Raw genomic sequence first — 288,358 nt, 5'->3', positions numbered from 1 at the left:
CACTTTCATAATCCAAAGTTCTAATTGAGTTGAATGGGGACAGGGGATGAACTTGCCATACACACTAGTGACGGTCTCCATCTTTGGCAACAGGTCCCTTCAATCCACGATCTGAATCTGCATCTTTTAAAGTTACCAATGCAATTCAGAGTGAGTCCTGACGTTTTCTACTGACATAAAAAATGAACTGCCCAGGTTCCACAGTAAACCCGAACGTCATATCAACAGAGATTACGAGAGGATTCTTTATTCTGGAGACAAAGTGGAGTAGAATTGCAGAAACTGCACGAGGAGCACCGCCCAGGAGAAATTCATGTCATGCAAATGGGCCAACACACAGCCCACGTGCAGCCTGCACGATTCCCAGCCCCGCAGACATCTGATTCGCTGGGGGTGGGATTCCCGTTCAGAGCCTGACAAGCTGGAGCAGCTTTTAATCGCTCCACTCACCACAACTGTCATTCCAGCCAAGAAGATGGCTGCTAAGAGATCTGCTCCAAGGTTCCTGGGGTTGGAGAGCGACTGGATGCTGGACAGCATTGAGGAGATGTGGGACACCCTCTTCCCTAGGGTGGGATGGAGAATCAGGCCCACCCTTCTGAACAGGAACTAAAGAGCTGGTCATTGACTTCAGAAAGCAAAGTACTGTACACACCCCTGTCAACATCAATGGGGTTGAGGTGCAGCTTCAAATTCCTAGGGGTGCACATTTCCAAAAACCTATCCTGGTCCACCCACGTCGACGCTACCACCAAGAAAGCACAACAGCGCCTATACTTCCTCAGGAAACTAAGGAAATTTGGCATGTCCACATTAACCCTTACCAACCTTTACAGATGCACCATAGAAAGCATCCTATCTGGCTGCATCACAGCCTGGTATGGCAACTGCTCGGCCCAGGAACGCAAGAAACTTCAGAGAGTCGTGAACACCGCCCAGTCCATCACACGAACCTGCCTCCCATCCATTGACTCCATCTACACCTCTCGCTGCCGGGGGAAAGTGGGCAGCATAATCAAGGATCCCTCCCACCCGGCTTACTCACTTTTCCAACTTCTTCCATCGGGCAGGAGATACAGAAGTCTGAGAACACGCACGAACAGACTCAAAAACAGCTTCTTCCCCACTGTCACCAGACTCCTAAATGACCCTCTGATGGACTGACCTCATTAACATAACACCCTGTATGCTTCATCCAATGCCGGTGCTTATGTAGTTACATTATATACCTTGTGTTGCCCTACTATGTATTTTCTTTTATTCCCTTTTCTTTCCATATACTTAATGATCTGTTGTGCTGCTCGCAGAAAAATACTTTTCACTGTACCTCGGTACAGGTGAATCCAATCCAATCCAAGGCCTGGGATGAGGTGGCAGAGGCTGTGAGTGCTGTCAGCTTCACCAAGAGGACCGACAAGCAATGCCGCAAGAAGATGAATAACCTCTTTGGAACATTTTGGGTGAGTAACCAGCTCTGTGCTCCTGGCAGTACTCCTGTCCCCTCACCCCTCACATCTGCTCCCATCCTCCAGAGACCAATAACACCCTACCTGCCTGTCGACCTCCCTTACAACCTCCACGAAACCTCAATGGATGTATTATCTTCTTTTGCACATGCATGCCACTAGTTACAAACCGCCCGTAAAACTCACGTCGCAGTGCCTCATTATGCCCTCTCTGTGTCCTCAAGGATAAAGTAGCTCATAATTACCGTGAGCACCAGATGACAGGGGGCATCCCAGATATTCAGGTTCAACCCTCGATGAGGAAAGAGCCCTGCAACTCACGAGGGAGGCAGTGGAGAGGGGAGTGGCTGTGAAGGAGATCGGCATGGTCTAAAATAGTGAGAGTCCAAAACAATGCCTCTCCCACCCCTCTCCCACAGACCCATCCATTCCAAGACCTCACCCCATGTTTTTGACTTGCAGGATCCCCAGCAGATGAGGCTGAGATGCCGGACAGGAGAGTCAAATCACAGGCGGACATGTCCCGGGCCCACATGGACATTGCTGCGGCGCTCCAGAGCTTGGCCCATTCACAAAGGGTCATGGCAGAGCTCATCGAGAGCATTTTGGTGCTGACTGTCCTTAGCCAGTCACTTGACACAGTGCCGGAGGTAAATGACCGAGGCAGTGAGGGACATGACCCAGTATCATTGTGCCATTGCCGAGGGCATTGAGACCACGGCGCAGAAGAGGTAGGGCATTCAGAAAGGTGGCACCTCTGAAGCTCACTTCGGCCTCCCCTCCATCCCATGCAGTGGCGAAGGGGGCCAATGAGCACCCCAAAGGAGGAGGTAATGAGGGGAGGCGTGGAACATCTCAGCCTTCTGAACCCCCCCTCACCTGACATTGCCGCATCTCATGGGCAGTGGGTAGAACAGGCTGGCACGTCGTCAACTGCGACACCCAAAAGTTGGCAGAGCCCATCCAGGTCCAAGCCCCTCAGAGGACGCTCGCCAACGGCACCACAAGGCAAAGGACGAGACAAGCAGGAGGCTGCCTCCACATCCGATGTGCTGTCTGAGGTACACCTCGAAGAAGCGATAGGCCACGGAAGAGTAGGAAGATAGATGACACTTATGTTGCCATGGGTGGAATATAGTGTTTATAGTAAGGGGAAAGGGCACACTTAGTGTAAATAGTCACAACTATGCCCCACCAGTCCGATCTGCCGCTATCCTATCTCACAGGTGTGAAGATGAGCTGGGACTGGCTGTTGTGCAGCGTCAGGTGTGCTGGAGGGTGGGTGGGGGGAGGTTCAGGGCGCCTTTGACACATGAACATCACACATTTTACACCCTCACCGAGAGGTGGCAGGGCATTGTGGCATCAATGTGAGCCCACCTTTTATGACAGCCTCAACTGTTCACCATCTCCTGCAACACCCCTGCCTCTACATCCCCCTCCCCCTTCTGGATGATGTAGTCCATACTACATCCCTGTCCCCATCAGTGACTGGTACCTGGCCTGTGATGTGGGGAATTTCTATCCTCGTCACTCGTCCCTGCCAACAGGGGTACCAATGGCCGCTGCAACTAGCATTAGCGAAGACACCATGGCCCCTGTTCTGCTTCTCCCAGTATGGTTGACTGTGGACCTCCTCACTGGGTGGGCCTTGTACTATCCCACCAGGAGGGGGGCAACTGGCTGAGTGGTGGAGCGTTCATACTGTGAAGCTATTTGTCCCCGTGCTAAGAGTCTGGTGTGCGGTCAGGTCCTACACATTGGGTTGACCGAGGGATGTGTGCGTTTGCTGGGACCTTAGCTGCAGAGTTATGTGGAGTCTGCGTTTAACACACAGGTTGTGACAGGAGCTGGCCAGGTTTCCTGGCCGGGGGGTGGGATGGATGGGATCAGTGACACGGTGGACAGGCAGGGCAAGGAGACATCACGAGATTCTCAAGGGTGAGCTAGCTGATAGTGTCACCGGTGAGGCTTTTACTCTGAGAGGGGCTCTGTACCAGGGAGGGTTCCAGCAGTCACGGTGTATGTGTGCGCTGCCTGGGGTGAGCTTTGCTAAACTGCTGCTTCCTCTGCTGTGGGACTGCACTTCTGAGGAGTGCCAACACCTGGTGGGCCGGCAACGGGGCATGGCCACGCCGATCCCCTTGATGATATTGCTGGGGTCTGAAAGATTCCAAATGGGCGGGCTGGGTGGTATTCCACATGACCAGAAGCCCTGAGAGCATTTGCAGGACACTGTCAGCAGTCTCCACCGCCAAGAGACTGAAATTTGTAGCTAGGGGTGGGTTTAAATTAATTTGTACACTATTGGCAGCCTCAGCCAGGGCATCTACCCAGTTGCCACAAAGTCATTCCTTGCTCCTCCCTGAGGTGCAGGCACTTACACCACAGCAAGCCTGAAAAGTTTGAAATGTTTGCTTACCTCCTTGCTGCTAATACAGGGTGTGTACTTCACTGCCGCCACTGGCAGGGGATTGGAGCATCGGAATGGGATTGGCACCCGGCCCCAATCCCATTTTTTGGCAGATGTTCCATTCTCTGTCGAATCGGGAAACCCACTTCTGGTGCCAGGCAATGGAAAATCCAGCTCTATACGTTCTTTGCCCAAATAAACAATATAAAATCATAAGCAAGGTGGTAACTTGGCAACAAAATAAGCTTATTTAATATGTAGACCATGTAGACTCTGCACTGCAGAGATTGAGCTCAGACAGATGGGATGAAGATCTCTGATTAGTGATGGTCGTTAGCAGAGTATTGTTTCCAAACTCCACTAAGGCTGCACAATAGATGTTGAAGTTTTATAAACATTTTACTTGTCTATTGCTGTATCTTGGAAGAGATTGGTAGAACTGAGAAAACAGGTCAGATCTGCTCTCTGCCTTTTCTGGAAGTTATTCTGCTGACTTTAAAGGACAGAATTTCCAACACTTTATGAGGCAAAAAATGATGGGACGGGGCTCTCCAAGCCAACGTCTTTGGTTCTGGGTATGACTGGTGCAGTGTTCAATTCTTCTGTGTTTGATTAGGTGAGTTTGTTTATCATTGATGTTTGCTGCATTTAATTAGTTTGGCCGAGGTGTTGACTTGGAGAAAATTAAACAGAATCTGTGTGGAGAGCTGGAAACCAAAGCTAAAGCATGGAGTAGACATATGAAAACATTGTATAAAATATGTAAATAAAGTTCCTACATGCATCGAAACTAGTGTCATCGCTGCATAGCTTCAAGGTATAAAATGTGCAACAGTTGGTGGCCTGGCGCATTAGAGGCAGGCAGTAAGATGAGAAAGATAGCACCTTCAGGACATAGAAGGCCCCAAAAAGCGGCATGAACTCGCAACAAAGTAAGTTGTTTCCCTAAAAAAGGTTTGCTTGTGGGGAATCGGCATGATAGCAATGCCAGGCAGAATCCAGGGAAACCCCAACCAAACCCACTCACCCTCTGCGGGAAGCTACTCCTGTTTCCAAGTACATGGAGCTGGTGGGAACCAAAGGTTATGTTCTAAGTATCCTGGGCAACATCTGCCCCATTCAAACGAGTTGTTGTCTGATTAGCCCCATATGCAGCATGGTAGCACAGTTGCTTCACAGCGCCAGGGACCTGGGTTCAATTCCCGGCTTGCGTCACTGTCTGTGCGGAATCTGCGCACTCTCCCCGTGTCTGCGTGGGTTTTCTCCGGGTGCTCCAGTTTCTTCCCACAAGTTCCAAAAGACGTGCTTGTTAGGTGAATTGGACATTCTGAATTCTCGCTCAGTGTACCTCTGAACAGGCACCGGAATGTGGCGACTACGGGATTTTCACAGTAACTTCATTGCAATGTTGATATAAGCCTACTTGTGACAATAAAGATTATTATAAACCAAGCTGTAGTGAGAGTCAGTATCAGAAGGCCGTGACAGGTACAACCACGAAAGCCAATAACTACATTACATTAATAAATGAACTGATATTATATTTCCTATTTAGCAGGTTTGGAAAAATAATTAAATAAATATTTACTGTAATACATTGCGCATCGCCTCTATGTTTGTCATTATGGTGTTTGATAATTATTCAGTAACTAAATGTGGCATGCCCAAATGAAACAGCATCAGATCATATTTTTAAAGTTTATATTTCGTAGATGAACCTGAATCATCGTGCAAAAAATACCAGAGTAATTAAATGACTGAAATCCTCTGAGCAATTAGAGATCTAAAATTACACTGTGTCATTCCTTGCAAAGGCTTAATCAATTCACAGGAAATTACCTTTTCTTCTTGTTCCCATTTTAATGAAAGCATTAACTCTTTCAAAGTAAACAGGCTAAGATCTTTATTCAAAACTGAATGCAGATGCATTCATGCTACACCAGGCTTTCGGTGTCCAAATGAATTCTCTGTGGAGATTCAGGTTGCTATCTGTCTGGTTGTATCTGAGCATGAATTGTACTCAGGTGGCGTGAAGGAATCATAGGCGGCACGGTAGCAGGGTAGTTAGCACAGTTGCTTCACAGCGGCAGGGTCCTAGGTTCGATTCCCGGCTTGGGTCACTGTCTGTGAGGAGTCTACAGGTTCTCCCCGTGTCTGTATGGGTTTCCTCCGGGTGCTCCGGTTTCCTCCCACAAGTCCCGAAAGACACGCTGTTAGGTAATTGGAACATTCTGAATTCGCCCTCAGTGTGCCCGAACAGGCGGTGGAGTGTGGTGACAAGGGACTTTCACAGTAACTTCATTGCAGTGTTAATGCAAGCCTACTTGTGACAATAATAAAGATTATATAGGCCATAGTTTGGGCCCTCAACCAAGGTATTCCAAAAATCAGTCTAATTGAATAAATAAGGCATGTGACACTTGATGTGTTATGTACTCTGGGATAACACAGGCTGCAACTCGATGCAGCTTTGACCAAAAGATACTCCAGACTTTGAGGTAAGTTCAATGTGATTTATTGAACCATTAGCACAGTTCTCTGAGTTCGACTCTCCTGCTAATCGTGCTATAGTAACTCAGTCTCACTAACTAGTCTGCTCTAAGCCACGTGGTGGGTGTGATGCTTCTGGTCTGCCCCTGTTCTACTCTCTAAGTGTCGCCTGTGGAAAGAGGCAGAGCCTGTGTGCCATGTCCTTTTATAGGGGTTGTGTAATGTCCCCTTGTGGTAGTGTCACCTCTGGGTGTCTTCACTGCTCATTGGTTGTGTCCTATTCTGAGCTGTATGTCTGCATGTCATGACATCTCCGGTGCTCCCTCTAGAGTTTACTTAGTTTTCGTGTATTTACATTAACCCCTTGTGTATTTACAGTGATGCATATCACCACAACACTGGTAAAGGATGAAGATCAGCCATGATCAGATTAAGTGGCGGAGCAGGCTTGAAGGGCTGAATTGCCTACTTCTGCTCCTAATTCCTATGTTTACTCTGACCCTGTAAGTATGACAATGAGAAGTAGTGTTATACACCATGCATTGTAGATCACCTGCTTATTTCTACGTTGTTGCAGTCAGCACTTTATAAGCCAGATAGATTTGCAACGACGCTATCATAAAGAAAGCACAACAGCATCTATACTTCCTCAGGAAACTAAGAAAATTCGGAACGTCCGCATTAACTCTTCCCAACTTTTACAGATGCACCATAGAAAGTATCCTATCTGGCTGCATCACAGCCTGGTATGGCAACTGCTCAGCCTAAGACCGCAAGAAACTTCAAAGTCGTAAACACAGCCCAGTTCTTCACACGAACCTGCCTTCCATCCATTGATTCCATCTACACCTCCTGCTGCCTGGGGAAAGTGGGCAGCAGAATCAAAGACCCCTCCCACCTGTCATAATATACACATCAGTATATAAGGGTGCAGACACACACTGACTGACACACTGCAAGACCAATCAACACACACAACACAGCAGCCAATCACCAGTTAGGGCACGCTCACTATAAAGCCAGAGGGCACCAGTTCTACTGCTCATTGGGATGCAGCCTCTGAGAAGGACAGAGCTCGCAGCTTGTAGCACAAACCTTCACCATGTGCTAACAGTTTAGACTGGTCAGGATAGGCATAGGTCTTCAGTTTAATCTAACATTGTGGCAACCCGCAGTGCAAGTATGTTCAACAGTTCCTAGCTTAATAAAATAGTGTTGTACTATTTCAAGTTTTGGTAGCCTGTATATGTTACTGCTAAGGTAAACGCAGTCTCCACAGATCCAGAGTACCCAACACATCACCTGGCTTACTCATTCTTCCAACTTCTTCCATCGGGCAGGAGATACAAAAGTCTGAGAACACGTATGAACAGACTAAAAATCTACTTCTTTCCCATTGTTACCAGACTCCTAAACGACCCTCTTATAGACTGACCTGATTAACACTACACTCCTGTTAGCTTCACCAGATGCCGGTGCTTATGTAGCTACATTGTATTCCTTGTGTTGCCCTATTCTGTATTTTCTTTTCATGTACTTAATTATCTGTTGAGTTGCTCGCAGAAAAATACTTTTCACTGTATCTGTACACGTCACAATGAACTAATCCAATCCAATGTTCATGTTTTACTATGGGACGATATCTTTCTTTAGCTTCCAAAAATAAATGAATGAAACAGATTTCAGTGTATCAATCACTTTTTATTGCAGGTCAACATAGGGCATTGGCTCCCATAGTGCCCGTGGAACCACCTTGTAGCCAAAAGATTGATGGTCGTTCTCCTTTTCACTGTCATGGGCATTGAAAATTAATGATTGATTTGCCTTTGTCATGATCTCCCTATTAAATCTGGGCCCTTGAAAAGTCTACTTCTCTGACATTTAGATTATTGAAATCAACCAAAAATAGCCAGAACCTGCACCTTTGTTTCTCACCTCCTCTTGTTCTGTACCTTGTCAGACAAAACCGAAATGAAGTAAACTGAAGCAAGACCTTGCTTTGGCATTGGTAGACAGACAAAATTAGTCCAGCTGTGGAATTAAAGCTAGGTTGGAATTCCATTTACAATCAAAGCAATTTAAAGGCTAAGTAATATCTAACTCAGGGAGTCCAAGGCAAGCTGTAGAGGCATTAGATACATGAGGCCTGGCTATCTTACTAGATCCTGTCTCCTCTCTAGTCAGCCTCACGCAGGCTGGCATTTTACCCCAGTGCTAGTAAGCTACCTCACCCCCAAAGAGGGGGGGCGGTATGAGCACAGGGAAACAATCATCCTCAACTGGATGTGTCACGTGCCATGTCAATTGATTCTGCCCCATAGAGATTGGTTCAACTTGTGCTTTTGTTTGAAAATTGGCTCTTGAATTAACCCCAAAGAGGAAAATGTACCGGGCATTCTAAATACTAAAATTGTTGTCATTCAAAGTCTTTGAAGGATATCCTCTTCTTTGGTGATCACTCCCGAATGAGTATGATTGTCCACCTAAGAAACTTCATGTTATTGGGTAAGTGTGGTGTTCAATTCTTCTATGTTTGATTTGGTGAGTGATGGATCTCTGTGTCTATTCGGAACCCTGGATATGCATTATCCCTTCTTTGTTCCCAAATAACAGAGATTCCAGACTGTACTTTTTGGCAAAGTTATTTGAAACTTTATTTGTCAGCTTTCAGTGTCTACTGGTAAACTCAATTTCAGTACAAAATTTTAGAAAGTTCCAACTAGCCCTCCAGCAAGCTAGTCAGATTGATTGTCTTTAGCAAATATAATAGTTGAACTCAAGGGCAGCACGCTGGCACAGTGGTTAGCATTGCTGCCTACGGTGCTGAGGACCCGGGTTCGAATCTCGGCCCTGGGTCACTGTCCGTGAGGAGTTTGCACATTCTCCCCGTGTCTGCGTGGGTTTCACCCCCACAACCCAAAAGATGTGCAGGATAGGTGGATTGGCCATGCTAAAAATTGCCCAAAAAAAAAAAAAAAAAAGTTGAATTCAAAATGCAATTATATTTCTCGGTAATTTCTTCCAATCAAGATGCACAATACAAAAACGAAAGAGTGATTTAAAACAAAAGAAAATGGTGATTTTGCAAAGCAAGCAGAATAGGTTTCAGAAAAAAAGGTTAGAGTGATTCCGGAATGAGTTTTCTCATCTCGACAACTGATCTTTTAAGGAGCTTACTATATTAAAGTTTCAGCCTCTTTACAGCAGTGATTGGCTTTAACTAATTTACATTCACTCAATTCGGCCGAACTGTCTGTCCGTCAATTTAAGAGATAAATGATTTGGGGTAATTTTCCATAACATTGTCTGAGCGAAACACATTTCCCACCAGGACTTATCACTATGGACTGACTGGTTGTTACCATGGAAACAGAACTGGCACCTCAGCCCAGTTCTTTAACACAAAGGGTCTTTCTGCTATTTGACGTTGCAGTCTCTAGCAGTTTGCACAACTTGCGAAATGTGAAAATTAAGTCTTATCTGATCAATTCCCAGCCATTCAGCTTTTCTCACTCATGGTGAATATGATTTAATTAATTATTCTTAATGATTTCTTCATTAAACCTGTTATCTATCTCATCTATAGCTAACTTAAAAGACTGACTTCTATTAGTGAGTCTGTTTATCATTGATTCTTACTGCTCTTGCTTAGATGGCATTGGTGTGTACTTGAAGAAAAATAAACAGACAGGGCTGTCAATTTTCAGCTGACCACTTCAAAATCACTCACCCATGAAGGAAGGTGATTGCAAAGCACTTCGGACTGGATTCTCCCAAAATGAGTCTATGTCCCCACTCGGGCATACAAACGGCGGAGTTTTACTTCCGAAATTTCTATTAAAAAGTTGAACTAGTTCAATATCCTGCAGGAGGCTAGCAGGGACCCGGAGTAAATCTCGCAGCTTTAGCTGTGGATAGGGGCCCCCGCACTTCCGGTTCGGAGTCCGCGCATGCGCATGGCGGCAGCCTCCAGCGGCCGCAGCGAGCTCCATGGCGGACTCGGACAGCGGAGCCATATAGGGAAAGGGGACTCCCCCGATTGAACGCGCGCCCGAGCCTGAAACCGTGCAGATCTAATCCCAGGCCTGTCCTCCAATCCCCCCAACAGAATCCCGACCGGCGATAGGTTGTTAGTTCCATGCCACTGGAAACAATGCCGATCGGGAGTGGAGGATTGCTCGGCGGGCCTCTGCAAATGGGCCCCTGGCCACATGGTGTCCTCCATGGTCATGCCGATTTCCGGGGCCCAATGAAAGTGGATTCTCCGCCCCTGAGCCGGACACGATTTCGGCGAAGGGCTGCGGAGAATCCAGCCCATCATTCTGTTTGAAGTGGTCCAGGGCCTGTCAATCAAAGTTTGAGTTACTCAACTGTGAAGGGAGATGAATGGAACAATTCTGACAGCTGAAGTGTGTGGAAGTTGTCAATCACGGCCTAGTAAAATCAATATCAAAGATAAATGAATGAGTGGCTTGCAGATAAAAGATCTGAGGGCGTTTAAAACCAGCTGACTGGTTTTCTCTTTCCAGGAATTGACAGGTGGTGCTCCTGTGTCTGAGTCAGCAGGTGTATTGCCCAGGTGAGTGTTCAAGCAGTGCTTTTTTTCACTGCCTCTGTCTGCCTCTGTTCTCTAGCTTTCAGACATGGGTCTCTCTTCTGAGGGCTTTCTGGCAGGAGTCTCTCTTCTAGGGGGTTTATGTGGGGCTCTCTTTATTCACACATATCTGGAGGTCTCTTTATTTAGGGGGTCTCTGTGGGTTGGGTGATGGGGGTAGTCTGGGGGGAGTGGGGTGGATAGATCTTGCGTTGGTGGGGAGCAAGAGTGCCCTCTGATGGATGTTGTGGGCAGCTCCCTTAAAGAGTTACCCCCTTTGCCCACCATGAGGTCCACTGCATCAGCGCCACGCTTGTCAATAGCAGTAGTAATTGTCACCCACATATTCCCGCCCAGAGGACTGGAGAATCACGCGGGTCCATAAATATGGTGCTCAGCCCACTAAGTGACGCAAATAACTCTTAATGACCAATATGAATCCTCCCGCTGGCACAGGGCAGGAACATTGATTCCGCCACCAGTGGGGGCCGGAGCATCGGAAATGGATTAGTGCCCGGCGCCGATCCCATTTTCTTCACTACTGTGGGAATCTCCGCCTCACCGGAAACTCTGCTGCCGGCAGCGTAAGGCGGGGAATTGTGCCCAATTTGATAATATCCCGATAAACTACTTTTGTGAAGTTCATTGAGTGCTAACTCTTGACTATGATATCAGAAATGCCTTCCCCGCTCTTCTTTAAAATAATGCGAGAGGGCAGCACTGTAGCCTTGTGGATAGCACAATTGCATCACAGCTCCAGGGTCCCAGGTTCGATTCCAGCTTGGGTCACTGTCTGTGAGGAGTCTGCACATCCTCCCCATGTGTGCGTGGGTTTCCTCCGGGTGCTCCGGTTTCCCCCCACAGTCCAAAGATGTGCAGGTTAGGTGGATTGGCCATGATAAATTGTCCTTAGTGTTGGGTGGGGTTACTGGGTTATGGGGATAAGGTGGAGGTGTTGACCTTGGGTAGGGTGCTCTTTCCAAGAGCCGGTGCAGACTCGATGGGCCGAATGGCCTCCTTCTGCACTGCAAATTCTATGATATCTATGATCTTTCATATCCAACTGCGAGGGAAAATGGGGTCTTGACTCAATAGAACAAAGAACAACACAGCACAAGAACAGGCCTTCCGGCCCTCGAAGCCTGGACTGGCCATGATACCAACCTTGGCCAAAATCCTCAGCACTTCCTTGTGTCGTATCCCTCCATACCCATCCTATCCACGTGTTTGTCAAGATGCCTTTTGAATGCCGTTAATGTATCTGCTTTCACAACCTCCACTAGCAATGCATTCAAGGTACTTCCCACCCTCTGCGTAAAAAACCTGCCTTGCACATCTCCTTTAAACTTTGCCCCACGGACTTTAAACCTATGCCAACTGGTGACTGACCTCTCCATCCACTCTATCATGCCCCTCATAATCTTATAGACCTCTATCAGGTCACTTCTCAACCTCCGTCTTTCTTTTTTTAAATATGTGTTAAACTCAGCCCAACACATCACACAAGCTTGCCACCCCCACATGGATTCTGTATACACCTCCTGCTGCCTCAAGAAGGCAAACAGCATTATCAGAGACCCCTCCCACCCAGGCATTGCCTTCTTCCAAACCCTTCCATCAGGCAGAAGCTACAGAAGTCTGAAGACTCACACATTCAGACATAGAAACAGCTGAAATCCATTATAGACTGAATGTAAAGGTGCCTAATTATCACCAATCCTCCATTATCTAGTTGGAGATAAGTTCTGTTAAGGTTAATGCTACTTGGAAAATAGAGTGTGTTTTCTTCTGAATGAGCAAGCAGACACATGCTTCGGTGGCTCAAAAATGCCTTTCCTTTTGCTGATGCAGAGCGGCACTGACAGTGATCACAGAAATGTCAGCATTACATTACTCTGCTTAGTACTTCCTTCATCTTTATGTTCGTTAAACATGAATTTTAAATGTTCCACTGTACATGGACTAAAACTTCATTTATTAATTGTAGAAATAATAAATGTCTGTAGGTTCAGCATAGGCCTAAATTGCTGTTGCAGTATTATGCCTTGTGAGCAGATTATAGGGAACTGACTGCTTTTGATATTCAATTAGCCTAATGTTAATTTGGAACTTTATTTTGGAATTGAACAAAACTGACGCCACTTTGAGTGTCAAGTCTAGATAATAATAATTCTGAAATTGGGCAAGGCGGTCGTTAACTGTGTTTCTGTATGAATTTTATTATTTTATGGGATTAATTATAACCACTGCACTTGTTAACTCCTTCAAAGCTACAGAACTGCAAACAAACGTAATCTGGTGCTCATTGCTCTTGCAACTTTGTTTAATGGCAAATTGAAGAGTCTGACTAACATATGTTAATAAATACATGTTTTTAAATCTTCAGAGAATCTAGATAAGTTGGAAAGTGTATTCAAGATTGTGTCTGTGTGTCTGAGTGTGTCAGTGTGACTATGCCTGTGATTGTGAATTTATGTGTGTGAGTGTGCAAGAAAAAGTGATTGTTGTTTTAAGTCCTGTCACATCCAGTCACGAATGGTGGTGGACAATGACACAACTAACTGAAGGAGGAGACTCCACAAATATCCCCATCCTCAATGATGGGGGAGCTCAGCACATCAGTGCAAAAGATAAGGCTCAAGAATTTACAACAATCTTCAGCCTGAGATGTTGAGCGATGATCCAGGTTGGCTTGCTCCTGAGGTCTCCAAATCCCAATGTTCAGCGAATTTGATTTGCTCCACATGTAAAACTCTATCACTATATTGGGCCAAATGTGGGCAATTGGGACTAGCTTGGTGGTAAAAACCATGCTGCGTGGGCCGAAGGGCTTGTTTCCATGCTGTAAACCTCTATGATATCAAGAAACAGCTGAAGGCACTGGATACTGCAAAGGCTATGGACCCTAACAATATTCTGGCAACAGCACTGAAGACTTGTGCTCCAGAACTAGCTGAGCTCTTAGTCAACTTGCTCCAATACAGCTACAACATTCTTACCTACCCGGCAATGTGTAAAATTGGACAAATCTAACTCAACCAACTACTGCCCCATCAATCTAACTTCAATCAACAGCCAAGTGATGGAAGGGGTTATTGGCAGTGTGATCAGGTGGCATTTACTCAGAAAAAACATGCTCACAGATGCATAGTTTGGATTCCACCAGGATTATATCCTGACTGTAATACAACCTTAATTCAAACATGGAGAAAAGACCGAATTTAAGAGGTGAGAGTGACCATCCTTGACATAAAGGCTGCATTTGACCTAATGTGGCATCAAGGAACCTGAACAAAACTGGAGACAATGGGAATTAGGGGAATACTCTCTGATGGTTGGAGTCATGCCGATCACAAAAGGAAGATGATTATGGATGTTGGAGGTTTATCATCTCAGTTCCACGGCAGCACTGCAAGAATTCCACAGGGTAGTGACCTCAGCCCAGACATCTTCAGCTACTTCATCAATGACTTGCTGTCCATCATAAGGTGATAATTGGGATGTTTGCTGATCATTTAACAATGTTCATCACCATTTATTATTATCTAAATGGTAGCACAGTGGGTTGCTTCACAGATCCAGGGTCCCAGGTTCGATTTCCGACTTGGGTCACTGTCTGTGCGGGGTCTGCACGTTCTCCCCGTGTGTGCGTGGGTTACCTCTGGGTGCTCTGGTTTCCTCCCACAAGTCCCGAGAGACATGCTGTTAGGCAATTTGGACATTCTGAATTCCCCCTCTGTGTACCCGAACAGGTGCCAGAATGTGGCAATAGGGGCTTTGAAATAACTTCATTGTAGTGTTAATGTAAGCCTACTTGTGACAATAAAGATTATTAAAAAAATAAAATTAAATGGAAAGCAGATTCAAGATGCATCTGGGCAGCGCAATCTGGGTGTCTTTGTTTATGAATCGCAGAAAGCCAGTATTCAGGTACAGCATGTAATTGAAAAGGCAAATGGAGTGTTAGAAGTTATTGCAAAACGGAGTATAAAAGTAGAGAAATATTGTTGCAATTGTATAGGGTGTTGGTGAGACCATATCTGGAGTATTCTGTACAGTTTTGGTCTCCTATTTGAGGAAGGATGTGGTGCCATTGGAGGCAGTTCAGAGGAGGTTCACCAGATTGATTCTTGGGATGAAAGGGTTGATGTATGAGGAGAGATCAAACAGTTTGGGCTTATACGCGCTGGAGTTCAGAATAATGAGGGGGATGTGATCAACGTGAATAAAATACTAAAAGGAACTGGTAAAGTAAACGTAGATCAAATGTTCCCCTTTGTGGGGCAATCTAGAACGAGAGGACACAGATACAGGTTGAGAGGCAGTAGATTTAGAACTGAGATGAGGAGGAATTATTTCTCGCAGAGGGTGGTGAATGTCTGGAACTCGCTGCCCCATAGTGCGATGGAATCTGAGTCACTAAATGGTTTCAAGAAGGAGGTAGATATATTTGTGATTTTTAAAAAATGCATTAAAGGGATATGGGAAACAGGTGGGTGGAGGGGGGAGGGGGGGGGGGGGTGCTGGATTTGAGACCAGGAAGAGATCAGCCATGATCTGATTGAATGAGGAGCAAGCTCGGGGGGCTGAATTGCCAACTTCTGCTCCTAATTCCTATGTTCCTGTTTTCAACTCCTTAGATACTTAAGCAGTCTGTGCCAATATGCAGCAAAATCTGCACAATATTCATGTTTGGGTTGATAAGCGGCACGTAACATTCACACCACACATGTACCAGGCAATGCCCATCTCCACCACAGGAGAATCCAACCATTTGCCCTGGTTAAGAACCCTAGTGAGGTTAAATGTGAGGGTATCCCAAAACCCAGAAGGGTAACTTGGAATACTGGTTCTTCCTGTTGTATATTTTCAATATTGTGAGAAATGATATGCAAAGCAGGGAGGAATAGTCCAGTCATTGTTTGATCAAATAATAAAGAATATTTATTAACTTAAAAGAAAAAAAAACACACCACAAATAGGGCTAGAATACACTACAATTCTTAATTACACTGATGGCTATACACACAGAATGTTACAGGAAGTTACCCGTTGGCTCCAAGCTATCTATGTTTCCTGAACTCTGAGATGCCCCTTTATTCCCAAACAACATCCAATATTATATAACTTTATGAGCTAAATCCAGCAGATAATTACACCTTACTTAGCCACATTTGGGAAAACCATCTTCAGTTACAGTGAAGGCAAAACCTTCTTGGTTTGAGTTTTGGATTTTAACTAGCAATAACCTGTTTTCAGGGAGACTGTTTCTGCAGCTGGGTGTGGCTATGATGGTAGCTGCTACTGTGTTCCTCTCTAGTTATTGTGCTATGGATATATAATTCTTTCCTTTTGATGTTACCCACCCTGTGGATTGGCGTTTAGCATATACATGCTAATTTCCTTATCTCTTCACACTCCATTGTTCCCCTAGTCACATAGGTAAACACTTGCTTTTCTCACTGATATGCTAATTCACATATCAAAATCTCTTCAGACAGCAGCCGTTATTAACTCCCTTTTTTATTTTATTTCAATTTAATTTTCATTCTTAATTTTCCCCAATTCCTAACATCCTTGACATTCAATGGCATCACCAACACTGAGTACCCGACTATAAACATCCTTGGGTTTACCATTTAGCAGAAACTGAACTGGCCAAGCCACTGGGGAAGCTTGTACCATGGTGGTACTGTCACTGGACTGCTGACCCAGGATAATGCTCTGGGTTTGAATCCCACCGTGGCAGATAGTGAAATCTGAATTCAATATAAATCTTGAATTAAAAGTCTAATGATGACCATGAAACCATTGCCGATTGTCATAAAATCCCACTTGGTTCGCTAATGTCCTTTAGGGAAGGGAAATCTGACATCCTTACTGGTCTGGTCCACATGTGACTCCAGATCACAGCAGTACAGTTGATTCTTAACTTCCCCTTTAAATGGCTGAGCAAGCCACTCAGTATAAGGCAAGTAGGGATGGGCAACAAATGCTGGCCCAGCCAGTGATGCCCACATCCCATGAATGAATAATAATAATAGAAATACTCTGGCTACATGGGCAGGCCACATTCCATGGCATGTAACTCACCTCCTGACTCCTCAAAGACTGCCCACCATCTACAAGGCACAAGTTAAGGAGTGCGGTGGAATGCTGTCCACTTGCCTGGATGAATGCAGCTCCAACAACATTCAAGAAGCTTGACACCATCCAGGAGAAAGTGGCCTGCTTAATTGGCGCCCCATCCACCACCTTCAATGGTCACTCCCTCAAATGCACCGTGGCAGCAACGTGTACCATTTATACGATGCACAGCAGCAACTCACCAAGGCCCCATCAATCCAGCACCTTCCAAAACCATGATCTCTACCATCATTGCATTAATATGGAACATAAATATTTGACAGCATTGTTGCAGTCAGAACTGAGGTCAACCGGAATCTTCATAGAATTTACAGTACAGGAGGAGGCTATTTGGCCCAGTTGGTCTGGACCGTGTTGCTCATTCTGGGTGAGTGTGCTTAACACTCAATTTGGCTCTGTTTCGTTCGTTAGCTTTGGAGTCGCCAGGTATCGTTAAGATACCGCCACAAGTTTCAAGGTCAAGTTCAAAGCAATAAAACCATACACCAATTAGTAAGTTCAAACAAATGAGTTTATTATAATACAATTATAAACTACTCATGCACACGCTAAGATGACTAAACTATTCCTACCACTAAATAGACCAATACCTATCTGAATAAGGAACTGCCGGATCAGGGGAACAATGGTCTCCTGCTCTGCACTGGGTCCGCAGACTTCAGGTTGGTACGGGTTAAAAGGGGTCAGGAGTGTCTATCTCTGGTAGCGATCGTTGTGAGACACTTATTTGCTGGCGGCTGCTGTCCGAACCTCTCCTCTCCCTCGGTCAAGTTCTTCTTCGGTAAAGGCTGGTCGAGAGGGCTGGTCAAAAGAGGAGGGCTGGTCAAAAAGAACGAACTGAGTTTGGGACCTGTCTTTTATAGGTCCCAGGGCTTCGCACCCTTTTGGGCGGACCCTCTATCTGCTGGGGATCGATTGGGTCTCTTCCCAATCGATTTTATTGAATCCCCCCAATACTGAGGCTGTCCCTCGACTACTGGGCGGGCCTTCAGGTGCTTTGCCTTCGAACCCCGCTGGTGCCGGGGTGTCTGGCTTTCCATACAATGTTGCAATCACTTCCCTATTTGTGTCCTTTGTCCCTGGGATCATTCCATTACTATGCTAACTGTCCCGGAGATTGCTTCATTAGCATGTGGAATGTCCGTTTCGGTGCTGTCTGCTCTCTTAGCAGACAGAATACACATTGGCTTGGTGCAGCCTGCTTGTGCTGCAAACTTTGTCCATTTTACCCTGCAAGCTTTGCGTTCCTCCATTTTGTATTGAGGGAATGGCCAACTTCAGTGATTACAACCGGCCCTCGTAAAGAGCACCCTACCTATGCCCACAACTCCACCCTATCCGCGTAACCCAGTAGCCCAGTAACCCCACTCAACCGTAACTTTGAGCTTACAGCACCAGCTTTACTTATAGAAAATAGAACAGTACAGCACAGAACAGGCCCTTCGGCCCTCGATGTTGTGCCGAGCCATGATCACCCTACTCAAACCCACGTATCCACCCTATACCCGTAACCCAACAATCCCCCCCCCCACCTTAACCCTACATTTTAGGACACTAAGGGCAATTTAGCATGGTCAATCCACCTAACCCGCACATCTTTGGACTGTGGGAGGAAACCGGAGCACCCGGAGGAAACCCACGCACACACGGGGAGGACCCAAGATACACGGTGTCTTGTGGTCTCACAGATCAATAAAGCTCAATTTTTGCACCCTACATTTGTTGGATATCATGCATTAGCAGAAAAGGCAATAGAAACGTGTTCGTCTTGTCCTAAACAGGAGAACCAGAGAACATGGCATGCTCTTTAAGCGGGATACATTTTAAACTAATCTGTAGAAACACCGGGAGTGGCATTTTCCCAAAAGATGGCCAAGTGTAATTTTTTGAGCAAAAAGGTTTGTACTCCCCCCCCCCCCCCCCCCCCCCCCCCCCCCCCAAGAAAAACTAGTTTTTTTTCTCCAGATCTTCTTGCACTTTGTGAAAAAAGCCAGGGGGGAGGGGACGTGTTTTTCACCATCATTCCTAAGCGGTAGGGCCTTCAGATCCCGGCAAGTCTAGATCCATAGATCCACAGAGATTGTGGCGCTATTTTAAAGGGTGCCCTGATCTCGATTTGAAGTTGATGAACCCTCCGCACTCCTACCATCGCCATCATCGGGCCATTGGAGCTCTCCCCCCACCCCTCCTCCCCCACCTACCTACCCACCAATGTGGGCATCATCCCCCCATCTCCATCAATGCAGGCATGTACCACCTCATCCCCAACAATGTAGGCAGCCCACCCTCAACACCCCCCACACCCCAACACCCCGCCGTGCTGCTTGGCAATCAATAGGTGTTATGAAATTTGGGTCCAGCTCATATAGGCTGTGTAACTGTATAAACTTTCATATGTCCAGCGGGAAGACGCTTGTTATTGCCAGTGGGCTGCTCCCCGCTAACGTAATAAACCATTTAACGTAGAAGCATACCCGAGTGGCGAGTGATTCTTCTGGATTCATTCTTGCTGACAATGATCAGGTTCATGCCCTCGCTGGCCGTGAATCTGATTACGTTGCTGGCGGGATGGGGGGGGGGGGGGGGGGGCGACGAAGATCTCAACGTTAGCCATCACAATGGATTTGCGTCCACGATGAACGGGCCTGAAAATTGCATCTTGGGAGTGAATTGTAAGCCACCAAAACAGGTGGTTTAGGGTTGGGTGAGATGTAAAAAATTTCAGACTCTCAAATAATAGTAGCTGCATGCTCCTTCTTGGTGGTGGAGTGGTGATGTTATTGGATTGGAATCCAGAGGCCCAAGCTAGTGCAGTGGGCGCAATGTGGTTGATTCTGAAATAGCCAGGTAAGCCATTCAGTTCAAGGTTTATTAGGGATGGCCAACAAATATTAGTCTTGCCAGATACTCCCACATCTCATGAAAGAAAGGCTGTGACTCCTCTGGAACTCTCCTCCTCCCCCCTCCCCCTCAATTGTGGGGAGGCGGTGGTCCAGTGATTGGTAATTACTAATTACTGAATTAGTGATCCAGAGACCTCTGGGGACCAGGGTTCAAATCCCATCATGGCAGGTAATGAAATTTAAATTCAATGAAAATCTGGAATTAAAAATCTAATGATGACCATGAACCATTGTTGATTGTCATAGAAACTCATCTGGTTCACTAATGTCCGCACAGTTGCTTCACAGCTCCAGGGTCCCAGGTTCGATTCCCGGCTTGGGTCACTGTCTGTGCGGAGTCTGCAAGTTCTCCCCGTGTGTGCGTGGGTTTCCTCCGGGTGCTCCGGTTTCCTCTCACAGTCCAAAGATGTGTAGTTTAGCTGGACTGGCCATGCTAAATTGCCCTTAGTGTCCAAAAAGGTTCGCTGGGGTTATTGGATTTTGGGGATAGGTGGGAAGTGTGGGCTTAAATGGGGTGCTCTTTCCAAGGGTCGGTGCAGACATGATGGACCGAAATTCGATGATTTTATAGGTAATGCTTGTGCAACTAACATTAACACAGGCAACATTGTAAACTGGACGCAAGAGGCAACCTTCTCATCTTTAGAGTTCATTGACATTCCAAAAATCATTTTTGGAGGCAGTTGCTGGTGTAAGTAGATGGCGATGTGCATCAGATTACACGTCAACTTCTCATGCCAATACTTTGCATAATATCTTTGATCTTCAGTGTTCAAAACTGTCTTTGGAATCCTACAACATTATGCACCAAAAAGGAAACCCTCCTTTCAGTGCCGTTACATTTTGTTTATGAATTTAGAGTACCCAATTATTTTTTTCCAATTAAGGGGCAATTTAGCATGGCCAATCCACCTAGCCTGCACATCTTTGGGTTGTGGGGGCAAAACCCACGCAGACATGGGGCGAATGTGCAAACTCCACACACTCAGTGACCCAGGGTCGGGATTTGAACCCGGGTCCTCAGCGGCGTATGCATCAGTGCTAACCACTGCGCCACTGTGTTGCCAGTTCTCTGTTATATTATGGCTCCTCTGGGTTCCTTGCTCACAGAACATTTTATCAGAGACTCTTTTGAAAGATTATGGTAGAACCATATAGAAATTGTACCCTATGGTCAAAAAATTGCATAATGCTCAGTAGCTGGAGTGAGGATTCTGATACATGATTACCATGTGTCTAATCGAGCTTAAACAGTCAGCATTGTTGCTCGTTCTGGGTGAGTGTGCTTTACGCTCAATTTGGCTCTGTTTTGTTCCTTAGCTCTAGAGTCGCCAGGCATCGTTAAGATACCGTCACAAGTTTCAAGTTCAAGTTCAAATCAATAACTCCACACACCAGTTAGTAAGTTCAAACAAGACACGTTTATTATAATACAGTATTCTACCAATCATGCATATAAAACTATAAGACTAGGCTAATCCTACCACTAATAGGCCAATACTTATCTGGATAAGGGAACTGCCGGATCAGGGATCAATGGTCTCTTGCTCTGCACTGGGTCTGCAGGCTTCCAGTAGTTATGGACTAAAGGAGGTCAGGAGTGTCTACTCTCGTAGTGTGCATTGTATGACACTTACGTGATGGCGGCTGCTGTCCAGGCCTCTCCTTCTCAAGGTTCTTCTGCTGCAACGGTGTTCTGCTGGGAGGGCTGGCTGGTCAAGGAGAGGCTAGCAGAGAGAGAGAGCTGGGGTTGGGGTCTCTGTCTAATACCTCTCCCAGGATCTCGCGCCCACCTGGGCGGACCCTCTATACACTCGCAATCGATTGGTTCTCTTCCCAATCGATTGATTTGAATTTCCCCAATAACGGGGCAGTCCCTTGATCACTGGGCGGTTCTTGGGACTTATTGTTTTGGACTTCTCTTGGCGCCGAGAAGTCTGGCCTTCCATTCAATGTATCGATTTGAGTTAACTTGTTTCCATTGTACCTGGGAATCGCCCGGTATCGCCTCATTAGTATTCTAACTTGTTTTCTTTCACAGTGCTGTCTGGTTTCTGCAGCAGTCAGAATACACAAGCGCTTTTGCAAGCTTCTTGCTTTTGCAACATGTCCATTTTCCCTGCATTCTTTGTAATCTTCCATTTTGTGTTGGGCAGTGGCCACCCCAGGTGGCTACAGCATGCAACTTTCATACCGCTTGCTCATCTCAATGATTGTGGAATGTAGTCTTTAAGACCCAGAGGGGTATTGAGAGGGTGGATGTGGAGAGAATGTTTCCTTGAGTAGGAGAATCTAGAACTGGGGTCACCGTTTAAAAATAATTGGTCACGGGCTTCCGGTGGCGCTCGCGAGCGGTGTAGCTGTGTTGAGAAGAGGATCCCGCCGGTCCGCCATATTTCGGACTTTATCGGGGGTTTCCCCATTGTTCTTTCTGCCCAAGTTTCTTCGACCTTTAGGACCTGAGGGACGGGCGTCGGGTTGGTCCAGTTTGCAGCCAGTGAGGAGCCCGAAGGAGTTTTCGGCGGCCGGAGCGGGGGGCATCTGTCTAATACCTCTCCCAGGATCTCGCGCCCACCTGGGCGGACCCTCTATACACTCGCAATCGATTGGTTCTCTTCCCAATCGATTGATTTGAATTTCCCCAATAACGGGGCAGTCCCTTGATCACTGGGCGGTTCTTGGGACTTATTGTTTTGGACTTCTCTTGGCGCCGAGAAGTCTGGCCTTCCATTCAATGTATCGATTTGAGTTAACTTGTTTCCATTGTACCTGGGAATCGCCCGGTATCGCCTCATTAGTATTCTAACTTGTTTTCTTTCACAGTGCTGTCTGGTTTCTGCAGCAGTCAGAATACACAAGCGCTTTTGCAAGCTTCTTGCTTTTGCAACATGTCCATTTTCCCTGCATTCTTTGTAATCTTCCATTTTGTGTTGGGCAGTGGCCACCCCAGGTGGCTACAGCATGCAACTTTCATACCGCTTGCTCATCTCAATGATTGTGGAATGTAGTCTTTAAGACCCAGAGGGGTATTGAGAGGGTGGATGTGGAGAGAATGTTTCCTTGAGTAGGAGAATCTAGAACTGGGGTCACCGTTTAAAAATAATTGGTCACGGGCTTCCGGTGGCGCTCGCGAGCGGTGTAGCTGTGTTGAGAAGAGGATCCCGCCGGTCCGCCATATTTCGGACTTTATCGGGGGTTTCCCCATTGTTCTTTCTGCCCAAGTTTCTTCGACCTTTAGGACCTGAGGGACGGGCGTCGGGTTGGTCCAGTTTGCAGCCAGTGAGGAGCCCGAAGGAGTTTTCGGCGGCCGGAGCGGGGGGCATCGATCCAGAGAGCGGATGCGTGGCCAGAGCTTGACATGAGGGGAGGCAATCAAGGTGGCAGGCCCGATTCCATAACGCGATGCAGAGGGGGAGTACAGCGCAATGGGTGGCTCCCACTGAAAATGGATTTCTGAGGAGTTTGAAGTCCGGTTCCGGGGGAAGAGATTTTTTGATTTTGGCCTTTTTGGATTGAAGAAAGTCGTTAGAGGATGTGAAAAGCAGCTAGGAAGAAGGAAGAAAACCCGGGTTAGCCATTGAATGAGAAGGCCAGCAAAAGCGTTGACAAGATGGCGGATGCCAGACCGTTTGGTGGCGCCGCACTACTTACAGTGGAAAAGATGACCGAGGTGATGGCGGTGGAGCTGGAAAAGCAGTTTGCGAGGCACAATAAGGCTTTGAGGAAAGAGACGGCTTGGGTCACTGTCTGTGCGGAGTCTGCACATCCTCCCCGTGTGTGCGTGGGTTTCCTCCGGGTGCTCCGGTTTCCTCCCACAGTCCAAAGATGTGCAGGTTAGGTGGATTGGCCATGATAAATTGCCCTTAGTGACCAAAATTGCCCTTAGTGTTGGGTGGGGTTACTGGGTTATGGGGATAGGGTGGAGGTGTTGACCTTGGGTAGTGTGCTCTTCCAAAGAGCCGGTGCAGACTCGATGGGCCGAATTACCTCCTTCTGCACTGTAAATTCTATGATAATCTATGATCGCCCGAAGGCGGATCCTGATGGGATGGGGGGCAGCCTCTCCACCCTGTGCCCTGGCATGGCTTGTTGGAATTCTTGACTCTTGAGAAGATTAAGTTTGAACTGAGGGGAAGGATGGAGGGGTTCTACAATTCATGGACATTATTGATCATGCACTTTCAAGAACTGGATAACATCGAATATTAATTGGGTGGGTGGGTGGGAGGGTTGGGGGGAGGAGGGCGGTGTGTGTTGATGGTGACTGTGGGTGATTCCTGATTCCTTTTTGTCATTTGTTTATGTAAACATGCGGCCTAATGTTTGGGGTTTTGTGGGAGATGGGATTGTTGTTATTGATATGGGGATTGACATATTTGTTACTGAATATTGTTTACTGTTGGTGGGTAGAAATTTGGGAGAAAATGTGAAAAAGGAGGAGAATAAAGAAATATAAAAAAAAAATACCATTTAAAATAGAGATGAGAGGATGTTTTTTCTCTCAGTGTCATGAATTTTTGGAACTCTCTTCCTCAAAATATAGTAAAAGCAACGTATTTGAATATTTGTAAGGCTGAGGTAGATAGGTTCTTGATTAACATGGAGGTGAAAGGTTATTGGATGGTAGGCAGAATTATGGGGTGGAATCTACAGTCAGATGAGCCATAATCTTGTTGAATGGCAGAGCAGGTTCGAAGGCCTGTGCGGCCGACTGCTGCTCCCAATTTGTGTGCTTATATGTTTGCATGTTTAGTGTGAAATGTACTGGTGACCGGACGCTCGGTGATGCTTGCCGATACTTCTTAAAGACAGCCTGCCCCGCCCAAAAGCGGAGATGCATTGATGCTTCAGCTGCTTGTGGAATTGTTTGTGAAAGGCTTTGAGGGAAGGAACATCACTAGCAATAGAACATCAGGCCAGAGGGCTCCCGGAGTCTCAGATGGAGGTCTTAGGTGGTTTAAATGCGATGGAAAGGCTAACAGCAGCACAATGGTAATGCTACTGAGCTGAAGGTGATGAGTTCAAAATCCACCAGGACAGTGGGTGGAATTTAAACTCAATTAATGAGTCGATCTGGAATTAAAAAGCTAATATCTTGAAACTCATAAACCCAAAGGGCCACAAAATCCCCTTCAAGGAAAGAAATCTGCTGTCCTTGCCTGATCTGGCTATGCATGAGGCTCCAGACCCGCTGCAATGTGGTTGGCTCTGAATTGACCTAGCAAGCCACATCAAACTGCTGCAGGACAGTTGAGGAAAAATGAAACAGGGCGGAATGCCTACCACTGAGAGAGGCACAGGAAACGACAATGGTATACTCAGCCCAGGTGACCATGCAAATTCCTCCTCGCTAACATCTGGGGGTTGCGCCAAAATTGGTAGAGCTGTCTCACGGGCTAGTTAAGCAACAACCTGACATAGTTATACTCACCGAATCATACCTTATCCGTGCCCAAATTTGACATCACCATTTATGCGTGTGTCCGGTCCCACTGGTAAGACAGACCTCCAGGCAGCACGGTGATTGCGAGGGAGTGGCCCCGATAGTCCTCAATATAGAATCCAGACTCCATGAGAACTCATAATATCAGGGCAAACATGGTTAAGAAAACCTCCCACTACCACCCACTACCTTCTTCAGTCGATAAATCATGTTATTCCATTTCCATTTCCTATAAAGTACAATTCATAAGAACATAGGAGCAATGCAAACACGAAGAGTGGATTGGATTGGATTGGATTGGATTTGTTTATTGTCACGTGTACCGAGGTACAGTGAAAAGTATTTTTCTGCAAGCAGCTCAACAGATCAGTACACGGGAAGAAAAGGGAATTAAACAAAATTCAAGAAAATACAAGAAAATACATAATAGGGCAACACAAGCTATACAATGTACTATGTAAGCATTGGCATCGGATGAAGCATACAGGGTGTTAATGAGGTCAGTCAATAAGAGGGTCAATAAGAGTGTTGGCAAAAGGCAAAATTGCAAAATTCCTGAAGACAACTAACAACTTTTTCAATACAAACATAATACAATGACACAGTATATGAGGAAAGACAACTGCATTAGTGCTTTTTAATTAATCTTTCTATTAGTACTTATAATACATTAGTCTTTTCATTGTTTGAAATGATTGGCACAGTAGCAGAATGAGATTGATGTAATTAACATTCTGCAGTTGCGACACAAGAGGGAACCTCTACAGCGAAATTTCCTATCTTTAGCGTATTAACCTTGAGTGTAGGCAGCTGCTTTTAACCAATTTAATTTAATTAATTCCATATTTTTGTGTTACGCATGAACTGCGACTAATAGGCTCTTTTTCTACAATGCCATGTGTTGGATCGTTTTGATTTCACTGTAGGTTGCTGTCGATTGAATTTTGTGATTAATTGGTGTCGTTGCTTTCCCTATTTAACGGTTTAGCATGCTAATCTATTTGAGCCTTTATCGATCCTGAAACTACCTCCCTTTCAGCACTGTGGGTGTACTTGCACCACATGGACTAAGAACAAAGAAAAGTACAGCACAGGAACAGGCCCTTCTGTCCTCCAATCCTGTGCCGACCATGTTGCCCGTCTAAACTAAAATCTTCGACACTTCTGGGGTCCATATGTCATTGTCAATATTTATCCCGCTTCTGGACTGTGATAGAAAGATTCAACAACGCTCGTTAAGAAAACAAAACAAAGCTTTATTTGTGAATTACAACTGCATGCAGAAATGGCTGAAACTTGGAGTCGGAGAGCAGTCAAATACAAACTGCTGGGTCCTTCCCAAGTCTGTGCTGTTACAGAGAAATAGGACAATATTTATACATTATATGAATCAAGATTACGTGAATAAAGCTTGGTCAGGAATTTGATCAGAAGTAAAAACATAAGCAATATCATAAAACTGGCGTCACCTTGCTGACCTTTGAGGACTCAGGGTCTCATATCATTATCTTGTCTTTTGATCGCATGTTTAAGAAACGGAGCAGACTTGTTTAAGTATCGTAAGAGACGGGTTCTGGCCTATCTTGTCATATTGAGACTGCTTTGGGTTATGATGAGTTAGTTTTATCAAGTTTACAGAGCCAGCCAGTTTTCAGGACAACTTGACCTTTTCCGCTTTCAATGCAGGCTTTAGGTTATGAGAGCTTGGCTTTTCTTACATTGTACCAAAAGTTGATCGGCTTTCCCAGAATGCCATTAGTTACTTCATTCACCATCACACATATCCCTCTATTCCCATCCTATTCATGTATTTGTCAAGATGCCCCTTAAAGATCACTATTGTCCCTGCTTCCATCACCTCCTCTGGCAGCGAGTTCCAGGCACCCACTACCCTCTGTGTAAAAAGCTTGCCTCGTACATCCCCTCTAAACCTTGCCCCTCGCACCTATAGAGCATAGAACATTACAACGCAGTACAGGCCCTTCGGCCCTCGATGTTGCGCCGTCCTGTGAAACCCCTCTAAAGTCCCTCTACACTATTCCCTTATCGTCCATATGCCTATCCAATGACCACTTGAATGCGATTAAACGTATTACTCTAGTAATTGACCCCTCTACCCTGGGAAAAAGTCTCTGACTATCCACTCTGTCTATGCCCCTCATAATTTTGTAGACCTCCATCTGGTTGCCCCTCAACCTCCTTCGTTCCAGTGAGAACAAACCACGTTTATTCAACCGCTCCTCATAGCTAATGCTGTCCATACCAGGCAACATCCTGGTAAATCTCTTCTGCACCCTCTCTAAAACCTCCACATCCTTCTGGTAGTGTGGCGACCAGAATTGAACACAATACTCCAAGTGTGGCCGAATTAAGGTTCTATACAGCTGCAACATGACTTGCCAATTTTTATGCTCAATGCCCCGGCCAATAAAAGTAAGCATGCCGTATGCCTTCTTGACTATCTTCTCCACCTGTGTTGCCCCTTTCACTGACCTGTGGACCTGTGCACCTAGATCTCTCTGACTGTCAATACTCTTGAGGGTCCTACCATTCACTGTATATTCCCTACCTGTATTAGACCTTCCAAAATGTATTACCTCACATTTGTCCAGATTAAACTCCATCTGCCATCTCTCTGCCCAAGTCTCCAAACGATCTAAATCCTGCTGTAACCTCTGACAATCCTCATTGCTATCCGCAATTCCACCAACTTTTGTGTCATCCACAAACTTACTAATCGGACCAGTTACAGTTTCCTCCAAATCATTTATATATACTACGAACAGCAAAGGTCCCAGCACTGAACCCTGCGGAACACGACTAGTCACAGCCTTCCAATCAGAAAAGCACCCTTCCATTGCTACTCTCTGCCTTCTATGACCTAGCCAGTTCTGTATTGGTTGCAGCGGTTCAAGGAGGCAGCTCACCACCACCTTCACAAGGGCACTTAGGGATAGCAATGAATGAGTGTTGCTACTACCACTGGGCTGGTTGAGTGCTTTGCCGGCGGGAGTGCTGTCGAGGTGAGGGCTTGGAGGCTCGTTCCTGTGCAGAAAGACACCTCCAGCCTCACCCATTCCTTGTTTGGTTCCGTCACCCATCCCCTCACTCTTTGGGCTGTGGCTGCCCAGTGGTAGATTTGCAAGTAGCGGAGGGCCAGACCTTCCATGCTTCTTCTCCTTTGCAGTGTTGATTTAAGGACACAACCGCCAGAACCATTTTACCAAATTTTTGGAAAAAGTGCCGTGGGGATGTAGATCAGTATGGATCAATACAGGAAGAGTAACATGGGCAGTATGTTTATCTTGATCGTCTGCACCCTTCCCGCCAGCGAAAGTGTCAGTGCATCCCACCTCTGTAGGTCCTTTATAACTTCCTCTGCCAGACTGGTCAGATTCCATTTGTGGATCCGTGTCCAGTCGTAGGTTATCTGGACCCCAAGGTAGCGGAATTTGTTTCGGGCTATTTAGAAGAGGAGACCTTTCAGTTCTGTCCCTCCACCACTCGGGTTCACCAGGAAAACCTCACTTTTGCCCAGGTTGGGTTTGTAGCCCGAGAAGGCTCCAAACTCTTCCAGCAGCTTCATGATTTCATTCATCCCATTTTGCGAGTCCAAGATGTAAAGGAGCAGATCATCCGCATAGAGTCAGACTCTGTACTCTCTGCCTTCATTTCTGATACCCTTCCAACCACTCGCAGGATGATTATCAGGGGTTCAATTGCCAGGATGAACAGGAGCAGGGACAGCGGGCATCCCTGCCGTGTGCCTCTGTGCAACTGGAAGTATTCAGAGCTGGTGTTGTTGGTCAGAACCCTCACCTTGGAGGCGTTGTACAGGAGTTATACCCATGAGGTGAACCCCGTTCCTTGCCTAAACTGCTCCAGTACCTCAATGAGGTACTTCCACTCGACTCTGTCAAAGGCCTTTTCTGCGTCCAGGGGGACCATCAGCTCTGGTTTTCTCTCCCCGGAAGGGGTCAGTATCACATGCAGCAGCCGTCTGATGTTCGCAGTTAGCTGTCTACCCTTAACAAAGCCTGCATGGTCCTTTGCGACCACCTTTGGTACACAGTTCTCCATTCTCTTGGCCAGGACTTTTGCGAGTATTTTCGTGTCCACATTGAGCAGCAAAATGGGTCAGTATGATTCGCATTCCATTGGGTCTTTGTCTTTTTTGGGTATCAACGATATAGTGGCCTGTGTTAACGTTGGAGGCAGGGTGCCCTCACTAGAGAGTCTGCAAACATCTCCCACAGGTGCAGGACGAGAACTGGTGAGAATGTTTTGTAGAAGTCCGCCAGGAACCCGTTGGGTCCCAGCGCTTTCCCGGCCAGCATGGAGCCGATGTTCTCCATGACCTCTCCCAATCCTATTGGTGCTTCCAGCTCCCTCTATCTGTTGTCCCCCATGACTGGCATGTCCAGTCCATTGAGGAACCACTTCATCCCCGAGTCCCTGTCGGAGGGCTCAGAATTGTACCGGTAGAAGGCCTCAAATGCTTTGTTGACCTTTTTTGATTTGGCTACAAATCTGCCCCTGCTGTCCTTTACCTGTGCTATTTTCCTCGTGGCTGCCTGCTTTCTCAGCTGGTGAGCCAGCAGGCGGCTGGCCTCTCTATGTTCATAAAAAGTGCCTGTGCCTGGCAGAGTTGGTAAACTGCCTGGCTGGTGGATAGCAGGGTAAAGCATATTTGTAGCTTTTTCCTCTGAGCCAGAAGCTCTATGGGGAGTGTTTTCTGTTGACCTCCAGGATGGAGTCGATCAGTTATTACCTAGCTGCCCTCTCTTCCCTATCTCTATGCATCTTGTAGGCTGTAATTTCTCCCCTAATCACTGCCTTGCGTACCTTCCAGAAAAATGGAAGGTGAGACTTCCCCGTTCTGGTTGTTAGTAATGTACTTGCCTATGGCCTGTGATGTTTTCTGGCAGAAGATCTTGTCGGCCAAGAGGGTTGTGTCCAACCTCCATGTGGGGAGTTGGGCACGGCCCGTCTCCAACCTCACATCCATGTAATGTGGAGCGTGGTCGGAGATTATGATCGTGGAGCATTCTGCCCTGACTATCTCTGGAAGCACCGATTTCCCCACGACAAAGAAGTCGATCCGGGTGTAGACCATATGTACTGGTGAGAAGAATGAGAATTCCTTCTCACCTTGGTGCAGGAACCACCATGGGTCCACGGCCCTCATCTGCTCCATAAGCATTCCTAATCATGCCTATCGTTTGCCCAGTTATGAGGTTTGATCTGACTGTCAGTGGGCCCTGTACACAGTTAAAGACTCCCCCCTCCCCCCACTGCCCTTATGATCAGTCGGTGCATGTCCATGTCGGGGATTTCCGCCATGGTTGTTTTTCACAAACTCCATGTTGTCCCAGTTGGGAGCATACATGTTTACCAGGATTAACGGTACTCCGTCTAGGACACCGCCGACCATGACGTTCCGTCCCCTTGGTCCGTAACCATATTTGTCGCCTTTGTGATGATATGCAGAAGCAATCTTGTATTTGATAATGTACACGACCTGCGACCACCTGGTGGCAGTGTAAACCTACCACATGACCCTGTGCCCAGGGGAGTTGGGAGTAAGTTGTGTTGGTGGATAGATGTATTTTGCAGTAGCTCTAATATGGTTAGTTAGTGCTAGTGGTTTGTTACATATTTATTCCAGTTATCTTTACCGCGCAGTTGTTTCATAATAAATGGTTTTAAACTAGTCAAGAACTAGATGTTCTGTAGTGCATCATTTACACGGCCAGTCCAAAGAACATGACAGCCATGAACACTGTCCTCTTGCTTATCAGTATGGCTACCCCCCCTAGCTCCCGTCCCATAGCAGGAATGGTAGGTCTGTCCCACCTAGCCCTTCCTTAGCTGCAGTCAGTCCTTCTCCCTGAGGTGCGTCTCTTGGAGGAAGATTATGTCTACTTTCAAACTTCTCAGATGGGCGAAGACTCTGGATATTTTCACTGGGCCATTGAGTCCCCTTACGTTCCAGGTGAGAAGCCTGGTGGGGGTTTTCTGTCTCCCCTTCCTGCGGGATCAACCATACTTACCTTGTGTTTGTGCCCATTATGCTCCTGGGTTTCCCCTTGTTGGGGGTCATCCAAAATGGCCACGGTTACTGTTCTCACCATGAAACCGTTGCACTCCAGGGTTTCCCTTTTGTCCAGGGGACACCCAATATGGCCACCAACTGTGTGCATGCCACGTAGATCAGCCCATGGACTCAGGGGTTTTCCTTTGTTTGAGGACCCTCCAAAATGGCTGCTTAAGGTGCCATTAACCCGAACCTGAAACCAGTCTAGAGCCCTTCTCTTCCTTATCATTATGTTTCCCCCCCATTGTCCCGATTCCCCCCTTTATCCCCCTTTCTACCCTCCCCCGCCCTCCCTGTGCCTCCTCCCCCTATTCACCCTGCTACCTTTGCCCTCCCATCCCTGTGTTCCCCCCCTTGTCTGGCACTCCTTCCCTGCTGGGAGAAGCGCCACAACCTCCTCTTTCATACTTCCTAGCACTAGCTTTCCCCGTTAGTGTTGTGCCCCCCCTCCCGGGGCTGATCTTTCCCCCTCCTTATGACCGACCCTTTGCCATCCTCTCTGTCTCCTCTTCACCCTTTCCTCTGCTCTGCTGTCCTCGCCTTGCCCCTTCCTTCCTGTGAGCTATTGCTCGTGCTCAAAGCAAGGCAGTACCGTCCCGCGCAAAAAATTGTCCATGTCCGTGACCTTCTTTCTTTCTCTTCCTGCGTATTCCTCACCATTGCACAAATTCGTCTGCCTCTGCCGGTGTGGTGAAATAGTTTTCTTTATTCTGGAATGTCACCCAGAGCCTGGTTGGGAATAACATCCGGAATTTTATACAGGACCGACTTTGCGTGGTAAAACTCGGCCCTGCGCTTTGCCAGGTCTGCCCCAATGTCCTGGTACACCCGTATTCTGTGTCCTTCCCAACTGCTCACTTTGGTATGCTCAGCCCAATGCAGGATCTTCTCCCGATCCTGGTACCTGTGCAACTTGGTGAGTATGGCCCTTGGCTGCTTACCGGCCTTGGTCTTTGGTCAGAGTGACCTGTGGGCCCTGTCGATCTTCATTGACTTGGGGAAGCTGTCCCTTCCAACCAAGTTGCCCAGGATCTGGGCCACGTAGTCAGTCAGGTCTCTGCCCTCTGGCACGCCCACTATTTTAATATTCTGTCGCTGAGACCAGTTCTCCTGGTCCTCAACCTTCCCCTTCGGGCTCCCTTGCACCAACCTTGTTATCTCTGCTTCCAGAATGATTCTGGTCAGTTGATGTCTTTTTGAGCTCCTGGATTGTCCTTCCCTGAGCCTCCAGCTTCTTCCCCATCCCATTGAGCACTGTTTACATGGCGACCAGCGCCTCTGCCACCTGTTGATCCTTAGAAGCCTCAGTAATTACTTTAAATGCTATAATGAAGTTTAATGCCATTGTTGACAGATGCAAGCCTTCTGTAAGCTAATGTAAACTGTGTCTCTGACAGGTATTGCAGCAAACCAATCACCTACCACTAAGACTGTCCTGCCAAAGGACATCCCAAAATGATGTCAGAGGAGATGTGTGCCAGGACACTGCGCTTCAGCAGCTGCTGCTTTCGGATGTTGAGCTTGTCAATTATCTGTCAAATCTCTCCCCTACCCCCTCTTACCTGTCCCCCCCCCTTTACAAATAGGCAAAACCATTGTGTTTAAGTGAGAAAATATATTTTATTGCAAGAAATTTGTAATAGTTGAGGTAGTCTTATGCCATTGTTCAGCTGATAAACTTAAATGGTAAGTTCAATGCTGACTGGTCTCAAAGTTTTATATTCATAAAATTATTTTTGTTCATTCATCTTTTACATTGAACTTTACAGGCTTCTACAAATGTCTCACTGAAACATCAGAACACATTTGATTTTCCTTAAAATAAAAGTGGAAACTTTAATTACATATGGCCTCCTTCAGACTCAGGTGATATCAGGAGCCTGTCTCTGTCCAGAGCCTGCATTGGGTTAAGCTGTCAGTGCCTCTGAGCATCTCCTTGTCCAAAGCACATGCACTGCTAAGCGCCCATCTGTCGGCCTGCTCCTTGTTGTGCAGGTATGCATTGACGGTTGCAATTGATGAAATGCATTCATATGCAGGGACCACGATCTGCATACAAAAGGAATATGCTCAAGCCTTGTCTCTTTTGAAAATTATCACGATATCTGGGGACTTCTAGTTCCTCATCACTTTCGCAACGCATGATCTTGGCCAATCAGATTCGATTTGTGAACCAATCAACACCCTCTTCTTCTGTATTATAAGTTGTCGTGATTGTTTGGAATTTGGTATTCTTGTGTTTGTCATGATGAGTGCAAGATGAAAACCTTCGGTAACATGCCTCTCTTTTCAGTAATACCCAAACAACAAGATTGTATTTTCTCTCTTTTCCTGGAACCTATTTAATGAAGCAATTGATTGCTTTCATTCAAACAATAAGATTGCACTTTTTCCCTTTTCCTAGAACCTATTTAATGATGCAAGTGATTGTTTTCACCTTACTGTAAATTTCGTGTTCAGCTCTTTAATAAAAATCTATACAGTTTAGAATTAATATTGTCTCGCAGAGCCATTTGTATTGCTAACCCATGAACCTGACTCTGTGCCCTCTTTGGAGGTGTGAATCTGATTCATTTACTCGTCTCTCAGTCCGGAAGAAAATACTCTCGAACACGTCCGTACTTCAGAATATTCTTTATTACGATCGGGGCCGCTCTCTAGGTATTCCGGAGAACCACCTTGAAGAGTGCCAAAGTTTTGCTCAAAACATCCTTTTTTTATATGTATTATTAGGGGGCTGTCCCTCACATTCACTTGAGCTCGCCCCCATTACAAAGCATAAATTTGTTATTGCAATAGTTCCAGTACATGATTTTATAGACTTTGGGGTTATCTATTGGCACATGAGCATGTAGCAGTCTTAGCTTAATTAGCAGGTGTTAGCCATAGTTGCAAGCGGTTTCCACATTTCATATCCTGTCATCTGGCCATGCTCCTTGTTTCTCAAGGCTATTCGGCTTACAGTCATGAGTCGGCTCACGACTTCAACTATCAACTCCCTTATCTCAGCAAGTTCATTATCCTTCAATAACAAGTTCCTCCACTTGTGATTTTCCACTAATGTATCCCATTCATTCTGGCTCTTAAGCTTTGCTTCACATCCTCAGAGGCAGGGTGCTTTACTGAGGATACCCGGACCCTAATGATATCTGGGCTATTGTAATCTGGCTGAAACCTATTAAAGAGGCTAAATGGAGTTCGATAATACTAGCTCCTTTCCTTTAGGGAGAGATAGATCACTCTGTCAGAACTATTTAGCATCTTTAGCATCTGTCTTCCTCAATTTAAGATTGAGAGGAATCCTCTGAAAGGCACAATTCAATTCAATTTCACTTTATTGTCCATACAGAAATTCATTTCAGGTACATTTCTTATTCATTACAAATTCCATATAAATGAATATTAACAATAACAGAAAGAACATTAACCCATCACAGAGATCTCACCTTAATTAAAGTATGTATTAAAAAAACTACACAATGCATTTAAATAATCAGTCAGTGAGTTCCCCCTCAAATGCATATTTTTCCATACACTGAATTCCTGTTCAAGGTTCTTTGAGAGAAGGACACAAATGAGTTCAGGAACCTCTTTGTGCTGCATTTTGAGGGTTTGCCATCTTTTTACAGAATGCATTGTACAGTCATGCTGAGAAAAGGGGTGACCCTCACTGTTTATGACTCTCTTTACTTTTGTCTTGATCTAGGATTCTCACAAAACGTGGCAAGGATTATAAGGCATGATAGTACAGTGGTTAGCACTGTTGCTTCACAGCGCCAAGATCCCAGGGTCGATTCCGGCTTTCATCACTGTCTGCACGTTCTCCCCGTGTCTGCGTGGGTTTCCACCGGGTGCTCCGGTTTCCTCCCGTAAGTCCTGAAAGACGTGCTTGTTAGGCGAATTGGACATTCTGCATTCTCCCTCAGGGTAATAATAATAATAATCTTTATTGCCACAAGTGTGGCACAGTAACTTTATTGCAGTGTTAATGTAAGCCTACTTGTGACAATAATAAAGATTTAAAAAAATAATCCAGCACACTCATAGTATAGGATCATATAGGTAAGAGTGATCATAACCTGATGGGATTGCACATTTGGTTTATGGATGAACAATTAGGGTCTGAAAATGGTATCTTAAATAAAGGCGATTACAAGAGCGCGAAGACAGGGGCGGCATGTGGTGGAGTGGTTAGCACTGCTGTCTCATGGCACCAAGGAACCCGGGTTCAATCCTGGCCCCGGGTCACTGTCCATGTGGAATTTGCACATTCTCCCCATGTTTGTGTGGGTCTCACCCCCACAACACAAAGGTGTGCAGGTTAGGTGGATTGGCACGCTAAATTGCTCCTTAATTGTAAAAAAATAATTGGGTACTCTAAATTTAAAAAAAAACCAAGAGTATGAAGACAGAAGTGGTTGAAGTAGTCTGGAAAAATAAGCCAAAAGATAAGATGATGGAGAAGCAGTGGCAGACATTTAAGGACAGGATTGGCAGCTAAACGTTCCAGGATTTAGATGTTTCAGGTGAGATGGAGCGGGATGTAAAAGGGTGGCGGAGTTGCGCTACTGGTTAGGGAGAATATCACAGCTGTACTACGGGAGGACATCTCAGAGGTCAGTGAGGCTATATGGGTAGAGGTTAGGAATAAGAAGGGTGCAGTCACAATGTTGGGGGTTTACTACAGGCCTCCCAACAGCTAGCGGGAGATAAAGCAGCAGATAGGTAGACAGATTTTGGAAAAGCGTAAAAACAACAGGGTTGTTGTGATGGAAGACTTCAACTTCCCCAATATTGACTGGGTCTCACTCAGTGCTAGGGGCTTAGAAGGGGCAGAGTTTGTAAGGAGCATCCAGGAGGGCTTCTTAAAACAATATGTAGATGGTCCAACTAGGGAAGGGGCTGTACTGGACCTGGTGTTAGGGAATGAGCCTGGCCAGGTGGTAGAAGTTTCAGTAGGGGAGCATTTCGGGAACAGTGACCACAATTTAGTAAGTTTTAAAGTGCTGGTGGACAAGGATAAGAGTGGTCCTAGGGTGAATGTGCTAAATTGGGGGAAGGCTAATTATAACAATATTAAGCGGGAACTGAAGAACCTAGATTGGGGGCGGATGTTTGAGGGTAAATCAACATCTGACATGTGGGAGCTTTCAAGTGTCAGTTGAAAGGAATTCAGGACCGGCATGTTCCTGTGAGGAAGAAGGATAAATACGGCAAATTTCGGGAACCTTGTATAACGAGAGATATTGTAGATCCCGTCAAAAAGAAAAAGGAGGCATTTGTCAGGGCTAGAAGGCTGGGAACAGACGAAGCCTTTGTGGAATATAAAGAAAGTAGGAAGGAACTTAAGCAAAGAGTCAGGAGGGCTAGAAGGGGTCATGAAAAGTCATTGGCAAATAGGGTTAAGGAAAATCCCAAGGATTTTTACACGTACATAAAAAGCAAGAGGGTAGCCAGGGATAGGGTTGGCCCACTGAAGGATAGGCAAGGGAATCTATGTGTGGAGCCAGAGGAAATGGGTGAGGTACTAAATTAATACTTTGCATCAGTATTCACCAAAGAGAAGGAATTGGTGGATGTTGAGTCTGGAGAAGGGTGTGTAGGTAGCCTGGGTCACATTGAGATCCAAAAAGACGAGGTGTTGGGCGTCTTGAAAAATATTAAGGTAGATAAGTCCCCAAGGCCTGATGGGATCTACCCCAGAATACTGAAGGAGGCTAGCGAGGAAGTTGCTGAGGCCTTGACAAAAATCTTTGGATCCTCACTGTCTTCAGGTGATGTCCCGGAGGACTGGAGAATAGCCAATGTTGTTCCTCTGTTTAAGAAGGGTAGCAAGGATAATCCTGGGAACTACAAGCCTTATGTCAGTGGTAGGGAAATTACTGGAGAGAATTCTTCGAGACAGGATCTACTCCCTTTTGGAAGCAGATGGACGTATTAGTGAGAGGCAGCATGGTTTTGTGAAGGGGAGGTTGTGTCTCACTGACTTGATAGAGTTTTTCGAAGAAGTCACAAAGATGATTGATGCAGGTAGGGCAGTGGATGTTGTCTGTATGGACTTCAGTAAGGCCTTTGACAAGGTCCCTCATGGTAGACTGGTACAAAAGGTGAAGTCACACGGGATCAGGGGTGAGCTGGCAAGGTGGATACAGAACTGGCTAGGTCATAGAAGGCAGAGAGTAGCAATGGAAGGGTGCTTTTCTAATTGGAGGGCTGTGACTAGTGGTGTTCCGCAGGGATCAGTGTTGGGACCTTTGCTGTTCGTAGTATATATAAATGATTTGGAGGAAAATGTAACTGGTCTGATTAGAAAGTTTGCAGACGCCACAAAGGTTGGTGGAATTGCAGATAGTGATGAGGACTGTCAGAGGATACAGCAGGATTTAGATCGTTTGGAGACTTGGGCGGAGAGATGGCAGATGGAGTTTAATCCGGACAAATGTGAGGTAATACATTTTGGAAGGTCTAATGCAGGTATGGAATTTACAGTGAATGGTAGCACTGTAAAGAGTATTGAAAGTCAGAGAGATCTAGGTGTACAGGTCCACAGGTCACTGAAAGGGGCAACACAGGTGGAGAAGGTAGTCAAGAAGGCATACGGCATGCTTGTCTTCATTGGCCGGGGCATTGAGTATAAGAATTGGCAAGTCATGCTGCAGCTGTATAGAACCTTACTTGGGCCACACTTGGAGTATAGTGTTCAATTCTGGTCGCCACACTACCAGAAGGATGTGGAGGATTTAGAGAGGGTGCAGAAGAGATGTACCAGGATGCTGCCTGGTATGGAGGGCATTAGCTATGAGGAGCGGTTGAATAAACTCGGTTTGTTCTCACTGGAACGACGGAGGTTGAGAGGCGACCTGATAGAGGTCTACAAAATTATGAGGGGCACAGACAGAGTGGATTGTCAGAGGCTTTTCCCCAGGGTCGAGGGGTCAATTACTGGGGGGCATAGGTTTAAGGTGCGAGGGGCAAGGTTTAGAGTAGATGTACGAGGCAAGTTTTTTACACAGAGGGTCGTGGGTGCCTGGAATTCGCTGCCGGAGGGGGTGGTCGAAGCTGGGACAATAGTGACATTTAAGGGGCATCTTGATAAATACTTGAATAGGATGGGAATAGAGGGATACGGACCCAGCAAGTGTAGAAGATTGTAGTTTAGTCAGGCAGCATGGTCAGCACGGGCTTGGAGGGCCGGAGGGCCTGTTCCTGTGCTGTACTTTTCTTTATTCTTTGTTCTTTATTCCATCACTCTCAACAAAAATGTATTACATTGAGAAGGGGAGGCTCTCCGAAAAGGCTACCCAGTTTCGTGTTCTGTTTCAGAACCTCTCCATCTTTGTCCTTGAGTCCTTTTTCAGGAAGGTGAATGGGATAATTTCAGGGTTTGTGTAGACAGGGACGACCCCGTGGGTGAGGAAGGTGTTCTTGGAGAGGGCCCGGGTTGTGGGAGGGGGGGCAGATGTTTGAAAATTTGATGAATTGTCATTGGGCGGCAAACATTGCATTTGTGAAATGGACTGTGGATGAGGGGTCGGTATGGGGGTGAATAGAGGTTGCGTTGTGTCGGGAAATGAGTCGGGGAATGAGTTTGAGGGCACTATTGTTGGCACTCTTTCCATTCTCGCCGGTCAGCTACTCCACGAGCCCAGTGGTGGTTTTTGGCGTTATGGGTGTGGAGCTAATGTCAGCTACATTTTGGGTTAGAAGACATATCATTGTGGGCACCGTTTTGTGACAATCATTGGTTTGTGCCGGTGGGGCTGGATGCCAGTTTCCGGGGGTGGCGGCAGATAGGGATAGAGTACCTTCGGGACTTGTTCATAGGGGCAGGTCTGGAAGAGTTGGAGGAAATGTCTGAGTTTTCAAAAGGGAATGGTTTCAGGTACCTGTTCGTGAGGGATTTGGAGAGGAGAGAGGTGCCGTCCTTCCCAGGGCAACTTGTTGTTGGAGGATGGTATCGGGGAGGGGAGGGTGTTGGATATCTACAGTGAGTTGATGGAGAGGGAGGACGCTCTGGTGGAGGAGATTTAGCGCAAATGGAAGGAAGAGCTGGGGGAGGTGCGGGCCGGGACATGGGAAGAGGCCCTGCGGAGGATGAATGCATCCTCATCGTGTGCGAGGTTAAGCCTCATCCAGTTTAAGGTAGTGCATAGGTCCCACATAACGGTTATGAGGGTGAGCTGGTTCTTTGCCGGGATAGAGGATAGGTGTTGACGGTGTGTGTGTGGGGGGTGCGGGAACAACATCATTTCTAAGTTCTGCGTGTGGGGGTGGCCCCGAGTCCGGAGATGGCGATATTCCATGTGTCGGAAGATCCGGGAGTCCAGATGGGGAGACGTATTGGCCTTTGCCTCCCTGATAGCCTGGAGGTGGATCTTGTTGTGTTGGTGGGACGCGGAGCCACCAGAGGTGGGAGTATTGGTGAGTGACCTGGCAGAATTCCTGCAGATGAAGAAGATCAAGTTCACTTTGCAAGGTTCGGAGGAGGGGTTCAATATCGATGTGCACCCCATGGAGTCTCACAGCATCAGGTCAAATATGGGTATGGAAACCTACTTCTGGTTCCCCCTTACTGCCCCCCCCCCTTCTGCAGATTCATCAGAACTTGTTGAAGACTAACTAGAAGAGGCACTTTGTGCGGCAAGGCACAAAATGTACTGTGGGTGGGGACTTCAATGTCCATCTCCACGAGTGACTCAGTAGAAGCACTAGTCACTGAGCTGGCTGAGCCCGAAAGAACATAACTGCTACATTGGGTTTTCGGCAAGTGGTGAAGGAACCAACCAAAGAGAAAATCCTGCTTGACCACATCTTCACGAATATACCTGTCGCAGATGCACCTGTCCATGAGAGTATCTGTAGGAATGACCATCACACAGTCCTTAAGTCCCATCTTCACATCGAGGATAGCCTCCATTGTATTATGAAGCACTACCACCGTGCTAAATGTAATAGACTTCAAACAGATCTAGCAACTCAAAATTTGGCGTCCATGAGATGCTGTGGGTCATCAGCAGCTACATTGGCCTCCTCCTGAGTTCCACAGTATCACAGATATCAATCTTCAGGCAATTTGGTTCACTCCATTTGATAAGAAACAAATTAAGGCATTGTATGTTGCAAAGGCAATGGTGCTGATAATATTCTGACAATGGTATTGAAGATTGTGCTCCAGAACTAGCTGCACACTGAGCCAAGCTGTCTCAGTACAGCTGCAACACTGGCATCTACCTGACAATGTGCAAATTTCCCAGATATGCTCTGCCCACAAAAGCAGGTCAAGTCCCGTTGGCCAATTACCGTCCCATCAGGCTGCTCTCAATCAACATCAAAGTGATGCAAAGTGTTATCAATAGTGCTATCAAGCAGCACTTAAATAACCTGTTCACTGATGCTCACTTAGAGCTCCACTCAGCTCCTAACCTCATTACAGCCTTGGTTCAAACAAGGCCAAAGGAGCTGGCCTCTAAAGGTGAGGTGAGAGTGGCATCAAGGCAGCATTTGACTGAGTATGGACTAAAGGAGCCCCAGCAGAACTGGAGTCAATGGGACTCAAGGAAAACTCTCCACTGGTTGGAGTCATACCTGGCACAAAGGAAGATGGTTGTGGTTGTTGGAGGTCAATCATCTCAGTCCCAGGATATCACTGAAGGAGTTCCTCCAGGTAGTGTCCGAGATTCAACCATCTTCAGATGCATTATCCCTTCCATCATAAGATCAGAAATGGGGATGTTCGCAGATGACTGCACAATGTTCAGCACCATTTGCGACTTCTCATATACTGAGGCAATCTGTGTCCATATGCACCAAGACCACCTTTTCAAGGTTAATTAGGGATGGGTATTAAATGCTGGCCCAGCCAGTGACTCCCAGCTTCCATGGTCGAATAAAGATGATTGAGTTTAGACATTAGTGTTTTGGATTAATGAGCTATCTTTTCCATTTTTTTTTTGCTTTTATTTTGATGCTTTTCCTTTTAAATTAAGTCAAGCACTTCCTAGGTTGATGCCACGAGCAGCCTCTGTGTGAATCACTGAACATCTTGCATTATGTTAGCAGTGAGATTGCATCCACTAAAAACACAAAGCATGTTTGTTGCTCTGAGCTGCTGAGGTGTTCTAAGCAGGCAGAAAATAAAAAAAGAGGAGTCAGTACCAATGCCATAAGGTTCATTCTGAAACATGAATTAAGCATCGAGCAAAGCTAACTGTGGCAGAAACTGCAATAGATTTTCCAGAACAACGTCATTTATTTTAAGCCTGAAAAATAGCTGATCTGGAGGAAGCATTAAAAATGCTATTGTGTCACCGCCAGACTAACAGAGCAGAGCTTGGACAAGAAAAATACTAATTTATTCCATGGGTGATAAAGTAGAAGATAATTCTCACATCTTGCACACTAACAGAAGATGAAAATCAAAACATATGGCACAGCAATAGGCAAGTTCAATCGGCAATTTATTTAAAAATATGACTTACACAGAGGTAAATGAAAGTCACCGATGTTGCTATTCAAAGTTGACCCATTCACCATCAACCACAGAATCTATACATGAAGCACTGACAAAATGTATGCCATTTAAGCACAATAAGAATTGTAATAAAACCAGTAAATGTTATATAGATGGGCGGCATGGTGGCACAGTGGTTAGCACTGCTGCCTCACAGTACCAGGGTCCCAGGTTTACTGTCAGTGTGGTGTTTGCACTTTCTCCCTGTTTCTGCGTGGGTTTTCTCCGGGTGGCTCCAGTTTCCTCCCACTGTCCAAAGAAGTGCAGGTTAGGTGGCTTGGCCATGCTAAATTGCCCTTATTGTCCAGAAGGTTAGATGGGGTTACGGGGCTGAGGTGGGGGTGTGGACTTGGGTGTGGTGGTCTTTCCAGGGGCCGGTGCACACTCAATGGACCGAATGGCCTCCTATGCACTGTAAATTCTATGATTCTATGAATTGACAGACAGCAAGGAATACTCCAGCTCTAAATGGCATAAGTGTGGGGCAATTCAACATTTTATGAATCGATCTGTTTGCAAGCGAAAGTTAGGCACCCAAATGTGCTGGTCAGTAAATTGGCACTGCTTGTCTGGGAAAGAACCCAGATTTTTATTACCAATGATTTCAATCCTGCCAATCAAAGTACATTTTATTTATTTCTGCTTCCAGTCTCCTGGCTCCCAACCAGTATCCATTCGACTATGATGGTATTTAGATCATACACCCTGAGTACTTACTGCATCAGAATGGCAGCACAAGCATGAACTTAATCTTAATATTCGTTTCCATTATTTTCTCTGGCAACGTTAATTAACATTTCTTGCTGGATTTAGTGATGGGTATTTTTAACTGCCTTGGCATTTCATTTCCTTGTGCCACATATTTATAACTAACATATTTTGCAGCTAATTAGATCTCAGACACATGGCACAAGAGCCCTATGCTAATTTAGGTTGTTTCAACTGGCCTGCTGTGACTAACATAAAAACATAGAAAATAGAAACAGGAGGAGGCCATTCAGCCCTTCAAGCCTGCTCCACCATTCATTATGCTCACAGCTGCTCATCATGTTCAATACCCTGATCCTACCTTCCCCCATATCTCTTGATCCCTTTCGCCCAAGAGCTAGATCTAATTCCTTCTTGAAATTCCACAATGTTTTGGCCTCAACTACTTTGTGGTAGCGAATTCCACAGATTCACCACTCTCTGGGTGAAGAAATTTCTCCTCACCTCAATCTTAAAAGGTTTACCCCTCATTCTCAAACTATGATCCCTAATTCTGAGCTCGCACACCATCGGGAAAATTCTTTCTGAATCTAGCCTGCCTAGACCTGTTAGAACTTTGTAAGTTTCTATGAGATCCCCTTTCACTCTTCTAAACTCTAATGAATATGATCCAAACCGATTTAGTTTTTCTGATCAGGCTGATAAACCTAGCTGCACTCCCTCCATAGCAAGAACATTCTTCCTCAGATAAGGACCAAAACTACACACAATACTCCAAAACTGCGGACTAAGTGAACAATAATTACTATATATGCAGTGATAACAAAAAATGTTAGATTATACGATTGTAATAGTTTCTGCGGATATTTCGAATATCTTTTTTAAAAATTTGTCTTTCACAGAATTTTTCAACTTCACTGGCAAGACCAGCATTTGTCACCTTCCCTCTATGCCTTTGAGAAGGCATTGGTCTTAATGGCTTGCTTGGCAATTTCACAGGGCTTTGAAGGCAGCTACATTAATATGGGTCATCTGGACTTGCATGTAGGCCAGATTAGGTGAGAACAGCAAATTTCCTTCTTTAAAGAACATTAGTGAACCAGTTGGGTTTTTAAAACAATCTGATAATTTCATGGCCACCAATACTAGCATTTCACGAGTTAACTGACTTCCATTCACAAACTGCCATGGTGGAACTTGAACTAACATCTTTCAGATTAAGAGCTCAAGCCTCTGGATTGCTGGTTCTGTAATAAAGCCATTGTGCTGCCATACCGGCTATCCTTGGCATGCTTTGTCTATGAATATACTTGTGGACTTACATAACAATAGTAAGAGGATACATGGCTTTTCAACGGGGGCTATTTAAATCCCAAAAGCTATCCATAAACTCAGAGCAAGTCAAAGATTGCGTCACGCCGGAGCAAGGTTTTTCAGACACCTGTCCTCCCACCAGCATTCGGATTTCCCTTTTAAAGAATTTCTCTCCACTTTCTGCTCTTCCACAGGGCCTTCCTCAACAGGGTCTCACTCCACTCCCCTTAACAAGTTACCTTCCCAATTCTCTGCTCAGCGCACGCTCTGATTTTGGCACTACATACTTAGGTCTTGGTTTACATAGATTTACATAGAATTTCCAGTGCAGAAGGAGGCCATTCGGCCCATCGAGTCTGCACCGGCTCCTTGAAAGAGCGCCCTACCCAAGGTTAACACCTCCACCCTATCCCCATAACCCAGTAACTCCATCCAACACTAAGGGCAATTTTGGACACTAAGGGCAATTTATCATGGCCAACCCACCTAACCTGCACATCTTTTGGACTGTGGTAGGAAACCAGAGCACCCGGAGGAAACCCACGCACACACGGAGAGGATGTGCAGACTCCGCACAGACAGTGTTTGCTCTTAATAAATAAATAATGTTTATTGTCACAAGTAGGCTTCCATTAACACTGCAATGAAGTTACTGTGAAAAGTTCCTAGTCACCATATTCCGGGGCGTGTTTAGATACACAGGGGGAGTATTCAGAATTCTCAGCCAGTACGGGAATCTGAACTCATGCTGCATGGCCTTGTTCTGCATCACAAACCAGCTATCTAGCCCACAAAGCTAAACCAGCCCTACTTCCTCTACCGTTCAGACTCCTGCTCATGCCAGCTCCACAACAGTGCCAAAGACAGTTACAGTTCCCTGCTTGACTGCCTCCCCGACCCTCCCCGACCCTCCCCGACCCTCCCCTCTTGCCATCATTTAAACCCCTCTCACTTTCTCCTTATCAATCCCCTCCTTCTTAATTGCCTCTCAATTACCTCCCAGCAGGCAGACAGGCAGTAATTAGCACTCATGATGAATCAAGTCACTGGATTCTTCATTGGTGTCCACAGCTCATGGGCAATCTGTTGACGAGGTCTAAAACAAAATGTCCCAGTTTTGAATGGGGCCTCAGTCCTCTGGCATGTGTTGCCAATGTGTCACATAAAATGGGGCAAAACAGGTCTCCACCCCAATACCTGCAGTTCTGGAAAATTCATTTTTGTGGCCCTAATTATGCCACAATGAACAGAATTAGCATCTAAATGACTTAAATACTGCAATTTTCATTTGATTTGACAATTGCTGGATTTAAAAACTGGGCTAGTTTTACTGGTTAGAATTAATTGTCCCTTTGTATTTGTTGGAAATGGATTTGTATAAGTGCTGTGTGAGCATAAGGATTGTGTGATAAACCTTCAGCATTAGGTTTGTGGAGACACGCACTGGCCACTTGACCACTCTCTCCGCTACCCAAACACAATGACACATGAAAAGAGAAAAATGGTTAAAAATGAAAAATATAGGATTGATGGTAATTATGTTTAATGGGGGAGTTGAAGTAGATATCAAATCATTTAATTCTGGTTTGAACACACTTTGGTGCCTGGTTTATGCAAGAGTCTCCATTGCAATGTAACCTATTTTTGCAATTGTGTAAGTGGGGTTCCATTATTCAGGCGATACTGTGATCACGAGCTTCAAAGAGGAGATTGTAATGACCAGAATGTGAAAGAGCATAAAAACAATAATCATTTCAGAGTTCTGAATAATTAATGAAATTCCTTTTCTTCAAGCCTATACATTTTGCCGACATATATTTTAATGTTTTTCATCTTTCAAATATTTCTTTGATAGTATTTTCTTTTCGAGTCTCTAAATAAAGAGGAGTGGAAATTGTACTGGCTGAGAGAGATAGAGTAAATGAAGAAAGAAAGGTTTTAAAAAAAAACATTTTGCAATTAAGGGGCTGTGGTGAATCACAGTTCGTGTAATTCACACTGTTATTATATCTGATGTACTGTGTCTATGTAAGCTCGGTATACGAGCAGTTGCGCGGCTCTGCCCATAGGGGGAGATGATGAGTTTGTAGTGGGCTCCACCCTTGGCTCCGCCCATGGCTCCACCCATGGCTCCTCCCACTAACCAGAAGTATAAAGCTTGGCAGTCGTGAGCCTGCCTGCCAGTTCATCTCGTCGCAGGCAGGCTCTGTTGAAAGACTATTAAAACCACTGTTCACTTCCAATCACGTGTCGTAAGAATTGATGGTCACATCAATTTAATAGTCTTTGGGAACAAGAAGAAATCGAAGAAATAACTATGGAATCAGCCCTCAAACCTGACCGACTAGAACTCGACCCGCAGGCTGCAGAGGCAAGAGAAATCTTTCAGCACTGGCTCAGATGTTTCAAGGCCTACCTGGCTGAATCAAGTACTGCTGAAACTACAGAGGAGCAGAAACTCAGTCTACTGCATGAAAGGGTGAGCCACCGTATATCTTCTCAACTCAATAGTACCAACTCGTATACGGGGGCCCTAGCCATGCTAGATCGAATGTACGAGAGGCCCATCAACGAGGTCTACGCGCGCCATATTTTTACGATCCGCCGCCAGTGCCCCGCGGAGTCGTTGGAAGAATTCCTGCGGGAGTTAAAGATTTTAGCTCGGAACTGTAATTACCAGGCTGTATCAGCCGAACAGCACATGGAACTTGCCGTTAGAGATGTGTATGTGGCAGGCCTCAGATCGAATTATGTGCGCCAGCGGTTGCTAGAAAAAGGGGCCCAGAGCTTTGAGGACACAGTTGAACTAGCTACCACTATGAAGGTCTCATGCCGCAGCCTCACCTCGTTCCCCGCGGACCAAGCGATCCCATCCTGGGCCCCCGACCAGTGACTGCCCCAGGCCTGCACCGCGCGGCCACCCAGCCATCACGCAGCCCCCGTGTGCCATCTTTGCGGACAGCCCCAGCACCCACGGCAGCACTGCCCTGCCCGTTACGTGACCTGCAGCAGCTGCGGTCGCAAAGGACACTATGCCCGGGTCTGCCTGGCAAAGCAGGCCTCCTCTCCTAACTCCCCCGCAGCCCTGAGCACTCGTTTCCAGAATCCACAGGCCCGCAGGCCCCGAAATGCTGCGGCCTGTACTCCGACTCCGCCCCCAAACGACACGTGCGGCTCATGGGGGCCGCCATCTTGGCAACCCCCCTCCACGCGGCTGGCCACGTGCGACTCATGGGGGCCGCCATCTTGGGCGCCATCTTCCTCGCTGCCTGCCACGTGCGATCCACGGGGGCGGCCGTCTTCTTCCAACTCAGAAATCCGTCTAGAAGAATACGAACTCAGAGGGCAGTCATCACGGGGCCACTCCTGCACAGCTGATCGAGCCGACAACTACCCGCAACTCAGCACAGTGACACTGGACCAGTCGCGTCCAAAACACCTCCAAAATTCAATGATGACCGTTCAAATCAACGGATACAGGACACCGTGCCTCTTCGACTCCAGGAGCACCGAAAGCTTCGTACACCCAGAACTGGTAAGACGCTGTTCGCTCCCTGTTTTTCCTGCACAGCAAACTATCTCCCTTGCTTCGGGCTCCCATTCTGTTCACCTCCAAGGGCGCATCGTCACGACCCTAACGATCCAGGGCACCAGCTACTCAAACTTCCAGCTGTACGTGCTCCCTGAACTCTGCGCCCCACTCCTACTGGGACTCGATTTCCAGTGCAACCTGAAAAGCCTCACACTCAGCTTCGGCGGGCCCTTGCCCCCACTCACTATTTGCAGCCTCGCCACATTAAAAATCGACCCCCCTCCACTCTTTGCCAACCTCACGCCGGACTGCAAACCCGTAGCCACTCGCAGCAGGCGGTACAGCCTGCAGCCTGCAGGACAGTGTGTTTATTAGAACCAAGGTCCATAGGCTTCTACGTGAGGGGATCATAGAGACCAGTAACAGTCCCTGGAGAGCTCAAGTTGTGGTCGTCAAGACACGTACACAGCGACAGGGGTTTGTCCTTTATGAGCGACGAGCTGCGTCAGTACCTGTTCGACAAGGGCATCGCCTCGAGCAGGACTACCAGCTACAACCCCAGGGGGAATGGGCAGGTGGAGAGGGAAAACGCGACGGTCTGGAAGACCGTCCTACTGACCCTCCGGTCCAGGAAGCTCCCGACCTCCCATTGGCAAGAAGTCCTCCCCGACGCGCTCCATGCTATTAGGTCCCTTCTATGTACGACCACCAACCAGACCCCTCACGAGCGGCTATTTGTTTTTTCCAGGGGCACTACCACGGGGGTTTCGGACTCACAAGACTGACCCACTCATAGAGAGAGTGCTCCTGCTCCATTCAAACCCACACTATGCATTTATAGAGTACCCTGACAGCCGTCAGGACACTGTTTCCCTCCGGGACCTGGCACCTGCAGGAACCAACTCCGACACCACCGCCGCTAAGATACCCCTCACACTATACCCCTCCCAACCCCCCGCGCCCGGTGCCCCCACGCCTGCAGTTCCGCTGCCCGTGCTCCGCGCCCCCGCGCCATTGGGTTTCCGGCGCTCCCCGTCACTAGTCTAACCAGTCAGATACAAAGCTCTGGCCGACCCTGGAGTCCGCCATGGGTCCCTCGCCGACCACCACCCCCCAGCCACCAGAAGAGGCTGCAACCCCAGTGCTTCGTCGATCCCAGAGGACGACTCGGCCGCCAGATCGACTTAACCTGTAATTTATAACTCGTAATTTGGATTTTGTAGACACATCATCCCCGCTGGACTCAATTTTTTTACAGGGGGTGAATGTGGTGAATCACAGTTCGTGTAATTCACACTGTTATTATATATGATGTACTGTGTCTATGTAAGCTCAGTATATGAGCAGTTGCGCGGCTCTGCCCATGGGGGGAGATGAGGAGTTTGTGCTAGGCTCCACCCTTGGCTCCGCCCATGGCTCCTCCCAGTAACCGGAAGTATAAAGCTTGGCAGTCGTGAGCCTGTCTGCCAGTTCATCTCGTCGCAGGCAGGCTCTGTTGAAAGACTATTAAAACCACTGTTCACTTCCAACCACATGTCATGTGAATTGATGGTCACATCAGGGGCAATTTAGCGTGGCCAATCCACCCACCCTGCACATCTTTGGGTTGTGGGGGTGAGACCCATGCAGAGGCGGGGAGAATGCGCAATTTGTGGGGTGTTAATGGGTGGCATGGTAGCACAGTGGTTAGCACTGTTGCTTCACAGCGCCATAGACCTGGGTTTGATTCCTAGCTTGGGTCACTGACTGTGTGGAGTCTGCACGTTCTCCCCGTGTCTGCATGGATTTCCTCCACGCACTCCGGTTTCCTCCCACAAGTCCTGAAAGACATGTTTGTTAGGAGAATTGGACATTCTGAATTCTCCCTCAGTGTACCTGAACAGGTGCTGGAACGTGGCGACTAGGGGATTTTCACAGGAACTTCACTGCAGTATTAATGTAAGCCTACTTGTGACACAAATAAAGATTATTGTTGTAGGAGAGGCCTCAAGAGCAGGAGTTTTATCTTTTTAATCCTTGAATGAAGCCTAAGCTCAAATGAGAGAGGACTTTGAGGTTCGAGGAAGGCGTGAACTTGGCTGGGTCTCCTCCCTCTAAATCCAGTTTCATCAAGCCTTCTCTTGTTGTTCAAGGAACTCTCTGTACCCACCTTATACCTATTTCTGTGGCTAACAATGGCAGCAGCAGAAGGCAGGGTCATTAGGTATGCTCCTGGCCATCTACGGGATAGTGAATGAGTGACTGATGGTCTATCCTCCTGGGGCATGGTGAGAAGAAAACATTTGTTAAGTGGCAAGGATGTGGCAGTAATCCTTCTCTGAATCTTGCTTGATTTTCCCCACTTGATCTAGCATGTTCTACTGGAGGAAAGGTCAGTCCTAATTTAAGCTTCTTGGGATGTTTATGGACCACTTCACTTCTCTCCCAATTCCACTACACAAATAGATGTCTCCAATGTTGCCCCATTGGACATGGGAATGTAGCTGTGCCAAAACAAACAACACTTTATGATCTGTCACACCCTTGCATGTCAGAGCGAAAATTGAGGGGGGTAATGGAGGTAAGTCAAGTTTGAGGGCATCCACAATTTCAATCAGAGATAAATCTTCTGTTGTCTTGTTTCCCCAACATAAAACAATATTAAAACGAATAAATCTCAGGGAACACGCTCATCTCATTACGAACTGCTCTGTAATGCCTAATTATAAATTCAGACAGCTTGCATTTCTCAACTCCATCAACCTGTGATCTACATGTGGATTTTATGTTGATGGGAAGAAGCAGCAGGCTCACTAAACATCTTCAGAGGTTTATCGCTGCGTGTAACGTTGTTTGTTCTCGGGTGACAGTTAAGCGACAGCTGAGACAAAGTCATAAACAAGTGTTTAGCAGTTAAACGCCATGTAAACATCCTGCGTGCATATAAAAGTCACTGGAACAAGGAAGGTGGCTCGTCGGTGTGTTCACCAGCAGTGACTCATCACCAAATAATCCTGTCTACATTCTCTGATATAAAAATGGCGACAAAATCCTTATTTTGTTTTATTCTGGGGACGTTTTGAAACAAGTTAATCCCCGGAAGAAAACTACGAAAAATTAAAACGTTACCATTGAATATGTACCTTTTCAGGACAAAATAAATGACGTACATTTCCATGGCACCCTTCATATCCTTAGCACATCCCAAAGTTCCCCAACCACTAAACTAGTTCAGATATGGAGGGGCAATTTCAGCCTAATTCGTTGGAGAGAATTTTATGTAGTCGATAGAATGGGGACCATGGGCCGGGATTCTCCGAGCCTGTGCCAGGCCGGAAAATCGGCGGGGGCACAAGAAATTCCCGCCACACCGCTCTGATGCCAGGCTGCCGATTCTCTGGTCGCCGTGGCGCCGGTCGGAGGCGCTGAAATAGGCCCCCATGGCGATTCTCCGCGGGTGATCGGCCAAACTCCCGCCGTCGTGGTTTACATCTGGTACCACCCGGCGAGAGCTCGGATCAACGGCCGCGGTTGTGGTCCTGGTGGGGGCGGGGAGATTCTGACTCCGGTAGCCTCAGTGGTGGCCAGGCCTGCAATCGGGTCCCACCGATCGGCGGGCCATCATCATCTGGGGGGGACCTACCTTACTCCACGTGGGCCCTCTGTGTGGCTCCACCATGTCGGCGGCGCCGGCGCCGAAATCGGCCGCCGCGCGAATGCGCGGACCCGCATGTGGCCGCCGTGTGCATGCGCGGCCGCACGGTCTGGACAGCAGGGCCCTGCCGGTAGCCAGAGCTGCAGGACGCACGCCGGGGCCCTGCTAGGCCCCTGGAAATGGAGAATCACCCTGGACTTTCGAGGAAAAAGTCCGGAGTGATTCTCGCCCGTTTTCTGGCGGGAGTGGGGGCTTAGTCCCCAAAAGGGAGAAGGCCACCCAAGATGTCCCAAAAATTGGATTTGTTTATTGTCACATGTACTGAGGTACAGTGAAAAGTATTTTTCTGCTAGCAGCTCAACAGATCATTAAATACATGAAAAGAAAGAAAATACAGAATAGGGCAATGATGCGAGCATCAATTCACACGAGATGGAGAGTTGAAGTGAACAATGGTTTTAATCAGGTAGATCTGTGCCTGCCTGCGACTGCTTTGTACTGAGTGCCGCCTACAGGCTGAAGATCTATATACCTCCACTGAGGGGGCGGAGCCATAGGCAGAGCCCGCAAGGGCACCAACATAGGACAATGTAATGTAATACAATGGTGAATGGTAGCAGTAATACATTTACCACATTCACCCCCTGTTAAAAATTGAAGTCCAGCGGGGGTGAAGTGGGCTCACAGATTGAGTCTGTCCGGCACCTTGATTGTTCGCTGCGATCGCCTGAACTCTGGTTTCACTGCGGACATGGGTGTTGAACTCATTGCTGCGGGCATGAGTGCTGCGGGCACGGGTGTTGACCCCGGGAGTGAGTCTTCTGGAGCTTCATCACTGTAGGTCGGCGATGGGGGAGGAGGGGTGTAGGCCATGTAGGGGCGGGGTCGGTGTTCGGTGTAGGGTGGAGGGGTACGTAATGGTCGCAGAGGAACCGACGAGTGCCAGGTCCCGAAGGGAGACTGTTTCTTGTCGGCCATCATGGTGCGCCACGTAGGTATACTGGGGGTTGGTGTGAAGGAGCTGGACCCTCTCGACCAAGGGGTGGATTTATGGCTCCTCGTGTGCTTTCGGAGGAGGACAGGCCCCGGTGTTGTCAGCCAGGAAGTAAGCAAGACCCCGGAGGTGGATGTCCTGGGGAAAACAAACAGGTGGTCATGAGAGGTCTCATTTGCAGCTGTGCAAAGGAGTGACTTAATGGAGTGGAGCACGTCGGGAAGGACCTCCTGCCAGCGGGAAACTGGGAGATTCCTAGACAGTAGGGCCAGGAGGCCGGCCTTCCATACCATCGCGTTCTCCCTCTCCACCTGTCCATTTCCTCGGGGGTTGTAACTGGTAGTCCTGCTCGAGGCGATGCCCTTACCGAACAGGTACTGACGCAGTTCGTTGCTCATAAACAAGGAGCCCCGGTCACTGTGGACGTAAGTGGGGAAACTGAACAAGGTGAAGATACTATGCAGGGCCTTAATGACAGTGGCCGCGGTCATCTCAGGGCATGGGATTGCAAAGGGAAAACAGGAGAACTCGTCAACAACGTTAAGAAAATACGCATTGCGGTCAGTGGAGGGGAGGGGCCCTTTGAAATCGATGCTGAGGCGCTCAAAGGGCCAGGATGCCTTCACCAGATGGGCCTTATCTGGTCGATAGAAGTGCGGCTTACATTCCACGCAGATTTGGCAGTCCCTGGTCATGGCCCTGACCTCCGCGGTGGAGTAGGGCAGGTTGCGGGCCTTGATGAAGTGGAGAAGCCGCGTGACCCCGGGTGACAGAGGTCATTGTGGATTGCCCAGAGTTGGTCATCTTGCGCGCTGGCGCATTTGCCGCGGGACAGGGCATCTGGGGGCTCGCTGAGCTTTCCTGGACGATATACGATATCGTAATTATAGGTATTGAAACAAACCTGTTGGACTTTAACCTGGTGTTGTAAGACTTCTTATTATGCTCACCCCAGTCCTATGCCGGCATCTCCCCATCGTAATTATAGGTGGAGAGTTCGATCCTGCACCTCAAGATTTTATCATTCTTGATCTTGCCCCGCTGTGTATTGTTGAACATGAAGGCTAACGACCGTTGGTCGGTGACGAGGTGAACCTCTTACCAGCCAGGTAGTGCCTCCAGTGCCGCACAGCTTCCATGGCTTGAGCTTCTTTTTCGACTGAGGAGTGCCGAATCTCGGAGGTGTTGAGGGTACGGGATAAAAAGGCTATGTGCCTGCCTGGTTAAGGGTAGCGGCGAGGGCGACCTCTGACACGTCGCTCTCCACCTGGAAGGAGATGAACTCGTCCACCGCGTGCATCACGGCCTTGATGCGGCTGAAGGCCTGGTGGGCCTCAGTCGTCAGGGGGAAGATGATGGCTTTGATAAGTGGGCGGGCTTTGTCCGCATAGTTGGGGACCCACTGGGCATAATACGAAAAGAACCCGAGTGGGAGGGGGAGTTGCAGGAGGGAGCACATGCGGCCAGGCCCTAGGACTCCGTTTTCCATGAGGTAGCTGAGGATGACCAGTTGGGTTGTGTGGGAAATGCATTTCTCCTTGTTGTCGGTGAGATTGAGGGCATGGGCAGTTTGGAGGAACTTCTGAAGGTTGGCGTTGTGGTCCTGCTGATCATGGCCGCACATGGTGACATTGTCCAAGTACGGAAATGTGGCCCGCAGCCCGTACTGGTCCACCATTCGGTCCATCGTTCTTTGGAAGACAGAGACCCCGTTGAAGATTCCGAAGGGGACCCAGAGGAAGTGGAAAAGGCGGCCCTCTGCCTCAAAGGCCGTGTAGTGCCGATCATCCGGGTGGATTGGAAGCTGGTGGTTTGCGGACTTCAGATCTACCATGGAGAACACCTGGTAGTATGCAATCTGATTCACCATGTCCGCTATCCAGGGAAGTGGGTAAGCATCGAGGTGCGTGTACCGGTTTATGGTCTGGCTGTAGTCTACAACCATCCGGTTCTTTTCCCCGGTCCTGACAACCACCATTTGAGCTCTCCAGGGGCTATTACTGGCCTCGATGATCCCCTCCCTCAAGAGCTGCTGGACCTCTGACTTGATAAAAGCCCTGTCCTGGGCATTGTACTGCCTACTCCTGGTGGCGACGGGTTTACAGTAGGCGGTGAGGTTCGCGAAGAGCGGGGGGAGGAGCGACCTTAAGAGTCGCGAGGCAACATACGGTGAGAGGGGGTAGGGGCCTGCCGAACTTCAGGGTCAGGCTCCTGAGGTTGCACTGGAAGTCCAGTCCCAACAGGAGAGTAGCGCAGAGATCGGGGAGGACATATAGTTTAAAATTGGCGTACTCGGCACCCTGTATCGCGAGGTTTGCGACACAGTACCCCCGGATCTGCACTGAGTGTGATCCGGAAGTGAGGGAGATTGGTTGGAATGCGGGGGAAATTTGGAGAGAACAGCACCTTACCGTGTCTGGATGTACAAAGCTCTCCGTGCTCCCAGAGTCAAATAGGCAGGGCGTTTCGTGCCCATTGACCCGGACAGTCATCATCGAGTTCCTGAGGTGCTTGGGCCGTGACTGGTCGAGGGTGACAGCGCCGAGCTGCGGGTAGCCGGCATGGTTGGAGGTGGTGGGGTGGTCCCAAGATGGCTGCTCCCGTCGGTCGCACATGTCGGGTGGCGTTGGAGATGGCGGCCAAGATGGCGGCCCCCGTTGGTCGGGCCGCGTTGAAGATGGCGGCCAAGATGGCAGCCCGCATGAGTCGCACGTGTTGGGTAGGGTTAAAGATGGCTGCCCCATGGACAGCACGAGGCTGATGACGCATCCGAAGGGGGAAGTACCAGCAGGCACGCCGCCACGCTGCGGGGTCTGCAGGCCTGTGAGTCTGCAAGTCGGGCCTGTGATTTAGAAGATTTGGATCTGGCCTAGCAGACTTTGGCTAAGTGTCCTTTCTTGCTGCAGTGGCTACAGGTCGCGTTGCGACCCGGGCAACGCTGCCTGAGGTGCTGATTCTGGTCGCAGAAATAGCAGGGCAGCCCCTGGGGTTGGGCGGGCAGCCGCATGGCACAGGCATGGGGCACCCTCTGGTCAGGTGTTCACGAGGAGATCGCGTGGTCGGAGGGGAAAGCATTGAGGCTCTGAAACTCTACTTCTAAGGAGGTGGATAGTTTTACCGTCTCGTCTAGGTCGAGGGCGTCCTTTTCGAGAAGGCGCTGTCAGATGTAGTTGGACCGGACTACAGCCACATAGGTGTCCCGAATGGCGAGTTCCATATGTTGCGAGGCCGTGACGTCCTTTTAATTGAAGTTTTGAGCGAGTACCTTCAGGCCGCGTAGATATTCCTCCAGCGATTTCCCGGGACGTTGACGACGAGTGGTGAGGAAATGCCGCATGAACACTTCGTTCACCGGACTCACGTACTGCCTTTTCAGGATCACGACCGCGTCTGCGTACGTGGTCGCTTCCTCGATCTGCACGGAGATTCTGTGGCTCACCCGGGCGTGGAGGAGACTCAGTTTCTGTTCCTTGGTGACGGTGGGCGAGAAGGAGGCAGCGAGGTAGGCCTCGAAACAGCGGAGCTAGTGCGTGAAAATTACTTTGGCTTCTGCTGCCTGAGGGTCGAGTTCCAGTTGATCAGGTTTGAGGGCTACTTCCATAGCGTTATTGTAGCTGATTAAATTGATGCGACCATCAATTCACATGAGATGGAGAGTTGAAGTGAACAGTGGTTTGAATCAGCTAGAAACTGCCTGCCTGTGACTGCTCTGTACTGAGGTCCACAATGTAACTACATAAACACCGGTGTTGGGTGAAGCATACAGGCGTGTAGTGTTAGTGAGGTAAGTCCATAACACTCGCTCCTGGTGACTCGAGGACACTCTCCCCGGTGACTGAGAAGGCACCGGTCGCCCTGAACATTTATGTGATGGGGTCCTTCCAGGCTGAGGTGGGTGGTCAGTGGCTGCGCAGAAAGATGGCCGCCGTAATGGCAGTCGGTGCCTGGGCAGCGCGCCAGTCCTGTGGAGGGGGCACCCTGACATCTTGGCCTGTTCCCCCCATCCCCCAGCCCTGGCAGGGGCGCTCCCCCCAATCCCAGCCAGCATGGCTGGTATCCGATCGGCAGCCTGCCGTCACTCTACTCCGTGTCCTACTTCTTCTCTCTCTCGCTCTGCAGCCACAATGCCAGGTTTACAATTTTTGAGATCACAAGTGAACCACGCTGTTGAAACCCAGCCTATTGGAGGCGTTGAATCTCAGAGGCCCCGGAGAATAAGTTGTCAGGCGCGCTAATGATATGCCTACTGTACTTAAACGGCGCGCGGCGAATGACGCATTTGGGCCATTTTCGAGGTGCCGGAGCTTCCCGATTTGCTGTCAAACTGGTGCCTAACGCGATTTTGGCATCGGAGGCTATTCTCCACCCAATCGCGTTTCGCGATTTCGGTGTCGGCAAGCGGAGAATCCCGCCCTAATTGCTCACGTTGGGACTGAATGGCGACTGTTCCACGATCCCGATGGGTGTGTGACTACCGGAGCCATCAAGGACATGTAAATGGGCCAGCACCCGCGCATGGAACGAGTGCAATTCCATTACCATTGGCCACTGATGTGTGTGTCCCTGCGCTGGTGGGGATGACAGCTGTGTCGCATCGATGGTGCATCCTTGGAGCTCTCCTCCAAGGTGTTCTCATGGAAGACAGGGAGGGCCACCCTGGATGGACCAGCACTGTTGGATGATGATCCTGCGGGAGAATGGACATGTGGTCAGTGAGAGGGATGGGTCGTTCTGTATGGCATTAACAACTCATGTGTGACAGGTCATCTGGGTGGGGGCCGGTGGACCCTCACCTCTGCGCTGTACCCCAACCTCTACGTTGCTGACAGATGTGTCCTCGGCCATTCCCGCAATCTCCAAGGCCCATTCCTTTTAGGGAGTCAGGACTCTGGGCCGGGATTCTCCGCTAACCGGCGGGGCGGGCCGTACTGCGCCAAGGAGTGTTCTTGCGCATGCGCAGAACCGCTGGCATATTTCCTGCGCACGCGCAAGTGTTTTCTTCTCCGTGCAGCCAATGAGGAGCTTTACAGCAGCCGGTGCGGAGAGAAAGAGTGCCCCCACAGCACAGGCCCGCCCGCAGATCGGTAGGCCCCGATCATGGGCCAGGCCACCGTTGGGGCCCACCTCGTGGCCGGATCCCCCCCCCGCGCCTCCCTGAGGACTCTGCAGGCCGCCCGAAAAGCCAGGTCCAGCCGGTACAGACCTGGTCTAATCTACGCCGGTGGGACTGGCTGAAAACAGGCGGCCGCTCGGCCCATCATGGAGCAGAGAATCGCTGGGGAGGGCCGCTGCTAACGGCCCCTGACTAGCACGGTGCAATTCCCGCCCCCGCCAAAAAACTGCCGCCGGAGAATTCGGCAGCCGGCGTCGGGGCAGCGGGGTGGGATTCACGCCGCACCCCGGCAATTCTCCGGCATGGCAGGGGGTCGGAGAATCCCGCCCGTGATGTTTTGCACCTTGCCGCCTGTCTGGGGCCTCTAGCTGTTGTAGGCCAACCTCTCCTGTGTGGACACATTGTTTGTCGCACGCGCCGTTCATTGTGGAGGTGGGCCCAGGGGTGTGGGGGAGCTTGAGGTAGAGGAAATTTGGCAGGGTGGGGTTGGGGAGATGAGTTCAATGGGGGGGGGGGGGGGGAGGAATGGGGAGTAGAGGGGGAATAGGGAGTATGGGGAGAGACGGGAGTAAGAGGGATCAGGGGGATTGACGGGGGTGGTGGCATGGGCAGTACTGCTGGATTAGGTGGGTCAGGGCACGGAATAGTGCTGGGTGTGGGCGGTGCTAGTCGTATTCTCATGGCAGGGTTGGGAGGGCTGGGGGGGGGGGGGGTTCAGGGGTCTGGTGCTAACCCACTGTGCGGCCCAGTGGAGGTTGTTGTTCTTCTCACAGCACTGGGTGCCGCTCCTCCTGGTCATACTCCCTGGGCTGGCGGCTGCTACCATTTCCTCCCAGGCAGCACAGGCTGCCCTGTGGCTGACCCTCCGACACCCTTGGGGGAACAGAACATCTCGCCTGGCTTTGACCGCGTCCAATAATCTGCCCAAGTCGGTATCCCTGAATTGTGCGACTGGTCTTTTTGGAGACATGGCTGCAAGCTGTGTGGGTTGGCTGTGCAGGAGTGGTTTAACACGGTAGCATTGTGGATAGCACAATCGCTTCACAGCTCCAGGGTCCCAGGTTCGATTCCGGCTTGGGTCATTGTCTGTGCGGAGTCTGCACATCCTCCCCGTGTGTGCGTGGGTTTCCTCCGGGTGCTCCGGTTTCCTCCCACAGTCCAAAGATGTGCAGGTTAGGTGGATTGGACATGATAAATTGCCATTAGTGTTGAAAATTGCCCGTGGGGTTACTGGGTTATGGGGATAGGGTGGAGGTGTTAACCTTGGGTAGGGTGCTCTTTCCAGGAGCCGGTGCAGACTCGATGGGCCGAATGGCCTCCTTCTGCACTGTAAATTCTATGATCTATGAAACTGCTGCTTTCCCTTGTTAGCGGGCCACTGGCAAGTGAGGTCCCGTCGAATCAGTCCGTGGGGCCTCGTTAATTGGACAATTAACATTTTATAGCGGTGATGACCTCACAGGGCCGTGCGCAGGATGCTTGCGACAGTTCCCGCTCGCTATCACACTTCATAACATTTCCACGAAATCGTGCTCTGCCTAACTAATAGGATACAAATCTTATTCTGGTTGGCAATTTGTAATGACTGATGTGCAACAGGGATCAGTGCTTGGATGGAGGGACGGAAGGTATATTTGCTAATTTTGCTGATGACGCAAAGATCGTTAGGATAGTAAGGTGTGAAAAAACATTACGAGGCTAAAATTTGGTATAAATAGGCTGAGTGAATGTGCAAAGTTCTGGCAAATGGAGTATAATGTGGGAAAATGTGAAATTGTCCACTTTGGCAGGATGAGTAAAATATAAGCTTATTATTATAAATTGTGATTGATTACAGACGTCTGAGATGCAGAGGGATTTATGTGACCATGTGCATGAATCACAAAAGATTAGTATGCAGGTACAGCAAGTAATTAGGAAAGCTAATAGAATGTTATCATTTGTTGTGAGGGGAATTGAATACAAAAGTAGGGAGATTATGTGACAATTATGTATCGGTATTGAGGTTACCACATCTGGTGTACTGTGTATAGCAGTGTTTCTCAAACTTTTTTCCCAGTATCCACTTTTACGAACTGGCCGACCTTTGAGGCCCATGCTGGCTGACCTTCGTAACCCACGCTGGCTGACCGACGCGACCCATGGTGGCTGACCTTTGTGACACACCACTTTCATTTACCTTTAATGCGATAGGTGAGCCTGCTTGGTCCTCACGATCTGACTTGCTTTGTCAAGAGGCTTGTCCTCGAACTGGCCTTGCTTAATCTTCAAATACCTTTGACATTTTGGGGACCTTAAACTTCCATTTGCTGGTACTTCCCTGCATATAACACACATGGACTTTGCATCCTGATTTGCATTGGCACAATTAATAAGAATAATAATCTTTATTATCACAAGTAGGCTTACATTCACTCTGCAATGAAGTTACTGTGAAACGCCCCTTGTCGCCACACTCCGGCGCCTGTTCGGGTACACAGATAGAGAATTCAGAACGTCCAAATTGCCTAATCTTTCGGGACTTGTGGGAGGAAACCGGAGCACCCGGAGGAAACCCACGCAGACACGTGGAGAATGTGCAGACTCCGTACAGACAGTGACCCAAGCGGGAAATCGAACTGGCACTCTGGTGCTGTGAAGTCATAGTGTGAACCACAATGCTACCGTGCTGCCAGGCAAGTGACCTGCTCTCTACTGTGGCCTCTGGCTGGAAGAATCCATCGTTTTTAAAAAGAAATTTGGTCCTGGGACAGTGCTCTGACGTCAGGGAGAGGCGGTCTGCCCTGCTGGGCTCCTGGCCTGTATACCGCGGGATCCGGCTGAAGGGGTAATCGTGTGCGGGAAAGCCGGCATTCTTGAAAGCCAGTCGCAGCCGGCATTTCTAAAAGCCGGTCTGAGCCGTTAATCACTTCTCCCACGAACGGGAATGCCATGACTGATCGCTCTGCGACTTTTTCGACACCTGCACACGACCCACGGGTGCGTTGCGATCCTGAGTTTGAAAAACCTTGGTGCACAGTATTGGTTTCCTTATTTAAGGAAGGATGTATTGGAAGCAGTTCAGAGAAGATTTGCCAGATAATACCTGGAATGGGCAGGTTGTCTTATGACAAACGGTTGGACAGGCTCGGCCTGTATCTTCTGGAGTTTAGAAGAGTGAGAGGTGACTTGATTGAAACATACAAGATCCTGAAGGGTCTTGACAGGGTGGATGTGAAGAGAATGTTACTTCTTGTGGGAGAATCTAGACCTGGAAGTCACGGTTTAAAGGAGTTATCCATCTAAGACAGAGATGTGGAGAATTATTTTCTCTCATTGGGTCGTGAGTTTTGGAACTCTCTTCATCAAAAAACGGTGCAAGCAGAATCTTTGAATATTTGTTAGGCAGAGCTCTATAGATTCTTGATCAGCAAAGAGGGGAAAGGCTATCAGAGTTGAAATTACAGTCAGATCAGCCATGATCTTATTGAATGGTGGAGCAGGCTCGAGGGGCCGAGTGGCCTGTACCATCTCCTAATTCATACGTTCATAAATAGTGCAGTACAATCTCTTGTGGACAACTTGTGGACAACTGGAGGAGTCTTCAGGTAATACCTCATCTCAGAGATGGAACCGCCAAAAGCAAAAGCAGCCATCTCCTGCACAGCGCTGAAATCCTCCCACATCTGAATGAAAGACAATCAAAAGGCAACTTGTATTCCATTAAGTCTAAGATATTTATACATTAAAAATATTCCTTGGAGAGGAGAGAGGTTGCTCTGCTCGCAATCTGACTAAAAATCATTGTCCATTCTGGGTGGGATTAACAAGGGCGTTCCTATCTAACGTCACTCTGTTTTTTTTGTGCCCCGGCAGTCCAAGGCCATACTCAGTGTAATTTCCTGCACTGAGGAGCCCCTCGGTGTAGGAAGAGATTGGGATGCCATTTCAAAATGGCGCTCCGATCTCTCGACGACCCTGCGTAACTCCCGGACCCTCCAATTCCCTTATAAGGGGGTTATCGAGCCCCCCCCCCGCACCCATCTCATATGGATAGGGGATCCCTGGGCCTGATCCCGGCATGGGCAGATGCCAGCTTGGCATCTTGGCACTGCCAGCCTGGCACACTGGCATTGCGCCTTCCAGCCTGGCAGTGCTACCTAGTTACCCTGGCAGTGCCCGGCTGGGGTCCCCCAGTGAGGCCAGGTGGCCATTAAATCCTACGTGAGCTTGGCTAAGTAGGTTCTTAAACTGGTTACATCTCGCGAGGCCGGGGGCTTCTTCCGGCGGGACACGGCCGTTAGATCGCGCCCTCTGACTTAGTATTGCCATAGAAGTCAGGAAGATCTCAATGCATATGAACGTACGAGCAAGTAGCAGGAGTAGACCATTCAGCCCCTCAAGCCTAACAAGATCATGGCTGAACTGATAATAACCTCAAATCTGCGACCCACCTATACCTATCATTTCCTTACTTACCAAAAATCTACCCATGTCGGTTCTCTGTCTCTCACTGCTCAAGAAGGAAAATGAGCCAGCCTTCATATTTCTGACTGCTGTCCATTAACCCACACTTGAAAGTAAATGTCTCGATTGGTTAACATATGTGGTGCCAGGGCAGCACGGTGGCACGGTGGCTAGCATTGCTGCCTACGGCGCTGAGGACCCGGGTTCGCTGTCCGTGTGGAGTTTGCACATTCTCCCTGCAACTGTGCGGGTTTCACCCCCACAACCCAAAAGATGTGCAGGATAGATGGATTGGCTATGCTAAATTGCCCCTTAATTGGAAAAAATAATTGGGTACTCTAAATTTATGAAAAAAAACATAAGCAGTGCCCTTTCGCATTAGGGAATAGCCTCTCAGTGGTTATAGTCCAAGTGCGCATGTTAAGAATGGGTCCTTGGGCGATACTCCATAACATTTTTCTTGATGGCTCAGCAGTCAGACATCAGCACCCTGTCTATTTGGAATCCAATGGGATAGACTTTGGGGTGCTTCAAGTTTGCAGGTGAGCCTCGGAAAGAGCTAAGGGAGGTAGAAGAAAGTGACTGAATAGTTAAAAACAGTTTGGATCGCTATTCTTATCTCCCAGTATTTGTATTTACTGTTTATTCCTTCTGGGTATTGACTGGATTTTAAATAGGCTTTGAAAAAAGTGGGGAGAGAAATGAAAGGATCGATGGATTTGTAAAGCGAGCAGGTTGAAGGCAGCTGAAGATTTTGCCACAAACGGAGCAATGAGAAAGGCGATGCCCCAAAATTGAAAATAATTTAACGTTTCATCATTCTGCTACAACTTATCCCTGGAGATCATCTCAACTCAAGAATGGCTAATAGCTTTGATCATCATAATAGTGAATTGATGACATTCGCTGCTGTCAATCTTAAATTATAAAATGCAAAAAAGAACATGCATATTAGATTAGCAAAAGAAGATGAAAATGGTATGCTGAAATTATTAAATGATCTTTTCATTTTGTCTCCAATCTAATGGTATGGTATCTCAATCTTTTCTGTGAAATGTCATGATAATGACCAAGATACAGATACCCCATTACAAATAATGTTGACCTTAAGAAAAGGAGAGGGTTTGACCCAGGCAGAATACTGACTGTCACAAACGAAAGTTATCTATTTCCGAAGGACAATTAACCTCTTGTATAATGGGCCTACTGCACAGAGATTTCTAGCAGGCTCCATTATCTTGTAGCAGAACCAATCTGACGACAAAAAGTATTATGCTGCAGGTTTTTTGGATCTGTTGACCTGCCTGTGATTGGCATGTGAAGCGCAAGTTGCTTCCTGTGAGGAATAGGACCTCCTTAACAATGAGATGAACTTGCAATTGGAATGCACCTTTACTGCATACCGTAATGCTTTATGTGGAGTGGAGTGTGGGGGGTGGGGGGGGGGGGGGGGGGGGGGGGGGATGGAAGAGCTGGAAATTGAACAAATAATTAGATAAAAAGGATGATGGAATTGACGCTTAATCATTGTAGGAGAAAGCAGTCATTTCACATTCTGGTGTACTGGAGATAATTTCATGGTTTGAGACGTATTAGTCATTCCTTTCAGAAGTCTGATCATTTAACCTTCATACGGAGAGTTAAATTAAAAAGGAACAATCCAAAACTCCTTTTTGTATACAGATGCGGGGGTGAGAGGAGATTTTAGTGCTGTCTGAATGGAGCCCACTCCTTGTCCTTAACGAACACCATTTCATTCTCCCCAGCAAAATTTCACATATCTCTGGCCCCGTTTCCTTTTTGAAATTGTGAATTTCTGTCTGTAATCCTCTGGTACTCATAGGCATTGCGACCTGCAGTCTTTCCCAGAATCCCCTCAGTTCTGCTCACATCAGTCTCCGCGGTGTGGATCAACCAGAAACATCTTTATCCAACGCCTCAGTAACAGCCCTGTGCACTGCATGGCCAATGATGGTCAACCAGTTCCTTCAAAAAATAATTCAAGCACTGGGCAGCAGTAACTTTACCGTTCTTTATCTCCGCTCTCACATCCAGCCTTCCTGTTCACCTTTAACTGCACCACTGGGTGATCTATGGAGGACTCGTGGTGCAATGGGTAGTGTCCCTGCTTCTGAGGCGGAAGCTCTGTGTACACGTCCCTCCTCAGAACTTGATGGCTGAGGAAGATGCCAGCAGGTTGAGTATCAACCAGTATAATTCCTCCCAGTCACTCTAATGGCAGGTGCGCCGCCAATAATCCCTCCCTCAATGTCAACAAAGCGAAAGAGATTGTCATCGACTTCAGAAAGCATAGAGGGGAACATGCCCCTGTCTACATCAATGGGAACGAAGTAGAAAGGGTCGAGAGCTTCAAGTTTCCAGGTGTCCAGATTACCAACAACCTGTCCTGGTCTCCCCAAGCTGACAATATAGTTAAGAAAGCCCACAAATGACTCTACTTTCTCAGAAGACTAAGGAAATTTGGCATGTCAGCTACGACTCTCACCAACTTTTACAGATGCACCATAGAAAGCATTCTTTCTGGTTGTATCACAGCTTGGTATGGAGCCTGCTCTGCCCAAGACTACAGGAAACTACAAAATGTTGTGAATGTAGCCCAGTCCATCACACAAACCAGTCTCCTATCCATTGACTATCTATAATTCCCGCTGCCTCGGAAAGGCAGCCAGCATAATTAAGGACCCCACCCACCCCGGACATACTCTCTTCCACCTTCTTCCGTCAGGAAAAAGATACAAAAGTTTGAGGTCACATACCAACCGACTCAAGAACAGCTTCTTCCCTGCTGCCATCAGACTTTTGAATGGACCTACCTCGTATTAAGTTGATCTTTTCTCTACATCCTAGTTATGACAGTAACATTACATTCTGTAATCTCGCCTTCCTTCCTTACGCATGGTATGCGTTGTCTGTACAGCATGCAAGAAACAGCACCTTTCACTGTACACGAATACATGTGACAATAATAAATCAAATCAAATCAAAAAGTGGTAAGAGTGGGAGAGACTCCTATTCAGCCACGCTTGATGTGGAATGGTGTTCCTCAAGCTATAACCCTCTGGTGACAGACTAGCAAGGTGTTCCAGGAAAAGCCTCCCTATGGGAACAGTTGAAAGCCTGCCTTTTGCACCATTGGGTGTGGGGAAAGAAACATCAACCGGGTGATCTGTGTGGTGATTGATGTGTTATCTGTGTTGGTCTAACATCGACTGCAACTGGATGCAGTAAAACGAGAAACAGGCTTTCGACACAGGAGATGGTCCAACACTGTTTTATTGAACTTGCGGATTGCTGTACATAATCTGCTGTGGGTTGACACTCTATTAACCTAACTAACCTACTGGCTTGACCAGACTAGCTCTCTACCACATGGTGATGATGTTCATTGGCCTGTGCATTGTGACTATCTCCCAAGCCGTGTCCTGTGAGAGAGGGACAGCTTTAATGCCCTGTGGGATTTATAGTGGTGGTGTCCTGTCTGGTGATTGGTTGTTCTGTGTTGTGTGTGTTCATTGGTTATCCTGTGTGTCAATCACTGCCTGTCTGCATCTCATGATATGCGTGAGTGGATATTATGACAGTGATATGCATCTCTGTATATACACAAGGGGTGTATATACACTACATGTATATACACAAGGGGTAAATACACTACAACTAAGTAAACACTAGAGGGAGCACCGGAGATGTCATGACATGCAGACATACAGTTAATGAACACATAGGATAGGACACAACCAATAGGCAGTCAAGACACCCAGAGGTGATACTACCACAAGGGGACATTACACAACCCATATATAAGGACAGGGCACACATGCTCTGTCTCTTTCCACAGGTGACACTTAGAGAGTAGGACAGGGACAGATCAGAAGCATCACACCCATCACGTGGCTTAGAGCAGACTGGTTAGTTAGACTGAGATACTATTGCAAGATTAGCAGGAGAGTCGAACTCATAGAGAACTGTGCTAATGGTTCAATAAATCACATTGAACTTACTTCAAAGTCTGGAGTATCTTTTGGTCAAAGCTGCATCGAGTTGCAGCCTGTGTTATCCCAGAGTACAGAACACAACAATCTAAACTCAAATGGTTTCTCGTATTTTATTTCAACCGGTGTGTGGTAGTATGACTAGGGGTGTTAAGGTACCTTAGAAGTGAGCTGCTATTGGTGCAGAGGACTCACTGCCCATTGGCCAGGGTAAGTCATGTGCCTCTCAGCCGATTGGCTGAGAGGTAGGTAGCTCCGCCTACAAGGCGGGTTATAAGAACCCGTGCTTCCCGGCAGTCGGCCATTCTTCTGTACGTCTGCTGCCGGGCACACATCTTGTGCATTAAAGCCTTTTGTTTGGATCACATCTTCGTCTTGTGTCCAATTGATGGTGCATCACGGTGTCAGTTTCACAATCAATTTCAGGCCACGTTAGGCAAACCAACAGTTTATTCTGGAACGGAAAAGGAGCTGCAGCTGTGGGGAACAACACAAAATTCACAACCCGGAACCATCGGGAACACCAGTCCGGGTTACAATATTTAAAGTCCCACTAATGATTCCCTATTGGGCGAGCTTCCGCCCGCTCAATACAGGAACTTGTATTCCACGAACCTCACAGAGGGATCAGTTGACTATCCTCCAGTGTCCTCAGAGGGGTTACAACATTCTCTTTCTCTTTTCTTCAATAGCTGAGTAATGTTTACTATCTAAGGAACAACTCCAGAACAGATCTAGAATCAAAGGTTTCCTGAAAGATCAAAACCAAAACTTCCACGGGGTGGGGTTTTTTGCCCCCCCCCTCCCCCCTCCCCCCCCCCACCCCGTGTTGTATGCTGTGGAGGTGGAAACAGCCTGTCATTGGCTAGCGGCAGGATCTTCTGCTCCCACTGTTGTTAACAGGGTTTCCTGTTGTTCACATCCCGCCAGGAACCACATGCTGAGGGATCACTGTCAATGGGACCAGAAGGTCCCGCCGGGCGTTTCTCTCTGTGTAGCCCACACTTAGAATTATTTTAATTACTGGGGTGCTGAACTCGCTAGCTAGACCAGCTCCTCAGACATCGGGCCATCATTTTGAAAGGGTGCCCCAATCTCTAAGTGCACTTGAGGGTCCCCAGCACCCTCCACCCACAGACAATGGCAGTCCCCGCATGCATGGGCATTACCTCACCACCCCCAAGTGAGGACACCCTGCTATGGGGTGGCTGAGGGCTCCTTTTTCAGGCTTTCCCACTGCCCCTTTCTGGCCCCCTCCTTCCAGCTCTCCCACCATTCACCCTCCCCAAATGTCTAGAAGACCATCATAACCACCCTCATCCTTTCATACCCACCTCACCCCTCCTTTCCGGCCTGGCCCCCTCAGGCCCTGACTCTTGGTAGTGCCACCCTGACACCCTGGCACTGACACCATGGCAGTGTTCCTGCAGACTGGCAATGCCAGGATGGCAGTGCCAAGGTGCCAGGGGGACAGCCAGCGGGCCACCCTGCCATGTTCTTGACCACTCAGGGGCCTCCAATGGCCTGGGAGACACCGAGCACCTGGTCCATGTTTGCGTAGACCAGTACTAATCAGTGCCCAGAGGGCGATTCCCTGGGGGGCTGGTACTTGCCATGAGCCGGTTAGACCTGGCCTGCGCATGTCTTAAAAAAATTTTTTTTTTAAAAATATAGATTTGGAGTTCTCAATTAATTTTTTTCCAATTAATGGTTAATTTAACATGGCCAATCCACCTACCCTGCACATCCTTGAGTTGTGGGGGCAAAACCCACGCAAACACGGAGAGAATGTGCAAACTCCACACGGACAGTGACCCAGAGCCAGGATTGAACCTGGGACCTCAGCGCCGTGAGGCAGCAGTGCTAACCACTGCACCATCATGCTGCCCTTCCCCCACGTGGTTAAGTGGGTTCTCAAACCCACCTGGCCGTGCAGGACCGGCTCCCACCTAATGCGGGTGGGACCAGATTGCGACACCTCACGAGATCTGCTTAGATCTTGCAAGGCACACCAGCTGTCGGGAAGCCTGGGGAAGCCCCTACCAGCTGCATTGTGCCCACGTTCAGGCGCAACGTGGCTGGTAGATCGCACCCTGAGTTCATGTTTTAAGTCCAACAAGGCTCCTCTTTGAAACCTGGTTGTTTCCTCAACTCACTGATCTAGAAAACTATCTTGTATACATTCCATCATCATTCTCCACATAATTACTTTAAATCTTTGAAGTTATACAATTTAAGGAAACATTGAGCTAATTTACATCTTTAATGTATCTTCATTGGTGCAGCCAAAAATCCTTAGGTTACACAAAAGCAAAATGCTACAGATTCTGAAATTGGAGCTAGAATCAGGAAATACTGGAAACATTCAGCAGGTCTGTGGAGAGAGAATCAGAGTTAATGTGTTGGAGTTTATGTTTCATGATGCTGTGGTGGCCAGAAATTGGCTGCCTGTTGACAAGGGTGACAATAAAGGCAAAGAAAGCTGGCTTCCCAACCACAAACTCTTCTGCTTGTTCCTTTTCAACCTTTATAGTTATAATAATAATAATCTTTATTGTCACAAGTAGGCTTATATTACTACTGCAATGATATTACTGTGAAAATCCCTCAGTCGCCACATTCCGGCACCTGTTCGGGTGCACGGAGGAGAATTCAGAAATGTCCAAGTTACCCAACAGCACGTCTTTCGGGACTTGTGGGAGGAAACTGGAGTACCCGGAAGAAATCCACACAGACACAGAGAGAATGTGCAGACTCCGCGCAGATAGTGACCCAAGCCGGGAATCGAACCTCGGACCCTGTCGCTCGGAAGGAACAGTGCTAACCACTGTGCTATCTATATGATCAGGGTGAGTTTCTCAAGCCTACTTTTAGATGCCACAATGTATTTGCTACAGTAGAGGAAAGTGGTCAAAACAACAGCCTTATAAACCAGGGCTCTTGTTGACTTCAAAAGGTCCCAGTTGTCAAAGGCACCTTGGAGCAGCTTGATTGCGATGTTTAAAGATAGGCCAAGTGTCATTTTCATGTCCTGTACCGAGTGAGCTATCACACAGCAGTCATTTGCAAATTGAAGGTCGTGTAGTGTCCATGGTGGTCTATCTTGTTTTTGCCCAGAAGCGACGAAGGTTGGAAAGCTTCCTCTCCAGATGATACTGGATGCTGATACCAGGTTATAGGTTATCTCGGATGGGGTGGACCATGACGGTGACAACACAACCTTTTTCAACCCCAGTCCAGGTATGAAAGGGGTCAGAAAGAATTGATTCCTTTTGTGTACGTCTTAATTTTGATACAGACAACTTAATTAAGATAATTAGAAAAGTGACACACTAACCTTATTTAATAGGAAAATATATGCAAATTTTTATTAGTCACATTTCAATCTATGTTTGTTGACACCTTTGGTCATTCTTCTCTAAATAATGAATATAAGATTCTTCATTACAGGTCCTCCTTAACACTCAATACAACCCTATTTCTGCTGCCACATTTATTTATTAATTGATGAGACAATAGAGAATTCTTGCAAAGCTCCACCAGTTAAAAGTGAGCCTGAATAACATCATATAATTAATGTACCATCTTTTTACTTGTACTTATTCTTCTGGATAATGAACACCACTCAGTTTGCAATTATGTTTATATTACAAGTAATCTGTCATTCTTAACTTCCCTTTTTGCCTCAGCTCTATAGCTCCCTTTAAATAAGGTTATTTTGTTTCTTTGTCTCTGTGCTGGTATTTATTCTACCATTCTTGAGGATCAAGAGCCATTTGACTATTACCCACCCTACCATGATAGCGAATTTTAGCTCTCGGAGCCAGCAAGGGAGCACAGCAGTCCAACGTGGGGGTCACCGGCAGATTAAGCTGAATGCCAGCTGCTTGCCCACTTTGTGCGAGAAGTGGCAGCTTGCTGAGGGGGAGAGGCGAAGCCCATTCGCATTAAGAGAAGGCTGATGGCAGCAAATTAGATCCGGGAGGGCTGTTGTTGCAAGTGGCCTGGAGACGGCAATGGGAAAGGAATGAGGGGAAGCGGATGTAGCGATCTCTGTATATGTTAATACTTGATTAGTTAATGTGCAGTCAGTAAAGTCAGATGATCACTAGATGGCAACACTAAGAGGAACGATATAAGGAGTTTCCCGCTCTTTCTTAGTGCGTATGTATTGCAGCTAGAGGATAGATATGACCAGCTCAGAGTGTAGTGTATTATATTAATTGTTAATTTAATCTAATCTTAGTTCATTCTATTACTAGTCAAAGTATTCAAGCAAAAGAACTCACAAGTACATTATTTTGTTCCTCAACAAATAATTTGTCATCAACTGGAAGACTTTGACTGTTTAACATCAAGTTAAATTCAACTCGGCAAGACAAATGAGTAATATATATATTACATCTTTCCTGTTGATCGGAGAACAGTTAAAATTTCTTTTCCAGGATTTCTTTGCTCAGCATTGCTGTGCTCAAGGTATCACTCACTAATTATGTTTCATGTATTACATTCTTCCTGAACCAACTCATTTAATTGATTTTCTGAAGAATGAAGGTCTTCCTTTTTCTTTACTTTTCAATAGTTTGGAGACAGTGAAGGTGTTGCGCACGTAACCTTGACCACAGAGAACACATCAGCTGCCCTTGAGCTCGATAGAAACAAACAGGAACATTTTAACACAGCAAAAAAATACTGAACGTGGGACTTCCGGTGGCGGCGATGACGTAGGAAGCCGCCTACAGACATACAGGCCCATATCACTCCTCAATGTGGATGCTAAGGTGCTGGCAAAAATCCTGGCCACCAGGATAGAGGACTGTGTGCCAGGGGCTGTGCACGAGGACCAGACAGGTTTTGTGAAGGGAAGGCAGCTGAACATGAATGTGCGGAGGTTGTTGAATGTCATCATGATGCCGGCGATTGAGGGGGAGGCAGAGATAGTGGTGGCGCTGGATGCGGAGAAGGCCTTCGATAGAGTGGAGTGGGGGTACCTATGGGAGGTGTTGGGGAGGTTTGGATTTGGTGAAGGGTTCATTAGATGGGTAAGGCTGCTATATGAGGCCCCGATGGCGTGCGTGGCCACGAATGGGAGGAGGTTGGAGTACTTCCGGCTTTACCGAGGGACCAGGCAGGGTTGCTCCCTGTCAATTGAGCCGCTGGTGATGGCGTTGAGGGATTCAGAGAGGTGGTGAGGCCTGGTGCGAGGTGGGGAGGAACATAGGGTGTCGTTGTATGCCGATGACCTGTTACTGTATGTGGCGAACCCGGTGGGAGAGATGCCGGGGGTGATGGAGCTGCTAGCTGAGTTTGGGACCTTTTCAGGTTATAAATTAAATTTAGGCAAGAGTGAGGTGTTTGTGGTGCACCCTGGAGACCAGGAGGAAGGAATTGGTAGGCTCCTGCTTAGGCGGGCAGGGGAGAGCTTTAGGTACCTGGGGGTGCAGGTGGCCAGGGACTGGGGGACTCTTCACAAACATAATTTCACCAGACTTGTAGATCAGATGGAGGAGGAGTTCAAGAGGTGGGACATGTTGCCATTGTCGTTGGCGGGGAGGGTACAGTCCGTCAAAATGACGGTGCTTCCGAGGTTCTTGTTCCTCTTTCAGTGCCTGCCCATCTTTATCCCCAGGGCCTTCTTTAGGAGAGTGACTAGCAGTATTTTGAGCTTTGTGTGGGCACATGGGACTCAGAGAGTGAAGAGGGTTTTCCTGGAGCGAGGGAGGGATAGAGGCGGGCTGGCGCTGCCCAACCTTCTGGGGTACTATTGGGCGGCCAATGTGTCAATGGTGCGTAAATGGGTGATGGAGGGGGGAGGGGCGGCGTGGAAAAGAATGGAGATGGCGTCATGTAGAGGTACGAGCCTGAGTGCCATGGTAACGGCGCCGTTGCCGCTCTCCCCTAAGAGGTTTACCACGAGCCCGGTGGTGGCGGCGACCCTACGAATCTGGGGACAGTGGAGACGGCATCGGGGGGAAACAGGGGGCTCGATGGAGGCTCCACTGGGTGGCAATCATCGGTTCATCCCGGGGAACAAGGATGGGGGATTTAGGGGGTGGCAAAGGGCGGGCATCAGTAAATTGAGGGACCTGTTTATTGGCGGGAGGTTTGCGGGCATGGGGGAACTGGAAGATAAATTTGGGCTTCCCCAAGGGAACATGTTCAGATACCTGCAGGTAAAAGCGTTTGCTAGGCGACAGGTAGAGGGATTCCCTCTGCTGCCCTCGCGGGGGACGATGGACAGAGTGCTTTCGGGGGTGTGGGTCGGGGAGAGGAAGGTGTCTGACATCTATAAGGTAATGCAGGAGGTGGAGGAGTTGTCAGTGGAGGAGCTGAAGGCTAAATGGGAGGAGGAACTCGGGGAGCAGATAGAGGACGGGACTTGGGCAGATGCCTTGGAGAGAGTCAACTCTTCCTCCTCATGTGCGAGGCTTAGTCTCATTTAAGGTGCTGCACTGGGCCCACATGTCCGGGACTAGGATGAGTAGGTTCTTTGGGGGTGAGGACAGGTGCACCAGATGTTCGGGGAGTCCAGCGAACCACGCCCATATGTTCTGGGCATGCCCAGCACTGGAAGAATTCTGGAAGGGGGTGGCGGGAACGGTGTCGAGGGTGGTTGGAACCAGGGTCAAACCAGGGTGGGGACTCGCGATTTTGTTAATATTATTGTTATTTTTGGTATTTTACTATGGTGCGTTATTGTTGTATAAATTCAAAATTTTTCAATAAAAATAATTTTAAAAAAAAAATACTGAACGTGCTGCAAACCGGTTAGCTCTGCTTTTCCCTTCCCAGATGCTGCTTGAGCTGCTGAGCATCTCACTGCCTGATACAAACTGGATGGGTGTGCAATGTGTTTGTCTGGAAGGCGTACCCAGTGACGCTCCGCTCCATTCCTGAAGCGGGCCATCTGACCAGACATTTATCTTTGGAAATGAGAATTGGGTTCAAAGAGGAGGGAAACCATTGTATCTTTCCTGTCAGGTGAAGCTAACGGTAAAAAGAGCCATTACCAGACTCAGCCAGGACCGAGAGAAATTAATCCCCGGGACCCAGATAATTAACAGAAAGTTTGTTATGATGGTCTTGCAATTAGGGAGTGTGGGAGCCCAGGGCAGGAGAGAGTAGAAAGAATATTGATGTATTGTTACTTTAATGTCTTTTTTAAAGAAGAAAACTCCACTCTGGCTATGTGAAATTGTGTTTTCACAAAGCTTCTTACCTTTTCTCTTTGGTGCTGACAGATCTTAGGCTTTTGAAAGACAGGTTTTTTATCACTCCAGGAGGTAGTATAAAATCATGTAATATAAAAAGTAATGTATTACTTTGGGAAAAACATCAAAGGTTAAGTGAGTGGGCAAGTATGGAGGCAGATGGAGTATAATGTGGGGAGGTATGGGATTACTCACCTTCGTAATAAGGAGAGGAAAACAACATTTTTTTAAAAGTCCACTAAATGTTGATGTTCTGAGAGACTTAGGTAGGTGTTTTTGTATATGGAACATAGGAGGTTAGCATCCAAGTATAGCAAGCAATTAGAGTAAATGGTACATTCGCCTTTATTGGAAGGGGATCGGAGGACGAGAGCAAGGGCTCTCTATACTATAACTGCATAGGGCTTTGGTGAGACCACATCTGAAGTAGTGTGCGCGGTTTTGGTCTCCATATCCAACGATGGATATGTTTACATTGAAGACAGTACATTGAAGGTTCACTAGATCGGTTCCCATGTCACGCAGACGTGAACTACAACTGATTTCCCATGGCTGGTGGTCAGAATGGTGGTGGGAGTGGGGGAAGGGAGGTGCAGTCAGGCCCAGGAGGTACCCTGCCATTTCCCCCTGGCCAGTGTGACGTACTGAGACCTGTCCCTTGGATTTTTGTATTTGTAAGCTGCCAGCAATATGATGGAGAACGCCGTCATTGGAGCCAATGGCTGCGACACCACTTCTCCCATCTGCAACACTCTGCTTCGAAAAGGGGAAATTCAGCTCTTGAATGTATACTTGAGGTGCCATCAGCTACAGGATTATGAATCAAGAGCTGGGAAGTTCATTGATTGGCTTGTTTTTAATGAGGAAAGATACAAATGAGTTGAATTAACAGGTGGCAACCTTCCCCTTCCTACCGCTGAGGGGGATTCAGGATAGGATAATTTCCAGAGGGTGGGTCAGGGTGGGGAGCGTCTCGGACATCTATAAGGAGCTTATGGGCCGGAGGAGACGCAGACCTAGGAGCTGAAGCGTAAGTAGGAGGAGGAGCTGGAAGGTGAGATAGAGGATGGTCTATGGGCAGACGCGTTGAGTTGAGTCAACACGTCCGCAACATGTGCCAGGCTCAGCCTGATACAATTCAAGCTCGTTCACCGGGCTCAGATGATGGTGGCCCGGATGAGCAGATTCTTTGGGGTGGAAGACAGGTGCACAATATGCATGGGAGGACCAGCGAACCATGTCCACATGTTTTGGACATGTCCAAAGCTTCGTGGATTTTGGCAGGGATTTGGGGATGTCATGTCCAAGGTTTTAAAAACAAGGGTGGCGCTGGGTCCAGAGGTGGCGATTTTTGGGGTGTCGGAAGTTCCAGGAATCCAGGAGGTGAAAGAGGCAGATTAGCACAGGGCTAAATCGCTGGCTTTGAAAGCAGACCAAGGCAGGCCAGCAGCACGGTTCAATTCCTGTACCAGCCTCCCCTAACAGGTGCTGGAATGTGGCGACTAAGGGCTTTTCACAGTAACTTCATTTGAAGCCTACTTGTGACAATAAGCGATTTTCATTTTCATTTTTGGCCTTTGCTTCCCTGGTAGCCCGGAGACGGATACTATTGGCACGAAGTTGGAAACCTGGCTATTGGACATGGCTAGCTTTCTCTGTATGGAGAAAATTAAGTTTGCCTTGAGAGGTTCACTGTTAGGGTTCACCCAGAGGTGGCAACCGTTCATTGACTTCCTTGCAGAAAATTAATTGTCAGCAGACGGGGGGACGGGGGTGGGGGGGGGGGGGGGGGGGGGGAGTAGTTTAGGTTAGAGTAGGGGGGTAATAAGGGTGGGATCTATACGAAAAGTAAATGGGTTTTTGCACTATGTTTATGGTTTCATGTGTATTGTCTATTTTGTTGTTGTTTTTATGCCAAAAATACCTCAATAACATGTTAATTAAAAAAAACAAATGAGTTGAATTGTCTCCTACATTGCCTGTTTCTACCCAGTTTTTAACGTTTTTTTGGCAATCAGCTCAACCAACAGGGTGGTTGTAAAACATTAGTGTTGCATCCAACAGTTAAAGGAATATTAAAAAAAGACATAAAAGAGGTGACATGTTTTTACTTACTGAGATATTTTCCTGCCTTTAAAGCCCTGTGACTTCAACAGGCTTAAGGAATACACTCTTACGGTTCTTCAGTAATTAAAAAAAATATTTGTTCATGGGGCATGGGCATGGCAAGCTGTGCCAGCATTTATTGCCCATCCCTAATTGGGGTTGAGGGGGCATTTGGGAGTCAACCAGTTTTTAAAAATTCATTCTTGGGATGTGGGTGTCAATTATCTGGTTCCCGGGGATTTGACTTTGTCTGTGTATGTGTTTCTGGAGACCACCTCTTTGTTCACCTGGAGGAGGGGAGCGGTGCTCTGAAAGCTAGTGATTCGAAACAAACCTGTTGGACTTTAGCCTGGTGTTGTAAGACTTCTTACTGTGCTCACCCCAGTCCAACGCCGACATCGCCACATCACAAATTATTTGGATTAAGTGCATGTCTGACTTTTTAAAATATGCTCAAATTAAATGAAATTTAAACATTGAATCTTCAGTATACCCCAGCTCACTGAGGGGAAGTGTACACGCTGCTCATATATTATTTACCATTTTATCAAGAAAGAAATGTAGTGAAGGGTGTGTGTATTGTTTATTAGCTCAAGGCATTTGTAGATATATTTGTTCAGCTTAATTTAGTTTAAATTGTTTAATTAGGAGTATAGTATTTTTTCTGCTTCTCTTGAGTTCTGCACCCCTGAAGGCAACGGTAGCACAGTAGCATTGTGGTTGGTATGGTTGCTTCGCGGCTCCAGGGTCCCGGGTTTGATTCCCGGCTTGGGTCGCTGTCTGTGCGGAGTCTGCACGTTCTCCCCGTGTGTGCGTGGGTTTCCTCCAGATGCTCCGGTTTCCTCCCACAGTCCAAAGATGTGGAGGTTAGGTGGATTGGCCATGCTAAATTGCCCTTAGTGTCCAAAATTTCCCTTAGTGTTGGGTGGGGTTACTGGGTTATGGAGATAGGGCGGAGGTGTTGACCTTGGGTAGGGTGCTCTTTTCAAGAGCTGGTGCAGACTCGATGGGCCGAATGGCCTCCTTCTGCACTGTAACTTCTATCTATCTATATACCTATCAAATTTATCTCGGTCCTGGCATTTCCTGCTAACTTTGAGTGATGGGCTGACCATGGACAAACTGGCATATCCAGAGGTTGGTGGATTTGGTTTGTAGGAGTGGATCAATGGTACTCGGTGGCCCCAATTAGGGAGCTGATGGCAGAACGGAAGAAACTACAGGGAGAGTTAAATCTAATGAGGACGGGGAAGGCCGTAGGTGAGCTTCGTTGCTCAAGGGGAGTGTGTTATGAGTGTGGGGAGTGTCATGTTAGGTACACTGATATAACACTGGTTACAACTGAATGCAGCGTAGATCAAAAGATACTCCAGACCTTGAAGTTAGTTCAATCAGGTTTATTGAACTAATAGCACAGTTAGCACAGTTCTCTGTGAGTTCGATTCTGCTAACTTACGGGTGGTTACTCTGTCTGACTGACCCAGACTAGCTCTTAGCCACGTGGTGGAGGTGTGAGATTGTAACAACACCCTTGACTGACTCTCTAGATGTTCATCAGTGGAAAGAGGCAGAGTGTGAGTGCCTCGTGTATTTTATGGTCAGATCCTACCCCTGAGTGTCCTGCCTGCTTATTGGTCATGTCCTGTTCTCTGTGTAGATTAGCTGCTTGTCTGTATATCATTATGTGTGTGTCTGCATATCATGACATATCTCCTTTTTTAATGTTTGGATGACATATGTGAACGTATTTACAAGAATAGGCAAATATTAACATATATATACATGCAGTGGATGTGAACATATGTACATATGAAAACAGCTGTCTAATGCGAGAACACAGAATACAGAACCAGGGTCCAAGATGTCTCCGAACGGGGCGTGGGCATCCTGAAGGGGGAGGGCAAACAGGCAGAGGTCAATGTACATATTGGTACTAATGACATAGGCAGGAAGGGGCATGAGGTCCTGCAGCGGGAGTTCAGGGGGCCAGGCAGAAAGTTAAAAGACAGGATCTCTAGGGTTGTAATCTCGGGATTACTCCCTGTGCCACGTGCCAGTGAGACTAGAAATAGGAAGATAGAGCAGCTAAACACATGGCTAAACCGCTGGTGTAGGAGGGAGGGTTTCTATTATCTGGACCACTGGGAGCTCTTCCGGGGCAGGTGTGACCTGTATAAGAAGGACGGGTTGCATCTAAATTGGAGAGGCATAAATATCCTGGCCGCGACTTTTGCTAGTGTCACACGGGAGGGTTTAAACTAGTATGGCAGGGGGGTGGGTACCGTAGCAATAGGTCAGAAGGTGAAAACATTGAGGGAGAACTAGGGAATAGGGCCAGTATGGCTCTGAGGCAGAGCAGACAGGGAGATGTTGCTGAACACCGGGTCTGGTAGCCTGAAGTGCAAGTTTTAATGCAAGAAGTATTACGGGTAAGGCAGATGAACTGAGAGCTTGGATTAGTACTTGGAACTATGATGTTGTTGACATTACAGAGACCTGGTTGAGGGAAGGACAGAATTGGCAGCTAAACATTCCAGGATTTAGATGTTTCAGGTAGGATAGAGGGGATGTAAACGGGGTGGCGGATTGCGCTGCTGGTTAGGGAGAATATCACAGCTGTACAACGGGAGGACACCTCAGAGGGCAGTGAGGCTATATTGGTAGAGGTCAGGAATAAGAAGGGTGTAGTCACAATGTTGGGGGTTTACTACAGGCCTCCCAACAGCCAGCGGGAGATAGAGGAGCAGATAGGTAGACCGATTTTGGAAAAGAGTAAAAACAACAGGGTTGTTGTGATGGGAGACTTCAACTTTCCCAATATTGACTGGGACTCACTTAGTGCTCGGGGCTTAGATGGGGCAGAGTTTGTAAGGAGCATCCAGGAGGGCTTCTTAAAACAATATGTAGACAGTCCAACTAGGGAAGGGGCTGTACTGGACCTGGTATTGGGGAATGAGCCCGGCCGGGTGAGGAGCATTTCGGGAACAGCGACCACAATTCAGTAAGTTTTAAAGTGCTGGTGGACATGGATAAGAGTGGTCCTAGGGTGAATGTGCTAAATTGGGGGAAGGCTAATTATAACAATATTAGGCGGGAACTGAAGAACCTAGATTGGGGGTAGACGTTTGAGGGTAAATCAACATCTGACATGTGGGAGGCTTTCAAGTGTCAGCTGAAAGGAATTCAGGACCAGCATGTTCCTGTGAGGAAGAAGGATAAATACGGCAAATTTCAGGAACATTGGATAATGAGAGATATTGTAGGCCTCGTCAAAAAGAAAAAGGAGGCATTTGTCAGGATTAGAAGGCTGGGAACAGACAAAGCCTGTGTGGAATATAAGGAAAGTAGGAAGTAACTTAAGCAAGCAGTCAGGAGGGCTAGAAGGGGTAATGAAAAGTCATTGGCAAATAGGGTTAATGAAAATCCCAAGGCTTTTTACACATTCATAAAAAGCAAGAGGGTAGCCAGGGAAAGGGTTGGCCCACTGAAGGATAGGCAAGGGAATCTATGTGTGGAGCCAGAGGAAATGGTTAGGGAGAATATCACAGCTGTACAACGGGAGGACACCTCAGAGGGCAGTGAGGCTATATGGGTAGAGGTCAGGAATAAGAAGGGTGTAGTCACAATGTTGGGGGTTTACTACAGGCCTCTGAGTACTAAATGAATACTTTGCAACAGTATTCATCAAAGAGAAGGAATTGGTGGATGTTGAGTCTGGAGAAGGGTGTGTAGATAGCCTGGGTCACATTGAGATTCAAAAAGATGAGGTGTTGGGCGTCTTGAAAAATATTAAGTTAGAAAAGTCCCCAGGGCCTGATGGGGTCTACCCCAGAATACTGAAGGAGGCTAGAGAGGAAATTGCTGAGGCCTTGACAAAAATCTTTGGATCCTCATTGTCTTCAGGTGATGTCCCGGAGGACTGAAGAATAGCCAATGTTGTTCCTTTGTTTAAGAAGGGTAGCAAGGATAATCCAGGGAACTATAGGCCGGCGAGCCTTATGTCAGTGGTAGGGAAATTACTGGAGAGAATTCTTCGAGACAGGATCCACCCCCATTTGGAAGAAAATGGACGTATTAGTGAGAGGCAGCATGGTTTTGTGAAGGGGAGGTCGTGTCTCACTAACTTGATCGAGTTTTTTGAAGAGGTCACAAAGATGATTGATGCAGGTAGGGCAGTGGATGTTGTCAATATGGACTTCAGTAAGGCCTTTGACAAGGTCCCTCATGTTAGACTGGTACAAAAGTTGAAGTCACACGGGATCAGGGGTGAGCTGGCAAGGTGGATACAGAACTGGCTAGGTCATAGAAGGCAGAGAGTAGCAATGGAAGGGTGCTTTTCTAATTGGAGGGCTGTGACTAGTGGCGTTCCGCAGGGATCAGTGTTGGGACCTTTGCTGTTCGCAGTATATATAAATGATTTGGAGGAAAATGTAGCTGCTCTGACTAGTAAGCTTCCAGACGACACAAAGGTTGGTGGAATTGAGGATATCGATGAGGACTGTCAGAAGATACAGCAGGATTTAGATTGTTTGGAGACTTGGACGGAGAGATGGCAGATGGAGTTTAATCCGGACAAATGAGAGGCAATGCATTTTGGAAGGTCTAATGCAGGTAGGGAATATACAGTGAATGGTAGAACCCTCAAGACTATTGAAAGTCAGAGAGATCTAGGTGTACAGGTCCACAGGTCACTGAAAGGGGCAACACAGGTGGAGAAGGTAGTCAAGGAGGCATACGGCATGCTTGCCTTCATTGGCCGGGGCATTGAGTATAAGAATTGGCAAGTCATGTTGCAGCTGTATAGAACCTTAGTTAGGCCACACTTAGACTATAGTGTTCAATTCTGGTCGCCACACTACCAGAAGGATGTGGAGGCTTTAGAGAGGGTGCAGAAGAGATTTAGCAGGATGTTGCCTGGTATGGAGGGCATTAGCTATGAGGAGCGGTTGAATAAACTCGTTTTGTTCTCACTGGAACGAAGGAGGTTGAGGGGCGACCTGATAGAGGTCTACAAAATTATGAGGGGCATAGACAGAGTGGATAGTCAGAGGCTTTTCCCCAGGGCAGAGCGGTCAATTTTTAGGGGGCATAGGTTTAAGGTGCGAAGGGCAAGGTTTAGAGTAGATGTACTAGGCAAGTTTTTTTAAGGGTATTGGGTGCCTGGAACTCACTGCCGGAGAAGGTGGTGAAAGCAGGGACAATAGTGACATTGAAGGGGCATCTTGACAAATACATGAATAGGATGGGAATAGAGGGATACGGACACAGGAAGTGCAGAAGATTGTAGTTTAGTCGGGCAGCATTGTCGGCACGGGCTTGGAGGGCCGAAGTGCCTGTTCCTAAGCTGTAATTTTCTTTGTTCTTTATAGCAAACAGAACAAATGTTCATAAGTCCAGTCTCTGGGGCTTGCGTCCTGATCCTGGTCGACTGCCAGAGAGGTGGTGGTGGGGACGACAGCGCCTTGATGGGCGGGATTGAAGCCTGTCTGGTGGCCTCATGAGTCGAGGTATCGGGAGGTGGATAAACAACAGAAGGAAACGGAGAAGAATGTGGTTGCGGGCAGGCAACTTTGCGCAGAACCATCAGCCAAGCGCACAACGTACGAGCCTGTCGAACAACGACAGCTGGAGCTGACCAGCCTCCATCAGGGATTGATGAGACCATCAATTCACGCGACACGTGGTTAGAAGTGAACAGTGGTTTTAATCGTCTTACAACAGAGCCTGCATGTGACGAGATGAACTCTAGATGAACTGGCAGGCAGGCTCCGACTGCCAAACTTTATACAACCAGTGGGGGGGGGGAAGGGGTCATGGGCGCAAAGGGTGGAGCCCAGTACAAACTTCCGTACATTCCCAGAACAGCTCCCCTGGGGGCATAGCCACGCAACTGATCGTGTGCCGAGCTTACAGAGGCATGGTACAACATGTGTGATAACAGTGTGAATTATGCTATTACGATTCACCACATTCACCCCCTGTAAAAAAATCAAGTCCGGCGGGGGAGCCTGTCCGGTGGTCGGGTTGTCCGTTGTGATCGGTGGAGCACCGGGGTTGCAGTCTCTTCTGGTGGCTGGATGATCAGGGTCGGTTGGGGTTCAATGCCGGACTCCGGGGTGATTCTGTCCGAGCTTCGTACCCGTCTGGTTCGACTAGGGGCATTGGGAACTTGCGGGTGCGGGCACGCGGAACATGTGTAGCGCGGGGGCGTGGGGCGCTGCGAGTTGGGTGGGATGTAGGGTGAGGGGTACCTCAGCGGTGGTAGTGGTGAGGTTTGATCCTGCAGGCGTTAGGTCCTGGAGGGATACTGTGTCCTGACAGCCGTCAGGGAACTCTATGAAGGCGTTTTGGGGGGTCGAGCACTTTTTCCACAAGCGGGTCAGTTTTGTGTGCCCTGACGTGCTTCCTGAGGAGCACTGGGCCCGGTGTCTTCAACCATGCCGGCAGCGAAAACCCCCATGGTAGTGCCCCTGGAAAAGATAAAGAGCCACTCATGAGGGGTCTGATTGGTGGCGGTACACAAGAGGGATCAAATAGCGTGGAGCGCGTCTGGGAGGTCTTCCTGCCAATGGGAGATTGGGAGATTCCTGGACCAGAGGGTCAGTAGGATGGTCTTCCACACGGTCGCATTCTCCTTCTCCACCTGCCCGTTCCCCCTGGGATTATAGCTGGTAGTCCTGCTCGAGGAGATGCCCTTGTCGAGCAGGTACTGACGCAGCTCACCGCTCATGAAGGACGAACCCCGGTCGCTGTGTACATATCTGGGGAAACCAAACAGGGTGAAGATACTATGCAGGGCCCTGATGACTGTGTGGGAGGTCATGTCGGGGCACGGGATAGCAAAAGGGAATCGGGAGAACTCGTCGATGACATTTAGAAAGTACACATTCCGGTTAGTCGAGGGGAGTGGCCCTTTGATAGCGAGGTGTTCAAAGGGCCGAGAAGCCTTGACCAGGTGGGCCCTGTCTGGTCTGTAGAAGTGCGGTTTGCACTCCACACAGATCGGGCAATCCCTGGTGACGGCTTTTACCTCCTCGGTGGAGAAAGGCAGATTACGGACTTTAATGTAGTGGGTGAGCAGGGTGACCCCCGGGTGGCAGAGGTAATTGTGGATGGCTTTTAAGCGGTCGCTCTGCGTGCTGGTGCACGTGCCGCGGGACAGGGCATCTGGGGGCTCATTGAGCTTCCCCGGTCGATACATAATATCGCATTTGTAGGTGGAGAGCTCGATCCTCCACCTCAGAATTTTATCATTTAAAATTTTGCCCCTTTGCGAGTTGTCAAACATGAAGGCAACCGATCTTTGTTCGGTGATGAGGGTGAACCTTCTACCTGCGAGGTAGTACCTCCAGTGACGAATAGCCTCCACAATAGCTTGTGCTTCCTTTTCGACCGAGGAGTGTTGAAGTTCCGAAGCGGAGAGGGTTCGGGAGAAAAATACGACTGGTCTCCCTGCCTGATTTAATGTGGCTGCATGAGCTACCTCTGAAGCATCGCTCTCAACCTGGAAAGGGACAGATTAATCCACCGCCCGCATGGCCGCTTTGGCGATGTCCTCCTTGATGCAGTTGAAGGCCTGACGGGCCTCAGCTGACAGGGGAAAAGTGTGGCCTTAAAGAGTGGGCCGGCTTGTCCGCATATTGAGGGACCCACTGGGCATAATATGAAAAGAACCCCAGGCACCGTTTGAGGGCCCTGGGACAATGAGGGAGAGGGAGTTCTAAGGGGGGGCGCATACGTTCCGTGTCGGGGCCCAGGACTCCGTTTTCCACGACATAGCCGAGGATGGTTAGTCTGGTTGTGCGGAAAACGCATTTCTCCTTGTTGTATGTGAGATTAAGCTTCTGGGCCGTCTGGAGAAATCGATTGAGGTTGGCATCATGGTCCTGCTGGTCATAGCCGCAGATGGTGACGTTATCCAAGTACAGAAACGTGGCCCGCAGCCCGTACTGTTCCACCATTCGGTCCATTGCTCGTTGGAACACCGAGACCCCATTTGTGACACCAAAGGGAACCCGGAGGAAGTGGGAGAGGTGGCCATCGGCCTCAAACGCCATGAAGTGGCGGTCCTCCAGGCAGATTGGGTGCTGGTGGTATGCAGACTTCAGATCCACCGTGGAAAAGAGCCGATACTGGGCGATCTGATTCACCATGTCTGCAATCCTGGGGAGTGGGTACGCGTCGAGGAGCGTAAACCGATTAATAGTCTGACTATAGTCTACGACCATGCGGAAGTTTCCCCTGGTCCTGACGACCACCACCTGAGCTCTCAAGGGACTGTTACTGGCCTCTATGATCCCCTCACGTAGGAGCCTCCGGACCTCGGTTCGAATGAACACCCTGTCCTGTAGGCTGTACCGCCTGCTGCGAGTGGCTATGGGTTTACAGTCCGGAGTGAGATTGGCAAAGAGAGGAGGGGGGGAGATTCGCAGCGTGGCTAGGCTGCAGCTAGTGAGTGGGGGTAGAGGTCCGCTGAAGCTGAGGGTGAGACTCTTGAGATTGCATTGAAAGTCGTGTCCCAATAAGAGTGGGGCGCAGAGTTTGGGCAGGGCGTACAGTTGAAAATTAAAGTAACTAGCACCTTGGATCGTTAGAGTCGCGACGGTGCGTCCTTGGATGTGGACAGGGTGGGAACCCGAAGCGAGGGAGATAGTTTGCCGTGCAGGAAAAACAGGGAGCGAACAGCATCTTACCAGATCTGGGTGGACGAAGCTCTCGGTGCTCCCGGAGTCGAAAAGGCACGGTGTACTGTACCCATTGATTTGGACCATCGTCATAGAGTTGTGGAGATGATTTGGGTGCGATTGGTCCAGTGTGACTGCGTTGAGTTGTGGGTCGTTGGCGGCTCGGTCGGCTGCGCTGGGGTGGCCCCGCGATGAGTGCCCGCTGAGGTCGCAGTCTTCAATCAAATTTTCTGAGTTTGGAGAGGATGGAGCCCAAGATGGCCACCCCCGTGGATCGCACGTGGCGGGCGGTGAGGAAGATGGTGTCCAAGATTACGGCCCCCATGAGTCGCATGTGGTCGGCCGTGTGGTGGGGGTGTGCCAAGATGGCGGCCCCCATGGGTCGCACGTGGCGAGCGGGGGCAGAGTCTGGGTATAGGCCGCAGCGTTCCGGGGCCTGTGGGCCTGCGAGTGCGGAGAGCGGTTGCTTTGTGCCGCGGGAGGGTTAGGGGCTGGGGCCTTCCTTGCCAGACACACTCTGGCGTAGTGATCTTTTCGCGCGCAGCTGCTGCAGGTCGCGTTGCGGGCCGGGCAGTGCTGCCGTGGGTGCTGGGACTGGCCGCAAAAGTGGCAGGCTGGGACAGCATGGTGACTGGGCGGCCGCGCGGCGCAGGCCTGGGGGAGTCGCTGGTCGGGGGCCCATGACGGGGTCGCAGTGTCCGCAGAAAATGAGGTGAGGCTACGAAACGAGACCTCCATAGTTGTCGCCAGTTCAACAGTTTCTTCTAAATTTTGAGCCCCTTTCTCCAGCAGTCGCTGGCGCACGTAATTCGATCAAAGGCCTGCAACAAAGACATCGCGGACAGCAAGTTCTCTATGTTCAGCAGCATTTACTGCCTGGTAATTACAGTCCCGGGGTAAGGCTTTTAAGTCTCTTAGAAATTGTTCTAGCGATTCTGTAGGGCGCTGGCGGCAAGTAGTAAAAACGTGGCGCGCGTAGACCTCATTGACGGGCCTCACGTACATTTTGTCGAGTAGGGCCAGGGCCTCTGTATATGAGCCGGTACAATTTAACTGAGTAGATATACGATGGCTCACCCTTGCGTGCAGTAGGCTAAGTTTCTGCTCCTCCGTCTTTTCTGTGGTGCTTGCTTCAGCCAGGTAGGCCTTAAAACATCGGAGCCAATGTTAAAAGATTTATTTCGCCTCTGCATCCTGTGGGTCGAGTTCCAGTCGATCATGCTTGAGGGCTGATTCCATAGTCGTTCCTTACTGTTTCTTAAGATGATTAAATTGATGAGACCATCTATTCACGCGACACGTGGTTAGAAGTGAACAGTGGTTTTTATCGTCTTACAACAGAGCCTGCCCGTGACGAGATGAACTCTAGATGAACTGGCAGGCAGGCTGGGGAGGATTCATGGGTGGAGCCAAGGGTGAAGCCCAGTACAAACCTCCGTACATTCCCAGTACACCTCCCCCTAGGGGCAGAGCCGCGCAACTGCTCGTGTGCCGAGCTTACAGAGGCATGATACAACATGTGTGATAACAGTGTGAATTATGCTATTATGATTCACCACAAGGATCTTGACCCGAACAGTGTCTGACGGGGATAGCACGGGCAAAACGGTGGCATAAGCATCAAAGCCCTGTTACTGCCGGTCTTGCAGTTGCTACACCTTTTGCAGCACTGGGAGGTGATCCAGGTTGGGTACGGGCATGGCTGGAAGTGTCGTTCGCAGGTCCCTGTTCATCATGAGTTGAGCCGGCAAATGCCAGTGGACAGAAGGGTCGCCCTGTATGCAATCAGCGCAAGGTGAATGTCAGACGCAGAATCCGCGGCCTTGCAGATGAGCTGCTTCACTATGTGCACCCCTTTCTCAACTTTTCCGTTTGAGTGCAGATAGTGTGGGCTGGAAGTGACGTGTTTGAACTGATACGACTGGGCAAACAGAGACCATTCATGCCTGCTGAAGCACGGACCATTGTCAGTCATGACAGTGAGTGGGATGCCATGCCTGGAGAACGTCTCCTTGCAGGTCTTGATGATGGTCCGAGATGTGAGGTCTGAGAGCTTCACGACTTCAGGGTAATTGAAAAAGTAATCAATGATTAACACGTAATCACGACCATTTGCATGAAAGAGGTCAATGCCAACCTTGGACCATGGAGAGGTTTCGATTTCATGCTGCTGAAGTGTCTCCTTACTCTGCGCTGGTTGGAAGCGTTAACAGGTCGCACAGTTAAGGACCATTTTCGCGATGTCCTGGCTGATTCTGGGCCAGTGGACAGCCTGCCTGGTTCTGCGTCTGCACTTTTCCACACCCAGGTGGCCCTCATGGATTTGACGGAGCACCAAGCTCTGGAAATTGTGTGGAATTACAATCCGGTCCAGTTTGAGGAAGATACCATCAACCAACGTCCGGTCGTCCTTTACATTGAAAAATTGAGGGCACTGCCCTATTTGCCAGCCATTGACTAGGTGTTGCATAACACGCTGCAAGAGCGGGTCTTTGGCTGTCTGCTCCCCGATATGAATCACTTTCTCATCAGGTACCGGGAGGGTGCTAGCACACAGCTGCACCTGTGACTCAACCTGTGACTCAATTTGCCGGATGATGTTCAGTGGTTCGCTAGGCACGGTGATGGAGCGGGACAGTGTATCGGCAATGATGAGCTCTTTGCCAGGCATGTAGACCAGGTCAAAGTCGTACCTTCTAAGTTTGAGCAGGATGCGCTGCAACCGAGGCGTCATGTCATTAAGGTCCTTGTGGATCAGGGGCCTGTGATCCGTCTCGACTCTGAATGTTGGCAGGCTATAGACATAGTCGTTAAACTTGAGAATGCCAGTGAGAAGGCCCAAGCATTCCTTCTCGCTTGTGCATACCTTTGTTCGGTGGGCGTCACTGCCCTTGATGCGTAGGCAACCGGTGCCCATGATGAGGTGTCATCGCGTTGCAGCAGGACCGCACCGATGCCATCCTGGCTCGCATCTGTCGAGATTTTCGTTTCACCGTCTGGGTCAAAAAATGCCAATACGGGTGCAGTGGTGAGCTTGGCTTGCAGCTCCAACCACTATGCCTGATGGGCCGCCTTCCACTCAAAGGCAGTGGACTTCTTCACAAGGTTTCGTAGGGCCCGTGGTGTGTGAGGCCAAGATTGGGATGAACTTGCCCAGAAAATTGACCATGCCCTGGTAGCGCAATACTGCCTTCTTGTCTTCTGGGACCTTTATGGCTGCGATGGCCTTGACCTTGTCTGTATTGGGGCACACGCCCTGCTGAGAGATCTGGGGCGGGATTCTCCCGTACCCGGTTGGGCGGGGGTCCCGGCGGGACGGAGTGGTGTGAATCACTCCGGCTTCGGGCCGCCCCAAAGGTGCAGAATCCTCTGCACCTTCAGGGGCTAGGCCGGCGGCAGAGCGGTTTGCGCCCCGCCGGCCGGCGTGGAAGGCCTTTGGCCGAAGGGAGTCCGCGGGCCGAGTCGAGCCACGCATGCGCAGGAGCGTCAGCGGCTGCTGACGTCATCCCTGCGCATGTGCAGGGTTGGTTCACCTACGCGTCGGCCATCGCGGAGGCTGATATGGCCGGCGCGTAGGAATAGAATGCCCCTATGGCACAGGCCCGCCTGCGGATCTCTCCGCGCCCCCCCCCAGGAGCCCAGAGCCCGCCCGCGCCACCAGGTCCCGCAAGTAAGGGACCGAGTCTAATTTACGGCGGTGGGACGTGCATAGACCGAGCAGGACTTCGGCCCATTGCGGGCCGGAGAATCGCCGGGGGGGCGCTGCAAGCGGCCGCCGACCGGCGCGATTCCCGCCCCTGCCACATATCCGGCCCAGAGAATTCAGCAGCCAGCAGGGGCGTGATTCACGCTGTCCCTGGAGAACCTATGGTTGTTGCAGATGGGAGCTTTGTCCGACATTTTGGTCAGGCCAAATTGTTGCCGTAGTTGGTTCCGTAGCTATCACCACCGGGCTGCTGGAGTGTTGTTTGGGTGGGGATGGGAGTGCTGCCGTGGCGAGGGCCAGGAGGGAGGTCCCGTGCAGGAGGCCTCCTCCGCGCGCACCCACTAGGCTTCTGGCTCCTTGATCCGTCCCCTTATTCGCTTGGCCGTCGCCGCCCAGTGGTAGAATTGTAGGTTTGGGAGTTAGCCCCCCCCGGGATTTTGTTTTTTGTAGGACCTTCTTCGGGATCATAGGCCCCCCCCCCCCCCCCCCCCCCAATACGAACGCCATGATTAGTTTGTCCAGTGCTTTGAAAAAGGCCTTGGGGCTGTAGATCGGAATGGATCTATGTCGGAAGAGGTACCTGGGCAGTATGTTCATTTTGTTCGTCTAGACTCTCCCCACGAGGGAGAGTGGAAGTGTGTTCCATCTTTGCAGGTACTTTTTTACTTCCTCCGTCAGACTGGTGAGAATCCATTTGTGGATCCCTTTCCAGTCATGGGCTATTTGGATCCCCAGGTAGCGGAATTTATGTTGGGCTTGTTTAAACGGCAGTCCCGTTAGTGCTGCCCCCCCCCCTACTTGTGGGTGTACCGGGAAGATCTCGCTTTTGCTCATGTTGAGTTTGTAGCCTGAGAAGGCGCCAAACTCTTTCAGGAGCGCGATGCTGCTCTGTGGGTCCGAAATGTAGAGGAGCAGGTCATCTGCATAGAGTGAGACTCTGTGCTCTCTGCCTCCAATTCGGATCCCCCTCCAGCCTTTTGCTGCTCTGAGCGCGATTGCTAGCGGTTCGATCGCTAGAACGAACAGCAGCGGGGACAGTGGGCATTCTTGTCTGGTGCCCCTGTGCAGCTGGAAGTATCGGGAGTTGGTATTGTTGGTCTGTACGCTCGCCATGGGAGCGTTGTATAGGAGCTTTACCCAAGCGGTGAACCCTGTTCCAAGCCCGAACCGCTCCAGTACCTCAATGAGGTACTTACATTCGACCTGGTCGAAGGCCTTTTCTGCGTCCAGGGAGACGATCACTGTCATAATATACACATCAATATATGATGGTGTATAGACACACACTGGCTGACACACTGCAAGACCAATCAACACACACAACACAGCAGCCAATCACCAGTTACGGCACGGTCACTATAAAGCCAGAGGGCACCAGTTTTCCCGCTCATTCGGGATGCAGCCTCTGAGACAGACAGAGCCCGCAGTCAGTTGCACAAACCTCTACCATGTGCTAGCAGTATAGGCTGGTCAGTCTGACCTCGAAAGCCTCCATGTCAAGCCCACCATCCTGCCATCCGCCTGCCAGCTTCTTGACTACAATGGCAATGCCATTGCTGCCAGTGGCTCTTGCCAGCTTGTGGTGTCGCACCGTTCATTAAAGGCCACTCTGCCCTTCGAGATAGTGGGATCCACAAAAGCTTCCCTACTCGGTGCTCAGGCGTGCAAGCTCCTAAACCTCATCCAAAGGGTTCACTCCTTGTCACCAGCTGATGCTTCAGCATCTCCGGACGCCGACTTTCAAACACAACTGAAAAACATCATCACTCGATACCACGGTGTATTCGAGGGCATGGGCACACTCCCATAAACTTATAAAATCTTGTTAAAACCAAATGCCACGCCTATGGTTCACGCACCTCGCCGGGTACCAGCACCCCTCAAGGGCCGCCTCAAGCAGCAGCTGCAGGACCTCCAGGACCAGGGCGTAATATCGAAAGTTATAGAACCAACTGACTGGGTCAGCTCCACGCTGTGTGTTAAGAAACCATCCGGCGAACTACGAATATGCATTGATCCCAAGGACCTCAACCGCAATATCATGAGGGAACACTACCCCATACCAAAGCGCAAAGAACTCACCTGCGAGATGGCTCTCGCCAAATATTTCACCAAGCTAGACACATCCAAGGGGTTCTGGCAGATCCAACTTGATGCATCCAGTCGGAAGCTCTGCACCTTTAACACCCCATTTGGCCGGTATTGTTACAACCGGATGCCATATGGCATCATCTCAGCATCGGAGGTGTTCCACAGAATAATGGAGCAGAGACTTCCGGTGTGCACCATGGAGTGAGTGATCACACAGAGGCAGCTCCTGCCCAAGGTTACAGAAAAGAGCTCTTTATTAAGCAACACGGGTTGGAGTTTCGATGAAAAGGCGTAGGTGAATGTTCGAGGAGTACTTTCCCCCAGGAATAGTATGTTTCTTGGTTATCAGACCCTCAGAAACAGTGCAAGATTTGTCTGAAGCAGCAGCAGACAAAAGCCTCTGCAAGCATGCAGGCGGGGGAAGGGCCAGCTTAGAGGCCTCAAGCTGACTTGAGGGCCTTTATTAGAGCTGAATTCTAGCAGCAGAGGGAAGAACTGTGAAAAGATCTCACCAAGGCCATTGAAGAAGCGGGGACGGACTTCCAGTAGCGGTGATACGGAGCTAAGCCGCACGTTCAGTGGCTCCCGCTATTTTCGGACTTTGGGGCTCTTTTAAGGGCTCGTAGTGGTGCTGTTTGGACTTTTCCCCGTGTGGGAACACTCCTCAGATTCTCCACCGGTGGATGGCCTGGACTAGGAGTGAAGCGGTCAGAAAATCGGCTTTGGAGACTTCCGGTTGCGGCTATGCGGAGCTAAGCCGCACTGCAGCTCCCGCTACTTAAGGACTTTTGGGCCGATTTGAGGGCCCCAAACGGCGCTGTCTCGACGAATCCCGGTGGGGGAAGGTGTCTAGAGGAGCATTCCCCATAATTTATGGTGCTCACCCGGAGTGGGGCAAAGGAAAAAGCTGCGGCAGCTCCCCAAGAAAAGCGGGGGAAGAAGGACAAAATGGCGGCTGGCGGAACACCCGAGGACTGGTGGAAGTGGGCGCAGGAGCAGCAAACCTCTCTTCTGCGCTCTTTTGCGGAGCTGAAGGCTGAGTTGCTGGACTCCCTGAATGCGACTACCAACAAGCTGCTTGGGACCCAGGCGGCCCAGGAGGTGTCCATTCGGGAGTTGCAGCAGCAGGCCGCTGAGCGGGAGGAGGAGGCCGTGGTCCTTGTGGGGAAAGTGGAGTTGCACGAGGCACTTCACAAAAAGTGGCAAGACCGCTTGGAGGAGCTGGACGTTCGCATGAGGCAAAAGAATTTGAGGATCCTGGGCCTGGCGGAGGGGCTGGAGGGGTCGGATCTCCCGTTGTACGTGACCACGATGTTGAGCTCGTTGATGGGAGCGGGGTCCTTCCATTTGCCCCTGGAGCTTGAGGGAGCTCACAGAGTGCTGGCCAGCAGGCCTAAGGCAAATGAACCCCCGCGGGCGGTACTGATGCGGTTCCATCGATTTAGTGACCGGGAGTGTGTGCTGCGCTGGGCCAAGAAAGAGAGGAGCAGCAAGTGGGAGAATTCGGTAGTGCGAATCTACCAGGACTGGAGTGCGGAGGTGGCTAAGCGGCGGGCCGGGTTCAACCGGACGAAGGCGGTGCTGCATGCCAAACAGGTCAGATTTGGAATGCTGCAGCCTGTGCGTCTGTGGGTGATATATAAGGACCGGCACCACTACTTCGAGTCCCCGGAGGAGGCGTGGGCCTTTGTACAGGCGGAGAAGCTGGACTCGAACTAGGGTCTGGGGACACACTATGGCCGTTGCTGTTTTCGCTGTTGCTGTTCTTCAATTTTGACAGGTGTTATTTTTATGCTGGTTTTCTTTTTGCTCTGTTTCCGGGTGGGTTTGTCTATTGGGTATGGGTGTGGGGTATGTGGGGAATGTTGGGGGTTTGTATTTTATATGTTCTCTTCTGTACGGGGCTGGGGGTTGGGGTGAAACTGGATTTTTGGGAGCTGCGTCAGAAGGGTGGGGTGTGGCAGTGTGAAAGCGCGGGCTTTCCTAGGTTTCTCGCACTGCTGGGCAGGGGTGGTGGAGCTGGAGGTGGGGGCGTGGCCTCTACTGGTTTTCTTTCCCACGCTGAAGCGGTGCCAAGGAGGTGTGGCAAGAGGGGAATGACCCCATGCCGGGAGGGGATGGGTTTTGGCGGGAGCTGCCGGGTCAGCAGAAGTCAGCTGACTCACGGAAGTACCATGGAGAGTGCGTCGCGGCTAGGAGGGGTCCTAGCCTGGGGGGGTGGGGGGGATACCGGGTTGCTGCTGGAATGGCCAGGAAGGAGCTGGTGTGGGCCGGGGGGGGTAGAGGAGAGGCGTTATCGCCATGGGGAACGGGTCAGGCGGGGCGAGCTGGCCTGGGGCGAGCAGTCGATAAGCTATGGCTAGCCGGCGGGGGAGAGGGGCAGGTTGCCCTCTCATCCGGCTGATTACCTGGAACGTGAGGGGGCTGAATGGGCCGGTTAAGAGAACTAGGGTATTTTCTCATCTGAAGGGGCTGAAGGCGGACGTGGCTATGCTCCAGGAGACCCACTTGAAGGTGGCGGACCAGGTTCGTCTGAGGAAGGGGTGGGTGGAGCAGGTTTTTCACTCAGGATTGGATGCGAAGAACCGGGGGGTGGCGATTCTGGTGGGGAAGAGGGTGGCGTTCGAGGCGGCTGAGGTGGTGTCGGACAAGGAGGGCAGATATATTATGGTGAAGGGTAGGCTGCAGGGAGAGAAGGTGGTGCTGGTTAATGTATATGCCCCGAATTGGGATGATGCCGGCTTCATGAGGCGCTTGTTGGGCCGCATTCCGGACCTGGAGGCAGGGGGCCTGATCATGGGGGGAGACTTTAACACAGTGCTGGATCCCCCACTGGACCGGTCCAGTTCAAGGACGGGTAGGAGACCGGCGGCGGCCAAAGTGCTGAGGGGGTTTATGAACCAGATGGGAGGGGTGGATCCCTGGAGGTTTGGGAGGCCGAGGGCGCGGGAGTATTCCTTTTTCTCCCATGTCTATTCCCGAATAGATTTTTTCGTCCTGAGCAGGGGATTGATCCCGAACGTGCAGGATGCCGAGTATTCGGCCATAGCGATTTCAGACCATGCTCCGCACTGGGTTGATCTGGAGATGGGGGAGGCGCGGGACCAACGCCCGCTCTGGCGCCTGGATGTGGGGATGCTGGCTGATGAGGAGGTGTGTAGGAGGGTCCGGGGAAGTATTGAGGGGTATCTTGATACCAACGACACGGGGGAGGTCCGGGTGGGGATGGTCTGGGAGGCTCTGAAAGCAGTGATCCGGGGGGAGCTGATCTCCATCCGGGCCCATAGGGAAAGGAGGGAGAGGAAGGAGAGGGAGAGACTGGTGGGGGAGCTCCTGGATGTGGACAGGAGATACGCGGAGGCACCTGAGGAGGGGTTGCTGGGGGAACGGCGTAGTTTGCAGGCCAAATTTGACTTGTTGACCACCAGAAAGGCGGAGACACAGTGGAGGAGGGCGCAGGGCGCGGTATATGAGTATGGGGAGAAGGCGAGCAGGATGTTGGCGCATCAGCTCCGCAGGCGAGATGCGGCTAGGGAAATTGGTGGAGTGACGGATAGGGGTGGGAATGTAGTGCAGAAGGGGACAGAAGTAAATGGGGTCTTTAGGGACTTCTATGAGGAACTGTACCGGTCAGAACCTCCGATGGGGTGAGGGGGGATGGAGAGCTTCATGAACAGGCTATGTTTCCCAAGGGTTCAAGAGGAGCTGGTAGAGGGGCTGGGGGCGCCGATAGAGTTGGAGGAGCTAGTCAGGAAGATTGGACAAATGCAGTCAGGTAAGGCGCCGGGGCCGGTCGGGTTCCCGGTGGAATTTTATAAAAAGTATGCGGATCTGGTAGGCCCTCTGTTGGTGCGAGCCTTCAATGAGGCATGGGAGGGGGGGGGCTTTGCCCCCGATGATGTCGCGGGCACTGATCTCTCTGATCCTGAAGCGGGATAAGGACCCCTTGCAGTGTGGATCATACAGGCCTATCTCGCTCCTCAATGTTGACGCTAAGTTGCTGGCGAAGATCCTGGCCACCAGGACAGAGGACTGTGTGCCAGGGGTGATACACGAGGATCAGACAGGATTTGTCAAGGGACGGCAGCTCAACACGAATGTGCGGAGACTGCTACATGTTATTATGATGCCGGCAGTGGAGGGGGAGGCGGAGATAGTGGTTGCGCTGGATGCGGAGAAAGCGTTTGATAGAGTTGAGTGGGGGTACCTGTGGGAGGTGCTGGAGCGGTTCGGATTCGGGGAGGGATTCATCAAATGGGTGAGGCTGCTCTACGCGGCTCCGATGGCAAGTGTAGTTACCAATGGAAGGAGATCGGAGTACTTTAGGCTCTACCGTGGGACCAGGCAGGGGTGTCCCCTGTCCCCCTTGCTCTTTGCACTTTGGCTATATCGTTGAGGGAGTCAGGGAGATGGAGGGGTCTAGTGCGGGGTGGGGAGGAACATCGTGTATTGCTGTATGCGGACGACCTGCTGTTGTATGTGGCGGATCCAGAAGGGGAAATGCCGGGGGTGATGGAGCTGTTAGCGGAATTTGGGGGCTTCTCGGGCTATAAGTTAAATTTAGGCAAGAGTGAGGTATTTGTAGTACACCCGGGTGATCAGGAGGAGGGAATCGGGAGACTCCCATTTAAGAGGGCAGTGAAGATTTTCAGATACCTGGGGGTGCAGGTGGCCAGGAGTTGGGGGACTCTCCATAAGCTTAATTTTACCAGGCTGGTGGAACAGATGGAAGAGGAATTTAAAAGGTGGGACATGGTGCCGCTATCGTTGGTGGGTAGAGTGCAGTCCGTCAAAATGACGGTTCTCCCGAGGTTCCTGTTCCTTTTTCAGTGTTTGCCCATCTTTATCCCTAGGGCCTTTTTTAGAAGGGTGACTAGCAGCATCATGAGCTTTGTTTGGGCGCATGGGACCCCGAGGGTGAAGAGGGTCTTCTTGGAGCGGCGTAGAGATGGGGGGGGGGGGGGGGGGGGGGGCCGCTGGCGTTACCCAATCTCTCGGGGTATTATTGGGCGGCCAATGTGTCGATGGTGCGCAAGTGGGTAATGGAGGGGGAGGGGGCAGCATGGAAATGGATGGAGAGGGCGTCCTGTGGAGATACAAGCCTGGGGGCCCTGGTAACGGCGCCGTGGCCGCTCCCTCCTACGAGGTATACCACGAGTCCAGTGGTGGCGGCTACCCTCAAGATTTTGGGGCAGTGGAGGCGACATAGGGGAGAAGTGGGGGGCTCGATGGAAGCTCCGTTAAGGGGGAACCATAGGTTCGTCCCGGGGAACATTGATGGGGGATTTCAGGGTTGGTACAGAGCGGGCATCTGAGTACACAGCGTACACAGCTGAGGGACCTGTTTATTGATGGGAGGTTTGCGAGCCTGGGGGAGTTGGAGGAGAAATTTGGGCTCCCCCCGGGGAACATATTCAGGTATCTGCAGGTAAAGGCATTTGCTAGGTGGCAGGTGGAGGGATTCCCTTCGCTTCCCGCGAGGGGGGTGAGCGACAGGGTGCTTTCGGGGGTCTGGGTCGGAAAGGGGAAGATATCTGTATTCTACAAGGTTATGCAGGAGGCGGAGGAGGCGTCAGTAGAGGAGCTGAAAGCTAAGTGGGAGGGGGAACTGGGGGAACAGATCGAAGACAGGACATGGGCTGATGCTCTGGAGAGGGTTAATTCTTCCTCCTCGTGTGAGCGGCTTAGCCTCATCCAATTCAAGGTGCTGCACCGGGCCCACATGACTGGGACGAGGATGAGTAGGTTCTTTGGGGATGAAGACAGGTGTGTCAGGTGCTCGGGGAGTCCAGCGAACTATGCCCATATGTTCTGGGCATGCCCGGCACTGGAGGAGTTCTGGAAGGGGTGGCGAGGACGGTGTCAAGGGTGGTGGGATCCAGGGTCAAGCCAGGATGGGGACTCGCGATCTTTGGGGTTGGGGTAGCGCCGGGAGTGCAGGAGGCAAAAGAGGCCGGTGTTCTGGCCTTTGCGTCCCTAGTAGCCCGGCGAAGGATCTTGCTACAATGGAAGGATGCGAGGCCCCCAAGCGTGGAGACCTGGATCAATGACATGGCGGGTTTCATTAAGCTAGAGAAGGTCAAATTCGCCCTGAGAGGGTCGATACAAGGGTTCTTTAGGCGGTGGCAACCTTTCCGTGACTTTCTGGCTCAACGATAGGGTACGGGGACAGTAGCAGCAGGAAGGGGGAGGGAAAGAGGAGGGGGGGGGGGGGGGGAACGATGACTATGTTTGTTTATTTAATTTAAATTTATTTTTAAGTTCTTTTGTTGTTCATTGGGGTTGGGGGGTGGGGGGATGTGATACATGCGTCGATACGGTCTGGGGGGTGTTACAGTTATTATGGGTTATTTTGTTGCATTTCATTGTTTGTCGTTATGTTTTATATTTTCTGTAAAAAATTCCAATAAAAATTATTAAAACTAAATAAATAACGGAGCAGATGACGGAGGGCATCGAAGGGGTTCGCGTATATGTAGACGACATCATCGTCTGGTCTACCACCCCGCAGGAACACATTGATCGCCTCCAATGCGTCTTCCGAAGAATTAAATTCCTCGGAGACTACATTTCACAGTTTGGCGTGCAGCCGGATGCTGACAAGGTGTCGGCCATTAATGCCATGAAGACACCGGAGGACAAGAAGGCGGTCCTCCGCTTCCTGGGCATGGTCAATTTCCTGGGGAAGTTCATCCCTAACCTCGCCACCCACACCACGGCTCTCCGGAATCTGGTAAAGAAGACAATCGAGTTCCAATGGCTCCCTGTCCACGAGCAGGAATGGCGATAACTCAGGGCGAAGCTGGCCAAGCGCCGGTGCTGGCATTTTTCGATCCGGCCAAAGAGACAAAGAGACAACCTGGGATCATCCCCTATCTCTGGATCTGTAATGATTTGATTATCCGCAAATTCTCGCATTCCAAGCATTGTCTGGCATCTCTGACTTTGTCTATATAAACGTTTCTGGAACATACCTCTCCGTTCACCTGAGGAAGGAGCTGCGCTCCGAAAGCTTGTGTTTGAAACAAACCTGTTGGACTTTAACCTGGTGTTGTAAGATTTCTTACTGTTATTCTAGTTATGCTTCCTGTTACATACAGTTTATCTGCACTAGACACCTTCCTATGTATATATATTAGAGTTTGTGTATAATGTCCTGTAAATATGCTCACACGGTAGCCTTGTGGATCGCACAAATGCTTCACAGCTCCAATGTCCCAGGTTCGATTCCGGCTTGGGTCACTGGCTGTGTGGAGTCTGCACAGCCTCCCCGTGTGTGCGTGGGTTTCCTCCGGGTGCTCCGGTTTCCTCCCACAGTCCAAAGATGTGCGGGTTAGGTGGATTGGCCATGATAAATTGCCCTTAGTGTCCAAAATTACCCTTAGTGTTGGGTGGGGTTACTGGGTTATGGGGATAGGGTGGCGGTGTTGACCTTGGGTAGGGTGCTCTGTCCAAGAGCCGGTGCAGACTCGATGAGCCGAATGGCCTCCCAAGGTCATTGTAAATTGAAAATTCTATGATATCTATATGCCCCACATAGTCAGGAACATTCACATACTACATTATTTATTGCCACATACACACACATTTTTTTTTAAAAAGGGGGATGTCATAATATATATGTCACTATATAGCCAGAGGGCACTAGTTTTCCCGCTCATTCGGGATGCAGCCTCTGAGACAGACAGAGCCCGCAGTCAGTCGCACAAACATCTACCATGTGCTAGCAGTATAGGCTGGTCAGGTTAGGCATAGGTCTTCAGTCAACCTAACATAGTGTCGACCCACAGTGCAAGTATGTTTAACAACTCTTAGTTAAAGAAAATAGAGTTGTACTTCTACAAGTGTTGGTAGCCTGTCTATGTCACTGCTCGGGTAAAGGCAGTCTTCATAGATCCAGAGTCCCCAACACATCAATCACGTCTGGTGTTCTCTCCCCGGAGGAGGCCATTATCACGCTCAGCAGGAGCCTGATGTTTGAGGTAAGCTGTCTACCTTTGACAAAACCCGTCTGGTCCTCTGCGACCAACACAGGTACACAGTCTTCTAACCTTCTGGCTGGGATTTTGGCCAGTATTTTGGCATCCGCGTTCAGCAGTGAGATGGGTCTGTATGACCCACATTCCGTTGGGTCTTTGTCTTTCTTAGGTATCATCGAGATTGAGGCCTGTGCTAACGTGGGTGGCAGTGTGCCCCTAGCTAGCAGGTCTGTGAACAGCTCCCGCAGGTGCAGGGCCAGCGCTGTCGCAAATTTTTTGTAGAAGTCCGCCGGGAATCCGTCCGGTCCCGGCACCTTCCCCGCCTGCATGGAGCTAATGCTGTCCATGATCTCTCCCAGTGCTAGTGGTGCCTCCAGGCCCCGTTTTCTGCCCTCCCCCACGACTGGGATGTCCAGTCCATCAAGGAACCGGTTCATCCCAGCCTTCCCCGTTGGGGGCTCTGAGGTGTACAGCTCTTGGTAGAAGGCCTTGAAGGTTTTGCTGATCTTTTCTGGTTCTGTTTCTAACGTGCCTCTTGTATCCCTGATTTGTGCAATTTCTCTGGTGGCTCCCTGCTTTCTCAGCTGGTGTGCCAACAGGCGGCTGGCTTTGTCTCTGTGTTCGTATAGGGTCCCACGTTCTAGCGGAGTTGGGGCACTGCTTTCCTGGGGGAGAGCAGGTCAAAGTTCCTTTGTAGCTCTTTCCTCTCCGCCAGGAGCTCTACAGTTGGGGCCGCGGAGTATTTACGGTCTACCTCCAGTATGGAGTCGACCAGCTGCTGCCCAGCCATCCTTTCCTCCCTATCTCTTCGTGCTTGGAACGCAATGATTTCCCCTTTTAGTACAGCCTTTAGCCGTACTAAGAGGGTGAGACCTCCCCATTCTGGTTGTTCTCTGTATACTCTGCTATGGCCCGCGATATCCTTTCATTGAAGGCCTAGTCAGCTAGTAGGGCAATGTCCAACCTCCATGTGGGGCGTTGGGCCCTGCCCGTCTCCAGCCTCATGTCCATGTAATGTATAGCATGGTCTGATATCACAATTGCGGAGTATTCCACTTTGTCTATCCCCAGAAGCACCATTTTTCCCACCACAAAGAAGTCAATTCTGGTGTATACGTAGTGTACTGGGGGGAAGAAGGAGAATTCCTTCTCCCCTGTGTGGGTGAACCTTCAGGGGTCCACCTCTCCCATCTGCTCCATAAAGTGACTGAGTTCCCTTGCCATTCTTGAGGTTTTCCCCGTTTTGGGGTTTGATCTGTCTGTCTTTGGATCCTGTACACAGTTGAAGTCCTCCACCCCCCCATGATTAGCCAGTGCGTCACGCTGTCAGGGATTTCTGCCATGCCAACGTTGGGCGCGTACACGTTGACTAGAACTACCGGTGCCCCATCCAGGGCCCCGCTGACCATGACGTACCGTCCCCCCGGGTCTGTAACCGTCTTTGTCGCCCTAAACATCGTCCTCTTGCCGATCAGTATCACCACCCCCCGGTCCTTGTCCCATAGCAGGAATGGTAGGTTTGTCCCACCCAGCCCTTTATTACCCGCAGTCGGTCCTGCTCTCTCAGGTGTGTCTCTTGGAGGAAGACTATGTCGGCTTTCATATTTCGTAGGTGGGTGAGGACTCTGGATCTCTTCACTGAGCCATTGAGTCCCCTTACGTTCCAGGTGACTATCCTGGTGGGGGGCTTTGCCCACTTGTTCCTGTGGGATTAACCATACTTACCTGGTGGACGCGCCCCTGCCCTCCGGGGTTTCCCTTTGTTAGGGGGCCGTCCAGGATGCCCGCTGTCACTGCTCTCTCCATGCGGTCGGGTCCATGCGCTCCGGGGTTTCCCTTTGCCCCGGGGGCACCCAACATGGCCGCCCACTGTGCGTCCGCCACACGGGTAGTCCCCTGTACTCTCTCATATATAGCCTCTCATATAGAATTTACAGTGCAGAAGGGGTCTCCCTTTGCCCAGAGACCGTACTGGGTGGGGGCTTGCAGCAATTCCTTGTTTCGAGCCCTTGGTTGTGGCACTTTGTAGCCCTATTTCTTTTCTAGCCTTGTTTGTCCCTCCTTCCCTGTGTCCCCCCTCCACGATCTCTCCCTCTCTGTGTCCCCCCCCCCCCCCCCCCCCCCCGGTCTCTCCCTTTTAACCCCTCTCCCGGATACCTCTCCTTTGTCCCTCTTTCCCCTGTTCCTATCCCTGTTTGCTCTCCCGCCTCTGTTGAGTGGTCCACCCTACCCCCTGTCTGGCACACTCCCCCCTGTTGGGGGCGCGCTGCGGCCCTTCTTTGTTGCGTGCCCCCGGCGCTAGCTTTCCTGCTAGTACAGTGGCCCCCCTCTCGGGAGTTACTGTCTCGCTTCTCCCCTGCCTGGCCTCTGCGGTTTTCTGCCCGCTCCTCCCCCATCCTACCCTGCACCCCTCTTGCTTGCTCTCCCTTCTCTGCTACTTCCATTCCCTCGTGCTGGGGCCTGGCCTCCCACCTGAAGCAGTCCCTCGGGCAGTGGTTTGTTCTTTGTTCAGGGTGCGCTCACCGTGGCGAGGGCGGGGTGGGGGGGGGGGGGGGGGCTGGCGTTGCCTCACCCATCTCCTCCCCCCTTCGGCATGTTGTTGCCCCGTTGCCCCTTGCCGGGGCCCCTCATTTCTACCCTCGCTGGGGGTTTTCCAGCCTGTGTTCCTCGATAAACTTGTTTGCTTCGGCGGGGGCTGTTAAGAAATATTCTCTTTCTTGGTATGTGACCCAGAGTTTCGCTGGGTACAGCATACCAAAACGCATGTTGCTGTTGTGAAAAGCTGCTTTCGCTCTATTGAACTCAACCCGCCTCCTGGCTAGGTCATAGATCATAGAATTTACAGTGCAGAAGGAGGCTATTCGGCCCATCGAGTCTGCACCGGCCCTTGGAAAGAGCACCTCACCCAAGCCCACACCTTCCTATCCCCATAACCCGATAACCCCACCCAACACTAAGGGCAATTTTGGATACTAAGGGCAATTTAACATGGCTAATCCACCTAACCTGCACATCTTTGGACTGTGGGAGGAAACCGGAGCACCCGGAGGAAACTCACGCACACACGGGGAGGACGTTCAGACTCCGCACAGACAGTGACCCAAGCCGGGAATCGAACCTGGGACCCTGGAGCTGTGAAGCAATTGTGCTATCCACAATGCTACTGTGCTGCCCCAATGTACTTGTAAGTTCTAATGGGGTGTCCTTCCCATTTGCAGGTTTTGTTTTTCCTGGCCCAGTGCAGGATTGTTTCCCTATCTTGGAACCAGTGCAGTTTAGCTATAACTGCTCTCGGTTGTTCCCCTGCCTTGGGTTCCGGGCGCAGCGACTGATGTGCTCTGTCCATTTCTGGTGGGTTGGGAAAGGTTTCCCTCCCCCTAAGTTGCCCAGCATCTCGGCCACATATCTCATGGGATTTCTACCCTCGATCCCCTCTGGTAGGCCTACTCTCCTGACATTTTGCCTTCTCGAGTGATTTTCCTGATCGTCCACTCTGCCCTTCAGGCTCCCCTGTGTTGTTCCCAGTCTCGCCAATTCCCTCTCCAGTGCTGTGATCCGGTCGCTCATGTCAGTCGCTGCTTTCCCCAGCTCCTTAATGGTCACTTCTTGGGCTTCCAGCTTCTCCCCTTGGGCCTCCAGTTTTTTCCTCTGCTCGGCCCAGGTCCTGCTACACCTCTGTCAGGGCCTTGGCCATTGCTGCCTGCACTGCGGCCTCTATGTCTGCCCTAGCCTCTGCCTTGTTTACCGGCTGATGTTCCCTCAGCGCCTCGGCAAAGGCTGCCTTCCAGTTCCAGCTCCCCCTGGCCCCGGGATATAGTGCACTTGGCTGCCCAGCTCTTTTTGAGGCGGTGATACTTCCGTTCTGCCGCTTCGTGCGCTGATTAGCACGTCTGAGCTGGCTCGCCCATTGCCCCGTCTGCCTTTGGTGCCCGTTCTCCCTCTGCTGTTGCTCCCTTCTGCCATTTTTTTCCCCCTTCCCTTTCTTTTTTTTTCTTTTTTTCTTTTTTCCCCCCCTTTCTTTCCCTCCCCCCCCGCCTTTCTTTTGATTTGTTTGTTTCTTCCCTTTTTCTTTTCCCCTCCCTTCTCTCCTTTACCACTTTATTTTTCCTCTTTTATAAAATTCTTTTCAGGAGAACTTGTTTTGGGTGAGAAAAAAAAGTGTAAAAAGAATTTTCTTTTTCCCCGCCTCTCTTTAAAAGTTTTGTTTTTGCAGAAGTTATTTTTTCGTTTCTTTTCCCCCAGGGTCGAGAGAGAGAGAGAGAGAGAGGCTTCTGGTCGGGAGTCCCTCTTTGTTCCTGCCTCGTGGTGGTTGCCGCCGGGGGCAGTGGGGGGGGGTGGGGGGGGGGGGGGGGGGGGGGGGGGGGTAGGTCGGACGGTCCCCGCTTCGGTCCCCGCTGCTGTCCAGGCTGCTTGGTCCAGCCCGCCACTTGTTGCACCCTGCGCTCTCCTCCTGAGGGGGGGGGGGGGGGGGGGGGGAGGGTCGTCATTCGCTCATCTGTCTCCGTCCCTGCCTCCCTGTGCTTTGGTCCGAGCCGCCGCTCCAATCCAGGCAGCCGCTTGTTCTGCCTTGCGCTCTGCTGCCATGCATGGGGGGGCGGGGGGGGGGGTGCCGCCGGATCGCTCCGCTCCCGAGGAACCAGTTCTCCTGCTCCCCATTTCACAGGACTTTAATTTTTCTTTTACGAGGACCCCCTGAAAAAGCCCCAACTTCGTGGTCCTGCGGGAGCCTTTTTGCTGCGACAGCTCCGCTCATGAACGCCACCGGAAATCGTCTCCTAGGAACTTGAGTGTTGACATGCCAAAGCAACATTTGGCCCTGTTCAGCTTCAGGCCATTGGCGTGGGCACGGCAGAATACCTGCTGGAGACGGGAAACATGCTCCTCTGGGGTCGCGGACCATATGATGACGTTGTCTATGTACACACGAACCCCTTCGATGCCCTCCATCATCTGCTCCATGATGCAATGAAATATCTCCGATGCCGAGACGATGCCGAATGGCATACGGTAATAGCAGTACCTGCCAAACGGTGTGTTGAAGGTGCAGAGCCTTCTGGACTCATCCAGCTGGATTTGCCAGAAGCCATGTGACGCATCGAACTTCGTGAAAAACCTTGCATGTGCCATCGCACTGGTGAGTTCCTCCTGCTTCGGGATGGGGTAGTGTTCACGCATTATATTCTGGTTGAGATCCTTGGGATCAATGCAGATGCGCAGGTCTCCAGAGGGTTTTTAAACCACCACCATCGAGCTGACCCAGTCAGTCGGTTCGGTTACCCTGGAAAGATCCCCTGCTGCTGCAGCTCTTTGAGCTGTTCCTTCAGGCGCTCCTTCAGCGGACCCGGAACCCGGCGTGGTGCATGGACCACTGGCTTTGCATTAGGTCACAGTAGGATCTTGTACCGATATGGCAGAGTGTCCATCCCATCAAACACATCTGGATACTGAGCAAGGATGTCGTCAATGCCAGCTTGAAGATCCACGTTGGAGGATGTCGTTGAATAAACCCGCTGCACCAGGTTTAGCTTTTTGCAGGCATGCTTGCCCAGTAGGGATGCCCTGGCCAGCTTGACAATTTCAAACCTTAGCTGTGCATGGGTGCTCCGGTTGGAGATGAGTAGATGGCAGGACCCCAGTGCCGTCATGGCATTATCGTTATAGTCCAGGAGCTGGCAGGCTGCCTGTAAGAGGAGGTTGGCAGAAGCACCTGTGTCCAGCTTGAACTAGATGGAGCAGTAGTTGACCTGCATCACCGCACACCATTCATCCTCTGAATCCACAGCGAGGATGGACTGAATGCGAGATGTGTTAGGTGTGGCATGTTCACATGTGGTAATGATGCCCAATCGGTAGGCAGACTCCAGGCACTTGTCCTCTGGATCCGTTGCATTCTGGATGCGCCATCGTGGGAATTGGGAGCGCTGGGCTCTGACTGGTGGCACAGATCTGCACAAGGCTGCATAGTGTCCAGGCTTCCCGCAGTGTAAACATCGCCTGCCTCTTGAAGGGCAGTGTCCCTTTAAGTGGGCGTTGCCGCAGTTCGGGCACGTCATGAAATCGGCGTTGTGACATGGTGTACATTGTCGCACATGCGCAGTGCGGTCAGCAAACAACTGCACCTGCGCAGTGTGGGTGTTGGCTGCTTCATTACCCCGTTTGCATCGCGCATGCTTGGGGCCCCGGGAAAAGCACGCAAAATGGCTGCTGTCTTCAATGCTGAGGCGCTGCATCTGGGAGATGGCCTGCACACTCACTGCCTCGTGCGAGGCAAGTTTCTCATTTTCAGCCGATTTGTATTGGGAATACCGATTTTATTTGAGTGCTCATGCACTGTACATGTTTCAATCGCGACTGGCAGGGTCATATGCTTGATTTTTAAGAGCTGCTCTCTCAGAGGATCAGAGTGAACTCCAAACATGATTTGGTCTCTGATCATGGAGTCAGCAATATCACCAATGTTGCAGGACAACGCTGATGCACGATCAATTGCACAAAAGACTCAGGTTGGTACAACTGTGGCTTTATTGCAGTCAGATGCGTGGCCTCCTACTGCAGCTGCGTCTGGGAGTCCTGTGGGGAACAAAATGGCGGCGCCCATGGGGTGCACATTGCGGGGATGGGACAAGATGGCGCCGCCAATGGGCCGCACGTGGACTGAGGGGGGGAGATGGCAGTGCCCTCTGGCCGCATCTGGCCCTGGGAGGAGAAGATGTCGGCGCCCACTGTCCGCACGTGGCCCCAGGAGGAGAAGATGGCGGAGTCCATTGTGCGTTCGGCAGGGGGAAGGGGGCGCGATAGCGGCGACTGCGTGGGCCTGGCACACAGCTGCAAAGTGGCTCTTTTTACTGCAGGACTTGCAAGTGGCGGCGCGTGCTGGGCAGAGTTGGCGGGGGTGCTCTGCTGACCGCAGAAGTAGCAGCGGGGACCCCCGGGGTGCGCGGATTGGCAGGCGTCGCAGGTGAATCGACTAGGCAGGGCCCCAGCCGGGGGGCTCATTTGCAGGGTCCAGGAGGGGTACGATGGGTGGGCCCGCGCGGCAAGCACAGTAGGCCTGGACATTACGAGATGTGAACATCATGGAACATAGAACATAGAACATAGAACAGTACAGCACAGAACAGGCCCTTCGGCCCTCGATGTTGTGCCGAGCAATAATCACCCTACTTAAACCCACGTAACCCGTATACCCGTAACCCAACAATCCCCCCATTAACCTTACACTACGGGCAATTTAGCATGGCCAATCCACCTAACCCGCACATCTTTGGACTGTGGGAGGAAACCGGAGCACCCGGAGGAAACCCACGCACACACGGGGAGGATGTGCAGACTCCACACAGACAGTGACCCAGCCGGGAATCGAACCTGGGACCCTGGAGCTGTGAAGCATTGATGCTAACCACCATGCTACCGTGAGGCCCCTACCGTGGAGAGCGCTAAAGTTTTTGTCTCCGTTAGGTCAAGCGTGGCCCCTTCCAACAGTCGTTGTCAGATGGGGTCCGACGCAATCCCCGTTACGAACGCATCGTGCATGAGGATATTGGAATGTTCGGTGGCCGTAACGGCCTGACAGTCACAGTCCCGTACGAGTTGGATTAGGGCCCACCAGAAGTCTTCGATGGACACACCAGGGAGTTGAGAGCGAGTGGCGGGTACGCGCCTGGCGAAGAGCGTGTTTTCTTTCTGTGCATAATTCTCTTTTAGGAGTGTCATCACTTACGTGTAATTTGGGGCGTCCTGGATCAACGGGAACACGTTGGAGCTCAACCTGGAATATAAGACCTGAATCTCTGAGCCTCCGTCGACGTGGGGGTCACAGCGTTGATGTAAGCCTCAAAACAAGCTAGCCAGTGATTAGAGTCCTTTCTAGCGTCGGGCGAGTGCGGATCCAGCTGTAGGCGATCTGGTTTGATTCTGATATCCATTTCTAAGAAAATCTGACTGCAATAAATTGATGCACGATCAATAGCACAAAAGGTACACTGTGGCTTTATTGCAGTCAGATGCGTGGCCTCCTACTGCAGCTGGTGAAATGGCAGATTAGAGGAGGACATGCATATTTATACGGCTCCTTGTGGGCGGAGCTAGCCGGCAGGGGTTGCCGGCGAACCTGTAGTGCAGGTCCTACCTTACATCCCCTAATACAGGTGCACACAGTGGTTCATCACAAGTGCTAGCAGGCCGAGGTTAGTTCAGAAGGCACTGAAAGATTCATCTTTACCTTGAAGACGTTGTTTGAATATGTAGCGCTCGAAGATTTCATTGGTGTCCACTTCACTGTGACTATCGAACTTGTCCAGGATGGTCTGAAACTTTGTCTTGTCCTGGCCTTTGGTGAAGTTAAACGAGTGGAAGAGTTCGATGGCTTGATCACCCGCTGTTGAGAGGAGAAGCGCGATCTTTCTTGCATCAGACGCACCCTCGAGGTCTGTGGCTTCGATGTACAGCAGAAACTTTTGCTTGAATGTCCGCCAGGTGGTACTGAGATTGCCGGAGTTCCTGAGCTGGTGAGGAGCCTGAATCTTCTCCATGGTGCCGGGATACAGTTGCTGGTCGTCACGGAACGGACTGAGGTAAGCCACCTTAAATTAGTAGTCTCCTGGTATCGTGTTGTGTTAGGTACACTGGTATAACACTGGCTGCAACTGGATGTAGCATAGATCAAAAGATACTCCAGACATTGAAGTTCGTTCAATCAGGTTTATTGAACTAATGCACAGTTAGCACAGTTCTCTGTGAGTTCCACTCTCTGCTAACTTAAGTGTGGTTACTCTGTCTGACTGAACCAGACTAGTTCTTAGCCATGTGGTGGAGGTGTGAGATTGTAACAACACCCTTGACTGACTCTCTAGATGTTCATCAGTGGAAAGAGGCAGAGTGTGAGTGCCTCGTGTATTTTATAGTCAGATCCCACCTCTGAGTGTCCTGCCTGCTTATTGGTCATGTCCTGTTCTCTGTGTCCATTAGCTGCTTGTCTGTATATCATTATGTGTGTGTCTGGATATCATGACAGGGAGAAGGCCAGTCAACTGCTAGCCCATCAGCTGAGTCAACAGGCAGCCACATGAGAGATTGCGCATGTGAGGGATAGGGCAGGAGGATTGGTGATGACGCTGGAGAAAACTAATTTGAGGCCTTCTACCGGGGCTTCACAGGTCTGAGCCCTGAAGAGGGGGGGAGGCAGAAATGGGGCATTTCTTAGACGGGTTGGTATTTCCAGAGACGAAGAAAGGGAAGAGACAGGAATTGGGGCACCATTGGGATTGCAGGAGATAATGGAGTGCATTGGTTGATGCAGTCGGGGAAGGCACTGGGGCCAGATGGCTTTCCCGAAGAATTTTATGAACAGTTTTCGGCAGAGTTGGTGCCTCATCTCCTCGGGATGTATAATGAATCGTTGGCAGAGGGGGAGTTGCCGGCCACACTGGCGCAGGTATCAATTTCTTTGGTCCTGATTAAGGATAAGGACCCAGTGGAGTGTGGGTCTTATAAGCCCATCTCCCTGTTAAATACCAATGTGATGCTGCTGGCTCGGGAGCTGGTGGGGCAGCTGGAGGGTTGAGTGCCCGAGGTGGTCTCTGAGGACCAAACAGGTTTTGTTGAGGGATGGCAGTTGTCGAGCAATATCAGGAGACTGCTGAATGTAGTAATGACTCCGTTGAGTGTTAAAGCTCTGACAGTTATTATATCAATGGACACAGAGAACACTTTTGACCTGGTAGAAATGAGGTACCTGTTTGAGATCCTGGGGTAGTTTGAGTTTGGGCCAACGTTCATTTTGTGGGTGCATAGGCCACCCCCACGGCAGACAAAACAATGAGTTTGGGATATTTTAGGCTACATAGGGGAACGAGAGAAGGATGCCCACTGTTGTTTGCGCTGGCTATTGAGTCTTTGGCTATTGCGCTCCAGCCATCAAGAAAGTGGAAGGGCATTGGAAGTGGAGGTAGGGAGCACAGGGTGTCATTGTACGCAGGTAATCTGTTGTTATATGTTTCGAATCTGCTGGAGTGTATGGGGAAAATAATGGACCTACTAGGGAAGTTTGGCACCACTTCTGGGTATAAACTGAATGTTGCAAAGAGTGAGGTATTCCCGGTGAACGCCCAGGGGAGGATTGCTAATTTGGGAGCATTGTCATTTAAGCTGGCCAAAATAAGATTTTGGTATCTGGAAATTCATGACTGGGACATAAGTGGAACTTGGCCAGTTTGGTAGAGAGAGTAAAAGGGTATTTCGCTCTTAGAGTGATGCCCTGCCACTGTTCTTGGCACGCAGGGTGCAGACCATAAAGATGAACATTCTCCCGAGGATTTTATTTGTTTTCCAGTACCTTCCGAAATTCCTTAAAAAGGGGTTCTTTCGGAGGGTAGATAAGCTAATCTCGGAATTTGTATGAGCAGGTAAGATGCCCAGGTTTATACTAGCAATGATAGACACGACGTACAGGAGCTGGCATAGGGAAGGAGCCAAGCGGGTAAGAGGTCTGCTCATAGGAGGGAGGTTCGTGAGGCTGGAGGAACTGCAGGAGAAATTCCAGCTGCCAAGGAGAAGTGAATTTAGGTACGTACAGATACACAATTTTGTACGTAAGGAGCTCCCTTCATTTTCTCAGCTGCCAAAGTATCCTCTACTGGTTGCTAACTCAGGATGAGCTGGGGGAAGGGAAGATTACGGATATTAATGGGTGGTTGTTGGAAACGTAGTGGGCGCCAGTGGAGGAGATAATATGTGATGTGTTAGGCAGGCTGGTTCGATCTGGACTGCACTTGATGCAGGGAAGCTAGAAACAGACGTCTAACACTGGAGAAAATCCAACACTGTTTTATTCAACGATAGAACTGATAAACATGTTCAGCTGTGGGTCGACACTATACTGAATTGACTGGAGACCTAGTAGTAGCCTGACCAGACTTATTAGCTACCGCATGGTGTTTGCACTGGCTAGCTCATGGACTCTGACTGTCTCAGTGGCTGGGTCCAGAGAGAACGGGAAACCTAGTGCCTTCTGGCTTTATAGTGGTAGTGTCCTGTCTGGTGATTGGCTGCACTGTGTTGCGTGCTTACTGGTCGTCCTGTATGTCAATCACTGCCTGTCTGCACCTCATTATATACATTAGTGGATATTATGACAATATGGAAATGGGAGGAGGAGCTAGGATTGAGGTTGGGGAGAGGTCTGAAGTGAAATTATGCACCGGGTGAATTCAACATCATCCGTGCCAGGGTGAGCCAAACACAGTTTAAGGTTGTGCACAGCACCCAAATGACTTGGGCTCAAATAAGTGAGTTCTACTCTGAGGCTGAAGACAAAATGTAAGAGGTGCACAAGAGGGCCTACGAATGATGTTCATATGTATTGGTCTTGCGTGAAGTTGGAGGGATTCTGGGCATCACCGTTTGAGATACTATCAGAGATTTTGGGGGTGAGCATGGCACCGTGCCCATTGGTGGTGATTTCCAGTGTTTTGGAGTTGCCAGAGTTACTGGAAGGGAAGGGGGCCAATGTTGGCCTTTCCCACTCTGATTGCCTGGCGGCAAATCCTACTGGGATGGAGGTCGGTGGCGCCGCCGAAGGTGCTGGCGCGGTTGGGGGATATGGCGCAGTTCTTACAACTGGGGAAAATTAAATTCGCCCTTAGAGGATCAGAAAAATGATTTTATTTAAGATGGAGGCTCTTTCTGTCTCTATTCAAGGATCTGTTTGTCGCCAGCAGGTGGTTGGTGGGGGGGGGGGGGGGGGGGGGGGGGGGGTTGTTGAGGGGGGTATGTTGTATCAGTTAAGGGGAGAAAAAAAGGAAAAACTGTTTGGAACTTAGCTGTATATTTTTGTTGAATATTTGATTTATTGACTGTGTTTGGAATAAAATACATTTGAAACAATTTGTTTAACTTGTTAAGTGGATGTGGGCATCAGTGTCTGGAGCCAGCATGTATTGCCAATCCCGATTCGCCCTGGCCCTCAGTGGTTTCCAAGGCCATTTAAGAGTCAACCACATTGCTGTGGATGTGGAGTCACATGTAGGCCAGGATCTGATAAAGGACATCAGTGAAGCAGCAGGGTATTTACAACCATCGCTTCACGATCATATTTAGGCTTTTAACTCCAGATTTTCATTGAATTCAAACTTCAACATCTGCCTTGGTGAGATTTGAACCTGGGCCCCCAGAAGCTTTACCCTGGGTCTTTGGATTAGCAGTCCAGCAACAATACCACTATGCCACCCCCCCCCCCCTCCATGGTAAAGTAAATGGAATATTCAGCTATTCTATCGAAACACCTTGTTTTTATATTCAGTCTTGTCCCTGAAAAATCTTCCTGAAATTATTAGAAGTATTATAAGATATTCTTTGAAGAATTGTGCTGATCAAATGCTTCATGGTGAATGCACTGTTTTGCAAATATTCCAGCATCATTGTTTGGTATAAAGGCTTATTTAATTCTCAATTTATCTGGGAACATAATAAGGCATAATTTTAAAATAACTTCAATAGAATTTCCAGTTCTCGATTTACCGTACATCTAGGTTGTTCTCTGTTAACATAACATCAGCTCGTCTTCTTTGATGCTCACGTTGATGCATAACAAATGGAAATGTTACCTTTGATTTCCAGTGGTATTATTTCATGTGATGTTGAACTCTCTACCCTGAATTTTCCACTTCTTTCAGATGGCAACCCACAAGGGAGGGTTGAAAAATAGAGTGAGAAAATAGGGTGGATTCATGACTTTAACCAGGTTAAGAGTGAATGCACTTGCTTTACTTTAAGCCTGCCCCTTTTTCACTGATAGATATTCTCCATTTTATGACTTGTCACACCCACTCAATTTTCACCAGCAGCCAGACTTCACTTTCTGTGTGCTTCTCATTTCCCAATTTATCCGCCCACCATTGTCACTCACCCCAGTCTTTATGCAGTGTGACATATCTGTCTTATAGTGACCATCGCCAAATGCACTGGGCCCGTCGGGCGAATACCCAGATCTTCGTTCACTCATAGCTCTGTTTTTTGGCTCCTTGTGGGAGAAGAGAGCACAAAACGTGAAGGAGAGGGAGGGGACTGGAGGTGAACCATCAGAAAAGGTTCAGCTAACAGATGCAGAGGAGGAGGCACTGAAGCTAAAATAGCAGATCTGCGTCCCTATGAGTCCGCGATGGGAAGAAAGACAGGGAACTCAGATAGTTGGTGATAGAATTACAAATATCTGACATATATGCTGACTATATTTCAGCAGTGACTGAACAATGAGAGGGCTGAGTATGGCGATTTTAAAATGTGTTACTTTATGATATTTAACTGATATCCATTTATTTTGCTTTTACGGGCATTATGTTAATTTTCTTTTTTCAGTACTTCCATTTAAAATGTATTGATTAGAAACATTCCCACATCTAGCCCTTTATTGCATCATAAACGCCAACTTGATCTTCCACCTGTTTCATGGGCTGGAATTGTACACTTACCACATGCCAACCCTAACACCAGCAGTCAGTGAATAGTGGATGCAAGGATCACTGCTGAGGTCCCAGCTGTTTACAGTCTATGTTAATCACTCAGATGAAGAGACAGACTGGGATATTCCATCAGCGGGATCCGCCCCCTCACCGGCAGCGCACCCACGCCCGCAGGTTTCCCAACGGTGTGGGGTGGCCACAATGGGAAACCCCGTGGGCTGGCTGCAGGAACGGAGAATCCCGTTGCCGGCGGAGGGCATGCCCACCTCTGGAAAACGGGGCTGATGGGATGGAGAATCCCACCCAGAGAGTAATTTAATTGAGTTTGATGACAATACAATGGGCAGGTAATCTGTAGAGAGGCCATGGAAAGGCTCAAAGAGATATAGACAGGTTAAGTGAGTGGGTAACAAGATGGCAGATGGCGTGTAATATAGGGAAATGGAAATATTTACTTTGGTCATAAGAGTAGAAAAGCAGAGTAGTTTTAGAAGGTGAAAAACTTGTAAACAATTCTCTCAAAGAGAATGAAGTGTGCTGGTACCAAGGAATGCAGAAAGTTAGCATGCAAGTACAGCAATCAATTAAGAAGGCAAATGGGATGTTGCCCTGTATTGCAGTTGACTTGGAGTACAGAAATAAAGTGCTGCTACAGTTATACAGTTGTTTGGTGAGACCACAGCTGAAGTATTATGTGCAGTTGGTCTCCTTATCTAAGAAAGGATGTACTTGCATTGAAGGTGGTACACAACATTGACTAAATTGGTTGCTGGCATTCTCTACCTCAGAGGGTTGTGGATGCTCCATCGTTGATTACATTTAAAGAACATAAGAACTAGGAGCAGGAGTAGGCCATCTGGCCCTTCGAGCCTGCTCCGCCATTCAATGAGGTCATGGTTGATCTTTTGTGGACTCAGCTCCACTTTCCAGCCCGACCACCATAACCCTTTATTCCTTTGTTCTTCAAAAATCTATCTATCTTTGTCTTGAAAACATTTAATGAAGGAGCCTCAACTGTAGGTGAAGAAGTTCCTCCTAAACTCAGTCCTAAATCTATCCCCCCCCCGGCATTCTTCTAAATTCCAATGAATTCAGTCCCAGTCTAATTTCCTCATAATCCAACCCCCTCAACTGCAGTCTGCACGTCCTCCCCCTGTATGCGTGGGTTTCCTCCGGGTGCTCCGGTTTCCTCCCACAGTCCAAAGATGTGCGGGTTAGGTGGATTGGCCATGCTAAATTGCCCGTAGTGTCCTAATAAAAAGTAAGGTTAAGGGGGGGGTTGTTGGGTTACGGGTATAGGGTGGGTACGCGGGTTTGAGTAGGGTGATCATGGCTCGGCACAACATTGAGGGCCGAAGGGCCTGTTCTGTGCTGTACTGTTCTATGTTCTATGTTCTAACTCTGGGATTAACCGAGTGGGATGTTGGGGGAAGACATGAACAGGAGGCTAGGGGGAGGTTGGAAGAGATGTGGTGCAAGCAGTATTGGCCCTTTCTGCAGATAGAAACCATTCATTGTACCCTAACAGCAGGTATTCCAACTGAGCCCACAGCCAGACCAACAGGGTTCATTTCCTGGCACTTGTGTGGCACGGATGTTGCCATCACAGGCCAGAATATTGTCCAGGTCTTGCTGTAATTGAACAAGGACTGCTTCATGATCTGAGGAGTCACGAACAGTGCTGAACATTGTTTAGTCATCTGGAACATCTCCACTTTTGACCTTACGATGGAAGATGGGCTGATTTTCCCATCAGCCCCGTTTTCCAGATCATTAATGAAGGTGGTGTAGGCAATCACCATTCGTAATGGCAATTTAAGGGCTTCAATTAGGCCAAGGGTGGGAAGATTGCCCAACACCTATCTTTTCCCATCATAAAATAGCGAGTGAGGACATCTATAGCAGGGTGTCCTCACTTGGGGGGGAGGGAGGTAATGTTCATGTCTACGGTGTGTGTGTGTGGGCGGGGGGGGTGACATTGCCCATGGGTGAGGATGTGGGGGTAAACATTTCTCATTGTGAGCTACATGGAGAGAAATCACCTCCCTTCACTCTTGGGTGATTTTGAAATGCTCAGCTGGAAATTGACAGCACTTAACTCTCTTTGAAGTGGTTGATGTCCAACGATATAGTCGCATCACTCTCTCCAGCCCAACAGACTTCACCAGACCATGCAGGATATCAGAAACATAGCAGGAAAAGGCCAGCTGCCTCAAGACTGTTCCTCGACTCAACAACCCTCCGCCCAAGTCCATCATCTATGAGGAGCTCACTCCCCACTTGGATACCTATCAGCCACATGGAGTCTTCAAACATCCTCATCCAATAAACAAAGTGTTATCCCTTTGACCACCTTGTTTGTGAACTTTGCATTCAGATTTTTCAGGGTCCAGCTTCCCTCCCTTCAGTCTTCCCTCTGCTTCCATTGTTCATCTTCTTCTTCTACCTCCTTGTCCCTCTTCCTGCCACCATGAGTCCTTGCCCTTCCATAAGACCATAAGACCATACGATATAGGAGCAGAATTAGGCCACTTGGCCCATTGAGTATGCTCCGCCATTCAATCATAGCTGATATTTCCTCATCCCCATTCTCCTGTCTACTCCCCATAACCCATAACCTCTGATCCTCATGTTAATCAAGAACCTATCTAACTCTGTCTTAAAGATACTCAATGATTTGGCTTCCACAGCCTTCTGCGGTAAAGAGTTCCACAGATACCCCCCTTCCCCACCTTTCTTGCTCAGCCCATGTGTGTACAGACACATAGTTCCCCCCTATCTTCAACATGTCACACCCCCTTACCCCCAGATCTCACCACGCACTTCACCCCCCCCCCCCCCCCCCCCCGTCGAACTTCGAACTTTTGTGCGGTTGCTGCATGAGTCCAGAAGCACAGTCCTGTCCAGATAAACACTGAGCTGACTTGGAGACACTGGAAGGTCCATGGGTCCTTGCTGCCCATGGAGACCAGCTCGGCTTAGAGATGGAGGCAGGAACTGGTCTGCCCCGGCACAGCGGTGAGCAGCGCATCAGGAGCAGCGCAGCACTATGGCAGAAAGTTGTTGCACTCGCCACGAAGCCTCTGGTGAACTGAGGACCGCCTTGTGCACACCACCTATTAGCAATCAGGTTTGACGCTACAGTAAATTCCTGCTGGTGTGACACAAGTTTGAAAGGCCTTACGGGATGCCAGCAGGCAGCTGCGTTAATGAGCATTTATGTGATGCAAATAGTGGGAGGGATTCTCCGTTATAGTGGCAGAGTGTTGACGCCATCATAAACGCCGGAGCGTTTTATGACGGCGCCAGCGGCCCGCTAGGAGCAGCGATTGTGCGGCGCACAAGGGCCAGCACGGCGCCGTGAGAAGCACGGGTGGAGTGGCCCCAGAGCAGCGTCGGATATGCGGGCCGCGTCACATAAGTTGTGCGAGCAGCACACACTGCCAATGCACGCAAGATGGCCACCGCCCGCCATTCTGCCCTGAGGTTTAGGGACCATGACCTGGACACATGGAGGAGAGGAGGGCAGTCCTGTACCCCGGACCGGGCTGCCACAACCCGTGCAGCACCATCCGGCGTATGTGGAGGGAGGTGGGCCATGCCGTCAGCGCTGTGGGGCACAGCCCACGGACCGGCGAACAGTGCCGCAAAAAAGCTGCACGACCTAACGAGGGCAGCCAGGGTGAGTAGACAGCAACGTGCCCCTGGCATCATCACCCCTACCCCCACACATATGAAACGCCCCACCCCCCACCCCCTGCCCTCAGGAGGACGGCACAATCCCCTCCCTAACCCACATGGGCTGCATCCCCCCATGCCAGCTGCATTGATCGGGTGCCCCAAGCTCCTATGTCATCATATACCCAGCAGCTGCGCTGCATGCGTTGGACCGCCTAACACTGATGATTGTTTCCCCCCCCCCCCCCCCCCCCCCACCCCCCCCCCCCCCCCCACCCCACGCAGCTTCTTTTGGTGGCTTTGAGACAATTTCCCTCTGTAATTGCTCCCTTTGCAAAAATTCTACTTTGTGTCAATGGATTACATTTCCATGAGTAGGTCGCTTACAGTGCGAGGAAAGCCCTCAATCTCATGTATCCTGCTGTTGGGGAGTATGCTCTAACTTTTTGTTCACCCAGTTGTTTCTCAAATCCCTGAGTTATAAGTTTGGTCTTAGTTAATACGTACCATTGGGAAGTACTTTCTCTGTACATATCCATTTCCTGGAGAGAATTGGCTGTCCTTTGGCAAACTCTCTCAAACTGCCAAGTTCTTTTTGTTTTACCTCCTTTACCAATTTACCATCTAACTTGTTAGTAGCCACCAGAACTTCTCTATCATAGGGGCTCCGAATTCTTGCATCATTCCTCGCCTGTTCTTTGGTCCTTGCTCTTGTTAATGTCCCTATCTGAACTACTACTACTCGGCCTGTCCCTCCTGAGACTCGACTTTCTTTCACAAATTCTTAATCTTTTCCTTGGGCTGTGATTGCCAGTAGGTCCAATGTCTCAATTTACACAACGTTTCCATTTTACTTCTTGCTGCCAATCCATAGATCTGATATCCTGCCCCTTGGCTAGCACATTCAGCCAGTTTTTGGATCTCCCTGTGCCTTTTCCTGCCTTTGCTACTATGGTGGTTCCCCTCCACTCACTAGCTCCTTCTGGCATATATGGTACTATAGTTCTCACTTTCGGTAATTTGATACCTTCATTGATGTGTTAACGTAAGCCTATTTGTGACAGTAACAAAGATTATTCTTCTTATTATTATTATAAATTGCCCTATCCTGATCTTTATTATCACTTGGTATACTCTCAGTTAGCCGATTATTTGTCACAATCTGTTGGCCGCACAGGTTCAGCATATACGTGTGCAAAGTGCATGGAGCATCTTCAGTTTCCACACTCTGTTCAAGTTCCGTCAATGTAATCAATGCCTGTAAGCTGCATGGAATTTACTCTCACAGATTGGTTCCCACGTTTCAAGATTATCGTTTTGCCATCAGTGCCTCTCCCTTCTTTCTGCCCTTCTCTTTCATAATACGCCATGTTCCCAGACTTAAAAAATAATTTCTGGTGGTCTGATTCCATATCTTAAATCTCTGCCTCAATAAATGCTCTCCTCCCTGCATACATGTCCTGTAAAAATTAAATTAATGGTAGACCCCTCCTAAGCTGAAGACAGTCCTACATTATTGAAGGTATCTTCGGATTCCTGTCAGAAAATAATTGATGGTGGTTGTGTAATAAACCCCATAAGGCACAACAGGGGAACTGTAATTGATCTCGCCAAGGTGCTTGTGGAATATGAGCTTCACTGCCAGGGGGCAGAGGCCCACCAAGCTGGGGCTCGCAAGATCAAGCCTAAAAGCCGGCCGTGCAGGGACCGACATGTTGGTTGTCCCAATGGGGAATGCATAGTGTAAATAATTTGCTTCTGTCGGTATATGTCCTGTTACTTTAATTAAAATTTATGTTCTTCCTACTGCTGGCTTCCTTGTCATTAAACTGGAGGCGAGAAAAAAGGAAAATCTTAACTCTACTTCAGGACACCCCAGGTGCTCTGAAGGATTGCTGTTCAACAGGGTGCGGAACTAGCTTTTAAAAATGCCGCTCTTCGGGAAACTGGAAGCCTTTGATGCAGGTCTGGAGGATTAGAACATACAGTGCTGAAGGAGGCCATTTGGCCCATTGAGTCTGCACTGACCCACTTAAGCCCTCACTTCCACCCTATCCCCATAACCCGATGATCCCTCCTAACCTTTTTGGTCATTAAGGGCAATTTATTATGGCCAATCCACCTAACCTGCACGTCTTTGGACTGTGGGAGGAAACCAGAGCACCCGGAGGAAACCCATGCAGACACAGGGAGAACGTGCAAACTCCGCACAGACAGTGACCCAGCAGGGAATCAAACCTGGGACCCCGGCTCTGTGAAGCCACAATGCTATCCACTTGTGCCACTGTGCTGCCCTGATTGGGCTCAGTACAGAGAGCGGATGAGGTACTTCCTGCAGAATAATAGCATCTTGGGAGCAAACGGACAAAAGATAATCCTCCTGCCTGCCTGCAGGCCCCTACCTTTGCTATTAAATAGCCTCACGTACCCAACTGCGCCGGATTCAAAATGATGAATTAGTTAAACTGGTGACTGAAACAATCACTTATTATGCAACAGTACTGATTCAACACAGCTGTACGAACTTTGTGGGAGTCAGTAACAGATTTCTTAACCCGACTCCAATTATAAACACCAACAGAGGACTATTCAAATACACTCGCCTCCTTTTTGGGATCTCATCAGCCCCTGCAATCTTTCAAAGGATGGTGGAAGGCTCACTCCAGAGATTACGCAAGGTGGCGCAATTCAACCAGCAATGGTGGTCTTCCTGTGAGTCGCCGCAGCCCTGGGGGATGGCCAGCAGCTGTACGAGCTGCTGCTCAAGAAGGAGGAGCAAGCTGCAGCAGCGAAGCGTGCAGACGTGGAACATGCCATAGAGGGACAGGAGGCAGCTGCCCAGGATGGAGTGTGAGTCGCCCAACAGGCCAAGGAGGAGGAGGTGCCATGGCAGCCGTAAGGCATCGCATGAGGCCTCGTGTGTACTGTCAGATCCTGTCATTCGAGGACCTGCCGGACCGGGCATGCCATTGAAGACTCCGGCTGAGCAGGGAGACAGTGCGACACATCTGCCAAATGAAGGCACACCAGGCACCGCAGGGTTATGGGGTCATCAAGGGGACGGTCACCCCGAACGTTTACGCCACGGGGTCCTTCCCGGCACCAAGTGGAGTGCTGTCCGGGTCTCACAGACCTTGGTGCACAGGTGCATCCGTGCCGTCACAGAGGCCCTATACACTCAGGTCGCGCAATACATCCACTTCAATGTCACCTGAGCACACCTGGCTGCCATCGCCCCCCCCCCGGCCAGTCCAGAGGGCAATAGACAGGATGCATGTCCACTTACGAACACCTGGAGATGACAGGATGCTCTGTACCAACCGAAGGGTATCAGTCGATGATCGTGTAGCTGGTCTGGAGCAGTGGGGGAGGGGAAACTACATGCATTTAGGATCTGAGACTGTGACTCCATCATGCACTACGTAGCCGAGGATGGCTAGACGGTCGGTGCTGAACACGTTGTCCTTGTTGTAGGTTAAGGATTTTTGTGGTATGGAGGAATTTTCGGAGGTTGGTGTCGTGGTCCTGCAGGTCGTGGCCGCAGATGATAACGTTGTCGAGGTACGGAAACATGGCCCGCAAACCATACCGGTCAACCATTCGGCCCATCTCCCGTTGGAAGGCCGAGACTCCATTTGTGACACCGAAGGGAACCCTTAGGAAATGGTAGAGCCGCCCATCTGCTTCGAATGCAGTGTATTTGCGGTCGCCTGGGCGGATGGGGAGCTGGTGGTAGGCGGATTTGAGGTCCACCATAGAAAAGACCTTGTATTGTGCAATCTGATTGACCAAATCAGATATGCGGGAGAGAGGGTACGCGTCGACCTGTTGATGGTCTGACTATAATCGATGACCATCCTGTGCTTCTCCCCAGTCTTTACAATCATTGCTTGAGCTCTCCAGGGGCTGTTGCTCGCCGCTGGATTTCTGACCGAATGAAGGTCCGGTTCTGGGCACTGTACTGTCTGTTCCTGGTAGCGACGGGTTTGCAATCCGGGGTGAAGTTCACAAAAAGGGAAGGTGACCTTGAGGGTCGTGAGGCTGCAGACAGTGAGGGGGGGGGGGGGGGGGGGGGGGGTTATAGGGCCACCAAATTTAAAGAGTAAGCTCTGGAGGTTGCATTGGAAGTCCAATCCCAGGAGCGTGGCAGCGCAGAGGTGAGGGAGGACGTAGAGTCGGAAATTCTTAAATTCACTTCTCTGGACTGTGAGGTTATGTACGCAAAACCCCTTGATCTCTACAGAGTGAGACCCGGAGGCCAGGGAGATTCTTTGATTAACTGGTTAACTGGTTTGCCCCCGGAGACAGCTGCGACCGCCCGGGCCTGGCATACCGCCGCGAAATGCCACTTTTTGCCACAGCCTTTGCAAATGGAGGAGCGGGCCGGGCTGCATTGCGGTGGGTGCTTGGCTTGCCTGCATAAATAGCAGCGGGGCCACCTGGGGTTGCCTGGCAGCCGCGCGGCACAAGCTTGATGGGGGATGCATCAGGGTCGGCCGCGGGTGGGTTCCACGTTGCCCATGGGGCTGCTGCATGGTCAGGGATGTACGCGCAGGTGTTGCGGGAGGCCACATCTAGGGAGCTAGCGAGGTCCCGTGCCTCCTTGAGGCCTAGTGTCTCTTTCTCCAGCAGCCGCTGACGGATTTGGGAGGACACCAACGAATGCGTCCCGGATTAAAAGTTCTGTGTGGTCGCTGGCTGAAACTTGCGGACAGTCACAGTTCCTACCTAGTACCAGAAGTGCGCGGTAGAATTCGTCTAGCGATTCCCCTGGGATTTGTTGCCTTGTCGCTGGCAGATGTCGGGCGTAAACCTGTTTTCCTGGGCGAATGTAGTGTCCTTTCAACAGGGCCATCGTGGCCTTGAAATTGTTCGCATCCTTGATGAGCCTGTAGATCTCTGGGCCCACCCTCGAGTGGAGAACTTGCACTTTCTGGTCCTCCATGGGTGTAGTCGTGGCCGTCTTGTGGTACCCGTTGAAGCACGCCAGCCAGTGTTTGAAGGTTACCGCTGAGTTTGCCACGTGGGGGGCTAAGTTGCAGACACTCCGGCTTGATGCGGAGCTCCATTCTTCAAAATCAGGTCCAATAAATTCTCGATCAATGACTCCTGAAGCAAGACTGGATGACAATTGAAGGCTTTATTGGACTAGGTGTTTCCCCCAGCAGCGCAGGTACAGAATGCAGCAGCTAGGGAGACACAGACTCTTATACTCCGCCTTACTGGGCGGAACCAGCAGGCAGGCTGATGCACCATCGATTGCACGCGAGGCGAGTGATTTACCAATGTCAGGCTTTAATTAACTAGAACACAGCCTGGCGATCGTCTACAGTGGAAAGGGACGATCGTCAGGCTTCTGAGCATTTATACCTCGTTGATAGAGGCGTGGTTAACTCAGCCTCTCGACCAATCGGTCGAGAGGCACATGACCGACCAGGGCCAATGGTAAGCCGACGTTCTGGCCCAATGGCAGACGAGTATGCAGATCATATCATCACACAGGCTTCACCAATGATCTTACTGTCTCAGGTACCTCCCAAACCAATGATCTTACAGCATCAACCTAGGTACCGTAATGCCTCTAATACCGACTACCACATTACTTTAATTAAAATCAATGTTCTTTCTACTGCTGGCTTCCTGGTCATTGAAGGTTGTAGCCCCCCAAACATCTGAAGCCTGCTTTTTGCATGTAAAGCTGAAGAGAGAATTTCTAAATTTACAATTCCGTTGGTCAGCTAACAGTCTTCAGATCATTTTGTGAACCATGGCGTGATTTCTCTCAGATATTTTTCGATGATTATGTGATTATAAACAACGTGCAGGTTTATGGGGAAACTACAGGAGAACGGCACTGAGTCACCAGGCTCATTCAGAGAGCTGGTGTGGACATGATGGAGCGAATGATCTGCTTCTACATCACAACAAATCTGTCAATTATATCCTGTTGCTAAAGGGACTTTCTGCTGCTGAATGCACTGCTACAATATTCAAATTTTCACACATACTCCTGAATTCACCATTAGCAAATTCTCCTCCTTTATCCATTAAAAAATAAGCTGGTGCTCTCAGCCCCGTTCCTAACCATCTTTCATTAACTTATTGATAGTTCTTTTTTGTCTTTACAATAAATTACCATTGCCAGACAAAATCTAGTCACTGCATCGACAAAATGTAAAAGAAAAATATTTTTTCTTTATCCCATACTTTAGGGTCCATTGCTATGGTTTCATTCAAGTCTCTCATCAGTGGAAGACTTCTTACTGATCACGATGTCTTTCTCCGGTACTTTCACAAAATATCACATTTTTCATTAAAATCCTGAACAAGTTTTTGTTTTCCTCATCCTGTACCCCTGCATCCTGAAACAGAATCTTCAACCAATGGGCAGAGTCGGCTGGGTGACCGCTTTGCAGAACACCTTTGGTCTGTCTGCAAGCAAGAGCCAGACCTTCCTGCCAGTTGCCATTTCAACTCACCGTCCTGCTGTCAAGCCCACATGTCCGTCCTTGGCCTGCTGCAACGTTCCACTGAAGCCCAGTGCAAACTGCAGGAACAGCACCTCATCTTCTGATTAGGCATGTTACAGCCTTCTGGACTTCAAATGGAGTTCATACAACCATAGACACCCTCCAGTGCAGAAGGGGTCCATTCGGCCCAAAGAGTCTGCATCGACCATCTTAAAGAGCACCCCACTGAGGCCCAACCCACCTACCCTATCCCCGTAATCCACCGCGAGGCAATTCAGCATGGTCAATCCACTTAACCTGCACATCTTTGGACTGTGGTAGTATATTGGAGTACCTGGAGGAAACCCACGCAGACACGGGAAAAACATACAAATGGCACACAGCTAGTCACCCAAGGTCTGAATCAAACCCAGTTCTCTGCCATTGCGAGGCAGCTGTGCTAACTGCTGTGCCACCATGGCACCCCTTCAACAACTCCCCAACGCAAACTCTCTCCTCCACCTTCACCTCATTTTCATTTCTATCAATTCAATTCCATTTCTTCCATCCATTTTTCCCTCACCAATGTTCCCCCTCCCTCCACCCCAGCCCATTTGGGCCATCTTTTTCCTATTCCTAGTTGTCCTTTGAAATATTGCTTACTTTTACCACATTCTAATCTCTTAATGTGCCACTATCAGCACCCTTCTTTGCCTTGATCAACCCCATTTCTGTCTCTGACATATTTGTCAATCTCCACCTATCACTGGCCCTGTCACCAGCCATACAGCTCCACGCCCTCCCACAACAGTATAAATCTGACCTATGTACCATTCTCCCCAGCTTTGACAAAGAGTCATCCAGACTCAAAATGTTAGCTCCCTTCTCTTGCCACAGATATTGTCAGACGTGCTGTGATTGTCCAGCATTTTCTGTTCGTGTTGAAAATTGTTAATATTGTTTTGTAACAATTTGCTTCTTCTCCTTTAAATCCCTAACCCAGGCTTCCATCCTCGCCTCTTTAACATTCTGACTAAAGATGATAGGCCTTAAAGAATGCAATAATGCAATTTTACAGATCTCCCACAGACAATTGCTTTATCATGTTCAATTTCCAACTTCATTTGGGCCTTTTTCAATGAAGCCTTATTTAACAGACAAGGGTATTTCACTCGATATAACATCAGTGCTGATAAAGTGGTTCACCCCAGCTATTTTACACAGAATGACCATTCTTTTTAGTGATTTCAACATGTTACCATCCCTGAACCTGAAACAAGGAGAGCGACTGTATTCATTGACTTTACTTTGGTCTTCTTTACTTAAAGAATCCATGTAATAGTTTAGCCAGTCACTCCACTTATAATCAATTTGGAGAACCATATATCAGAACAAATCTATGACTCAGATGCTCATTATGAAATGGAAGCTTCTGGTGAGTAATCTGACTCCTACTGATTAGTCAGTAGAACAAAGAACAAAGAAAAGTACAGCACAGTAACAGGCCCTTCGGCCCTCCAAGCCTGTGCCGACCATGCTGTTCGTCTAAACTAAAATCTTCTGCACTTCCGGGGTCCATATCCCTCTATTCCCATCCTATTCATTTATTTGTCAAGTTGCCCCTTAATCGTCTCTGCTTTCACCACCTCCTCCGGCAGCGGGTTCCAGGCGCCCACTACCCTCTGTGTAAAAAATTGCCTCGTACATCTCCTCTAAACCTTGCCCCTCGTACCTTAAACCTATGCCCCCTAGTAATTGACCCCTCTACCCTGGGGAAAAGCTTCTGACTATCCACTCTGTCTATGCCCCTCATAATTTTGTAGACCTTTATCAGGTCGTCCCTCAAAACAAACTGAGTTTATTCAACCTCTCCTCATAGCTAAAGCCCTCCATAGCAGGCAACATCAAGGTAAATCTCTTCTGAACCTTCTCTAAAGCCTCCACACCCTTCTGGTAGTGTGGTGACCAGAATTGAACACTATACTCCAAGTGTGGCCTAACTAAGGTTCTATACAGCTGCAACATGACTTGCCAATTTTTATACTCAATGCCCCGGCCAATGAAGGCAAGCATGCCATATGCCTTCTTAACTACCGTTTCCACCTTTGTTGCCCCCTTTTCAGTGACCTGTGGACCTGTACACCTATATGAAACAAAATGAAATGAAAATTGCTTATTGTCACGAGTAGGCTTCAATGAAGTTACTGTGAAAAGCCCCTAATTGCCACATTCCGGCACCTGTTCGGGGTGGCTGGTACGGGAATTGAACAGTGCTGCTGGCCTGCCTTGGTCTGCTTTAAAAGCCAGCGATCTAGCCCAGTGAGCTAAACCAGCCCCTATCTCTCTGACTGTCAATACTCTTGAGGGTTCTACCATTCACTGTATAATCTCTACCTGCATTACCTCACATTTGTCCGGATTAAAATCCGTCTGCCATCTCGCCGCCCAAGTCTCCAAACGCTCTAAATCCTGCTGTATTCTCTGACAGTCCTCATTGCTATCCGTAATTCCACTAACCTTTGTATCGTCTGCAAACTTACTAATCAGTAACGTCTTCCTTGCCTTCCGTACCTTCTGTGTCATGTGCTGTCCGAAAAACTCTGGGCAGGATTTTCTGCACAGCGGTGTTTTGCGGAGGTGGTACGCCATTAGATCTGGTCGGCCATTTGCTGGTCCCGTTGTTGTCAATGGGGTTTCCTGTCGAATGCACTCCTTACCGCTACGAAACCTGCAGCGGGGGTGCTTGGTTGGTGGGACCGCAAGATCCCGCCAGCGTGAACAGCTGGAAACTTCCGGAACCTGTTTTTCATTTTTGGGCATTTCAACACATGAACATAATTAGAGTTACTTGCTGACAATCCCGTGGTCTGGAATTCATCCTCCTTCCATAATGATCCAATTCCCAGTGCCTGTTACAGTTTCCCCCAAGGGCTTCTGTTCTTCTACCTTTTATTTGCAACTCTTCTTTTGTACAGACATTTGGGCCCTATATTCACCCAGTCCCGAAATGCTGTGAGCATTGCATCCTTCACTTTTGGTGTCACAGCCAACGAACCTGGCCCCCCATTTAAGGAGGAATTTCTTCTCTCAGGTTATTAATGCTTGGAATTCTCCCCCTCAGTAATGGAGGCTGTGTCATTGAATACATTTAAGGCTGAGTTAGACAGATTTTTGATTGACAAGGGATATAGGGGACAGGGAGGAAAGTGTAGTTAAAGCCACAAAAGTTCAACCACATCTTATTGACTAGCAGAGCAGGTATGATGGGCCAAATGGTCTATTCCTGCCCTTTTTAAATGTTCTTATGAGGGTGGAACTGTGGAGGAGGAAATGACGATGGTTGTTGGAAAGGGGCCATTTAGAATATTGGATTGATGGAGCCCAGGAAGGTCATTTAGCAAGGAAGTGAAAATGGGGATGGGAACAGGTGCAAAATGAACACATTGAAATGGAAAGTAAAACGCGAGAAGTATCTAGGATCAATGAATGAAGCAGAACGAAGGCAGTTAAAATTGGCAGAGCTGTGCCTCAATATGGATATGCACATTTGAAAGAGGGGGCAGCAGGGCTGGAGAAAGGAACGAGTTGTACAATAATCTTAGTCTAATAAAGTGTGAAAACAGCAAGAATATTTGATTTTCATTTACATTAACGTACCAGATACTTTATCAATCTCATGAGAAATATTTGACTAAAACATTAATTTTACATTTGTTCCATTTAAATAGCAATTATGCATACTTTAATTTGATTACTGAATTTAATGTGACGTGCTTCGCATTAACTTTTATGAATAAACAGTTATGCTACACATAGATATCAAAGAATTTAGTAGTAAATTATCCATTTCATTTCTGTTAGGACTAAAATGCTAATTATACATACCGAAGATCATTAGATTGATATACATTAACACATCTTCAATAACAGGTGCTTAAGGCATCTTCATATATTATAGTTAATGACAAGAGAAGAGCTTGTGACAGTCAAGATAAATGATTAATTATTTTGTTTGTGTGAGTATAGCAACCCTGATGCTAAGTACATGTAGCCCAGAATGCCCATCAATCCAGTTTCTCTCTGATCTCTCCTCATGCAATATCCAAGCTCATCTTATCCATGAAACCCACTTCCTGCACTCTTGACCCCTTTCCCAGAAGGCTGCTGATCACCCAACTTCCTGATACGTTATCTGATGCTGCTAAAAGTTCTCTCTCTTCAAAGACTGTCCCTCTCTCTTCTATATTTGCATCAGCACACCCTCTACTCAGTGAACCAACCATGATGCCACCGCCTTTGCAAAGAACCATCCCACCTCCCTGGTCCTTGAACATGTTGTCACCTCCTAAATCCATGTCCATCTTTGCCATCTTTCCTGGAAACATATGTCCAATCAGATTTATATCCCTGGTGTAGAGCAGAAACGGCCCTTATCAACAGCATGGATGACATCCTAAATGACTGTGGAATGGGAAGACTATCCCTCCTCATCCTTCACAACCAGTCTGCAGCCTTTGACATGGTGGACTACACCATTCTCTCCAAACGTTTCTCCACCATCACCAACTGGGTGGGACAGTTCTCAGAAGTTTCCCACAAGGTTCCGTCTTATCTATCTAATTGGAGCCAGCAATGTTTTTTTCTTTATTTTTTCATTGGATGTTGGTATTGCTGACAAGGCCAGAATTTAATGCCCATTCCTAATTGCGTTGAAAATGAGTGGCTTGTTAGTTTGACTCAGAGGGGCAGTTAGAGTCAACCACATAGCTGTGGGTCTGGAAACACACATAGGCCAGACCACGTAAGGTGGGCAGGTTTCCTTCCCGCAAGGACTTAGTGTGGAATCTGCACGTTCTCCCTGTGTCTGCATGGGTTTCCTCTGGGTGCCCGAAAGCAGCGCCGGCCCTAGGGTTGCTGGCGCCCCGGGCAAGCTCAACTTCGGCGCCCTGGGGGGGGGGGGGGGCGAGGGGGGGGGGAGGGGCGAGGGGGGGGGGCAGGGCCGAGGGGGGGGGTGAGGGGGGGGGGCGGGGCCGAGGGGGGGGGCCGAGGGGGCGAGGAGGCGGGGCAGGCGGACCAATGGGGGGGGCGGACCCGAGAAGGGGAGGCGGGGGGCGGACCCGAGAAGGGGGGGCGGGGGGGCGGACCCGAGAAGGGGAGGCGGGGGGGCGGACCCGAGAAGGGGAGGCGGGGGGGCGGACCCGAGAAGGGGGGCGGGGGGGCGGACCCGAGAAGGGGGGCGGGGGGGGCGGACCCGAGGGGGGGGGGGCGGACCAAGCGGGGGTTGGACCGGGGGGGCGGACCGGGGGGGCGGACCGGGGGGGCGGACCGGGGGGGGGGCCGGACCGGGGGGGGGCCGCCCTGGGGGAGGGCGGCCACCGCTCATGCACTGGTTGGCACCGGCCCAACTGCGCATGCGCGGGACCCAAGTCTCTGGCGCCCCCTAGCACATGGCGCCCCGGGTGACTGCCCGAGTTGCCGGTGCCTTGAGCCGGCCCTGCCCGAAAGACGTAATTTGGACATTCTGAATTCCCCCTCTGTGTATCCGAACAGGCGCCGGAATGTGGCGACCAGGGGCTTTTCCCAGTAGCTTAATTGCAGCGTTCATGTAAGCCTCCTTATGACAATAAAGATTATTATTATAGTGAATAAGATGGGTATTTGGAACAATCAATGATAGCTATGTGGTCATCATTACTGAGACTAATGTTCATTTCCAGATTTACTAACTGAAATTAAACTCCCCAAGCTGCCCTGTTAGTGGCGTGCAGAGGGGGGGGGGGGGGGGGGCAACGGTGCATTGGCCCCGGGCATCCATTGGATGGGGGCATCCAATCAGAGAAGGAAAAAAAAAAAAAAAATTTTTTTTTTTTTTTTTTAATTTTTAAAAAAATTTAGATTACCCAATTTAGCGTGGCCAATCCACCTACTCTGCACATTTTTTGGGTTGTGGGGGCGAAACCAACGCAGACACGGGGAGAATGTGCAAACTCCACACGGACATTGACCCAGAGCCGGGATCGAACCTGGGACCTCAGTTCCGTGAGGCGGTTGTGCTAACCACTAGGCCACCGTGCTGCCCCAGAGAAGGAAATAAGATAGTAATTTTAAAATTTCAGCGGTGATAAATCAATTTTTGGAGGCTCACCACACTGCAGAGGCAGTTGTTAGCCCTTTATTCCTTTAACATGGTGTACCCTTTCTGTCTAGAGAAAATGGTCCTTCTCCCCATCCCCCCCACACGCATGCGCATGATGTATGTGGTGCAACCATCAAAAGCAACAAGCAGACGTGGCTGTTCGTTCCTGCGTTTCCTCGAGTCATAACTCGTCTTTTCTTCAGCTTTTTGTGCATCTAGATTAGTTCTTTTACCTACTCAGGTCAGTGAATAGCTCTAGAACAGGTGCAACTACGGTTTTTATAGGTTTTTTGGCGATATTTAATGAAATATTTACGTGGGATGTAGTAAGAGTGAAGCCTGGATGATCAGAGGACTGCTATGGCATTTAATCTCGGAATAGGAGACATTTATTCCTTAACATGCTAATATTCGAATACAGATACCACTAATTTGCAAGTCTATGATATAAATTGCACAAAATTATCAGTGGAGAATCAGTGTGAAATAATTTGATACGAAGGAACAAAGAAATGAAATATGGTTTATCCGTCTGCAACTGACCGATTGTTTACCATTTTCTTCCCATTTTCTCATGCGTCTTACGGTTTTTGAGATAGAAAATGAAATGTTACGAGTATTTTGTGTACAACCGAGTGGAGCACAGAACAGGAAAATAAAAGAGGGCCAGAGTCGAAGAAGAGTCCCATCAAAGAGGGGCATTAGATGCATGGATAAAAAGAAGTAAAGAAGAAGTAGGAGAACCTGGAGAAGTAAAAGATGATGTGGGTGCAGAGAAGGATTTTTCTGATACGGATTCAGCTCGGTCAGAACATAATACTCTCTCTCCTCAGTCTCGTTGTCAGGATGATGATCCATGTGAAGAAAATAAAGAAGATATTTGCATATTTTTGCAAAGAAGCGATTTTGGCTGTTTGAAGAAACCGATTCCAGATCATTTGAAGATGACAATATTACAACATGGCCCTGAAAGATAACAGAATAAAAGTGGTCCATTTGCTGAGAAGGATGGGAGATCATTTTCCAAACAGTGGTTTGATAAAGTTTCCACAAACGGAGAAATTGTGGAGAGAAAATGGTTGTTATACTCTCCATATCAGAAAGCATGCTACTGTTTTGTTTGCTTTTTGTTTTCAAAGGAGCATTTGTTGTCTGTGTCAAACTTTGGAAAGGAAGACGGTTTCTCCACTTGGAGAAAATTAAATCCAACAATACCTGACCATGAGAAAAGCCCTTCTCATAGAGCTCACATGAGGGAATACCTGAACCTTGTAGTTCGACTCCATCATTCAACTACGATAGATGCTGAACTTCAACAGCAAATGTCTGCTGAAAAGAAAAGATGGAAAGCTATAACTGAACGGATTGTCGAGGTTATATCCTTTCTGGCAAAACAGAATCTGGCCTATCGTGGACATCGAGGAGAAGGAATATCTGGGTTATCAGAGCCAGGGGAGACAGTCAGTGAAAATACAGGAAACTTTCTAGCAACAATCAGACTTTTGGCCAAATATGATGACATCTTAGCAAAACACTTGCAGAGAGGGAAAGAGAAACCAAAAAGTGTCACCTACTTGTCCAACAGAATTCAAAACGAAATAATCAATCTTCTTGGTGAAACTGTCAAGAAAAATATAATTTCTGAAATTAAGGACGCAAAATATTTTAGCATAATGCTGGATTCAACTCCAGATATTGCCCATGAAGATCAGGTTTCTGAAATTCTGCGTTACGTTCATATTGATGAAAACAGAAAAGTAGAAATAAAGGAGACATTTCTGGGATTTTTTCAAGTCAACAAGAAAGATGCAGTCAGCCTGGTAAATAAAATTCAAGAAAAATTGGAAGAAGACAAAATTTCCATGAATGACTGTCGTGGTCAAGCATATGATAACGCAGCAGTTATGGCTGGAGTGAGAGGAGGTGTTCAACAAAAAATTCTTGAAGTTAACCCAAAAGCTGTGTTTGTGAACTGCGAGAACCACAGCCTCAATTTGTCCTGTGTCCATGCAAGTGAGGTGCAACCTGTTGTTGTTACATTTTTTGGCATTCTAGAAAAACTCTACTTTTTTTTCTTCATCTACTTCTCGTTGGGAAGTGTTAAAATCATTTGTCACTCGGACTGTGAAAAGACAGTGTGACACATGATGGAGTTCCAGCCATGATGCTGTGCAAGTAATTCACGAAGAGTGTGACAACGTTATTGCAAGCCTTCAACACCTGCTGGAAGGAGAATTTTCAAGGGAAACTAAATCTGATGCAGGATCGCTACTGAACTCTCTTCAACAGTTCCCGTTTATAGCTTTATTAAATTTTTGGTACTCAGTTTTATCATCAGTGGATAAAGTCTCAAAACGTTTGCAGAATCCGAAAATGGGGTTCCATGAAGCTTCTTGTGATCTGAGAGGACTTATTCATATCTTGAATTTGAAGAATGACGAAATTATCCACAATGCAATAGATTTAGCCAATGAATATTGTCAAAATTGGGGAATACCAATTGCACGAACAAGGAGAAGAAGAATAATGCCTGGAGAGTCAGCAAGAGATAGTGGACTGACGGCACAAGAAGAAATGAATAGAGTAATGGTAGAGATTGTGAACAGATTAAAAACTGAAATTGAAGACCACAGTGTCCGTCTTCAAAGACTCAGTGACCGATTTTCTTTTCTTCTGAACTTGAATTCAGGAGTGATTGAAGATGAACAAGAAAGAGAGAAATTAAAAAAGGAATGTTCAGACTTTGCAAATTATTATGACAATGATGTGGTTGCAATTCAGTTATATGACAAAATTATTGATTTTGTGATGCTCCTTCGAGCTGGAGGGAATAGAGTTCCCCCTGATCCTAAAGATGCTCTGGAGTCTTTACTGCAGTATGGGAGGGATGTCTTTCCGACGCTGTGTGTTTCAGACAGATTACTGCTTACAATCGCATTTTCAGTCGCAAGCTGTGAAAGGTCATTTTCAAAACTGAAATTAATAAAAACATATCTGAGGTCTTCTATGTCACAGGAGCGACTGACCAACCTGGCTTTAATAAGCATTGAAAAATAATTTCTCACAGCTGATGTAAAAAGTGAAGTAGTTCAGGTGTTTTGTGACAGGAGGTATCATTTGGGGAAAAGAACTTAATAAATTTGATTGATTTATATTAAAATCGAATAAAGCGTTTATTTCATGTTTCATCTGTGTTTATATATTCAAAATGTTTTCCTTTCTCATAATATTTCTCAGTATATTAGGCCTTATACTTGAGTCCTAGGGGCATACAATCAAGATTTGCCCCGGGCATCACCAGACCTCTGCACGCCACTGCCTGTTGGGATTTGAATCTGTGCTCCAAAGGATTAGCTTGGGTCTCGGGCTTACTAATACAGACCATTACACCACTGTTAATGGATGGGGCACCGACCATGGAAGCCAATGGTCAGGGTTTTCTGGACCCGCCAGCAGTGGGCATCGTCGAGGGCAGACTGGAAAATTTGGAGGGTAGTCAAAAGTCAATTGCAAAATCCCACCCAATGATTCAAACAATAATCATTCCTTTGATTGGAAAGTCTATGTGCCCTGCATTGTAACTGTTTGTTGGATGAAGGGTCGTGACTGAAGCCAGTCAAGGTCATCTGCTCACATGTTAATAGCAGCAGCTGTATCAATTTTTAAAATGGTATTGAAACTTTGAACTTGGACCATTAGGCTGGATTAAGACTATCCACTTTCCCTGGAGCTCCGTAATTTCTCTTTTTTCCGCACTTTCTATTGCTTGGAAGTAATGGGCTTCATAAATAATTTCTAGTATTTGGCTTTGATTAAAATTGTTGGATTTGCTGCTTGAAATGTCCAGTTTTCCACCCTCGGAGCATTTTGCTGATCTTGACCTCCATACTGAGTTTTCATGAAACAAGACAAGCATCTCAAAACCTCTGCGGGGTCAATTTTTCCACTTCTTCTCTTGGTTTTGGGGCTTTCTCATTGGTGGGGCAATTGCCCGTAGGCCTATCCAATTCACAGAGTCATGCGAAGAGTTGGAGTTTCCATGAATGATAGACCAATCAAATGTTCTATTTGATTTGGGCAGCACGGTAGCATAGTGGTTAGCATAAATGCTTCACAGCTCCAGGGTCCCAGGTTCGATTCCCGGCTGGGTCACTGTCTGTGCGGAGTCTGCACGTCCTCCCCGTGTGTGCGTGGGTTTCCTCCGGGTGCTCCGGTTTCCTCCCACAGTCCAAAGATGTGCGGGTTAGGTGGATTGGCCATGCTAAATTGCCCGTAGTGTCCTAAAAAGTAAGGTTAAGGGGGGGGTTGTTGGGTTACGAGTATAGGGTGGATACGTGGGTTTGAGTAGGGTGATCATGGCTCGGCACAACATCGAGGGCCGAAGGGCCTGTTCTGTGCTGTACTGTTCTATGTTCTAAGCTCGACCTGCCTCACACAATGCATCACTTGATCCAAAGCTAGGTCTTCTTTTGCCTGAGGAAATTTGGGGATTTTTTCATCCGAGACACCAATGACTAGATGGTTATGGATTAACTCATCCTTCAGTGCTCTCCTGGGGAATGGCCGTGAACAATGTGCAAGTGAGACTCTCGAGTGTTCAGAAAGGTAATCCTGTTGGATTTGAGAGAGACAGGAGTGAGGATATGTCAGTGTGAGAGGGAAGGGTGTTAGGCTTAGTGGAGAAGCACTCAATAAGGGGGAAGCACAAGCTGGAGGTCCCAGAGGAGTAGAGGGCTGTGGAGTAGGTCCTTCTCAGGAATCCTCACTGCTCACTAGTTTCATTCTCTTTTCATTGCATGACTCTGGAGAATATTGGAGTCTGTCGAGGTGGCATTTCTACTCATAGTGATAGAGCAGCAGAAGGATCAGAGATGTGCAACTGCACATGGCCAGGACCAGTGCCCTGCTGAGGAGGGAGAGCCTGGGCTCTGAGCTGTACTGGGAGCAGCACCAGAGAGGGAACAGCCCCGTTTGAGACTGGATCGGCCAATGGTCTTCCAACACCAGTCTTCCTAACTGCAAATGTCGGAGCTGCAGTGTCGGAGAAGATTGCACTTGTACCAAGGGATGGTGGGCCAACTTTGGAACCACATGTGATGGGGGGACACCCACCGCTCGTGTCACTTACAGTCACCATCGCTCAGAGCTTCAATGCAAGTGGCTTGTTTCAGGGCAGCACCAGTGTGGCACCTCCCAGTCAATTGCATTAGGGAGGTGACAGATGCCCTCTAAAAGAGGACCCACATGTATAGTAAATTGGACCGGGACCAGGAGAGCCAAGGCACCAGGGTCATTTAGCAGGCATGCCCCATATGCCGGGTTTGATAGACTGCACTCACACCATGCAGCACCATTGAGCTGTTTGAGCAGGTAACCAACAATCCGCTGTCGAGTGCCCCAGCAACCCATAATTCACCCATACCCACCATCACAGTTTCCGAAGTCAGATCGGCCTTCCTGAAAGTGAACCCACGGAAGGCGATGGGCCCGGACGGGATCCCTGGTTGTGCACTCAGAGCCTGCGCATACCAGCTGGCAGAGGTATTCACAGACATCTTTAACCTATCCCTACTCCACTCCGAGGTCCCCACCTGCTTCAAGAAGACCACCATCATACCGGTACCAAAGAAGAACCAGGCAACGTGCCTCAATGACTACTGCCCGGTGGCCCTGACGTCAGTTATAATGAAGTGCTTCGAGAGGCTGATCATGAAGCGCATCACCTCCATACTCCCGGAACGCCTTGACCCACTTCAATTCGCATACCGTCACAACCGGTCCACATCAGATGCTATTTCCCTGGCCCTACACTCATCCCTAGAGCATCTCGAAAATAAGGACTCCTACATCAGACTCCTATTTATTGACTACAGCTCCGCCTTCAACACCATAATCCCAGCCAAGCTCATATCAAAGCTCCAAAACCTAGGACTTGGCTCTCCACACTGCAACTGGATCCTTTACTTTCTGACCAACAGACCACAGTCCGTAAGAATGAACACCAACACCTCCTCCACAATAGTCCTCAATACCGGTGCCCCGCAAGGCTGCGTACTTAGCCCCCTACTCTACTCCCTGTACACACGACTGCATGGCAAAACTTGGTTCCAGCTCCATCTACACGTTTGCTGACGATACGACCATAGTGGGCTGGATCTCGAATAACGACGAGTCCGAATACAGGAGGGAGATAGAGAACCTAGCGGAGTGGTGTAACGACAACAATCTCTCCCTCAATGCCAGCAAAACTAAAGAGCTGGTCATCGACTTCAGGAAGCAAAGTACTGTACACACCCCTGTCAGCATCAACGGAGCCGAGGTAGAGATGGTGAGCAGTTTCAAATTCCTAGGGGTGCACATCACCAAAAATCTATCCTGGTCCACTCACGTCGACACTATCACCAAGAAAGCACAACAGCGCCTATACTTCCTCAGGAAACTAAGGAAATTCGGCATGTCCACATTAATCCTTACCAACTTTTACAGATGCACTATAGAGAGCATCCTATCGGGCTGCATCACAGCCTGGTATGGCAACTGCTCGGCCCAGGACCGCAAGGAACTTCAGAAAGTCGTGAATACCGCCCAGTCCATCACACGAACCTGCCTCCCATCCATTGATTCCATCTACACCTCCCGCTGCCAGGGGAAAGCGGGCAGCATAATGAAGGATCCCTCCCACCCGGCTTACTCACTTTTCCAACTTCTTCCATCGGGCAGGAGATTCAGAAGTCTGATAACACGCACGAACAGACTCAAAAACAGCTTCTTCCCCACTGTCACCAGACTCCTAAATGACCCTCTTATGGACTGACCTCATTAACACTACACCCATGTATGCTTCATCCGATGCCAATGCTTATGTAGTTACATTGTATATATTGTGTTGCCCTATTATGTATTCTCATGTATTTTCTTGAATTCTGTTTAATTCCCTTTTCTTCCCATGTACTGAATGATCTGTTGAGCTGCTTGCAGAAAAATACTTTTCACTGTACCTTGGTACACGTGACAATAAACAAATCCAATCCAATCCAATCCAACCATTTATAAACCACAAGGGATTCCATTCAATCAACATGCAGATTGTCTGTGTCCACCCAATGCAAATCATGCAAGTGTGTGCCCGTTTCCCGGGGAGTGTCCGTGATAATTACATCTTGGGACATTCACAGATCCTTTTTAAAAATGAATTTAGAGTACCCAATTTATTTTTTTCCAATTAAGGGGCAATTTAGCATGTTCATTCCACCTACCTTGCACATCTTTGAGTTGTGGGGGCAAAACCCACGCAAACACGGGGAGAATGTGCAAACTCCACCCAGACAGTGACCCAGAGCTGGGATCAAACCTGGGACCTTGGCGCCGTAAGACTGCAGTGGATTCACAGATCCTTGACGTCTTTGAGGGAGTGCAGCATCAGGAGGGATAGTTCCTCGTAGACAAGAGGTACCCAATAAGAGGTGGCTGATGATACTGGTGCGGAGGCCACAAACTGAGACGGAGGCTAGTTACAGTGAGGCTCATGCTTCTACGTGCGTGCTGGTGGAGGAGGTGATCAGATAGTTGAAGATATGGTTCCGGTGCCTTGACGGGTCGGGGGGTGGGGGGGGGGGGGGGGGGGGGTAGTGCCCGGCAGTACAGCCCCCAGAGCCCCCATTATTGTGGTCTGCTGTGTAGTCCACAACTTGGCGCTGCAGAGGGGAGATCACCTCAACCCGAAGAAGATGGAGGAACGCCATTCCTCCTCAGATGAGGAGGAGTGCGGTGAGGGGAAACCCGCAGAGGGGGAAGAGGAGAAAGGATTTTGGACCGTAGCCAGGGCCTGATTGGGCTGTCAGGCTAGGGACACCCTCATAGCCTCTACATTTAGGGACAGGCAGGAATAGGGATGAGGATATTTCCAACCTTGGGGGACTGCGATCGCAGCATTAGTGTGGTGCCAACGGTAGGTTTCCGTGATGGTGCCCGATACCATGGGCAGGACATTTGCCGGTCTCTGCAGGAGAATGATGATGATTTGCTTTGATGGCAGAGCAATGCTCCTCTCTTCCTTAGCGATATGTCTAACTCCTGCCTTACAGAGAGCTGAACACGCCCTGCCAAGGAAAGGGCTTATCATGGGGTTCAGAGACGCAGATGAGCTTTTATCTGCTCCACCCATCTTAGAGGTCAGGGGTCCTGGTGTGTTCCTCCAACTCACCTCCAGGGTGGCTCAGCCTCTCTGCAATCTACCTCTCTACACACTCAGCCTATGGCATTCTCACCTCCTAATAACTGGAGAAGAGTGGCTGCAATGAGAGGCCTGACCGTTGATGTTAATATCCCCATCCTCAGTAATGGAGGAGCCCAGCACATCTGTGCAAAAGACAAGACTGAGGCATTCCCAACAATCTTCAGACAGAACTGCCGTGTGGATGATCCATCTCGGTCTCCTCCGGTGGTCCCCGGCATCACAGATGTCAGTCTTCAGCCAATACGGTTCACTCCACGTGATATCAAGAAATGGCTGAAGGCAGTGAACACAACCTGCCCACATCTATCCTTTCTATTCCTTTCATAATTTTATATGTTTCTATAAGATCCCCTCTCATCCTTCTAAATTCCAACGAGTACAGTCCCAGTCTACTCAACCTCTCCTCGTAATCCAACCCCTTCAGATCTGGGATTAACCTAGTGAATCTCCTCTGCACACCCTCCAGTGCCAGTACGTCCTTTCTCAGGTAAGGAGACCAAAACTGAACACAATACTCCAGGTGTGGCCTCACCAACATCTTCTACAATTGCAGCATAACCTCCCTAGTTTTAAACTCCATCCGTCTAGCAATGAAGGACAAAATTTCATTTGCCTTCTTAGTCACCTGTTGCACCTGTAAACCAACTTTCTGTGACTCATGCACTAGCACACCCAGGCAGGAGTGGGGATGAGGATATTTCCAAAACAGTGCCCCTTTGATTGAAGTGCTCAACTGACCCCCAGGGCAGGGGAGTCAGACACTTTGCGCCTCAGGCGTGTGTTTTGCACGTGGTGGAAATTCCTTTTCTGAGTGCCGACATATTACAATCTGAATCGCACTGACTAGGCTGACAAAAATGACACTTCACCATCTTTTGGGAAAATTTGGCCCGTTAACCGTTTTCCTTCCCAGATATATGGAGTAATCGCATTATCTGTTTTTAATTCAGATTTCCAGCATACTCTGGGATTTTACTTTCCTTCATGACAAATGCAACCTGTTTGGCCCATTTTTGGACATTAACACGATCAAATACAGGTGGCAGAAATTGGAAAGTGGGGGTGAAACTGAGGAAAAAACACGGATAAAATGATTACCTTTACCTAACAGAAAATACATTCATTTCTCCTTTTGTTAAGGGCTGGACGTTCATTATATATTCATTCTGAAGAATCGAATGGTTCTTGCCTCTCATCAATGATGTTTGCTTTCTGCTTAATTCGTGATAGTTTTGATTGAATGCCATTTTCGAGCCTTTCATTTTGCAGCACTGCCAGTCGAGGCGGTCTCCATCTGTGCCATTCATAATTTGCTGCAACCTTTTGAAAATTGTTAGCCTGAGGTGGTTGTCATAGGTAATGGCATTTTGATGATAGTGATAAACCAATGCACTCGACTAAGCATTTCAAGCTGCAGTCTGTAAGAAAATACAACAAGATGTTTTGGAATAACTGGGCTATAGGTTTAACCCACATGCTAAAACAATAAATATAAGGTTAATGTCGCCAAGGTTAATATGCTTAGTTGATAACGCTCTTTGACCATGTTTATTGTTAACCTTTTGCATGTGATGAATTTAATTTATTACAATCTCATCTATTCATAGTTATCGTAATTGCTTTCTGACTTTCTGGGAGGAAAAGTGTCTCTAACCTTGTACAAGCTTTCTTGGTTGGAACATAGTGATTTTCTGTCAAAAATAATGCAAAGCAAATGAAAGGATATGTCTTGCTTTATTAAAACCACTTTACCAGTTCTGGTGATTTCATGCACCCTGTTTCTCAATTTCATCCATGTATCTTGTTTAAATAGAGTGATACATTTAGGAAATGTTTATAGATATTGTATTATGAGTCTGTTGCAGTACTGTTATTAAAAGAACTTAGGTTAAGATATCCAGATTAAATGTCTGCTAAAGCTGTGATTCAGGGGTTAATAGGCTGTGATGCCACTCATGGGAGGGGCTGGGTCTGTTCTTAGTTTTGTTTTCAGCCTTGCACTCTATCTTTTTTTTTTAGTTTAATTTTTTAGAGTTCTTCTCTGGGTTCTGCGCAAAGGAAGTGCTTTACTTGGACTGACTTCTGAAAGCTTCTCTCCTAAGGAGTGTGTGAATAATTCTGTAAGCCACTGTATTAATAAGCGGCATTTCACCGATTTGTGTGGTTTTTGCTTAATTGGAATTTTACAAGTAGATGGGAAATTGAGCTGAAAGACTTTTTAAAAAATTATTTCTTAAGAGCTGTTTAACTGAAAGGGCAGCACGGTGGCACAGTGGTTAGCACTGCTGCATCACAGCACCGAGGTCCCAGGTTCGATCCCTGGGATCTGGGTCACTGTCCGTGTGGAGTTTGCACATTCTCCCTGTGTTTGCACGGGTTTCGCCCCCACAACCCAAAAGGATGTGCAGGGTAGGTGGATTGGCCACGCTAAATTGTCCCATAATTGGAAAAAATGAATTGGGTACTCTAAATTTATATTTTAAAAAAGAACTGTTAATTGAAAAGCAGTTTTTCCATGGATGTTAATGGGGTAAATTCTGTTTTGATAATAGAGTTTGTTTTAATATAAAATATCCTTAGTTGTCAGTGGAGTCACTCCTGGAGCAAAGTCCTTTCCTCACATTTTACAAACTGAAACCTTGTTGGGATCTCACATAAATTGGTGTCTGAGGTGGGTACACCCACAATGGAACAGTATTTTGTGTTTCAATTCTAAATGGCAGAAGCATTTTTCATTAAATACAATCTTGAAAGGTGCATAACAATCGCATCAAGAGTGGCTCATTTTCATTCTGTAATATGTAATTTAAATATTTTATTACCGTGGTGGATTGAAAGCAGTCACATATTTAATGTTTTGTCAGCTAAAATGGCAAAGCTAATTGACCAGGTTGCATTCATCCTCAACAGGCCAAATGAAATCTTTAGTCCAAATGCTGCCTCTCAGCTACTTGGGAATGGATTAAAATTACATTTGTCAATGGTAAATTAAAAGTGAGGCAGGAGCTGTAAGCATATCTAATGTTAACTCATGTTAATTCTTCAACAGATCAAAGCACGAGCATTGTTAGCATCGTACTATTGAATCTTGGGTGAGATTCAACCATTGCGTTGTCCAGGCACATCGGGTGAGTATCAGGAGAAGGAAAAAAAAAATCAAGATTCACGCCGGCCGCAAACCGTTTTGCGATTCACCTGACACACTCCCGATGGCGAGTTGCGATCTCACCCAAAAATGGCGATAATTTTGTTTTGTCTAATTTGCAGTCACTTCAATCTCATTAACGAGATTGAAGCCAAATGCAGCAGCCTCCCAGGAGTTAACTGACTCCCCAGAGGGAAGTCATGCGTTTAGTACTACTTTTCAAAAGAGTGAAGCTGGCAAAATGGTTACTGAGGGGAAATGAAGAGGTCAGTAGCCATTTCCACTTATCACCATGCAGTTCAAAGGCACCGGAGCTGCTGCCCCAGTGGTTGGAGGGAGGGAATAGATGTGGGGGTTGTTCCAGGGGCTGGAGCAAGCCAGGTCGGATGTCACCCCTGGGGAGTGGGGTGAGGGGCTTCGATTCTGTGAGGCCTTGAAGTCACCTTTAAATGTTGTGGAGACTCATACTGGGGCAACCATATCTTATCTAACTGTCCGGGACAGAGCCCTGCTGTGGTTTTTTTCATGAAAGTTAATTTTACTCCTTTTGACTGTGAGCAGCCTCTAGCTTCACAGCTGAAGGCTATTTCAAATGACGAATTAGTCTAGTTAATTGTGAGAGCTGCAGGTTGTGTTTGCTGCTTGCTCCTACTGGTGGCTGCAGGTGCCTGGATGCTGCTGTTGTTGTTTCCTTCCTTTTCTGTCGCCGAAAAAAAGGACAATTTGTTCTAAGATACATGGGTCCTGGAAAACCGGGCTCAGGGGGACATATGAGTCCAGAAGGCAAGTCAGTTTGAAGCAAGAAGATGTTGTGGGACCTGGTGCGCAACATTGTTCAAAATGGGCCACCTGCTAATGCTGTTGAAGAAGTGCTTTTGCAGATTGCTGATGCTATTGTTGATGGTGTGGTGAGTGCTGCATGTAACTGGCATGTTAGTGCAGATTAAACATGCTGGAAATCAAGGAAGTTCAACTGCACCTTGAGCGCCAGTGGAAAATGTGGATCTCAGGGTTTGGTTGCGTTGAGATTGGGCCGTTAGGGAGGGCCTACACAGCTGCAGCACCTGGACGGAGAATGTCACTGATACGTGGAACAGGTAACACATTGATGGACAGATCATTCCTATGACAAAGTACTGGACACGATACCCATTCTCAGGCTTATCCTCCATTTCTGTTGAGGAGCCTGCGAGGGGTGGTACCGTGTGTTTGTTTGTTTTTTGTGAAAATGAGCTGATATAACTTTGTATTGCTACCAATATAGGATGATGAGATTTCCTTCTTGTTTACTGGTTAGTGTGATATGTGGAATGTTACGTAATTGATTTTCAAATCTTTGTTACTGTAGGCCGTTTCATAAACAAAATATTCTCAACTCTCAAGTGCCTTCTTGAAGGCACAGGCACCGTGTCTCAGAGGATGATTAGTGCACTGCATGTTCAGAAATCTTTGATGCCTGAACAGTGTGCCTGAACTCTGGGAGGGTCAGCACCATAGAGGCAGCTGCCAATAATCAAACACAAAAGAGCAGGGTTTCACCACAGGAGCCTCTCATGGCCAAAGGGTATGTATCTGGATAAGCTGAGCGCAGCAGAACACAGCCCCCCTAATGCTGCAGGCAGATGCCTGGGGATTTTCTGATCTGGCTGGGAGTGAGTGTGCAGAGCAAGGTTTGCCAGCACAACTGGCTTGCTGGATGGCACTCTGAGAGAAGGCAGGACAGTCATTGTTAGGGTGGGGGAGGTCTGGGGGATTTGAGGGTGTGGGTTGAAAGTCCTAACTGATTGTTGGTCTCTCAGCTTCTAAAATTCCTTCCAGGTACAATAACTGTTTGCTGTTGTGGATCCCGTGGAGGCTGCCCTTGCTGTGACTGTGGCAGCTGAAGCAGCAGATGCCATAGAATGTACAGCGCCAACCGAGTCTGAAGATGGCACCCAATGTGCAAAGGGCCACCGCCGTACACTGAAGGCTCGGCTGCCCGTCAAGCTGAGAAGGGGGCCAGAAGGGGAGGCCAGCGACGGTCCAAGGTGTATAGGCGCCATTGGTCCTTAACACAGGTCATCTGGATGAAGGGGCAGTGGATCCTCCCATCTCTGATGCAGACCGACCTCGGTGTTGGGGGAGATGGTGGTGTAGCCTGTCACTGGACTAGTAAGCCAGAGGCCCAGAGTAATGCTCTGGGGACCCAGGTTCAAACCCCGCCACTGCAGATGGTGAAATTTGAATTCAATAAATCTGGAATTAAAAGTCTAATTGAAATCATTGTCGATTGTCGTAAAAACCCATTTGGTTCACTAATGTCCTTTAGGGAAGGCAATCTGCGTCCTTACCTGATCTGGCCTACATGTGACTCCAGATCCACAGCAATGTGGTTGACTCTCAAAGGCAATTAGGGATGGGCAATAAATGCTGGCAGTCTGCGATGCCCACATCCCATGAACAAATAAAAAAAGAGAGGTTGGCAGTGAAAGGGAAAGAATGGTAAAGAACATTCTGTAGTACATAAGTAGAGCATTCACCCCACTAAACGACGATCATTGATTACAAGTACTTCCGAACTGTTACTTCCAGCACCTTGAGGTGTCAGCACTGATGAAGACAACAGAGTGTAAACAGAAGTTTTGTGCTTCACAGAAATTCTTTAACTTATGCAATGATCCATCCTGACCCAACTTAACTCAATTTGTCAAGTCTTTAATAAATAAATCATGGAACGATTTCAAACAGGTTTGAAAGGCTAAATGATTTGCTCCTATTCCTATGTATATGTTATTAAGTCATTGAACTGTCCAGATTGTTTCTTCTTGTGTGGATGAATTAATCTGGGGAGTTAATTAATCTGTTTTCACAGGATGAACTGTTGAAGAAATAAGAAAATATTTATTTTAATGTTTCAAACACTATTGCGCTCCAGATATTGAGATTCTCGAAAAGGCCTGCCGGTGAATACTCCTTTAACCTGTGCATTCTTCCAATTTCATTTTGTCACCAGAATAATTTTAACTTTTAACTTCCCGCCCAATGATTGAATTAGAAATTGAAATTATTAATTCTCCTATTGGTTTTTTTTTAGTTTCCTTTTATAATACACACTCATACACTGAGAAAACAAGACCAGAGTACAAATTAGGTTGACCTTGTTTTTTTTAGATTGAGGGGGGGTCATGATTTTTCTTCTTAGGCAGTCCCTCGGAGTCAAAGAACAAAGAACAATACAGCTCAGGAACAGGCCCTTTGGCTCTCCAAGCCTGTAAGAGTCATGGTACCAACCTCTGCCAAAAGCCTCAGCACTTCCTAGTGCCGTATCCCTCTATACCCATCCTATCCATGTGTTTGTCAAGATGCCTTTTGAACGCCGTTAATGTATCTGCTTCCACAACCTCCCCTGGCAACGCGTTCCAGGCACTCGCCACCCCCTGCGGAAAAAAACTGCCAAGTACATCTCCTCTAAACTTTGCCCCGCGGACCTTAAACCTCTGCCCCTTGGTGACTGACCCTTCCACCTAGGAAAGAGTGCCTGCCCATTCACTGTATCCATGCCCCTCATAATCTTGTAGACTTCAATCAGGTCACCCCTCAACCTCCGTCGTTCGAATGAAAACAGTCCGAGTCTATTCAGCCTCTCCACGTGGCTAACACCGTCCAAATCAGGCAACATCCCGGTAAATCTCCTCTGCACCCTCTCCAAAGTCTCCACATCCTTCTGGTAGTGTGGCGACCAGAATTGTGTGCAATATTCCAAGTGCGGCCTTACCAAGTTTCTATACAACTGTAGCAAGCGTTGCCAGTTTTTATACTCGATGCCTCGTCCAATGAAGGCAAGCATTCCGTATGCTTTCTTGACTACCTTGTCCACTTGGGTTGCCACCGTCAAAGACCTGTGGACTTGCATGGCTAGATCTCTCTGACTTCTTGTATTCCATAGAGTTTTCCCCTCTATGTTAGACCTACCAAAATTCAATACTTCACATTTGTCCGGATTAAACTCCATTTGCCATTTCTCTGCCCAAGTCTCCAACCTATTTATATCCTGCTGTATCTTCTGACAATCCTCAACACTATCTGTCACTCCACCAACCTTGGTGTCATCCACGAACTTACTAATCAGACCGGCTACATTTTCCTCCAAATTGTTTATGTACACTACAAACAACAGAGGCCCCAGCACCGATCCCTGTGGAACACCACCAGTCACAACCTTCCATTCAGAAAAACACCGAGTCGAGGAGGACTTGCTTCCACACTAAAAATTAGTTCTCTGGCGACTGAGTCCATTGCATGACGTACACTCTCTGTCCCAGGTGCGGTAGACGATGGTGGGAGGAGCGGAGGGTGGGGGTGGGGGAGGGGGGAGGGTTGCGGCGGTGGCTGTGTTGACACGTGTTCCTTTTGTTGTCGGTGCTTGGCTACAGCTTACTTTCAGATATGAAACTCGAGGTGTTCAGCTCTTTCCCAAATGCTTTTTCCCCATTTCAGGAAGTCATGGGCCAGGGATTTCCAGGTGTCGATGAGGATGTAACATTTTTTCAAGGAGGCTTTGTGGATGCCCTTGAAGTATTTCCTCTGCCCTCCTGGGGCTCAATTGCCATGTGAAAAGTGAGTGCTGGTTTCAAGAATCTCATGTCAGGCGTAGGGACGATGTGGTCCGCCCAGTGGAGCTGAACGAGCTTGGTCAATGGTTCGAGGCTGGGGATGTGGGCCTGAGTGAGAACACTGATATTGGTGTGCCTATCCTGCCAATGGATTTGCAGGATCTTGAGGAGACAGCGCTGCTCGTACTTCTCCAGGGTCATGGCTCACAATGTACCTGCCCAATTGTAGTGCAGGGTCAAGTGCAGCTGCCTGCTCCTCCAAGTGACCTGCAGCCTCTGCTGACAACAAGGGAACTGTAAGCATTGTTTGTCAATAACATGGTACAGCTAGTCTGCTCTTCTTAAAGATTTGCTGTACCTTAAAGGGAAGGTGCACACAAATATTGCTGCAATGTAAATTATTGCCAACTGAACATCAGGATAGACAAAGAGTTCCAGAGTGATGAGTGGGACATTGGAGGAATTAATAGTGCAGATTGCAGGAGGAGAGATGCTAATTGTTGCACTGCAAAGCCAGGAGATTCTTAAAGACCAGCCTTAGAAGGAATTGGAAGCGGATGGTCAGGAGATCAACTCCCAGGTTTCGCACCCACGGACCTGGAAGCAATGCCATAAGAAATCTGATAATCTCACACAGCTGCTCAAGATCAGTGAATACATTTTCAGCTCACATTTCCCACTTGCTACAACTTCAAACTTTCATACTGTCAAATGCACCACACTCTTATAACTCGGCTAGCACTCCCTGGCATTCAGGAATCACACCTAATATCCTTGAGCCTGACCCTCGCACACCTACCAATGCTTCCAGTCTCACATCCACCACTCAATTGCTCCACATACCTCCAGCTATGCGACCATGTCAGGCACCTCAGCAAAGCACAGTTCAGCACTATCACTCACATTCTGTTCTCTCTACTGGTGCCAAACCACTAAAGGGAGCAGAACAGAGTGTTGGGGGACAGGGATGCCTGCATTTCCTCAGCACTGCAGAAGATGTGGTTGCCCCTCTCTTGGGGCTGTCTACGATGAGGTTCCTGGTGGCTGACATTGCTGAGAGCATTAGGATGATGGCATGTTACTGCCTTAAGCCCATTTCTAATTCCCAGACTTCCTTCTGTGATCTGGTAATGATGACCGAGCTGCTGATGGTGCGACCATGAATCTCTTGCTTACCACCCAACCTCCTTCCTCATCTTAACCTTCCGCTTCTGATTTCCTGTTTTCAGACATTCAGGAATGAACACCTTCCCAACCACTGCAGCCCAGGGAGGAAGGGAAGAGCAACAGCATAGTACTGATGAAGAGGCTGTACCATTTGCAATGATTCTCAGCTCAGACGTGGGCACGGCTTGGTGACGAGTACTGAGCTGGAATCTGAATTCTGAGTCACCTGGTCATGGGTTGACTGCATGCAGTCAGGCCAGCGACAAAGTGTGGTTTATGTGTCAGTTCTCTGTAGTATTTCTGCAAAGGACTCAAGTGAAGACCTTGATGGAGCGGCGTACAATGAAGTGCTGAGGGGCATGCACACTGAGGCGCAGGGACCTATGTGTTCTCCTGCATGACTCATAAAAATTAGTCTGCAGGTACAGCATTTAATTAAGAAGGCTAATGGAATTCTACCCTCTATTGTGTGATGAATTGAACATAAAATTAAAGTTGCCATGCTTCAGTTATACAGGGCATTGATGAGGCCACTTCTCCAATATTGTGTGCAGTTTTTGTCTTCATATTCAGAGAATGATAGCATCCCTACCATGCAGAAAGAGGCCATTTGGCCCATCGAGTCTGCACTGACCCTCTGAAAGAGCACCCTATCTAGGCACATGCCCACACCTAATCTCCGTAACCTAGTAACCCCACCTAACCTTTTGGACACTAAGGGGCAAATTATCATGGCCAATCCATCTGACCTGCATATCTTTGGATTTTGGGAGGAAACCGGAGCACCTGGAGGAAACCCATGCAGACACAGAGAGAACGTGCAATCTCCACACAGTCACCCAAGGCTATAATTGAACCGGGGTCCCTAGCGCTGTGAGGCAGCAGTGCTAACCGCTGTGCCACTGTGTCGCCCACAGTGGGAATTTAAGGAAGGATGTAAATGCATTGGAGGTGGCACAGAGGATGTTTACTAGGTTGATTCTAAGAATGAGTGAGTATCGTATGAGGAAGGTTTGGCTGAAGGAACGCGTTTCCACTGGAGTTCAGAAAAGCGAGGCTTGACTTTATTGAAATATTTAACATCCTAAATGGTCTTGACAGGGTGGAAGTGGAAAGGACGTTTCTTTCTGTGGATAACTCCAGAACTAGGGGCCACTGATTTAAAATTAAGGGTATCCCTTCGGGGGCAGAGATGAGGAGAATGTTTTTCTCTCAGCAGGTTGCGTGACTTTGCAGCTATCTGCCTCAAAATGTGGTGGAAGTGAGGTTATTGAATATCAAGACAGAGGTAGATAGACACTTTTTCGGCGAGGGAATCAAAGTTATCGGGGGAGATGGGATGGTAGAACATGAAACAAAAACAGATCAACCATGATCGTACCAAATAGCGGAGCAGGCTCGAGGGGCTGAATGGTCTGCTTCTGCTCCAATTTCATAAGTTTGTAAATTTGCATGATGCATTGACTAGCTTCAGACAGTCTCCAGTTAGTGTGAAGGAACATGGAGGAGTTCAGCTTCAACTTGGCAGGGGGCATGGTGCAGAACTTGCCCTTTCTGCACCCTTTGCACCATTTGCTTGCAGCCTTTGCATGGGAACTTCATTCCTGACACCCAGAACTTGCAGGAGGTTACCAACAAGTTGAATGGCCACATTAGTCTGAAAGTTATTAGAGGCAAGTCCAACACAGCCCAAGTGGTATTCTTCTAGCCGTCAACTTTGTGAGGGTGAGGCAGCACCCACTGTCAAATCCAGGAACTCACCATAATGGAGGACATTGGAACAAGCAGCCAGCAGCACTTAGAGGAGCGTGCAAGAGGAGGGCACTGAGCCAGGCAGTCAGCAGCACCTAGAGGAGTGTGTGAGAGGGAAACACTGAGCCAGGCAGTCAGCAGCACCTTGAGGAGCGTGTGAGAGGGAAACACTGAGCCAGGCAGTCAGCAGCACCTAGAGGAGTGTGTGAGAGGAGGACACTAAGCCAGGAGGTCAGCAGCACCTTGAGAAGCGTGTGAGAGGAGGACACTGAGCCAGGCAGTCAGCAGCACCTTGAGGAGTGAATGAGAGGGAAACACTGAGCCAGGCAGTCAGCAGCACCTTGAGGAGTGAGTGAGAGGAGGACGCTGAGCCAGGCAGAAATCAGCACCTAGAGAAGTGTGTGAGAGGAGGACGCTGAGCTAGGCAGTTAGCAACAACTAGAGGAGTGTATGAGAGGAAAACACTGAGCCAGGAAGTCAGCAGCATCTTGAGGCATGTGTGAGAGGAGGACACTGAGCCAGGCCGTCAGCAGTGCCTAAAGGAACATGTGAGAGGAGGACACTGAGTCAGGCGGTCAGCAACAGAAATACAAGTTCATTTTTGTTGGTGAGAAACTGTTGTTTGGGAGGGTTGTCAAATAGTTGAGAATTAGAAAAACATATTATTTTTCAAAGAAGGAGTTTTTTACGTTTAGGTAAGAAACACAAGCAGTAGGGAAATAAAGTTGAGCCCAGGTGGAATAAAGTTGGATAAGTAAACCAAAGTAAAATAAAGTTAACGTAAGGGTAGCAAATTGAAGCCACGACAGGACAACCCGATCATGTGGAACGCATGCCTTGTAATATGTGAGAAGTCATGAATACTCCTGGTGTACTGGACGACCACGTGTGCAGTGTGCATCACCAGCTGCCAAACCTTGAGCTCCTGGTTTTGGAGCTTTAGCGGTGGCTGCAGTCACTGTTGCGCATCGGCGAGACTGAGAGCTATGTAGATAGCATGTTCAGAGAGGTGGTCATACGATAGTTTAGGTGCTTGGAAGCAGAAAGGGAATGGGTGACCAAGAAAACTAGGCAGGTAGTGCAGGAGTCACCTGGGGTCCCGCTCACCAATTGGGCAGCTCTGCTGGACAGGAGGGGGTAAAGTAGATGAAAAGAGCAGTAGTGATAGGGGATTCGTTATTTAGATGAACGGAACTCCAAGATGGTATGTTGTCTCCCTGGTACCAGGCTCAAGGATGTCATGGAATGGCTGCAAAGCATTCTTCTTGGGGAGGGTGATCAGCCAGAGGTTGTGGTCGATGTTGGTACCAATGATTTAGGTAGGAAATAGGATGAGGTCCTGGAAGCAGACTACAGGGAGTGAGGAAGGGGTTTTAAAATCAGGACCTCAAAGGCAGTAATCTTAGGATAACTCTCAGTCCCACGTGCAAGCAAATATAGAAATAGGAGAATTAAGCAATTAAATATGTGGCTGGAAAGTTGGTTTAAGAGGGAAGGCATCAGACTTTTGAGGCATTTGAAACGAGTTCTGAGGAAGGTCAGACAGGTAAAAGCCAGGCTGTCTGCACCTGAACTGGACTGGGATGAATATTTATAGATAGAACAGTACAGCACAGAACAGGCCCTTCGGCCCTCAATGTTGTGCCGAACCATGATCACCCTACTCAAACCCACGTATCCACCCTATACCCGTAACCCAACAACCACCCCCTTAACCTTACTTTTATTAAGACACTACGGGCAATTTAGCATGGCCAATCCACCTAACCCGCACATCTTTGGACTGTGGGAGGAAACCGGAGCACCCGGAGGAAACCCACGCACACAGGGGGAGGACGTGCAGACTCCACACAGACAGTGACCCAGCCGGGAATCGAACCTGGGACCCTGGAGCTGTGAAGCATTTATGCTAACCACCATGCTACCCTGCTGCCCCTATTCTCTCAGGGAGATTTGCCCGTGCTGTTGGGAGGGATTTAAACTAGATTGGCAGGGTGATGGGACCCTGAGGAAAAATTCAGGGCAGGGAACTGGAGATGGATAATTAGTGAATGGCTCTGAAAGACAGAAGCAGCAGAGGTTAAAAAGTGAACAGGACAGGAATTTGTCTGTGTTAAAAGGTATATATTTAAGCACAAGGAGTATAGTAAATGCAGCAACATAGAGCATGGATAGACACATGGCAGCCTGATATCATTGCTATAACGGAAACATGGCTTAAGAGCAAAAGTGGCAACTCAAAACTGCTGGATATAGAGTTTTCAGGCAAGATGGAGGGGGGGGGGGGTAAAAATGTGGGGGGGGCGTAGCATTATCAGTTAAAGAATTACTTACAGCTGTGAGGAGAGATTTCATACTAAATGAAGCATGAAACAAGGTTATATATGTTGTGCTCTGAAATAAAAAAGGGCAGCCACACTGGTCGAAGTGTACTATAGACCCACAAAGAGTGGAAGTGAGTTAGAAGAACAAACTTGGAGACATATTTCTGAGTGCAAAAACAACAAGGCAGTAACAGTTGGGGATTTCAACTACCCTAATATCAATTTGGATACAACATTGGGAAGGGCACAGAGGGTGCAAAAGTCTTGAACTGAATTCAAGAGAACCTTTTTAGCCAGTGCACTACGAGAGGGGGCAGAATTCGGAATTTAGTCTGAGGAAATGAGCTGGGAAAGTGGATGAAGTAGCCGAAAGTTGGTACACAGGTGAAGCATGTAATCAGGAAAGTTAATGGAATGTTGACCCTTATTTCAAGGGAGTTGGAGTATAAGAGTAAGGAAGTCTTGCTGTACAGGTGCTGCAACTGTACAGGTACTGGGGAGACCAGGGCTGGAGTACTGAGAGCAATTTTTATAATAATCTTTATTATTGTCACAAGTAGGCTTATATTAACACTGCAATGAGGTTACTGTGAAAAGCCCCTAGTCTGCTGTTCTGGTACACTGAGGGAGAATTCAGTATGTCCTATTGACCTAACAGCACGACTTTTGGGACTTGTGGGCGGAAACCGGAGCACCCAGAGGAATCCAACGCAGACACGGGGAGAACGTGCAAGATCCACCCAGACCCTGGTGCTGTGTAGCAACAGTGCTAACCACTGTGCTACCAGCCGCCCATTTGCTTATTTAAGGAAAGATATTTTGAAGGTGGTTCAGAGAAGGTTCACTCGGAGGATCTCCAGGGTTGTAAGGATCCTTCTTGATGATTCCCTTATTTTCCCTTTCTTTATTTTTTGCCGTTATCATTTTTATCCATGGATGCTTAATGGACATGTATCTTTACATCAAGCAGCAGAGAGAATAATGAATTCAGAAAGTTGCAACATAGTACATGGTGCTAGCTGTGAACAGGAGGACTCGATTCGATTGACTGGCTGGTGACCAATGAATTGGCCTAAAGGCCGTATTCTACCCGGTAATAGGTGGTGATTGGATCCTGCCTGAGTGGAAGGATTCCAGAGACGTAAGGAAAGCAGATCCCTTGTGCATATTTAAGGTTGATATAGATAGATTCTTGATCAGTAAAGGAATCAAGGCTTACTGGGGAAGGGATGGAAAATGAGGTGGACTGGCCATGCTCAATTGCCCCTTAAGGATGTGTAGGTTAGGTTAGGGGTTATAGGAATAAGGTGAAGGAGTGGGTTTGCATGGAATGCTCTTTCAGGGGGTTGTGCGGACTCGATGGGCAGAATGGCCTCCTTCTGCACTGTATGGATTCCACGATTCTGTTCTATTCTAAAATGGATGAGAAGAATGTCAGATCAGCCATGATCCTATTAAATGACGGAGCAGGCTTGGGGGGCTGAATTACCTACTCCTGTTCCTTATGGTCTTACAGTCTTATGGTCACCACATTATAGGAAAGACATCATTGCTCGGGAGAGATTGCAGAGGAGAAATACAAGAATGTTGCCAGGACTTGAAAATTGCAGCAATGAAGAGAGACTAGATAGGTTAGAGCTGCTTTCTTTAGAACAGAGGATGCTAAGGGATGACCTAATTGAGATGTACAGATTTATGAGCTGCCAAGACAGGGTTGACAAGAACGACTTGTTTACCCTAGCTAGGAGTCAATTACTAGGGGGCATGGATTTAAGATGATTGATAGAAGGGTTAGAGAGGACATGTGGAAAACCTTTTTTACCAAGGGGTGGTGGGAATCTGGAATTCACTGCCTAAGTTGGTGGTTGAGGCTGAAACGGCTAACACATTTAAAAGGTACCTGGATCTGCATGTGAAGTGCTGCAAGGCTATGGACCAGGTGTTGGAAAATGGGATTAAAATGAGCGACTAGTTTCCTTTTTCTCTGTTTTGTTCAGTACAGACATGATGGTCTGGGGCCTCTTTCTGCACTGTAATTTCTCTGGGGGTCTATGGTTCTAATCTCCAAAAGCATTGCACAATACTTCCAAACAAAATACAAAAATTACATAACCTGCAACTTGAGTATTTAGCCCTTAAAATAACACCAGTGCAACAGGGTGATGCACCATCAATTGGACTCGAGTCGTGAAGAAGTTCCAAATATCAGGCTTTAATGAACTAGTTGTGTGCCCGGCAGTTGACTTACAGAGAAAATCCGACTGCCGGCTGCTACGGGTTCTTATACCCCGCCTCGTAGGAGGGGCTACTGGCCTCTCGGCCAATTGGCGAGCAGCCACTTGACTGACCTCAGCCAATTGGCAGAGAGACACATGACCTGCCTGAGCCAATGGGCAGTGAGTCCTCTGCACCAATGGCAGCACTACTCTGAGGTACCATAAACCTCCTAGTCATACCACCACACGGGGATGTCACTATTTACATCCATCTAACAGAATGACGCACAGGCCAGACAGGAAGTAGCCAGCAGCTTGTGAAATCACACAGAGTTGTGCAAGGTTTCCATTAGAGGCAATTTCTCACCTTGAGACACTCCAATATATTGGTTGTTTGAGAATATTAAATCAAATTGAAATCAGATACCAAGAAATTAACCTCAGTCTAAATTAACAATGATAAATATTTCTATTGAAAGCAGATCAATGTTGTATTTCGATTATTAGAAAACATTTACACACAGTAGCATAGTGGTTAACACTGTTGCTTCACAGCGCCAGGGTCCCAGGTTCGATTCCCGGCTTGGGTCACTGTCTGTGTGGAGTCTGCACGTTCTCCCTGTGTCCGCACGGGTTTCCTCCGGGTGCTCCCATTTCCTCCCACAAGTCCTGAAAGATGTGCCTGTTGGATGAATTGGACATTCTGAATTCTCCCTCCGTGTGCCCGAACAGGCGTCAGAGTGTGGTGACTCGGGGATTTTCACAGTAACTTCATTGCAGTGTTAATGTAAGCCTACTTGTGACAATAAAGATTATTATTATTATTATAATATATACATAATTATATGAATGTTTTCTAATAGCTTCATTTGTTTCCAATGCACTTCAACAAAAGTCCTGCTGTGATTCTGACAATTCTATGCCTTTTCTAAGCTGTGCCCACATGTACAACTTAATTTCAACCTAAAAATCCCAGAAGGTATTTAATTTAGGAAAGCCGCCAGCAGCAATATCTGGCAGAGCTGTCCTATTCCCTCTTTGGAAAAGTACATTCATCTAACACACAGCTCCTCATAAAGGTCTTCATAGCATATGTGAAGCCAGTAAATATTTGGGGCGGGGGGAACAATATTTAACAGGGCACTGCCTGCCCAAATACTGAATCACGCTTTTATTAACTTCACTCCAATTGAATATAATGGATGCCAACTGGGAATTGCATTCTTGGCACACAGAACTTGTGAGAGGCAGCCAAAAACTCGCAGTGGTTCCATTAGTCTGAGAGTTGCCAGAGGCGAGTCCAGCGCAATCTAAGTACAAAGCAAAACAAAATACACTTCTGAAACTCCTGTGGTCTCTCTTAAAAGACTCCAAAACAAAACATGCCTGTCAATATCAATTTGGAAAGGCAGTAGGCGTGTCCCCTTCATTTTAAAAAGAAAAATTTAGGGTACCCAATTATTTGTTTTCCAATTAAGGGGCAATTTAGTGTGGCCAATTCGCCTAACCTGCACATCTTTAGGTTATGGGGGTGAGACCCACACAGACACGGGGCGGATGTGCAAACGGACATCCACACAGACAGTGACCTGGGACCAGGATTGAACCCTAGTCCTCGCCGCCGTGAGGCAGCAGTGCTAACCACTGTGCCACCGTGCCGCCCACCTCCTTCATTTCATTCTAAATAATCCTTGATGCAATGAAAGTGCATGTCACAGGATTCAGAGGGCCCCAATACTGTTCCTTTTTGTTACCATGCATGTTAATAAGCTTCGAAGCACACTGGACATGCTCAGCAGTTTCTGATGCAGTCATTGGAGTGAAAACAGAACAGAAACAAGTCCTGCCTCAAGAATCCACCCACAAAATTGCCAGTGTGCTGGTTTTGTGACAGAAACACATCAAACATGACAAACAAATTATGGGCTAAGATCGGCCGGTCTGTTTCTTTGCTTATAAAGCCTTCTGGGGAAAAAAAACCTGCATGTTTTATTTTATTGTTTTAATATGCTTCATCCTTGCTATATTTTTTCTGTTTTCATATGTCTTTCACGTTTTGCTTGTTAGGCCTTTACATTTTGTGATTTTTAACAACATACACAGCTTTAAAAACCGGATTGTCCGTGATAGCTCATCGGCTAGAAGAAATGTTCCACTAAAGCCGTCTGTATGGTGAGGAAGTCAGGGGATCTTTCGAGTGGGTGTTGTCATCTGAATACTCAGGGTAAAAAAGCGGCCTAGTGAGTAATCAGCTTACTGGAAGCAGTATCCAGGAGATTCAGATAACTTTAATAGCCAAGTCCCAGTAGCAGGACACCTATTGACTTTCTGGCCTGAACAGGCGAGAAGTCACCGGGAAGCATCTGCCCACATTTAAAATTTGTCATTATGGAGGCCGTCACCAGGGGAACGGCCCCTGCTACAAGTGCGGAAAGGAGACAGATTTCAAAGCTTAATTGTTACACACTCTTAGTTCAGCATTATATTTGATAGGTACAATGCCTCAGTTCACAGAGCTCTTCCTACACAAAATAACTGATGGATTGGATGTTTAGCTACCCACATGCTAAATGGTATTCTGATTTGAGTAATCCTCTTACAGAACAGCTTGGTAGCTTTTTAATTAAATTAAATAAAGCAATACAAAATTTATTCCAAGTTGACATTTATACTGAGAGGAACATTTATGTCTATTAAAATATCATTGAAACTGATCTAAATATGATGCTCAAGATTAATGTGAAATGGCGTAGTTCAGTTTACTAAAACAGAAAATACTAGACAATCTCAGCCGTTCTGACAGCATCTGAGGAGAGAAAAGCAAGCTAACGTTTCGATTCTGGATGACTCATTGCACACAAAGAGTCATCCAGGTGACCAAGTCCCTGATCCACCTGGAAATCGCTGCGGTGCTCCTGAGCGTGGCCCGGTCACAGCAGGCCATGGCTGGGAGTGTCGGCGGCATTGACCAGGCGGTGGCCAATGTGGTGCAGACACAGATAGAAGTGGCTCAGTCCCAGACGGAGATGGCGCGGTCACTGGCTGATGTGACACAAACCCAGAAGGTGGTGGCACAGTCGCAGCGTGATGTAGTGCAGCCCCAGACCACAATGGTGCACTGCCTGTGCTCCATGGACGCAAGCGTGCAGACCCTGTTCGACACCAGAGTGGGCCTCCAGGACTGGGAGCGCCAGGTGGAGGGGGAGCCTCAGGTGTAGCTCCCCTTGCACCTCCCTCCCAAGGAGTAGCACAGGGGCCATCAGACACCCTGAGGGAGGAGGAGGTGATGGGGCCCATGCCGGTGACTCCCACAGGGGAGGTGCCATACACCATAGCACCTCGGACTCCCCGCTCCTGTCTGTGGTGCATCTGGTGGGCAGGGGGCAGAACGGGACGGAACCATACCACCCGGGACATCCAAGCAAAAGCTGGGCCCATGCAGGCCTGGTTGCCCCATAGGACGCCCGCCAATGGTGACCCAAGTCGCAGTGCAGGAATCACAGCAGGCCACCTCCACTCCTGCTGTATCATCTGGGGAATTACCTAGACATAGTGTTAGGGCCCATAAGGCCAGGAAGTTAGACACTAGTTAAGTATGATGTGGAGATGCCGGCATTGGACTGGGATGAGCACAGTAAGAAGTCTTACAACACCAGGTTAAAGTCCAACAGGTTTGTTTCAAACACGAGTTTTCGGAGCAGTGCTCCGAAAGCTCGTGTTTGAAACAAACCTGTTGGACTTTAACCTGGTGTTGTAAGACTTCTTACTAGTTAAGCAGGCAAGGGTGCAGGCCATAGTTTAGTTATAGGGGCTAGGGCACAAATCTGTATATATTCATTCACATTGAACATGTGTTGCTACCGTTACAACCTGCCTCAGTGCTCAATCTGATGGGTGTGAGAGCTGGGCTGGTCTGGTCTGGCCGGCGGGGGTGGGGTGGGGGGTGGTGAGTGCGGTGGACGGGCATTGCTGGACTCAAAATGTTAGCTCTTTTCTCTCCCTACAGATGCTGCCAGACCTGCTGAGATTTTCCAGCATTTTCTCCTTTGGTTTCAGATTCCAGCATCCGCAGTAATTTGCTTTTATCCAGACATTAAATAATGTCTAGTTTTTGGTCATTGTTCCCACGACGCACCCACAGAACCTCAGCTGAGGTGGTGCAATGATGCTCATTGGTGACATCATTGTGGCACTGTTGTTAAAGTGGAGACAATTACCTCGTACGATAATCAGATTCATGAGTCTGCCACTGTAATAAGATTAGATTCAGCTGTAGCTTGAACAGGGATCAAAAATCTCCTGGAAATTCAACTGCATATTCATCCAATTAATCATTAGCATTTAACTACAGCCCAACATTAAACAAATAGTGAAGGAAAAGGACTAAATCGATCACAAAGCAGCACAGCTGGTGATTTTTTATTTGGCGAGGTCCGCAGGCACCGATTTGTAACCATAAGATGAAAGCTAACATGAGAAACAGAGTACAACCACTGGCAGAGAAATCCAAGTAGGTTGGCAGCTAGCCAATTAGCATATTACAGCAATGCAGCCATTACAATCCAGTGTCCATGAATGAGGGAATGTTCTGAGGTAACTTGTATCATCATTCACAGCCGTGACACCGCTGCACAATTGAAACATTTTCAAAATTTAATAAAATTAAAACTATGTTCTTTGGGGTCCACATCAGTGAATGCTCGTCAATGTTTCCCCCTCAACTGATGGAATTAAATTAGATTATCTGGTCATTTTCATATTGCTACTTGCGGGAGCTTGCTGTGTGAAAACTGGCTGCCATGTATGAGACATTAAAATAGCGACTGTGGGCTGGATTTTAGGAGGTGTGTTCAGACCCCAACAGCAGGGTCCTGAGCCCACACTTGCTGCCATGAGCAGGACCTGCTCAGCAATTTTACCACATACCAGCTCCTAATCAGCTGGCTGTGGCCCTGCCGTCTAGTTATGGTTAGCAGATGTGCCCCTGATGCGACTGGCCCAATCTCAGGAGGTATAGCCATTGCTGAGATATACGCTTGGAGCCACCAAGAGATAACCTTAAAAAAAATTGTTGGGCTTGAGTTCAGAGAGCAAACCCCTCTGGGGAAGTCATTGGGAGCTACAGAAATGCCTTCACTGTTTGAGCCTATTCCTTCAATAATAGAGACTTGTCCACCCAAACTGCAATGGAGAGGCCACCTCTATTTAGCTGGCAGCCTCTCCACATATCGGTACTTGGCGGGGGGGCAGGTACTATTATCTCACCGTTGGCAAATTGCCGATGGCAATGTAAATCGACTCTGCATTCCTCCTCCCACCCTAATCCCCCTCTCCTAGCCCGCCTCTCAGATACTGGTAAATTCCTGGCCAACACTTCAAAAAAATACCTCATTGACTGGTAGTGCTTTGGAATTTCATAGAAGTCATAGAATCCCTGCAGTGTAGCAGGAGGCCATTCAGCCTGTCAAGTCTGCACCACCCTTCAAAATGTCCAGTATCCCGCCCTGTCCGTAACCCCACATAACCTGCACATCACTGGACATTAAGTGCAATTTTCGCATGGCCAATTCATCTAACCTGCACATCTTTGGACTGTGGGAGGAAACCTATGCAGTCACGGGGAGAACGCGCAAACTTCACACAGTCACTAAAGGCCGGATTTGAACCCTGGTCTCTGCCGCTGTGAGGCAGCAGTGCTAACCACTGTGCCACCATGCTACCAAATGTCCGAAGGTTGTGAAAACGGTTACATAAATGCAAATTATGCTCTTGCTTCCATGAACAATAAAGGATTATTTTTCTAGTGATGTACCATCAATTCAACTCAAGACACAATTAGGATCCGAACTGTGGCTTTAATCAGCTAGTTGTTAGCCCGGTGGTCGTCTACAGAGAATGGCTGACCGCTGGGAACTCTGGGTACTTATACCCCGCCTCGGAGGCGGGGCCTACTTGCCTCTCGACCAATTGGAGAGCAGTCACATGACTAGTCCCAACCAATCGGACGAGAGGAACATGACCAGCCAGAGCCAATGGGAAGCCAGTGCTCTGCACCAATGGCAGTGCTCATATCCATACCACCACATCTAGTCAATAGTATTTTCATTCATTTTCCACTTTGTTAGATAAAGTACCACACTTTTCTGATGTAATATTTCACTGACATCTATTTTGTAGGGGAGGCAGTGGTATTATCACTGGACTAGTAATCCAAAGACCTGAGGTAATACTCTCGGATCTCGGGTTTGAACCCCACCATGGCAGATGGTGAAATTTGAATTCAATAAAAATCTGAAATTAAAATTCTAATTATACCATTGTTGATTATAATAAAAACCCATCTAGTTCACTCATGCTCTTCAGGGAAGGGAAATCTGCTGTTTTTAACCAGTCTGGCCTGCAGAGTCTGACTCCCAGACTTTTACTGCCCCTCAGAAGTGGCCCAGCAAAACACTCAGCTCAAGGGCAACTTAGGATGGGCAACAAATGCTGGTCTTGGTCACATCCCATGAATAAAACAAGCCAGGATTGATTGTCTGAGAAGTAAGACAGGTATAAATTAAAACCTTTATCAGTAACACGATGGTGAACATTGAACTGTTTAACTGATCAGCACCACCACTCCCCCGCCCGCGCCCCCCCCCCCCCCCCCCACCCCGAGCAGATTGCCGACTGCCGGATCATTCTGGAAAGGAAGTCCTGCCTCCTCTCCTGTCCCAGGAGCGTCACCGGGAGCACTGGGATTGTTGCCAGAGCCAGACACTGAGGTAGGTAGAGTGCAGGTATTGCTGGTCCCCATTGGGCAGAATGAGGAGTCTGAGGGGATGGAAAACATAGGTGGAGGGGGGGAGGGGTTGCAACTTGGGAAGGAGGTAACTACAGGTAGCCTCCAATTGCCACAGGGGGACTATGAAAGAGACCACTTATTCACTATCTATCTCTGCAGTAAAGGCAGCTGGACCTCACACTTGGTGTGATCGGGAAGGTGCTGTTAATGGTGCTCATGGCATTGCCCCCAATTTTATGCCCACCAACTGCCTCCCCACCTGGGGAGCACAGTAGCACAGTGGGAGCACTGTTGCTTCACAGCTCCAGGATCCCAGGTTTGATTCCCGGCTAAGGTCACTGTGCGGAATCTCCCTGTGTCTGCGTGGGTTTCCTCTGGGTGCTCGGGTTTCCTCCCACAAGTCCCGAAAGACGTGCTGTGCTGTTAGGTAATTTGGACATTCTGAATTCTCCCTCTCCAAACTGGCGCCAGAATGTGGTGACTATGGGCTTTTTGCAATAACTTCATTGCAGTGTTAATGTAAGCCTACTTGTGACAGTAAAGATGATGATGATTATTATTATTATTAAAATTCAACCCGAGGATTTAAGTGCAAGATCTGTGCTGGAACTGCAGAGTAGTACTGATGCAAATCCCCATTGTTGGAGGGGCCATGCCACCCTACAAATGAGATCCACAGAACCTATAGAATCCCTCCAGTGCAGAAGGAAGCCATTCAACCCATCGAGTCTGCACCGACCCTCCAAAAGAGCACCCAACCCAGTCCACTCCCTTGCCTTATCTCCGTAACCCGGCTTAACCTTTGGACACTAAGGGGCAATTCAGTATGGTCAATCCACAAAACGTGCACATCTTTGGACTGTGGTAGGAAACCAATGCACCCGGAGGAAACCCACGCAGATATGAGGAAGAAAGTCCAAACTCCACAGTCAGTCACCCGAGGCCGGAATCGAACCGGGGTCCCAGGTGCTGTGAGGTGCAGTGCTAACCTGTTCTCAACATTGCAACCAATGTTGAACTGAGCAATACAAATTTGAGTCTGCCCGGGTCTGCCCTTATATTCAGCGATGTCAGTTATACCCGGAAGCAATCTGAGCAGTTGGTGAAAGTTGATTCACAATACTGTATATCCACATGTATTACCCAGGTATTTAACAATGATATCTGTCATGGATATTTGTGTCTTTCACACAGGTGCTTCTTTAATATAGGTGAAGACAGGGTAAACAGGCACAGTGATCTAAGACTTGATAAGAATAAATAAGTTTCTTTATTTCACTGCAGGATGAACACATTTACAAGTAGGTTCATTTATCTTTCTGCTCCAATATATCTTTCATAATAATAGAAAGCAGTAGACATGCAATACCTCCACTTATCAGTGGCCGACCTTGCTTGACGTAAACAGCGTCAGTCCTGACTGTTCTCCAGCATTCCAAATATCTTTCTATCCTCGCCCCCTGCCCTATTGTTTCACTGCTTCAGTTCTTGATATTCACCATCAGAAAATGTAGCCATGGTGGATCCCATGAAGAGTGTGTCAGAATATGTGAGTGAATCATTGATTACCAGGGCAAGCTAACAAAATGCTCATTATCAACAATCGATCGGGAAACAACATTCGCATCTTAATTACCATTGTCTCAAGATCAGTTTTAAATTTGTAGAATGTCGTTTTTAAAAATTCTTTCAGAGCGTGTGGGCACCGCTGGTTAGGCCAGCATTTAGTGCCCTTCCCTGATTGTCCTTGAAAAGGTGGTGGTGACTCGCCTCCTTGAACTGCGGCAGTCCCTATGTTGTAGGTGACACATTGTGCTGGTAGGAAGAGAATTTCAGGATTTTGACCCAGCAACAGTGAAGCTACAGCGATATATTTCCAAGTCAGGATGGTGAGTGGCTTGGAGGGAAACTTGCAGGTGGTGGTGTTCTGGTTTAGCACACTGGGCTAAATCGCTGGCTTTTAAAGCAGACCAAGCAGGCCAGCAGCACGGTTCGATTCCCGTACCAGCCTCCCCGGACAGGCGCCGGAATGTGGCGACTAGGGGCTTTTCACAGTAACTTCATTGAAGCCTACTCGTGACAATAAGCGATTTTCATCTCATTTTCATTTCCCATGAATCTGCCATGCTCATCCTTCTAGGTGGTAGAGATCATGGGTTTGGTAGGTGCTGCAGTGCAGCACAATGCACATTGGTGAGCCATGCAGCCTCGCAGTTCGATTCCAACCTTGGATGGCTGTCTGTGTGGAGTTTGCACATTCTCCCCTTGTCTGTGTGGGTTCCCTGCAGGGATGTGTAGGTTAGGTTACTGAGTTACAGGGTTAGGGCATGTGGACCTGGGAAGAGTGTTCGTTCGGAGTGTCGTTGTTGACACAATGGGCCAATTGGGCTCCTTCTGCACTGTAGTGATTCTATTACCTTGATTTGATTTGATTTATTGTCACATGTACCGAAGTACAGTGAAAAGTATTTTTCTGCGGCCGAGGGAACGTACACAGTACGTACCTGGTAGACGAAAGAATAATCAACAGCACGGTAGCATTGTGGATAGCACAATCGCTTCACAGCTCCAGGGTCCCAGGTTCGATTCCGGCTTGGATCACTGTCTGTGCGGAGTCTGCACATCCTCCCCGTGTGTGCGTGGGTTTCCTCCGGGTGCTCCAGTTTCCCCCCACAGTCCAAAGATGTGCAGGTTAGGTGGATTGGCCATGATAAATTGCCCTTAGTGTTGGGTGGGGTTACTGGGTTATGGGGATAGGGTGGAGGTGTTAACCTTGGGTAGGGTTCTCTTTCCAGGAGCCGGTGCAGACTCGATGGGCCGAATGGCCTCCTTCTGCACTGTAAATTCTATGTATCTATGTACATTGACAAATGGTACATCGACAAATAGTGATTGGTTACAGTGTGGAACAAGGGGTCAAACAAAGCAAATACATGAGCAAGAGCAACATAGGGCATTGTGAATAGTGTTCTTACAGGGAACAGATCAGTCCGAGCGGGAGTCGTTGAGGAGTCTTATAGCTGTGGGTAAGAAGCTGTTCCTATGTCTGGATGTGCGGGTCTTCAGACTTCTGTACCTTCTGCCTGATGGAAGGGTCTGGAAGAAGGCAATACCTGGGTGGGAGAGGACTCTGTCTGCCTTCCTGAGGCAGCGGGAGGTGTATACAGAATCAATGTGAGAGTGGCAAGCTTGTGCGATGCGTTGGGCTGAGTTCATTACTCTCTGCAGTTTCTTGCGATCTTGGACCGAGCTGTGATGCAGCCAGATAGGATGCTTTATATCGTACATCTGTAGAAGTTTGAGAGAGTCCATGCAGAATGCCGAATTTCTTTAGGTTCCGTAGGAAGTAGAGACGTTGTCGGGCTTTCTTCACTGTTGCATCAACATGAGTGGACCAGGACAGACTGTTCATGATAGTGACCCCCAGGAACTTAAAGCTATCTACCATCTCCACTTCGGAGCGATTGATGCAGACGGGAGTCTGTGTCGTGCTACGCTTCCTGAAGTCAATGATCAGTTTCTTGGTAGATGGTAGATACTGCTGTCAGTGTTGGAGGGAGTAAATATTTAAGATGGTGGATGGGGTGTCAATCAAGCAACCTACTTTTTCTGGATGCAGCATTAGAACATAAAAAGACGCTCTCTTTATCGAATCCTTGCTACGTAAAAATGGTCAAAACAAATCACAAATCAGACAGATTCAGTCTGTTTTCCTGAATCAATGGATGTTAAATATCTCAGTGGTAACATCTGGCATTGTAGTGCTATTGTAGTGCCAGAAATCCTGGTGTTACAAATGCCGGTTGAGGTGAAAGATGGCAGCCATCATGCCACGATGCCACAGCCAAGGATGGCTGCTTGGCAAAAAGGTTTACAGTTGACTGTCCTTTGCACTTCCACCACACATAGGCAGCTCTCCTACACTGGGAGCCATGCCACCATGAGGATTGTCATTGAATAGACCATCAGAAAACAGAGGAAAGATTCTGTTGCCTGGACTGTTTGGAAGGAGTTCTCCAGTACTGATTGGAATGGGTGCACCAGTTCTTTGCATCATCCACAATCTGACCATCACGGAGGCACATTATGGGTTTGGCAAACACCTCACTCGGAAATAAGGAGGCAGCCGGTACACCCAAGTTCCAGGCGGGCTGCCTGTGAGAGCATTAACAGAACTCTGGCACCATTGAAGGAAGCTCCAGATCCCCATTGTTCTGCTTTGCCACCTGACCATCTCTCTGTTAAGGACCATCATCATGTTCTCTTGGACACAGTCCTAAAACAAAGGGGGCCATCTTTATGCAACCACACACCCAATACTTTATACAAAATGTTTGTGCACACACGGAAGTGTCTATACCTTGTGTATATCTGTGCCTGTCCTAGTACATTCAGTGGGGTAATTGAAACAATTCGATATTCAATCTCTTATTAAGATGCACATTTACATCTTTAGAAATAGGTGAATGTTGTTTGAATATTAATGATTTTAAAGTCAGCTACGGGTCTTTCAGGCATGATGGGAAAACTAGCCAAAGCAACGCATTAGGAGATAATCAAGCAGATAGGGAGGGAGGCCACACTATGGAGATAAGGGGCCATCTGTGTAAGACATTTATTTTCTCTGTAACTGATTTATTGATGTATATATAAGAGTTCCCATTTTTCTATAGCCAAAAGATATAAATATGTTACACAGCCTTTGTATTGGACAGACACTCTGTAGGAGTAGGGCTATGTCTCCTAAGTGCATTTCGGAATAAATTCTCAGTTACTGCAGCTTACAGACTTGAGTGGTTTTACTTTTTTACCACAACAGTACTCCTCTGCAATTCTACCCCAATGGCTGCAGCATGGCTGGTGGAAGTTCTTCTGACTTTCACTGGGGCGGCTGCAGGTGGATTTGCAGGATGCCTTCAAAGGCTCTGTGTCTTGAAAGTCATGAGAGCATGGATGTTGTAATCCAGTTCATATTCCGTGGGGGCAATTGTGCATCGTGATCCCTGCGTTCAATTTTGGGTTTATCCAATTGAGACGGTCCCCCCACCCCACTATTCTTTCTTCAACCAATACCACCAAAACAGAGTAATTGGTCATTCACCAACAGCCTGCGTTTATGTAGTGACATTTATGTAGATAATTGCCCCAAACATTTCACAAAACATAATCAGACAAAACTTGCCAACGGAGTGTTGAGATCACAGAAGCAGTCATACGGGAAGGGTTGCGAATGAGTGTTTATTTATAGAAGTATAGAAAGGCTATGCACCTAGGTCTTGTGAGGCACTGCCGCGCCCGTCTCACACTCAGGCCGGGTTTAAATAGTCTGCTTTCCTCCCCCGCTGATAAGGAGGCCCCGACCCTCGGTGGGGAAGTTCATGCTCCACGAGACTCACGGGGAGCCTAATCGGGCCGGCTTCATGGTGGTTACAACACGGGGCAAACTAATAGCTTGGCCATGGAGGTAGATTTTAAGAAGGCTTTAAGATGAAGAGAAAGAGTTGGAAAGACAACGAGGTTTAGGAATGGAATTCTAGAGAATAGGGTCTAAATGGCTGCCAAAGGTGAGGCCAACGAGGTAGGGGGCGGGAGGGGGTACACAAAAAGCCAATATCCTAGGAATTCTGATTCTCAGAGGACTGTCGAAAAAGAGGAGACTGCAGAGACAGGAAGTGGTTAGGACATGAAGTTATTTCAACATGAGGATGAGAATGTTAAATTGGACGCAGCGGGGTAAGGGGAATCAATGTTGATCATTGAGAATGGGATGATGAGTAAAAGTGCCTTTGTTCTGGTTACAAAAGGGGCAGTAGATATAAGGATGAGCTTAAGTTTATGGAGGGCAGTTGGTAGGATGCCAGGTTGGAGAGCATGGGAATAGACAACCCTAGAGGTGACAAAGACATGGGTAATAGTTTTGGAAGTAAATCTGAAGCAGAGGCAGAGCTGTTATGAAGGTCAAGTAGACAGACAGTATGAGAGAAAATGTGAAGTCAGAAATTCAGCTAACCAAACAGGACATTGAGATTGTGAATAGTCAGTTCCAATCCAAGATGGTAGAAGTCCTATGCACTCAAAACTCTGCTTCTCTCTACACACACGCTGCCAGGCCTACTGAGATCTTCCAGCATTTTCTGTTTTTATTTCACATTTCCAGCATCTGTAGTATTGTGCTTTTACTCTTACGGCTGCTCTAGCTGTGTGTCAACTCCACTTTGCTGGTTCTCTCCATTAACCTTTGACTCCCTCATCTATTCCTTTGTAACTCTGCCTTGAATGTATTCAACGACCAGCTGATTACTGAGGAAGAGAATTCCAAATACCACTGACCCTTTAAAAGGAAAAAAAAAATCTCTTCATCCCGGTCTTAAATGGTAGACCTCTTGGGCGGGATTCTCCAGTCACCATTCGCCGAAATTGGGGCGATCGGGCGGAGAATAGCTCCCGATGCCAAAATTGCGGCAGGCGCAGGTTTTTTTCTCTGGTTCTCATCTCTCCCACAAATGGAGACATCCTCCTGGTTATCTAGATTATCAAATCCCCTCAGGATCCAATGGCCTATAACTTCCAATGAGTGGAGGCCGGAGTTGGATTGCCACTCCACTTCTACTCACTCACCTGGAAATAAAGCTGCTTCTTTTTCACCTGACCCATGGACTCAGGCCATGAAAGAACAGTGCAGTGGGTTCCTGAGGTCGAGTGTTGAGTGCAGCTGAATCAGTGGTAAGAAAGCCATGCCACACATTTCTATGGCTCTAGCTGCTATAAAGCCGGGAGAAGGTAGGTTTGTAAGGTCAGTGGGTAGGATTCGGGTATGAGTGATGTTGGGGGTTTGGTGGAGTGGTCAGGGTGGTCGGATGGGGTCAGTCAGGTGATTGTTGCTGAGGGGATAGGGTTGTGGGGGAACAGGTGGTCAATGTGGGGCAGGCAGATGCTATGTGGGGGCTGTCGGGCGGTTTGCGGAGTTTGGGTGGTCGGAGTGTACTGGGTGGTTGGGAGAATGGTCAGTTGAGGAAGTAGTTAGTGGGGGAGGTAGGGTGGTCAGCAACAGTGTCAGGTGTTTAGCAAGGGGGGGCAGCTGGGAAAGGTGGTGGGGCAGTCAAGGGGTTCAGTAGGAGATGGGAAAGTCTTGCTGGAGGGGTTATGTTGGGGTCCTGAGAGTAGAAGGTGCGCTGTGGGGGTACTGGAGAGGGTAGTTGGAGGCAACCATGGGAATTGGGGTAGGGAGGGGAGGAGTCCTGTGCGGGATCAGGATTAGTAAGGGATTCTGTGTGGTGTTGGTGGAGTCCTGTGGAAGGTTGGGGGTAGTTGGGGTGGCCTGTAGGGGTCAGCCTAGCTAGAGGTGGGTGAGGAGGTTAGTGGTTAACACTGATGGATGGGCGGTAGTTAGTGGAGGATGAGGTGTCGTATGGGAGGCTAGGTGGTGGTGGTTCAGTACTATAGTTTGCAAAAGCTAGAAGTGGTTTTAGTTCTTTCAACCTTTTCTGTGTAACTATCGCTGTAAGACAATCAGAATCATCCGAAGTTGTGACCCTTTGCAATAAAGGCCAACATTCCATTTCCCTTCCTCATCACTGGCTGTACCTACATGCTAACGGTTTATGATTTGTGTACCATTGAGTTCTGTCATCTCTGTCCATTTAAATAATATACTGCTTTCTATTCTTCCTGCCAATTTACATTTTCCCACATTAAACTCCAACTGCCAAATGCTTGCCCACGCATTAACCTATCTATATCTCTTTGCAGACTCTCCACCTCCTCTTGACACTTTATTTTACGACCATATTGACGTCATTAGCAAAGTCAGTCCATACATTCAATCCCTTCATCCAAATCATTGATGTAGATTGTAAATAGTTCAGGCTACAGCACTGATCCCTGCGGTATTCTACTTGTCACATACTGCCAACCTAAAAAAGACAGTTATTCCTAATCTCTGCTTCCTATTAGCTAACCAATCCTTTATCCGTGCCAGTAGTTACCCCTTACACCATGTGATCTTATTTTGTGTAGTAACGTTTGAAGAGATACCTTATCAAATGTTTTCCGAAAATTGATATATCACATCAACAAGTTCCCCTTGTCCACCATGCTTGCTACTTCTTCAAAATACTAATAAATTAGTATTGCCTGATAAAATGATGATTTTCTAAATGCCCTGCTCTGACCTCCAAAATAATGGATTCGCGCCATTTACCTTATAATCAGGAAGGGCAACAAGAATGCTGCCCTATATATGAACGGGCGGGGAACAGAGGGAAGTAGATCCTTGGAAAAAAGGCGACAGGTTTAGATAGGGGCTGGTTTAGCTCACAAGGCTAAATCGCTGGCTTTTAAAGCAGACCAAGCAGGCCAGCAACACGGTTCGATTCCTGTACCAGCCTCCCCGGACAGGCGCCGGAATGTGGCGACTAGGGGCTTTTCACAGTAACTTCATTGAAGCCTACTCGTGACAATAAGCGATTTTCATTTCATTTCATAAAGGATCTGGATCGGCGCAGTCTGGGAGGGCCGAAGGGCCTGTTCCTGTGCTGTAATTTTCTTTGTTCTTGTTCTTTGTTCTATTGCTTCCTCAATTAAACGGTTTCTAATGATACTTAGATTTATCCAGCACCTTTCATGGCCACGGAATTTCTCAAATTGTTTTACAAGCTATCAATTATTTTTGGAAGTGTAGTCACTGTTTCAATGTAGAAAATATGACATCCAGAAGCAGCAACAAAGGAGATTGTCATCGACGTCAGGAAGCGTCGAGGAGCACATGCCCCTGTCTACATCAATGGGAACAAAGTAGAAAGGGTTGAGAGCTTCATGTTTTTAGGTGTCCAGATTGCCAACAACCTGTCCTGGTCCCCCCCATGCCGACACTATAGTTAAGAAAGCCCACTGATGACTCTACTTTCTCAGAAGACTAAGGAAATTTGGTATGTCAGCTACGACTCTCACCATCTTTTACAGATGTACCATTGAAAGCATTCTTTTTGGTTGTATCACAGCTTGGTATGGTTCTGCTCTGCCCAAGACCACAGGAAACTACAAAAGGTTGTGAATGTATCTCAGTCCATCACACAAACCAGCCTCCCATCCATCAACTCTCTCTATAATTCCTGCTGCCTCGGAAAGGCAGCCAGCATAATTAAGGGCCCCATGCACCCCGGACATACGCTCTTCCACCTTTTTCCGTCAGGAAAAAGATACAAAAGTTTGAGGTCACGTACCAACCAACTCAAGAACAGCGGGCGTGATTCTCCGCTCCCCATGCCGGGTGGGAGAATCGCGGGAGGGCCGGACGGCACACGACACGTCCCCTGGCGCCCCCCCGCGATTCTCCCACCCCACCCCCCCGGCTCGGAAGAATCGCCACTCGCCATTTCTCACGGTGGGCGACCGCCGATTCTTCGAACTGGATGGGCCGAGCGGCCTGCCGTTCGCGACGCGTTCACGCTGCCGCGCCAAAAGCTGGTTTGAAGCTTGTGGGGGGCGGAGAGGGGAGTGAGCACCACGGCCGTGCTCGGGAGGGAACTGGCCAGCGATCGGTGCCCACCGATCGTCGGGCCGGCGTCTCAAAGTGACGCACTCTTTCCCCTCCGCTGCCCCGCAAGATCAAGCCGCCACGTCTTGCGGGGCAGCAGAGGGGAAGACGGCAACCGCGCATGCGCGGGTTTGAGCCATTAGCCGTCGTGACGTCAGCCACGCATGCGCGGGTTGGAGCCGGCCAACCTGCGCATGCACGGCTGACGTCACTTAGGCGCGCAGGCCGCGTCATTCTCGGCCCGGCGGCCGAGAGTTACGGAGAGCCGCTCCTAGCCCCCTGGGTGGAGGTGAATAAGGTGAGAGGAGCAGCCTCCGAGGCCGTCGTGAAACTCGGCCGAGTTTACGACGGCCTTCCCGATTTTTCGCGGAAGCGGAGAATTCCGCCCAGCTTCTTCCCTGCTGCCATCAGACCTCTGAATGGACCTACCTCATATTAAGTTGATATTTTCTCTATACCCTAGGTATGACTGTAACATTACATTCTGTAGTCTCTCCTTCCTTCCCTATGTACGGTATGCGTTGTCTGTAGCATGAGAGAAACAATACTTTTCACTGTGTACTAATACATGTGACAATACTAAATCAAATCAAATCAAAGCTGCCCCAAACAGCAAGGTGATAATGATCGGATAATCGATTTCAGTGATGTTGGTTGCGAGATCAATACGAACCAAGGTTAGTGGGAAGAACTTCCCCGTTCCTGTGCAAATTGCGCCATGGGATTATTTACGCCCACCAACGAGGGCAGTCGTGGACTTAGCTTAGCGTCTCAACCAAAAAAAACGCCACCTCTGATTGTGCAGTGCTCTCTGGGCACTGCAGTAAAATATCTGCCCAGATATTATACTTATGTTTTTGGAGTGGGCCACATTGTGACACATATACCTCTGACTCATCAGCAAGAATATTATTCACTAAAGCCACAGCTAACACAAGAGATGTCACACTGCGAAAGAATGTGAGACTTCTAAGTCAGAGGGAGAGGAATTGCAGCAACTGAATACTGATAATGGATGCTCTGCTGTAATGATTTTGATGATCAGTCATTGTTTTGTTTGTGATAATCAGTGTGATAACTATTATCATAATGCATAAAAATAGGAAAGTGGTTGCGAGCAAAATTAATTATACTTTTACCCTAATGCGTGATAAGAGTTAAATAGTTTCTTTGTTCCAAGCTGTATTTTTCCCTGTTGGGGACCAAATACTGCATTAATGAATGTAAATTGAATTGGGTTGTGTATAAAGTACAAACGCAGCAGGAACACTGAGCAGAAGCAAGAAGCTGGCGTATCTATTTAGTACAAAAATGGGCATCCTCTTGTTCCATTGCAAACTCCACAACAGATAAAGCGTGGGAGATGCGGAGATGGGAGCCATTGATATCATTCAAAATACAATTTGAACATCTAAAGTGGCTGTGATTCTCAAACATGGTAGAAGAGAGAGAGAGAGGCTCAACATTTTTTTCACAGCATGTACGGAATTCACTGGATGATCACAGCACAGACTTCTGTTTTGTGAATAGCAACCTACTGTATTACTAACTGTCTACAGAACAAAATCAAAGGCAATTTCTCATCAATATCCATAATCCACTCCTTTACGTTGAGGAGAGATACATGGGGCAAGATTCTCCATCGGCTGCGCCAAAATCGGGAAATGCGATTGGGCGGAGAATCGGTCCTGACGCCAAAATCGTGGCGGGTGCCAATTCGCGGCAAATCGCACTTCGTTGTTGCCTCGACAGCGTCAATGTGTTATACTCTGCACATACAGTAAATGCCGTTTACATATTGTTAGCTGGCCTGACCCAGTGTGGTGAATGAGATTCAAACGGTATTATAAGTTACCAAGGTCACTCTGTTCCAAGTATATATATGTATCAATATTGTAAGTGCAGTTGCACTACCTGACCACCAGGGGGAGTGGCTCTGGGAGTACTCGAGAATTTGTACTGGACTTCCCCCTTGGCTCCGCCCAGAACTCCTCCCCCGGAGCTGCTGTATAAAGATCCATGCCACAGTGTCAGCCAGCCAGTTCACCGAAAGTTCAATGGCTAACAGGCTGGCTCTGTTGTAAGTATATTAAAACCGCTATTCTAATCCTACAAGCACGTGTCCATAAAATTGATGGTTCCATCACCCAGTATTCTCCAGGGCATTCACGATGCTCTGCCTCCACCAGGGCGGATTCCCGACGGCGAGGTCCACTTGTGTTTTTAAAACTCGGAAAACAGGCACCATGGCTGATATGAGTGGGATAGATGACGTAGGGCACACAGAGGCATGACTGTGGGCTGCCAGTTCTGTCACTGGCCTGTTAGGCTGGGGGGGGGGGGGGGTAGTCTTGCCAGAGTCAGGTGTGGGTGACGGGGAGTGACCAGGGGCCAGGTGTGGGTGATGAGGAGTGACCAGGGGATGGGCCCTGGCAACCCTCCCCCCCCCAGAGTGTCCAGTCATGGACCACCATTGCTGTGGCCAGCAAGGCAGCCATCTTGCTGTGCCCCCCACAGACCACCCTCTATGGCTTGTGGTTCTGCAGAGCAACACCGGCGGTATGGGTGAACTTATCCCACCACCCTCCGTCATATCAGCCCCCTCAACTGGCCAGCACCTGCTGGCAATGCCCACAGTAGGCCTTAGAGGGTGCACCAGACGGGGGCCGCAGAGCGTGCCGCTGGCCAGAGCAGCGGCAGCTGATGGTACTCTTGGCAACAGGGATGGGCGCCACGGCCAGATGCCCACATGGTGCCAGGCATCAACGGGGACCAGGGTACGGAGATGGGGAAGAAGGTGGGGGGGGGAGGGATCATATGCGGGCAAGGATGGGAGTGCCAACCGGAGCCACCGTGCAGCCCGATGGACCTGGATGGGCACGGGAGTACGTACCATGCTAACATTTCAGCCTTTCACCCCTGCAGACACTGGGTATTGGAATTCAATGAGCATTGGTGGCCTTCCTCCTAGTTGCCACAGTCCTGGCGAGTGCCCTGCTGCTGTACAAGCTGGAGTTGCTCGAGGAGGAGGAGGACGGTGTAGCGGCAGACCCTGCCACAGTGGAACAGTAGGCAGCCGGTGTACCAAAGCTGTTTTTATAGCACATAGATATCTGTAACCAATAATGCAGCAGTTCTGCTCTTTTGACAAGGTATATTTAGATCAGTGGAGGGCTGGCCACCCAACAGGCTGAGGAGGAGGAGATGCAAAGGAGGCACCGCATGAGGCCTTGTGTGTACCAGCAGCACCTGTCATTTGAGGACCTGCCAGATGGGCATGCCTTCGAAGACTCCAGCTAAACAAGGCGATATATCTGCCAGATCATGGCACACCTGGCACCGCGGGGGAATCAAATTAAGTTACTGTAAAAAGTCCCGAGTCGGCACATTCTGGCACCTGGTCGGGGAGGCTGGTACGTGAATTGAACCGTGCTGCTGGCCTTGTTCTGCTTTACAAGCTAGCTGTTTAGCCCACTCACAACCCCCCACGCCCACCCCTGATCTGGCATTTGGTTCTTGGGTGACAGGGGTTATCCGCTGCGGTCGTAGCTGATGACGCCTATCTGGACGCCGATCCACGTGACCCTGACGCAGAGACCCATTACAACGATGCCCATGCAGCGACCAGGGCGTGATCGAGCGATGCTTCGGCGTCCTGAAGATGCAGTTCAGGTGCCGAGGATAGTGTTAGGAGATTCTCCCACATTGCGGTGGCCTGCTCCGACCTCCACAACATCGTACAGCAGAGGGGCAATGTGCTGGAGGAGGGGAATGAACACCAGTCCTTGTCCAAGGAGGAGGATGCGGGGAAGGACAATGATGGGCAGGACATGGGGCCCAGGCAAGCATGGGAAGCCACACAACATGTGCCCCAGGGTCGGCGTGCACGGGACGCTCTGATTGCCTCCAGGTTCACCCCCCCCCCCCCCCCAGCTTGCAGCCCCCTCAGTGATTCCTACCTGCCTCACCAGGGTTTGCAGGTCCTGGTTTGGCAGTAACAGTGGGTCTGGCCCATGGGATGGAGGATGATGACAACCCGCTCTGCAATGTGCTCTGCATCGTTCAGTAATGTTTGACTCCTGCCCATGGTAGCACTTTCCATCGTCCACCTGGGTGATCCCTACATGGGAGCTGATCATTCCATCACGTGGTCCCATCGGATCCCTGGGGTGGCGGAGGAGGGGACGGTGGGGGAGGGGACAGCGGAGCAGTGAGTGGTGGCTGAACTGTGGTCCCTGGGCAAAGCCCACCCACAATAGCTTTCCATTCCCCCCCCTCTTCCGCACCCCCTCTGCAGCTAGCACCAGGCCTGCCCATTTCCCACACCCGTCTGACAGAGCACCGAGGCATGTTGTAACGTTGTGCACATATGTTTAATGTGAACAAATATATACAGGTTTGTGCCCTAGCTCCTATCGGTATACTGTACTCTGCACCCTTGCCAACCTAACTGGTGTCTACCTTTCTGGCCTTACAGGCCCTAGTTCTATGTCTCAGAGTATCCCAGGCGGTACATCAGGATTGGAGCGGTCTGCTGTGATTCCCGCCTGGTGACCCGGTCCCCGCTGGTGGTCATCCTTAGGGTGACCGGGTGTGGATGGGCCCGTCTGCTGTTCGAGTGGCCCAGGTGGCATAGGGCAGCCCTGTCCTGAGCCTCAGCCCTCACAGATTGTCCAGGCCTTGGACATCTTGACCCATGGCCGAAACCTTTGTCCCCAGGGCCTCTACTGTGGATGCCTCCTGTGCGGTGTTGGAATGGGTGGCATGCTTGGCTGCCACCATCTCCTGCACCTGCATGCAGTTGGAATCCTCCAATTGCAACTGTGGATGCTTGGTGACAACCCTCCGTGCAGTCCCTGGCACTGCAACTGCATCTTCACAATCAATGCGACCATCCGTTCCAGAAGCCCGAAACTCATCTGGACGGCAGCTAGTCCCTGGGACTCAGATGCCGAGCCTCTGGACAAGGTTCTCCCGGATCTGATGCCGATGATAGGCCAGAGCCGTGAGGTAGAGGAGGGATGTCATTGATATTCCTGCCATTGCATAGCTGATTGGATGAGTCCCAAAGGCTACGGGCGCAGGAGATGATGCCGACAATGCATGGCACAGGCGCTAACACTGCTAGTGTGGCCTCCGCAGTAGATGGAGCACTGCATCTGCATCCTGAGTGGTGGTGCCCAAGGTATGATTCAGTATGTGACAACCATGGTTGAGGTCCTCGACATCATGTCCCAGTCGCTGAGGAACATGTCCCTGATGCAGGGGGGGGAGGGGCATTGTTGAGGCACTGCAGAGCATGGCCCAGTGACTGAGGAGCATCGCTAAGGACATTGACACAATGGTGCAGAGAATGGAGAGCCACCAGGACTGGCAGAGCCAGATGACTGAGAGGCCTCTGGTACTCACTCTTCTGTTTCCACCCCTCCTGACACTGGTGCATCTCACAAGCAGCGGGAAGAACAGGGTGGCACTGCGATGCCTGTGGCACCTGTAAGTTGGGTGGAGCCCTCCAGCTTCAGGACCTCCAGAAGATGTCCATCAATGGCATCAAAGGTCACAGGGGGCAGAATGCAGCAGGCTACATCCTGGGGACACACCTATCATAATACTAGACCTCGAAAGATCAGGAAGTGTGACGAGCCCTGAGTGGGCACTGGGGTTGGGGGGAGGTGGGGGGATTTTACTATGTACAGTGGCGGTCTGGCCAGGGTGTCAGCTTGCCCGATGGCAAGTGGGCCCCTGATGAAGTGGGCCCCCTATAATGATAATTAAATGATAGCATTGTAGTTTGGGTGGGCCCCCTTTGTCTCCTGGCAACCAATATTTTCAGACCCAGTCCGCCACTGACTATGTATAGCTAGGGGAAATGGCAATGTCCAATGTTCACTATTAAACCATGTTACACCTGATCTTTACAGTGGATCTCACTGAATGGGGGACAGAGACGGCGGAAGGGGGGATTGCAGGGAAAGGGGGATTGTAGGAGGTGGAGGGGGAAGGTGGGCAATGAGGGGGAGGTAGGGAAGGAGCAAAATGGGGGAATGGGGGAAGGGGTAATGAGGGGGATGGAGCTGATGGACACAGTCTTATCCTATGAGAATCTGGTGAGGATAAGGGCCTCCCTAGTCCTCCGGGTGTGTCGGACCCTTTCCGTCACCTGTCCTCCCTCCTCTGATTCCTCCGGAATCCGTCCTGCAGCCCTTCTGATCCGCCTCCTCCTTCGCCTCAGACGAGAACACATGTACCTCCTCCTCCTCTTCCAGCATGTCACCCTGCTGCTGTGCGAGGTTATGGAGGGCACCACAGATCACCAACAAAGCAGGAGACCCTCTGCAGGGCACCACCAGAGCGGTCCAGAAATCGGAACCTCATTTTGTGCAGCCTAATGCTCTGCTCAGTGACAGCACGAGTGGCAGCATGGGTCTCATTATATAGGGTCTCTGTCTCGATCTCAGACGTCCACACCAGCATCATCAGTCAGGACCTCAGCAGGTACTCCTTGTAGTCCAAGAGGCAATCCATCATCCTGGGGTGGTCCTTGAAAACATCAGGGATCTCTGAGTGCATCAGGATGCAGCTGTCAAGCTCCATGGCTACGTGCACACGTTCATGATTCACGTTAAGGCGCTGACCACACACAATCTGAACATTCAGGGAATGGAACCCCTTCCTATTAATAAAGGGCACTGGTGCACGCAAGGCTACATATTTGCCGTTGATTGGCCCCGGGACCTAGGGCATCCTGGTCATGGCAGTGAATCCTCCAGCCCGTGCATCTTGGTGTACCTGGTCCAGCTCAAAGGTGATGTATTCGGATACCCAGGCATACAGGGCATCTGTGAGCTCCTGGATGCAGCTATGGGCTGTAACTTGTTTCAGGAGGCAGTCAAAACCCATAGATTAAGTACCTCAAATATGGTCAGGGACAGCAGGGTATGACTGCAAGTGAGGCAGGTAGAGGGATCCTGTATTCAGGATCGGAGGCGCCTCAGCTCTTGACCTTGTCCAACAGGTATGAGGTACTTGCTCCCTGTGTGGATGAGGAAAAGGGCTGTAGGGAGGATGAACTAGCCGATCACTGCACCGTGGTAGACGTGGCCATTCAAGCGGGGGGAGCAAAAAGACAAGCGGTAGTTGTAGGGGGTTCTATAATTAGGGGAATTGATAGCATTCTTTGTAAACAGGAGAGAGATAGAGAACCTAGTGGAGTGGTGCAGTGACAACAATCTATCCCTCAATGCCAGCAAAACTGAAGAGCTGGTCATTTACTTCAGGAAACAAAGTACTGTACACACCCCTGTCAGCATCAACGGGGCCAAGGTGGAGATGGTTAGCTGTTTCAAATTCCTATGGGCACACATCTCCAAAACTCCTGGTCCACCCATGTCGACGCTACCACCAAGAAAGCACAACAGCGCCTATACTTCCTCAGGAAACTAAAGGAAATTCGGCATGTCCACATTAACTCTTACCAACTTTTACAGGTGCACCATTGAAAGCATCCTATCGGGCTGCATCACAGCCTGGTACGGCAACTGCTCGGCTCTTTAGTGTTTGATGGTTGGCAGCTGCCTCTATGGTGCTGATCCTCCTCGAGTTCAGGCACACTGTTCAGACTTCAAAGTTTGATTGACATGCAGTGCACTGAGCATCCTCTGAGAGATGGCATGTGTGCCCTCGAGAAGCCACTTGAGAGTTGGGGAGGGTGAAGTAATCTCATACCTAACAAGGCCAATTTCTTATTTGCAGTACCTTCAGCTGTGAAGCTGGACGCTGTTCAGGGTCAAAGGAATGAAATTGACTTTCAGGATAGAAGCCACAGCAGGACTCTGTCCTGCAAGTGTTGGGTGGGACAGAGAGGCTGCAGCTGTGGTTGCCCCTGTTTTGGGTCGCCACAACATTTAAAGATGGCTTGAAGGCCTCACAGATGCAAAGCCCCTCACCCTCCCTGGCCCAGGGGCGACACCCAACCTAAAACACTTCAGTCCCCCGACCAAGCCCAAATCCTTCAGGGGTTCCTCCCCTCACCCCTCCCCGAGCACTGGGCCAGCAGTTCCAGTGCCTATGAGCTGCACGCCGGAAAATGGAAATGGCTACTCACCTCCTCAGTCCCCCTCAGCAGCGACTGTGCCAACTTCATGTTTTCAAAAAGGAGTACTAAATAACGCTTGCGTGTTGTCTTGCTGGGGAGTCGGTTAAATCCCAGGATACCACTGCATTCAACTTTAATGTTGCGAATGAGATTGAATTAAATTGCTGACTATTTTTAGGCGTGGTCCGGAACACTCCATCGGGAGCGGGGCGGGTAAATTGCAAACTAGTTTGCTCCTGGCTGGAATCTCGATTTTCGCCTTTTCCGCTATTTACCCGGCGTACCCAGATCCACGCCGGGCGCAATGCAGTGGTTAAAGTGCACGTCTGATGTTTGACCAGCCGTGCACCAGCTCCATTGCCCTCCTTCTTCTTCTACTTCTTCACACTATTTGTTTTCTTCTTCCAAAAAGCAAAGAAATAGGAGAATTCTCAAAGGGAAATTTCCGTGCTCAAACTGATATTCTGAAGAAAAATGGCAGTCCCATTGGAATGGTGTAAAAGAAATGTTGGCAGATGAAAATATAGCAGGAAAAAGAAACGTCTATATAATGCTCTGAAAATAAACTAAAACTATTATACCAACCTTAATTTTGGACTCTTTTCAATTTGTCCAAGGACAAGTGAATGTTTTCTGTGACTATTGGAAATTAGTTTCATAGAATCATAGAATTTACAGTGCAGAAGGAGGCCAATTGGCCCATCGAGTCTGCATCAGCCCTTCGAAAGAGCACCCTACCCAAGCCCACACCTCTATCCTATCCCCGTAACCCCACACAACCCTTTTGGACACCAAGGGCAATTTAGCATGGCCAATCCACCTGGCAGAGATCCATTTTAACAGAAATCTTATCCACCCCACCATCTCTTAAGTGTGAAAAAAGTGGGATCAATTAATAATAATAATCACTTATTGTCACAATTAGGTTTCAATGAAGTTACTATGTAAAGCCTACTCCTGCTCCTAGTTATGTTCTTAAAGCCCCTAGTTGCCACGTTCTGGCGCCTGTTCGGAGAGGCTGGTACGGGAACTGAACCTACGCTGCCGGTTGTGTTCTGCATTACAAACTAGTGATTTAGCCCATGTTGCTAAACCACCCCCTGTAATATTGTCAAGAGACAGCCCACAGCCTTTGTGCCCAGTGCACTTCGCATCCTCTGAAGTGAACGGAATTGCTTGGACATTGGCATCTGTGGTGGTGAGGGCTTTGTATGGAGATCACGTATGATCTTCCACTTGACATTTTTGGCCAAGGACATCTGCAACACATCAGCCTTGGCTCTTTGATTTTGGGCACCATTATGATCATCTAAAGTAATGATAGTACCTGTTTAAAAACATGAACAAATCAACATTGTATGCTATAAGTGTAACTTGAAAATTGAAGTTGATTTATTCTTGCCAATTTTGCTATTATCCAAGGCAGGTTTACATCCCTGTGGTGCCAATTAGTTGGGGTCTGGATTAGCTCAGTTGGCTGGATAGCTGGTTCATGATGCAAAGGAAGACCAGCAGCACGGGTTAAATTCCTCTACCAGCTGAGGTTATTCATGAAGGCCCTCCTTCTCAACCTTGCCCCTCAGGTTAAATCACCACCTATCAGCTCTACCCTCAAAGGGGAAAGCAGCCTATGATCATCTGGGACTGAGCAATACCTTACCAGTTAGTTCTATTTCAAAACAAAATAGATTGAAATAGCAATTCACACAAAAACAGACAGACATTTTACTAACTTTATCATATTGATACAAAATACCATAAACACTCCGGCAAATTAAAAAAGGCCGTGCATTAGATAATATTAATGGTTGATTTTGTGAAGAATTTCAATTGCAGTTCCTTAGGGAACCTATTTCCCAAATTAAGGGCAGACATGCTGTCTGAGACCTGTCAATAAACAATTAGTTATAAAAAATGGCTTAATTAACAAAGGCTCCAGACGCTGTTCATGAATGGAAACCAAAAATGTTGGAATTATTCAGCAGGTCAGGCAGCAACAGTGAAGAAGGAGAGAAAGACACAGGAACGGGATTTTCCAGGCACTCCAGTCCTGGGAGCGGAATTTCTCGTCTGAGGTCAATGAACCTTTCAATGGTCCATGAAATTGCCTGTCCCGCCCACAATGATTCCGGCAGCACACAAGACCGGAAGACATACCCCATGGGGTAGGGTTTCAGGTCAAGTTAGAGTTGTAACAGGTTTCAAGGAAGTGTAAAGGCAGGGGAAACAGGAAGGGATGAAAGAATAAAATGGAAGGTCTGCAAGAGGGTGGAAGACAATAAAGGTTAAATGACAAAAGGGATGTTGTGCAAGGTAAATAGCAGTGGCAATGGGACATGTAAAGAAATCAATGTTGGGATGTAAATGGGAATAGCAAAGACACTGTTCAGTTGGATGGAGTGCTGGTTGTCGCAATCCTGATCTAACCTGCATGTCTCATGTCTTTATTCTGCCGTTTGATTCAATGGGCTGGATTTTCATGGCTCCATAGAGGTGTAAAAATGTAGCCAAGAGCCAATTCCAAAATTCGCAAACCCCAGTCCTGGCACCCCCAATTTTCACTGGTATGGATTAAGGGTGTGTTGTGGCGCTGACTCGCACACCCAACCTGGCTGACTTCATTGCGGGTTTGTGGAGTCAGGCCAGCTTTTAACTAATTTGTGGTTCTTGGCACCTCAGAGGTGTTGTGAACCAAATTCTGGATGAGGGAACCTTTTGAAAGGTAAATTTAAAAGGTCTGACCCATGACCCTCATGCCAAACTGTATCACCCACCCATCCCCCAGCCTCTCTTACCCTCCATGACAACCTGTGGTTCTTTCATGCGTATTCCCACTATGTCACTGCACTGGACCAATGAACAATATGGTGACATAGGATGTTCTCAAAAAAAGTTTCATAAAACAGCAATTCATTGATAACGTTCCACTTTCTAAAAAAAACCTTTTCACGATAACTCATAAAACTGTTATTAAACTAAACACTTTAAATTATCAAGAGCTCAAGGTACAAGCACTTGAAACCTCTTTGACTTGTGTAAACAAACATTGTGCAATTGACAGAATGGATCAGAGAACTGGAGCTGACAACCATGCAATGTTTTCCCTGGGCCATATCTGTTTCAACAGTCTAATGGATGCCTGGGCTCTTGGTCAAAAATGCATAATGAGGCTTGTCTGACAGTCCAGGCAGTCATTTGACACACTCTGACAACAAAGGAGTAGCCCCACATGTGCATAGATTCGCATACCCACACAGACTCACTCATACACACACTCACTAATACACAGACTCACTCATACAGACTCACTTATACACAGACTCACAGAAACACAGACTAACACACACAGACTCACATACACAATCAGACTCATTCACATATAGACTTACTCACACACAGACACACTCACACACAGACACACTCACACACAGACACACTCAAACACAGACTCACTCAAACACACAGACTCACTCAATTACAGACACACACAGATTCACTCAAACACAGATATAAACACACAATCACTCACAGACTGACTCATTAACTCACAAGCACGCACAGACTCACATACACACACATTCACTCACGCATACTTACTCACATACAGACTCATTCACTGACACACAGACTCACTCACACAGACTGACACAGGCTCATTCTCTCACACATACACAGACTCACTCACACCCTCTCCACAGACATTCTGACCTTAACCTTCTTCACAGACATTCTGACCTCCACCTTCTCCACAGATATTCCAACCTCCATGCCTCCACAGACATTCCTGACCTCCACCTTCTCCACAGACATTCTGACCTCCAGCTTCTCCACAGATATTCCCGACCTCCACATTATTCAGACATTCCCTACCTCCATGTTTTCCACAGACATTCTGACCTCCACCTTCTCCACAGACATTCCCTACCTCCACATTCTCCACAGACATTCTGACTTACAACTTCTCCACACACATTCCCTACCTCTACCTTCCCCACAGACATTCCCTATCTCCATCTTCTCCACAGACATTCCTGGCTTCCACCTTCTCCACAGACATTCTGACCTCCACCTTCTCCACAGACATTCCCGACATCCACCTTCTCCACAGACATCCCGACCTTCACCTTCTCCACAGATATTCCCTACCTCCACCTTCTCCACACATTCCCGATCTCCATGTTCTCCACAGACATTCCCAACCTCCACCTTCTCCACAGACATTCCCGACCTCCATGTTCTCGACAGACATTCTGACCTCCACCTTCTCCACAGACATTCCCGACCTCCACCGTCTCCACAGACATTCCGACCTCCACCTTCTCCACAGACATTCCCAACCTCCACCTTCTCCACAGACATTCCCGACCTCCATGTTCTCGACAGACATTCTGACCTCCACCTTCTCCACAGACATTCCCGACCTCCACCGTCTCCACAGACATTCCGACCTCCACCTTCTCCACAGACATTCCCGACCTCCACCGTCTCCACAGACATTCCCGACCTCCACCGTCTCCACAGACATTCTGACCTCCACCTTCTCCACAGACATTCCCGACCTCCACCTTCTCCACAGACATTCCGACCTCCACCTTCTCCACAGACATTCCCGACCTCCACCTTCTCCACAGACATTCCCGACCTCCACCTTCTCCACAGACATTCTGACCTCCACCTTCTCCACAGACATTCCGACCGCCACCTTCTCCACAGACATTCCCTACCTCTACCTTCTCCACAGACATTCCTGGCTTCCACCTTCTCCACAGACATTCCCTACCTCCATCTTCTCCACAGACATTCCCGACCTTCAACTTCTCCACAGACATTCCGGCCTCCACCTTCTCCACAGACATTCCAACTTCCACCTTATCCACAGACATTCCTGATCTCCACCTTCTCCACAGGCATTCCCAACCTCCACCCATTCTGAAGATTTCCTGACCATCTCCTGATTGCTGAATAATTGTTGCTTCCTGCTTGCCGCCTTTCTCAATACCTCTCTCACGAGCACCTGTTTGCTTCCCTTGTTTGCGTTGGCCTGTGGCAAAATCAGTACAGTCAGAAATCAGCGTGATTTCAGCTCATGCTGTCAGCCAGATCAGCCAATGTGTAAATTCAGATTTTAATATTTAATTTCAGTTCTTTTTTAAAAAAGTATCCAATTCTGCTTTTCCTCGTAGCCTGATTGTCCATGCCACCATCTTGGCTATGTGCTCCTTCAGGGGTGATGCACTATCAATTACAACGAGACGAGAGTAGAGAGTAATTGAGGCTTTATTAAGCAGAGATGTGTTGCCTCCTGCAGCTGCTGCCGAAATGGCTGCAGCTTGGAGAGCCCACACATTTATATCCACCTACTGGGCAGAACCAGCAGGCAGGGATCTACCCCCATACCTGTAGTACAGGTGCTTTACCGTATTACTTCTCATATACGTAATATATACAAACAGTGGTGACTACCACATTCACTCCCTGTTAGAAAAGAGTCCAGCGGGGTAATGGAAAAACTATTTACATGTATGTGAGCATTTTTAAAGTGTACAGTTTGGGGAAAGTTCACAAATTTAGCCCGTCGGGTGCCTTGATCCTCCGTTGTGAGGGCCGCTGTCCTGGTGGTGATGCAGGTTCCTGCTTGGTCGCCGGTGAATCCGGGAGCGTGTAGTCCTCATCTTCATCCCCAAGTGGGACCAAGGGGAGGACGGATCGTCCTGGAGCGGGGGCTGTGGTGAGGTGCGTTGGGGGGAGGATGGGTGGCGCCGGGGCAGTTGGGGGGGGGGGTGGGGTGGGTGGGGTGGGTGGGGAACCAGCTGGTACCAGGTTCCTAAGGGCGACTGTATCTTGGCGGCCGTCTCTGCGGGTTTGCATGGAGTAGCTGTACCCTCTTGACCAGCGGGTCCGCCTTGTGGAGCCACACGTGCTTGCAGAGGAAAACGGGCCCTGGAGCTGCCAGCCATGTTGGGAGCAAAACTCCGGAGGTGGACTTCCTAGAGAAGGCAAGGAGACGTTCATGGGGGGTATCATTAGTCGCAGTGCAAAGTAGCGATTGGATGGAGTGGAGGGCGTCGGGGAGGACCTCCTGCCAGTGGGTAACCGAGAGACTTTTAGCCCGTAGGGCAGCAGGACGGCCTTCCAGACCGTCCCAATCTCCCTCTCCATCTGCCCGTTTCCCCGGGGGTTGTTCCTGGCTTTATCTTTTATTCTGAACTCCTCGATAAACTGAAAAAGGCCCAATGCAAGATGAGTTGAGGCAATCTCGGCCATGACCCAAAGGGTATGGACCCACAGAAGAAAACCACCACTTATTTAGAAGCAATCAATATTGTATTGGAAATTTCATTCACAGAAATGGCAGAGTGGCTGAGGTGGGAATAGTAAAAGTGTCACACTGCTGTAGAAAATGTGCTTATTTATTTGTTACAGATTACCCTCTGAGGTATATCATTGGAGACAAGAAACATGAGCATTACTCAGGTTCTACCTCTAGTCATGCCTGATTTGGGAACGCTTGATGCTAAGTCCAGGAGCTCAAATTGGGAATTTTAACCATTTTCTAGTTCAAACATACCTTCATCTTGATAAGCATTATGTTCCGGGAATGAAAGGTGCCTAGGCTGTGCTGCCAATAAGTACTTTTGAAGTCTAATCATTATTCTAACATAGAGAAATGCAGCAACCACATTGTGCACAGCAGGGGATCACAACCAGCAAAGAAATAGATGATCAAATAATCTGTTTTTAATGAGGTTAACGCCATGTGTTCTTGTGTTTTTGCTCTCAGTTGTTGGTAATAATTACACTTAAGCCAAGATCAGAACTGCCAGGAGCCAGCCTGGCACTTCAGGTGCCCAAGTGGCACCAGCAGTCCAGGGCACCACCCTTCCCAAAGGGCATACAGCTGGGGACTTCCAATGCCCTGGGAGACCCCCATGCCGTTCCATCTGGTCCCCCTTTATGGGACTCACTGAAGATCTCCAAGGTGAAGGGGTAAATCCCAAAGTCTCAGGTACTTTGGGACTCTGCGCATTAGAGTGAAACTAGCTGTCTCGCTCTAATGTGCAGCTTTGCCAAAAGATGATTTACATTGCAACATCTCGCGAAATCCATGCTCTACCACTGTGCCCTGGATGAACATCAGGGGCGCGATTCTCCCGAGTCACGAAAACTCAGGAAGCTCTAGGGTGTGGCTGTGATATTCAGAGGCTGATGGAGGGTCGGCTGGATCGAGTCCCGGCTACCCCTCTATCATCTGGTTCTGCCAACCCTGATGGCTCCAATGTCTGCAGAATGGTGTCAACACCCTTGGCAATGCTTCTCAATGACTGGGACATGCTCTGGAGCGTCCCGGCAATGCTCACCAGGGACTGCGACATGCTCCACTGAGTCTCGGCTATGCCCACCTGAGATTGGGACATGCCTCATCAAGGTTCATGTGGGATTGGGACACATCACCCAGTTACTGAGACATGCTGTCACCGACTGCGACATGCCTTACACTGCTCCACTTATGCTGCTGACGTCGTGCAGCAGGCTCTCCACTATGGTCCCCACCCCTGCAGTGTTGGCCTCTGTGCCACACATTACCAGTGTGCTATCTCCTGCATCCATAACCTCTGGGACTCCTCCGATCGGCTGTGGACCTGCTGGAGTGTCGCCAATATCCCCCTCGGAATATCATGGCCACATTCTATCGACTGCCTCAACTCTGGGGAAATCTAGTCGAGAGGCTCAGCATCAAACTGGGAGATCCTGTGATCCAGCAGACCTCTGAAAGCTGTTTCGTTTGGATGTTTCTGCCTCCACCTGATGTACATCAGCAACTGTATGGTGCTGAGCAGATTGTGCCCCAGAGGCCTGTCCACTACTATGACAGCTGTGCCGCGAGTATAGTGGTCTCCTCGGAGCTGCCGTCAAAGGTGTTGTCATGGGAGACAGGGAGAGACCACCCTGGAGGGGCTGGCACCATGGGACAGAGATCCAGCGGGAGAATGGACATGTGGTCACTGGGAGGGATGGATCATTCTGTATTGCATTAACAACTCACATGTGACAGGTAATCAGGGTGGGGGCCGGTGGACCCTCACCACTGCATCATACGCCAACCTCTACTTCAGTAACAGATCTGTCCTTGGCCACCCACGCTACCTCCGGGGCCCGCTCCTCACAGAGGACTCTGATGTTCAGCACCCTGCCGCCCATGTGGGCCTCTCCCTTCTGTTGTGTGCCAACGTCTCCTGCGGGTCACAAGAGGGGGCATTGTGAGTCGCATGCTTTGTTCATCACATGGATTGGAAGCGGGAGGAGATGGTGAGTTTGGGTGGGGGAATGGGAGTTATGGGGGAGTGGGGAGTGTGGCGGGTTTGGGGAGTGGATGGATGGGGAGTTTGGGAGATGGGTGGGGGATTGGGGGTGGGGGGGGGGCAGCATGAGCGGCACCGCTGGACACGGGTGGGCCAGAGCACGGAAAGGTGGGGATCATGGGGGTGGGGGGGGGGGGGGGGGGGGGGGGGGGTGGGGGGGGGGGGGGGGGGGGGGGGGTGAGTTTGGGCGTGGTGGGTGGGCCGGTATCAATCCACCCGTGTGGCCCAGTGGAGGTCGTTGACCTTCTTACGGCACTGGGTGCCGGTCCTTCTGGTGACACTCCCCGAGCTGGTGGCTGCTGCCACTTCCTTCCAGGCAGCACTGGCTGCCCTGTGGCTCGCCCTCTAAGTCCCTTGAGGGAACAGGGCATCCTGTCTGGTCTTGATCACATCCAACAATCTGGCCAGGTCAGCATCCCCGAATCGTGAGGCTGGTCAGCTCGGTGGCAGGACTGCGCGCTCTGCGGGGTTGGCTGTGCAGGAACGGTTTAAGCTGGCGAGTGCGGTCCCAGCGAATCAGCTGGTAGAACAGTCACTTGCAGCGTGAAGACTGTGGGGGCCTCATTAAGTGGACCAATTAAAGTTTTATAGTGGTGACGGCCTCGCCGTACTGAGCGTTGGGAAGCTCGCTCGCTATCACACTTAGAAAATTTCCCATTTAAATCGTACCCTGTATCTTTTCAAAAATGAGTCAGATAGGGTGGGACATTCCTCCCCCTCCACAATGTATTCTATAGCGGTGGACGGAGTGCTCGTCAGTGGTTGGCGGTGGGATCTTCTGGTCTCGTTGTTGTCAACGGGGTACCTCTGGCAGTGCAGCACTCCTTCAATACTGCATTGAAATGTCAGCCTGGATTATGTGCTCAAGCCTTTGGATTTTGCTTGAACCCACAATCCTCTGATTCAAAAGTGAGAATGCTATGATACTGACACCATTTGTTAAACCTGACTTACATCTTAGCTTTGTGGGCGAGTGTAATTTACACTAGAGGTCCTGTGACATTTTGTGTTGGTTTTGGTAAATAATGCTGAACGAACAAGTGCCACCTCGCATAAAGTCCATTAATTATGGCACTTTAATAGGCCTTTTACAGTGCACAATTATATCAGTGCAAAGCATTGGATTTGCAGAAATATTATTTTCAGGGAGCAATCTAATAGCACTTCAGCTTTGTCACAACTGCACTTTAACTGTAAACGGTGATAAAATGAACTCTAAAACATTTCAAGGTGCTTGAAACAGTTACCTTGATTTTCCACTCAGCCAGGACCCCAGCACGGTGATGTTCTGACCCCATGTTCATTTCTGGAGTCAGATTTATTACACCGTTGCTTCTGATTTTGAACTTGCTCATGGACGCTGGGAAATAATATACAGGATTTCAAGGTCTGTAACAACACAACGGAGAATCACCCTTAGTATCCGTCTTGATGCACAGAAGAAAGTTCTGTCAGAAAAAAAAAATAGATTGTGAAATGGATGCTGGAGAGCTTCCAGGTTCCCCGGAGCCGCTGTCGAGGTGACGCACGATGGAGCATTTAGTAACGTAGGTACTGAAGGCGAGGTGTGCAAAGGCATCACCAACAGATAGGCTGCCATAGTCTGGGGAGGTGGAGGCAAAGTGGTATTATCAGTGGACAAGTAAACCAGAGACTTAGAATCATGCTCAGGGTGACCCAGGTTCAAATCCCACTCCTGCAGATGGTGAAATTCAAATTGAACAAAAATCTGGAATTACAAATCTAAGGGTCAGGGCCGGCCCAAGGTACCGGCAACTCGGGCAGTCGCCCGGGGCGCCATGTGTTAGGGGGCGCCAGAGACTCGGGTCCCGCGCATGCGCAGTTGGGCCGGTGCCAACCAGCGCATGCGCGGTGGCCGCCCTCCCCGCGGTGGGCGGCCACCCTCCCCAAAGCGCCCCCCCCTCCGGCTGCCCCTCCCCCTCCGTTCCCCCCCCTCCGTCCCCCCCCGGCCCCGCCCCCCCGGCCCCGCCCCCCCTCGGCCCCGCCACCCCTCAGCCCGGCCCCCCCTCGGCCCCGCCCCCCCCCCCCCCCCGGAGGGCGCTGAAGTTCAGCCTGCCCGGGGCGCCAGCAACCCTAGGGCCGGCGCTGCTAAGGGTGACTATGCATCGATTGTTGTAAAGACCCCCCTCCCCCCCCCCCCCCCCCCCCCCCCCCCAGCCCCTGACCCCGGTTCTCCGATGTCCTTTCAGGGAAGGAAATCTGCCATTCTTATCTAGTCTGGCCGACATATGACTTCAGACCCACAGCAATGTGATACTTATTAGCTTATTAACTGCCCCCCTCAAGGGCAATTATGGATGGGCAATAAATGCTGGCTCAGCCTGTGACACCCGCATCCCATGAACAAGTTTTAAAAAAAAAGATGTACATTGGCATGGGATACTTGAAGTGACTTTATTAAAGCAAGAGGAGACAGCCAAGCCTCCAGGAATGTAACCCATAAAGAGAAATCTATGTGTGACCACTGGAACATCTGGTATCATGAGGAAATAACCTGATTTTAAAAAAATATGTGGAGCGTACAAAATGAGGGGCGGGATTTTCCGATAATTGGCGTGATGGCCGGGAGCCGCGCGAAAAACAGCGCGGATCACTCCGGCGTCAGCCCCCCCCCCCCCCCCCCAAACGTCGCAAAGTCTCCGGGCCCGAATGGGCTAGCAGCGGCGTGACGCCATTTGCGACGCCGTCACCCATCGTGGACGCGGCGCCTCACTTGACGCCGGGCGGTGTAATCAATGCCACTCGGCGTCACAGCACAAAAGAAAGCCCCCCCCCCCCCCCCCTCCCACCCACCCCTCCAGAAGATCTGCAAACACAGCCGGCCGCCGCGCAGCCCCGAGGTTCCAGGAGCGTGACATTGAGGCGGGAGGCCCTGTACCCTGGACATGGCCGCAGGGTCGCCCCATGCCTCAGCCGGCGCCTGTGGAGGGAGGTGGCAGAGGCCATCAGCGCTGTGGCTGTGACACCGAGGACAGGCACCCAGTGCCACAAGAAGGTCAACAACCTCGTCAGGGCAGCCAGGGTGAGTACCCACCCCCCCCCCCCCGATGAGCGGCACACCCCCACGTGCAACTAACCCTAACCCTACCCCTGACCCTAACCCTAACCCTAAACCTAACCCTACCCCTGACCCTAACCCTAACCCTGCCCCTAACCCTACCCCTGACCCTGACCCTACCCTAACCCTAACCCTGAACCTAACCCTAAACCTAATCCTAACCCTAATGCGACCTCTGCCAATATATGCGCAACTGCTGTTGTGCAGTCATATACCTGTCTAACACTGTTGCCCTTTATCCCTACCACCCACCCGCCCACCCCCCACAGGAGAAGCGTGCACACAACAACAAGGAGAGTCAGAGGGCTAGAGGGGGCACAGCTGATGAGAGACCACTCTCCGTCCATGAGGAAAGGCCCCTGGAACTGGCAGGCAGACCTGAGGACCGGGTGGTTGCCGATGCAGAGGTCGGGGGCCCGCCAGCAAGTGAGCCACCCACGGCCCTTCCCCCTCCCCCATAACCCACCTCCCCATATCCCCCATATCCCCCCTCCCCATATCCCCCATATCCCCTCTCCCCATATCCCCCCTCCCCATATCCCCCATATCCCCCCTCCCCATATCCCCCTCCCCATATCCCCCATATACCCCGATCACCGCCCGCGTGCCTAACCATGCTGCTGTATTGTGTATTGCAGGACCAAACATCGAGGCACCCGTCCCCGCGGATGCCAATCGCCTGCAGGATGCCCCAGGGTGGCCACAGGAGAGGGAGAGACCCGGCTCCTCTGGCGTGCGATGCCCGCAGGCCCCCCCAGGGCAGCCACGGGAGAGGGAGAGACATGGAGCACCAAGGAGATGACGCCTGTGTCTTGTGCGGGTGCGGTGAAGCAGGCGTGTGACACCCAGCGACGAGGGGAGCAGCCACAGGCCCCCGTCGCAGCCGAGCCAGGACACCCCTACCCAGGACACCACTACCCAGGACCACCCCTACCCAGGACACCCCTACCCAGGACACCCCTACCCAGGACACTCCTACCCAGGACACTCCTACCCAGGATAGCCCTACCCAGGACACCCCTACCCAGGACACCCCTACCGAGGACACCCCTACCCAGGACACCCCTACCCAGGACACCCCTACCCAGGACACCCCTACCCAGGGCACCCCCACCCAGGACACTCCTACCCAGGACACCCCTACCCTGGCCACCCCTACCCAGGACACCCCTACCCTGGCCACCCCTGCCCAGGACACTCCTACCCAGGACACCCCTACCCTGGCCACCCCTACCCAGGACACTCCTACCCAGGACACCCCTACACAGGACACCCCTACCCAGGATAGCCCTACCCAGGACACCCCTACCCTGGCCACCCCTACCCAGGACACCCCTACCCAGGACACCCCTACCCAGGACACCCCTACCCAGGACACCCCTACCCTGGCCACCCCTACCCAGGATAGCCCTACCCAGGACACCCCTACCCAGGATAGCCCTACCCAGGACAGCCCTACCCAGGTTAGCCCTACCCAGGACACCCCTACCCAGGACACCCCTACCCTGGACACCCCTACCCAGGACACCCCTACCCTGGCCACCCCTACCCAGGACACTCCTACCCAGGACACCCCTACCCTGGCCACCCCTACCCAGGACACTCCTACCCAGGACAACAGGACAGTGACACACAGCGGACGGGTGGAGACGAAGTGCCACCCCAGGGGACCATGGCAATAGTGTGCATGCGGGTGGGGTGGGGGTGGTTGGTGGTGGTTGGGGGGGTGGTTAGGGTGTTGGTGCTGGGTGGGTGAGTGAGGGGCTGAGGGTGGTCGGATGTTGCCATGGCGTGCGGTATGTGGCCATACTCGCTGATTTGCACGCCCCCTAGTCAGTGAACCGGGCGGCTATCAGCCTGTCCTGTGCCCGCTGGCCCAGCCGGTAACGGTGGGCAGCCACCCGCCCATGTCCAGCCCGTCTGCCCTGACCATTGCCCCCATCTCCCTCATCTGGGGAGGTCTGTGCCTCTTCCGCCTGCTCCTCCACTCCCCCCTCCTCTGCCTGCGGCACATCGCCCCTCTGCTGGGCGATGTTGTGCAGGACGCAGCAGACCACAATGATGTAGCCGACCCTACCTGGCGGGTACTGGAGGGCCCCCCCCAGAGATGTCCAGGCACCTGAAACGCATCTTCAGCAGCCCAAAGCACCTCTCGATCACACCCCTGGTCGCTGCATGGGCATCGTTGTAGCTTCTCTACAACGTTGTTGGATTCTCCGCGTCACTCTGTGGCCTCCGTATAGGTGTCATCAGCCACGACCGCAATGGGTAACCCCTGCCGCCCAGCGACCAACCCCGCAGCCGGGGGTGGCGTCCCTCGAACATGCCGGGGATGTAAGACCGCGGCAACGTGTATGAGTCATGAACACTGCCCGGGTACCGGTCGCAGACGTGCAGGATCATCATGCAGTGGTCGCAGACCACCTGTATGTTCATGGAATACGTCCCCTTCCTATTGGTGAACACGGCCCTGTTGTCTGCAGGTGGCTGCACGGCGACGTGCATCCCATCGATCGCCCCCTGGACCATGGGAAAGCCGGCCACGGCAGCGAAGCCCACTGCCCGGGCATCCTGGCTTGCCCAGTCCACAGGGAACCGGATGTAGCGGTCCGCAATTGCATAACGGGCGTCTGTCACTGCCCGGATGCACCGGTGCAGACCGATGTCTGTGAGATGCCGGACAGGTCCCCACTCGGCGCCTGGAATGAACCCGTGGCATAAAAGTTCAGGGCCACAGTAACCTTGACAGACACGGGGAGGGGGGTGTCCTCCCCCAGTGCCCCGGGGTGCCAGGTGTGCCAGCAGGTGGCAGATGTGTGCCACGATTCCCCGGCTCACCCGGAGTCTCCTCCTGCATTCCCGGTCCATGAGGTCCGGGTTCGACGAACGGGGCCGGTACACACGGGGCCTCCTCGGGCTTCTCCGTCGCTGTTGTGCCACAACGTCCTCCACCCTCTCCCCGTGCTCCTCCTCTTCGTGCTCCCCCTCCTCCTCCTCCTTGTCCTGTCGGCGGGTGGCACTCCAGCCTGGGCACCTGCTGCCTGCCCTTCTGCGGCAGCCTGCGCCGCCTCTCTGCCACGCTCCTCCGCCTCCTCCTCCAGGGCAACATGTAGTATAGCGGCTGCCGCTATGGTGGCCAACATCGTAGCCTGATCAGAAAACATGACGGCCTGGGGAGGGGGGCGGGGCGGAATGACAACATGTCGTTCATCATTGCCCATACCACCCACCCCCCACCCCCACAACACCAGGCAGCCAGGTGCTATGGGCTGCATGGGCGTGACTGTGGGAGCATGGCACCTGTCCAGGCAGTCGACCTCCCTTCCCCCCCCCCTCTCCGGCACTCTCCCCCCCTCCCCCACACTCGCACTCTCCCCACCCCCTCCCGGCACTCTCCCCCCCTCCCCAGCACACTACCCCCTCCCCGGCACTCGTCCCCCCCCTCCCCGGCACTCTCCCCCCCCCCCCAGCACACTACCCCCTCCCTGGCACTCTCACCCCCCCACCCCCCCCCCCCCCACCCGGCACACTCCCCCCCTCCCCAGCACACTACCCCCTCCCCGGCACTCGCACCCCCCCTCCCCGGCACTCGCCCCACCCTCCCCGGCATTCTCCCCCCCCTCCCCGGCACTCTCAGCCCCCCCCCACACGGCACACTCCCCCCCTCCCCGGCACACTACCTCCTCCCCGGCACTCTCCCCCCCTCCCCACCACTCGCACTCTCCCCCCCTCCCCGGCACACTACCCCCTCCCCGGCACTTGCACTCTCCCCCTCCCCCCTCCGCAGCACTCGCACTCTCCCCCCCCCCCTCCCCGGCACTCTCCTCCTACTCCTCCCCGGCACTCTCCCCCCGCACCCCGGCACTCTCCCCCCGCCATTCCCCGGCACTGTACCCCCCTCCCCGGCACTCACACCCTCCTCCTCCCCTCCCCGGCATTCACACTCTCCGTCCTCCTCACCGGCACTACCTCCCCCCCTGCACGGCACTCTACCCCCCTCCCCGTCACTCTCCCACCCCCTCCCCGGCACTCTCCCCCCCTCCCTCCCCGGCACTCTCCCCCCGCCCCGCCCCGGCACTCGCACTCTCCCCCCTCCGGCACTCTCCCCCCCCTCACCGGCACTCCCCCCCCCTCCCCGGCACTCCCCCCCTCCCCCCGCACTCTCCCCCCCTCCCCGGCACTCTGCCCCCCTCCCCGGCACTCCCCCCCCTCCCCCCGCACTCTCCCCCCCTCCCCGGCACTCTGCCCCCCTCCCCGGCACTCTCCACTCCTCCCCGGCACTCCCCCCCTACTCCCCGGCACTTTCCACCCCCCCTCCTCAGCACTCTCCCCCTCCCTCCCCAGCACTCGCACTACCCCCCCCCCCCTCCCTGGCACTCTCCCCCCCTCCCGGCACTCTCCCCCCCCTCCCCGGCACTCTCCCCCCGCACCCCGGAACACTCCCCCCCTCGCCGGCACTCTCCCCCCCCTCGCCGGCACTCTCCAACCCCCCCCCCTCCCCGGCACACTCCCCCCCCTCCCCGGCACTCGCACTCTCCCCCCGCCTCCCTGGCACTCTCCCCCCCGCACCCCGGAACACTCCCCCCCTCGCCGGAACTCTCCCCCCCCCTCGCCGGCACTCTCCAACCCCCCCCCTCCCCGGCACTCTACCCCCCCTCCCCGGCACTCTCCCCCCGCACCCCGGCACACTCCCCCCCTTGCCGGCACTCTCCCCCCCCTCGCCGGCACTCTCCAACCCCCCCTCCCCGGCACTCGCACTCTCCCCCCCCCCTCCCCGGCACTCTCCCCCTACTCCTCCCCGGCACTGACCCCCCCTCCCCGGCACTCACACTCTCCGTCCTCCTCACCGGCACTACCCCCCCCCCCCCCCCCCCGCACGGCACTCTACCCCCCTTCCCGCCACTCTCCCACCCCCTTTCCGGCACTCTCCCACCCCCTCCCCGGCACTCTCCCCTCGCCCCTCCCCGGCACTCACACTCTCTCCCCCCCCCCCCCTCCCAGGCACTCGCACTCTCCCCCCCGGCACTCCCACCCCTCCCCGACACTCCCCCTCTCCCCCCGCACTCTTCCCCCCTCCCCGGCACTCTGCCCCCCCTCCCTGGCACTCCCCCCCCTCCCCGCACTCTCCCCCCCCTCCCCGGCACTCTGCCCCCCCCTCCCCGCACTCTCCACTCCTCCCCGGCACTCCCCCTTCCCCCTCCCCGGCACATTCCCCCCCTACTCCCCAGCACTTTCCACCCCCCCTCCTCAGCACTCTCCCCTCCCTCCCCAGCACTCGCACTATCCCCCCCCCCCTCCCCGGCACTCTCCCCCCTTCCCCGGCACTCTCCCCCCCCTCCCCGGCACTCTCCCCACCCCTCCCCGGCACTCGCAGTTTCCCCCCCCTCCCCGCACTCCCCCACCCACCTCCCGGAACTTCCCCCCCCCCCCCCCCAGGCACTGTCCCCCCCCTTCGCGGCACTCGCACTCTCTCCCCCCTCCCCGGGCACTCTCCCCCCCCTCCCCGGCAACTCTCCCCCCGCATCTCGGCACACTCCCCCCTCCGCCGGCACCGCTCCCCCCCCCTCGCCGGCACTCTCACCCCCCTCTGCCGGCACTCTCCAACCCCCCTCCCCGGCACTCGCACTCTCTCCCCCCCCACCTCCCGGCACTCTCCCCCTACTCCTCCCCGGCACTGTCCCCCCCTCCCCGGAACTCACACTCTCCGTCCTCCTCACCGGCACTACCCCCCCCCCTGCCCGGCACTCTACACCCACCTCCCCGCCACTTCCCCACCCCCTCCCCGGCACTTCTTCCCACCCCCCCTCCCCGCACTCTTCTCCCCTCCCCCCTGCCCCGCACTCTGCCCCCCCTCCCCGGCACTCTCCACTCCTCCCCGGCACTCCCCCTTCCCCCTCCCGGCACATTCCCCCCCCTACTCCCCGGCACTTTCCACCCCCCTCCTCAGCACTCTCCCCCTCCTTCCCCAGCACTGCTCGCCTATCCCCCCCCCCTCCCCGGCACTCTCCCCCCTTCCCCGGCACTCTCCCCCCCCTCCCCGGCACTCTCCCCACCCCTCCCCGGCACTCGCAGTTTCCCCCCCCCTCCCCGCACTCCCCCACCCCCCTCCCGGAACTTCCCCCCCCCTCCCGGCACTGTCCCCCCCTTCGCGGCACTCGCACTCTCCCCCCTCCCCGCACTCCTCCCCTCCCACGCCGGTACTCCTCACCCCCTCCCCGCACTCTCCACCCACCCCCGCCCCGGCACTCTCCCCCCCACCTCCCCGGCACTCGCCCCCCCCCCCCTCCCCGGCACTCCCCCCCCCCCCCCCCCCCTCCCGGCACTCTCCCCTGCCTCCCGGCACTCTCCTCCCCTCTCCGGCACTCACACCCCCCCTCCCCGGCACCTTCCCCCCCTCCCCGGCAGTCTCCCCCCGCACCACGGCCTTCCCACCCCCTCCCGGCACTCTCCCCCGCCTCCCGGCACTCTCCCATCCCCTCCCCGGCACTCGCACTCCCCCCCCCCCCCCTGTCACTCTCCCCCCCCGCACCCCAGCACTCTCCCCACCCCTCCCCGGCACTCTCCACCCCCCCCGGCACTCTCCACCCCCCCTCCCCGGCACTCTCCCCCCACCCACCCCGGCACTCTCCCCCCCCATTCCCCGGCACTCTCCTCCCCCTCCCCGGCACTCTCCAACCCCCCCCCCCCCACCCCGGCACTCTCCCCCCACCCCCGGCACTCTCCACCCCCCCCCCTCCCCGGCACTCTCCCCACCCCTCCCCGGCACTCGCACTCTCCCCCCCTCCCCGGCACTCGCACTCTCCCCCCCTCCCCGGCACTCTCCACCCCCCACTCCCCGACACTCTCCCCCCCTCCCCGGCACTCTCCCCACCCCTCCCCGGCACTCTCCACCCCCCACTCCCCGACACTCTCCCCCCCTCCCCGGCACTCTCCCCCCCCATTCCCCGGCACTCTCCCCCCCTCCCCGGCACTCTCCACCCCGCCCCCCCCTCCCCGACACTCTCCCACCCCTCCCCGGCACTCGCACTCTCCCACCCTCCCCGGCACTCTCCACCCCCCCCTCCCTGGCACTCCCCCCCCCCCCTCCCCGGCACTCTCCACCCCCCCCCCCCCCTCCCCGGCACTCTCCCCACCCCTCCCCGGCACCCGCACTCGGCGGGGGGGGTCAGTGAATCCCTCCCATGGTTCCAAATCAAATGAAGTCGAAATTGACATTAGAACTAAACTGTACTGAAATTGGTTGGATTCCTGTCACCTACTGATGCATGGCTGAGAGTTTAGTGAAATATTGAATACAGGACGTGTCTATAAACAGCAGCATATTTATAAATGGATGGCCGGAGCTCTCCATAAGTCAGCAATTGATATGCAAGATATGGTAGTCAAAAGAAGGTCACTTGTATGAGAATTACGTGAATGTTTCTTATAGCGAGCAACAGGTTGCTCTTTAGTTCCTCTTCAAGCTGCTGCTGCTCCCTTTGCCTTCAACATGCCAGTCATGAGCTCCACATTACTCATGTGCCTGACTGGAGTGTACTGTGTTAGATCTCACACCCAGAAAAAGTTCAGCTCTCTGAATTCTCTGTGACCTTCTGCTGACTGTGCAGGAAGCCTGGACGTTACTGTATACAAGCGGGAGAGAAAACAATGCAAATAGGTGGAAATGATGGGCACAGGACATTCTTATGTAATCTTTGCCTCCAACCCATGGAACCTCTCAAGGAAAAGTGGATGCGTGGATGCGGATGCCAGAAACTGCAATGGAAGGCAATCAGATTTCACCCAAGTTTCTAATTAGAGCCATTGAAGTTAAATATATAGCTAACCCGCAAATCAAGGCATCATTGCTGTCAGAAAAAGCAACTAACATTTGCACAGCGGTTCGTGGAAAATCTGCAAACGTGTTTGCACCTATGCACAGAGCTGCCCCTGATTAGACAGCACTGTGGAGTCTCAGCAGAACTCAGCTGTTAAGCAGGTATTAGGAACAGAATCAGTATCAGTATTACAACTGTACCTTAATTCAGTCCATGCCATGGGAAGGTATTAATTTATGGGCTGTGACAAACTGCACAATGGGCTAATATTTATTATCAACATAAAAGTCAGGCTAATGTTTATGCATAAATGGGTCAGCAACTTGAAGTCAGGAGTCAATGAATGTTTAAATGCAAATATCCAAACATTGCTCTCCGAGATCCAGTGCTGCCATTAGCTTTGCAAAAAGCAACATTTTGCTGCCTGCCTCACCATTGACGCACACTGAATGTCATGAACTCCCTCTATTTGTGAAGTAGTTGCAAACTAAACCCACAAAACCTTTATGGTTAGAAATTAATAGCAATAATTGCCATTTTAATGGCATGATGATTGTTCATCATTGACAATTAACCTCTCCCGCACTGAAAATGCTTTATTACAAGTGTGGAATCACATTCAGGTATTGAATTAAAAAGGTAAATTCACCCTCCTTCTCAGTCCTTCTTGTGATTCTTTAGCAATCCTTGGGCACGATTCTCCGGCCTCCTTGCGCCCTTGCTTGAGCGAAACAAAGCCTGTGAATAGCAGGGGGTGGCTGAAAATGATAACCACGGCAGGCGCTAAACAGGTTGTGATGCTACCGGACCGCTGCCGTAGACAAAATCGCGATCTCGCCTTGGCACGGCGAGAAACCAATTATCACCACTTAAACCTTATTTCCATACAATTAATGAGAGGCACTCCGTATCCAATGGCCTCCCGTCATTCCCTACCAAGTGGTCACGCTGACGCCGATTGGTATTCCTTGTTAAAAATGTAAACCTGACAGAAGAGCTTCTGAGGGGAGCTGAGGAGGTGAGTCACCATCTTTGCTCACAGGCAAAGAGCCCGGGGCACTGGGCTTGCCACCCCAGTACTTGGCGGGGGTGGGCAACCCTCAGTTGGGGGTGGGAGGGGATGCCCTGCAGGAGTGGGTTGCCATGGGAGGGTGGAGGGATGGAACTGGGAGGGCAACCAGGGGGGAACTGCATGAAGCACCTCCATGCTAACCCCTGGGTCGCTACCATACCAACCCCCCCCCCCCCCCCACCCCCATCTCCCAATCTCCCAAGGTATGTGTCACATCACTCCACGTTTCCCCTTAGTAGAGGGATCAATCACCGGAGGCACAGATTTAAGGTAAGGAGCAGGAGATTTAGACGGGATATGAGGAAAAGCTTTTTCACCCAGAGGTGGGAATCTGGAACTCACTGCCTGAAAGGGTGGTAAAGCCGGGAACCCTCACAACATTTCAGACACATTTAGATGAGCACTTGACGTGCAATAGCATACAAGACTACATTCCAAATGCTGGAAAATGGGATTAGAATAGTTAGGTGTTTCATGGTCGGCTCAGACACGATGGGATGAAGGGCCTACCTCTGTGTTGTTGTGGTGAATCACAGTAGCGTAATTCACACTGTATTACACATGTTGAACTATGGCTCTGTAAGCTCGGCACACGAGCAGTTGCGCTGCTCTGCCAGTAGGGGGAGATGCACTGGGAGTGTACGGGAGTTTGTACTGGGCTCCACCCTTGGCTCCACCCCCGGCTCCTCCCCCTAACCGGAAGTATAAAGGTTGATGCTGAGAGCCTGCCCGCCAGTTCATCTGGAGTTCATCTTGTCACAGGCAGGCTCTGTTGTAAGACGATTAAAACCACTGTTCACTTCTAACCACGTGTCGCGTGAATTGATGGTCTCATCAGTTGTAAAACTCAATGACTCAATGACATTACCAAGACACCACCATCCCCCTTGTTCTTACACGTTGTACTTTTCACATTGGTACTGTCCCTTGGAGCTATGGTTATCAAGGCATTTTGAAAACTACCATTTCGAGTTAGTTGATGAAATAAAAAAGACATTGGCATTTCAAAAGCATTGAAAACTAATTCAGAAAATGTTGTTTGTGGCAGATGCTATTCATGAGATTGTCTAGCGTCTCGTATGCAACAGGAGCTGAGAAGTGCAAACAAGGCCTCATTGACTTAAAAATCATCAACAAAACTACTACAGGTCAGGATAATACTGGAAAAAAATACCCACACTTTAATCATGCACACTTAAAAAACAATTCTGTCCTGCATTCTAAACCATGTTCAACGCATAATTTTGTAATGTCTCATTTCTCTACATTTCTTTCTCAGTACAACTGATCCCACATCGGCTAAATAATTCAATTCAGTTAGACTATAGTGACCCCAGTTATTTCACAACTAGATATCCTGGATAATGAGTTTGACTTGAAGGGAAACCTTGTCAAAAAGGGAAGCTCACATCAAGAAGATAAAAAAAGGTTGGGACTTCCAAATCTAAAGCTCCTTGCATGTTAAGGTGTGTTAAAGACTCGGAGCACAAGGCAAAAAAGGGAAGCTATGCCAGATACCAGGGGTGGGATTCTCCGTTTGCCGACGGCAAAATCGTGAAACGTGATTGGACGAAGAATAAGTGCCAAAGTCACGGCGGGTGACGATTTGACGCCAAATCGCGATTCTTCGTCACCTCGACAGCTGCATCAATGCATACCGGACTGGACGTATAGTAGACACCGTTTGCATATCATTAGCGGGCCCAACCAGGTATTCTCCGGGGCCTCCACGATTCTCCTCCTCTGAGGGGCTGAATTCCCGATGGCGTGGTTCACTTGTGCTTTTAAAAATTGTGAAACTGGTATCATGGCCGATGAAGGAGGGAGTGAGGAGGTAGAATACAGAGGGGAGAGACTGCTGGCTTCTGAGCCAGACACCAGCTGGATTGACTGGGGTAGGGAGGCCCTGCCAGGGTCAGGGGAGGAGGGGTGGTCGGGATGACCCCCCACGGGACTGGGGCAATGCCCAGGCACGGACCGCCATTATCGCAGCCACATTTCTGCCCACCCACCGACAACCCATCCTGGCCCCTGGTTCTGCAGAGTGACAACGGCCGTAATGGTACCACCACGCCTCCAGCCCACATCCCACCCCGTGGCACACCCTCCCCCACCCACCTGCCCACCACCCACCGGCGGCCCAGCCAGGGCACCAGCCACAGTAGCCCCTGGCAGGGCCAGTGCCAGCCGACGGTACCCCTGACATCAGGCTTGGCCATACGGAGCCGGCCACCGGCGGGTCCAGGGGTGCAGGATGGCGGGGAGGGGGGAGGGACATGATGAGGCAGAGCCCGCGATGCCAACCGGGGCCACCTTGTAGCCGTTAAATCTGGTTGGGCACGGGGGTATGCACCACACTAACACGTCGGCCTTCACAGCCTGCAGACAGTGGAAATTGGAATTCAACCAGCAATGGTGGCCATTCTGCTAGTTGCGCAACCCTGGGGGATGGCCAGTGGCTGTACGATCTGGAGCTACTAGAGGAGAAGGAGGAAGCTGCATCCGCAGACCATGCAGTAGCGGACTTTGCCGCAGAGAGACAGGAGGCAGCCTCCCAGGATGGAGAGCGAGCCACCAACAGGCTGAGGAGGAGGTGCCAAGGAGGCGACTCATGAGGCCTCGTGTATACCAACAGCACCTGTCATTCGAGGACCTGCTCGACTGGGCGTGCCATCAAAGACTCTAGCTGAGCAGAGAGGCAGTGTGACATATCTGCCAGATGGTGGCACCATAGGGGTACGGGGGAAGACACCCACTCCCGGTGGATGTCAAAGTGACGGTTGCCCATAACCTTTACATGATGGGTTCTTCCAGGCGCCGAGTGGGGACCTGTCTGGGATCTCACAGACCTCGGTGCACGGGTGCATCCGCACTGTCACGGAGGCCCTTTAGGACCAGGTGGCTCAATACATTCATTTCAAAGTGGACTGAGCCCACCAGGATGCCCGGGGCGCTGGGTTCGCCATCGCCGGGGTGCCCTGGGTTCAGGGGGTGATCGACGAGATGCATGTCCCCCTATGAGCACCAGCAGATGACAGGCCGCTATACATAAACTAAAAGGGGTTCCACTCGATGAATGTGCAACTGATGTGTGACCATCAGCTGTGCATCATACATGTCTGTGCTCGATACCCGGGCCGTATGCACAACGCCTTCAGCCTGGCATCGACAATTCCTGACATGTTCGAGATGCCCCCCCCCCCCGCCCAGATGTGGGGTTGGCTCCTGGGTAACAGGTGTTATTCGCTGCTGGCGTGGCTATTGACACCTATCCGGAGGCCACAGACTGACGCGGACCACCTGCTACAACAATGCCCATGCAGCGACCAGGAGTATGATCGAGCGGTGCTTCGGCCTCCTGAAGATGTGGTTCGGGTGCCATGACCGGTCTGGAGGGCCCTCCAGTATGACGCTGAGAGGTTCACCCACATCCTGGCGGTCTGCTGCGCCACCCACTATATCGCACAGCAGAGGGGCGATGTGCTGGAGGAGGAGGAGAAACACCAGACCTCGTCCGGTGAGGTGGATGTGGGGGAGGGCGAGGATGAGCAGGACATGGAGCCCAGGCAGACATGGGAGGCCGCACGACCTGTGCGCCAGGGCCAACGCGCATGGGATGCTCAGATTGACTCCAGATTCATCAACTGGGTGGGTGGGTGGTGTTGGAGGGAGGGGGCACTGGCCAGGGGCCAACCCCGCCTGCAACCCCCTCCGTGATACATACCAGTCGCAATACTGGGTGGGGAACCTGGGCTGGCAGTAACAGCGGGTCTTGGGAGGAGGGTGGTGACAACCCACTCAGCGATGAGCTCTAGTGCTCCACATTGTTTGACAATGCCTGACTCCTGTCAACGGCAGCTCTTCCCACCCTCCGCCTGGGTGGTTTCTGTATGCAAGCTGACCATTCCATCACACCGTCGCAACGAATCCCGGGGAGAAAGTGATCGGGAAGGTGGGTGGGGGTGGGGGGGGGGGGGGGGGGATGGAGGGGGTTGTTGAGCCCAGGCCACCCTCAGGGTCCACCTATTCCCCCCCTTCACCACCCCCCCCCCCCCGCACCAGCCAGCCCAATCCAGCCCACCCCTCAAACCCATCAGACTGAGCACCGTGGCAGGTTGTAACAGTGGTAAAAGGTGTTTAATGTGAAAAAATATTTACAGATTTCTGCCCTAGCCCCTCTAACTAAACTGTGCCCTGCACCCGTGTCAACCCAACTGGTTTCTATCCTCCTGGCCTTACGGGCCCTGACGTTGTGTCTAGGTGGTTCCCCAGGCGGTACAGCAGGAGTCGAGACAGCCTGCTGTGGACCATCTCCACCTGGGATTGCGACACATCATCCATTGACTGTGCTACGGCCTTCTGGGTTTGTGTCACATCAGCCAGTGACTGCACCATCTCCCTCTGCGCCTGGGCAATGACACCGATGTTCGCAGCCATGTCCTGCTGTGACTGGGCCACACTCAGGATTGCCACTGCCATGTCCAAGTGGCTCTGGCACATGGTCGCCTGTGAGGCGCCAACCCTGTCCTCGGCCTCAGCCAGCGTCGCGCGCACCCCCCCCCCCCCCCCCCCCCCCCCCTCCTCCCCCCTCCCCACCCAAGTGTCCCTACTTCCACCTGCTGTACCGGAGCAGCTGGGTGCTGTGCACCAGATTGTGCCCCGGGAGCCTCTTTACTAACATGTCCAACTGAGGTGAGTGTCTCTGGAATGGTGGAGGGTGTTGGAGACAGAAAATCACTGCTATCCTCCGACCTGAGCTCCGGGGACTCATGGGTCTCAAGCGGAGGGCTTGTGTCCGGGATGCTATCTCCGACGCTGCTCGGCTAATGGACGGGCTCCAGCTGTGGCACTAGCTGGGGGCAGGGGATGGCAGATAGTGTGGGGGTGGTGTAGGGTTAGATTGGCGGGGTGGTGTGGGGGTGGTGTGCGGTGAGGGTGGTGTAGGGTGGGGGTGGAGTAGGGTGGGGGTGGTGTGAGGGTGGGGGTGTGGGTGAGGGTGGTGTGTGGGTGAGGGTGGTGTGAGGGTGAGGGTGGTGTGGGGGTGGGGGTGGCGTAGGGTAGGGGTGGTGTGGCGGTGGGGGTGGTGCGGGGTGAGGGTTGTGTAGGGTGAGGGTGATGCAGGGTGGGGGTGGCGTGAGGGTGGTGTGAGGGTGGGGGTGGTGTGGGGGTGGGGGTGGTCTGAGGGTGGTGTATGGGTGAGGGTGGTGTGGGGGTGGGGGTGGCGTATGGTGGGGGTGGTGTGAGGGTGGGGGTGGTGTAGGGTGAGGGTGGTGTAGGGTGAGGGTGATGCAGGGTGGGGGTGGTGTGAGGGTGGGGGTGGTGTAAGGGTGGTGGTGGTGTAGGATGGGGGTGGTGTGAGGGTGGGGGTGGTGTAGGGTGGGGGTGGTGTGGGGTGAGGGTGGTGTGGGGTGAGGTTGGTGTGTGGTGTGGGGCAGGTGTGAGGGTGGGGGTGGTGTGGGGCAGGTGTGAGGGTGGGGGTGGGGGTGGTGTAAGGGTGGGGGTGGTGTAGGATGGGGTGGTGCGAGGGTGGGGGTGGTGTAGGGTGGGGGTGGTGTGGGGTGAGGGTGGTGTGGGGTGAGGTTGGTGTGTGGTGTGGGGCAGGTGTGAGGGTGTGGGTGAGGATGGTGTGAGGGTGAGGGTACTGTGAGGGTGGTGTGGGGGTGGGGGTGGTGTGAGGGTGGTGTGGGGGTGGGGGTGGTGTGAGGGTGGAGTGGTGGGGGGGGGGTGGTGTGAGGGTGGTGTGTAGGTGATGTTGATGTGAGGGTGAGGGTGGTGTGAGGGTGGTGTGGGGGTGGGGGTGGTGTAAGGGTGAGGGTGGTGTGGGGTGGGGGTGGTGTGGGGTGGGGGTAGTGTAGGGTGGGGGTGGTGTGGGGGTGGGGGTGGTGTGAGGTGGGGGTAGTGTGGGGGTGAGGGTGGTGTGGGACTGGGAGTGGTGTGAGGTGGGGGTGGTGTGGGGGCGGGGGTGGTGTGGGGTGGGGGTGGTGTGGGGGTAGGGGTGGTGTAGGGTGAGGGTGGTGTGGGGTGAGGGTGGTGTAGGGTGAGGGTGGTGTGGGGTCAGGGTGGTGTAGGGTGGGGTGGTGTGGGGTGGGAGTGGTGTAGGGTGGGGGTGGTGTAGGGTGGGGGTGGTGTGGGGTGGGGGTGGGGTAGGGTGGGGGTGGTGTAGGGTGGGGGTGGTGTAGGGTGGGGGTGGTGTGGGGTGAGGGTCGAGGTGGTGTGGGGTGAGGGTGGTGTGTGGTGTGGGGGTGGTGTGGGGGTGGGGGTGGTGCAAGGTGGGGGTGGTGTAGGGTGAGGGTGGTGTAGGGTGGGGGTGGTGTGGGGTGAGGGTCGAGGTGGTGTGGGGTGAGGGTAGTGTAGGGTGGGTGGTGTGGGGTGAGGGTCGAGGTGGTGTGGGCTGAGGGTAGTGTAGGGTGGGGTGGTGTGGGGTGGGGGTGGTGTAAGCTGGGGGTGGTGTGGGGGTGGGGTGGTGTAAGGTGGGGGTGGTGTAGGTTGGGGGTGGTGTAGGGTGGGGGTGGTGTGGGGTGAGGGTAGTGTAGGGTGGGGTGGTGTAAGGTGGGGGTGGTGTAGGGTGGGGGTGGTGTGGGGTGGGGGTGGTGTAGGGTAGGGGTGGTGTAGGGTGAGGGTGGTGTAGGGTGGGGGTGGTGTGGGGTGGGGGTGGTGTAGGGTGGGGTGGTGTAAGGTGGGGGTGGTGTAGGGTGGGGGTGGTGTGGGGGTGATGGTGGTGTAGGGTGGGGGTGGTGTAGGGTGAGGGTGGGGGTGGTGTGGGGTGAGGGTGGGGTGGGGGTGGGGGTGGTGTGGGGTGGGGGTGGTGTAGGGTGAGGGTGGGGTGGTGTGGGGTGAGGGTGGGGTGGGGGTGGTGTGGGGTGGGGGTGCTGTGGGGTGAGGGTGGTGTAGGGTGGGGTGGTGTAGGGTGAGGGTGGGGGTGGTGTGGGGTGAGGGTGGGGTGGGGGTGGGGTTGGTGTGGGGTGGGGGTGGTGTGTGGTGTGGGGGTGATGTGGGGGTGTGGGTGGTGTAGGGTGAGGGTGGTGTAGGGGGGGGTGGTGTAGGGTGGAGGTGGTGTGGGGTGAGGGTGGTGTTGGGTGGGTGTGGTGTGGGGTGGGGGTGGTGTAGGGTGGGGGTGGTGTGGGGTGGGGGTGGTGTGGGGGTGAGGGTGGAATAGGGTGAGGGTGGTGTAGGGTGGGGGTGGTGTGGGGTGGGGTGGTGTAGGGTGGGGGTAGTGTAGGGTGGGGGTGGTGTAGGGTGAGGGAAGTGTAGGTTGGGGGTGGTGTAAGGTGTGGGTGGTGTAGGGTGGGGGTGGTGTGGGGTGAGGGTGGTGTGGCGTGAGGGTGGTGTGGGGTGAGGCAGGGGGTGGTGTGGGGTGAGGGTAGTGTGGGTGGGGGTGGTGTGAGGGTGAGGGTGATGTGAGGGTGAGGGTGGTGTAGGGTCAGGGTGGGGTGGGTGTAGGGTGAGGGTGGTGTAGGGCGAGGGTGGTGTAGGGTGAGGGTGGTGTAGGGCGAGGGTGGTGTAGGGTGAGGGTGGTGTGAGGGTGGGGGTGGTGTGAGGGTGAGGGTGATGTGAGGGTGAGGGTGGTGTAGGGTCAGGGTGGGGGTGGTGTAGGGTGAGGGTGGTGTAGGGCGAGGGTGGTGTAGGGTGAGGGTGGTGTAGGGCGAGGGTGGTGTAGGGTGAGGGTGGTGTGAGGGTGGGGGTGGTGTGAGGGTGAGGGTGGTGTAGGGTCAGGATGGGGGTGGTGTAGGGTGAGGGTGGTGTAGGGCGAGGGTGGGGTAGGGTGAGGGTGGTGCAGGGTTAGGGTGGTGTGAGGGTGAGGGTGGTGTAGGGTGAGTGGTGTGAGGGTAAGCGTGGTGTAGGGTGGGGGTGGTGTGGGGTGAGGGTAGTGTGAGGGTGAGGGTGGTGTGAGGGTGGGGGTGGGGGTGGAGTGAGGTGGTGTGGGGTGGGGGTGGGGGCGGTGTGAGGTGAGGGTGGTGTGAGGGTGGGGGTGGTGTGAGGGTGAGGGTGGTGTAGGGTGAGGGTGGTGTGTGGGTGGGGGTGGTGTGGGGGTGAGGGTGGTGTACGGTGAGGGTGGTGTAGGGTGAGCGTGGTGTGAGGGTGGTGTTGTGTGAGGGTGGGGGTGGTGTAGGGTGAGGGTGGTGTGAGGGTGAGGGTGGTGTGGGGTGGGGTGGTGTGAGGGTGGGGTGGTGTGGGGGTGAGGGTGGTGTACGGTGAGGGTGGTGTAGGGTGAGCGTGGTGTGAGGGTGGTGTTGTGTGAGGGTGGGGGTGGTGTGAGGGTGGGGGTGGTGTTGGGTGAGGGTGGTGTGAGGGTGAGGGTGGTGTGAGGGTGGTGTGTGGGTGAGGGTGGTGTAGGGTGAGGGTGGTATAGGGTGGGAGTGGTGTGAGGTGAGGGTGGTGTAGGGTGGGTGGTGTAGGGTGAGGGTGGTGTAGGGTGGGGGTGGTGTAGGGTGAGGGTGGGGGTGGTGTGGGGTGAGGGTGGGGTGGGAGTGGGGGTGGTGTGGGGTGGGGGTGGTGTAGTGTGAGGGTGGGGTGGTGTGGGGTGAGGGTGGGGTGGGGGTGGTGTGGGGTGGGGGTGCTGTGGGGTGAGGGTGGTGTAGGGTGGGGGTGGTGTAGGGTGAGGGTGGGGGTGGTGTGGGGTGAGGGTGGGGTGGGGGTGGGGTTGGTGTGGGGTGGGGGTGGTGTGTGGTGTGGGGGTGATGTGGGGGTGTGAGTGGTGTAGGGTGAGGGTGGTGTAGGGTGTGGGTGGTGTAGGGTGGAGGTGGTGTGGGGTGAGGGTGGTGTTGGGTGGGTGTGGTGTGGGGTGGGGGTGGTGTAGGGTGGGGGTGGTGTGGGGTGGTGGTGGTGTGGGGGTGAGGGTGGAATAGGGTGAGGGTGGGTGTAAGGTGTGGGTGGTGTGAGGGTGAGGCTGGTGTAGGGTGGGTGTGATGTGGGGTGAGGCAGGGGGTGGTGTGGGGTGAGGGTAGTGTGGGTGGGGGTGGTGTGAGGGTGAGGGTGGGGGTGGTGTAGGGTGGGGGTGGGTGGTGTAGGGTGAGGGTGGTGTGGGGGTGAGGGTGATGTGAGGGTGAGGGTGGGTGTAGGGTCAGGGTGGGGTGGTGTAGGGTGAGGGTGGTGTAGGGCGAGGGTGGTGTAGGGTGAGGGTGGTGTAGGGTGGGGGTGGTGTAGGGTGAGGGTGGTGTAGGTTGGGGTGGTGTAGGGTGGGGGTGGTGTAGGGTGGCGTGGTGTGAGGGTGAGTGTGGTGTAGGGTGTGGGTGGTGTAGGGTGGGGTGGTGTAGGGTGAGGGTGGTGTAGGGTGAGGGTGGTGTGAGGGTGAGGGTGGTGTAGGGTGGGGATGGTGTAGGGTGGGGGTGGTGTGGGGGTGGTGTGAGGTGAGGGTGTGGTAGGGTGAGGGTGGTGTAGGGTGAGGGTGGTGTAGGGTGAGAGTGGTGTGAGGGTGGGGGTGGGGTGGGGGGGTGATGGTGGTGCTGAGGGTGAGGGTGAGGGTGGTGTGAGGGTGAGGGTGGTTGTGAGGGGTGTGTAGGGTGAGGGTGGTGTGAGGGTGGTGTGAGGGTGGGGTGGTGTGAGGGTGGGGGTGGTGTGGAGGGTGGTGTAGGGTGAGGGTGGTGTGAGGGTGAGGGGGGTGTAGGGTGAGAGTGGTATGAGGGTGGGGGTGGTGTGGGGGTGATGGTGGTGTGAGGGTGAGGGTGGTGTGAGGGTGGGGGTGGTGTGGGGTTGAGGGTGGTGTGAGGGTGGTGTGAGGGTGGGGGTGGTGTAAGGGTGGTGTGAGGGTGGGGGTGGTGTGAGGGTGGTGTGAGGGTGGGGGTGGTGTGAGGGTGGTGTAGGTGAGGGTGGTGTGAGGGTGAGGGTGGTCTAGGGTGGGGGTGGTGTAGGGTGGGGGTGGTGTGAGGGTGAGGGTGGTGTGAGGTGAGGGTGGTGTGAGCGTGGGGGTCGTGTAGGGTGGGGTGGTGTAGGGTGGGGGTGGTGTAGGGTGGGGTGGTGTAGGGTGAGGGTGGTATGAGGGTGGGGGTGGTGTAGGGTGGGATGGTGTAGGGTGAGGGTGGTGTGAGGGTGGGGGTGGTGAGAGGGTGAGGGTAGTGTTAGCGTGGGGGTCGTGTAGGGTGGGGTGGTGTGAGGGTGGGGGTGGTGTAGGGTGGGGGTGGGGTGGGGTGAGGGTGGTGTGGGGTGAGGTTGGTGTGTGGTGTGGGGCAGGCTGTGAGGGTGGGGGTGGTGTGGGCAGGTGTGAGGGTGGGGGTGGGGGTGGTGTAAGGGTGGGTGGTGTAGGATGGGGTGGTGCGAGGGGGGGTGGTGTAGGGTGGGGTGGTTGTGGGGTGAGGGGGTGGGGTGAGGTTGGTGTGTGGTGTGGGGCAGGTTGTGAGGGTGTGGGTGAGGATGGTTGTGAGGGTGAGGGTACTGTGAGGGTGGTGTGGGGGGGGGGTGGTGTGAGGGTGGTGTGGGGGTGGGGGTGGTGTTGTGAGGGTGGAGTGGTGGGGGGGGGTGTGTGTGAGGGTGGGTGTGTAGGTTGATGTTGATGTGAGGGTGAGGGTGGTGTGAGGGTGGTGTGGGGGTGGTGGGGTGGTGTAAGGGTGAGGGTGGTGTGGGGTGGGGGTGGTGTGGGGTGGGGGTAGTGTAGGGTGGGGGTGGGTGTGGGGGTGGGGGGGTGGTGTGAGGTGGGGGGTAGTGTGGGGGTGAGGGTGGTGTGGGACTGGGAAGTGGTGTGAGGTGGGGTGGTGTGGGGTGGGGGTGGTGTGGGGTGGGGGTGGTGTGGGGGTGGGGGTGGTGTAGGGTGAGGGTGGTGTGGGGTGAGGGTGTGGTGTAGGGTGAGGGTGTGTGTGGGTCAGGTGGTCGTAGTGGTGGGTGTGTGGGGTGGGGTGGGAGTGGTGTAGGGGGGGGTGGTGTAGGGTGGGGGGGTGTGGGGTGGGGGTGGGGTGTGGGGGGTGGTGTAGGGTGGGGGTGGTGTAGGGTGGGGGTGGTGTGGGGTGAGGGTCGAGGTGGTGTGGGGTGAGGGTGGTGTGTGGTGGGGGGTGGTGTGGGGGTGGGGGTGGTGCAAGGTGGGGGTGGTGTAGGTGAGGGTGGTGTAGGGTGGGGGTGGGTGTGGGGTGAGGGTGGTGGTGGGGTGAGGGTAGTGTAGGGTGGGTGGTGTGGGGTGAGGGTCGAGGTGGTGTGGGCTGAGGGTAGTGTAGGGTGGGTGGTGTGGGGTGGGGGTGGTGTAAGCTGGGGGTGGTGTGGGGGTGGGGTGGTGTGTAAGGGGGGGTGGTGGGTAGGTTGGGGGTGGTGTAGGGTGGGGGTGGTGTGGGGTGAGGGTAGGTAGGGTGGTGGTGTAAGGTGGGGGGTGTTAGGTGGGTGGTGGTGTGTGGGGTGGGGTTGGTGTGGTGAGGGGGGTGGTGTAGGGTGAGGGTGGTGGGGTGGGGGTGGTGGGGGGTGGGGGGGTGTAGGGTGGGGTGGTGTAGGTGGGGGTGGTGGGGGTGTGGGGTGGTGTGGGGTGTGATGGTGGTGTAGGTGGGGGGTGGTGTAGGGTGATGGTGGGGGTGGTTGTTAGGGTGAGGGTGGGTGGGTGGGGTGAGGGTGGGGTGGGGGTGGTGTGGGGGGGGGTGCTGTGGGGTGAGGGTGGTGTAGGGTGGGGGGTGTAGGGTGAGGGTGGGGGTAGGGTGGTGGTGGAGGGTGGGGTGGGGTGGGGGTGGGGTTGGTGTGGGGGGGGTGTGGTGTGTGGTGTGGGGGTGATGTGGGGGTGTGGGTGGTGTAGGGTGAGGGTGTGTGGTAGGGTGGGGGTGGTGTAGGGTGGAGGTGGGTGGGGTGAGGGTGGTGTTGGGTGGGTGTGGTGTGGGGTGGGGGTGGTGTAGGGTGGGGGTGGTGTGGGCGTGGGGGTGGTGGGATGGTGAGGGTTGGAATAGGGTGAGGGTGGTGTAGGGGGGGGTGGTGTGGGGTGGGGGTGGTGTAGGGTGGGGGTAGTGTAGGGTGGGGTGGTGTAGGGTAGGGAAGTGTAGGTTGGGGGTGGTGTAAGGTGTGGGTGGTGTAGGGTGGGGGTGGTGTGGGGTGAGGGTGGTGTGGCGTGAGGGTGGTGTGGGGTGAGGCAGGGGTGGTGTGGGGTGAGGGTAGTGTGGGTGGGGGTGGTGTGAGGGTGAGGGTGATGTGAGGGTGAGGGTGGTGTAGGGTCAGGGTGGGGGTGGTGTAGGGTGAGGGTGGTGTAGGGCGAGGGTGGTGTAGGGTGAGGGTGGTGTAGGGCGAGGGTGGTGTAGGGTGAGGGTGGTGTGAGGGTGGGGGTGGTGTGAGGGTGAGGGTGATGTGAGGGTGAGGGTGGTGTAGGGTCAGGGTGGGGGTGGTGTAGGGTGAGGGTGGTGTAGGGCGAGGGTGGTGTAGGGTGAGGGTGGTTGTAGGGCGAGGGTGGTGTAGGGTGAGGGTGGTGTGAGGGTGGGGGTGGTGTGAGGGTGAGGGTGGTGTAGGGTCAGGATGGGGGTGGTGTAGGGTGAGGGTGGTGTAGGGCGAGGGTGGGGTAGGGTGAGGGTGGTGCAGGGTTAGGGTGGTGTGAGGGTGAGGGTGGTGTAGGGTGAGTGGTGTGAGGGTAAGCGTGGTGTAGGGTGGGGGTGGTGTGGGGTGAGGGTAGTGTGAGGGGAGGGTGGTGTGAGGGTGGGGGTGGGGGTGGAGTGAGGGTGGTGTGGGGTGGGGTGGGGGCGGTGTGAGGGGAGGGTGGGGTGAGGGTGGGGTGGTCGTGAGGGTGAGGGTGGTGTAGGGTGAGGGTGGTGTGGGGGTGGGGGTGGTGTGGGGGTGAGGGTGGTGTCGGTGAGGTGGTGTAGGGTGGAAGCGTGGTGTGAGGGTGGTGTTGTGTGAGGGTGGGGGTGGTGTTAGGGTGAGGGTGGTGTGAGGGTGAGGGTGGTGTGGGGTGGGGGTGGTGTGAGGGGGGGGTGGTGTGGGGGGTGAGGGTGGTGGTACGGTGAGGGGTTGGTGTAGGGTGAGCGTGGTGTGAGGGTGGTGTTGTGTGAGGGTGGGGGTGTGTGAGGGTGGGGTGGTGTTGGGTGAGGGTGGTTGTGAGGGTTGAGGGTGGTGTGAGGGTGGTGTGTGGGTGAGGGTGGTGTAGGGTGAGGGTGGTATAGGGTGGGAGTGGTGTGAGGTGAGGGTGGTGTAGGGTGGGTTGGTGTAGGGTGAGGGTGGTGTAGGGTGGGGGTGGTGTAGGGTGAGGGTGGGGGGGGGTGTGGGGTGAGGGTGGGGTGGGAGTGGGGGTGGTGTGGGGTGGGGGTGGTGTAGTGTGAGGGTGGGGTGGTGTGGGGTGAGGGTGGGGTGGGGTGGTGTGGGGTGGGGGTGCTGTGGGGTGAGGGTGGTGTAGGGTGGGGGTGGTGTAGGGTGAGGGTGGGGGTGGTGTGGGGTGAGGGTGGGGGTGGGGGTGGGGTTGGTGTGGGGTGGGGGTGGTGTGTGGTGTGGGGGTGATGTGGGGTGTGGGTGGTGTAGGGTGAGGGTGGTGTAGGGTGTGGGTGGTGTAGGGTGGAGGTGGTGTGGGGTGAGGGTGGTGTTGGGTGGGTGTGGTGTGGGGTGGGGGTGGTGTAGGGTGGGGGTGGTGTGGGGTGGGGGTGGTGTGGGGGTGAGGGTGGAATAGGGTGAGGGTGGTGTAAGGTGTGGGTGGTGTGAGGGTGAGGCTGGTGTAGGGTGGGTGTGATGTGGGGTGAGGCAGGGGGTGGTGTGGGGTGAGGGTAGTGTGGGTGGGGGGGTGTGAGGGTGAGGGTGGGGGTGGTGTAGGGTGGGGGTGGGTGGTGTAGGGTGAGGGTGGTGTGGGGGTGAGGGTGATGTGAGGGTGAGGGTGGTGTAGGGTCAGGGTGGGGGTGGGTAGGGTGAGGGTGGTGTAGGGCGAGGGTGGTGTAGGGTGAGGGTGGTGTAGGGTGGGGGTGGTGTAGGGTGAGGGTGGTGTAGGTTGGGGTGGTGTAGGGTGGGGGTGGTGTAGGGTGGCGTGGCTGTGAGGGTGAGTGTGGTGTAGGGTGTGGGTGTGTTAGGGTGGGGTGGTGTAGGGTGAGGGTGGTGTAGGGTGAGGGTGGTGTGAGGGTGAGGGTGGTGTAGGGTGGGGATGGTGTAGGGTGGGGGTGGTGTGAGGGTGGTGTGAGGTGAGGGTGGTGTAGGGTGAGGGTGGTGTAGGGTGAGGGTGGTGTAGGGTGAGAGTGGTGTGAGGGTGGGGGTGGTGTGGGGGTGATGGTGGTGTGAGGGTGAGGGTGGTGTGAGGGTGAGGGTGGTGTGAGGGTGGTGTAGGGTGAGGGTGGTGTGAGGGTGGTGTGAGGGTGGGGGTGGTGTGAGGGTGGGGGTGGTGTGAGGGTGGTGTAGGGTGAGGGTGGTGTGAGGGTGAGGGTGGTGTAGGGTGAGAGTGGTATGAGGGTGGGGGTGGTGTGGGGGTGATGGTGGTGTGAGGGTGAGGGTGGTGTGAGGGTGGGGGTGGTGTGGGGTGAGGGTGGTGTGAGGGTGGTGTGAGGGTGGGGGTGGTGTAAGGGTGGTGTGAGGGTGGGGGTGGTGTGAGGGTGGTGTGAGGGTGGGGGTGGTGTGAGGGTGGTGTAGGGTGAGGGTGGTGTGAGGGTGAGGGTGGTCTAGGGTGGGGGTGGTGTAGGGTGGGGGTGGTGTGAGGGTGAGGGTGGTGTGAGGTGAGGGTGGTGTGCGCGGGGGGTCGTGTAGGGTGGGGTGGTGAGGGTGGGGTGGTGGGTAGGGTGGGGTGGTGTAGGGTGAGGGTGGTATGAGGGTGGGGGTGGTGTAGGGTGGGATGGTGTAGGGTGAGGGTGGTGTGAGGGTGGGGTGGTGAGAGGGTGAGGGTAGTGTTAGCGTGGGGGTCGTGTAGGGTGGGGTGGTGTAGGGTGGGGGTGGTGTAAGGTAGGGGTGGTGTAGGTGGGGGTGGTGTAGGGTGAGGGTGGTGTAGGGTGGGGTGGGGGGGGTGGGGGTGGTGTAGGGTGGGGTGGTGTAAGGTGGGGGTGTGTAGGGTGGGGGGTGTAGGGTGAGGGTGGTGTGGTGGGGGTGGTGTGAGGGTGAGGGTGGTGTAGGGTGGGGGTGGTGTCGGGTGAGGGGTGGTGTAGGGTGGGGTGGTGTAGGGTGGGGGTGGTGTAGGGTGGGGTGGTGTGAGGGTGAGGGTGGTGTAGGGTGGGGGTGGTGTGAGGGTGAGGGTGGTGTGAGGTGAGGGTGGTGTAGGGTGAGGGTGGTGTGAGGGTGGGGGTGGTGTGGGGTGAGGGTGTGTACGGTGAGGGTGGTGTAGGGTGAGCGTGGTGTGAGGGTGGTGTTGTGTGAGGGTGGGGGTGGTGTAGGGTGAGGGTGGTGTGAGGGTGAGGGTGGTGTGGGGTGGGGGTGGTGTGAGGGTGGGGGTGGTGTGGGGGTGAGGGTGGTGTACGGTGAGGGTGGTGTAGGGTGAGCGTGGTGTGAGGGTGGGGGTGGTGTGGGCGTGAGGGTGGTGTACGGTGAGGGTGGTGTAGGGTGAGCGTGGTGTGAGGGTGGTGTTGTGTGAGGGTGGGGGTGGTGTGAGGGTGGGGTGGGTGGGTGGGTGGTGTGAGGGTGAGGGGGGTGGTGTGAGGGTGAGGGTGGTGTGTGGGTGAGGGTGGTGTAGGGTGAGGGTCGTGTAGGGTGAGGGTGGTGTAGGGTGAGGGGTGGTATAGGGTGGGAGTGGTGTGAGGTGAGGGTGGTGTAGGGTGGGTTGGTGTAGGGTGAGGGTGGTGTAGGGTGAGGGTGGTGTGAGGTGAGGGTGGTGTGAGGGTGAGGGTGCTGTGAGCGTGGGGGTCGTGTAGGGTGGGGTGGTGTAGGGTGGGGGTGGTGTAGGGTGGGGTGGTGTAGGGTGAGGGTGGTGTAGGGTGGGGTGGTGTAGGGTGGGGGTGGTGTAGGGTGGCGTGGTGTGAGGGTGGTGTGAGGGTGAGTGTGGTGTAGGGTGTGGGTGGTGTAGGGTGGGGTGGTGTAGGGTGAGGGTGGTGTAGGGTGGGGGGTGGTGTGAGGGTGGTGTGAGGTGAGGGTGGTGTAGGGTGAGGGTGGTGTAGGGTGAGGGTGGTGTAGGGTGAGGGTGGTGTGAGGGTGGTATGAGGGTGAGGGTGGTGTGAGGGTGAGGGTGGTGTAGGTTGAGAGTGGTGTAGGGTGAGAGTGGTGTGAGGGTGGGGGTGGTGTGGGGGTGATGGTGGTGTGAGGGTGGTGTGAGGGTGGGGGTGGTGTGGGGTTGAGGGTGGTGTGAGGGTGGTGTGAGGGTGGGGGTGGTGTGAGGGTGGGGGGTGGTGTGAGGGTGGTGTAGGGTGAGGGTGGTGTGAGGGTGAGGGTGGTGTAGGGTGAGAGTGGTATGAGGGTGGGGTGGTGTGGGGGGTGATGGTGGTGTGAGGGTGAGGGTGGTGTGAGGGTGGGGGTGGTGTGGGGTTGAGGGTGGTGTGAGGGTGGTGTGAGGGTGGGGGTGGTGTGAGGGTGGTGTGAGGGTGGGGGTGGTGTGAGGGTGGTGTGAGGGTGGGGGTGTGTGAGGGTGGTGTAGGGTGAGGGTGGTGTGAGGGTGAGGGTGGTGTAGGGTGGGGGTGGTGTAGGGTGGGGGTGGTGTGAGGGTGAGGGTGGTGTGAGGTGAGGGTGTTGTGAGCGTGGGGGTCGTGTAGGGTGGGGTGGTGTAGGGTGGGGGTGGTGTAGGGTGGGGTGGTGTAGGGTGAGGGTGGTATGAGGGTGGGGGTGTGTAGGGTGGGATGGTGTAGGGTGAGGGTGGTTGTGAGGGTGGGGGTGGTGAGAGGTGAGGGTAGTGTTAGCGTGGGGGTCGTGTAGGGTGGGGTGGTGTAGGGTGGGGTGGTGTAAGGTGGGGGTGGTGTAGGGTGGGGGTGGTGTAGGGTGACGGTGGTGTAGGGTGGGGTGGGGTGGGGTGGGGTGGGGTGGTGTAGGGTGGGGTGGTGTAAGGTGGGGGTGGTGTAGGGTGGGGTGGTGTAGGGTGAGGGTGGTGTAGGGTGGGGGTGGTGTGAGGGTGAGGGTGGTGTAGGGTGGGGGTGGTGTAGGGTGAGGGTGGTGTAGGGTGGGTGGTGTGGGGTGGAGGTGGTGTAGGGTGGGGTGGTGTGAGGGTGAGGGTGGTGTAGGGTGAGGGTGGTGTAGGGTGGGGGTGGTGTAGGGTGGGGGTGGTGTGAGGGTGAGGGTGGTGTGAGGTGAGGGTGGTGTAGGGTGAGGGTGGTGTGAGGGTGGGGGTGGTGAGAGGGTGAGGGTGGTGTGGGGGTGAGGGTGGTGTGAGGGTGGTGGTGGTATGAGGGTGAGGGTGGTGTAGGGTGAGAGTGGTGTAGTGTGAGAGTGGTGTGAGGGTGGTGTGAGGGTGGGGGTGGTGTGAGGGTGGGGGTGGTGTGAGGGTGGGGGTGGTGTGAGGGTGGTGTGAGGGTGGTGTGAGGTGAGGGTGGTGTAGGGTGGTGTCGGGTGAGGGTGGAGGGTGGTGTGAGGGTGGTGTAGGGTGAGGGTGGTGTAGGGTGAGGGTGGTGTAGGGTGAGGATGGTGTAGGTGAGGGTGGTGTAGGGTGAGGCTGGTGTAGGGTGAGGATGGTGTAGGTGAGGGTGGTGTGAGGGTGGTGTGAGGGTGGGGGTGGTGTGAGGGTGGGGGTGGTGTGAAGGTGGTGTAGGGTGAGGATGATGTGAGGGTGGTGTAGGGTGAGGGTGGTGTAGGGTGAGAGTGGTGTGAGGGTGGTGTGTGGTGAGGGTGGTGTAGGGTGGTGTCGGGTGAGGGTGGAGGGTGGTGTGAGGGTGGTGTAGGGTGAGGGTGGTATAGGGTGGGAGTGGTGTAGGGTGGGGGTGGTGTAGGGTGAGGGTGGTGTGAGGGTGGTGTATGGTGAGGGTGGTGTGAGGGTGATGTCGGGTGAGGGTGGTGTGGTGTGAGGGTGGTGTGGGGGTGAGGGCGGTGTGAGGGTGAGGGTGGTGTTGGGCGGGGGGGGGAGGGGGGGGATTTGACACACGTGTCATGGGGAACCAACCTAACCAGGGTCTCACCTCCTGGCCTGCGGCCGAGCTCCACCTCAGCGACCTCCCTTTCCTCCAGGCTGCTGAGCACGTTCAGGGCCCTCTGCTCTGCCATGGTGAGAGGCTGCAAGTTGGCAGTTCCCCTCCCATCTTCTTCCGCTCCTGGCGGTTGTATGAGACTTTTCCTGGGGCAGGGGGCGGGAAAACAGAAAACAACAGTGTTAGACATTCCGACTCATGTAGCCCAGTGGGTGGGTAGCTGGTAACCTCAGTGGCCAGGGCACCCGGCCATGCCAGCGGTATGGGTACTGACTTATGGGGCAGGGTAGGAGTTCGACCGCCCTCCAAGTTAGGGGGGGTAGGGTTATGGGTGTGGGGGATGGGGATTAGTGCCAGGGGCACAGTACTGCCTTCTCACCCTGGCTGTCCTGAGGAGGTCGTGCAGTTTGTTTCTGCACTGCTGGCCGGTCCGGACTACGTTGTCCACGGCGATGACCACCTCTGCCACCTGCGCCCAGGCATGATAAATGGCAGCAGCTGGAATCCTCCTTCTGGGCCCAGCTGCAGGGTCATCCACCTCTCCTCCACAACGTCCAGGAGTGTCTCTAGCTCAGCAGCTGCAAAACATAAACATGGAGCTGTGCATCTTATTGCAACCTTGTTGACTGGGATGGTGTGTGTGGGGATTGGAGTGTGTATATTGGCTGTAGCTTGTCAGCCTCCTGAGTGTCAATCGCGAAAGCGGTGAATTCGGAACCATTTCTCATTGGAATCGATTGTGTTCCACACGGCGCCGATGCTAGCCCCTCAACAGTATGGGCAGCACGGTAGCATTGTGGATAGCACAATCGCTTCACAGCTCCAGCATCCCAGGTTCGATTCCGGCTTGGGTCACTGTCTGTGCGGAGTCTGCACATCCTCCCCGTGTGTGCGTCCGTTTTCTCTGGGTGCTGCGGTTTCCTCAGCCACAGTCCAAAGATGTGCAGATTAGGTGGATTGGCCATGATAAATTGTCCTTAGGGTCCAAAATTGCCCTTAGTGTTGGGTGGGGTTACTGGGTTATGGGGATAGGGTGGATGTGTTAATCTTGGGTAGGGTGCTCTTTCCAGGAGCCGGTGCAGACTCGATGGGCCAAATGGCCTCCTTCTGCACTGTAAATTCTATGAAAAAGAAACAGTAGCGATCCAGGTGCAGCGCCAGATTTGCTGTCGTGAAAGTCCATGGGCGCGATTCTCTGGCGTCGGAGGCCGCTCCTCGCACCCTATTCTCCCCCACCCCCAGGACGCTAGGAGCGGCGGTTCGTGAATCCCGAACGCCCGGTCTTGACGCTTGCATCAAAGCGGCGTGCCGGGAATGACGCGGCCGGCAGCGCCGAGTCCCTTCAAACCCATTCCATTGTTAACCTCCAGATGAAGCAGAAAATGGCTCGGGTGATCACCACAGCACAGATGTGAGGAATGGGCCTCACCTGTGCTAGGTACCGAGTGTGCCACACATCTGACGATCAGGTTCCTACCTGGAAAGAAGGGGGAACGTCGCTCCCACATACAGTTTTTTTATCATTATAGCTTCCAGATTCTAAGACATGCAGTGGTCCCTCTCTGTCCTTTCAGGTAGTCTGAGCTGACGGTGAATGAGATAAAGGATCGATCAGACCAGTTCCGAAAGAACATGGCCTCACTCTTGCCATGGTATATCTTGGCATCTGAGGCCAGTTCAGAGGCCTGGGGCGGGATTCTACCCTACATGGCGGGGCGGACCGTACCGGCACCGAGGAGTGGTGTGAACCACTCTGCACCTTCAGGGGCTAGGCTGGCGCTGGCAGGGTTGGCGCCGCACCAGCCGGCACCGAAGGGCCTCCGTCGGCCGGTGCAAGTTGGCGCATGTGTGGGAGCACCAGCGTGTGCTGGCATCATTCCAGCGCCTGCACAGGTGGGTCCTTCTCCACGCCGGCCATGGTGGACTGTTACACCAGCCGGCGCAGAGGGAAAGAGTGCCCCCATGGCACAGCCCCGCCCGCGGATCAGTGGGCCCCATTCGCGGGCCAGGCCATCGTGCCAGGCCAGGGCCAAAACCCCGCCCCCCCCCCCCCCCCCCCCCCCCCCCCCGAGGACTCGGCAGGCCGCCCGTAGAGCCAGGTACCACCAGTACAGACCTAGGGCACGATTCTCCGCTCCTCACGCCGGGTGGGAGAATCACAGGAGGGCCCCCCGACTAATTTCACAACCCCCTGGCGCCCCCCGCGATTCTCCCACCCCCCGCTCAGAAGAACCGCCGCTCGCCGTTTTTCATGGCGACCGGCGATTCTCCGACCCGGATGGGCTGAGCGGCCTGCTGCTCGCGACCGTTTCACGACGGCGGCAACCACACCTGGTCACTTCAAGTCGTGAAATCGGCGTGAGATGCTCATTTTGGGGCTTGTAGGGGGCCTGGTGGGGAATGAGCACCACGACTGTGCTCGGCAGGGGACAGGCCCGCGATCAGTGCCCACCGACCGTCGGGCCGGCGTCCCAATCGGACGCACTATTTCCCCTCCACCGCCCCGCAAGATCAAGCTGCCACGTCTTGCGCGGCGGCTGAGGGGAAAGACAGCCACCGCGCATGCGCGGGTTCGAGCTGTCAGCCATCGTGACGTCAGCCGCGCGGGTTAGAGCCGGCCAACCTGCGCATGCGCTGCTGACGTCACAGAGGTGCCGCCGTCGCGTCACTCTCGGCGTGCCGCCCGGCGGCCGAGAGTTACGGAGCGCCGCTCCTAGCCCCGCCGGGAGGGGAGAATAGGGGTCGGGGAGTGGCCTCTGAGGCCGTCGTGAAACTCGGCTGAGTTCACGACGGCCCTCCCGATTTTTCCCGGGAGTGGAGAATTCCGCCACTAGTGTATTTTACGCCGGCGGGACCCGTCGAAAACGGACGGCCACTCGGAGGGGGAATCGGGAAGCCAGCGACGGGGCGGGATTCACCCCCCCCCCCCCCCCCCCCCCCCCCCGGCGATTCTCCGGCCCTGCGGGGGGTCGGAGAATCCCGCCCCAGTTACACTGTCATCATGTACTCTGGGTGCAAAATTACTTAGGAGCGTTTCCTCCGTTTTGTAGCTTCCAGCAAGCAAACAGCAGGACTGCATGAAGATGGGTCAGAGACACAAACAGGCTAGGATCTAACAATTGAAACTGCTGGAGAGAGCTTCGCAGGAGAGTCCACAGCAGGACAAATCAGTGCTGGTGTGAGCTCCAGGACCTCTGATGAGTAACCCGTTCAAAAACATAACATTGAATGACAAAGAAAGTGTGATCGTGAGGACGAAGCAGGTTTACCTGTCACATTAAAGGGAAGCGAAAATGGTGAGTCAGGAAGTTTGGGAGGCATGGATCGTGACGGTCAGCTGGCATGGGTCACAAAGGTCGACCGGTTGGTAAAAATGGCTGCCCTAGAGCTTTGTTGCTTCTGTCGATGCCCTTGTTTTTCTTTGTCTGAAGTGCAGCAATCCCTGTTGGCTGTGTCAGATGAAAGTGGCCTCTTGCTGTCCATGTGGGAGGTGGCTTTGTTCTTTTTTCCCCACCCTCCTCTTTCTGTTCTTCCTCACCAGCTGCTACTCAGCCGACTGGTCCTCTGCTGCTTCATCCTCCATTGATTCTGTCTGCTGAGAGGTTCAGGGGGTGGTGCTGTTTTTGGGCCATTTGCGTTTTCCTCTTTCCTTTCCCCTGGCCTCCCATATTGTCCTCTTCTGTCTCATTCTGCTGGCTGGAGGTTTTGCTGACTGGAGGTTTGCACGTCCCCTGGCCGTTCCGTCTGCTTGACTCTCCTTGGTTTTTGCTACCTGTGTGTATGTATGGCCATGTTTGGGACAAGTCTTGTAGAGATGGACTGCCCCACCACACAGGTGGTAGCACTGCGTCTGCTTGCAGTCCTTTATCTGGGGTCTTTCCTGTTTGCAATTCTTGCAGATGAGGGTGATGCAGTTGGCCGCCACATGACCAGATTTTCCACAGGAGCAACAAACATCCTCATGCACGATTGCACGTTCTTCCAGATTGGGCGCATGCCTGCCTGAGCAACGTAATTCCATTCCTGAACTTGTGAACCATCTGGTTCAGCTTAAAATAGTGGCCTGGCATGACCACAGAATCTGTGCTGGCGGAGCAGAGCGAATGCTGGGCACCACAGATTTCTGGAGAAAGTTGGGAATCAATAAAGACCTGACTGCCAAACAAGCCTGAAAGCAGGTCGGCAGTGGAGAGATGGTGGAATGATATTGATGGATGTCTTCAGCATAACTGTGGGAGTTGACCCTATGGCTGCAGATAATGTTGTCAAGGGATTACAATGGGATATAGGCATTATATACCAATGTGTTGTGTAACTTCAGTAATTTTCAGCATAATGTTCAATGCCATAGCATTGAATCCATTTGGTGTCAGCAGACACACAAACATTCATGTATTTATTGGTAGACATGAGGCATTTTCCAAATGATAAGCAACGTTCATTTATTCCAAGAAGCAGGTTCGGAATGGGACAAGTGATTGGTCCATCTATTTGTCCACCATTCTATTGTTCCAGATTCACAAAGTTGCTGCTTATCCTGTGTGCAGCTTACAACATTGTCTTTTTCACTCACCTATTTTTCACTATAACTATTTTTCTGAAACTGTTATTGGTATGAACTTGAATGTAGCTGCCTTTTAAACATGGTTTTAGACATGATTAGATAGATAATGCAGTATACAGATGGCAGAAACGAATATTTATTACAGGCCCTTGTCCTCCCACAATGAGAATGCTTTATAGCAGTCAATCCGCTATTATCTCCAGGAAAAGTGATCCATTGCTTCTACATTGCATGCATTTTACTGGCAGTACACTTCCATACACAATAAAACACATTTTTATATTCACCTGCCGTTGACAATGTTCGGATATTAGTATTCACTCTAAACCCAATTAGGTCCATTGTTAAAGAAAAACAGCAATCTCTGTAGAGTTTTGACATGGCAGAGATAGGTTTGTTAATGTAGTAGTTGCATTTTCAAGTTGAACAAATGGATCTTGGATGAGAGCTTGCTGAATGGCTTTTGCTATTAACTGCTTCAAAGGAAAGATTGTTGATGGCAGCTTGGGAAAATAGCTTAGACCTGTACCATCTAGTATAGACTGCAAACAACCTGAACTGATGGGAAATCATGACACCTTTTGAACTTATTTTGGCTATTCAATGCACATAGCAATCTCTACCTTAAATATACACAATGATTGAGCTTCCACAGCCCTCTGGGCTAGAGAATTCCAAAGATTCACAAACCTCCTAAGTGGCATCCCCCTTATTTTGAAATTGTGTCCATGGTCCTAGATTTCCCAACCAAGGGAAACATCTTTCCTGCATCTACCCTGCCTATTCCTTTAACTATTTTGTAGGTTTGAATGAGATCGCTTCTCATTCTTCGAAACACTAGAGAATACAGGTCCTGCTGCCCAATCTCTCTTCATCCTTTGAACAAGTCTGGTGGACAAGTCTGGTGGACCTTCCCTGCACTCCCTCTGTGGCAATAATATCCATTCTGAGGTAAGGGGGCCAGGCACACAATAGTCCAGGTGCGGTCTAACTGAGTTCTATACAATTAAAGCAAGTCTTCACTGCTCCGATATCGCTACATGGTGGTTCTATCTGAGTCAACACTTTGGAAGATAAGTGAAGGACTCCATGAGTGGGAGATTTTCACAGGCTGAAGGAAGGATATAAACAACAGTTAAATGGGACTGTTTCTTTTTTCACTGGCTCCAATCAATATTACATTTAAAGGGGTACTATGTCATTTATGCCATAGACATAATACCATAGTCCCCAAATAGGGCAACCAAGAAAACAGGCATGAAGTTGGTGATATATGATTAATTGGTACCAATTCCTTTTGATTTGTTTTGAGCCTCCAGAAGCTGGTGAAAGTTCAGGCTCTAATTAGGTGAGCAGGTCGGCAATTGGTGAGTTTTAAGATTTCATTCCTCTAAACATGGGCCGTTATTTAAATTGGGAAGACAATCCTGGGAAGATATTAGCATTGCATTAAATTTATAAGACAATTACTTAAAGTCTTCTTTTACTTAGGCAGTCCCTCGGAGTCGAGGATGACTTGCACTAAATTAAATATAGTGTTAACTAGTTAAAATACTTGGTAAAGCAACAGAGAGCAGGTGAGTGATATTTCTAAGCTTGAAGTTTTTTTAGTTAAATTAAATAGAATAGAGATGGCAGGGAAGGCGATGTGTTGCAGCAGCTGCATGTGGGGGCTAGTGGACAGCAGTGTGATCCATGGCAACCATATCTGCAGTAAGTGCCTGCAGCTTGAGGAACTTCGGCTCTGAGTTGATGAGCTGAAGACACTGCAATATACGAAGGAGTTGGGGGGAGACAACTCCCCTATTCTTTAGGACAAGATGGGTATCATATGCCTTCTGAAAGAGAGTGGATACCAAGTTAAACAGATTGGAAGAACTAGGCATTATCCAGCCAGTTCAGATTTTGTAATGGGCAGCACCTAAAGTCCCCGTATTGAAACCGGACAAGACCATCTGCATTTGCGGTGATTATAAGCTAACAATTAATCAGGCTGCCAAACTGGATAAATATCCAATCCTGAGAATTGAAGACCTGTGTCCAAAGCTGGCAGGAGACCAAACTTACACAAAGCTGAATATAAGTCACGTGAACCAGCAACTCTACTTAAATGATGCTTCCCGGGGATATATCATGATAAACACACAAAGGCCTATTGCAGTACACGCACAAGCCTTATGGCATGTGCAATATTCCAATGGAGAGTCTGCTACAGAGGCTACGGCGGGTTGTAGTGTACCTTGATGACGTCCTCATAACTGGACCGAAAGAGGCCGAGCATCTAGAAAACTTAGAAGAGCTGTTAAAAAGATTTCAAGAGGCAGGAGTTCCCCTCAAGAAAGAGAAGTGCAACTTTCAAGCTGCTGAAGTGGCCTACCTGGAGCAACAAGTATACAAGGATTACACCCTGTGGAAGACAAGGTCAAGTTGATCGAGGAGACTCCTGCCCCAACAAACACAACTGAATGCAAATCCATTTTGGAGATGGTAGATTACTATGGACGTTTTTTTTTACCAAATGTATCAATAATAGTGGTTTTCTTGCATGTTCTGCTAACGAAACACCATTGTTGGTCTTGAAAGCCTCCTCAGGAGGCAGCTTTTAATAAAGTAAGGTCATTGTTACATTCCTCAAACCTGTTAGTACACTTTGACTCATCTAAAGAACTGATATTGACCTGTGACGCCTCTCCATACGGTGCAGTCAATGAGATGGACAAGGGCACTGAAAGGCTGATAGTGTGTGTGTCATGGACCCACCCAGAGGCTGAAAAAGGCTACTCACAAATCTAAAGGGAAGGGCTATCATTACCGACACTTTTTTTCATTGTTTCTGATCACTAATCACTCTTGGGTCTCTTCAAAGAATATGAGGTTATCATGCCAATCAATTCGGCAAGAATTCAGTGATAGGTGTTAATTCTGTCCGCCTATGAATATACTTAGGAGCGACGACCTGGAACGCATATAGCGAGCACGGATGCTCATATCCACCTACCCTTGCAAGAAAGTATCACATGCTCTCCAGTACCACAAGAAATCAACATGGCATTAAATTGTTTAGACACATTGCCAGTCTCGACGAAGCAGGTCAGGAACTAGACCAATTTTGTCCAAAGTGAGAGACAAAATACTTACAGGATGGGTAAATGAGCCATTTTTCGAGGAAATTGAATTATTCTTTACCGGCAAGAATCAATTGAGTTATCAGAATAGCATCATACTCTGAGGAGCAAGAGCAGGCATTCCTGTACCAGGCAGGACACTGCTCCTAACTGAATTACACGGCGCTCAACCTGACTTCTCTGAGATGAAGATGCTTGTCAGGAGTTATGTGTGGTGGTCTGGTATTAATGCTGATATTGAGAAGCTAGTCAGGCACTGTCAACAATGTTGCCTGCCACAGCCCCAACTTACCCTTGGAAATGGCATGGCCGGCCATTGGTATGAATCCATATCATAGAACATAGAACATAGAACACTACAGCGCAGTACGGGCCCTTCAGCCCTCGATGTTGCGCCGACCTGTGAAACCATCTGAAGCCTATCTGACCTACACTATTCCATTTTCATCCATATGTCCATATGTCTATCCAGTGACCACTTAAATGCCCTTAAAGTTGGCGAGTCTACTACTGTTGCAGGAAACTGCAGGGGATGGGTACAATCGAAATGTGGAGCTTTTTCAAGGAACAGCTACTGCGTGTCCTTGATAAGTATGTACCTGTCAGGCAGGGAGGAAGTTGTCGAGCAAGGGAACTGTGGTTTACTAAGGAAGTTGAAGCACTTGTCAAGAGGAAGAAGAAGGCTTATGTTAGGATGAGACATGAAGGCTCAGTTAGGGCACTTGAGAGTTACAAGTTAGCCAGGAAGGACCTAAAGGGAGAGTTAAGAAGAGCGAGGAGAGGACACGAAAAGTCGTTGGCGGATAGGATCAAGGAAAACCCTAAGGCTTTCTATAGGTATATCAGGAACAAAAGAATGACTAGAGTAAGATTAGGGCCAATCAAGGATAGTAGTGGAAAGTTGTGTGTGGAATCAGAGGAGATAGGGGAAGCGTTAAATGGATATTTTTCGTCAGTGTTTACACTGAAGAAAGACAATGTTGTCGAGGAGAACACTCAGGTTCAGTCGACCAGGCTAGATGGAATTGAGGTTCAAAAGGAGGCGGTGTTGGAAAATGTTGGAAATTTTGGAAAATGTCAAAATAGATAAGTCCCCTGGGCCAGATGGGATTTATCCTAGGATTCTCTGGGAAGCCAGGGAGGAGATTGCAGAGCCTTTGTCCTTGATCCTTATGTCGTCTTTGTCGACAGGAATAGTGCCGGAAGACTGGAGGATAGCAAATGTTGTCCCCTTGTTCAAGAAGGGGAGTAGAGACAACCCTGGTAATTATAGACCTGTGAGCCTTACTTCAGTTGTGGGTAAAATTTTGGAAAAGGTTATAAGAGATAGGGTTATAATCTTCTTGAAAAGAACAAGTTGATTAGCGATAGTCAACACGGTTTTGTGAAAGGTAGGTCATGCCTCACAAACCTTATTGAGTTTTTTGAGAAGGTGACCAAACAGGTGGATCAGGGTAAAGCGGTTGATGTGGTGTATATGGATTTCAGTAAGGCGTTTGATAAGGTTCCCCACGGTAGGCTATTGCAGAAAATAAGGAAGTATGGGATTGAAGGTGATTTAGCGGTTTGGATCAGTAATTGGCTAGCTGAAAGAAGACAGAGGGTGGTGGTTGATGGCAAATGTTCATCCTGGAGTTCAGTTACTAGTGGTGTACTGCAAGGATCTGTTTTGGAGCCACTGCTGTTTGTCATTTTTATAAATGACCTGGAAGAGGGTGTAGAAGGATGGGTTAGTAAATTTGCAAATGACACGAAGGTCGGTGGAGTTGTGGATAGTGCTGAAGGATGTTATAGGATACAGAGGGACATAGATAAGCTGCAGAGCTGGGCTGAGAGGTGGCAGATGGAGTTTAATGTGGAAAAGTGTGAGGTGGTTCCCTTTGGAAGGAGTAACAGGAATGCAGAGTACTGGGCTAATGGCAAGATTCTTGGTAGTGTAGATGAACAGAGAGATCTCGGCATCCAGGTACATAAATCCCTGAAAGTTGCCACCGAGGTTAATAGGGCTGTTAAGAAGGCGTACGGTGTGCTAGCCTTTATAAGCAGGGGGATTGAGTTTCGGAACCACAAGGTCATGCTGCAGCTGTACATAACTCTGGTGCGGCCGCTCCTGGAGTACTGCGTGCAGTTCTGGTCACCACATTATAAGAAGGATGTGGAAGCTTTGGAAAGGGTTCAGAGGAGATTTACTAGGATGTTGCCTAGTATGGAGGGAAGGTCTTACGAGGAAAGGCTCAGGGACTTGAGGTTGTTTTCGTTAGAGAGGAGAAGGCTGAGAGGTGACTTAATAGAGACATATAAGATAGTCAGAGGGTTAGATAGGGTGGACAGTGAGAGTCTTTTTCCTCGGATGGTGATGACCAACACGAGGGGACATAGCTTTAAATTGAGGGGTGATAGATATAGGACAGATATCAGAGGCAGTTTCTTTACTCAGAGAGTAGTAGGGGTGTGGAACGCCCTGCCTGCAACAGTAGTAGACTCGCCAAATTTAAGGGCATTTAAGTGGTCACTGGATAGACATATGGATGAAAATGGAATAGTGTAGGTCAGATAGGCTTCAGATGGTTTCACAGGTCGGCGCAACATCGAGGGCCGAAGGGCCCGTACTGCGTTGTAGTGCTCTATGTTCTATAATGTTGCTGCAACGACATTAAGATCTGAGAATAACACAAGTGGAATATGCACTCCGCACTTGCAAATCATCTCACTCAAATATCATTCAAAATAACATCATGCATGGACTTAAAATATTCTCCAGCTCTCCAATCATCTGTATCCATCTTTTGGATGCTCCTCGCCAGGTTTACTTGCTACCAGGCTCTTACTTGTAATTTACCCTGTCACTTCAATTGTGCTCATTTTGACAGTAGCAGTGTTTCTATCACAATTATATTAAAGTCAGTTTCTCTATACAATATGTGTCATGCCTTGATCACGTAATGGTGTTGTTTCACTCTGTTGGCCCCATTGACCATTTCCGGCCATGCTGTTTGTCAAGTAATTTGCATGCGTGGGGCCTGCTCTTCAATGCATAATGGCAAGGTGTATCAAAGCCTTGAAAGGGTCTGTTGTGAACTTGTTTCCTGTCTATTAGTTACTTCACATGTAACTCATCTGCACACGTATGCAGTGCCCCAGTGTCATACCACACATTCGTGAAGCTTTTGTGATCTTATCAAAATATCTCAAGGTTGGTGCTTATCTCTCCACGTATGGCCCAGATGCCTTGGGTGGTGGACAGAGTATTAAACTTTGTTCTCTTAAATAAAAGCATAGACAAGGACACAAGCATTACCAAGAGAAAGTTTCTCAATTTACTAGCCTCCACTAGACTTTCCCCTTCATATTAATGCCAGATTGAAATATTCCACTGAATTGCACCTAATATTCCAATTCCCATTTCCTGTTTTGATTTTCTGTCTCAATTGTTTACCCTCAATTATTTAATCCTATTCCAACCATGAGCCCTGGAGAAACCTTGTAGTCCAATAAATTATCTTAATGTTTAAAACAGAAATCAAACATTTCCATTTGATTCCAGGCAGTAACATTTTGATGTTGTTTGTCTTAAATTTTATCTTTTTTTAATGTAACTTACATTCTCTTTCTACATCCCAGAATTGTCCCAAATTCAAACACCAGTGTGGTTGGCTTTCAGATTTTATTAATGTCCAGTTCATCTCTTCTTTGTCTTAAGTTGTCAGATCTGTTCTTGAAAAGAGGATTTGTCCTTATGTCCATGGACACCAGCTAAACTATATGGTTTTATTACACCTCGTTGCTCTCATTACCCATCAAATATATTCCACTTTTAATTTCATCGCGCCTTGTTCAACTATCGCCCATCGTGTTCTTGGCTCTTCATTCACTCCGCTGTATCCCATCGACAAACAGAGTAACAATGGCCTTCTCTAATTGCTCTTCTCCTCCCCTATTCGCTTCCACAACTCCAATCTGCACATCACATACATATTCATTTCCTCAATGTTCATATATCCCACTTGGTTGTTCCTCTCAGCCTTAAGTACTGTAACCCACCCATTTAAGCAATAGACACTCCCCTTGAGCCCTTCTGGAATCTGAGATCATTTTCAATCTTCCCATGATCAGAATCTGCACCAAGGGGTGTTCCATATGGGTTTCCTATATCGAACAACAACTGCTGCTTGCCTGTTGGAGTAACAGACTACAGGTCACTTACAATCATCATATTGTTGGGTCAGTACGGCAATGTAGTCATTCCCATTGTTATGGCCATGTATGTGGAAGGGGACAAGCAAAATCTGGCAAACCCAATGCCGGCTCTGTTAGTCAGTCTTGTCTAAGACTGGTGAATGCAACCTTGCGCTTCTCCATCTACTCTGTATTTTACAGCTTCTCACCGAATGCCCGCTCCCTTTCACTAGATTTTAAATTGGAACGACTATTGCTGCACTATAGGAAATCTATAAATAAATTTTCAAATTCTTGGAGCTACTGCAAATCTTGTTCCACTGACAGGTACCTGTAAAGTAAAACACAAAAGATCCATTCTTCTTGAGGTAAAATGGATTAATCAATTGGAACATATCTGACAATTCAAACTTAAAATTTGTAATTCCCAATCCCTGTAAAAATATAAATACATCTTCAGCTGTGACCAGGCAAGGGTTAATTCTCTGCCCCTTTGAAAAAGGGGTGGAATAAGGAAAAGGGTGGAGTAAAAGTTTTCAACTGGACATCATTACGTCACCAACTCTCTTTGTTTTGTCCTAAGGAGATGATCAGGGGACCCCTTTTCTTTAATAATTGCCACTTTACATTCCAATCTCAGAATTTCTTTCTGTCTTTTTTCTTGTGTCAGCTGTGTTAGGAATAATTCTTCTTTGAACCGGAGATGAATTTTTAACCCAAGATCAAACCAACACAGTATTGGCCATAATCATTTTAGATATCCCAAATTCCAATAAATCCTATTAAATTCAAATTATTTCTCTCTTACATGTGTGAATTTGTATACAGATTAAAATTCCCACATGTGGATCACAAATATCTTTGACTCATGCCTCTGGACAGAAAAACATGACTCCAGGTTTTGTTAGATGTTTGCTCAAAGATTACAATTTTGACAGAAAACATCAACACTTGAAACAGACCCACACAGACACACACAAACATACAGCGAAACATATCAAATGCTTTGAAACAACAAATGAATTACATCAATGTCCTTGTGATTCTGTTGTTTTCATTAATTTTCCATAAAGATAAACCATAATGATAACATGACTCTACGGACATCCACATATTAATTTGTTTGTAAAGTTCAAACAGCTAATCATCAACCTTCTCTCGCTGCTAGAAATTTTTAAAGGGACAAAGGAAAATTCAGATCTCAAAGGCATTTTCACCCGAAGTCATTATGACCTCCAAAACCTCTGTTCCCTAATGGGGGTGATGTGACAGCATAAATTCCTCTAGAGCATGCTTAAAATTTTTGCTTTTAACTGGCATCTTTGAGTTCCCATAAATCAGCAATTAAATCTTATAACAAGTAATTTCGACACATAAGTTTCTGAGCAATTTAAAAATCAATCAATTGTCTGCTAAAATAGTTAACGTCTGTGCTCCAATTTGTTTTTCTGTATCCTTCATTTTTTTCCTTTAAACAGATTTCAATTTAATTACTCAACCAAATTTGAAAGAAATCTTAACATTTCACTTGCTACATGTTTTGAAGAATTCAAATTGGGTCACTGTCAAACTGCAAGCTTATGATCTGACCTTGGCTCAGAACAAGCTTGTATTTCTCGAACCCAACTCATTCTTTATTTGATCATTTGTTCTCACATTTTCCTCTCCGCAGTAGCAAAAGCCACTGTTTCAACATTCCTTGTCTGGATATGTTTATACAGTACTTTCAATTTGTCTTTCAGATCTGTCGTTTTCCCCAAACCCTTTTAATATCTTCCAAGGGCAATTGTCCTGTGAAGGTACCATACTTTTCCTCAATCTCTGTATTGGCTTCAACCAAGTCAAATTGCTGCTCCAAATGAGCTTTTGTTATCTGGAACATTGTAGGCAGATTTTCAGCTGCCATTTCAACTACAATGCTTTTCCCTTCAATGGCATTTTCTAACCCCGGGCCTCAAATCATCGACTATTCTCCAGTCCGGGGGGGGTCGCAATATATATATCTATACCGCCATATATACCATCATCAGATGTCTGTTACTGGGACTTGGGCCAATTTCAACCTGCACGTTTTTATAAGTGATGCGAGGAGGTCACCTGAAGCTAAACAGATGCAGACTTGACTGTCTCTTCCTCGGTTCTGCCGATCCGCTGCCCGAAGCCTGGCTGGCTCGCCAAATTGTGGGACTCTTATTTTTCTCTTTTAATAAGAATCAGTAGTCCGGTTGGTGGGAGGTGTCAAAAATACAACTTTATTGTTGATTACTCACTGGCAGGCACTTGAATAAGAGCTGGGGAAAAAACGTAGAAAAAAAATGAAACAATACATAAAAAGTGAAGCACATGGCAAGAAGCATTGGCACAAAATAAATCGCTAGACAACAAACAGATAGATGATTCAAGAATTCAGGAACAAAGGGCCTTGACCTCAAGAGGTCCTAATTTTAAGGGAATTGTTTAGATTTAATCCCTCATTTATACTTTGGCTTCTAATTCTCAACTGAGACCTCTTGGTTTTCTCAAATGAATGTCTGTTACTTAGTGGATAACTTGTTAATCAAACATTGGACATTACCTAAGATTGACTGGTGCCTATCAAAACTAGCTTTGTGCCTGTGTGTGCAGTCTTAGAAAACGTTGTGGACATTTTTTCTCACACCTGCCATATTTCACAGCTTGTCAGAGATCTAGCTAAAATTGCTTAGTTGATTACACGGAGAACAATCATTTCTCAGTACTGAATACAATAGAATACAATGGTTAATTCATTATGTCAGAAAATGATTGGGTTCCCACAGTCAAGATACATTTAATATTTTGCCTACTAGCTACATGCATTCATCTAGCCCCTATATGAATAAAACTATGGATAAAACTAGACTCTATCACCTTGTCAAAGGCTTAACTAAAATCCATACAAAGTACATCAAGTGCACTACCCTCATCTACACACCCGGGACGTGCTTCAACAAAAAAGAAACAGAGTCCCATTTCATGGGCATTTTGGGGGTATTTCTTATACCTGCAGTGCTGAGAATGACCCCGCTATTAAACGGGACTCTGTTTCTTTTTCGGGCCTCAGCCAGGAACGTCATGCTGAGGCTGCACTTAGCTTCATCTCCTGCACTGACAAGCTCAGCTCATCAGTACAGGAAGAGATTGGGACACCATTTTTAAATGCCACGCCGATCTCCATGATCTCTGAACACACCTACCACGGCTTCCAGACCCCCCAACATAAACATCCCAATGAACCAGATAGGGGCATCCTTGAGCCCCCTCAACCCAACTTATAAGGATAGGGAACCCCCAGGCCCAATCCATGGCAGTGACAACCTGGCATCCGGGCACCTTGGCACTGCCAGCCAGGCACCCTCGCAGTGGCCCTCAGCCTGGTTGTGCCACCTTGGCACCCTGGCTGTGTCAGAGTGGCATCGGGTATGCCAGGGCCCCACCCTGCCAGCAGCCTGACCACCTGGGGCCTCCAATTGCCTGGGAGACACTCCAAAGTGCCATGACACCTGGTACATGTTTGTGGAAACTAGTGCTAAATGGCGCCATGGCAAGGTTTCCCATGTGTGAGATTCGATCCTGTGCCTTGGAACACTGCCGCAGACATACCAAGTGGGCCCAACTGCTCATTTGAATATGCAAATCTGGATCCCACCCATTGAGGGTGAGATCCAGGCCGCACTTAGCTTCACTGCCTCTTGCAAGATTTACCGACCTCGTCGCTTCACCGGGTTGGGCGCGACAAGGCCGTATAATCGCACCCCAATTGCCTCCTTGAAAAATTCCATCAAACCTTTTAGGCATCACCTCCCTCTGACAAAGCAATGTTGACAATCCCTGATTAAACCTTGCCTTTCCAAATGGAGATTTTATTCCCTCCTTCAGAATTTTTTCCAATAGTGGGGATTTATCCACTTTTAAACCTGCCAAAGCCTCCAATACCTCTTCACTCCCTTTTCAAATACCTCAGTCTCGCTCCCTAAATTCTGACTTACATCCTCCTTCACCCGAGTGAAGACAGATGTGAAGTATTCATTTAATTCCTTACTAGTGTCTTCCGGCTGAATGCATTGATTGCCTTCTTGCTGCCAAATGGGTCCTACTCTTTCCCTAGTTATCCTTTTTACCTTAATATATTTATAAATATCTTGGGATTCTCCCTAATCCTACCGCCCAGTGCTTTTTCATGTCCACTCTTTGCTGTCCTGTTTATTTTCTTTTTTTAAATAAATTTAGGGTACCCAATTATTTTTTTTCCAATTAAGGGGTTTAGGGTTAGGATTAGGGTTAGGGTTAGGGTTAGGTAGATTAGCGTGGCCAATCCACCTACCCAGCACATCTTTGGGTTTGTGGAGGAGAAACCCATGCAGACACGGGGAGAACGTGCAAACTCCACATGGACAGTGACCCAGGGCTGGGATTTGAACCTGGGTCCTCAGCGCCATAGGCAGTAATGCTAATCACTGTGCCATGTGCCACTCGCTAATTGTTTTCTTAAGTACCTTCCGGCACTTTCTATACTCCACTTATGCCTTCGCTGATTTGCTCCCTTTGTAGCTACAATTCACCTTTTTTTCTTTCTTTTCAAGTCCTGAATATTCCTAGACATAGAATTATCATAGAATTTACAGTGCAGAAGGAGGTCATTCGGCCCATCGAGTCTGCACCGGCTCTTGGAAAGAGCACCCTACCCAAGGTCAACACCTCCACCCTATCCCCATTACCCAGTAGCCCCACCCAACACTAAGGGCAATTTTGGTCGCTAAGGGCAATTTATCATGGCCAATCCACCTAACCTGCACATATTTGGATTGTGGGAGGAAACCGGAGCACCCGGAGGAAACCCACGCAGACACGGGAAGGATGTGCAGATTCCGCACAGACAGCGACCCAAGCCGGAATCGAACCTGGGACCTTGAAGCTGTGAAGCAATTGTGCTATCCACAATGCTACCGTGCTGCCCTGCCGTCGGGGTTCTCTGAACTTGTTGCTCCTACATTTCATCCGAAAGGGGAAATGTTGGGCCTGTAGTCTCCCCATTTCCTTTTTGTACACTCTCCACTACTCTGCTGTAAATGTTCCCACAAGAAACTGTTCCCAGTCTACTTTGACCAGATCCTGCCTTATTTTCATAAAATCTGCCTTCTCTCAGTCCAAAACTGTGTTTTGCAGACTCATTTTGCTTTTCCATAATAAACCTGAATTGTACAATGTTATAGTCGCTATCACTAAAATGCTCCCCCATTATTGCTTCGCGGCCTTTTGGCTAAGATGAGCGTGAGGTCAGGTGTAATGCCTGGATCTGGTATGTCTCTCTTATGGGGACCATGCATTGGATTCAATTTGAATTGGTTTTTGGAGCAGCTAAGGAGCTGGTTTAGGGGTTTACCCCTGTCCACACTCTGAGCTCTGGCTTTGTAATTCTGATAAAGTAATAAAAAATGTAAAAAATGCTCCCCCACTGCCACTTTGAACATCTGTCCAGCTTCGTTCCCCAGAATTGGATACAGCACTGCACCATCCCTTATCTACATGTTGACATGATTAGCTCCCCTGAGTGCATTTCGAGAAATCCACCCTTTCTAAACCCTTCACACTATGATTATCCCAATTAATGGTGGGAAGTTGAAGTGCCCTAAATATAATTACCCTGTAAGGAACCTCTTTTAAATCATTGTCTAATCCTGGTTTCCTTTTAATGCCTGTTTTTCAAACTACAGATTTTGGTTTTGAACCGTGCCCCCTTCCCCACCCACTGCAAGCTGCTATTTGATCAGGTTCAGGCACACCCCTTGATGCAGTCTACTCTGTGGCATAGCTCGTGATTTCATTTTGATGGACATAGCCAGCAGCAAATCCCCTTTTCTGCAATTCCGGGACATTTTCTGTTTTGAGTGGGATTTGTAGAGCCTTTCAGAAGGTTCTGGAACAGAAGGCTGGTTCCATTTTTGATTTCGATTTCTTTCTGAGAATGGGCTGGGCAGAAGCCTGCAAAATATCTCTCCTGGAAAAGCTGGAACCTCTCTCGCTGATATCTCCGCGGGAGTGAGCAGGTCTGCACACTCTATCAGTCCTGTGAAGATTTAACTCCTAATTTAAATGCTGCAAGCATTCGGCATCCAGCCAGTCCTGTGAAGTTTAACTCCTGATTAAATGCTGCCAGCATTCTCTCCAAGTTAAACCTCTGTGAGAAAGGCTGGGAAAAACCCAGTCTGATATCTCACCTGAGAATCCAAAAAGGGTCCTGAAGTCCAGTGCCTTTTCTCTCTCTCGTTACCACAGCCGGAAACCCTGCCCAAAGAGCAGACAAGCATTCGAGGCAGAGTAGACGGAAAAGCCCTCCTTTAAACTCTCAGGTAGAGAATTCTAGTACTATCTCAGTGAGACTGAGAGTCAATCTGGTGGAGGCCTGTACATAGAACGTAGAACATACAGTGCAGAAGGAGGCCTTTCAGCCCATCAAGTCTGCACCGGCCCACTTAAGTCCTCACTTCCACCCTATCTCTGTAACCCAATAACCCCTCCTGACCTTTTTGGTCACTAAGGGCAATTTATCATGGTCAATCCACCTAACCTGCACATCTTTGGACTGTGGGAGGAAACCGGAGCACCCGGAGGAAACCCACGCAGACACAGGGAGAACGTGCCGACTCCGCACAGACAGTGACCCAGTGGGGAGTCGAACCTGGGACCCTGGCGCTGTGAAGCCACAGTGCTATCCACTTGTGCTACCATGCTGCCCACTGTGCTACCATGCTGTACAAGTGAAGGTGACTCACCAGGGAATTCCTGCAGCCCGCGAGGTCTAATAGAAGGCAGATTCTAAAAGATCCAACCAACTGACGGTTTCAAGATCGCTGACTCCAAAGACTATCACCCCAGCAGCAAAGATTAATCTCAGCCCTTTTAATCCCTGTTATTTTTGAACCTTTCCTTCCCGCCCACCGTGTGCATATCTCATGTGTGTCTATTGGGGAATAGATTCGTAGACCATTGTTCTATTATTTCCAATACATGTTAATCTCTATTCCTCTTAAAAATAAACAGTGTTTTTTAATGTTTTACTTGCAGATCTGGTGCCTGTAGGTCATTGGAGCAATCAAGGGTCAAAGATCCCAGAAAAATATACAAGTTATTGGTTAATTGATTTATGTTAAAACTCTGTGGTCTGTGGGGCTGGAATTGACCGCACACTCGCCCAAGGTGACGTAACAACTCTATTATTATTATTTTCACGCAACTCAGTGAATTGCCTACATATCTGCTCCTCTGTTGCCTGCTGACTGTTTGGTAGCCTCCCAGCAATGTGACTGCACTGTTCGTATTCTTAAGCAATACCCACCAAGCCTCATTTTGAAGACCCTCCCAAGATATCGCCCCTCCTTACTGCAGAAACTAACTCCTTAATTAATAATGCAACACCAATTCCTCTTTTGCACCCTCCCCTGTCTTATCCGAAGATCCTGGGCTGGATTCTCCGCCCCGCCGTGCCATATTTCTATTTCACCCCCCCGGCGGGATTCTCTGTTACGCCAGTCGGTCAATGGGGTTTCCTACTAAGAACATAAGAACATAAGAACTAGGAGCAGGAGTAGGACATCTGGCCCCTTGAGCCTGCTCCGCCATTCAATGAGATCTTTTGTGGACTCAGCTCCACTTTCTGGCCCGAACACCATAACCCTTAATCCCTTTTTTCTTCAAAAAACTATCTATCTTTACCTTAAAAACATTTAATGAAGGAGCCTCAACTGCTTCACTGGGCAAGGAATTCCAGATTCAAAACCCTTTGGGTGAAGAAGTTCCTCCTAAACTCAGTCCTAAATCTACTTCCCCTTATATTGAGGTTATGCCCTCTAGTTCTGCTTTCACCCGTCAGTGGAAATAACCTGCCCGCATCTATCCTATCTATTCCCTTCATAATTTTAAATGTTTCGATAAGATCCCCCCTCATCCTTCTAAATTCCAATGAGTACAGTCCCAGTCTACTCAACCTCTCCTCGTAATCCAACCCCTTCAGCTCTGGGATTAACCTTCCGAATCGCCTATCGCCTCTGCACACCCTCCAGTGCCAGTACGTCCTTTCTCAAGTAAGGAGACCAAAACTGAACACAATACTCCAGGTGTGGCCTCACTAACACCTTATACAATTGCAGCATAACCTCCCTAGTCTTAAACTCCATCCCTCTAGCAATGAAGGACAAAATTCCATTTGCCTTCTTAATCACCTGTTGCACCTGTAAACCAACTTTCTGTGATTCATGCACTAGCACACCCAGGTCTCTCTGCACAGCAGCATGCTTTAATATTTTATTGTTTAAATAATAATCCCGTTTGCTGTTATTCCTACCAAAATGGATAACCTCACATTTGTCAACATTGTATTCCACTTGCCAGTCCCTAGCCCATTCACTTAACCTATCCAAATCCCTCTGCAGACTTCCAGTATCCTCTGCACTTTTCGCTTTACCACTCATCTTAGTGTCATCTGTAAACTTGGACACATTGCCCTTGGTCCCTAACTCCAAATCAACTATGTAAATTGTGAACAATTGTGGGCCCAACACGGATCCCTGAGGGACACCACTAGCTACTGATTGCCAACCAGAGAAACACCCATTAATCCCCACTCTTTGCTTTCTATTAATTAGCCAATCCTCTATCCATGCTACTACTTTACCCTTAATGCCATGCATCTTTATCTTATGCAGCAGCCTTTTGTGTGGCACCTTGTCAAAAGCTTTCTGGAAATCCAGATATACCACATCCATTGGCTCCTCGTTATCCACTGCGCTGGTAATGTCCTCAAAAAATTCCACTAAATTAGTTAGGCATGACCTGCCCTTTATGAACCCATGCTGCGTCTGCCCAATGGGACAATTTCTATCCAGATGCCTCGCTATTTCTTCCTTGATGATAGATTCCAGCATCTTCCCTACTACCAACATTAAGCTCACTGGCCTATAATTTCCTGCTCTCTGCCTACCTCCTTTTTTAAACAGTGGTGTCACGCTTGCTAATTTCCAATCCACCGGGACCACCCCAGAGTCTAGTGAATTTTGGTAAATCATCACTAGTGCATCTGCAATTTCCCTAGCCATTTCTTTTAACACTCTGGGATGCATTCCATCAGGGCCAGGAGACTTGTCTACCTTTATCCCCATTAGCTTGCCCATCACTACCTCCTTAGTGATAACAATCCTCTCAAGGTCATCACCTGTCATTACTTCATTTCTATCAGTCACTGGCATGTTATTTGCATCTTCCACTGTGAAGACCGACCCAAAAAACCTGTTCAGTTCCTCAGCCATTTCCTCATATCCCATTATTAAAACTCCCTCCTCATCCTCTAAAGGACCAATATTTACCTTAGTCACTCTTTTTTGCTTTATATATTTGTAAAAACTTTTGCTGTCTGCTTTTATATTCTGAGCAAGTTTACTCTCATACTCTATCTCACTCTCCTTTATAGCTTTTTTAGTAGCTTTCTGTTGCCCCTTAAATATTTCCCAATCCTCTAGTCTCCCACCAATCTTTGCCACTTTGTATGCGCTTTGCTTCAATTTTATATTCTCCCTTATTTCCTTCGATATCCACGGTCGATTTTCACTCTTTCTACCGTCCTTCCTTTTTGTGGGTATAAACCTTTGCTGAGCACTGTGAAAAATCGCTTGGAAGGTTCTCCACTGTTCCTCAACTTTTCCACCATAAAGTCTTTGCCCCCAGTCTACCTTAGCTAGTTCTTCTCTCATCCCATTGTAATCTCCTTTGTTTAAACACAAAACACTAGTATCTGATTTTACCTTCTCACCCTCCATCTGTATTTTAAATTCCACCATATTGTGATCGCTCCTTCCGAGAGGATCCCTAACTATGAGATCATGAATCAATCCTGTCTCATTACACAGGACAAGATCTAGGACCGCTTGTTCCCTCGTAGGTTCCATTACATACTGTCCTAGGAAACTATCGCGGATACATTCTATAAGCTCCTCCTCAAGGTTGCCTTGACCGACCTGGTTAAACCAATCGACATGTAGATTAAAATCCCCCATGATAACTGCTGTACCATTTCTACATGCATCAGTTATTTCTTTGTTTATTGCCTGCCCCACCATAACATTACTATTTGGTGGCCGATAGACTACTCCTATCAGTGACTTTTTCGCCTTACTATTCCTGATTTCCACCTAAATGGATTCAACCTTATCCTCCATAGCACCGATATCATCCCTAACTATTGCCTGTGCCTGTACTGTGGGGCAGCCCCATGCCGTTCAGAAGTCCTCGGGCTTCCGGGAAAATGGAGCATCCCGCTGGCAGAGAACCCAGCCCCCTATACCCCAGAATGTTGAGATGACACTCCTGCTTCTCCCTCAACCATGCCTCTGTGATGGCAAGAATATTACAATTGCATGTTTTAGTCCACGCTCTTAACTCTTAATTTACCTCTAATCTCCAAGCATTAAAGTAGAGTAAATTTGGAGGGGAACCTTAAGCTGGTGATGTTCCCAGGTATGCACTTGTCCTAGTTGGTAGAAGTTATGGGTTTGGTAGGTGCTGCCTCAGGAGACTTGGTGAGTTCCTGCAGTACATTTTGTACATGGTACACACGGCTTTCACTGTTCATCAGTGGTGGAGGGAATGAATGTTTGTGGAAGGGGTGCCAATCAAGCGGCTGCTTTGTCCTGGATGGCGTCGAGCTTCTGGAGTGTTGGAGCTGCACTCATCCAGGCAAGTGGAGGATATTTCCCTCACACTCCTGACTTGTGTTTTGTAGATGGTAGACAGGCTTTGGGGAGTCAGGAGGTGAGTTACCTACCTCAGGATTCCTAGCATATGACTTTAGTTTAAATAGTGTGGCAGGGAAAATTCATGTGAAGGGAGATTTGGAGAGTTAAAGGGAAAGAACAGGGCAACAGTTCAGAGTAGCGATGCAGTTAATGATAAAAGGCACAAGAAAGAGCTGGATAGTGTTCATAACGTTAAATTAACATTGTGTGGCACAGGTATTGTGCTCTACTGACTGCCCTCCACATTTATTCGCTACGTAGTCTACCGGTGTCTCTTATCACCCAGTGATTTCTCAGTAGCTAAACTGCATGTGAAACAGGTGGAGTGCACAGAATGAAGACATGTTTGCTGCCAGGTTACCAGGCACTGACTTGAATGATATTCCGAGTCTGGTTACACATCACCTGGGCCTTGAGGGAATGGATTCCCTTCTGGTTCTGTTCACAGAGTTAACATGCAGTGCCTGCAGAGTGGCACGCCGTGTTGAGCTGTGTGAGATAAAGTGAAGGCATCAGCTGGAGCTTTGAGCGGCAAAATGGCTGCGCTGGTATCAACTCAGTGTCACACACTCGTTGATGTCCCAATCATGCCTATTTTGTATACATCAGCAGGAAGCTCCCTGCGCACAAAGGAAGTAAAACTAAAAAGTAAACCCGCCATAGTCCTAGCTGACCATAGGCCACTTTCCCCTTTGAGGGTGGAAAGCTGACGAGTGGTGATTTAACCTGAGGATCACCACACCTCAGGCGAGGGGCAAGATTAAGAAGGCGGGGCCTTCATGGATAACCCTCACTAAAATGGCAACTGGCGTGGCTAGCACCAGAAATGTGTGCACAAAGAACCGAGACTAAACATGACCTGCAGCTTTGAAACACTAAGCAGTAAAAGGTTCAAGCCATTTAGGTTAAGGAGTATATTTATGATGAATTATGGATTTTTAATATTTGACTTTAATTCCAGAAAAGCTTGGTTATTACCATTAACTGGCCTGGTTCATTGCTTTGAAAGAAGCAGAAATACAGTAAAAAATAAGCTTTGATTTTCTCACCCACTCACCACTAGCGAGTACTGACCCAACAGTGGAGCCAAGCAAAATTACTCCTATTATGTGAGATGTTATAATGTAATTATGTTTTGTAGTGTAGTTAAGTGTTGGTGCAAAGCACTGAAATTCAGACTGCATTTGTTTTGGCAAGGCACCACAAACAGCAATGAAATAAATGACCAAATCAGATCTGTTCTCGGTGTGATTGAGGGATAAGTGTTGACCAGGAGATTGGGAGATGTCTCCTCTCCTTCGGGAAAATAACGCAGTGATTTTTTTTTTTTGTTCCCACAACATAAACCAGAACTGTTTTTCTGAAAAGCAGCATCTCCTGCAGTACAGTAATTCCTTGGTACTGCACGGAAGTGCTCAGTCTCTGGAAATAGAGGGTTAAATATTTGTTCACGCTCATTTTCGGGTGCGGTGCTTTAAACTCTGTCCACTGTCATTCCCTTTGAGATAGGCAGAATGCAAATTTTGTGCTGCCTCCTCATTTCCATGATTCCCGCGTGCAGTCAAATGTGACCAACACAGCTGGCTGTATGCACAGCGGGGGGGGGGGGGGGGGGGCGAACACTGCGCAACACGAACATGTGTTCCAGCTAGCCACCACATCTTTTTTTTTTTTTTTTTTTTAAATTTTTTTATTGGAATTTTTTGCAGAAAATATAACAAAAAGTATAGCAAAAAGCAGTAATATGCAACTAACAGCCCCATAACACCCACAATTCCCCCATACCGTAACATCACATGTATCACATTCCCCCACCCCCCCCCCCAAACAAGAGAACTTAACCATAAATTAAAATTAGATAAATCAAATTTAAATAAAATAAGCTAACATAATCAACGCCCCCCCCCCCCCACCCACCCCCGCCCCCCCCCCGGGTTGCTGCTGCTACTGTCCCAGTACCCTATCGTTGAGCCAGAAAGTCGAGGAAAGGTTGCCACCGTTTAAAGAACCCTTGCACCGATCCTCTCAGGGCGAATTTAACCTTCTCAAGCTTAATAAAGCCCGCCATGTCATTGATCCAGGTCTCCACGCTTGGGGGCCTCGCGTCCTTCCACTGTAGCAAAATCCTTCGCCGGGCTACTAGGGACGCAAAGGCCAGCACACCGGCCTCTTTCGCCTCCTGCACTCCCGGCTCTACCCCAACCCCAAAGATCGCGAGTCCCCATCCTGGCTTGACCCTGGATCCCACCACCCTTGACACCGTCCTCGCCACCCCCTTCCAGTAGCCACCACATCTTAAGTACTGTGCATCACTCTTAAAGGGAAGCTGCACTGTATGATAGGAGGCTGCTGCTGACTCACTGCTGCAAATGGACAGAATGGAAATGGAGCACTAGGGCAGTGGATGCCTTAGTCATGGATTTGAATAGCCTGGCAAATGACCACCTGTCATAAATGAATGAATCGCTTCTCGGCCTTTTGGCTACGATCAAGTTGTGAGTTGTCTGTTTTCATGAGGCGTTGCTGGACGTCGATGTTGATGTGGATTTCGGTGTGACGTGGGTGTCAAGGAAGAAGACAAAGAAGACAACGTTCGAGCTCCGCTGCTATTGGTGAATCTTCATGCTGACTTAAGCCTCTGGTTTGGACCTCACACAGAACGACTCAATGTTAGAGCTATGGCTGCAGAATGTTCTCGAGCTCCAGGCCAAGTTGTGCAGTACATTGTCAAGGTAACAGTGAAGATCTCAGAAGAAGACTCGTCCAAGGATCAGACCTAATTCATGAAGCAGGCCCTACTGCTGGGGTTACAAAGCTGTGGATTTTTTTTCTATTTGCAGAAAGTGGCTATTTGGCCCATCAGATCTGCACTGACCCTTTGAAAGACCATTCTACTTCACCCTATCCTTGTAACCCCACCTAACCTACACATCTTTGGACACGATGGAGGAATTTTAACATGGCAAATCCACCTAACCTGCACATCTTTGAACACTAATGAGCAATTATCGCATGACCAATCCACCTAACCTATGCATCTTTAGACACTAAGGAGCAATTTTAGCATGACCAATCCACCTAACCTGCACATCTTTGGACACTAATGAGCTATTTTAGCATGACCAATCCACCTAATCTGCGTATCTTCGGACTTGGAGACTTGGCACATCTCCTGCCTGCAAGATTGTGGGATACATCATGCTTCTGAAGGTGTTCAGGGAGAACGGCGACCAGGTTCCCCTGTCTATCCTGACTACAGAGCCACTGTTTACTCTGAGATTGCAGCAGAACTGGGCTGTCACCTTCAATCTCTACAACCCTCACATCCCTGTGGGGGACGTGCTCACGTTCTTTGCAAGGTGCGATGGACTGAACTGAAACAGCACTGAAGTCAAAGATACTTTTGGTATTTGGACTAGTAAATGCCGGGTCAAGGTGACCTTGAAGACAGATGTGAACGGAACCATCTTGCCCCTTCCATCCAGTTTCCCCCTTGGAAGAAGTCAAGGTTATCATGAGTTTACTGCGCCTGCAGCCCAATGGGGAAATGACACTGTGTAAGACCTTTCAGCCAAAGTAGACCGAGAGGCTGGAAACTGTGCAAAGCCACTTGGACTGGGTGCTTAACACTAACTGTATGTAACTGTATTGAAGCACAACAGAGTGCAACATGGCCGATGTACACAGTTTTCAGCAGAATTGTACTCCCTGTAACAAAAATATTGAAGTGTTTGCAATGTTCTCATTACTGAATTGAAGCACCTCAGAGAGCATCTTGATCTGTGGAGAAAATGTGAATATCATTGTGTGGTGAATGTATAATATGTATAATTCACACTGTGTATCACTGTATCCCTGTGGGCTCCATCTGTGAGCCGTTGCGCGGCTCTGCCCACAGGGGGAGATGAGGAGCATGTACAGGGCTCCACCCTTGGCTCCGCCCATGGCTCCGCCCATGGCTCTTCCCACAACTGGAAGTATAAAGTGCTGCGGTCTTGCGAGCCTGCCCTCAGTTCATCCTGTCGCAGGCAGGCTCAGTTGTAAGTCGATTAAAGCCACAGTTTACTTTTACTCGTGTCTTGAGTGAATTAATGGTCGCATCAATTTAATCGACTTAAAAAAAACCACCATGGAATCAGCCCTCAAACCTGATCGACTGGAACTCGATCCACAGGCCGCAGAAGCGAAGGAAATATTTCTGCATTGGCTTCGGTGCTTCAAGGCCTACCTGGCTACGTCGACTACCTCAGCTGTTACTGAAGAGCAGAAACTCAGTCTTCTACATGCACGGGTGAGCCATCGCATTTCTATTCAACTTGATAGTACCGACTCGTACACCAAAGCCCTCTCAATACTCGACCGCCTGTACGTGCGGCCCGTAAATGAAGTTTACGCGCGGCATAGTTTTACTACCCGTCGCCAGCGCCCTGCAGAGTCGCTAGAAGACTACCTGCGCGTGCTAAAAGCTCTAGGATGGGAATGTAACTTCCAGGCTGTGACAGCCTCCCAGCACATGGAACTCGCCGTCCGAAATGTGTATGCTGCAGGGGTCCGGTCCAATTACATGCGCCAGCGTCTCCTCGGAAAAAGGGCCCAAAACCTGGAGGACACAGTAATGCTAGCAACCTTGTTGGAGGTCACTGTTCAAAGTTTGAACTCGTTCCCAGCCGACCACTCGACCCCATCGTTGACCCCCGACCAGAGACTACCCCAGGCCTGCGCTGCGCGGCCACCCGCCCACCACGGAGCACCATCGTCCCACTTTTGCGGCCAGCCCCAACGCCCACGGCAGCACTGCCCGGCCCGCAATGTGACCTGCAGTAGCTGCGGACGGAAAGGACACTTTGCAAAGGGATGCCTGGCTAAAACCAAATCCTCAAACTCAAACGCTATCCAGAACAATCGCCTCTCCAACTCACAGGCCCGCAGAACTTGCAATGTGGCAGTGTGTCTGCCGACTCTGCCTCCGCACGACATGTGCGACTCATGGGGGCCGCCATTTTGGGAGCCATCTTCATCGCCGTCGACCACATGCGATCCACGGGGCGGCCATATTGGATGCCATCTTCTTCGCCACCCGCCACGTGCGATCCACGGGGGCCGCCATCTTGGCCATCACCCGATATGCAAATCGATGACTACGGCCTCCGCAGACAGTCATCATGGGGCCGCTCCAGCACCGCTGATCAAGCCACCGACTACCGGCAACTCAACGCAGTCACTTTGGACCAGTCGCAGCCAGAGCACCTCAGAAGCTCCATGATGTCCGTTCAAGTCAACGGCTCCGGGAGCACCGAGAGCTTCGTTCATCCAGACCTGGTGAGGCGCTGTTCGCTCCCTATCTTTCCAGCACGGCAAACTATCTCCCTCACCTCGGGGTCGCACTCGGTCCAGATACAAGGGAGCACCATTGCGACACTAACGATGCAGGGCGCCAACTACTCCAACTTCCAATTGTATGTCCTCCCAGACCTCTGCGCCCCTCTCCTACTCGGACTCGATTTTCAATGTAACCTCAGGAGCCTAAAACTCAGCTTCGGCGGACCCCTGCCCCCTCTCACTATATGCAGTTTAGCAACTCTAAAAATCGACTCCCCTCCACTCTTTGCTAACCGCACCGCTAACTGCAAACCCGTGGCCACTTGCAGCAGGCGGTGTAGCCTGGAGGACAGGGTATTTATTAGTCCAGCGACTCTTACATGAGGGAGTCATAGAGGCCAGTAATAGCCCCTGGAGAGCTCAGGTGGTGGTCGTCAAGACTGGGGAAAAGTTCCGGATGGTTGATTACAGCCAGACCATTAACCGGTTCACGCACCTCGATGCGTACCCCCTCCCCAGAATTACATACATGGTCAACCAGATCGCCCAGTACCGCATCGTCTCCACGGTGGATCTGAAGTCTGCATACCACCAGCTCCCAATCCACCCGGAGGACCGCCACTACACGGCGTTCAAAGCAGACGGCCGCCTCTTCCATTTCCTCCGGGTCCCCTTTGGCGTCACGAATGGGGTCTCGGTGTTCCAACAAGCAATGGACCGAATGGTGGACCAGTATGGGCTGCGGGCCACGTTTCCGTACTTGGATAACGTCACCATCTGCGGCCATGACCAGCAGGATCACGACGCCAACCTCCACCGATTTCTCCAAACCGCCCAAAAACTCAACCTCACATACAATAAGGAGAAATTTGTTTTCCGCACAACCAGACTAGCCATCCTCGGCTATGTCGTGGAAAACGGGGTCCTAGGGCCTGACCCTGACCGTATGCGCCCTCTCTTACAACTCCCTCTCCCTCACTGTTCCAGAACCCTCAAGAGGTGCCTTGGATTTTTATCCTACTACGCCCAGTGGGTCCCCCAATATGCGGACAAAGCCCGCCCACTATTTAAGACCAGACTCTTTCCACTGTCAGCCGAGGCACGCCAGGCCTTCAACTGCATTAAGGAGGACATCGCCAAAGCTGCCATGTGGGCGGTGGATGAATCCGTCCCCTTTCAGGTGGAGAGTGATGCCTCAGAGGTCGCTCTCGCCGCCACGCTGAACCAGGCAGGTAGGCCAGTGGCTTTCTTCTCCCGAAACCTCTCGCTTTGGAACTTCGACACTCCTCAGTCAAAAAAGAAGCTCAAGCCATTGTGGAAGCCGTATGGCACTGGAGGCACTACCTCGCAGGTAGGAGGTTTACCCTCATCATCGGCCAGAGATCGGTTGCCTTCATGTTCGACAACTCGCAACGGGGCAAAATTAAAAATGACAAAATCTTGAGGTGGAGGATCAAACTCTCCACCTATAATTATGATATTGTATACCGTCCAGGGAAGCTCAACGATGCCCTGTCCCGCAGCACATGCGCCAGCGCGCAAGATGACCGATTACAGGCTATCCACAATGACCTCTGCCATCCGGGGGTCAACCGGCTCGCCCACTACATCAAGGCCCGCAATCTGCCTTTCTCCACCAAGGAGGTGAAAGCTGTTAGCAGGAATTGCCCGATCTGCGGGGAATGTAAACCGCAGTTCTATAGACCAGACAAGGCCCACCTGGTAAAGGCATCCCGGCCCTTTGAACGACTGAGTATCGATTTCAAAGGGCCCCTTCCCTCGACCACCGTAATGTGTACTTCCTCAACGTCATAGACGAATTCTACCGCTTCCCCTTTGCCATCCCGTGCCCCGATATGACCTTCCATACAGTCATCAGAGCTTTGCACAGCATCTTCACTCATTCGGTTTCCCTAACTATGTCCACAGCGACAGGGGTTCGTCCTTCATGAGTGACGAGCTGCGTCAGTACCTGCTCAACAAGGGCATCGCCTTGAGCAGGACTGCCAGCTATAGCCCCAGGGGGAACGGGCAGGTGGAGAGGGAGAACGCGACGGTCTGGAAGACCGTCCTATTGACCCTGCGGTCCAGGAATCTCCCGACCTCCCACTGGCAGGAGGTCCTCCCCAATGCGCTCAATGCAATTAGGTCCCTCCTCTGTATGGCCACTAATCAGACTCCTCATGATCGCTTATTTGTCTTCCCTAGGGGCACTACAATGGGGGCCTCGCTTCCATCTTGGTTGAGGACACCGGGCCCGGTTCTCCTCCAGAAGCACGTCTGGACACATAAAACTGACCTGCTGGTAGAGAGGGTCCTACTACTACATTCAAACCCCCACTACGCCTTTATCGAACACCCCAACGGCCGGCAGGACACCATTTGCCTCCGGGAACTGGCGCCTGCAGGATCCACCACCACCACCACCGCCGCCGAGGTACCCCTCACACCACACCCCACCCGAACCCCCATGCTTTGCGCTCCCGCGCCTACAGGTTTCCTGCGCCCCCTTTCACCCGTCACACGGGTCAGGAACGAAGCTCGGAACGAACCACTCCCGGAGTCCACCCTCAGATTCACACCGGACATCAGCACACAGCCATCCGAAGCGGCTGCAACCCCGTTGCTCCGCCGATCCCAGCGGACGATTCGAGCACCGGACAGACTCAACTTATAGACCCGTCACCCCCGCCGGACTTGATTTTTTTAACAGGGGGTGAATGTGGTGAATGTATAATAAGTATAATTCACACTGTGTATCACTGTGTCCCTGTGGGCTCTATCTGTGAGCCGTTGCGCGGCTCTGCCCACAGGGGGAGATGAGGAGCATGTACAGGGCTCCACCCTTTGCTCTGCCCATGGCTCCGCCCATGGCTCCTCCCACAACCGGAAGTATAAAGTGCTGCAGTCTTGCGAGCCTGCCCTCAGTTCATCTGGTCGCAGGCAGGCTCAGTTGTAAGTCAATTAAAGCCACAGTTTACTTCTACTCGTGTCTTGAGTGAATTGATGGTCGCATCACATTGTATGTTCCAATTATGACAATTTAAAATGTTCTGTAACGTCTCTTTCAGATATTTTATAAGTAAAGTATATCTTTACAAAATTAAACAGGAGAAGGGACGTTGGTCCTTAACTTCCAGTTAATCACAGGCCACCGATTTGGAAAGGAAAAACTTACTTGCGCTCAGAAATCGCATCCAACCTTCCTCTCGCTGTGGCAACCTTGGGCTTCCGGCGCCCCCGTCTGCGCAGGCTCCAGGGGGCGACACAGGAGGTGTGCAGCCCTGCTCCCTTATGGTAGGGCCAGCTTGGGAATGCCCATCGAGGGCATTCAGGCAGCAAATTTAGATTCTGAACAACAGCCAACATATTTGACCAGTGTTTGAAAGGTATGCAGAAGTTTTAGCAGTTTTGTTTTGTTCTTTCTTTTATACAGGCATTGCTGTTGTTATTGGTTCTTTTGAAGTAATTTCTAAATTTTTATGATTAAAGGTAATTATTTATAAGTGAACATAGGTTTGGTTATTCGGTTCAAATCTGGTAAACTATTTGAATTTTCACTATATTATTATGGAACTGATCGTGTGGCATGCTTAAAAATATTTGTATGTTTTAATTTAGATTATGGTCATAAGATTTTAAAAGCACCCCAGGGCTTTTTGCTGTTACTGTAACGTCTGATTCTTTTTTGATTTGTGTTTATAGAATCATAACATCACTACAGTGCAGAAGATAGCCATTCGGCCCATTGATCCTGCACCGACACTCCGAAAAAGAGCACCTGATCCTATCCCAGGCCCCATCTTATCCCCATAACCCCACCTAACCTTTTGGACACCAAGAGGCAATCTAGCAAGGCCAATCCATCTAACCTGCACATGTTTGGACTGTGGAAGGAAACTGAAGCACCCGAAGGAAATGGCGGCGGCACGGTGGCACAATGGTTCGCACTGCTGCCTCACGGCACCGGGGACCCAGGTTTAATTACAGCCTTGGGTGACGGTCTGTGTCGAGTTTGCACTTTCTCCCTGTGTCTGGTAGGTTTCCTCCGGGTGCTCTGGTTAGCCATGTTAGTTAGTCCAGGTTAGTTTCTGGGGATTGGGTGGTGGAATGGACCTCGCTAGGGTACTCATTCACAGGGCCAGTGCAGATCCGATGGGCTGAACGGCCTCCTTCTATGCCTTAGGAATTCTATGGCTCTATTCCATGGTTCTAGGAAACACATGCAGACACGGGGGGGAATGTGCAAACACCACTGTCATCCAAGGTCCGTATTTAACACATGTCCCTGGTGTTGTGAGGCAGCAGTGCTAACTAGTGTGCCTGTGTTACCTGTTTTTAAATATGTTTCTGCCTTATTTAATTCAATTATCTAATTCATTTATAATGATCTCATAATTAAATGTTGTGTTTTGATGTTTCAGTAAGACATTTGAAGAAGCTTGCAAAATTTAATGTAAAACATTTATTAACAAAAATAATTTTATAACTACAGAACTTTGAAACCAGTTAACATTTAACTTAACATTTAACTGTATCAGCTGAACAATGTCATTAAACTACCTAAACTATTATAAATTTCTTGCAATAAAATATATTTTCACAATTAAACACAACGATCAATGAAATATATTTCCCTGCATAAACACAACGGTTCTTTTTTATTTAAACACATTTTATTCAAACTTGTATCAAAGTAGGTTACAGCAAATAAACACCCCAGGAAACATTCTTCCCAACAATCAATAGTTTGCACAGATTTTTCTCCTTTTTCACCCCCCCTCACCCTCCCCATCACCCAGCCCCCCACCCCCCTGCGACAGCCAGCTCCTCAAACACGGGGTCACAAAGATCCACCACCTTTTCTCAAACTCCCCTGCTGAGCCCCTTAACTCAAATTTTACCTTCTCTAACCGCAGGAAGTCATACAGGCCCCCAACCATGCTGCTACTCCCGGTGGCGATGCCGACCGCCACTCCAGCAAAATTTGTCGCCGTGCAATCAGAGAGGAGAAGACCAAGACATCGGCCTTCCTCCTCTCCTTGAGCTCCGGCTTCTCCTCTACTATCCTGGCTAAGACCGCGAACACTCCCGCCCAAAATCTTCCCAATTTTTCACAACCCCAAAACACGTGCGCGTGATTCGCTGGACCCCGGCCACATCGCTCACTCATCTGCTGCCCCCTGAAAGAACCCATTCATTCTCACCCGAGTCATATGCACCCTGTGCACCACATTAAACTGTATCAGGCTCATCCTTGCACAAGAGGAGGTCCCATTTACCCTTCCCAGTGCCTCACTCCATAATCCCCAATTGATCTCCATTCCCAACTCTGCTTCCCATTTCTCCTTGATCTTCACCACCCGCTCACCTCCCTGCTTCCCCAGCCACTTATATATATATCCACAATTCTTCCCTCCCCTTCCACATCTGGAAGCAGCAGTCGCTCCAGCAGGGTGTATCACGGCAAACTAGGGAACCCCTTCCATTCCTTTCGTGCAAAGTCCCTAACCTGTAGATAGCTGAACTCACTACCCCTCGGCAGCTCTACCCTCTCCCTTAGCTCCTCCAGACTGGCGAACCCTTCCTCCAAATACAAATCCCTCACCTTGACCAGCCCCACTTCCCTCCACCTCTTGTACACACTATCCACCCCCCGCCGGCTCAAACCCATGATTCTCTCACAGCAGCGTTAGCATCGACATACCTTCCACCCTGAAATGCCTCCTCAGCTGATGCCATGGGCGGGATTCTCCCGTACCCGGCGGGGCGGGGGGTCCCGATGGGACGGAGTGGCGTGAACCGCTCTGGTGTCGGGCCGCCCCTAAGGTGCGGGATCCTCTGCACCTTCAGGGGCTAAGCTGGCACCAGAGTGGTTTGTGCCCGCCAAACGGCGTGGAAGGCCTTTTGCGCCGTGCCAGCCGGGGCCGAAGGGACTCCGCCGGCTGGCGCGGTCCGCGCATGCACGGAGTGTCAGCGGCTGCTGATGTCGTCCCCATGCATGCACGGGGGGGGGTCACCTTTGTGCCGGCCATTGTGGATCGGTGGGCCCCGATCATGGGCCAGGCCACCGTGGGCACCCCCCGGGGCCAGATTGCCCCTCGCACCCCCCAGGACCCCGAAACCCGCCTGCGCTGCCAGGTCCCGCCAGTAAGGGACCTAGTCCAATTTACGCCGGCGGGGCCTGCATAGAATTAACGGGACTTCGGCCCATCGCGGGTCGGAGAATCGCTGGGGGGCCGCTGCAAGCGGCCGCCGATCAGCGCGATTCCCGCCCCCATCAAATCTCCGGTGTCAGAGAATTCAGCAGCCGGCGGGGGTGGGATTCACGCTGCCCCTCGCCGATTCTCTGACCCAGCGGTGGGTTCGGAGAATCCCGCCCCATATCTTCACCATGGACTGCACCACTGGGCTCCCTGAATACCTACTCGGAGCCATTGGCAATGCTGCCGTCACCATAACCCGCAAACTAGACCCCTTACAAGATTCCTCCTCCATCCTAACTCACTCTATCCCTTCTTCCAACCACTGCCGCACCTTGTCCACATTCGCCGACCAATAATAATGAAGCAAGTTTGGCCACGCCAAAAGCCCCTGCTGCCTCTGCCTCTATAGCAAGGTCCTCTCCACCCTTGGCACCTTCCCCGCCCATACAAAGTCAGAGATGATTGTGTCCACTGTGGTGATCCTCGCCTGAGTCACCAGGGGGCAGCGCGGGGACACCCATAAAAGGAACGCCGAAGGCCCGCCTCCGCCACTTGAAACCGGAGGGGTTGGAGTGGCAAGAGGTGCAAGTAACTGAAGGGTGCTAGTCTGTTTGGGGCCTAGTTGCAGAACATTGAAGAGCAGCCTTTTCTCAAGTGTAATCTGTAATTTATTGTGGGACACAATAAATCATCCTTAACCTAAAGACGACTTCGAGCATTCTTTCAAGAAGCATAACATGGTACAGGAGTGGCTTCTCTGAACAGAGGGAACCAGCGCTACCAGCAAGACAAAGAAAGAAAAAGACAGCAGACAAAGAAGAAGCACCAGCAACAGGCAGGCCACCAGACTTTGCAGCCTCTCAACTTCAGACGACTTTCTGCAACAATGGAACACACGCTACTTCCAGCGCCAATGAGAGCTACAGGTAATTTAAATTATAATTGGAAAATGTTCAAACAACAATTTGAAATGTACTTGTTAGCTCAGGACTTACATACAGCCACCGATGGAAAGAAAATTGCACTTTTAATCAGATCGGGTGGCCAGCAACTGGTAGACACATATAACTCTTTCACATATGCGGATACTGAAGACAAAACTAAGTTTCAAGTGATAATGGCAAAATTGGATGAACACTGTAAGTCTCAATCCAATGAGATCATTGAAAGATTCACCCTCCGTCACAGACTCCAAAAACAAGGGGAGACTATCACCCACTTGGTCACAGAGTTACGCTTGCTGGCACAAGGCTGCAACTTTGGTGATTTAACAAACTCACTCATCAGAGATCAGCTAATCTATGGTCTTGCGGACAAAAAACTAAGAGACTCACTATTACTTCAAAACGATTTAACACTAAAAACTACCATAGAAAAATGCTTGTTACAGGAGCAGAAAATGCAGCAGGTACAGGAGCTATTTGAAAAACATTCCTTACAAAACACCCACCACGAGGACGATATAAAGATGGTGAATTCCCCTCACAGGTCGTCTCTTCCGTTTTCCAGGCCGTCTCTTCCGTTCTCTGGCCCGTCTGCGCATGCGCAGCATCTTGAAAGACGCGAACCCGGAAGTGATCGGTCCGCGCATGCGCACTATTCACAATACCGGCCCTGGTCTGAAAACCGCAATGCGCATGCACGAACGCAGCATACGCGTGACGTCATGACGTGTCATTACTGCGGCTCCTCCCACTTAAAAGGGCAATGTCCTGCCCAAGGAAAAAGGTGCAGAAAGTGTTCAAAAATGAATCACTTCGCCTCCCAATGTCAATCCACAGCTAAATTTCACTCGTCCACTCAACGGCATGGCAACCTGAAAGTCCGCACAGTTGATGTCACGAACACTCAGGCTCCCGACGACAATTTTTACGACCATGAAGAATTCAACTCCTGGGAGCACACGTACAGCATTGGCATTATTAATGCCACAGCGGGACCACAGGAGCTGACGACACAACCTCGACACGTGCATGCCATCAACTCTGCAAGTGAATGGACTGCCACGGTGCACGTACAGGACTTCCCCATCACATTCAAACTGGACACGGGAGCCTCAGCAAACTTGCTAACGAGCAAAGATCTCGCATCGGTCCCAGGGACGCACGAGGTGTTACCTGCAGCATGCAAGCTCACTGACTACAACGGCAACCCGATCATCTCAAAGGGATCCTGCCACCTACAAGTTGCCAACAAAACTGTCGTAACAGGCCTACGCTTTGAGATTGTGGAAGACAACAGGTCCTCGCTGCTCGGCGCTCAAGCCTGCAAGGATTTGCAGCTCATTCAGCGGATTTTCATGCACACGGCTGCATCATCACGCATTTACGAGGACATACAGCTGCTACTCACCGACTACCCCGACGTTTTCTCGGGCATGGGTACACTGCCCTACACGTACAGAATCTTGCTCAAAGAGACAGCCATACCGGTTGTTCATGCCCCACGGAGGGTCCCGGCTCCATTGCGGGACAAGCTAAAAGCCGAACTTCAGCGTCTCCAGACTCAAGGCGTCATCTCAAGAGTCACACAGCCGACTGACTGGGTCAGCTCGCTGGTGTGCGTCAAGAAGCCATCTGGTGAACTTCGGATCTGTCTAGATCCCAAAGACCTGAATAAGAACATTCGCAGGGAACACTACCCGATCCCCAAGCGCGAGGAAATCACGAGCGAAATGGCAAAAGCTCGCATCTTCACCAAGCTTGATGCCTCACAGGGTTTCTGGCAAATGCAGCTCGATGAGTCCAGCCGCCTGCTATGCACCTTCAACACGCCGTTTGGAAGGTACTGCTATAATCGGATGCCCTTCGGCATTATATCTGCATCTGAAATATTCCACAGAATCATGGAGCAGATGGTAGAAGGCATCGAAGGCGTACGTGTCTATGTGGATGACATCATCATATGGTCGGCGACGGAGAAAGACCATATTGCGAGGGTGAAGCAAGTCTTCCAGAGGATCCACCACTTTGGACTCAAGCTCAACCGGGCCAAGTGCACTTTCGCACAGTCCTCTCTGACATTCCTGGGCGACACAATCTCAGAGCACGGGGTGAAGCCGGACGCTGAGAAGATCGCTGCAATTCAGAGCATGCAGCGACCACAGGACAAGAAAGCGGTCCTAAGGTTCCTGGGATTCGTCAACTTCCTTGGTAAATTCATACCCAACCTGGCAGCACGGACAACGGCGTTGAGGAACGTGACAAGGAAGGACACGGAGTTTGCCTGGACCCAGGCTCACCAGGCTGAATGGGATGATCTAAGATACCAGCTGATGGCAGCTCCAACGCTTGCATTTTTTGACCCGGTGAAACCTACCAAGATCTCCACTGACGCCAGTCAACATGGGATTGGTGCTGTGCTACTGCAACAGGATGACCAGTTGGACTGGGTTCCAGTGGCTTACGCTTCACGGGCGATGACCGCCACAGAGTGCAGGTATGCACAGATAGAAAAGGAGTGCCTAGGGCTAATAACAGGAGTGACCAAATTCCACCACTATGTGTACGGTCTCCCCACTTTCATCGTGGAAACGGATCATAGGCCGCTGGTCAATATCATTGACAAGGACCTCAATGATATGACGCCGCGCCTACAACGCATGATGATGAAGTTGCGCAGGTACGACTTCACGCTGGTCTACACCCCTGGCAAGGACCTTGTGATAGCTGACACGTTATCACGAGCCATGGACGCTGACAACCCGCCACTGGCGTCCATCAATGATGTGGAAGCTCATGCACAGTGGTGCAAGGAGACGCTCCCGGCAACGGACGAGAAGCTGCAGCAAATTCGTCAGGCGACACAGGAGGACGCCACCCTCCTTCAAGTCCTACACAACCTGCAGCATGGCTGGCCAAAGGGGCGGTGCCCACAGTTCCAGAATGTCAAGACTGAACTATCCGTGGTCGATGGCATTATACTGCGGAACGACAGGATCGTCATTCCAATGGCTCTCCGGGCGGACATCCTCCACAGGATTCACGAGGGGCACCTTGGTGCCGAAAAATGCAAAAGGAGAGCGCGCCAATCTGTTTACTGGCCAGGGATTAACGAGGACATCACCAACATGGTGCTCTCCTGTGACACGTGCCAAAGACATCGACCGGCACAATGCAAGGAGCCACTGCAGCAGCATGAGATGGCCACGTCACCATGGGACAAAGTGGGCATTGATTTGTTCCACTCCATGGGCCGCAACTATGTCCTGATCATTGACTACTTCTCCAACTTCCCGGAAGTCCTGCAACTCCCGGATCTCACAGCAGCAGCCGTCATCAAGGCCTGCAAAGAAACTTTCTCCAGGCATGGCATCCCACGGACGGTCATGTCCGACAATGGTCCTTGTTTTGCCAGCTGGGAGTGGACGGACTTCGCCAAGATTTACAATTTCCAGCACATAACGTCGAGTCCCCACTTTCCGCAATCGAATGGCAGGGTGGAGAAAGGTGTCCACATAGTTAAGCAACTCATCAGCAAGGCTGCGGACTCAAAATCTGACGTACACTTGGCCCTCCTGTCGTACCGTTCGTCACCTTTGAGCTCGGGACTATCACCAGCTCAGATGCTTTTCAACAGGGATGTGCGGACAACTTTACCAGCGCTACACTTCACCAATCCTGATCACTCGCCTGTCCTGGATCAAATGCGTCAACAGCGGCAAGCGCAAAAGCAGCACTATGACAAGCAGGCCAAGGTACTGCCACCGTTGGCCATCGGCGACACAGTGAGGCTGCGAAACCCAGCTGGGGGTTGGTCCAAAATGGCGGTGGTCCTCCGCCTAACATCGCCACGGTCCTACGTCGTGCAGTCGGATGATGGAACAATGGTTCGACGAAATCGGCGAGACCTTCTGAAGGTCACACCTCGTCCACGGGTCCTTCCGACACTCGATCTGCAGGACACACTGGATCCACAGGACACGGTCATACATCTTCCTGACACCCCAGCAGCAGAGGACACAAACGACCCTGGATCTCCAAGCCCACTCAGGAGGTCTACACGGATCAGACGTGCACCTGACCGTCTGAACCTGTGAACATGGACTGACAAATGCATCGCCCTGCCCTGTTCTGTGTATATATATATAAACCTAACTCTTTACCTTTGTGTTTTACTACAGCTCTGCAACTACAAAAAAAAAAAAAAAAAGTGAAGAAGGGGGATGTGGTGATCCTCGCCTGAGTCACCAGGGGGCAGCGCGGGGACACCCATAAAAGGAACGCCGAAGGCCCGCCTCCGCCACTTGAAACCGGAGGGGTTGGAGTGGCAAGAGGTGCAAGTAACTGAAGGGTGCTAGTCTGTTTGGGGCCTAGTTGCAGAACATTGAAGAGCAGCCTTTTCTCAAGTGTAATCTGTAATTTATTGTGGGACACAATAAATCATCCTTAACCTAAAGACGACTTCGAGCATTCTTTCAAGAAGCATAACATCCACTTTCCGAAAAAAGGCCTTTGGTATAAAGATTGGGAGAGCCTGTAAGATAAACAAGAACTCGGCAGAATATTCATTTTCTCCACTTGGACCCTTCCCGCCAATGTTAAGTGCAGTGTATCCCACATCCTTAAGATCCTCCCTGGCCTCCTCCACCAGCTTCGTTAACTTCTACTTATAGATCCCCATCCGTTCCCTCGCTACCTGAATCCCCGAGTACCTAAACCTATCCCTCGCCACCGTAAATGGCATCCCCCCTAAATTAGCCCGCTGTGCCAGCTCATTCACCGGGAATACCTCGCTTTTCCCAACATTCAGCTTGTATCCCGAGAACCCTCCAAACCTCCCCAACAGGCCCATAATCCTTCCCATACTCTCCAACGGATCCGAAACATACAGCAAGAGGTCATCAGCATAGAGCGACACCTGATGTTCCCTCTGTCCCCTCATTATCCCCTGCCACTCTGTCGACCCGCTGAGAGCCATCGCCAGTGGCTCTATGGCCGCGGAAACAGCAGCGGCGACAGCGGGCACCCCTGCCTCGTACCCCTGTGTAAGTCAAAGCTTTGTGAGCTCATATCATTCGTCCTCACCCTCGCTCTTGGCGCCACATACAGCAACCGCACCCATGTCACAATCTCGGCCCAAACCCAAACCCCCACAAAAAAAGGCAAAAATCCCCCAATCCCTGCACCCACTTCAAACATGCTCCCGGCCATTACAAAGTGCCAGCACCCCGGTTCCCAAGTATTATCCACTCAGTTCTCCCCCAGTTTATGCTCCTTAATGAAGTCTTCGGCCGCTTCTGGGGTCTAGAATTAACGCTCCCGGCCTCCGAATGTCACCCATAATTTTGCCGGGTAGAGCACCCCAAACCTGATTTGCCGTCGGTACAGCACCGCCTTGGCCTTGTTGAAACCTGCCCGCCGTTTTATGTCCTGATAAATCCGGACGTTATTTCCCTCCCAGTCACAGCTACGCTTCTCCCTGGCCCACAGTAGAATTTTCTCTTTCTCCACAAATTGATGGAGTCTCACGATCATCGCCCACGGCGGCTCCCCAGCTCTAGGCTTCTGCCTCAGAGACCTATGCACTCGGTCCAGTTCAGGTGCCTTATCCAGCACCACTTCTGCCACCAGCCACGCCAGCATCCTCGAGACGTACCTCGTGGCACTCACACCTTCCAATCCTTCAGACAGGCCCACTATTCGCAGGTTCTGCCTTCTCGAGGCATTCTCCTGCTCCTCCACCTTTGCCCTCAGCATTTTACAAAGGTCTAGGAGTCCCACCTCCACCTCCAGAGCCACCACCCGATCGCTGTGGTCTGAGATCACTCCTTCAATCTCCCGAATCTGTGACCCCTGCACCTCCACACAACTCTCCATCTGCTCCAAAGTACTCTTCATGGGTGCCACAGCTTCTGCAATGGCCTTTGCATGATCCTCATGCATTTCTTTCCTCTGTTTATCAAATTCCTCCTTGAATAAAATCATCAGTTCCTGTCTCTGGGGCCTTACAGCTTGCCTCCCCTGCCTACATGGTGGAAGAGACTGTCTATGAAGCACAAGACTGTTTCAAATTTCCAGCCAAACCTCTCACTGTTTTCTGCCGGGTCCGGTGATCAGAAGACATAGCATTCCAGGGGTAAACTACTCCTCTAACATTCACCTACGTCTTTTCATCAAAATTCCACCCGGAATCTGGGTAAAAAGAGCCCTTTTCTGTGACTTTTAACAGGAACAACCCTTTATGTGACCAGTCACTCCATGGTCACAAGCGGAAGTCAACACAACAGTTCTGTCTATTTGTAAAGTGGATGGGAAGGGGAGGGTTTTAATGTTACAAGCTCAAAAAACCAAAGCAGCAGCTGTTGGAGCACAGTTCCCTGGCACACATCTCCTCTGGCATCATTTTGGGTTGTCCTTTGGCAGAACGCACTTAGTGATGGGTAATTGATTTGTTGCAATACCTGTCAGAGAGATAGTTCACATTAGCTTACAGGAGGATTGAATATGTCAACTAAAGCATTAAACTTTGTAAAAGCATTTGAAGTAATCATGAGGCTTGCAAGGATGAACATTAGGGAGACTCTTCAAAAACATAGCTTGGGCAGCACGGTGGCACAGTGGTTAGCACTGCCGCCTCACGGCGCCGAGGTCACAGGTTTGATCCCTGCTCTGGGTCACTGACCATGTGGAGTTTGCACAGTCTCCCCGTGTTTGCATGGGTTTCACTCCCAAAACCCAAAGACGTGCAGGGTAGGTGGATTGGCCACATTAAATTGCCCCTTAATTGGAAAAAATGAATTGGGCACTCCAAATTTACAAAATAAAAACATTGCTTCAAATGTTTATCAAAATCCAAATGTACTTTAGCTCTGAATCATTAGGGAGGAAAGGCACGCTGGCATTAGTGTCCTTGAAGGGGTTAAAGCACAAGTTTCAAGGTCATGATCATCTGAAACCACATTTGCTGGGCCACCCATATGCTTAGGATGTCAGAGTCCGATTGCCAAAGCAAATCTCCATCATCCAACTCAAAGCAGGATCCCGAACAAGAAGACGACAAAGATCCAAATACATTGAAGTTCAGTGCCCCTGTGCCCTTTATGGCCACTGGCAATGCCATGCTTTCGCTGATGCACTTCCCTGTTATGTTGAAGGAAGCACAGTTCTGAGACCACCTCTTTGCTGAATCTGATTCACCTCAGGTGTTGAGCCTAGGTCAGGCAGAGGTAAGAAAACTGTTCTTCAACAACGCATGGGCAGCCACCGTTTCCTCCTCCCCCTTTGGCAGAGCTTTCCACCTCTGCACCTTTTCTAATCTCTCGATCATGCTGCAGACCCAGAGGAAGTGCAAACCAAGCCCCAGACCACATGCACAATTTGGTCACCAGACCTCCTGGCCTGCTTGAATGTATTCAGGAGTTTACCACAAAACCTGCAAAAACAGCACTTCCACAAACTACGACGCACACGCATGCCAAAAGGGCCTCAGTTGCATGTTTGAGGCTTGGCCCTTTAAATAAGTTACAGTATAATGCATAGAATCTCGAAAGTGCAGAAGAAAGTCATTCGGCTCATCGAGTCTGCACTGACCCCCCAAAGCAACACTCTATCTTGGCCCGCTCCACCCCCTACCCCCGTAACCCCACTCATTCATCATAGCCAATGCACCTAACTGCTCATCTGGACTGTGGGAGGAAACCCAAGCACCTGTAGGAAACCCACGCAGACAAGAGGAGCATACGCAGATTGAACCCACCCTGCCGCTGTGAGGCAGAGGTGCTAACCAATGTGCCACCCCAGTAGGCTTGGGGAGGCAGTTTTCTCATCTGTCAGAATGCTCGCTCAACTGGGGGGGGGGGGGCTTAGTACAGGCTTGATGCAGATGTGAGAGAAAGAGGGAGTTCTCCCAGATAGGTTTGAAGGTTGATAGAGGAGAGTGGGGGGGGGGGGGGGGGGGGGGGGGGGGGGGGGGGGATATCAAAACATGAGGTACGGGAATGCTGGCATCTTGTCCCAGAGGCAGCTTGGATGTTCTGATGGCAGCCTGCCCAGAAGCAGTGGGAAGCCAAGTGAGGTTGTTAATCAAGCAATTAGCAGGCAATGGAATTTACACAAGACTTCTATATTGTCTACCGCTCATCAACTCACAGGAGGTGAGTGCACAGCGAGAGGGCTGGAGCACCATGCAGATTCTATATAATCCACACAAATCTGAGGTTAGCCACAAGTGAAGGCTTGTATTGCATGATTATCTCCTGGAGACCGACCCTGGGATAATGGTTGTGGTAAAGAAAGTAGGTGCCGACTTCCGGTTGCGGCTATGACCAGCTAAGTCGCACGTTTGGCTGCTCCTGTTAGGAAGGTGTTTTCGGGCCGATTGGAGGGCCCCTAACGGCGCTGGAACGGCAATTCCCGGTGGGGGAAGGTTCCCAGAGGAGAACCCCGTCAAATTTATGGTCGTCACCCGAAGTGGGGCAGGAAAAAAAGCGGCAGCAGCTCCCCGAAAAAAGCGGGGGAAGAAATCCAAAATGGCGGCCGGCGGTGCACCCGAGGACTGGAGGACATGGGCGGCGGAGCAGCAGGCCGCTCTCCTGCGCTTCTTCACGGAGCTGAAAGTGGAGCTGCTGGAGTCGATGAACGCGACGACCACCAGGCTGATGGGGGCACAGGCGACCCAAGAGGCGTCAATTCGGGAGCTGCAGCAGGAGATGACTGTGAGGGAGGAGGAGGCCACGGTCCTCGTGGGAATGGTGGAGGTGCACGAGGCACTCCACCTGAGATGGCAAAACCGATTGGAGGAGATGGATACCCGCATGAGGCGGAAAAACCTGAGGATCCTGGGCCTGGCAGAAGGGCTGGAGGGGTCGGACCTCCAGGGGTATGTGGCAGAAATGCTGGGCTCACTGATGGGGGCAGGGGCCGTCCCTTCGCCCCTGGAATTGGAGGAGGCCTACAGAGTAATGGCCAGGAAGCCAAGAGCAAACGAACCCCCGAGGGCGGTGCTGGTTCGTTTCCAGCGATTCAGTGACCGGGAGAGGGTGCTGAGGTGGGCCAAGAGAGAGAGGAGCAGCAAATGGGAGAACTCGACGGTGAGGATCTTTCAGGACTGGAGTGCGGAGGTGGCAAAGCGGCGGGCCCGGTTCAACCGGACGAAGGCGGTGCTGCATGCCAAGAGAATTAGATTCGGGATGCTGCAGCCAGCGCGCTTGTGGGTGACCTATAAGGACCAGCACCACTATTTCGAGTCCCCGGAGGAGGCGTGGGCCTTTGTCCAGGAAGAAAAGCTGGACTCGAACTAGAACCAGGGGATACTTGGCGGTCGTTGCCGCTCTGGTACTTTAAGCTGGACACGTGGCTTTCTGTTGGTTGGATTTTCACTTGGCCGTATTTTTGGACCCTTTTTGTTCTCTATACCAGTTTTTTCTCTCTTTTTCCTGTTATTTATAATGTTATGGTGGGAGGGCGGGGTGGGGGGGGAGTGCCGGGGGTATGTGTTTCTTGTGGGGTTTTTGGTTGTTTTGTATTTATCGGTGGGATATCGGGGACGGGGGTGGAACTGAAGATGGAGGGGCGGGGAGGGGCAGGGCGAAAGCGCGGGCTTTCCTCTGGTTTCCCGCGCACGGGGCAGAGGAGGGAGGGGGGTGGGAGTAAGGGGCGTGGTCAGCAATGGCTCCCTTTCCCGCGCTGGAGCGGGGTCAAGGAGGGGTGGTAAGGGGGGGGACGTCCCCCCATGCCGGGAGGAGCCGGAGTGTGGCAGGGGCAGCCGGGTCAGCGTAAACCAGCTGACTCACGGAAGTACTATGGAGGGTGCGTCGCGGCTAGGAAGGGTCCTAGCCTGGGGGGGGAGGGGGGTGGGGGGGGGGGGGGAGGGGAAGGGGGGAAGGGGGGGGCCACCGGGTTGCTGCTGAAAAGGCCAGGGAGGAGAAGTTGAGGACTGGTGGGGTGGGGGGGGGGGGGGCGCCATCGCCATGGGGAGCGGGTCAGAAGGGGAGGGCTGACTCGGGGCGAGCAGGTGACAGGATATGGCTAGTCGGCGGGGGAAAGGGGCGGGCTGCCCTTCGACCCGGCTGATCACTTGGAATGTGAGGGGGCTGAATGGGCCGGTCAAGAGAACGAGAGTAATCTCGCATTTGAAGGGGCTGAAGGCGGATGTAGCAATGCTACAAGAGACCCATTTGAAGGTGGCGGACCAGGTCCGCCTGAGAAGGGGGTGGGTGGGACAAGTGTTCCACTCAGGACTGGACGTAAAGAAACGAGGGGTGGCGATCCTGGTAGGGAAGAGGGTGTCGTTCGTGGCGGCGGAGGTGGTGGCGGATAAAGAGGGTAGGTATGTCATGGTGAAGGGTAGGCTGCAGGGGGAGAAAGTGGTGATGGTTAACGTGTATGCCCCGAACAGGGACGACGCTGGCTTCATGAGGCGCCTACTGGGCCTCATTCCGGACCTGGAGGCAGGGGGCCTGATCATGGGGGGGGGACTTCAACACAGTGCTGGACCCCGTGTTGGACAGATCGAGTTCAAGGACGAGTAGGAGGCCGGCAGCGGCAGAAGTGTTAAAGGGGTTTATGGAGCAGATGGGAGGGGTGGACCCCTGGAGGTTTGGGAGGCCGAGGGCGAGGGAGTATTCCTTTTTCTCCCATGTCCACAGAGTCTATTCTAGAATTGACTTTTTTGTATTAAGCAGGGGACTGATCCCGAAAGTACGGGAAGTGGAGTACTCGGCCATAGCGGTCTCAGACCACGCGCCACACTGGGTAGATTTGGAAATGGGAGAGGTGCGAGCCCAGCGTCCGCTGTGGCGTCTGGATGTGGGGTTGCTGGCGGATGAGGAGGTGTATAAGAGGGTCCGGAAGAGCATTGAGAGATATCTGGACATTAATGACACGGGGGAGGTGCAGGTGGGGATGGTATGGGAGGCCCTGAAGGCGGTGATCCGGGGGGAGCTGATCTCCATACGGGCACATAGGGAAAGGAGGGAGAGACAGGAGCGGGAGAGGCTGGTGGGGGAGCTTCTGGACGTGGATAGGAAATATGTGGAGGCACCAGAGGAGGGGCTGCTGGGGGAACGGCGTAGTTTGCAGGCTAAGTTTGACCTGTTGACCACCAGAAAGGCGGAGACACAGTGGAGAAGGGCGCAGGGCGCGATTTATGAGTATGGGGAGAAGGCGAGTAGGATGCTGGCGCATCAGCTCCGCAAGCGGGATGCGGCTAGAGAAATTGGGGGAGTGAGGGAGAGGGGTGGGAACATAGTGCAGAAGGGGCCAGAAGTAAATGGGGTTTTCAGAGACTTCTATAAGGAGCTGTATCGGTCAGAGCCGCCGACGAGGGGAGGGGGGATGGAGGGCTTCTTGAACAAACTGAGGTTCCCCAAGGTCCAAGAGGAGCTGGTAGAGGGGCTGGGGGCGCAGATAGGTTTAGAGGAGCTAGTCAAGGGGATTGGGCATATGCAGTCGGGGAAGGCGCCGGGGCCAGACGGGTTACCGGTGGAATTTTACAAAAAATATGCGGATCTGGTGGGCCCTGTGCTGGTGCGAGCCTTCAACGAGGCATGGGAGGGGGGGGGCTCTGCCCCCGACAATGTCGCAGGCACTGATCTCTCTGATCTTGAAGCGGGACAAGGACCCCGTGCAGTGTGGGTCATATAGGCCTATCTCGCTCCTGAATGTGGACGCCAAGCTGCTGGCAAAGATCCTGGCTACCAGGATAGAGGATTGTGTGCCAGGGGTGATACACGAGGACCAGACGGGTTTTGTGAAAGGGCGGCAGCTTAATACGAATGTGCGGAGACTGCTAAACGTCATCATGATGCCGGCAGTGGAGGGGGAGGCGGAGATAGTGGTGGCATTGGACGCGGAGAAAGCATTTGATAGGGTGGAGTGGAAGTACCTGTGGGTGACGCTGGAACGGTTTGGATTTGGGGAGGGATTTATTAAATGGGTGAAGCTGCTCTATTCGGCCCCGACGACAAGTGTAGTGACGAATGGTAGGAGATCGGAGTATTTTGGGCTCCACCGGGGGACCAGACAGGGGTGCCCCTTGTCCCCCCTGCTCTTCGCACTGGCAATTGAACTGTTGGCGATGGCACTGAGGGGCTCAGGGGGGTGGAGAGGGCTGACGAGGGGCGGGGAGGAGCACCGGGTATCGTTATACGCGGACGACCTGCTGCTATACGTGGCAGACCCAGAAGGGGGAATGCCGGAGGTGATGGAACTGCTAGCAGAATTCGGGGCCTTTTCGGGGTACAAGCTAAACTTGGGTAAGAGTGAGGTATTTGTGATACACCCAGGGGACCAGGAAGAGGGAATCGGGAGACTCCCGTTGAAGAGAGCAGGAAAGAGTTTTAGATATTATGGGGTGCAGGTGGCAAGGAACTGGGGGACTCTCCACAAGTTGAACTTCTCTAGGCTAGTGGAACAGATGGAGGAGGAATTTAAAAGGTGGGACATGGTGCCGCTGTCGCTGGCGGGCAGAGTGCAGTCCGTTAAAATGACGGTCCTCCCAAGGTTTTTGTTTTTATTTCAGTGCTTGCCCATCTTCCTCCCTAGGGCCTTCTTCAAAAAGGTGACGAGCAGCATCATGAGCTACGTGTGGGCGCATGGCACCCCAAGGGTGAGGAGGGTCTTCTTGGAGCGGAGTAGGGAGAGTGGAGGGCTGGCATTACCCAACCTTTCGGGGTATTACTGGGCGGCTAATGTGTCGATGGTGCGCAAGTGGATGATGGAAGGGGAGGGGGCAGCTTGGAAGCGAATGGAGAGGGCGTCCTGTGGCAACATAAGCCTGGGGGCCCTAGTAACGGCGCCATGGCCGCTCCCTCCCACGAGGTATACCACGAGCCCGGTGGTGGCGGCCACCCTCAAGATCTGGGGGCAGTGGAGGCGACACAGGGGGGAAGTGGGAGGTCTGATGGAGGCACCGTTAAGAGGGAACCATAGATTCATCCCGGGGAATATGGACGGGGGATTCCAGAGCTGGTACAGGGTGGGCATCAGGCAGCTGAAGGATCTGTTTGTAGATGGGAGGTTTGCGAGCCTGAGAGAGCTGGAGGAGAAATTCGGGCTCCCCCCGGGAAACGTGTTTCGACATCTGCAGGTGAAGGCATTTGCTAGACGCCAGGTGGAAGGGTTCCCCTTGCTCCCCAGTAGGGGGGCGAGCGATAGGGTGCTCTCGGGGGTCTGGGTCGGAGGGGGGAGGATATCGGACATATACAAAGTAATGCAGGAGGCTGAGGAGGCATCAGTAGAGGAGCTGAAAGCCAAGTGGGAGGGGGAGCTGGGAGAGCAGATAGAGGATGGGACATGGGCTGATGCCCTGGAGAGGGTTAATTCTTCCTCCTCGTGTGCGAGGCTTAGCCTCATTCAATTTAAGGTGCTACATAGAGCCCATATGACGGGGACAAGGATGAGTCGGTTCTTTGGGGGTGAGGACAGATGTGTCAGGTGTTCGGGAAGTCCAGCGAACCATGTCCATATGTTTTGGGCATGTCCGGCACTGGAGGAGTTCTGGAAGGGGGTGGCAAGGACGGTGTCGAGGGTGGTGGGATCCAGGGTCAAACCAGGATGGGGACTAGCGATCTTTGGGGTTGGAGTGGAGCCGGGGGTACAGGAGGCGAGAGAGGCCGGAATACTGGCCTTTGCGTCCCTAGTTGCGCGAAGAAGGATACTGATACAGTGGAAGGACGCGAGGCCTCCAAGCGTGGAAACTTGGATTAATGACATGGCAAGCTTTATCCAGTTGGAAAGGGTCAAATTCGCCCTGAGAGGGTCGGTACAAGGGTTCTTCAGGCGGTGGCAGCCTTTCCTCGACTTTTTGGCTCAAAGATAGGGTGCAGAGGTCGCAGCAGCAGCAACCCGGGGGGGGGGGAGGGGGGGGGGGGGGGTGGCAACAACGGGTGTGGTGGGTTATTTAAGGTTGTAATGCGGACAACTTTATTCGCAGTTCATGTTTGATGTTAATTGTTGCTTTGTTTGTTTTTTTGGGGGGGGGGAGGGGGGGGGAGGGACAGCGCGCGCGGGGGGGTCGGGCGGGGGGGGGATATCTGTTAAGAGGGAATATTGTGTAATAGTTTATGGTTGGGGGGGTAAATATTTTCATGTAAAAAATCTCTTCAATAAAAATTATTTAAAAAAAAAAAGAAAGTAGGTGCCCTTTCACGCCTCTACTTTGTCCTGCACTCTCCCTCCCATTCACCTCACCAGCATGCACAGACCGGCCAGCTAGCATTCATGCACTCTGAATTTCCCTCCGACCTCTTCTACCTGTTGATCCCAGGAGAGTCCCTTCTTAATAGACACCTCCCGGGAGATAGTCCTGGCAGTTCCCGAGCTGCAGTGACTCGGTGTGCGACTCCACAATGCTCCTGGCAGCCCAGACCAGAAAAGAAGCTAAGGTGGGAACATTCGGTGCAACAGAATCCAACAGTTTTATGGCCAGTGATTCTGCAGAGTGTTGAGTTCAAGTTGTGCTTTGATCATTTGGGTAATCTTTATACAAATTACAGCTTTTCTCCAAAGCTAGATAACAGTTGCGATATAAATAAATGCAGTATTAGCATAAGAAAGCAGGTGCTTGCATTAGTTTAGAATTGAAACCACAACCTGTGTTACAGTCTACTCAAGAGTGTATGTTGTGCAAATCTCACGTATAATGCAGTCAGTCTCACTGACAATATTACCATCCGTAGCTGTACTGACGTTTTAACATTATTTAAACACATTTAGTTTTGTTTAAATCTTAAATCCCCTCATGTTCCAATGTTTAGCTTCAGAAGAATAACCACCTGCTTTATTGCCGAGGGTATCACGAATAGACAAAAATCCGGGTAGCTGTTCTGATGGAAGAAAAACCTGCAAATCTTAGAATTTTGCACCAGGTTCTGGAGATACATCGTGAGCCAATCAACACCTGTATAAGGAAAAGACAGGTTAACATTTTTAGCATAACACTTCAGCATCTCCTGTGTACATAATAATTTATCATTACGTAAGACATTAAATTATATTCAAAGCAGGAAGGTGACTACACTGCCAATCTCACATCACAGCATTATTCTTACATTACTGTTCATGCACATGACACAGACCAACCAGCAACACTGCATTTAATTCAGCAGCTGAAAAACACAAATATTACTTTATGTTTGTAGCCTCAATCATACTTAATTTTGTAATATTAGGTCACATCTTCTCACTATTCAATTGAGCAGTTAGTTTTTTAAGGTATTCTTTGATGGGATGTGAGCATCACTGCAAGGCCAATCCCATCCCAAAGTGCCCTTGTTACAATCCTTGGCCAGACGTGGGGGAGATCCAGTGAGGGACCAGTAACATTTTGTTTAAAATAGATAAAGGTTCAGATTTTAGACAACTGCTTTTGGAAAAGAACTGCATTATTCCCCAAGTTTTGAGCAAACAGAAACAAACCTTACTGTACAAGTTCAGAAAGACAAAACAATTTACAATATCTACCTCATACTCTAACATTCAGGACAAGTATGAAGTACGTGTGAATTAATAGATGAATAGTAGTCGAAAGCACCACAGTACAGAGTAAATCACAGGTGCAACCGTGGCAGAGTCCATGGGTTCCTCAAGAACCCACCCAGACATCAGTAAAAACCAAGTCAAACAATTCCAGTGCAACTGTCTCACGAAGAATTCCCAGGTTTACTTTCAAAGCTCTCTTCTTGGAATTCCCCCCAAAGGTCACTTCCACTTAAATGGCTTTAACAATGGCTCACCCATTGGGTTTAAATCTCGCCTTCTGAGATGAAGGTGATCGGGTAGCACAGTGGGTAGCACTGCTGCCTCACATTGCCAGAGACCTGGAATCGATTCCAACCTTGGGTTACTCTCTGTGTTGGAGTTTTCACCTTCCCCCTATGTCTGTGTGGGTTTCCTCCGGGTGCTCCGATTTTCTCCCACAATACAAAGATGTGCAGGTTAGGTGGATTGACCATGCTAAATTGTCTCTTAGTGTCCAAATGGTTAAGTTGTGTTACTGGGTTACAGGGATAGGGTGGAGGAGTGGGCCTAAGTAGAGTGCTCTTTCTAAGTTGCAGACTCGATGGACCAAATGACCTCCTTCTGTACTGTAAATTCTATGGCTCTATGGTTTTTGAAGAAGATTTAAATGTATTAAAATTTATTGAAATCAGGTTCTCAAACGTTTTGGCCAGCTACCTCGTTATGTCATTGGCAAGATAATGGAGAATTTTGATCTTTTTAAAAATTAATTTATGAGGCATGGGCATCACTTGCTATGCCAAAGTTTATTGCCCATCCCTAGTTGCCTTGGAGAAGATGGCAGTGAGCTGTCTTCTTGAATCACTGCAGTCCCTGAGATGTAGATACACCCACAGTGCTGTTCAGGAGGGAGTTCCAGGATTTTGACCCAGTGACAATGAAGGGATGGTGATATATTTCCAGGTCAGGATGGTGAGTGACTTGGAGGCAAACCTCCAGATCGTGGGATTCCAATATATCTGCTGTCCTTGTCCTTCTAGATGGTAGTGGCCATGGATTTAGAATGTGCTGTTAAGGAACATTGGTGAGTTCCTGTAGTACATCTTGTAGATGGTGCACATGGCTGCCACTGTCTGTCAGTAGTGCAGGGTTAGAATGGTTGTGGAAGGGGCAGCAATCAAGCTGACTGCTTTGTCCTGGATGGTGTTGAGGTTCTTGAGTGTTGGTGGAGCTGCACTCATCCAGACAAGTGGAGAGTATTCCATTATACTCTTGATTTGTGACTTGTAGATGGACAGGCTTTGGGGAGTCAGGAGTTGAGTTACTCACTGCAAAATATTTAGCCTTTGACCTGTTCTGATAGCCACAATATTTACATGGCTTGTCCAGTTTCACTTCTGGGCAATGGTAACCCCCAGGATGTTGACAATGGGGGATTCAGCGATGGCAATGCCATTGAATGTCTCGGGGGATGGTTAAAGCCTCTATTGTTGGAGATGGCCATTGTCTGGCACTTGTGTGGTGTGAATGTTACTTGCCAATTGCCAGCCCAAGCCTGGATATTGTCTAGGTCTTGTTTCATTTGGACATGGACTGTTTCATCTTCTGAGGAGTCATGAACAGTGCTGAACATTGTGCAGTCATCAGCAAACATCCCTACTTTTGACATTATAATGAAAGGAAGGTCATTGATGAAGCAAAGATGGTTGGTCTGAGGACATTACCCGATGAACTCCTGCAGCAATGTCCTAGAACTTTGGCGATTGACCTCCAACCATCAAAACCATCTTCCTTTGTGCCAGGTATGACTCCAACCCATGAAGAGTTTTTCTCCTGATTCCTATTGACTCCAGTTTTTCAAAGGCTCTTTGATGCCACTGCCTTAGTGTTAAGAGCAGTCACGCTCATCTGGCATTCAACTCTTTGGCCTGGGTTTGAACGAAGGCTGTATAATGAGGTCAGGAGCTAAGTGACCCTGGCGGTACCCAAATGAGCATCCGTGAGCAGGGATGGCTGAGTAAGTGCCAGTTAATAGCACTGTTGATGACCCCTTCAATCACTTTACTGATTGAGAGTAGACTGATAAGGTGGTAATTGGCCGAATTGGATTTGTCCTACCTTTTGTGCACTTGATATACGTCGACAATTTTCCACATTGCCGGGTAGGTGTCAGTGCTTTAGCTGCACTGGAACAGCTTGGCTAGAGGCAGGAATTCCTGCAAGAGAAGTCTTCAGTACTATTGCCAGAATGTTGTCAGGCCCCATAGCCTATGTGGCGGTTACTCTTACCGATGCTGCCATGGACAGTATCTGCAGCAGACAGGTTGGTGAGGATGAGGTCAAGTATGTTTTTCTCAGTCAACAGCTGTGTTCTTTAGGACCTACCAGCTCTGTCTGTAGTAGTACGACCAAGCCACCCCTGGTACTGGACATTGAAACCCACGCAGAGTACATTCTGCACCCTTGCCATCCTCAGTGCTTCTTCCGAGTGGTGTTCAGCCTGGAGGAGAACTGATTCATCAGCTGACAGGGGACGGTACGTGGTAATTAGCAGGAGGTTTCCTTGCAGAGGCTTGACCGGGTGCCATGAGACTTCATGGAATCCAGAGTCAAAGTTGCGGACTCCCAGAGCAACTCCATCCTAACTGCATACCACTGAGCCACCCCTATGCTGGGTCTGTCCGGTTAGAGGGGCAGGACATACACAGGGATGATGATGGCGGTGACTGGAACATTATTTGTAAGGCATGATTCTGTGAGTGTAACTCAGTCAGATTGTTGCTTGACTAATCTGTGAGACTAGTCCTCTGACTAGTCCGATGACATAACTGCTGCACCACCCACTCCCACTCTTTTCCATGAACAGTCACATCAGTAGCTTGCATTATATTCAATTTGAATAATTTCCCAGAGTAGGAGGTGGTTTCTCGTAGGATTCCGTTTTGGGATTGCTTCTGTTCACTGTTTACATCTATGATTTTATATCAGTGATGTTGGAATTTGCAGATAAAACTAAAATAAAAGACTTTGGTAATCATTTCGAGGAATGCAGGAAGCTTCCAGGGGACCATGCTGCTCTGTAAAAGATGGTGGAGTGGGCAAAAAGTAGCAGCAGAATTCACAGTCAGCAAGAGAAACAGTGGGCTGGATTCTCTGTTGCAGAGACTGCTGATGCCGGGACAGAATTAGTGGACTTCTAAAAGCAAAATTGGCACCGCTCCCGGGGCAATTCAACAACCGTTAATGGGCTATCACCGGCACCACATGGAACATGATCGATTCCAATGAGAAACGGTATCGGATATACTGAATTTGGGATTGACGCTTGAGAGGCTGACAAGCTGCAGCTGCATATTAGCACTCCATTCCCCACACACACTCATCCAAACCAGCAAGATGGCAGCACGGAGAGTGGGAACCTGGTTTATGGACGGGGAGCTGGATATCCTGCTAGGTGCCGTGGACGAGAGGCAGGCTACCCTGTCCCCCGGGGTGGGAAGGAGGCTGCCACCCGCTGCCGTACAACGGGCCTGCATGCAGGTGGCAGATGCCGTGAGCACTGTGGGCCCCACCGCCAGGACTGGACAACAGTGCCGTTAAAAAACTGCACAACCTCCTCAGGGAAGCCAGGGTGAGTAGGCAGCACTGTGCCCCTGGCACTAACCCACATCCCACACACTTGTAACCCACCCCCACCCAGAGGCTGACCGAACTCCCACCCTGCAATAAATGCCAGCATCCATACCGGCTGCCATGGCCGGGTGCACTGACCATGAAGGCCACCACCTACCCATCCCCTGTGCTGCATATATCACAGTGCCTAATATTGTGCATTTACTGTCTCTCTCTCACCAGCCACCAGCCCCCCCCCCCCCCCCCCCACCCCCCCCCACCCGCCATACCCACCCCGGCCAGCAGAAGGTGGCACACAGCTACCGGGAGAGGGAAACGACTGGAGGGGGGCCGCCGGACCTGCAACCCCTCATCGTAGCAGAGCTGCGGACACCAGACCTGGTTAGTGGGCCCGGAGAGAGGGAGGTCGCTTGGTGGAGGTCAGCATCGGGTCAGCAAATGAGACCCCGCTGAGTTGCAGTTCTCCATGGCACATGAGTCGTAGGGTGCGCCATGTGGGCTGCATTGGAGTGCGCCAATTCCATTGAAGGATCGGCTGGGGCCAGAGGATGCTAGGGCGGTGGCCTGGGGGAACACCCATATGACCCGTGGCACTAAGTTCACAGTGGCAGTCAGCTGCTTGCGCAGCTGCATGGCTGCCTTTCAAGGCTGTGGCAAAGATGTTCCATGCCTGTCCACTCCGACCCTAAGGCCCACCTCCTGGCCTCCCCCCCCCCCCCCCCCCCCCCCCCCCCCCCACTACTCTCCCGGCTGTGGCAGAAGCCACCAAGCCAGTGATACAGCTGTCAGCACACTACAGCGATGATGGACACTTTTTGTACTCTATCTCTCTCTCTCAGTAGCCACGGCGCCTGTTTCCCGATTTTTAAAACCACAAGTGAAACTTGCATTGGGAATTCCTCCCGGCGGAGCATCCCGGGAGCCCCGGAGAATACCGGCTTAGAACTTTAATGAAATGAAAATGAAAATCGCTTATTGTCACGAGTAGGCTTCAATGAAGTTACTGTGAAAAGCCCCTAGTCGCTACATTCCGGCACCTGTTCGGGGAGGCTGGTATGGGAATTGAACCGTGCTGCTGGCATGCCTTGGTCTGCTTTAAAAGCCAGCGGTTTAGCCCAGTGTGCTAAACTAGCCCCTAATAATAGGCCAACGATGTTTATTATATGTGCAGAGTAGAACGCATTGTCGCTGCTGTCGAGGTACCGGAGCATTCTGTCGGGCGCCCGGCGCCGGCCACGATTCTCCGCCCACTCGTGTTTCCTTATTTTGGTGTCGGCCGATGGAGAATTTTCCAAACCTGCAAACTGCCAACTAGACCAAGAGCAGCGTGCACCACCTCCAAGCCCCCTTCCAGGTCACACGCTATCCTGACTCGCAAATATATCACCGTTCCTTCATCTTCGTTGGTTCAAAATCCTGGAACTCCCTACCCAAAAGCATGGTGGGTGCACCCACACCACATGGACTGCAGTAGTTCAAGAACGCAACTTACTGCCACCTACTGAAGGGTAGTTAGGGACGGGCAATCAATGTTGGCCTGAACAGTGATGCCCACATCTCGTGAATTAAATTTTTTTTAAAGGTTCTATTTTGAATGGAGCTGGCTAAGTGAAATGGAAGCGCAGTGGAAGTTGATGGTTCAAGTTCATAGAATTTAAAGCATCACCTCAAGTGGAGAAGGACGTTTTTTAAAAAATGATGTAATACCAGGTTTAGGTGGTCGTGTGGCACAGTGGGTAGTGTTCCTTCATTTTTTTAAAATTAAATTTAGAGTACCCAATTATTTTTTCCAATTAAGGGGCAATTTAGCGTGGCCAATCCACCTACCCTGCACATCTTTGGGTTGTGGGGGCGAAACCCACGCAGACACGGGGAGAATGTGCAAACTCCACACGGACAGTGACCCAGGGCCGGGATTCGAACCCGGGTCCTCGGCGTCGTAGGCAGCAATGCTACCCACTGTGCCACCGTGCTGCCCTAGTGTCCCTTCGTAGGGTGCGCCATGTGGGCGGCAGTGGAAGCAAGTGGCAGCTCATTACTCATCTCGGGAGGGCACTTGGCTGTGTTGTCTCTTGCTGATAAAAATTTCTCGGTCCTTAAACTTTCAAACAATTTGTCACTCATGAGTGGAGCTGACTAACAAAGATAAATGAATATTCTTCATGATTTGACATCTACTGGAAACATGCAGAGAATCTAAAAATCCCACAAAGCTTTCAGATGAGCTCCAGATTACAACATAGTTCCTGATTGGCATTACACATTTTGAATAGGATCATCACAAATTAATTTATACCCACCAAATATTAATTCATTCCTTGACAGTGATGTTAGTGTTCCCTGGATAGAAATCCAGACCTACTTTTCCATTCAATAGGCTTTTTAGCTGGATAATTCAGGATATTGAAGGTTTCCAGATATCGCCACAGGGACAGTAGCATGACTACAAAGGAACATTTATATTGAACAACAACACAAACGTATATTTATAAACTGAGTTTAAGTAATTTTAATGTCCCAACACATTTCTACAGCAGCATTATATAACAACATACGACACTAATTACAAAACAAGAGAGGAGGGCAGATGGCCAAAAACCTGGGCAAAGAGAGTGTCCAAAAGGAGCAAAATGAGGTTGAAACACTTCGGAAGCATAGGGTGGGTATTCCAGAGCTTGAAGCCTCAGCAATTGGAGATTTGGTTTAGCTCAGTTAGCTACACAGTTGGTTTGTGATGCTGAGTGAGGCTAACAGCACAGGTTCAATTCCCGTAGCGACTGAGATTATTCATGAAGGCCCCACATTCTCAACCTTGACCCTCGCCTGAGGTGTGGTGATCCTCAGGTTAAACCACCACCAGTCAGCTTCTCCCCTCAAAGAGGAAAGCAGCCTATGGTCATCTGGGACGATGGTGACTTTGCTTTACTTGACTGATAGGTGAGTGTTTTTTGTTGTGAGTTAAGACTTGGGCAGATAAATTTTGGATGACCTCAAGTTTACAAAATGTAGAATGTGGGAGACCAGTCAACAGTACATTGGAGCAGTCAGATCTAAAGATAACAAAGCAATGAATAAGGGTTCAGGAGCAGGTGATTTGGGACCAAGTGAAAGTTAGGTGATGTTACAGAGATGATGGTGCAAATATGTGTTCGACAGCTAATTTTGGAGTCAAATATGAAACCAAGGTTGCAGACAGACTAATTTAGTCTCAGACTGTTGACAGGGAGAAGATGGAGTCGGCAGCTGAGTTTGGAGAGCAGAACAAAAACCATGATTTCAGTCTTCCCAATATTTTATTGGAGGAAATCTCTGCTCACCCAGTGCTGGATGTTAGCTGAGCAGCCTGACAATTTAACAACAATGGAGGAGCCACAAATGGCAGTGCTAATGTAGGGATGGCTGTCACCTGCATACATGTGAAAACTAACACTGTGCTTTTGGATCATGGTGCTGAGGGGCAACCCGTTGATGAGAAATAAGAGAGGGAAGTCACTAGAGTTAATAAAATGGGGGCAGGGAGGAAAGCCACTAATGATTCTCTGCTAGGATTAGATACGGGCCTACAAATTAGGAACAGGATGAGGCCACCTGACATCTCGAGCCTGCTCCACCATTCAATTAGATTATGGATGATCGGGTTGTAATCTCAACTCCACATTCCTACCTACCTGTGATAACCTTGTTAATCAAGCATCTGTTTATCTCTGCCTTCAAAATATCCAAAGTCTCTGCTTCCAGCGCCCTCTGATGGAGGGAGTTCCAAAAACTCACAATCCTCTGAGAGATACGAATTCTCACCATCTCAATGGGTTACCCTTTATTTTAAACCAGTGACCTCTTGTTCTAGATTTCCTCACAAGAGGACATCCACCCTGTCAATACCCCTCAGGATAAGTAGAAAAACCAGGGGAGTATTGGGCAAAGGTGGAGTGAGATTGGAGTAGGATGGTGTGTTCAACCAATCAGAGGTTGCAGACAGGTCAGGAAGGATAGGAGGGGAACTTTACCTTGTCAATTGTGACTTGATAAAAGCCTTTTCCGTTCTATAGCAACAGTGTAATTCAAACATGGTGGATGGATTCTCCGTTGCCCGACGCCGATATTGTGATTGGCGATTAGGCGGAGAATCCACTCCAATGTCCAAATCGGGACCGGCGCTAGTTGACCACGGTTTGTGAGTCTCCGCCCCCTCCAAAATGGCATCATCGTGTTGCACGCGGCACGCCGTTGCAACGGCGTTGGTGCGTCATCGGCAGGGCCTCCCGCTATGCTCCACCCCCGATGGGCCAAGTTCCCGACCGTGCGGTTGATGTGCCGTCTGCGCGGTCGGGAACCGGTGTGGTGGATGCCGACTGTGTTCAGCACCGCCATACTCGGCAGAAACCCATGTCGCTGGTTGGGGGGGCCGTTTCCTCGAGGGCTGGGGAGGAATGGTGCAATTGTACAGGCAGGGACCCGGCCATTCACCGATCTTTTCAGAGTGGGAGCCGGGAGTTTTACCCGGCGCCGCTGCAAGCCCCTCACTGGTCCCAGAATCGGTGAGGGTTCGGCGCCGATTTTGGCATTGTAAAATGCCCCCGAGTTCTTCGTTTCAACCGACACTTAGCCGCTGAAATGGAGAATCCAGCCGGGTGTTCCAGCAATGGTGGGCACAAATTTGGAAAGTGACAGCACATTCCAATGACTTTGGAGAAGAAAAGGAGATTTTAAACGAGGGGCACGATTTGATGGCCTTGCCGTACCCAACTTAGTGTCGGGACGAAGCCGTTGAATCCCGCGAGAGGCCTCACGTGAGATTCATGATGCTCAAGACACCTCACCAGATTTAACTCACTGGGTTTGATCCAGATCAACATGTTTAAATGAGCCATTAGGCTAATTTAGATATGCGTTTACGGGATTCTCCTGGCACCTGGGACCTACCGGCCGCACCTGGAAGACCTCGTCAGGGTTCCATTTAGTACTGGTTTTCACAAACGTGGACCACTCGTAATGACATCTGGGGGTCTCCCAGGCCGTTATGGCCCGCTGGGATGTCGGGGGTAGGGCAGGCTGGCACCATGGCACTCCTTCTGGCACCTGGGCACCTTGGCTCTGCCAACCTGGCACTGTCAGGGAGCCCGGGTAGCGCTTCCAGGAGCAGTGCCAAAGTGCCAGGGTGCCCAGGTGCCAGGTTGGCACTGCCAGGCATTGGGCCTGGGGTGGCCTTACCAGGTGGAGCGACGATGAAGAGGTGTTCCTGGGGGCCTCCCCCAAGTTGCGAGGGAGGAGAGGGGGTTGGAAACACGGGGCAGAGGGTTGCTGCTGAAAGGGGGCGAAGATCGGGGAGGGGATTTGGAAATGTGGGGTGGGGGTTTGCTGCTGAAAGGGGGGGGCTGGAAGATCGGGGCAGCCAGACAAAATGGCGGCCCAAGCTTTAGCTCGCCAGCAGGAAATGACTCTAAATGCAGCTCCAGCAGAGAAAAACTCCCCAAGGCCCCCAAAAAACGGCAAAATACCATTAAATCGTGGGGAGTTCCTCACCGCTGCAGCCACCAAGAAAACACCCTGCAAAACGCGCCCCAAACCAGACATGGAGTACAATCAAATGGGCTCATCACACTCGCCTTGGTGACGCAGCGAGGCCGTTAAATCTCACGAGAGGTCTCTCATGAAATTTGCGACACCTGGAATGCCTCGGAAGAATTAATGAGATCTCATGAGATGTTGTGATTTATGACAGATTTACATATTTAAGTGACCAATTAGACAATTCAAATATGTTGGCGCCCAATTTTCCCCAGGTACGGGCTTTTGTTCCCGATGCCATGGTGCCATTTAGCACTGGTCCACACAAACGTGGGCCAGGTGTCACGGCACCTGGGGGGAGGGGGAGGGTCTCCCAGACCATGCTGTGAAAGACACCGCTACACCCATCCAAAACAAGACTCTGTTTTTTACGCGTTAAATCATGAACCAGACATTTTTTTTCCGGTTAAATCCCATCCAGTGTGTTCGTTCGCAAGGACGGTGGATTGTTTTTTTTGAGGATGTCACATCTGAAAACATCCTTTCAAGCAAACAGTATTTCAGTACATCATACGAGGAAAGTAACAAAGTACCTTTGTTTTGCACTGTGTTTTACACTTTGAACAACTTTAATAACTTATAAATCTAAGGGACAAAATAATTAATCCTTTGTAATTCTCACCTCAGTCCTAAATGATCCTGAGACCTTGCCCTTGATTCTGGTGAAGGGAAGCAACCTCTCAGTAAGTGAATTTGATATAGTCCCAGATGAATATAGGCAGCATGGCTTTCCCCTTTGAGGAGGAGAGCTAGAGCTGACTGTTGGGGATTTAACCTGAGGATCACCACACCCAAGGAAAGAACAAAGAACAAAGACAATTACAGCACAGGAACAGGCCCTTCGGCCCTCCCAGCCTGTGCCGATCCTGATCCTTTATCTAAACCTGTCGGCTATTTCCCAAGGATCTACTTCCCTCTGTTCCCCGCCCGTTCATATATCTGTCTAGATGCATCTTAAATGATGCTATCATGCCCGCCTCTACCACCTCCGCTGGCAAAGCGTTCCAGGCACCCACCACCCTCTGCATAAAAAACTTTCCACATACATCTCCCTTAAACTTTCCCCCTCTGATCTTGAAATCGTGACCCCTTGTAATTGACACCCCCATTCTTGGAAAAAGCTTGATGCTATCCACCCTGTCCATACCTCTCATAGTTTTGTATACCTGAATCAGGTCCCCCCTAAACCTCCGTCTTTCCAATGAAAATAATCCTAATCTATTCAACCTTTCTTCATAGCTAGCACCCGCCTTACTAGGCAACATTTTGGTGAACCTCCTCTGCATCCTCTCTAAAGCATCCACATCCTTCTGGTAATGTGATGACCAGAACTGCACGCAGTATTCCAAATGTGGTCTAACCAAAGTCCTATACAACTGTAACATGACCTGCCGACTCTTGTACTTAATACCCCGTCCGATGAAGACAAGCATGCTGTATGCCTTCTTGACCACTCTATCAACCTGCGTTGCCACCTTCAGGGTATTATGGACCTGAACTCCCAGATCTCTCTGTACATCAATTTTCTCCAGGACTTTTCCATTGACCGTGTAGTCTGCTCTTGAATTGGATCTTCCAAAATGAAAGAGACAAGATTGAGAAGATGGGGCCTTCATGAATAACCTCAGCCAGTACGGGAATTGAACCCATATTGTTGTCCATGCTCTGCATCACAAACCAGCTGTCCAGCCAACTGAGCTAAACCAGCCCCAGCCCCAGCCTCTCAGTATCTACCCACCAACTCACTTTAGAATATACATGTTTCAATGAGATCATCTCTCCTTCTTCTGAACTCTGGCGGATTATGGGCAGAGGCCAAAGAAAACCTCCTCTCTGGTCTCAAAGAGTCTATTAAACCCATTCTGGCCAACATAAATTAGAAATGCACATTATGCAAAAAGAAACATGATTTATTTGATACAGCCTTTAGTTATTAATGCATTAAATGCATGGCATTATTAAGAGAAAGCTGCCAATAGTGAGCTTAGATACAAAACCAAACATCACCAAAAATCTATCCTAGTCCACTCATGTTGACGCTATCACTAAGAAAGCACAACAGCGCCTTTACTTCCTCAGGAAACTAAGGAAATTCGGCATGTCCACATTAGCCCTTACCAACTTTTACAGATGCACTATAGAGAGCATCCTATCGGGCTGCATCACAGACTGGTATGGCAACTGCTCGGCCCAGGACCGCAAGGAACTTCAGAGAGTCGTGAATACCGCCCAGTCCATCACACGAACCTGCCTCCCATCCATTGATTCCATCTACACCTCCCGCTGCCGGGGGAAAGCGGGCAGCATAATCAAGGATCCCTCCCACCCGGCTTACTCACTTTTCCAACTTCTTCCATCGGGCAGGAGATTCAGAAGTCTGAGAACACGCACGAACAGACTCAAAAACAGCTTCTTCCCCACGGTCACCAGACTCCTAAATGACCCTCTTATGGACTGACCTCATTAACACTACACCCTGTATGCTTCATCCGATGCTAATGCTTATGTAGTACATTGTATATATTGTGTTGCCCTATTATGTATCCTCATGTATTTTCTTGAATTCTGTTCAATTCCCTTTTCTTCCATGTACTGAATGATCTGTTGAGCTGCTTGCAGAAAAATACTTTTCACTGTACCTCGTTACACGTGACAATAAACAAATCCAATCCAATCCAATCCAATCCAAAACATTTCACTATTCTAATTCACTTACCATATAACTGAAAGGGATCATATTTCTTTCATAATTAAATTATGTCCTACTTATCATTAAGTAAAGTAAAAGTAAAATAAAAGTAAAGTAAAAGTAAAGTAAAAAACAAGTAAAGTAAAAGTAAAAAGTAAAAAGTAAAAAAAGTAAAGTAAAATAAAATAATTTTTCAAGTCGGCTTACATTAACACTGCAATGAAGTTACTCTGAAAAGCCCCTAGTCGCCACATTCCAGCGCCTGTTCGGGTATACAGAGGGAGAATTCAGGATGTCCAATGCACCTTACCTAACCTAATAGTATGTCTTTTGGGACATATGGGAGGAAACCGGAGCACCCAGAGGAAACCCACACAAACACAGAGAGAACGTGCAGACTCCACACAGATTGTGACCCAAGCCGGGAATTGAACCTGGGATCCTGGAGCAACAGTGCTAACACACTGTGCTACCATGCTGCCTATTATATAAAGCAAGAAAGATAGTAAGCATCAATCTCCAATGTGGGCAGACTGAAGGAGCCTCAGAGGGTCTAAATGAGTCAACACGACAGGTGCGAACAAGCCTGAGGGGAAACATTGAGAGGTGACATCAGGTAAAAGCGGAAGAACATTCAGCAGTATCAGTGAGATTGGAGCAAGTGAGTCTGAAAAGAAACAGAGCAAGGACAACAAATAAAAGTGAGAGAACTGGATGTAGAGCGTCACTAGGAATGGAGAGAGCCAGCGAGAGTGGAGAGAGCCAATGAGAGTGACCAGAGGTGGCATGGGAGGAAGTGAATTCCATTTAAAAAAAATTAAAACTAAGTTGGACAGATAGTCAAGGATGAAGGACCTTTGCAGAGAGAAAGCAAAGATTTGGGATTCATCTGACCACTCTTTCCAAGAATCAGTACAGCGACAGACCAAATGTTTTTTTTTGTGTTATAAGTTTCTGTATTTCGATGATTGTCTTGTCTTAAATTTAGAAACATGCAAATATTTCACAGTGAACAGTGGGTCCTGTCACAATGCACTGATTCATTCTCTGTGTAAACATTTAATCTGTTTGTTGCACTGTTTGAAAAATATTTGTTTCATTTCACTGCGGAAAATTTACAACACCATCCCTTTTTGCAAAGGATGTTCTTATCCTCAAGTCAGATTTATGTCTTAAATCTATGAATAATGCAATATCTTCTGTTTGAGAGTGTTTCAATCTTTTCAATTTCGAGATTGGGATCTTACAATAAATGAAATAATGAGCAGGCAAGGCCTATATTCCCTTGCGTTTAGAATAATGAGAGGTTATTTCATTGAATTATGGCACAGTGGTTAGCACTGTTGCTTCACAGTGCCAGGATCCCAGGTTTAATTCCCACTTGCGTCACTGTCTGTGCGGAGACTGCACGTTCTCCCCGTGTCTGCCTGGGTTTCCTCTGGCTGCTCCGGTTTCCTCCCATTAGTCCCGAAAGACGTGCGTGTCAAGTGAATTGGACATTCTGAATTCTCCCTCTGTGTACCCGAACATGCGCCGGAGTGTGTTGACTAGGGGATTTTCACAGTAACTTCATTGCAGTGTCAATATAAGCCTACCTGTGACAACAATAAAGATTATTATTAAACTCTTCTGAGGTTTGATAGGAAAAAAATCGTGAGGTTCTTTCCCCTGTCTGAGGCATCGAGGAGTGGGGGGGCTACAGTTTCCATATAAGGGAATTGGCCATTGACAACTGAGATGAGGAGAAATTTCTTAATTGAAAGGGTTGCAAATCGTTGGAATTCCCTTCCGCAGAGGGTTGTGGATGCTCTGTCATTGAGTATATTCCAGGTTTTTTGGATACAAAGCGAATCAAGGGCAGTAGGGCTGTAATGTAGAAGATCAGCCATGATCTTATTAAATGCCAAAGCAGGCTTATCAGCATGTTGGCTGGATGGTGTCTTTTACCGAGTGTGGCCTACAGCTATGTAAGAGGGAAAAATGAAATGAAATGAAATGTAATGAATGAAAATGAAATGAAATGAAATGAAATGAAATGAATGAAAACGAAATGAAATGAAATGAAAGTCGCTTATTGTCACAAGTAGACTTCAATGAAGTTACTGTGAAAAGCCCCTAGTCGCCTGTTCGGGGAGGCTGGCACGGGAATTGAACCGTGCTGCTGGGAATATGGCTTATTACTATTATAAAATAATAAGCATGTTTTATTAAAGAAATTATAAAGGGACTAGGGATATAGACAATTTACTCAAATTATTTTAGAGGGATTTAATGACAATATAGTTATATTAGGAAAAGTTTAATATCCCACACTCGGTAAAAGACACCATCCAGCTAACGCTGATGTGGCAAAGCCACATAGTTGGTTTAGGTGGTTAAACAGCCAGCTAGTATCAGGAAATCACAGACGTCTTCATTTCCCATATCAGTAATTTGAATGTCTGGTGACCTCTGTACCCCTCAAAGGGACAAATTCAGTGGTACAAGGCCAAACCAGGCAGCAACAGGCATTAGAGGGACGAGATTAGGAGCAGCCTCTGGGAGTCAGGGAAGACAGATAATGCTGAGGATAGCAGACACCTTGCTTTGTGAAAATCTGCAAATGGAGGTATTTGTTCAATGGAAACTTAAAACAGACAATGGTGGAATTTAAGCAACATACTGCCTCAGTACTCCTCAATGTTTAAATCTCCGATGACTTCTCAGTCAGGTAGGGTCCTACTTCAGAGGCATTCTCTGAGGTAATGCTCTCCCAATGCATTGGAAAATAAAAAATCATTCTGTACCTGAGAGTCCTGAGGTTCATAATTTAATAATATAAGAGATAATCTTCTCCACACATCCTGCTCAAACGTTTCTTAGATAGTTATATAATTTCCTTTTTTCCTCCTTAATTAAAGAGCAATACTGTCACTATGATCAAGGTATCAATATTTTTTTGTTTGTTTTTATAAATTTAGAATACCCAATTATTGTTTTTCCCATTAAGGGGCAATTTAGCATGGCCAACCCACCTATCCTGCACATCTTTGGGTTGTGGGGTTGAAAGCCACACAGACACGGGGAGAATGTGCAAACTCCACACAGAGAGTGACCCAGGGCCAGGATTCGAACCCGGGTCCTCAGCACTGCAGTCCCAGTGCTAATCACTGCGCCACATGCCACCCAAGGTATCATTATTAAACTAATCGAGTAATTTGTTTTACTTCGGATCCATTGAACTTCAAAAGGCATACAGAGTCATCTACAACTTCCAAACTGGTTATCTGGCTTTTATCCCCAGCCTGGAAAGTAATTGTAGTTTGCAATCAAAATGAATGTTTCCCAAGACATGACTGAAATTGTAAACAGGGGAATGTTGATAGATGTTATTTATATGGAGTTCGAGAAGGCGTTTGACAAAGTCCTTCATTCGACATTGTTAGCTAAAGTTGAAGTTCATGGAATTGAAGGAAAATGATTAGCCTGCTGAGGAAATTGGTTGGGTCGGAATCATTGACAATAATGGGCAGGTACTCTTATTGGCCGGATATGGCTAGAGGAGGCGGTTGTGTTGTAGCCTCAACTATTCACTGCATTGATTAACAACCTGGATGATGGTATATAAAGTCACATGACCACATTTGCCAATGCCAGAAAGATAGATGGTATTGTAAGCTGTGCAGAACATAGAACATACAGTGCAGAAGGAGGCCGTTCGGCCCATCGAGTCTGCACCAACCCATTTAAGCCCTCACTTCCACCCTAAACCCGTAACCCAATAGCTTCTCCGAACCTTTTTGGACACTAATGGGTAATTTATCATGGCCAATCCACCAAACCTGCACGTCTTTGGCCTGTGGGAGGAAACCGGTGAACCCGGAAGAAACTCACGCAGACACGGGGAGAACATGCAGACTCCGCACAGTCACCCAGCCGGGAATCGAACCTGGGACCCTGATGCTGTGAAGCCACAGTGCTACCCACTTGTGCTACCGTGCTGCCCTAAAGGTCGTTAAAATTAAAAATACATTAATGGGTTAGGTGAAATTGCAAAACTGTGGCAAATGGATATCAATTCGGAAAATTTGAGGTCATCACTTAGGACCTAGAAATGATGGAGCAGTATATAAATTAACAGCTAATAAGCTGGCTAATAAGTGGAGAGCTAAAGAGACTTGGGCGTCCAGAAAGACAAATCACTAAAATGTTGCGAACAAGACATCAAAAAGGCAAATGTAATGTGAGCCTTTGGCTGGAATTCTCCTGCCGTTCGCTAGTGGCAGGATTCTCTGGTCCTGTCGGCAGTGCACCCCTGCCCGTGGATTTCCTGGCGGGATGGGGTGGCTTCAATGGGATATCCCATTGACAATGGTGGGAGCAGAGAATCCTGCAGTCAACTCACGGCGACCACCTCCAGCCGCCGAGAAACACGAGGTTGGGAGGCTGGAGAATCCCACCCTTTATACTTGAGAGAAATAAATAACAAGGAGATCGAAGTCATCATTCAGCTGTGCAAGACCACAACTGATACTGTGAACTGAATGGACAACACACCTTAGCAAGGATACATTGACCTTGGAGGAGTGCAGGTCAAATTTACTTGAATGATAGACTCCAAGGGTTAAATTCTGAGAGAAATTAAAGGGACTAACTTTGTATTTTCTTGCATTTGGAAGATTCGGGGATGTTTTAATCAAAGTTTTCAAGCTAACAGATAAGTTAGAAACTATTTCTATTGGTTAGGGAATCTAGGGTAAGAGACATAGTTAACAATTAGAGGCAAGTTTATCAGGCTTGAAATTAGGAAATATTTCTTCACACAGATTGGTAAAAGTTGGAAATTCTCTTCCGAAAATAGCAATTAATGCTAGATCAATTCTTCTTCAGTTCTGTGCTCGAAGGCAGGTCTGACCCACGGCGCCACAATCTCTACCACAGGTAGCGCAAGGATGCAGGTCTGAGATCCATCCATTCGGAATGGGAAATCAAATCTGATCCACACCGGCCATCCAGCCAACTGGCCCTGCAAGAGGTCTACGTTTTTGCGGCAACATGTTCTTCCTCATGCATCATAGAATCATAGAATTCCTGCAGTGCAGAAAGAAGCCATTCGGCCCATCGAGTCTGCACCATCCCTTGGAAAGAACACCCTATTTAAGCCTATGCCACCAACCTAAACCCATAATCCATTAACACTACCTAAACATTTGGACACTAAGGGGAAATTTAGCATGGTCACCAAATCTGCACATCTTTGGACTGCATGTTGTATTCCGGAGCTATGAATAACAATAGTAGAGGGTCCAGTTTTTCCATCTCATGGCTGACCGGAAATCTCTCCTGCCTTCCATTGACGTATTTTGCAAGGATTTGCAGATTGATAGTTAACTTGTATCTTTGGAGTTACTGATTTAAATACCTGGTTTTAAGTTGATTTGAATTACAATTTTAAAATTTGATTTGAATAACTATTTTTAAGTTGATTTAAATAACTATTTTTAATTTGATTTAAATAACTATTTTTTATTTGATTTCAGATCAAGAGGGATAAATACTCAGTTTGGAGACTTTGGATATAATCTGACACAAAAACATTTTTCAAAAGTTTAATTTCAAAAGTTTAATTTAAAGGGATACATCATGGCAGGACAGCTCCAAACTGTGGTCTGTTCCACTTGTTCCATGTGGCAAACGGGGGACAGTTCCAGTCCTCAGGGTCAGCATGAGTGCAGGAAGTGTCTCCAGTTACAGCTCCTGGAAGCTCGACTTTCAGAGCTGGAGCAACGGCTGGAGACACTGTGGAGCATCCATGAGTTAGAGAGCATTGTGGATAGCATGTATAGAGAGGTGTTCACACCACAGGCTCAGACTCCGCAGGCAGGAAGGGAATGGGTGACCACCAGACAGAGCAAGGGAGCTGGGCAGGTAGTGCAGGAATCTCCTGTGGCCATTCCCCTGCAGAACAGATATACCATTTTGGATACTGTTGAGGGGAATGGCCTCTCAGGGGAAAACAGCAACAACCAAACTCGTGGCACCACGGTTGGTTCTGCTGCAGAGGGGAGGGGTAATAAGTGTGCCAGTGCAATAGTTATAGAGGACTCAATTGTAATGGGAATAGACAGGCATTTATGTGACCGCAAACAGGACTCCAGGATGGTATGTTGCCTCCCTGGTGTGAGGGTCAAGGATGCCTCGGAGCGGGTACAGGACATTTTGGAGGGGGAGGATGAACAGCCTGTGGCCTTGGTACACATCGGTACAAATGACATAGGTAAATAAAGGGATGAGGTCCTAAAGATAGAATACAGGGAGCTAGGAAGGAAGTTAAGAAATCGGACCTTAAAGGTAGTGATCTCAGGATTACTACCGGTGCCACGTGCTAGTCAGAGTAGAAATGACGGGCTATATTAGATGAATACGTGGCTGAAGAGATGCTGTCAGGGGGAGAGTTTCAGATTCCTGGGCGCATTGAGACCAGTTCTGGGGGAGGTGGGACATGTACAAACTGGACAGGTTACACCTGGGCAGGACTGGAACTTTTGTCCTATTGTTATTTGCTGGAGCAGTGGGGAGGGTTTAAACTAATATGCCAGGGGGATGAGAACCTATACAAGGAGTCAGAGAAAGAGGGAGCAAGGACAAAAACAAAAGGTAGTAAAGTGAATAAGAAAAGTAATAGGCGGAGAAACGAAGGGCAAAATTCAAACAAGGCAGTAGAGAAAAATATTGGGAGCAAGACAAGCATTGTGAAAAAGACAAACGTAAAGGCTCTGTGCCTTAATGCACGGAGCATTTGCAATAAAGTGGATGAACTAATCACGCAGATAGATATAAAAGGGTATGATATAATTGGGATTATGGAGACATGGCTGCAGGGTGACCAGGGATGGGAACTGAATGTCCCAGGGTTTTCAGTATTTAGGAAGAACAGGCATAAAAGAAAAGGTGGTGGCGTGGCACTGCTGATTAAAGAGGAAATTAACACAGTAGCGAGAAAGGATATTAGCTATGACAATGTGGAATCTGTATGGATAGAGTTGAGAAATACAAATGGGCAAAAACATTAGTGGGTGTCATATATAGACCCCCAAGCTGCAGTGGTGAGGTTGGGAATGGCATTAAACACAAAATTAGAGATGCAATAAGGGAATATGGGTGATCATGGGTGATTTTAATCTTCACATAGATTGGGCCAATCAAATTAGCCACAATGCCGTAGAGGATGAATTGCTGGAGTGTATACAGGATGGCTTTCTTGACCAATATGTGGAGGAACCAACTAGAGAGCAGGCCATCTTAGACTGGGTACTGTGTAATGAGAAGGGAATCATTGTCAATCTGGCAAGACCCCTTGGGGATGAGTGACCATAACATGCAATAATTTTTTATCAAGGTGGAGAATGAAGTAGTTGATTCGGAGACTAGGGTGCTGAATCTTAATAAAGGTAACTATGAGGATATGAGATGTGAGTTGGCATTGATAGATTGGGAAGAGTTACTTAAAGGGATGACAGTGGATACGCAATGGCAAATATTCAAGGAACGCATGAGGGAACTACAGAAATTGTTCATTTTTGTCTGGCACAAAAGCAAAGAGGGTAAGAGGGCCAACCCATGGCTTACAAAGGAAATTAGAAATAGTATCCGATCCCAGGAAGAAGCATACAGATTGGCCAAGAAAAATAATAGGTCTGAGGATTGGGAGCAGTTTAGAATTCAGTAAAGAAGAATGAAGGGATTGATGAAGAAGAGGAAAGTATAGTATGAAAGGAAGCTTGCAGGGAACATAAAGACTGGCACTAAGAGTTTCCATAGATACGTAAAGAGAAAGAGATTGGTAAAGAGAAATGTGGCCCTCCTACAGACAGAAACAGGGGGAATGCATAATAAGGGACAAAGAAATGGCTGAGCAACTGAATACATAGTTTGGTTCTGTCTTCACAAAAGAGGACACAAATCAGATACCAGAAATGTTGGAGAATGAAAGGTTTAGTGAGAGGGAAGAACTGAGGGAGATCAACATTAGTAGAGAAATGGTGCTGGGAAAGTTGATCAGATTGAAGTTGGATAAATCCCCAGGGCCTGAGAATCTGCATCCCAGAGTGCTTAAGGAGGTGGCTCTGGAAATAGTGGAAGCATTGGTGGTCATCTTCCGGGATTCTATAGACTCTGGAATTGTCCCTACAGATTGGAGGGTAGCTCACGTCACTCCAATATTTAAAAGGGAGGTAAAGAGAAAACAGGGAATTCTCGACCAGTAAGCCTAACATCGGTAGTGGGGGAAATGCTTGAATCCATTATCAAACACTTTATAGCAGAGCATTTAGAAAGCAGTGGCAGAATCATTCAGAGTCAGCATGGACTTGTGAAGGGAAAATCATGCTTGAGAAATCTGATGGAATTCTTTGAAGATGTAACCAGTACAGTTGACAAGGGGGAGCAAGTTAATGTGGTATATTTGGACTTTCAGAAGGCATTTGACAAAGTTCCGCATAAGAGATTATTGTGCAAAATTAAAGCACATGGGATTGGGTGAACTGTATTGAGGAGGATAGAAAACTGGTTGGCAGAGAGGAAACAAAGAACATAGAACATAGAACATACAGTGCACAAGGAGGCCATTCGGCCCATTGAGACTGCACTGACCCACTTAAGCCCTCACTTCCATCCTATCCCCATAACCCAATAACCACTCCTAATCTTTTTTTTGGACACTAAGGGCAATTTAGCATGGCCAATCCACGTAACCTGCACGTCTTTGGACTGTGGGAGGAAACAGGAGTACCCGGAGGAAATCCACGCAGACACGGGGAGAATGTGCAGACTGCACACAGACAGTGACCCAGTGGGGAATCAAACCTGGGACTCTGGTGCTGTGAAGCCACAGTGCTAGCCACCTGTGCTACCGTGCTGCCCCAACATCAAGAGTAGGGATTAATGGCTCCTTTTCAAATTGGCAGGCAATAATTAGTGGGGTACCACAGGGATCGATGCTGGGACCCTAGCTATTCACAATATATATTAATATTTGGATGAGGGAACAAAATGTAACATCTCAAAGTTTGCAGATGATACCAAGTTGGTTGGGAGGGTGAACTGTGAAGAAGATGCAGGGATCCTGCAGCATGATCTGGAGAGATTGGGCAAGTGGGCAAATCAATAGCAGATGCAGTATAATTTGGATAAGTGTGAGGTTATTCACTTTGGAAGCAAAAACAGGAAGGCAGATTACTACGTGAATGGTTGTAAATTGGGGAGGGGAATGTGCAGCGGGACCTGGGTGTCCTTGTGCACCAGTCGCTGAAGGTAAGCATGCAGGTGCAGCAGATGGGAAAGAAGGCTAATGGGATGTTTTCCTTCATTGCGAGAGGTTTTGAGTATAGAAGCAGGGAAGTGTTGCTGCAATTGTACAGGGCCTTGGTGAGACCACACCTGGAGTATGGTGTGCAGTTTCGGCCTCCTTCTTTGAGGAAGGTTGTTCTTGCTCTCGAGGGAGTGCAGCGGAGGTTTACCAGACTGAATCCAGGGATGACGGGGCTGTCATATTAGGACAGATTGACTAGGCTGGGATTGTTCTCACTGGAGTTCAGAAGAATGAGGGGGGATCTCATAGAGACTTATAAAATTCTAACAGGACTAGACAGGGTAGTTGCGTGGAAGATGTTACCAATGATGGGTGTGTCCAGAACCAGGGGTCACAGCCTGAAGATTCAGGGTAAACCATTTCGGACAGATATAAGGAGACATTTCTTCACCCAAAGAGTGGTGAGCCTGTGGAATTCATTACCACAGGAAGTAGTTGACGCTAAAACATTGACTATATTCAAGATGCGGCTAGATATAGCACTTGACGCAATGGGATCAAAGGCTATGGGGAGAAAGCAGGATTAGTCTATTGAGTTGGATGATCAGCCATGATCGTGATGAATGGCGGAGCAGGCTCAAAAGGCCAAAAGGCTTCCTCCTGCTCTTATCTTCTCTGTAACCTGTTTGGCCACATTGAGCCTGACCCACCAGCAACTTAGTTTTTTGAAGATCGGACCGCCATTTTTAAAGACCATCTCAAAGCACAAAATCTCATTTGCAACCTGCCTGGTCACTACTACCTGGCACTGTCACCTGGAACTGACCCTCCAGGGCCTGGGCACGGCCCTCTCTCCGTTGAGTGGTGCACCCACCTGAGCTCCCCTGGGAAACCTGCTTGCCGGGTGCACGCTTCGAAAGACCAGGCTGGTTTTGCGGCGGTCTGCCCTCAAGCTGACGTGAAAGGACTTTCTTACAGGGGAGGATGATTTAGGTGTGGAAACCTGATAATGACATACTAATGTACGTAAATTATATTCCTGATGTTCAGTGTTATATCACTGGCGTAGGGAGAGGACAACCGCATCATACTTTTATGTTGGCGTGAAATGCAATTTAGACATTTTGCACGAGTTTCCCCTCCAGTTGCCGAACCCACCCATGAAAACAAGAGTGGAAAATGCCAACCAATGTATTTCGTCCATCTGCATTAGCATTCATCACCTTGATCAGCACAAAGATTGGCACAAAAAAACCCTCTCACTAAACCACACAGATAATAGGAATGTTGCTTATGATTCTTCACATTTTGATTCTTTATATAGCATGATTTATTATGCAATTGTCCTAGAATGTTAGCTGCACCAAAGTCCAAGAAAATAATTGTTATGATTTTGTTTTTATTGTGGTGCAAATATTTTCTGCACCATTCTGTCTGAGGTATGTGTAAAACAAAACTGTGGACAATGCATTTTAAATCATGTGAACAACACATTTCCGCTATTATAATAACACTTAATTCGACCACAATAGTGTTACATAAGGCTGTTATGTAACTGAACTGGTTTGCAGGGATTGCATTTTTCAGAAGTGTACTTTAATTTTCAACTATGGTAAAACTTTAATTAGTTTACATAATGCTTTTATTTTGATAAACTGAAGAGAGTAGAATTTATGAATTCTCATTCGCTGAAAAGATAATGAACGAAAGTTTTGTATCATATCAGGCGTACCAATAATTTGCTTTGGGAGTGTTTTTAAAAATATGTTGAAAGATAGTGTTGGGCTTGCAAAGCTCTTGTGAAAGCATTTTGCTGTTGAATACACAGTAATTCAGAGTTGGGAAGAAAACATATTACTACTTATGTCTCACTGGTACTACACAACTTTGCTTTCTCACGATGAAATCGTAACTAGCTCTCTTTAGCTGGAAAGTTAATATAGAAGCTTTTGGGTTGACATATTATTGGATGTTTCTTGACTGGTGGGCATTGTTGCTGGCTGCAACTGTTGAAGATTCTAGCCTAACAGCAGGCATAGCTTCCTTAATAAATGTTTGGTTAAGAATGTCTATCTGAAAGCAGTTATTAATTCACTACCTTACTAGAAAATAATCTACATATCTACATACATATATGTCATGTAACAATAATATTATTTGGTTCTCATGTTTGTCTTTATACAATCTCAGCCGACGCACCAGCGCATCTCTGAGGAGTTGCAATGTCAGAAAGGCGATCCTTGGCAGCACAGTGGCACAGTGGGTTAGCCCTGCTGCCTCACGGCGCAGAGGTCCCAGGTTCAATCCCGGCTCTGGGTCACTGTCCGTGTGGAGTTTGCACATTCTCCCCGTGTTTGCGTGGGTTTCTCCCCCACAACCCAAAGATGTGCAGGGTAGGTGGACTGGCCACACTAAATTGCCCCTTAATTGGAAAAAATGAATTAGGTACTCTAAATTAATTTTAAAAAGAAAGGCGATCCTTCCAAGGATGTTAAACCATAGTTCTGCTTGTCTGATCTGGCAGCCGTGATGTCCCTGCTCAAGGGAAAGAAACATATTTAAGCAAATGGCAATAAAAAAGATTTCCTGTCATTCGGCTCACTGCTGTGTCAGAAAAAGGATGAATTATAATATTTTTCTTCTCATAATAATAGCACTGTTAGATTTCTCATCTATTGGAAAACAGGCTGAAGGGGTGGGATTGTTGTACTTGGATTAAGAGACAGAGTGACTGCAAGGGACTGAAATAACAGTAAGAAGTGGTTTTGGTATGTTACTGAACCAAGAGAAACTTTGATAAGAATTTACATTGGGCAATAAAAAACATAGTTTTGAAGTGGGTTGTTTTATTCCAAAGGGGAACTTTTCAAGTTGTAAAAGGTGGAAGTAAGTGGGCGCTTAATTATTATCATTGTCGCAAGTAGGCTTACATTAACACTGTAATTAAGTTACTGTGAAAATCCCCTAGTCACCACACTCCGGCGCCTTTTCAGGTACACTGAGGGAGATTTCAGAACGTCCAATCTATCTAACAAACACGTCTTTCGGGACTTGTGGGAGGAAACCGGAGCACCCGGAGGAAGCCCACCCAGACGCAGGGAGAACGTGCAGACTCCGCACAGACAGTGACACAAGGGAATCGAACCAGGGACCCTGGTGCTGTGAAGCAACAGTGCTAACCAATGTGCTACCATGCCGCCCATAATTAAAATGCAGGCGC

Source organism: Scyliorhinus canicula, chromosome 7 (assembly GCF_902713615.1).
Source record: "Scyliorhinus canicula chromosome 7, sScyCan1.1, whole genome shotgun sequence".
Taxonomy (NCBI): domain Eukaryota; kingdom Metazoa; phylum Chordata; class Chondrichthyes; order Carcharhiniformes; family Scyliorhinidae; genus Scyliorhinus; species Scyliorhinus canicula.
This window is presented reverse-complemented; position numbering follows the sequence as displayed.